The sequence below is a fragment of the Lissotriton helveticus genome, chromosome 1_2 (genome assembly GCF_964261635.1).
Source record: "Lissotriton helveticus chromosome 1_2, aLisHel1.1, whole genome shotgun sequence".
Taxonomy (NCBI): domain Eukaryota; kingdom Metazoa; phylum Chordata; class Amphibia; order Caudata; family Salamandridae; genus Lissotriton; species Lissotriton helveticus.
The window spans coordinates 77651150-77894942 of NC_136058.1; the positions used below are offsets into that span (position 1 = coordinate 77651150).

At 46.0% G+C, this 243793-nt stretch overlaps 1 protein-coding gene across 2 annotated transcripts; it reads left to right on the forward strand.

Annotated features, from left to right (window-relative positions):
* The first annotated feature begins 36451 nt into the window (after positions 1-36451).
* SERBP1 (SERPINE1 mRNA binding protein 1) lies at positions 36452-240655 on the forward strand. Of its 2 annotated transcripts, none has more exons than XM_078668857.1 (9): positions 36452-36872; positions 96006-96195; positions 118855-118998; positions 119102-119173; positions 134903-134977; positions 173947-174124; positions 186023-186196; positions 205632-205745; positions 237834-240655. In XM_078668857.1, the coding sequence occupies exons 1-9, from the start codon at positions 36602-36604 to the stop codon at positions 237891-237893; spliced, it is 1278 nt and encodes a 425-aa protein (XP_078524983.1). In that variant the 5' UTR covers positions 36452-36601; the 3' UTR covers positions 237894-240655. The 2 variants fall into 2 exon arrangements, with proteins under 2 accessions (XP_078524983.1, XP_078524985.1); XM_078668859.1 differs by having other exon boundaries at positions 36467-36872; positions 119087-119173.
* Positions 240656-243793: the final 3138 nt, after the last annotated feature.

Below are 243793 nucleotides of genomic sequence, written 5' to 3' on the forward strand. Positions count from 1 at the left end.
GACTCTGGGCGACAGGCACGCTGTTTAGTGGGGTAGGCCGTAGCCATTACAGTGATGTAGGGTGGGGGGGGGTGTTTGTTATTTTAGTTTGTTTTGTTCTATGGTCCCTTTTTCCTTTTTCAGGGGGTGGGCTATGTCCCTTTGTTTTCACTCCTTTGTTTCGTACGTGTCCGCACTTTATCCTTTTCCGGGGCAGGAGGGCTGTACATGTGGCGTCCACGTTATTTGTTTGCTGACATTTGACCTTTATTTTTGAACCTTTGCTGGGCGTGGGATGTCTTTGGGCTTCGCCCTACTAGGGTAATTTGATTGCGTGGGGGGCTGTCTCCCTCCCGCCCCCCCCCCCCCTCTTTTTCTGTATATGTTGCGTGACGCCCGGTAGATATGGTTGCTGCCTCCTCTGTAAAATGTAAAATGAAAACTTTCTTATCCTGGCGCTGACTGTTTAATGTCTTTATTTCACGTCTATCCTGTATTCATTCTATTGTACGCATTGATGTTGCCCCTTTTTTGACTCTCCTGCTTTTGCGGCCGGCCCCTGTGGTTGTAGGCCTGCGCTTGTACTTCTACGTGTCTTTCAATAAAGGTTTTTAAAAAAAAAAAAAAAAAAAACAATTGCCCACAGAGAAGCTGATAATCTTTTAAATTATTTTCTTGACATATTTTCATTTTTTTTTTCTATATAAACATTATTTCAGGAAATCACATAGCATACATAAATCTTGTTGCGTTGGCCCAGAACTCAAAAAGACATTAAAAACATTTATGTAGATTCATTCATCAAAGCAGGCAATCACAGTCATACTCATCCAACAAAACATGCATCTAATTACAAACCACTAAGCAAAAAACACACAGACTCTCATCAGTCGGGCAGAAAGAAGCGCCGACGCGCGTTTCGGAAATGCCACAGTGGGGAACTCCTTCATCAGGGCGCCAGTCATTTAGTATATAGTGGCCATCGAGGTCCTTTAGGAATTATAGAGTGGATAGAAGTATCCCAATTTCAAAACTTTCTGGGCAAACAGCATCCTACATCCTTATGTAGCGATATCCTATAGTTTCCCGACCGTAGGCTTATTTAAGAGAACATTCCTATAGTATCTAGATGGTGTGTGGCTGATTCTTTGATCCTCGCATCTTTGCATAACTAGAAAGTTTAAAAGATGACTGCACGCCGCTTTTCCAGAACAAGGTTTTGAAGCGGCTTCATTCACGCCACACCTATCCCGAATCATCTAGATACTATAGGAATGTTCTCTTAAATAAGCCTACGCGTCGGTGTGTTATATAGAGGAATTGAAGCAGCCTCCTGCATGCAACACCCTATATTGAAATCCGGGAAACTATAGGATATCGCTACATACGTTCTTACCTTCTCAGAATTTGATCTACCAGGACCGAGACCGCTGGTTTTTCCCGTCTTCCCACATTACTGTCCATATATTTGCAGAGATCCTCTGCATTGTGCCTATTACCTTTTCCACTGTGACCACCTGGCTGGACTCCGCTGAGTCCTTCGGTATCGATATGCTGTACTAGGATGCTGTTTGCCCAGAAAGTTTTGAAATTGGGATACTTCTATCCACTCTATAATTCCTAAAGGACCTCGATGGCCACTATATACTAAATGACTGGCGCCCTGATGAAGGAGTTCCCCACTGTGGCATTTCCGAAACGCGCGTCGGCGCTTCTTTCTGCCCGACTGATGAGAGTCTGTGTGTTTTTTGCTTAGTGGTTTGTAATTAGATGCATGTTTTGTTGGATGAGTATGACTGTGATTGCCTGCTTGGATGAATGAATCTACAGAAATGTTTTTAATGTCTTTTTGAGTTCTGGGCCAACGCAACAAGATTTATGTATGCTGTGTGATTTCCTGAAATAATGTTTATATAGTAAAAAAAAATTTAAAAAATAAAAATATGTCAATAAAATAATTTAAAAGATTATCAGCTTCTCTGTGGGCAATTGTTAACGTTGGAACCCATTGGTCCAATTGATTGTTGGGAACCTCCCTTTCATGTTACTTATTTTGACTTCCCTGGTGGGTTGTTCCCCTCCCGTATCCTTTCCCTAGGTTCCGGTTCAGGGTACCTCTTTTGTCTTTGATTATTTTCAAAGATTTCTTGGCCAGCAACTCCTAAAAGTCCAAAAAGAATAGCTTTTTTTCGTTCGGCGTCAAATTTCTTGCCATTAATCGCAACTAAATAATTTTCGAACGCCTTGTACCATATCTTCCATTTCATCACCGGTTTACCAGGAACTTCGAGAAAATGAGCTGCGGCATTGAAAATACTTTCACTGGACATGACTTGATTTACTTCCCCTGATTCTCTTTTGATTCTGATATCAATTGTGATGCTGGATTTTACTATTAATTGGAATTAAATAGAATAGCAACACTCTATATATAATACTGTACCAACGATACTTGAACAGTTCCTTAAAGTTGAAGTGTACTCACTTCGAATTGACAGGAAGAAAAATGCACTTAGAATGTGACAGTTTACTAAGAAAAGAAGCGTTATTCACGCATAAAAAGGAGTTCTGTCCGTTTTCAACTTCTATGCCAAACAAATATACAAGTTTACCTTCTGTTCTGCTAAGTCCTGAAAATGCGACCTTTGTTCAACTTAAATTGCTGCTGACAGACCTAAATGCTAATTTAACATGGCTTTTACTTAAACAATCACAATAGAGACTTTACCAATGAATGAAAGAGACCTACAATTTCATGTGGGAAGCTACGATTTCACACAGGAGTTTTAACTTACTGGAAACGTCCATAATCATTATACTCTCAACTGATGAACTCCTAATTTCTTTGGCACAAAGTGAAACTGAATATTGACTTCGCTATTTTCCACAGAGAACAAAAAATACGATTCTCTGACAGTACCTTGAAGATCCGGTAAGCATAACGGTGAGGCTGTGCGTTTCAATGCGAATTCAGCACACAAAATGGCGTCGCGTAGCCTACGTCACAGATGAGATGACGTGTGAGCGGTGTCACTGGTTGCCACACAGCTGAGGCGGTTGACAGGTGACAGTTACACTGACGTAACCGCCAACTGTGACTGAAGCTTTGACACGCCTCGCCTCACCTCACCTCAATTACCGCAAACGCTGCGAACACAGAAGTTGAAAGAAAAAGTACGATCAAACAGGTGAAGATTCTGTTGGAATGAAAAGCGCTCTGAACTTGCCTGAAAATAAACTTGTATCGGCTTGGCGAGTGCGAATGTTTCCACGAGATGTCCTTTCGTCGAACACTGCCTCGTGCAGGAAGAACTCTATTCCGCTTCACAGCATGCCCAGAAATAACGAAGAATGAATTAGAACACGAATCTTAACTCTTGAAAAAGAATGAATCTCATCACTTGCCTTGAAGAAAAGAACACGCTGCTGGAAAACGACTCATCCACAAGCTCATTGATTTAATCGCATCCCGTCCTCGTCGCCATATGTAGTGAAATGTATATGAAGAAATTCCAGAAGAAAGAAATTAAGTTAAGAATTTTATTCAACAAGTAAAAGAGCTTGTGCGATGAGCGGTGACTGCGCAGAGTCACGGTGTGCTTTGCCCCAATATCGGTCTCTGACGTCAGTTTTATACATGCTTGCCATTCCTTGATGTGTGCGTGCCTAGCAACCAATAGGAGAGGAATGCCGTGTACAATAACTAGACCCACAACAGTGACTTTCAAGTAAGATCCCTGTTTTCTAATTAGCGAGTGCAGTTTCTTAAGTTATGTAGTTTTCAGATAGTTGCTTACAACGTAAATGATTTTCTCAGCGATTGACTAACTGAGCGGCGATTGACTAACAGAGCGCACAGCTTAGCACATGGACGTGTTTCTTCTTTAATGTGTTAGACTTTTATTTGAGACATTTTATTCAAGGCACTTCTATTATTGAGCTTTTATATGTAAACTCACCGCGGACCATGCAGTTGTGCTATATACATTTGAATTTCACTTACTGCCTTTGTGTTCACTCGCGCTCTTCATTCTGCTCTCTGTAACGTTTCTTCAAAAGTCGTCACTGAAACTTAAACGTGATACTGAAACGCAACGTCTGATGTCCTAAGTCTTCAACGTGCGTAGCCTTTCCTCTGTTACCTAGTTATGCCGACGCTTACAGAAGATCTCCTAGCAACGTTGATGAGCACAATGATACTGTACGTTGGTTTACAGAGCTGACACGCACAGGTTCATTTGGAATATTGCGTCTCCGTGTACTATTATATGACAACGCTGACACGCACAGCTTCATTTGAAATAGAGCGTGTCTACGTGTACTATTATATAAAAACGCTGATGCGCACAGCAACCTCCATTGTTTATTTGCGGCGCTGACAAGCACAGCTTTATTTATATGCAGCGTGTCTGCGCACAGCAACCCTGAAACGCCGCGCATTGTTACATGACAACGCTGATGCGCACAGCAACCCCAATTGTTTATTTACAGCACTGACACGCACAGCTTCATTTACATACAGTGTATTTTTCCTGAATGCTGTTACTTTATTATGCTGATGCGCACAGCAACCTTGATTTCCGCGAACTATTACACAACAACGCTGATGTGCACAGCCCTCTTATAGTTCATTTTCGGCGCTGACACGCACAGCTTTGTTTATATACAGCGTGTCTGCACACAGCAACCCTGATATTCTACGCATTTGTACATGTCAACGCAGCAACCCTGAAATTTTGTTTACTGCAATGTAACAGACAGTTTCATTTCAATACAACCTGTATTCTACGTGCATTGATACATTATTACTCTGAAGCGCACAACAACTCTGAATTTTTATTTACGGTGCTGACACTCACAGCTTCAATTGGATACTACACCATTTTTTTTTCTCTGGAGTTATGAACTCTTATGTTCAATCCTAAGCATTTATTGTCATCAATAATCAATCATATTTAGAGCATATTACTGTTTTATATAGTTGGTGTACCTTATTACTGTTTTTCACAACAATCTACGTGCAATTTTTGTCATGCAAAACGTCACAGCAGCTCCATTTTTTTGCATTTTCCAGGAGATCCTCCCATCAAATGGTCTAAATGGAAAAATGTTTTCGAACGTTATGCCCGTGTATGTGGTACCTCTCTCAGTGTTGAGAGGAAAACAGCTTTGTTCATGCTCTGTCTTGGTTCAGAGGGGCGAGATGTTTTTGATCATCTTCCAGATGTTCCAGACAGTGCTGCATCAAATTTGAAAGAATTTGAGTTGTGTATTTATAAACTAGATGCACACTATCTGCCCAAGGTCAGTATCATTTTAGAACGCTACCATTTTGGTAGGCGAATGGAAAAAGGAGAAAGTATTGAAAATTATGTTACTGACCTAAGACGTCTAGCTTCAACTTGTAAATTTAGCACACTTATAGACGAAAGAATAAGAGATCAATTTATGTTAGGTTGTGTGTCTGAGAAAGTGCGTGATGAATTATGGCTCAAAGATTAACCTTCTCTTGATGAAGTTCTAGTTGTGGCCAAAATAATTGAGCATTTCCTTGAGTGTGTCAAAGAAATCAAGAAAGATCTCAATAAAGATGTTTCTGTGGTCAACACAAATTTTACTTTCAAGTCAAAAGATTCTCAGACAAAGCCTCAAGTTAAAGACAAACAAATAAATAGGGCTTGCATTCAATTCACTAAAGAAAATAAGTGTTATAGATGTAACAATGCTGGTCATTGGGCTAATGATAAATCCAGTCCGGCCTTTAATGCTGTATGCAGTATTGTAAAAAAAAGGGACATTTTGTTATTGCCTGCAGGACCAAAGCTTCTAAACAAAGAGTGAATGAGGTTAGCCATAAAAATTCAACTGATCAACATGATTTTGAATGTGGGCAGATTGTAGTTCAGGCCGAAGGTGATGGGCCTTTAGATTATGTTCTTGCTGAAGGTCATGAAACCAAAGTACAATTTGGCTCTGGTGCAAAAATTACTATTATTTTGAATACATTTTTCAGCGACAATTTAAGTTCCAAAGTTAATCTTTGAAAAGCTAACATTCGTCCCACTGCTTATGTGGGAGATCCTATCGAATTAAGAGGATGTTTTGAGGGTCTAATAGAATATGAGGGTGGTTCCACTTCTGGGAAAGTTTATGTCTCCAAGAAGGGTGACAGTATTATCAGTTGGTGGCATCAGAGAGTCATGTTAGACCCTAATAGCACTCCTCCCATTACTCTTAAGGAAAGAGGAGTTGTCAAGTCTGTTGATAATCTTTCTCCCTTACAAACTCAACTGATGAAGGAATATCCACAAGTATTTGGAGACAAACTTGGATGTTTAAAGGGTTATTGTCATTAGATAACATTGTCTCCAGGATCTGTTCCAGTATCTAGTAAAGTACGTAATGTACCTATCACTGAGAAAGATGAGATGTTGAAAGAGTTAGATAAGCTTAAACCCCAAGGCATCATTGAGGAGGTGGAAGGAACATCCTGGTTGGCTCCAGTAGTGGCAGCTAGAAAGGCTAATGGGTCTCTGAGATTATGTGTTGATCTCAGACAGCTCAACAAATGTGTGCTTGTAGAGAAGTATCCACTCCCAAACATCTCAGAGCTTTTGAGCATGGTACGTGGTGCTAAAATGTTCAGTACAATTGACTTGACGTCTGCGTATCATCAGATTCTGCTTGACCAGTCCTCCAGGGATTTAACTGCTTTTGTTACACCTTTTGGAGCTTTTAGATTTATAAGACTCCCTTTTGGCCGTGTCTCCGCTGCTTCTGTCTTTCAGCGAGTCATGGAGAAGGTATTAGTCAATATACCTGGAGTCTGTGTTTACCAGGACGATATTTTGGTACATGGGTGTGATGAATTGGAACATGGGAAGAGAGTCCGACAAATGTTAGACAGAGTTTCTGCTCACAACCTTACCATTAAACGTGAGAAGTGCGAATTTGGTCTTGATAAAATTGATTATCTGGGTCATACCATAACAGCGGATGGGGTAGTTCCCAAAGCGGATTTGGTAAACACCATCAGAGATCTAACGGCCCCCACATCTAAGGAAAAACTCATGCACTTCCTGGAGATGGCAGAATATTATAATAAATGTATTAAAAATTTTGTGGAAGCTACATTCAAAATGAGAAATTTACTTAAAAAGGGGGTGAAATTTGAGCGGGATGAGTTGTGTGAAAAAGAGTTTATTGAGAGAAAACTTAAATGACAAAATGCACCTAATCTTTAAAATTTTGACCCCACAAAATGTTTGATCATCTCTACTGTTGCCAGCCTTAAAGGTCTTGGTGCTGTCTTGTATCAAGGTGGCACAAGTCCAGACAACACCATCATGTATATTACAATAAGTTTGAAAGGTGCTGAATCTAGGTATTCAGTTAGTGAGAGGGAAGCCCTTGGGGTCTATTGGGCCATAAAACATTTTTTTAAGTTTCTATGGGGTACCTCCTTTGTAGTAAGAACTGATCACAAGCCTTTGTGTGAGGTGTTGACAAGCAAGGGTACTGATTCAATTTCTCAAAGAATCTCTAAGTGGATTGTTGGGTTGCAAGGTTTTAATTTTTCTGTCAAACATGTTCCTGGTTCTGATAACTTTATTGCAGATACTCTTTCGAGATTATTTCCTATTGATCAATCTGATAATCATATTGATACGGATTTTAGTCATCCTCATGATTTTATTTGTGAGACTGATTTATAAGGTAATTTCTCATGAGCTTTGTATAAATGCTTGTCAAGAAGATGAAGTCATTTAAAATGTTTTGAATCTTATTCGTGATGGTTGGCATCTTAAGGAACAGGGAGGTCTGTCAGTAAAAGATTTTTGGTCTGTTAGATATCAACTCTCCTGTTGTGAAGGAATGCTGTTAAGAGGTCACAGGCTAGTTCCTTCTGTGTCTTTAAGGAAAGAGATGTTAGATTTAGCTGAAGAAATGCACTTAGGAATCTCTAAGACTAAGCAAAGAGTGCGCTCCAGCTACTGGTGGCCTGGCCTGGATGTTCAGATTGAGCGGTTGGTTAGAGAATGTGTTCAATGTTCTCTTAGTGAGAAAAGCTTGAAGATCAGGACCCAACCCATGGAAAAGAGGTCTCGTCCCAGTGGTCCCTGGAAAGACATAGCTCTTGATATTTTACGTCCTGTACGTGGTGATGGATCTGACACATTTATCATTGTGGTGAAGGATTTGTACTCAAGGTGGCCAGAAATATCTTTTGTAAACAGCATTGATACCAATACTGTCATTGATTTTCTAAAGAAACAGATCTCAAGGGAAGGCATACCTCAAACTATACTGACGGTCAATGGTGTCCAACTTGTCTCAAGAGATATGGAAGATTTTCTTAGTAATTGTGGTATAGTTCACAAGAAGTGTGCCCTATATCACCCTGAGTCTAATGGTACTGTCGAAAGATTTAATAGAGTTTTAAAAGAAACGGCCTCATTAGCAAAGCAGAATTGTCTTAATTGGAAAGAAGAGGTTTCGAAAAGAGTTTGTGTATATCGTTTTGCACCTCACACTACAACTGGAAAATCTCCTTTTCTCTTGTTTCGTGGAAGGCAACCTGATACTTTTCTAGAACCACCATGGGTTAACACATTTCTTTCTGTCAAGGGTGGGGTTCTAGATTTGACCTCTTGGAAGGAGAAGGAAGATCTTAAGTGTTTGAAGTGCAAAGAGAATTATGATGTGAGACATGCTGTTAAAACTACTAAAGTTTTGGTCGGGGATCTAGTCAAGATCAAAAGGCCTGGCTTTTGTGTTTCTGGTGCAAAATTTCCAAAACCTTTGAAGGTTATTAAAGTGTTTGACAACGCTGCGAGAACATCTGACCACAGAGTTTGGAATTTGGGCTGTGTTGCTGTATGTGGGAATAGGGGAATAGTGATGGTTTGAATGATTCCCCTGAAAACATTGGTGAAAAAAAATTCAGAGATTTTAAAGAGATCCAACAGAATTTCTCTCACTCCTTCATACTTGAATGACTATGTTGTATAATGCATTTATGATATTTATGTTGATGTTTTTTTTTGCTCTGTATAAAGGAGGGAGATATGTTGTAAAGATACTTATTTGTCTTACACTAGCATCAGCTAGTAACATCTTTGTATTCCAGAATGTAAAAGCTGCTCTGGCTGAAACTTAGAATGTGGTGAGGTTTTTACTGAGATGAGCCTGAGACGGTTGGCTGGCTGAGCTGTTTACCCCTTTAACTCAAGACTAAACAACCAAAGAAGATTTACTGACTCCTGTGTCATCATTCACAGAGGAATTCACCTTTTAACATATGCCTTTACGCAAGTGCCTCAATTTTCTTATGTTCAGGAAACTTCTGAAAACTAAACTTTTTAATAATTGATGGCCTGCTCTCACCTCTGTCCCTCCGCTGTTAGCCCGGAGATATCCCTCCAGGGAGGATTCCTGCGCTCTACAAATTGTTTATTCATTCATTCCTTTATTTATTCATTGTGTCGACTCAAGATTGTGATTATACTTATTTACTTAATTATGTCTACTTTCCCTCCTGGGGTATAGGCCATCAATCTGGACCTTATCCTTCCAAAAATGGGATACAGCATATCTACTGATTTTTCCATCTCTGCCTTCAGTGTCGCTAGAGGAATGTTGTTGAATCTTGCTGCCTGCCTATTTTTCAGATGTTTGATGACTTGCTATATTTCTTACTCTGTTGTTCTGCTGCAGTCAATTGACAAGTCCTTGTCAGCTGGCTATATGTCTGGTGGAGAGTGCAGCACAGGCTTGTTCAGCAGTTCTTCAAATTTCTCCACCCATCTTAGTTGTTGGCATTCATTACCCATGATTATCTGCACAACTTTGTCTCTAACAGGTCTTCCCGGCTTGATGTGTCTGCCGGTGAGTATCCTTGTTATGTTGTAGAGTTCTTTCAAATTTCCATGGCTTGCTGCTTTCTGTTTTTCTGTGGCAAGACCATCAGTGAATCTTCGTTTGTCTGCTCTTAAGCTTCTCTTTGCTTCCTTGTTGGTTTTGGTGTATTAACCTTGAGCTTTTGCTTTTTCTGCGCTTGTTGGGGTAGTGTTGACTTTAGCTTTCTTTCCCTTTCTCTCTTGGATTTTGTGGAGAGTCTCGGTGGATATCCATTGTTGAGGCTGGTATTTCTTTGGACCCAGTACCTACTGACAGGTTGATGTCACTGTTTCTTTGATCTTCTCCCTCTAACTTACTACTGGGTCTCTGTCGTCCTATGGTTCTTGCAGGACTTGAAACTTGTTACTGAGGGTGGCTGTGTATGCACCTCAGTTCTGTACATCTTTGAGGAGGGTGGTGTTATAGCAATGGCATTGGTTTCTTGGTTCCATCCATGCTTTCTTCAGCTTTAGCCTGGCCACGAAAAGGTGCCGGTCCAACACCATGTCCGCTCCTCTCATCACTCTCACATCCTGAGAGGAACTTCAGAACTCTTTACAATCAATACATGGTCGACCTGATTCTCGGTTGAATAGTCTGGTGACACCTATGTTACCTGTGTATTCTTCTGTGTGGGAATACACTGTCACCTATCATCAGATTATTAAAGGCACAGAGATCTGCGAGCATTTCATCATTTTCGTTCATCTCGCCATGGTCATGGTTGCCCATGACGCCTTCATACTATGATAATACCAGCTGCAACTAAAAGGATTATGCAGCCTCAGGATTCCTATCTCCCAGCAGCCTTATTTACTATTGAGTGATACATCGTGAGCCCAGGCCATTACAATGGAGAAAAAGATAAACCTGGTGGTGTGCCCTCACTACACATTTGTGGCATGCTCATTTCAGCTGGCATTGTGACACATCAGAGGACACACAGATTTTCTTGTCCTCTGAAGAACGCAAACCTATTTCATCAGTGAATGCCCATGTAAGCCTGTCAGGTAGTAAGTTGCTCGCGACACATGCTCCAACAATCTCTGACTCATTGCCTATGGAGGTACCTCCACCTTTAGGTCTGGTTGACACAAGCAATTTGTGCTCTAGATGGTATGATGGTTTAAGGACTTTGACAGCTATACACTGGCATTAAAAATTAAAACAAACATGAGCTTTCTTATGAATTGTATAGGTGATATAATTTAGCAATTTGAGGATTCTGACGATCTTTCATACTGTACTCTAAATCAGCAACTAATGACCTACATTCTCCCAAAATGAAATATTGATTATTAAAGGTATCTTTTGCACTTCAAAAGCGATGTTTGGTGCTGAAGGAGCAGAGCAAGGACCGCAAGCCCCAGACTGCCCCTGTGTTTCAATACCTGGAGGCGCTCATAAGGAGAGCGGCGCCCCGCAGCGCTAGACTTGGCAACCCCTCTTGGATTTTTTTTGCTTAATCTTCTTCACATGCTTTTATGGGTGAGTCCAAATTTGACTATCCATAACTTTTAATTGGCCAAAAATAAGTATGTGGAAATATAAGTGTCTGGGCGGCGATTATTCAACTCCGCCCCCAGCAAAAGCCACCACTATCCTCAAAATGGTTCAAAGGGCTATAGGGGTTATAGCCACCGAGATAGAGCTAATGGAAGGGAGACTCTCTTTAGGAGGTGGTGGAGATATCTCCCGGAGTATAGCACCTCTCTCCTCAAACTCATCTGTGGTTACTGTTGAAACTCCAACTGTGGCACAAGCCGATACTGTTTGCAATTATATTGCACACCACCAAGGGATACCACTGCAGCTGCCATGACTTGTGAGAAAAACCCTGAGGAATCACAACAAGCAGGGATATAAGTTAAGAAAGTTGTTAAGAATAAGTGAATCTCCTGTTGTTGTCAAATGATGCCTTCACTTCCTGACAAAGCTTGCAAAACTGTTCCCTCAAACTGTGAGGAAAGATTGTATGCTTCCACACCAGGCTGGTTAGATGATTTTATGGTGCTCTGATGAGCCAATATCAAGGTCTGATACATCGAAAACTCACTCCAATAATGAAGAAACTAACTGAGCTAGAAACTCGTGTGAATCTCACTTTAAAAGTTAGCCCACCCCAAGAATGTCTTCAGCCAAAAGCTAAGTTTGCCCATCTTGAGCCATTTATAGGCTCAGGCACGCATGGGACTTCGAACCTCCGGACCCAAAGTAGTGACCAGGACATGTCCCAGTGGCTCGAGAACGCCAGGGCTGATATTTTTTACAAGCGTGACCTGGGAGCTTGACTGAGAAACTGCCAAACTTTTAAGAACCCTGCCATTTTGTATCTCCTGCTCCCAAATGCTAAGCAGCGTGAGCCAGGTGGTTTGTATAATGTTTCAATGACTTTCCTCTGTGAGACAGAGGGGAGACGGGTACCGGGAGCTAGTTTAAGAGGTCCATTGCCTGTGCTCCTATAGGTATATTAAAGTATCAAAAAAGGGGACTTCTGTTCCTGAGAAAGGAGAACAAGTGTTACTAACAGGTGTGTCTGGACCTATATCGTGAGGATAGTCAACATGACTGTCTCATGTTGCCCTCACACATTTCCAAGGGAGGTCATGATTCATCATAGGGTGGTGCTCCTCATCGGGCTGGCGCTGCAATGCCCTACTGGTCTCCCGAAGGGTCACTTTGGTGGAGATCTTTTTAAGAGATGCCGTATGATGTGGGCAAGTGCGGTGACTGGTGTGGTGGTGTAGTGAAACAATTTGTGGGTTAAAACTGATAGGGGAGGTCATAAACTATCTTTCAATAAGTAGACTGCTCTGTCAGAGATAAAAACCTATAACAAGCAATGCTACCCCGAGGTTTAAAAGGAATCCTGGTAGTCAGTCAGTCAGTCTGTCAAGAAAGCTTTATTCGATTGTTGAAATAGACAATCATAAAAGCACATTAAAAATACAATACTATTATTCATACAAGAAAATTCACACATAAGTTAATTTAGGCTCCAACTTTAAAAAGTTAAAACAGTATTAAACTAAGAAAAGCTCTTGACACAGTATATCAAGTCATGGACATTTGCTTCCTGTAGGACAAACCTTTATTCAGAAAAATCAATATCCAGAAAACCGTATGCTCATTATCTAAACATTGTAAAGCCAATAAGGCTGGTTGACATTGGCGCAGCCCAAGCTATTTAGGACTAGGTAATAAATACAGAGCCATTACAGCAGTATAGAATTTGCAGAAGAGGGTAACATGAAAAGTGGACTGTGGGGAAGAATTATCACAAGGTAGGCTTGGAGGTTTTGAGACCAGTCATTTATTGTCAGAAAAGTGACTAGTCGGTGAAAAACTCCAAGCCTAAAACATATCAATTGGAACCTATCATAGACACCTTGTACATAGGTTGAGTAAGGTTGAATGTCTGGTTGTGCAGAACAGTGGGTTTTAAAATCTCAGATGACATTCTATTAGAGTCTAGCAGCAGCATACCCTCTTTTCTTATTTTCTTTCTTGTTATAAACTTGTGGGTGCCAGGGTCAGTAAAAAACTCAGGATGGCCAAGATCTTTAAAAACATTGTGCACATATCTTAGCCATGGTATCCTCATTGCTCCTTCCAGGTTCAAAGTATCTAGAAGAATTTCTCTATTTAATTTGGCCTCATTTTTAGACCACAGTCTGTGCCATAAGAGCACAGGTTGAAGCCTAATCAAATCAGAGATAAATGCAAGCCCTAACTGCATGACAAACGCATGCAGAAGAAACTTTCGGTAGGCATAAAATATATCTTACGAAATAGTTTTCAACTCTCTGGATTGCGAGTAGATCTACAAAATCCCAAACCCCACTCCCATAGACTGCCGCTGCAACACACTTTGCTTTATGTATTTTTAGAAGTTCTACAGGGGGTCTTTTTTCCAATTTTCTGGCAAACGTAGTTAAAGCAGATGTAGTGCGTAAAAGTACCAATCTTTTAGCTAAAACTGCTTGAGCCCAGGAATCATTATGGGCAAAAAGAATACCCAAATATGAGAACTTCTTTGCAATCCCGATCTTTTGCCCTACCACATACATATCCTTATGCTTCTCGATGCCAATACCATATTAAAATTTTTGGATGAGTTTACTCTTAAACTTAGATCTTTGGGGGGCGTGGCTTGGCTGCTGAGCGGAATGGCTGCCTAACTTTGCAGCTCCGCCGGCCGAGCCCAAAATCCGTTAATTATCCATTCAACTCACGAGCTATCTCGGACCTGCCTGGGGCCAGAGCTTGTCTGTGTTCTCCGCTCTGCTTTGCTAAAGTGTCGGGGGCATAGCGCGAACGGCAGCGGAGCAGTGCCCGCGAGATTGCTGGAGCGGAGGTGCGGCCTAAAAGACTGAGTGCGACCGGAGACTCAAGTAGCGGACGTCTTGCGGAAAGAATGAGCCGAGACCCGGCGGCGGAAAGTGCTGAGCCCATATAAGTGGCGGTGAGCGGTGTCGAGGGAGACCATTCTAGGATCCCGGCACTGGGGTCACAGTGAAGCGGGTGAGGCTGCCGCAGTGGTGCCGCTAATCGACGTAGCTGTGGGCTGCCGGGAGGAGACCGCGAAGTACGGGAGAAGACTGTCGGTAAGCGAGGGCTGATGCGAACTGGTGTAGAGCGGCTGGGAAGACAAGGCTGCTGATGCGGAGCCGTGTGGGAACTCAGCAGACACTTGGACACCCGTTGCGACTCAGACACACAGAGGTCTGCTGTGGAGTGCGATTTTGAATGGACATTCATCGATTGGGGGCATGATTGTGGACCGCCATATTGTGTCCTCGAGAGCCACGCTGCCGTGACACGCTGTAAGGGGCTGCTGTGATTGGTCCAGTGCATGCGGACCAAGTAAGGGCGAATACGATCCTCGAACACAGGGCGCTACTGAATCTACGTGGAAACAGTATTACCACGCGCTGGACAGCGGAGTGTGGCGTCTTGCTCTCTCGCCTGCAGATGGGTGGTAGTTCGCTTCTGTAGTGGTTGCCTCGACCCCGCCATATTGTTGCTTCCCCTGACGTGGGACTCAGATTTGCATACCCCCCACGCTTTTTATATCTGCTGGTGGAGGGGCCTGGACGGGCGGCTGTCATTCGGGATCTGTGCAGTGAAGGTCAGAGTTGCACGGTGTGACACGTGCTCCGTCCTACCGGTGCCCTGCGCTTCCACAAACTCCTCTACAGCGGACGATTCGACTCGGAGGGGGTGAGTGAAGTTGCACTGGTTGGACGCTGACGCTACCACAGCTGTGGGGAAAAATCTATGCCAACAGGGCCGCCTGTGTGTGTGCGAAACAAGGGATTCGTCAAAGAAAGAAAGTGAAAGGGATGGATAAAGTGCTGGCTCTGATCCAGCAGAAGAATGAAGATTTGGAAGTGAGATCAAGATTAAATAACGTACGCATAACAGGAATTGCGGAATCCACGGACACCCCTAATATGGAGAGTTACATTGAGGATATGATGAAGGACCTTTTTGGTGATGGCTTATCTTCGATGTTTCTGATTGAAAGAGCTCACAGATCCCTAGGACCCAGACCAAAACCGGGCGCTCCGCCAAGACCGATTTTGGCTCGAGTACTAAATTATAGGGATAGGGACACAATACTACGACTCGCGAGAGAAAAGGACAAGATACAATATCGAGGGAACGATATAGCGCTGTATACGGATTTTACCCTGCAGGTACAAGCTGCCCGTAGAGAGTTCATACCGGCGAAAAAGATTTTTCAGCAAACAGGTACGAAATATGCCTTGATATACCCAGCTAAATTGCGTGTTCAGGGCCCTGGCAGACCTACCTTCTTTGTCGACGCAAAGGCAGCGCTGACCTATGCCAAGCAATTGGCCAGAAATCAGAGACAGCAGACGACACCGGAGGATCAGGAGCCAACAGAACGGTTAAGTGACATTGAATGATTTATGTAAGTTTATGCCATGTGGAGGTACGATTGTCTGTTGGTGGTGAGTTTGCAGCTAACAGGTTCACTTCCATACGATTGGGGTATGCTCCTAAGTCCGCCTCTCGGAGGTCGCTATGTATTCTTGTGCTTGGTTGTTCAATTGCGTTCAATAGCTCACCCTGCAAATGGGTGGGTCCTAGAGATGAAGATGTGACGTCGGCTGCTCGGCCACCCTGTCACAAGTACAGGGGAGTATGGCGGCCACCCTGCGTACCCTCTGGGATGTATCCCGTTGTCTGGATTTTGTTTTTGTTTTCTGTTGGGGTATGGGGGTGGGAGGTAGAGGGGGAGATAACACGACCTGATTGGGGGGTTGGTGTGGGTGGGATGGGTGGGAATGTGCTGTTGAGTAATTCAGGGGATTTGTTGGAGAGGGGGACTGTCGCTATTCATCAAATGACGTTTAGCATATGCCTATTCTGTTTTGGGATTCCACCACTGACGATTTCTGTTACAAGGTTGAAAGGGCAACCTAGAATGCTAGTTTGGATGTAACAACCACTGTTAATAGCTTCCTTGGTTTGCTTATCAGAATTGGAAGGTGTTTGATCACAATGGGGAGAGTATGTGCTGTGAATTATATATTGGTTTGCGTTTCCCTGTGAAGACCATCACTTGTATTTCTTGGAATGTACGGGGATTGAATAACCGCAGAAAGGCGAGGTTGGTGCACTCATATTTGCTGTGGAAGGAAGTGGATATTTGCCTGTTACAGGAAACACATTTGGCAACTGTAAACACACCTATGCTTAGGCATAGTAGATGGGGAGTGGTAGTAGAAGCACCCTACTCAAATTATGCTAGGGGAGTGGCTATACTAATCCGCAGAGGATTACAATGGAACACCCGTACCAAGATAATTGACACGGAAGGTAGATTTATATTGCTTAATGGGTACATTAAGTGGTGTTCAGGTGTTGATAGTGAATGTTTATGGCCCTAATGCAGATTGCCCTTCCTTTTTTCAGACTGTTTGGCATAAAGTTCAAATGTGTGGCAGTGCAGCGGTGTTGTGGGGTGGTGACTTTAACGTTGTGTTGTCCCCTTCAGTTGACAGACAGGGAGTGCCCCGTGAACATCACCCTAAGGCAGCTGAGGTGTTAGGCGATATTATGACGGAAGCTGGTTTAATAGATTCATGGAGAGCCCTGCATCCGGGAACACGGGTGGGTACATGTGTTACGGCACATAGAAATGCGTGGTCGAAAATCGATTACTGGTTGTTGTCAACAGACTTACATTTCCAGGTGGAAGATGCAGATCACCTGCTGAGGTCGCTCTCCGATCATGCACCTGTAAGAGTGAAGTTGTCTATACCACCACCATATAGGCAGCCCTTAAGCTGGAGGTTCCCCTCACGGGCGTTGCTCGATCAGGTATTTCGGGAAGGACTCCGCGAGCAATTAACAGAATATTTTGAAATAAATGAGGGGTCGGTTGATTCACTGAGCACACTGTGGGAAGCTTTCAAAGTTGTGACGAGAGGCAGCTGTATGGCTCTCAAAACAGGTGTGCTCAGGTCAATTAGGGACACTCTAGAACGATTGGAGAAGGAGCTTGCGAGGTTGGAAAATGTAATTGCTGAGCTCCCCGCATCCTCTGCACGGGCTGAGATCAGAGCCACGCTTACGCGGTATCAGGAGGAAGCGGAGAGGGAAACTGCTTTTCTTAATAAGTATGCACAAGCCAGGCGGTATGGGGAAGGGGATCGTGCAGGGAAAACACTAGCATCCCTGTTAAGTGCACCCAGAGGGGCGGAATACATTACTGAATTACGAGATACGGACGGAGGCACAGCTAGAACACCACTGGACATACTAAACACCATGACAGATTTTTACAGATCACTTTACACCTCTCAGACAACCCCCAGTAAGATGAATATAACGGACTATCTGGACACGATCGCCTTGGCATGGTTTAATGATGGGGCGAGAAAATATATGGATCTTCCCGATCACCGTAGAGGATGTTCGGGGAGTCATAGCGGGCATGCCAGCTGACAAGGCCCCAGGCTCGGACGGGCTCACGGCGGCCTTTTATAAAGAATATGTAGACATAGTTGCACCCAGACTACATCGGGTGTACCTTGAAGCCATGGAAACGGGGATTCTCCCGCCCACGCTACGAGAGGCCATGATTATAACTCTCTTAAAGCCCAATAAAGATCCGACTTGCCCTGAATCCTACCGCCCCCTCTCGTTAATTAACTTAGACGCAAAGATCTATGCGAAACTATTGGCGGATAAATTTAAACCTATGTTACCCCAAATTGCGTTATCGGACCAATCTGGTTTCGTCTCGGGACGGTCGACCTCTCACAACTTGATAGTGTTGTTCGGCCTACTGCATTATCTGGACTCCTGGGTGAAGGCGGCTGCGGCATTGTTGGACGCCACCAAGGCTTTCGACTCTCGACTCTCTAGAATGGAGATTTTGTTTGCCTTATTTAAGTGTATGGGATTTAGCCCACTATTTATACAACAAATCAGACTGCTGTATACTGCCCCTACGGCAAGAGTGAAGGTCAATGGACAGATTTCGGGACCGATTAACATTACGAGAGGCACGAGGCAGGGATGCCCCTGTCGCCGCTTCTATTTGCTATTGCCACTGAACCGCTGGCGGCCCGTCTAAGGCAGCATCACACGCACCGTAGCATAGGCTTTACCTCGAGAGGTCTGCTTATCTCCATGTATGCAGACGATATTACCATATATATGACTAACCCTGATGAAAACTTTGATCCTCTCATGAGAGAATTTATACGCTATGGCGGCCTAACGGGCGTACAGATCAACTGGGCAAAGTCAGTGATGCTGCCTCTGACTGATGGTACGAAGCAATGCGTAACTGAATTTCCTATAGAATGGGCGGCGGAAGAGGTCAAATATCTGGGTATATGTTTCATTAGGTCCATACAAGAAATATGGCTTGCCAATTATGGCACAGCAATGGACTGGCTGGAAGTTAAAATACAGAGGTGGAAAACGCTGCCGCTCTCCCTGATGGGTCGCATAGCAATAACAAAGATGGTAATCTTACCTAAATGTTTATATTTGCTTGTTAATATTCCCCTTCCACTTACTGGTCAATTTTTTAAACACCTAAGGACTGCAATTTTGGAACTGGTCTGGGCGGGTAGGCAGCCGAGGGTGTCCTGGAATCTCTTGACTCTTCCATTTAGCCAGGGAGGGCTCGCTGCTCCGGACTTCGAGTTATACGCCTATAGTGCACAGGCTCAATACCTACATTATTGGCATCATCCGATTCCATTCCAACCACACGTAGCTATTGAAATGGACGTGGCTGCGCCTACCCCACTTAATGCAACTGTCTATAACCCATATAAAAGATCCCCAACAGATATAAATACGGTAGAAGCAGTGAGATGGGCATGGTCTAAATTAGCTAAACGTGCTGGCATTGCGGAGCTTTTCGCACCATCGATACCGCTGGGGGGAATCCACTTTTGGGCCCACTGACAGATAAAGGTGTGACGGATAGAGCACACAAATGTGGGCTTAACACTGCTGGCGATTCATTTTTAACATTGCAGAAAATGTGTGCGCCGAATGACCCTTCTGCCTCTGACCTGTTGTTGTACTATCAGCTGAGAGCGGCATGTGGAGCTCAATTCCCGGATTTTCCAGCGCACCCCCCTTTTTGCCTGCGCTGGAGGACCTACTATCTAATGAGTTACCTCGTAAGCTAATAACGCGGATCTATAGTGTTACTCAAGACACTGCACCAGTAATAATAAGTTCGTCAAAGTTAGACTGGGAGGGAGAGGCTAATATAGTTATCACTGATAAACAATGGCTATTTTGCTGTTCACAGCTTGAAAATATTTCACCTAATTACAGGTTGACACTAATACATTTCAATTATCTGCATAGAACTTATCGTACGCCTAAACAGCTCTTGCGAATGGGACTTCAAAATGACGATAAATGTTGGAGATGTGGGGAATTGGAGGCAACGTTTTTTCACCTGACTTGGGAATGTGAGCGGATAAAGGCATATTGGGAGTTTGTCATATGGCATATAGGGCACATTGTCGAACTAGACTTACAGGTGGACCCTGTTATGGCACTATTGGTTTTTGTTATGGAAATACCTTGCAGCTCACACAAATTGGTTGCACTGTTGTTGTTGCTGGCCAAGAGACAGATTGCGTTGCACTGGAAGAGGGTGACCCCGCCGACAGTGGCAGGCTGGATAAGCTCTGCTGTGTATTGCAAGGATCAATTAACGTCCTATTGGGAACTTATGCCATATGTCCAGACCCGTTGATATTTGGGAACCTTTGGTGGGATGGTTAGGACGAGTGGGATCGGAACTGTGTGGACATTGAATGACTGGGAGGGGTGGGGAGTCTGTCTTGGATATGGCTGTATGAGAGATGCTGTGAGTTATTGCACTAGGGACAAGCAACAAGTGGTTCATGCGTGGGACGTGAGGAATAGTTATAAGGGGTAATGGTGGTGACTTGCCATTTTGGATAGCTAATCAAGTACATCAGAAACAGGATGGGATATGAGGAGGATTCGTTTTTAGGGATGGGGTTATGGGTTTTGTTACACAAGTTACAAAGTCCTTTAGACTTTATGAAAATTGTATATCGCACAGGACAAGGAATTCTGTATGCCGTATTTGACATAAATCGCCGCCGGACAGTATATGTTGTCGGCACTGTGGCTGTGTATCAAATAACTATACGTCTATAGTATTAAGTTGCTGCCTGCCTCCGGGTTGTTGGCTTAAAGCAGTGTTAACTGTGTGACCATCAATAAAGGTTTTGAAAAAAAAAAAAGCTTAGATCTTTCATGAAGAGGGAAAAACTATCCAAGACACGCTGAAGGCCTACTTGGGTACGAGACATCAATACTGCGTCGTCCGCATACAGGAGGGCTGATATTGGACGGCCAGCTACTAGGGGAAAGTCCTGGTTATCCCTAACAAGGGCCTTCCCTAGTCCATTTATATACAGGTTGAAAAGGAACGGAGCCATGACACAACCCTGTCTGACTCCGCTCCTAATCGGAAATGCTACTGAGCATTCTCCCCTCACACCATGGTGGACACGGGCCTTGGCATCACAATAATATCATTTAAGAAAATAAATATTGTCTGATTCAACCCCCATAACTTCTAAAGTTAGCCACAATTTACTATGGACCACACAGTCAAACGCGGCTGTGAGGTCCACAAATCCTGAAAACAGGTTACCTTTCTTAGCCCTTGTGTATTTCCCCACTAAAAGAGAAAGATTTATGCCCTGCTCTATAGTACCTACCCCGGCCCGAAATCCATATTGCAGGTCTGACAGGACCGAGTTCTCTTGAGCCCAATCCTGAAGGCACTCGAGGAGAACTCTGCCTACCAACTTCGTTATAGCGTCCAGTAAGGAGATAGGTCTATAGCATTCCGGATCGTGCCTATCGCTCCCAGGTAGGTAGGAAATTAGTGCTACAGCTAACATTAAGGACCTGTAGCAGAAGGGGCCCCCACAAAGAGACGTTTGATTTAAATATGTCAACAGGGACCCGTCTGGGCCCGGAGCCTTGCCACCCTGACTAGGGTGGAGGGCCTGCTCCACCTCCTCTAGGGTAAACCCTAGTTCCTTGTGCTGCAATGAACAGTTTATACCAGGGATCTCCCGAGGAAGATTATCATCTGTAGGGGGGTTAACCTCTCCTTTATATACATGGGAAAAGTGGTTTATCCACTGTTCCTCTGTTATAGCTATCTCAATTGTCGGGCCCACTTCACTACTTAAAAAGGGGGCCCTAATTGCCCTCCAGAATGCAGCACTATCTTTAGTTACTGAGGCCAGATATAGGGCCTCCCAAGCCTCCTTCTTCAGTGTGGCTTTCCTACCCCTTAATGCCTCTTTATATGCCCCTCTGGCTATCCTTTTTGCAGGGACATTTCTAGGAATTTTCTGCAGTTCTTTTTTTAACTGAAAATGTGCTTGGGTGCATTTTGGTCAAACCATCCATGTTGTGGACCATTATTCTTCTCTCATCTAGTGAGGGACTCATTTATTACAGTGGTTATACCCATAAATGAGGCTGAAATATTTTCAGGGACAGCTTCTTCACTTAGGCAAAGCTCTATGTCAGTTTTACATTTCTATACCACTGTATTAGTCAGTTTTTCTTGGTCTACCGGGGCCCAACGAAGGGAGTATACATTGGTACTCCCGAAAGCAATAGTTTCTAGCAGCTGATCATTGTTATTATGGGGTCTGAGCCTCTTGCTAGAGGGCAGTCTGATCATCAGGCAAACTGGAAAATGATCAATAGGAGGATTTCCAGAAATATTAAAAAAGAACGAAGACTACGTGAGTAGTTACTTGATAGAAATACAAGGTCAATCGTAGAGCAAAGTCCCCTCCCATTAAATGTCCATCGCAGAGGGGCAGGAGATGGACATAGCTCATTTACAAATCCTAAATCATGGCTTAGAATGAGATCATTAAACAGCTCCCCTAAGGCAGTATGCCTAAAGTGTGACGATCCTACCCCGTCTTCTCTTAAGGCTCGACATAAATCATCCCCAGCATTGGGACATAGGGTACAGTTTAAGTCCCCAGACAGAATTACCATAATATCTTTTATCTTGCCTCTACTGGCTAACTTCGGAATGTTGTTATAAAGATTAACCAGGGCTATAGAACATGTTGTGTCCACATCCATTTTGATTAGGTGGTGGTAGTCATCATTGGCGAGCAGCGTCACTACTTTATTTCCAGGGTATTCAATATGTATGTGCCAGGCAACCCTTAGCCCTACCGATCTGTACTTCAACTACTGGGGTGTGGTAGGTCCTATACCCGTTCAAATGTATCTCTTCCTTGGCCCAAATTTCTTGAAGACACAGAATCTCAAACTTGGTAATAAAGTCCCACCATAGTTGATTACTTAGTTTAGAACCAGTCCCAGCTATGTTCCATGATGCAATATTACAACAGGGAAATTTACCATCATCGGTTCCATTTTTTGGGTAAGTTAACATGCCCTTTGATTCCTTCCACAAGTGACTAGATGGGAAAGAAACATTGTAAAGATCAACAGAGTTGATCGTGGCTTTGTGTTCAGGGGCTAACATCTCCTCTGCTTTTGAAGAAATCATTAGTTAGACCTATGTTTAGAACGTGGATGTATAAGGTGCCTCAAGAATCGACCCAACTCTACGTGTTCAAATCCATGTGTCCTCGAGCCTCATCTCTTCTATTTTCCACTGCTGGTTTAGGGGAACGTTGTCATTATCCCTTGCTAATATGCCTACTTCACTTCTATTTACATGTCTGGAAGGTACGAGAGAGTTGTCATTATCCCTTACTAATGTACCTACTTCACTTCTATTTACGTGTCTGGAAGGTGCGAGAAAGTTCCCGAGGTCCAGTCAATCAATATTTTTCAGGGAGTTCAGTGCATCATCAAAGCAGTTATAAGTTGGAATGGGGTATCTAAACTGCTTTATTCCCCTATAATTATCTCCCTCAGGCATAAAGGCTTGTCGTTGTAAAAAATGACATGGTCTGTACAAATATCCCAGCGGTAATATATTTATGGCATTCGGGTTAACAGGTCCGTTAATGCCCCTTTCCAAGATTGTGTGTACTAATAAAGGTGACCTAAAGGTTAAAACAACACAATCTCCACTCAATGATTTAGGCGAAGGGCCCACCCATCCAATCCTACGTGACATTTCAAAATCTGACAAAAGATGATTATTCAGACCAATGTTTGCAGTTAAAAAACGTACGAACTTATTCTTTAGTGTAGACCAATGCTCAAAATCGTTACGTGAGCAAAGGGGGATGTTAGCTAAAACCCCCGTGTAGGGGGTTGCTTCTGGTGGAAGGTTTAGGTTCTGTAGTAAATTATGAGTTGGATCTAGATGTTCTAAGAAGTGTTTCCCCTTCTCTAGAACTCAATTTTCACCATTCATCCTAGTATTCTCTCTGGTGGTCTCTACTTCCTCTACTAAGCCAGGCGGGTTATTAGGGGCTGTAGCATGACGAACAACTTCAAGAAGATGTTTGCTAATACATACTAGGTCTTCGTTGAAATTATTATTGGTGGTCCTGCCATGTAGTTGTTTTTTTAAATTGGAGCTCAGAGATGGTCCGGATGCCATACCTGCTCCCCCACCAGGTGAAAGGCATTCTCTTGTTTTAGAGCCGACTGCAGTTGAAGCTAGGTGTCGACTGGTCACCATCTCTTCCACCTTTGCTAATCTAGTTTCAATATTAGTCACCTTCAGCAAAACAGGTTCCAGAAGAGTTGTCATCATTAACTCCAGCTTTCCCCATCTAGTATACCATCAGCAAGCTTAGCCGTCTCATTCTGTTTTGTAGGTAACAGTGGGCCCTTCTCCGTGTCAGTGACTGGTTTCCCTCTTCTCCTATTTATATTCTGGGCTGGTTTGCTCTGTTTTTGAGTATTTTTGCCTTTCTTTTTCTTTGGGGTTCTACACTAGTATCTGCCCTATAATTGGCCTTTTGCCCTCTAGTGATGATTTTAGACCCACCAGGGACTCCCTCAGATTCAGAGGGTGGGGAAGAATCAATCTCTGTTGCTTGGTCAATTGCAATTTGTGGTGAGGTGCCAATCAGTATGGGGGACGGCTCATTACTGGGTGCTCTCCCTTGGTTCATAAATACAGGCGTCAGAGAAAGTCTGCTCTGTGAGGGAACGGGCTCTAGAGATAATCTTCGTTCAGTTAATTTAATTTCATTTATGAGGGCTAATTCTGCCCTCAGAAGGAAAGCGTCTAAGGTCCCTACAACACCTCGATCTTTGCACTTATTCATGCTTAAACAAAGCCTACCCCCGGAAAATATCTACAGCTAGAAAATGAGCAGTGCATTAATAGACTCAGAATCAAGTTGTTAGGGGGATTGCCCAGACCAGCCTCTTACTGCCTCAGACGGGCCCGCCCCTGGCCCGGGCTGTGCCCAGGCGCAACCTGCGCGCGTCCCGCGCCGAGAGGGTCGAGGCAGCGCTTTATAGCGCGATGATCATTCCTCCCCCAGTGGTAGCTGTTGACAATAAGGGCGCTGAGGTGCACCCTGGGACTCCGAGTGCTACCAGGGTCTTTGAGGCGATGTCCGGGGATCAAGAGTCACTTCCAAAGCAGCAGGGGCATGCACATTTGCTCGGAGCCCAACCAGGCGAAGGTGAGTGCTAGCAGAACCACAAAAAGCAAAAAATTCCTCAGGCGCGACCCTGTGTTTCTGCCGCCAAAGGATACAGAAGGAAGAAGATTGGGGGAACTGTCTGGTAGCACAACCAGACAGTACACATGAAAAAGTTAATATGATAAAAATGACACAAATGTAAGACATCAATTCCGTGCTGTGGCAGTGATGTTCGCAATGAAGCTTGTCACTTCAACGCAGGTTCTAGAGGCATGATAGTGATGTATCTACGGTAATGCCAACATGTGCCAAACATAAATGGTAAATAACCCAATGCAGATGTGTCAGGATTCATTGTGCTTGATCGAGATTGTGTTGCCTGACATAGTCAGTTTCGAGTGTGTGTGCTAGTTTATGCTAAAGGATGGTATATACGTGTGAGCTCAAACCATGCGATGTACAGCAGTTATGATGGCAGATGGCCTGAGTAAACACAGAAGTGGACATGTAACGTGGTGGTTGTGCCCATGCTTGAGTTCGTAGGTGCTTTAAGTGCCTGTTGCCCATTTGCGGTATATGAGTAAGCACCCAATGCATTTATACAGTAGTGACTCTTCGCCTATATTATAACTGTGGGTGACAAAGTCCTATCTACGATCAGGAAAATATCCAAGTAGGGGTAACTGGAGTAAACTTTACGCTTACCTAAAGCTAAACCGCTTTTTACCACATCAGGTGGCACGGTGGTGCCACTTTCAAGCGTGTCCCGCTGTGGAAACTGCACAGTTAGTTAGATTCAGCTGGACTCAAGGTAAATTAATGGAATATGTCGGCCGGCCAATGGCTCGGCATGGGTACTCACGGGTTTAGAGTGCGGACCGTGCGTCTGCACCTACCCTTCCGTATCCAGGTTCCTGTGATTGGGACTGGACAGATCCATGGTGCTTGATTATATGAGGTGAGAAGAGGTGGGCGGCTACAATATGTGCAGTCACTTGGGTGTAGCTGCGCATGGCCAGCGGCCATATTGGAAAGGTTAGTCAGTGAATATCGATTGCCTGGCAATCAAGGGGTATGGAAGTGTGGTGTTTGAAATTAACGTGTTGTTAGTATTTCTCCTTCATTGTAGGTGGCCACGTTGGAATGGTTAGTCATTAACAATAGATTGCTTGGCAACCTCAGGGTGGAAGTGTGGTATGTTAAAATAGTGTAGTTGTGAGTATTACTCCTGCATTATTGAGGTGAATATAGATAGAAATTGAGTATCAAGGGTGGCACATCCCTGAAGCCTGAAGGAAGTATATGGTCATGTTTGTGATATAGGGAACTATGCCCTAAAGGTGATTCGGCGCCATGATTGGACTGTCTATTCCTTACAGTTTTGAATGGTCATGTTATTGACATAGTCAGTTTCGAGTGTGTGTGCCAGTTTATGCTAAAGGATGGTATATACGTGTGAGCTCAAACCATGCGATGTACAGCAGTTATGATGGCAGATGGCCTGAGTAAACACAGAAGTGGACATGTAAAGTGGTGGTTGTGCCCATGCTTGAGTTCGAAGGTGCTCTAAGTGCCTGTTGCCCATTTGCAGTATATGAGTAAGCACCCAATGCATTTATACAGTAGTGACTCTTCGCCTATATTATAACTGTGGGTGACAAAGTCCTATCTACGATCAGGAAAATATCCAAGTAGGGGTAACTGGAGTAAACTTTACGCTTACCTAAAGCTAAACCGCTTTTTACCACATCAGGTGGCACGGAGGTGCCACTTTCAAGCGTGTCCCGCTGTAGAAACTGCAGAGTTAGTTAGAATAAGCTGGACTCAAGGTAAATTAAAGGAATATGTCGGCCGGCCGATGGCTCGGCATGGGTACTCACGGGTTTAGAGTGCGGACCGTGCGTCTGCACCTACCCTACCGTATCCAGGTTCCTGGGATTGGGACTGGACAGATCCATGGTGCTTGATTATATGGGGTGAGAAGAGGTGGGCGGCTACAAAATGTGCAGCCACTTGGGTGTAGTTGCGCATGGCCAGCAGCCATATTGGAAAGGTTAGTCAGTTGATATTGATTGCCTGGCAATCAAGGGGTATGGAAGTGTGGTGTTTGAAATTAACGTGGTTGTTAGTATTTCTCCTGCATTGTAGGTGGCCACGTTGGAATGGTTAGTCATTAACAATAGATTGCTTGGTAACCTCAGGGTGGAAGTGTGGTATGTTAAAATAGTGTAGTTGTGAGTATTACTCCTGCATTATTGAGGTGAATATAGATAGAAATTGAGTATCAAGGGTGGCACATCCCTGAAGCCTGAAGGAAGTATATGGTCATGTTTGTGATATAGGGAACTATTCCCTAAAGGTGAATCGGCGGCACGATTGGACTGTCTATTCCTTACAGTTTTGAATGGTCGTGTTATTGATAATATGTTGAAGTTAGTGTAGCCCAGTGTGGCGGTATTGGTTGGATGTTGGAACAATATGAGAGCAATAGACCTCATGAAGGTACTAGAGTGATAATGACATCTCACTTAGGCGAATACCTGTTTCTTGAATTGGATAGCGCTCCATGATATATATCTAAGATAGGGTGTAAGTACATGAATTTCTTCATCCAGAGCAGAGATATGGATACTATGTGATTGGATATGAGTGTTTAAAGCTCAATCCACGGTATCTCATCATTGAGTCCACTCTTGTTCATGTGATGATGGAATACCCATCGCTGTTCATGTCTAAAGAGGGTTGTGGCATTCCAGGAAGGGTTGCTTTTGCGGACTGTCCATTTTAGGTCATCAGTGGAGTGCTTTTGCTCCTTGAAATGGTTGCTCATTTTAGTCGCACTCCGACCACATCTGATAGTGCTTCTGTGTTCCCCTATCCTGATTTTCACAGATCTTGTTGTCATTACTATGTAGTCCATAGTACAAGGGATCAGGTAAACAGTTTTTAGTATTACAGTTAGTATGCTGCCTTTGTGTCCAGGAGAATGAGCCTAACTGTAGGGTGGTGGAGTGTGAAGTGGATTTACATGTGGTACAACCACCACATGGGTAGTGTCCAGTAACTGGTGGAAGATTCCAAAGGGTGTTCTGTATGTTGGGCTTGTTCATGCGTGGTCTGATATGTACTAACTGATCTCTCAGATTAGAAGTTCTTCTGAATGCAAAGCGGGGGCCTTCTAAGTCTAGGTTCCTGTATTCAAGATTCTCCAAGGTTTTAGTAGGATTGATTTTACTTTATTTGAGAGAGGTGTATAGGAAGTGACACGTCATCACTTCTTCCTTAGTGTGTGCGTTGTTTTCAAGGACAGCCTCTCTGTTGTTATTGCCTGCCCTCTTTTTTGCTAATCTAACCACTTTCTGAGGGTGCTTTCTTTCAAGGAGGTTGTGACTCAGTTCTGCAGCTGGAGTGTGATAATCTGTCAGGTTGCTGCAGTTACGTCAGAGGCGTAGAAACTGACCATATGGGAGGATTTCCTGCAGGGACTTGGGGTTGTGACTATCAAATGAGAGAAGGCTATTGCAGTCTGTGTCCTTCTTGTGTGTTCTTGTTTAGAATTGACCTTGTGTAAGGCTAATCATGAGTCCAGAAAGGGGATCTCAGAGTCTGAGTTTGAGCTTGTGAACTTGAGGTAGGGGTTCAATGTATTGACCCAATCTGGAAAGGATTCGCAGCTGTCTTTGTTGCCTTTCCAAAAAATCAGCACGTCATCTATGTATCCATTCCATAATAAGATGTTGGTCTTAAATGGATTAGTGGTACAGTTGACCGTTTTGGATTCAAAATTGGCCATATACAGAGATGCCAAGCTGGTCGCAAATGTACTCCCCGTTGACATCCCCTGTATCTGGTGGTAGATCTGGGTTTTGTACTGGACCCTATGGTTGCCAAACAATCTATTGTTAATGACTAACCATTCCAACATGGCCACCTACAATGCAGGAGAAATACTAACAACAACGTTAATTTCAAACGCCACACTTCCATACCCCTTGATTGCCAGGCAATCAATATCAACTGACTAACCTTTCCAATATGGCCACCGGCCATGCGCAACTACACCCAAGTGACTGCATATTTTGTAGCCGCCCACCTCGTCTCACCCCATATAATCAAGCACCATGAATCTGTCAAGCCACAATCCCAGGGTCGCGAATACCGAAGGGTAGGTGCAGATGCACAGTCTGCACTCCAAAACCGTGAGTACCCATACCGAGCCATCAGACGGCCGACATATTGCTTTAATTTACCGCGAGTCCTGCAGAATCTAACTCACTGTGCTGTATCCACAGCGGGTCACGCTTGAACTCTGCACCTCCTTCATGTGGTAAAAAGCGATTTTATTTTAGGTAAGCGTGATGTTTAATCCAGTTAAACCTACTTAGATATTTTCCTGATCGTAGGCAGGACTTTGTCTCCCACAGTTATAATATAGGCGAAGAGTCACTACTGTTTAAATACATTGGGTACTTAGTCATATGACGCAAATGATCAACAGGCACTTAGAGAACCTTCTAATAATGAAAGCATGGCACAACCACCACTTTACATGTCCGCTTCTGTGTTTACTCAGGCCATCTGCCATCATAACTGCTGTAGATCGTATGGTTTGAGCTCACACCTATATGCCATCCTGTAGCATAAACTGCCACACACAGTCGAAACTGACTATGTCAGGCAACACAATCTTGATCAACCACAATGAATGCTGGCACATCCACATCAGGTTATTTACCATTTATGTTTTGCATATGTTGGCATTGCCTAAGATACATCACTACCATGCCTCTAGGACCTGCGTTGCAATGACAACGTTCATTGAGGACATCACTGTGACAGCACAGAATTGGTGTCCTACATTTGTGTTTGTTTGTGTCATTTTTAGCATTTTAACTTTTTCATGTGTACTGCCTGGTCGTACTACCAGACAATTTCCTCAATCTTCCGCCGTCTGTATCCTTTGGCAGCAGAAACGCAGTGATATCAGGGACACTGTAAACTCTCCCTTTCTTTATATATATTTTTCTTTACAGGTTGGACCTTGAACCACACACACAGTAGGTTACACTTAAGGGGCACCATTATCATGTGGTGTCATTTTTCATTATATATGTTAATGTCCTGACGAAGCGCCACGGATCTTTCAGACCAATTTATAGGCGCGAAACGGATGTATGACGGTACAACGCGTACCGTCACAACGCATCCCTTTACCATGCATCCCTTACAACGCAAGTCGTTACCACGACTTGCGTTGGGGGGGCGCGGATTTCGAATAGTATAATTTACTATTCTAACACCAGTCCCCGTGGACCCTAGGGAAGGTGTTTGGATAGTAAATTTACTATTTTTAATCCTTTAGCGCCCTCCAGCGCAAGTCGTGGTAACGACTTGCGTTGTAAGGGATGCGTGCTAAAGGTACCGTGTTGTAAAAACTTCGTGGTAAACGATGTTTACCACGCGAAACATGTCGACAAATCATTGAGTGAGAGACAAAGTGAGGCCCCCACCTCACGACTATAGGGTATCCTCCCTGCATAGTTGTGATACATTAAATACCAGGCTTCCTTTTAAACCTCTATGGTAGCATTTGCCGGTTATAGGTTTTTATCTCTGACAGGGTGGTCTATTATGTAAAAGATAGTTTGTGAGCTCCCCTATCAGTTCTAACCCACAACCACGTTTCACTACTCCACCACACCAGTCACCTCACTTGCACGCATCATACGGCATCTCTTAAAAAGATCTCCGCCAAAGAGACCCTACGTGGGGCCCATAGGGCATTGCAGCGCCGGCCCGCCAAGAAGCACCGGATTATGATGAAGCATGACATCCCCTTGGGGATGTGTGAGGGCAACATGAGACAGTCATTTTGACTGTCCTCATAATATTGTTCCAGACACACCTGTTAGTAACACGTGTTCTCCTTTCTCAGGAACTGAAGCCCCATTTTGTGGTTTGTATAATGTCCCAGTATACAACAGGTCTGATCCACTGGATCTTGTTGATTGACTTAAACCAACTAGTAGCCCTTACCTTGATAGGTCCAACTCTGAACTCAGTAGGGTAGTATACTGGAGGGAGGCGTCTGATCGTTACAATAGCCCTAATATTGTTCGGACCACAAATTCTGGCATGCAGCATGACGACATTACAGGACAATAGAGAGCCCTTATAGACCTAGTGTTGTATTCTTAAATTTATGTTAAGAATATATGTGTATTTATGTCTCTGTAGCTTTAAATGCGTCGCATCTTCTGATGCTAGCCTAAAGTTCCATGGCACTGATGTTCCATGACTTAACTGTTTCATCTAAGAGATTTGGATTGCCTGCAGTGTGTGCGCTGCTTGATCTCTGTACTCTATTAATAAACGTATAACTTGTTTATTGTATCTACGATATCTTCTTCTATGGATTATAACAATTGGCGACGAGGATGGGATAGATACCGAGACGATTGTTAACAGCATGAGTAAGCTATTTTCGGAAAAGATTGGTGAATTGAAGGGATACGTTCACAAAATCGTATTGAAACCCAATGCTATACCAATGCAGCACAAGGTTAGGAAGGTACCCATTATAGCTCGAGAAGAGGTAAAGCGTATATGTTGGGTGAGATGGTGGAGCAAGGTATCATTGAAGAAATTGAGACGTCAAGTTGGATTTCTCCAGTTGTTATCACAAGCAAACCGGATAATAGCTTTAGATTCTGTGTGGACTTGCGAACGTTAAACCAAAATTTTGTAGTCGACAACGTCCCATTACCTAATATCAATGAATTGGTCTTGTTGTTGAAACTTGATTTACGCAGTGCGTATCATCAGGTAAAACTGCACAACGACTCAAAAAAACTAACGGCGTTCATTGCCCCGGAGGGGGTATTTCAGTTTACCAGAATGCCGTTTGGTCTGGCATCTGCCGCCGGGGTGTTTCAAAGGATGATGGGGTCTGTGTTGCAAGGAGTGGAGAATGTAGTGTACTTCCAAGATGACGTGTTGGTATTTGGAGGGACAAGGGAACAGCATGATGTGGTGTTGAAGAATGTTTTGAACAGAATGGAAGAAGCTGGGTCGACACTTAAAAAAGAAAAGTGTAAGTTTGCAGTTAAAGAGGTGGAGTATCTAGGTTACACATTGTCTGCCAAGGGGGTAAAGCCAAAACGTGATTTGTTGGATGCTATACAGAAGGCTCCGGCACCAACTGATAAGGACCAACTTAGGTCGTTTTTGGGCCTCATTGAGTTCTACGCGAAATTTGTACAGAATTTTGCCGAAAAAACAGAGAGTATTAAAATGCTACTAAGGAAAGGAAATAGATTTAATTGGTCTAGGGAACAGCAGAGTACTTTTGATCAGATTAAGAAGGAGATATGCGAGGCTAATATACTCACTCCATTTGACACTAAACTGAGGTCGGTCTTGACGGTTGATGCTAGTGCAGTGGGTATAGGGGCGGTACTTGCACAGGTGCATGGTGCATGGTCATGACATAAAAACAGTGTTATTTGCTTCAAGGTCTTTAACAGTGTCGGAGAGAAATTACTCTGTTATAGAGAAGGAAGCGTTGGCTGCTGCGTGGGGGGCCGAGTACTTCAGGATGTATTTGTGGGGTTTTGATTTTACATTACAGACTGATCATAAGCCTCTTATCAAGATCTTAAGTCCCGGAGGTGCACACAAAACGTCAGCACGCCTAGCTAGACTCGCTGCACGGCTCCAAGAATACAGGTATAAAGTGGCATACTTAGCTGGATGGAAGAATTGTCAAGCGGATGGTTTGTCGAGATTACCCTTGCCATGGGAAGAGGTGGACAGGGCAAGTGTAAAATCTTTTCAGAGAGAGGGTGCTGTTGCTACTATTGAGGATGTCATGGTAGCGTGTGGTGGAGCGATAAGTAAGAATCGTTGGAAAGAGTGTGACCTTGAAAGTGGTAAAAGAGATGATCATTAAGGGGGGGGAAAAGAGAAAGTTGTTTTCCAGTACACATTTTTTTAGAACTGTGCTTAATACACTGCTCACCGCGATCCTAGGACTACAGTGCCCTTGGCCAAGCACTGTTTGATCTTGGACCAACAGTGTTTGATTGTGTGCCAGCATTGTTAAGCCAGAAGCGTATGATCTTGCGCTTGTGTTGAGTAAGACTGGGTCAGCAAGAGGCAAGACTGAGCCACACTGTGCTGGATTGACTCAGTGCTTTCAGACCTTGATTCACTCATGCATGATTTTGACTGTTCTTTTGCTCTCCAGTGTGTGATCTTGGCTAAGCTCTGTGTGATGTTGATCCAGCATCGCCTGACCGTGGGCCATCAACTAGTTGAATTTGGCCAAGTAGTGTCTGATATTGGTTCAGTACTGTGTGACCTTGACTCAGTGTGTAATCCTTGGCCAGCAATGTGTGTTCTTGGCTCAGCACTGTGTGATCTTAAGCCATCCTGGCCTGATTGTGAGCCATTGCTGTGATATAGGGCAGTACTGGATGATATCTGGTCCAGTCCTGTCTGATCTCGGCTCTGTCCTTTCAGATCTCTGCCCAGTGATTTGTTCCCCATAGATGAACAGCCAGTGCTTATAATGGGCCGCTAATGTCCGGTACTGGGTACCAGCACTTTTTTATTTTGAGAAGGAGAGTACCAGCACTTCTTGGAAACAAGCGAGTACTCTGTTAGAGAGTACCTGCACTTCTATTTTTCCATTTCAAGCACTGGGCACAGCCTATGAAAAGATAAACGTTAGCTTACAGAAAGCTGCACTCGGCTCCTATTGGCAAAACTCATGATGTAGGTGGGTGGTTGTTGGATTCAAATTATATTTTAACATTCTCATAATTTTCTCTTCCTTCTGTTGAAAGCTAACTGGAAAATACAATTATTGAAACTTATCGTGTCTAAAACTATCCCCAAGTGTTCCTTCTACTGTCATCTACACAATGGACTCTGTTGTTGTAAGGGGTCATGGTCCTTCTACCTATTGTTACTACCGTGGAGGGGGTTGCTGGTGCAGTTCCTACCGAACAGACTCAACGCACACACACACATCACTGCTGTGTCAAATGTTTAATTTTCCCTAGCAGGAGAAGTGACGGGGCAGGAAAAGTGATGGGCCAGGAGAAGGGAGGGGACAGGGGAATTGACGAAGCAGGAGTGTTGATCGAGCATGAGCAGGAGTACTGACTGGACAGGAGCAGTGAAAGGGCAGGAGCAGGCGTTTCCCAGGGTGACTGGAAGGGTAGGGGGCCAGTTTAGTTTGGGGGGACCGGTTTTGTACAAGTGCAGGAGTTTTAAAAACACTGCAAAGTTCTTTGTATATTCAGCAAATTTCGGTCAACAATACAAGTGCCAAGATAATGTTGGTGATCAATGTACCTGCTGGAGAGAAATGGGAGCATGTTTTGTCTAGTGGCTGTTTTACTCATCTAAGGTATCGCAGAGGGGTAATATGCCTGCTGCAAATAACATGTACCATGCATATCAAAAAGCAATATGTTATGTGCATAGCTCAGTGGGTACTGCTTTGTGTTCACTTCCCGAATAAAAGGACACTTGAATACATATGGCCTGGCAGTTCGGGCTGGACTGTTCACATTGGGTGCAGGATCAAGACTGATTTGCATATGGCTGGGTCCAAACTGGAATGGCATGGTGAGCAAAACAAACAATGGATTTAGGCCTAGATATCTGTACTGGGGTGAATGTATGACATTGGTCTGCATTCTGTCCATCAATTGTTCTTTTTGCATTTGTCACCCCGAGTGGGACAGGTATGCTCAGACATGAGTCCCGTGCTCTCCATGCCACTGGAATCAAGCTATCCTGGCTGATGAGGACTGAAAGCCCGAAACCGGTCCTAGGATGCTTGTTTCCAGTCCAGGGAGGACCTGGCCTGGCAGTTCGGGCTGGACTGTTCCCATTGGGTGCAGGATCAAGACTGATTTGCATATGTCTGGCTCCAAACTGGAATGGCATGGTAGGCAAAGAAACAATGGATTTAGGCCCAGATCTCTGTACTGGGGTGAATGTATGATATTGTTCTGCATTCTGCCCACCAGTTGTTCTTTTTGCTATATTATGATTGAGCAGCTAGCTGGCTGACATGAATATGAAGGAGCCTTTGTGGGTTTCCCTGAGTCTAGATTCTCCTGAAGAGTCCCTTTCTCTTCTGAGCCCTGCTTAACACATGTGTACAGGAGATGCCCTGTATTCATGTCCTCAATGTTTGAGACAAAAAATAATCACGGATTTCTGAACAATGAGAGTAAAAGCATTAAGGTAACATGTTATTCCTGCTTATATTTCACACGCTTTACATAAACCTGTATTCCCTATGAGTGTTTGCTTTTTCCTGAATTAAACCTCAAATAAACATGTTCATCCATTGTTTAAATAAATAACGTTATAAGCTGTAACTGGTCAGTGAAATGCTAAACGTACTAAAAAATTGGTATGTTTAGCTATTTCTAGCCACACCCCTGACTCCGCCCACTGATTCAATCTTCGGTTATTCCCACCCCCTGATTCTCCACCCACAGTTCCCCTACTTTTTTTCCCCACTTCGACCACTGGGCATGTATGATAAGCATCTGCTTCCCTGCTAGAATCCCTCTCCTCCAGCTTATATTTCTAACCCCCCTCCCATTCCATCCACCTTCCATCCCTCAAACGAGAACATAATATATAAGCCTTGCATTCTGAGGTTTGGCAGTCCTAATTTTAAAAGGTGTTAAACAGGACTACATATCCCAGAATGCAAAACTGGACTAGAAGATAGCTCCTCACGCAGGGATCGGCGAACGTTTATGGCTATGCGATCGAAACTTTAAAAAAAAAACGGCTCTGCATTTGATCACTGTTCTTATCATTGGAGCTGGGAACTTGATTATGAACACTAGCATAGGAGACCATCGAGGTTCGGAAAATACAACTTTTTTACCCAGAAATTGGACCCCCCCCCCCCCCCCCCCCCCATCCTACATAGGGGTGTGCATGGGCACCAACCAGTGAACGTATTTATGTCCTTTGAGACACACTTATTGACATGGAGAATGGATGCCTTGTACGTGGGGCACTTTTGGTGTCTTTGTCATGTGAAGCGCTCCAATACCTTCGGGTCGGGTTCGCGATATATTAAAATTGCAAAAAGAAAAAAATAGCACAGCAGGTGCCAGGGCCGCAGATCAGTCTCTGGTTATCTATCAGTTCTAAAGGGCTCACCCCAAGTCCCCCTGAAATGCTTGTCTCTGCGAGACTAGCACGAGGCGAGCTGCGCAGCCGTCAGGTCCTTGTGCTGTGCTGTTTACAGTGTGGCCTATCCAATACCCTTCTGAACTGGTAACAGGCGCAGGCCCAGCGTAGAAACAGCAGGCATGCCGGGATTTGCAGTCTCAATAGTAATCAACCGTTTGGTTCCAGCCCAAGTGCTGGCGTAAGCGGCCTACACCCCCCATGATGCTCTGGGGTTGGAAGTCCCGGATGTTCCCAGGCGCCGGAAGAGAAGACGGTCTCTTTCCCAGCCATCTTGTGGCACTCAGACAGCGAGCGCTCGCTCCAGGCCCCGCCGCATCGGAGGAGTATCGCCGCTAAAAGGGGCCATCATGCCCGGACATCTACAGGAAGGCTTCGGCTGCGTCGTAACCAACCGGTTTGACCAGCTCTTCGATGACGAGTCGGACCCGTTTGAGGTGCTGAAGGCCGCGCAGAGTAAGAAGGAGAGCGGCGGTGGTCCCGGTGGTCCGGGATCGGGCAAGACCGCGGCTCAGGCTGCCAAGCAGCTCAGGAAGGAGTCACAGAAAGACCGCAAGGTTCCTCTGCCCGACAAGAAGGAGGAGGCACCGCTGCAGCCACCCGTCACGCTCAAGAAGGAGGGTGAGTGCAGTTGGGAGGGGGCGGGTCGGCTGATGTACCTAGCGCGTCCCGACCGTGTTCCGATAAATAACTACGCAACTGTCCGTAGAGGTGCTGTGCGTTTATGTGTGTGCTATTATGTCTCTGAAACGGTCACTGCATCTTGTTCCCGTGCCCGTTGCTGATGTTGCTTCCTCCGTTCAAACTGAACCTTTTATTGTTGCTCAGTGCAGAACCTCGCCTCCGGTAAAGCTGTTTCTGGGGCTTTACCGCGGCTTGGCTTGCAGGCCTCACCCTCGTGGTGAAGCGGAGGGGGCTGGGCTGTCACAACACTGGCAGCGCCGCCTCCCTCCAGGCGGGAGAATGACATGGACCCAAATAGGGGCCCGCCCTGCGCCGCTTGTTGCCAACCTGGGAAAAGGCCCCGCGCATAGCAGGAGAAGGCTGCTTCTCTCACCGTCCTTGACATGGAGAGCCTTGGGTACGTCTTTGGCGGGAGTGTGGGGGCCCAGCCCATTGTTGAATGCCTCCTTTTAAAACAGGTATGATGTGTGATGTAAAATGCAAGTAAGGTCCACAGGCACAGGTAAGCTTAAATTGAGCTTTATTGCAGCACAGAGACAGTAGGTCAGCTCCAAGTCCGACCAGGGCTCCAACTGCCAAGAAGGCAGGGAGAGCGCTCCAGAATACAGAACACAAGAAGGAATCTAGAGTGCAGGCTCAAGGAAGAGCAAAGCACTGTACAACATATCTCCTCTCCTTGCAATAAAAATAAGAGACAAAGAGCAACAGAAAAGGAAATGCTAATGTACATAGTCATTCACATACAAAGGAGGGCGTCGGGAGCGAGGGCTCCTCAAGCAGACATCAGATAAGGAAGAGGAAGGAGGAGCAGGAGTACAAGGTAAGGAAGGAGCATCAGGAGTAGTAGAACTGAAATCAAGAACAGACCTATTGAGGTAGGTACCCGAGGAAGTGGAAGCATCACCACCACCCACCTCCCTCCGACTAGCTGACAGTGGAATGGGAGCAGCAGGAGAACCAGAGGACAATAAGTAGCCATTACAACCATCTACATTGGCAGGAGGCAGGTCATCAGAAGAAGAAGCTTTACATTTTTGGTAGAGAGCTACTCTCCGGTAATTCCAGCTCTCACCATTGGATAGAACAATGAAGTTGGGAAAAACTCTCCTAACTTTGTAAGGACCTCTAAATTTACTAAGGCCCTTAGCAAGTCTGCCCGGCTTAACTTTGACCAAGTCACCCACGGAAATGGGTGAGGAGGCACTGTCATGGACCAAAGGAATTTCATGGCTGGAACTCAGCCAAGAAGGGGTCAATTTGCTCGTTGGTGACCGACCCCGCATTAACTCAAAAGGAGACTTTTCACCAGACTTGTGGGGTGTGGAGCGGTAAGCCCAAACCAATTCCTGGACACGCTCATTAGAAAAAGAGCCAGAATCCACAAACATTTGAATCACGCCCTTAACCAGGCGATTCACCCTTTCGCAAATGCCATTGCCCTGTGGGTTGTAAAGGCTCGTCTTCTGATGCCTGATGCCACAATCATTAACAAAAGAAGTCATTTTAGAGGACGTGAGTTGCGTCCCGTTGTCAGAAATGAGAACAGAAGGATACCCCTCGTTGTTGAAAATACCCTTCAAAAACTTAATAGTAGCATCTGTAGTGATTTCCTTTACAAACTGCACACATAACCATTTTGAAAAACAGTCGATAAGGACAATTGCAAACCTGTGATCGGTAGGAAGCTCACACATGGGGCCTATGAAGTCAATGCATACACTATGCCAGGGAGTATTAGCAAAAGAAATCTTGTGAGAGGAGTGGGAGCCTAAAACTTTGAGGCGCTTCTCACCCTCCTTACAGAAATTGCATTTCAAAACACAATCCACAGCGTCATTATCAATAGAGGGCCACCAGAAGTTCAATTTGACACGACGTTGCGTGAGACTTTGACCCAGGTGTCCCTCATGGGCCAAGTCTAGAATTTTCTTTCTCAACAAAACAGGGGGAACAAAACGATCACCCCTCATGAGAATATCTTTACCTTCTAAGGAAAGTTCGTCCAAAATTTTTAAAAAAGGCCTGACTGAGGGATTTACTGCACTTTCTCTCCTGGGACCATTAGAAATGAGACTGATGACGGCCTTCAAGGTCAGATCCTCCTCCATACCTTTGGACCAGTCATCACGAGTAAATGTGCCCCCACACACAGACAAGACATCCTCTATTACAGCAACTGCGAGATCATCGGACTTGGTCCCAGAACTACAGTCAGTGGAAGGCATGGGGAGCCTAGACAGACAATCCGCTTGGATGTTTTTCCACCCATGAATGAATTCAACCTCACACTGGAAGTCCTGTAGCCGAGAAGCCAGTCTCGCCAACCTGGGAGAACCTTTACCAGCTCCACCAGGAGCAAGGATGTTGACAAGGGGTTTGTGGTCGGTACGTAACACAAATTTATAACCCCATAAGTAGGTTCGAAAGTAACTTGTACCCCAGACCGCAGCAAGAGCTTCGCGCTCAATTACTGAGTAGTTAGACTCAGAAGAGGACAAGGGTCTAGAAGCGAATGCGATTGTCTTTTCGACACCGCCATGTTTCTGTAGAAGAACAGCGCCCAACCCAATGGCACTTGCATCTACCATCAAGATGGAGGACCGAGTAGTGTCAAAAGGGGTGAGAACATTGGCAGATTTGAGTTCCTTCTTAATCAAATTGAAACAGGATTCGTGATCAGAGGTCCAGTTAAATTTGACACCCTTTTTGAGCAAGGATCGAAGAGAAGCTGTTTTAGAGGCAAAATCTCTTACGAATTTCGAGTAGAACTCGATTAAGCCCATAAAGGACCGAAGTTGATCCTTATCAACCGGGGAGGGTGCAAGTTCAATAGCCTCAATCAAATTCTTTTTGGGTTTAATGCCATCCTCTGACAAACAAAAACCAAGGTATTCTATCTCTTTCAAGAGAAAAGCACACTTCTCTTTCCTTAAAGTCAACCCAGCCTCGTCTACTCTATGTAAGACATCCTGTAGAATTTTATTGTGTTCCTGTAAAGAACTACCATAAATCAAAATATCATCTTGAAAAAATAGCACCTTGTCAAGACCCTTAAAAACTTCAGAGACAAGTCTCTGGAACACGCTGGCAGCTGAGACTAGCCCAAAAGGTAGTCTGGTAAATTGGAAGGTGCCCTCACTAGTGATAAAAGCAGTTAAATGCTTTGAGCTATCGTCCAGGCAAATTTGGTGGTAGGCGTGCTTAAGGTCCAACTTACTAAAGAACCTTGCACCTCTAAGGGTTGACACCAATTCGCCAATGTTGGGGAGGGGAAACACGTCCGCTACCACACACTTATTGAGGGAACGAAGATCCACACAGAACCTGATCTTGTTGTCCGGTTTCTGCGAGATCACAACAGGCGAAATCCAAGGAGATGCTTCAATGGGCTCAATAATCCCCCCTTGGAGCATTTCCTCCAGAGTAGCCTTGACCTCATCCCTCAAAGCAAAGGGCACTCTTCTAACCTTGTGCTGTACAGGCAAACTTCCCTCTTTGAGAATTATGCGATGAGAGTATCCAATAAGCTCACCTAACTGGTCTCTAAACACATTTTTAAATCTGGCCAAAATGTCTTCTACAGATGAAGTCTCAACTATGGAAACTGGGTTATCTGACCTGGGATCAACTACTATATGGAGATCGTATTGGTGATGACGGCCCAAGATTGCTGGACCGTCAGCTGATATATAAATTTTTCCATATGCTGATCTGCCTTTGAATACAATTTCAGCTTCAAAGAAACCCAGCATGTCTATTCTCTCCCCCTGGTAACCAGACGGGAAGATGTCGCACTCTTTCAAAGCTCTTTTTCCCCAAACATTTTCCAAAAGGGAAAAGGGAATTATAGTCCACTTCGACCCTGTATCAACCATGAGTGTAACAGTTTTGCCATCAATTATGAAATCATCCTTGAAAGGATTACCCCTCTGGTTATCACACGCACACACAGTGTCAGTCAAAACTAAAATTTTGTTCACATCACGTCTTAAAACATCGCATTCATCAACAACTGTAACTTTAGAGTAATTCCTATTCTTACACATTTTAGCAAAGTGTCCCGTTTTACCACACTTTAGACACTCTTTGTTATTAGCATAACAAAACTTCCCATCTAAAGGATGAGAAGAAGTACCACATCTTGAACACATTTTATGATAATTCTTGTTGAGAGATGTTGCTTGCACATTCTTTCTTTGAAGAATGTAACCTTTTTTTCTGACGATTGCGATGGCAGCAGATTCCTCATCGCTATTGTCACTTGCAATACTTTTATGAGAGACTTCAGTCACCTTGGACTCTAACCCACTTTTTTGCAGTTCTCTCATGCATTTTTCACTTTCCTCAACAACTTTAGCCAGCTCTATTGCGTCTTTCAATGTTGGGTTCTTAGCCGCCCATAGGCGTTCTTGCACCTTCCTATTGTTGGCTTGCACCACCAATTGGTCTCTTATTAGCTCGTCTGCCATCTGCCCAAAGTTACATTTAATAGATAATTCACGCAGTCTTGCTACGAATTCGTCAATGCTTTCCTCAGCCAATTGCTTATTCTTATAAAATTTATATCTCTGAAGAATGAGATTCTCTTCTTTGCCAAAACGAGTTTCAAGTCTTGTGACAGCTTCTTTAAATTCGTCAAAATCGGCTTGTGAACCTGCAGGTAGTACTTGTGGTAGGTATCTAAACAAACGCTGCCCCTCTTTGCCCAACGTGGTCATCAACAGTGCTTTTTTTCGTTTAGGCGAATAATCCTCACCATCTAGAGCCTCTATATAGTTATGGAACATAACTATCCAGTCTTCCCATGCTATAGGAGGATTGCCTGGTTCTGACAAGAATTGAGGAGGAAGGGCAACATTGATTGATTGTGACATGACTTTTAGCAAATGTCAGCAGGTATAGAGAATTAAGTACACCTAACAGTGGAGCAAACAAAAGTATGAAGCAAATGCTTACTGTTAATGCAGCTGATGGTCTGGTTACAGCTTTGTCAGCTTTGTCACACTCGTTTCAAGCGCTTTGAAATGCTCGTTTTTGACAGTACAGATCAACTTATGTAGCGTTAAATGCCTTAAGACGGAGCTGGGAGGCACTTGCTGAAGATTATACGTTGAACGCGAAGGTCTTGTGCACCTCGGCGCGTTACATCGGCGCGTTACCAAGGTAACGGTAAAGCTGTCCAAAATGGCCGACAACGTCGTGGCGTCGTGCGTGAGCGTCACGCGTCACACGCCGACGTTGCAAGTCAATAGCTTCTGCGCCCTTGACGAACGCGCTCAGAGGCAAAGCGTTGCTTAGCAACTCACCAACAAAGGAGGTTGGTTCGGGTGATGTCGCTGCTTGAGGAGATCGCGTTGCCAGGATACGCGTTGCAGCAGAGTAGACGTTGGTGAAGATGACGTCAACGCTGCGCGGAAAGCAGGAAATGGGAGAAATTACCAGAAGTGGATCACCACGAAGTTGCTATCGCCGAAGAAACGGAGGCCACACTTCTTCATCAACGCTGAATCACACGCGCAGATTCTTGATGGAGTTGAGGCACTACTTCTCTGGAAAGCGAGTTAAGGCTGCAGCGGACACAGGAGACGGTGATCGGAGTTCACACCACATCAAGTCGCCAAATGATGTAAAATGCAAGTAAGGTCCACAGGCACAGGTAAGCTTAAATTGAGCTTTATTGCAGCACAGAGACAGTAGGTCAGCTCCAAGTCCGACCAGGGCTCCAACTGCCAAGAAGGCAGGGAGAGCGCTCCAGAATACAGAACACAAGAAGGAATCTAGAGTGCAGGCTCAAGGAAGAGCAAAGCACTGTACAACAATGTGACTAGTACCTTCCGAGATGCAAGCGTCTCATTGTTTACATTATAGCCCCGATCATATGTGATGGACTACTGATTACATTATCGGGGAAACATGACTAGCTCTCTTGTAGGACATTATATTGTGAATGTTACAAGATGAAGCTGGAGCCCTCGATTTGAGTTATTCTTTAGACCATAGTTTATAGGCGGTGTCTAAACACGTGTCTCTTGGAGTCAGTTACAAGCCTGTTAGTGTACATCTGTACTTCTCGCCCCATTTCGTTTTAATGCTAAATAATTATCATTCCTCAAATTTTATTTGGGGCTGTACGTTTGAACTAGTGTAATACCAGTATTCCCACCGTGCAAAGGATGTTGGCACAGCTGTTATTAAACCAAAGGGTGAGTTTGCTCCAATTTTTGCATCTGTTATAGGATGGACGTGATTGCTCCAAATTTTGCATCTGTTATACTTAACGCGTACCAAAACACTGCAATTTTCCAACCACATTTGTTTGCGCTCTTGTCCGATACAATCACCACTCTCCTTCATACGAGATACTTTACTCCCCAGGACCTTACCGAATCTTGTCTTACTTAAAAAAAATATATATATTTTATTAGGCAGAGGCCCAATCCCACAGTAAGTAACTTTGTTTCTTCTGTGTATATATTCTATTTTTGTGTAAAGGGTCATGAATTTAAAGCGTAGATTTCATAGTGTACCTTCTGCAAGTCGAAATTTTTCATAAGGTTTTTTTTAATCCCTGAATGTGTCTACCAGCATGAACGCATTTGCAATAAATTACGTTTTTTAAGGGCAACTCGAGCACTTTGCTAACTTTAATGTATTGCTTTTATACTGTATATAAGTTTTGAAGAAAAAAAAAAAGAATTCATCACCGAGCACACAAGTTCAGTTTTTAAAGGGGCCCGCGTGCTAGCTGCCATTGTCTTCAGTCTTTCATTGGGGCGATTGCGTTAACCTTTTTGAATAAACCGGCATTTCTATGTTTCACTGGTCTAGTTAATGGTTTCACTTTACATGTACATGCTGTGTGGAATATCTGCACTATTTAAGCTCGGCTTACACTCTTTCCCCATATCAGCTAAATGCAGTGTTCAGGGGTGCCTGTCATATTGTATTGACGAGTTGAATGGGAGTAACTTGCTGAAGGCGTGCAAAATACATGCTGACTTGACGTTGCATTTATTTTACCATACCAATAGATTGGACAATGCTTAGCGTCACGTGTGTAATTCAAGCTTACTCGATTTATTTCCAGGAAGGCCAGTGATGCCTTTACCTAAACTACCAAATTCAACATTTTACTTAGCAGTGTACATTTTTGTCACATTTGCCGACATAGTCGAAGAATTTAGGTGTGTAATTTAGCGAGGAACCTATTTTCAGTGTCCTGTCCCGTTTGTTGTATCACTCATAATACCCACGCCGAATTTTCATTTATAGTCATTGGACCTCTTATGGCGACACTGCCTTCACTTGTGCCTTAATATATATTTTGGCATTAGTGGCATTATCGAACAAAATCATGAGTTTCAAACTTTCACTAACACTGTGAAATCCACGGAGAATCCATCAGACTGTTGTACAACTTGCTGAGAAAAGCAGCAATGGATATTTTATAGTGGTACGCCACATGCCTTGAATTTTTTCTAATTGTAGCAGTAACAGGTGTGAGCGCTTCTGCATGACAGCTGCGAGGGACACAGTTTGCTTAGTAAGAGTTTTTTAAAGTAGCATTTCCTCACTATTACGCCAAATCTTTTAGTGTATCGTGCAAACTATCAGCTACACCACTTACTTTTATTTTTGATCCAAATGTAGCTATGTTGTTGCTCTCAGGCAAACCATCACTGGTCTTCTGGGGGAATGTGGGCTTCCGGGTTTACACAAACATCTTTTTTCAAAACGCCTTTGGAGCTTTTTCTGATGTCCCTTTTCGTACGATTACCCCAATCAAAAATCTCTGGCAAGTTAAACATCCAGGCAAGCAGCACGTGCCCTTCTGTATGAAGTTTACAAAGAGCTTCTTATTAAATGCGCTCCTCATCCAGCAAGCACATAGCTCTTCTTATAGACCTGATGTCTGTGTATTATTAAAACAAAAGTATAACCGCCAAGATGTCAGTTGATCAAGAATGGATTAAAAAAAATTAAGGCAGATGACAAAATCCAATAAGATACATTCACTCTGCCACACCATGATTAAAATGTACACTGGGGAAAATAAATAGTTTGATTTTGCTGTCTGTGCAACCTGGGTACCACGTGTTGGAATCCAGTCGTGGTTTGCTCGGCCCTTAATGCTTTGAAGGACTGTATAATGAATATTAGTGAGCTGAGGAATAGTGACACCTGCTTGTGCATGGCAGCCAACAAACTGCTATGCAGAAAGCCCTGCTATTTTGTTAAACAAATAATTATGCGCATTTTCGTTTTTTATCTCAAGAATTTTCACTACTAATAATTTTTTTATTTATTTCTCGCTGGTAACTACTATGACGATGTAATTTCATTAAGAATTACTTGGTGTTTAGCAGTGGTTTTATATTTGAATCAATATAACCTTTCTGTTTTTTTTTGTTTTTTTTACTGCCATGGTGTAAGTGATACTGTCACTTTACTTTTCTTTAAACAACCTTGGAAACTAGATAATGTCCTACATGGGTTACTAATCATTGTTTAATAAACACGTCTTACTTGACAAGGAGTTAGATGGCCCAAACAAAATAGTACATATCAATACAGTAGAGGTTACTTTGTCCTCTAACAAGGCCACCCATAAGCAACTATTCTCCTATTGAGCATGGACACAAGGCATTTTGTGGGGCATTTCACTTTTAAACTTTCTCATTAAAACTAATGGCAACTTTTAACTACTCAAGAACAGTGGTTCATAAACTTAGCTGCTGGACCCCAGTGAGTCTACGTCTGTGCAGGGAGACCGTGAAATAAAATTAAAACATATATACGTAAAAAGTATAAAATTACGTATGATTAGCAGTTTATTGTGATCTATACCTAAAAATTGAAAACTGAACATTTTTTTAAAGTATTCTGAAAATATGAACATTTTGGGGCTACAAAATAAATTTGTTTACTTGTCTTGATTTTTGGGAGGACTTGGTGGCGCGCTAGTCTAGCAGAGGGCTATGCAGTACAACCGAACCAGTTTGTTGAGAAAATTAAGACGAGGTAGTGTTACTGTTGACTTCGCACCTGGACATTCTAGTTCTAATCCTGTCCACAGAAATTGACCAATAATCGTGATTTTGACAGATAATTCAAGACCCTGTGCCTTACATTGCAGACATGTGAAATGTTATGCAGTACTGATCAATTTGTCCCAATCTCCTTCATGCCATCTCTTATCTAGCAGCAAATGTCTATGTAGACATTTTCTTGTTAATTTCTATAATAACTGTGACTCCTCAAACAATATCTTTTTCAAGAGATGTGGGGGGGGGGGGGGGGGAGTTTGGACTGTTACTTGTAGATTCGGTTGTGATGCTTCATAATCTATCTCAGTTGACTGTGTAACATGTTACCATCTATTTCCTCTGGATTGTTTAGTCTGAGAGATGCTGATGCATTGCTCCCATACTGCCTATCTGGATGCATTGCATTTTTAGTAACCAAGTATAATTTGCAGTTTGTCACAGATATGTGCCCTAATTCAGTCGCTCAGAAACAATTTCCCTGGGAGAAGTTGTCATATAGCCATTCATGTTTATTATTTCAGTTCTTACTGAATGTTTTCTTGCACCGCATACTCTGAAATATAGTGATCGTAATTTTTTATTTCGATTCACTTAAATGTGGAGTGGTTGTTGTTCCAACCATCCCTGTCTCTTTAGTGGCTTATTAAAATGAATAATTGCAGTGAAATGGGACTTGACAAAGCCAGCGTTCCAGGTAAGCTTGTTTCTAGTTATGGCAGGTTATTAATATTCCCCTTTTTTTCAAGGATTTGTACCATTCTACCCCTTATACAGTGATTTCCCATGATAAATGGGTAGAACGTTTCACATAGGTGTGTGTATACGTGTCTCCCCTACCTCTCCCAAATCGTAAGTCCGATTGTGGATGCAGAGAGCTTTACACATGTGTTGACTTGGATTTTGAGCTCTCTGAGCTGGTGGCAGCCATAAACAGAAGTCCTAATGGTACTACTCTTGGAAACTATGGAAGTACCAATCAATGTATTTAAGAACAATCTGTCACTGTTGGTTCCACTTATGCGCAATGTACAGTAATCAGTGGCCCACATCAGTCTTGTTCCCTTTAGATCATATCTATTTTTAAAGAGTGATAGACCAACCCTGATGCTGCTGCCCCATTTCGCTCTTGGATTCAATTAAGACTGCAGGTTGAATTCTATTGGATCAGCTTGAGTTTGGGCTGAGGAGAACCATATTTTGTCAAATTTCCAGCTTGGGTTTCGAATCGGCTTTAGTATGATCTAACAATCCCTCAAAATGTATCATTTGGTAGCAAAATATACCATTGTCAATCTGAGAAATCTTTATTTGGCTTTTAATGACCTCAACAGATCAACTTGTGGGACATCATGAATTATAGGGTTGATGAGCGCATTTTGGTGTTTCAAGTTTTTATTGCACTCCAATGTCACTGCTAGTGTTTTTTTCTTTTGTGTTTTATAAATATTGTAAAAGATTAGTTATTGCAACCAACTAAAATATTTTCATGATGTACTATGTGAAGTGCTTGTAGTAGAAATTCCTCAAGCAGCTATAATATATTCAATGTTGAAATGCAAAGTCACGGTCTGCACCTTTTTTTTATGGTGGCAAATTTGTCAGAATATCTGATATGCCACCTGTAAAACAGACTTTTCATAATACAGTAGATTAGTACATTAAAAACGTTCAGACAGTTTTCGTACCACAGTAAACACGCAGTCACCCTTCTGCCCCTGCAGGTCATCTTTGTTCACACAGTTGGTATCCCTCTGCCAGTGAGGCATAGGGCTCCTTTACACATTCAGCAACACTGGCATCCAGAGAACACTACAGTAGCACGCAACACAATTTGTAATGCGCATCTGTGTCCTAACCTCCGCTCACAAAATAATTGTGAATTTGTGCATAGCTCTCGGAGCTAAGTACCCAACAACTCAGGGTACTTGAACGTCACACCATCTAATTTTGAACTCGGACTGGTATAAAACGGTAGTCTTCTCCCTTCCTGCAAACTGTTTTCCATTTTGTTGGGACAGGCGGATGTACTGTACTTCTATCCTGAGCTTAAACTCAGCTCAGTGGGGCCATTCGGCTTGGCTCACTTGTCACTATGGCATTGCACATGGCTAATGCCTCCCATTTCATAATGGAAGAGGCTCAATTGTTTTTATATTGCAGTCAACACTACTTATTAAATTGGGGTGTGGTCTCGTCGAGCAGCAAGATGGCCACTCGCTAAGAGGGCTCTGCCAGGTGAGAAATCATTTGCTATTAATCCTTACGAAAGGAGCGCACTAAGAAGCCCTAACCTGTGGCAGTGGAAGCCAGGTCTGTCGGCACGATCTGTGCAGATCAAAACAGAGGTGCTTAGACCGCTCTGCGGCCTCTGGCCTGTTGGCTGGGGACGCGGCCGCACCAGAGGATCCAACCGGCCCGGAACATAGACCTCCTGATTATAACGAGCAGGAGATCAGAAGTGGCCGAAAACGTGCAGCGCCAGTTCCGGTGGTCCGTGGTGGACCTGAAGCAGATTCAGCGATCCTGCTAGGCCCGAGGTCAGAGCTGCGACTGGCGAGTGAGAGACTGCTGGGTGGACCTGACCACCACAGCGGGTGCGAGGAGGCAAGGAACCTCCCGGCACCACCACAACCTTGAAAGCCAGCCTTTATAATTGAAGTCCGAGGGTCGAGGCGGCTGTTGACACGCATCGGCAGCTCTGGGTGCGGACTTGAGGGAGATCCATAGACTCTCTGAGGCCCTATGGTAAGAGCCGAGATGTGTGATTAAGGAGTGTCCGGGTGGGCCTGGCTGCATCGGCAGGCAAGATGTGTCGTGCACACCTCAGTGGGCACTATATACTGGGCAACTGTATTTGAACGCAGGCCTCCTCGATCCGGAGTGTTCTGCTCGAGGGCAGTGGAGGAGCGGAGCAAGTATACAGCCTGGCTGGAGTGCTGGATATCGGAGGCATGGAGTGAGACCTCCACAGGCAGTGGCTTCCGGATGGTTCAGGTCCCTGTGGATAGTGCTGGGACTGCTTCCAGTCTGCCGACTGAGCTGCGACTGAGACGGGCGATCTGGCCGGACCTACTAAGGTAAGAGGAATCTGATGCGCCCAGTGGAGGAAATGCAGCAGTGGCCCCTAGACTTGGTGCGGACCTGAGAAAATCCGACTAACCCCTGCTGCCAACGTGGGTGCTTGTAGTTGCAGATTCAGCACCAGCAAATGTGGAGCGGGAGTGTCTGCACCGCACCCTTGTTGCTTGGACCCTGAGGTTGGCAGATGTGTTCTTCTTGCCCTAGTACGTGCAGCTCTGGCTGCCGAGCAATCCTGAAATACAACAAAGTGGCGGACTTGCCGAACCCCGCATGCTGGAATAAACCAACTGCGCACCAGGGACATATGCACTACCCCTGGAGGTTCACCCTAATAAGACACAAGCCACCTCTCAGTTTTGGAATTCAGAGGGACCTCACAGTGCCATCAAATACCTTGCACGTCCTTCCAGCGCCCACATACCCTTCTCCTAATCACTGTTCATGCTGAGGCCTGAGGTCAGATTGCCCCACAAGACATAACGGCGCTACAAGCTCACTACCCCATGCACAGAAGGAAGGGGGGGGAATTAACCCAAATCAAGGAAGCAGCTTCTGCAACACAAATTGGTAAGCATGACACAAAGCAGACTAAACTTTCCTTTGAAAATAAAAATTTGATACGGCTTACTGATACCGGAGCGAAGTCTGACTCTGAATCTGGCACCGGAGGGAGGGAGGGGGGTATCGTCCCAGAAAAAGACTACCTCTGTCCCAGAAAAAGACTACCTCTGTCCTCTATTGCTAGAAGTCAAATCGAGCCTCAAAACAATTGACTCTAAGCTAGATATACTTACCTCTAGACTAGACCAGGAAAACAAGTGGACACCTATGAGACTCTCCTGGACCAACTCGAAAACCGAGTCTCCGATGCATATGAATACCATTTAGAGTCTAAAAAAATTTGCTACAAATGTAAAAAGTCCTCAGTGTAATAAAAGGCAAAAATGAAGATCTTGAAGGCTGCTCACAAACACACACCCATTGCATTACGGGAATACCAGAAACCACATCTATCCCTAAAATGGAGGCCTACATTGAGAACCTGCTGTATGTACTTTTTGGCTTGGACACCTCTGCGGTCTTTGTGGTTGAGCGGGCTCATCGCTCACTCTGCCCCAGACTCCCCTTGGACGCAACACCTTGGCCTATTCTAGCCCGCCTGCTCAACTATAGAGACCACAACACGATCTTTCGGCTGTTCAGGGAAGGAGGAAGGATAAATCGGGGCAACAACATATCATTCTTCCCTGATTTCACACCCACTGTACAGGCAGCCAGCTGGGACTTAATTCCAGTTAAACGCATTCTACAACAGGCGGAGGTACCAAGCTTAAGATAACTTATGACGGACACACTCACTTCTTCAGAGACGTCAAATTGGCCCTCAAATAAGAGACTCTCTCCTGAACCCATGCGGCGCTCCTCCCTGGGTGCTGGGCTCCGTGACATTGAATGATTCCCCAGCACACCAACACTGTGAAGCGTGAGAAACAACGAAGTTCAAGGAGTTGAAGCACAGACGCCTGGCAGCGCAAATGGGATGTGAATTATCCATGCTCATAATAAGTTGGTAATGTAGATTCCTAATGTAGGAACTAAGTTTGGTTTAGTTCCTTAGTCTATTACTGGAACCTCCTCTACCTCCCTCTAGGCAGGGCAGTTTGCCGGTCACTACAGGCCCTATGGAGCACTCCCTATTTTATTTACTTCAAGAATTGGGACATTGTTATGTTTGAGGAAGGGTGTGGGGGATTTTTTTCCACAACCTAATGGGGGGTTGGTGTGGGTGGTCGTGTTAGGGAGTAGACAGGTTATTATTAGTTGGGGGAGGAGAGGGTATGATGCTATTCAACATTAACTTGGATGTAACTATGCACTATAAGATAAGGCAGGTATTCTGTTCACAACCTAACTTTATTAGCACAGCGACACTAGAAAATAATGAGCAAGTATGAAGACCGGACTGCTTGCTCGCTCACTTACTCGCCTCTGAATGACCCCTTATAACTTCCTAAACTGGAACATCCAAGGCCTAAACGATCTTAGGAAAACGCGCCTCGTACAGGCACTCCCCATAATATCGATATACGCTTCCTAAAAGAAACACACCATAACAGCAATGCAGATACCAAACTCCGGCATACATGGTGGGATATATCAATCGGCTTATACCAACTATGGCAGGGAACTGGCTTTATTAATTCGTAGACGTCTTCACTTGAATATACACCTCACTTTGGCAGACCCCAACATTAGATACGTGGTACAGGGGGACCACTGGGAACCACCCAAATGATCGTGTCTGCTATCGAAGGCCCAAACACAGATGACCCCAAAACAATTTTGTGATATCTGGGGGAAATCATGTCTTTAAATTGCAACACCATCATTTGGGGTGGAGGCTTCAACTTCATCTTAGACGAAGCCCTAGACAGAATTAGATCTTCCCGAAGCCTACATCCTAAAGTGAGAGATATTAAATTCAATCCTGGGTGACCATGCATTGGTAGATATGTGGAGGCAATGGCATCAAGGGGATCGAGAGGGAACCTGTAATCTCTACTCAGCACAATGCCTCGTCCAGGTTAAAATTTTGGTTAACACCCAAGAATATAGCGACGTGGACAATGGACACTAGACACTTACCTAGGACATTGTCCAACCACACCCGTCCTAATTCTCCGAACAATCCCACAGATAACTCAACAGGAATTCAGTTGGCGACTCTCACCTCAAGCACTGTTAGATGAGGCATTTAAGGAGAAAATGCTTCGGGACATCATGAACTATTTCTCCCTTAATGAAGATCGGTCTCTTTTCACTCCACGCTCTGAGAAGCCTTCCAAAGGGTAATGCAGGGGTCATGCATTGCTAGACAAGCCGGTGTATTGCCTGACATCCGACAAACTGGAATCTTCGAGAGGTGCTATATTATGACACTAATGAACAGGCACATCTCGTGACATTCGGTGAGCACATATCGAAATATGAGAGAAGCCTGGCGAGAATCAAACTTTCTAGGGAAATATGCCACAGTCCGAAGATAAGGGGAGGGGATAGATCGGGGAAAACCCTAGCTAATATCCTTGGGCCCGCACATAATCCTTCCTAACCGAGATATTAGACAATGACTCCAATTCCATAAGAGACCCGCAGAGCATACAACACTGTTTCACCAGCTTCTACTCTTCACTATAAACGTCCACAATTCCCCCGAAGAACTAACTACATAACTACTCATTTGAATTACTATGGCTAAGCAATGCCCACCGAGCAGTTCTCAATGCACCCTTCACTATCAACGACCTAATCAAAGTCCTAAATCACCTCGCTAGTGACAGAGCACCCGGATTGGATGGCCTAACTGCCTCTCTTTTTATAAATGCTATGCATCGCTCCTAGTGCCCTACCTCCAAGATTTACCATGAGTCAATACGGCTAGGAACCCTCCCCCCAAACTATGCGGGAGGCAGTCATATTGACACTGCTAAAGCACGTAAAAATAAATCTAACTCTTACCGCCCATTATCACATATAATTATAGAGAACATTTATGCTAAATTGCTTGCAAATAGATGATTGCCCTTATGCCACGTATCGCTAGACCTCACCAATCCTGGTTCATACCCGGACGTTCAACGGCGCATCATTTGCCTACATTATTTGCGGTCTTATATTACCCAGACCCCCAAGTCCCCTCCCTTTCAGCCTTTCTGGATGCCACCAAGGCGTTTGAGACTCTAGAGTGGACATACTTTTTTCCTATCCTAACTAGACTTGGCTATTAGTTTGGCGAAACGTGTAACATTGTTAGAGGATTAAAATATCAGCTCAAGTTTGATGCACTTTTGAGTGTGCGCATTCATTTTGAGAACTTAAGTAATCACGAAGCCCGGCGGTGGTTCTACCGGCACTGCGCACCAACTGACAGCGGGCTCGATCCCAGGAGGGACCTCTTGCTTGAAGGAATATGTAGATGGAGAGATAGAGAGATGTACATCTCTCACATCCATCTTTTGTATACTAAACCCACTTCTAGACTGTGGGTTTACGGTATGATCTCCGCCTTATAATGAGGAAAACAAGGATGCCCTGTCGACCCTCCTCTTAGCCATAGCGATGGAACCGCTGGTGGCACGACTAGCAATATCACGCGACCAGGAACTGGGGTTCACCTCCAGAGGGCTGATCATTTCCTTATATGCAGATGACATTACTCTCTACATACACGATCCCAAGGGATATTCAAGTCTAATACTACGGGAAATAACTAAATTAGGGACTATCAGTGATAGAGATAAATTGGACCAAATCCACATTATTTTCCCTTACTGACAAACCATTAACCTGGCCCCAAGGCCCAGTCAAATATCGGGGATCTGGCTGTCGTGACATACAAGAACTATGAACTACGGCCGCACTATTATAACCTGGCTAATGGGCAAAGCAAGTACATGGTCTAAGCTGCCACTGTCTCTACCAGGCAGAATAGCGGCAACAAAAATGATCATTCTCCCCAAGCTATTATACTTATTTGTTAATCTTCCACTGCCACTTAATCTAACCATATTTCAGAGACTGCGTTCTCTCATATCGTTAGTATGGGCAAGCAAACAAGCCCACATATCTTGGGAACTCCTTATGCTTCCCCTTCAACAGGGCGTTTTGGGGGCCCGGAGATTCTGCTATATATTTATTGCACCCAATCCCAGTTCCTCCACCATTGGGTACACCGGACCCCATTCGGATCCTATCCCATTACAGGTGGCATTTCAAATATTCACACGCCCCAGAAAAGAAGTCAACACAGAGACATTGTGGTGGGCCTGGGAGGGTCTTCGGAACAGAGCCGGCGCCACAATCCTATATGCCCCGGCTATGCCCCTAGTCAACAACCTAATATCATTATTAAAAAGACCTACACCAACTTGGCATAAACACATTTGCGGACCTATACCTCAGACACATTTATTGCCCCTCCAACACCAACTATATTATCAGATTCAAGCAGGGTGTTGCCAGATACATAGCTCATTCCTGACCCCCCCCCCCCCCCCCCTCCTTCCACGTTCCCGGGCTAGAACATATACTGACCGATACGTCTGCCCGCAGGCCCATCACACACCTCTACAACATTACACAACACACCACCCCGGTCACCACACCAAAGGCAATCGAGGAATAGCGAAAATGACTACACCTGCACATGACAGAAGCAGTGTTACTTCTGTTGTGGCTAATTGGAACTCTTATCCCCTAATTACAAATTAAGGCTGATCCAGGTTAAATATCTCTACCGTTTCTATCATATTCCCATACAGCTCTGCCGAATGGGCCTGAGCTCCGATGCCATCTGTTGGAGATGCCACTCAAACAAGCCTCTTTCCTCCACCTGGCAAGGGACTGCCACCACATAGCATGTTTCTGGAAGGAACCGCCGTGTGTACTAATCCGAGAAAAGCTGGGGATAACATTGGACTTCACACCTTATAGGTCTGTTTGGCTATGTTAAAGAAGCCCCAACAGGTACTTGCCGCCTCCTTGCAATGCTGCTCCTGCTAACCAAACGCATAGTTGGCATGCTCTGGATGATACTAAAAGCCAGGGGCGGTGGGTGAGATTTTAAAGTGGTGGGGCGCAAAGTGATTTGCATACAGCACCGTAGCGAACGAGCGCAGCGAGCATGCCCGAACCCCAATTTTGAAAAAAAAGAAGAAAAATTGTGCATTTGCAAGCAAATTTGAGAAAGCGGGAAGGTTAATAAAGCAATTGTGAAAGTGCAGTTAATACATTAATAGATGGCATAACATAGGTAGCTGCTTATTCAGTATAACCACAGAGCTTCATACATTCTGTCCTATTATGCTCAGGTGCTGAATTCAGACTATAAGACTTTCATGGAAATCTCAGCTCTAAGAGTAGAAGAAGTTGCATTTTGCACGCAACTCTTACATGACAGTTAATAGCTCGCTGTTGTATGTTAGGATTTTAACTGAGGAACTGCAAGTAACAAAAGGATCTCTGACAAAAGCAGTAACTCACTGACCTATTTACATCATATGCATTTTGTGATCTGCATCAGGTATATGTTCTTTGCAGCAGGCACATTAACCTTCTGCACTGCCGCCTGCTGCTATTTCACTATTCACTATTTCATTTCTGACTGGACAACGTAGGGGAGTAACCAGGTATGCAAACTACAATTAAAGAAACCTGCAGAGCTGTTCAAAGCTGCCAACATACTGAAAATCATAAATCGTTTTTTCTCTATCTTCCATCGCATCATTCACCACCCTGCTATGCGGTGCGTTCCATAATGAAATGAATTCGTACTTGTATAGCACACTTATACCCGTATCTTGGCACTGTACACATACCGCTGTGGAACCCTTCCTGGCTTTTCCCTGTGAAATGCCCACTCCTGGGCACCCCCAAGGTGAAGCCAGGCATCCCAGCGCAGTGAGATTAAGCAAGCTTTTGCCCAGAGTTGGACCCATGATTAGAATAGGCACCGAGGAGAGAATTCAGGTCCGAGGAAATTAAGCCAAGGCGGGAATTGAACCCTGGGTACCAAGTCAGACCTCTGCATCAGGGACCGGTCTGCCGCTCTAACCATTGAGCCACACTTCTCTATAACATACATGATAGCTGCACCTTGGTGGCCATCATCCACAACATGGAAACATTTCCCATATAGGGTCAAAAAACAAAAAAATACCCTCCCAACCACACAGTACTCAATATGGTGTAGCGTGCTTCACATGTACGTAAGCGCTTCAGTACCACACACAGGAGTAATACGCGCTATATAAATACTGAAATACAATATTTATCATTTGTGCTTCACCACGTTTTATTTTGTTCTTATTAAAATCTTTTATTTTTGCATCATTCCTCAGAATTACAAAACAAAATATCCTTCGTTTGTGCTTTCATAACTGTGAATGTATGTTGAAAATCATTATCTGTACGGATAATTTACAGGTATTTAAATGTTATTGTGTATGAAATTGGCACCCTACAGCCTTTCTTTTCACACTCACTCCCTGTACATAGATCTGCTGGAATTATGCGATTCTGGTGTGTTTTCCGTATAATTCCACCCGGCCCTCAAATGCCGCCCCGTCGCCCCTTCCGTGGCTACGACCCTCCTGGGCAGCAGCACTCAGCTGCAGTTTCTCGACTCGGCGCGAAAGTTAAGAAATGTTTTAAATAAAGGGGCAGACATTTATTTACAGGTTCACTGGTGTTAAAGGAAGTAATTAAGGTGTCTTGCACCGCGGGCATCTAGTAACACATTCAGATTTTAAAGACCTGTTGCAACTGTAGAAATCTGATCGTCTTCAAAACTCAAAACGTGTATTTCATTAACACGCAGGAGCGTTCGTCTCAGTACATTCGATAACAGTACATTGAGATTTTTTTCTACACAGTTGACCGTTTGCAAAGATGAATTTAAAAACATTCATGCTTGCCCCCACCACCTGCCATCAACGCGGCTCTCAATCACACGACAGGCAAACATTTTGGCCCCTTGGAAATGGAAAGTGTTTGCGAGTACCCCTGGGTTAAGGGGCCCCCAGTCTATAATAAAACCAACGCTGGTGGAAAAGTTACACACCTCACTAACACACACCTAACACCGCGCTCTACAAATACCTGGCTGTGAGAGTGACACCCCTTAGTGGGAGCCCCCTAAGGCCCCGCCTCAAATAAACCCACTCCTGTTCGTACTTTACAATGCCTAAGATCACACACACAAGCACCAATGAGCAAGTATCAGTCCGCAAAGTTAAATGTCTTTTATCACTAACGCTTCATCATGGAAATGTTGATTTAGCTTTCTCTTTGATGGTTGTTGGGGCAGATTTCAAACAATTTTCTGGAAGTAATTTAACGAGAGGACTTTTGGAACTCTCATTTATATATTTGTATGTGTGCATGGCCACCACACGCTTAATAAGAATGTGGACATGGACCTGACATTTTCAAGGCACGGGCTAACAGATGGACAAACACTTTCACAAGGAATGTTAAGAACTACATAGAGACCACGTGGAATTTTACTGGAGGTCAAATATGTGGGGTTTTTTGTCTGACATTTATATAACAGTTGTATGTGGTTTTTATTTTTTATAAAGAGGCCATACCTGGCTCTCGCTTGGTAACACACAAGGTAGCAGCACCTGGGAAGAGGTCTGGCAGACAAAGGCTGATGCTGGGGATAGGACCATTCTGCCCACATCAGAGCAGTGTCCAGTGAAAAGCCCCTCCCCCAATAGACGGACATGCCCTGTCGTACAGGGGAGCGGAGCAGCATGGCCATTGCTTGTGAGGGGTGGCACCAAGGAGCGTGTTGACTTGCGCAGCCTCCTAGTATGGGTTAGTACTCACTGCCTCGTCTCTGCACTATCACATCTAGCAGCAAGCTTGTAGTGCCTCGAAGCCATGCAAAGAAGTGCACGGTAATTCTGCTTAACGCATAAGTACACAAAGCCAAGGTACCTACCTGTAAACGCGCCCAGCCTCCCAGAGCCACATTCCTGCCTATAAACGCACACCCCTTCCCTTTACTGTAAGCACCCCTCCTGCCGGGTAAGGCCTGTGCCTTACGGTACCTCCAGCCCCCGTAAGTGACGCACCTTGCGCTAGTATCATAGGCACCAGCCAACAATCTAGTTAATTAATCTGTGTATTACTATATTTATTTATGGTGACTAATAGTATCAGTCACCATAAATAAATACAGTAATACACAGATTAATTAACTAGATTGCTGACGGGTGCTTACTTGCTTGCTGCACAAGCCCCTATTACGCTTCTGAACACTCGTGACATCGACCCTCTGAAGAGTAAGGGCGGAGCAAGTTCCGGTTGGATCTTAACTTGCCCCATTCAAGATGCACACGGATTTGTGGAGCAGATTCATATATTCCTGAAGAAACAGAAGGGGGGGAAGCTCTGACTGGACACAAAGCCAGTAACAGCTCGGAGGGGGGGAGGAAGGGGGGGGGGGTGCAGGGTCGGAGGGTGGCTAATGTGCGGATTGTTTTTAAACCTCGTCGTCATGGGTTAAAACGCTATATAAATGCAATTTAAATGACTGATCGTCACTTAGAAAGTATCTTTGATGGGTGTAGCGCCATAGAGTTGAGTAAGATTGCACTATTGTGAAGTGTTAGTTTCGGTTTAATTGTTGATGGCGGGGATGAGAATGTTAACGTCATGAGATACATTTGTCATATTTATTTTATAGCCATTTCCCAGCCCGTAGCCCTGTGTTTGTATTTTTCTGTGTGTTGCATGAGTGTTCCCCTGCTTACACAACACCCGGGCAGAAATATATTTGGTATCTTGGCTGCTGCTGGTGAATAAATTGGTGTATCGGGGTCACGGTGTTTCATATGTGTTCCCAGGCCAGTTCCTGGCTGATCACATCACTTGACCGTCCGAAGTTAGGATACCTGGCTGGCACTGTCTGCCGAACAAACAACATACACCCACCCAGGCCCCCCCCTCTCTAATGACATGACACTGTGACAGATCATTTATCCTCCTATAAAACAAAAACTGAACTCAGATACTCCCTAAAAGAAGTACTTCTCATGTACTGTCTGTAGTCTAACTGAAGTAGTGATGTGATGACGACGGCCGGGAAACGAAAGGCAAGCACAGGCTGCTGGTGATGCGCACACTGTCTCCACTCCTGCACACCACGAGGCGAGTGAACCGGATCCAACGACAACAGCGCTGCAAAATGGCCAATCACTGCATGACTACATGAAGTCAGACACAGTGATTGGCCATTGTGCAGTTCGGCTAAGCCACCCACGCGGCGGCATCCAATAATGGAATACCCTGCTCTGCTGCGCGGTGACCGGCCAATTCTGGCGCTGCACGCAGCACCAGGATTGGCTTGGAGGGCGCACTACCTGCTCGCCCTGTCGCCCTTTTAACGCCAGGGGCTACCGCACGAGTAAACCTGCACCCCCCCAGTCACTAGCTAATGTGAGGAGCCTTTCATGCGCATGCTCGGGCAAGTTTCTGCCCCAAGCACCACATGCGCGTTCTATAACAGAACAGCAGAACATAGTCTCGAGTCTCTCGACTGTCAATCAGTCAGACTAGGCAGGCAGGCAGCCCGCCCGCCCCCCTGCGTACTCCCGTTTCAGTCGGGTGCTGCGCTTGGAAAAAATCATAAATTCATTTAAATACACACAGGAGTCAGGAACAATTATTTTACTTGGCAGCCGTGGGTCCATGGGCTGGTGGGGCTACGCCCCTACGCCCCAATAGACGCACCGCGGCTGCTAAAAGCACCTTCAATAGACACTTGGGTGCACGACATTACCTACTCCCAAATGCAACTAGCCTCCTTCTGGAAATTCATGCAGACAGCATCCCACTCCAAAGACATTTGGGACTAGTTTGTAACATGGCTACGCAATCGCAGACCTGGCGATCCAGACTCCCAGAACTATCTCAATACAGTAACTCAAGCACGCACAAATACAATCCCGGCAGTCCCCAAACTTTAGTCCCTGATCAACTTGGAACTAGCTAATAGGTGCACTACACTCAGTGTTGCTGTACAACTGAGAGACATTGGAAGATAAGCTGTGAACTGAACAATTTTTCATTATTCCTTAGATGCATTACTAGCCGGACATTGAACTGACCATGCGTCCTCTGTCCCCCCTCCCTTGTTTGTGTTGTGCTTCGAGTGATTTTACACCATATGTATCATACTTCGACAATTGTATATGATGTATGTCAACATCACTGAAATACCACTAAAGAAACTTAAAAAAAAACACTACTTAAATTCCCGCTCCCCAGCAATCCTCTCATTTATTTCCCAATGTATCTTAACTCTTTCATAGCCCTGTAGACTATTTCCTCTGACTAGGCATCATTAATTGAAGTCGCAACTACTGCCTTTTCTCTGTGACAGTTAATGTTAATTATGCCATTTAGGGCGGGTGAACCTAGCTTGTCAGCATATTGTCTCACTATCCAACATTTACAGGATATCTCTCGTGCCTTGAGGATGGTGCTGGACAGGTTTTTATCTGAAGATAACATGTGCTTGCTGACATTTTCCAATACGATTATTGATGCGTTTTGAAACCACTTGGTGTGGGAAGAATAAAAAATGTAGAATAGAATGTGTTGGGAAACCTCTTTTATGGTCGGAACTTTGGACAATTGAATTTCCTGTCTTGGTGTTCATGAGTATTTTTTTTTTTTCATTCAATGTTGTGGTGTGTTCTGTGCGCACTTTGCTACACTGTCACACTTGTTCTTGCTAGAATAAACTCTCGCTCCTTCCTAGAATAAACTCTGGCTCCTTCCATGTTCACATCACAAGCTAACTTTCGCTATTTTTTTTCCTTCTTGGAATCTGAACTTTCTCACACTTGTTCGCTAGACCTAAATGTAAGATATCTTGATTCCTACATTCAGTCAGAAAAGCTTTATTATCGGTTAAAAGCACATGTGTACAATTTCTGATAAAAACATACCATTATACAACACTACTGGACAACAAAATAGCAACAACACTTCTTAAAATATTTTAAACTAAGATGATAAAAACATAACCACATCCTATGCAGATTAAAATAGAATAAAGGAAAGGAGATTCAGTTCCTGCGCGTGATAGTATTAAGGTTACCTTCTGTATTAAAGATTGCGCTCGCGCAGTTAGGGTCAATTGGTTATTTTAGATTTTTGCGCCTCTTGCGCACCACATAGACAGAAGGTATCTAGAGGTTGCAAACACAATCAGGGGGGAGGTGTCATATTTCAATATTAAATACCTCCCTATAGTCCCTGAGGCCCCTGGGTTTACATAATTGGACGATCCATTTAGCTCTGGCCCTTGAGTAGGAAGGGCAGAACGTGCAGATCTGTCTCTTCCGCACAATCACACCCAGGACAAGCGCTCGATATATAGTGAACGTTGGGTCACTTGTTTGTCACAGCCCGCCCTGGTAGTATTCCATGTCTAAATTGGACATACAACTTTTTTGCCAGTGTAGACTGAATGTCGTCCAGAAATTTCTCGAACTGATAAATATCCTTAGCCTCCAGAAAAGTATTGGTCAGCCTACCCAAGGATGGATTTGATAGTATAAGGTCAATTCGATATTGTTTAAGAGCAGCAGCCAACGACCTCTTGGAGGTCAAGGCGCAGGTTTCCTCAGGATGGAGCCACAAGTCTCCCCTGCCCAATGCGTGGCAGAGCTGCTTAACGTGTTCCAGCCAGGGGATTTTTCTCGCGCCCCTTGTGGACAAAGTCCCTTAAGTCCTCCCTATAGCTTAGGAGCTCTGGAGTAGACCAGAGTCATCTCCAGTACAGTAAGGGGCGATTAGAGGGAACCTCCTGAATGGGGAAAAAGCTATTGGCTTTGTCAATATCTTTTCGTCTGGTTGTAAAGGAATACGGCTGCTGTGCATCATGGTTGGAAGTTGGAGGGGGGGGGGAGAGAGCTACAATACGGCCACCACTGACCATGAGAGGCAGTGAACAGTTTTCTTACTTTGGAATTATTCTCTGCCTCACCAAAAACAAGCATTTGTAGTGCAATAGGTCTCGCATTTGCAAGAGTTTTAAGCTATTGGCATTGTATATGATGATGCATTTAATTTGAAGTCTCGTAAATGCGAAACTTACTGCATTGCAAATGCTTGTTTTATATTGCATACACATGCCACATGGTGCAAAAAAAGAAATGTCATGCTGAGACATACAAATGGTGGCTATATATTTCCAATAAAAATGTTTAATTACAATAAGAATTCACCATTGCAAATAATTGTAATAATAATAATACAGTACGGGTGCTTCTAGCGGACAAGTGTATTAGGAGTACCATCATTTAGCTCTAAAGCACAGAACAGGAAAAGATGATTCCTAATGCACAGAAAAATAACTATTGGTTTTGAACCTTTCAGAAAATGTTTTAACACAAGACTAAAAAAATAAAAACGATAAAGAATGGAGGCAGGGCTTAAGTGGGCCAGGCCCGAGCACCAGCAGTTGCTTCGGTGAATAAAAAAGCATCGTAACTCTGCAGAAGTAACACCCTTTACTGCCTTCAATGTAACGTCAGACACTGGTTATAGTTCTTTCAAAGTCATCTTTTTAGAAGTGAAGCATTTTCAAAATTGTATACAACAAAGCCATAGTTTTTTTACATTTTTTTAATCTTATGCTCCTAACAACCATTGACAAAGACAATAGTCCTGGCTTGTTGTAGGTGAAATGTTACTTGTGTTATATATGTGGATGCAATGACAGAAGCAGCAAAATACCAGTTGAGGAGCACACTATGCTAAGCACAGATTTTTAGCTACTGTGTTTTAAACCACGCTCTAATTACATCGGCCATGCCCCTTTGAGAACCCCCCCCCTATTTTGTTCATCCCACTTAAAGCCCTGTATGGAGGGAAGCAGTTTAAAGTAATTTATTTGTGCATCTATCCTGGCCCTAAAGCCTTCATCTTTTTAGGCAGATGTGCTTGTCTTGAGGCAAAATGAATCGCCCACAGTGCAAGAGAGCCAAGGACTTAGTGAGCTGACCATGAAGTGTACCCCACGTTGCCCGCCGAGTTATTTGACACTTGAATAGAGCAATGATCAAAGAGGGCTGTTCCAAAGCCACTCTGTCTGCTAGTATTTTTTATTCATTAATTTTTTATTTAATTATAGGAACCTGGCTATCTCTGGGCTAAGACAAAAAAGGTTGCGTATGAATCGCAAAACCTACGAAATACAGCAAGGGGCATCCTGGTTCAATCCCTTGAAGAGAAACTGCACGCCAACATGCACGTCTGTCATAACGAAGGGCGTATATTTCTGTTTCTCTAAAACTGCAAGTTATTAATAAGCTGTCAAGCACCCGTTGTTTCCAAATTTTTCAGCTTCAGCATTCTTTGAATCTCCCCATGCCCCTCCAACCTAAACACCGCACCCTCCCACCCCAGTCACTGCCCCACGTGACGGAAAGGATTGGGCTGTATGTTTTGCAATAATACTTGGCCTAAATGCGCAATACAATCTCCCGTTCGGTGAAAGGAAAGTTGACTGGCCAACTTGAAAATATATTTATTGCATGGAACTGCCTTCCTTCACCACTTTTTTAATTTCCAGAAAAAGTATATTTGGAAAAAAATTAGAATACAAATAAGTGTAGTGAAGGGGTCTGCCTGTTCCACACAAATTTCTTTGTCAGTTACAGCAGTGGCCACAAATTTCTTGTTTGTCTGTTCTTTAAATTGGGTAACAAAACACACTAGGAAGAGATTCTCTTAAATCATGGGGTGCAGCAGAGTAGTCCACCACTAAGCGCCTCCAACCACTATCCACTAAATTGTCAAAAACGTATTTGCAACTAACAAAGCTAAGAGAAAATAAGAGCAAATGCATTGCACAGAAAATTGGGACAATCATGGTAGACCTTAAATACAGTATTAAATTATCTGTCCATGCTCCGATGTACCTGGGGAAACAAGACCAGGGCAGCTACAATGCCGATCAGAGAGTTAGTGCTACTCAAACAAATGCTGGACGGAATGCTGAATGAATCATACATTGACCCCTAGTCGAGAGATCTGGGTTAAATCAATTGTTCTTTTGCTCACCATGCCTTCCCAGTTTAGACCCAGCCATATGCAAATCAGTCTTGACCCTGTGCCTCATGGGAACAGTCAAGACTGAACTGCTAAGCCAGGTCCTCCCTGGACCGGAAACAAGCATCCTGGGTCCAGGCTAGCTTGAATCAGGTGGCACAGTGAGCAAGGGACCCACGTCTGGGCATACCCATCCCACTGAAGGTGAAAAGTGCTACGCAAACAAATGAACGGAAAGCTGAATGAATCATACATTCACCCCATTCAAGAGATCCATACCACTGAAGTCAAGCTATCACTGATTCCGGATAAACTATCTGCCAAAACTGCGCACACTTTCAAGCTGACCGATCACCTGCATAGCGAACTATATAAACGGAGCATTTTTGCATTCCTGTTACGTACACTTGGCACGAGGCATAAGCATACTGCACAAATATTGACTGCAGAGGGATCTCTATGGTCTCTGAAGTTTCTACGACTTCCTACCTGTTTTCCAGAGGAGGTGACTGCTTTGGTAGCCGCAGTGCACGATTAAGAGGTCAGGCTCTGCCTGTAAGTCTTTGACGGTCTGTGCCAAAGCCAGCTGAATTAAAGTGCTGACCGACTTATGAAGGAGACGTGTAACGCCGCAAGTAAAAGATCCAGTCCTGATGGGCAGTCACAAAAGGAGACGGGTAACAAGGAGGGACTAAGAAGCCTCATTATCAATCGGAAGCCAGCATTTACCATGGACAATGACACCAGCCAATGAAAAATATGTGCAGGCCTTCCCGTGGACTTCCATAAAATACCATACTACAGCATGCTTCGCAGAGCGAGCAGCGCATGCTCTGCAACGCTAGGCTCGACCTAAAAAGGAACACACAATGACCACTGTCAGTAAACTTAAACCGATCAAATTAAAACACATTTATGCACCAATTTGTTTTTTCTTTTAATCGGGACGGGAAGTGTGAGCCGAAGGTGCTGGGCAAAATAAACAATAATTAAAAGAGAACATTCTTTTGCGATACTCTGAGCGAAACGCTGGAGCGGTCAAAGCAGCATTATTGTGCATGACACGACATGTGCACACGTTATTGATCGGTGCACTTTAGGACAAGATATTGTATGTCCGTACAGAGGAAGGTAGTCCCTTTTTGAAATAGTCTGTGGACAGAAGATATGGTCCTTTTACGTTTAATTTGATGCGCAACATTCATGTGGACACTGTGATTTTACATCTTAGATATAGAAAATGAAGGAAGCTTAACGTATTCTTTAAGAAGACTACTCTAAAATGAGGCTGCCGTAATTGACACTCCTTCCCTAGTCCAGATGAAGACCCCCATAGCGATGGTCCTGAATTTCACACTTCAAATAGGGGGTTGAAACGTCGACATATATGAAAATCAAGCGTTGTAGTCCTTTTTGAATTTTCAATTAACTATGTTTAGCGTAGGACTGTCTCTTATGAATTTGACATTGATATAACAATGTGTCAATATCAAGCTTTTGTTGATTTGATTGTCTTGTGATCTGTGTATGTAACTGTATTTTACACTATGTGAAAAATAACCATCAAGTATGATATCACCAGGGAGGTAACGACAACACAAGGCGCAACATACAAATTAAAAGTACAAAATTGTGCTTTATTATTAAGTATATGTACTCAGGATAAAACCATTGGGGTTCAAATATATAATCAATTTATACACTTGACCTATTCTAATTAAAAAACAACACTAATTGACAAACAAAATAAAAATATCAATGACACAATTAATAAATTCATAAGACAGTGGCAAACAATAACAATCTTCGACGCGCGTTTCGGCGTTTGAACAAGAACGCCTTCTTCAGGAGCCACAATTAAAATCAGGAGATCGCGAGTTTTGACTTGTTTCCAAGTGATGGCTGGAACATAGGGGGACACTCTGTTTCTAAACGGGAGGGCAGTTGATGGACCCCAGTCCGTATCGATATATCCTACCAATCCAGCTAAAGTACTAGTATTAGTTAGCAAAATGTATTGCGGTCGCCGTGAATGGAGGCATCCAATCTTTAAAAGTGAGAGTGTAACCCAAGGGGGTTGCTATTTTCAAAGCAGACGGCTCTTCATCGGTATAGCGCTCGTTACTTTGGGTAATTTCTTTTTTTAAAATAATAAAAACAGCAGATGGTAAGAGGGGTTGATGGTATTCAAAGTCACAAGAGACCACAGTCGGTTGATCTGTTCCCTTGACGATATCGAGAATAAGTAGGAATATAACGTTCACATCAACCCGCGGGCGTTCCCAACGATGGATTCCTGGCGTCCCGCGGCCGTTGGAAAAGATAATCATCAACCCCTCTTACCATCTGCTGTTTTTATTATTTTAAAAAAAGAAATTACCCAAAGTAACGAGCGCTATACCGATGAAGAGCCGTCTGCTTTGAAAATAGCAACCCCCTTGGGTTACACTCTCACTTTTAAAGATTGGATGCCTCCATTCACGGCGACCGCAATACATTTTGCTAACTAATACTAGTACTTTAGCTGGATTGGTAGGATATATCGATACGGACTGGGGTCCATCAACTGCCCTCCCGTTTAGAAACAGAGTGTCCCCCTATGTTCCAGCCATCACTTGGAAACAAGTCAAAACTCGCGATCTCCTGATTTTAATTGTGGCTCCTGAAGAAGGCGTTCTTGTTCAAACGCCGAAACGCGCGTCGAAGATTGTTATTGTTTGCCACTGTCTTATGAATTTATTAATTGTGTCATTGATATTTTTATTTTGTTTGTCAATTAGTGTTGTTTTTTAATTAGAATAGGTCAAGTGTATAAATTGATTATATATTTGAACCCCAATGGTTTTATCCTGAGTACATATACTTAATAATAAAGCACAATTTTGTACTTTTAATTTGTATGTTGCGCCTTGTGTTGTCGTTACCTCCCTGGTGATATCATACTTGATGGTTATTTTTCACATTGTTTATTTTCCCTGTATAACATATTCAGTTGTATCAACAGGGGGTCCTTGTTATTTTTCGTCTACTGTATTTTACACTGCAATATCACTGGAGTTTTGCTTTGTAATTGTTTTTGGAATAATACTTAGTCTGTCATGCCTCTGTAAATTTATACAGATACGAATTATTCACATTTTGCTGTTTTGTTAGTGTCTTTCTTGCGCTTTAGAATATTGGGAGAATTGATTTGGGTTTTTTCTTTCATTAATTGAACACTTCTTCCATTGGGTGGATGGACATAAAGAAGAAATTAACTTTTTTAGAAAATATGATGTAGCAGAACCATTGTTCGTTTACTGTGAAAACACAAAATAAGAAATAACTAAAATAAATAACCGCCATCCATAAACGTGTGCAAAGGGGTGCAATCTACTTTAAGCGGTCTGGTTTTATCTAAAGCGCGACGGATCATGGCTTGGCTGCATTGTCTGAAACTCACAAATGCATAAAAGGCATTGAAGGGGAAAAATTGCTTGTTGAAATCTTGCCTCTGAGCTGAAGTTTGCAATGTTTTCACCGTATGAAACCCGTTCCAAGAAGGCAATGCAGAGCAGCGAGCGAGCACCATCAGCAATTTTGTCGTTCTTTGAATCCGGTTGGTGTGAATGTTTTTTAGGTTTCGCCCTGGGCATTGCAACTGCGTCGTAGTTGCTCCGCCCATGGCGAAATCTCATGATCCTACATATGGGCTTTGGTTCCGCCTCTGTCTCCCATTGGCTAGCTCCATAAATGGAGGATAGCCATTGGGAGACAGAGGCTGTCAATCACGCTTTCTAGAGAACGCGATTCGGGGGCGTTTCTCGGTCTTTTTTTAAGTCCCGCCCCTTTGTCCTGGGCCGCGCTGTGATTGGCTTGCCGGCCCGGGACCTGACTTGTTTTCAGTGTTGCATGTGGTCACATTGTACTAGTAATTATTATCGTTTTACTATTTCTCATACCGCGTTAACTTGTTTTCATGTTTTACAGTACTATGGAATCGGTATTTGCAGAATGCGAGGCTGCCACTGAAATGTAGTGACGGGCACCCTCATACATCGAAAATGAAGGGCCCCCTCGGCGTTTAGCTGCCCGTGAGTGACTCCGACCACGAGCTAGCTGTGGGTATGCCTTATACTGTTCCACAAAACGGTGCCACCACCTATGTTCATCTGGAGGCGAAACCACGGCGCCAAAACTCAAAGTCCTTCACGGGCTTCGAGTAATAAAGTTGCCGCTCTTGGGCTCCGGCAGACAGACAGCAGCGCATCCAGCAGGTACCGTGCACCGCCAGCAGCAGCCTCCGCTGCGTGTCGCGTGCAGGCGGAGCGGCTCTGCCTTAGTACTGCGGCAGCTCTCACTTGCTGCACATCTCAGCGTCGCGACGGCGCGCGCTGGGGATCGGGAGGTGAGCTGTGGAGCACCCGGCAGGCGTGGACCAGGGACCGCGTGCAGGCGCTGCCCGCCCCGCGCTGCTAGTCGTGGATGTAGCTGCTGCTTTCCCCGGGCTCAGGGAGACGCTTCCAGGAGCCTCCTTCTCTTTCTTAGCCCTGCCGGGCTGTGCCGAGCGGACCCCGGGCAGCGAGAGGGCGCTGCCTCCTTCCTCCGCTCCTGCTTCGGAGCAGCGGCAGAGGGCGCCGGACCCGGCTCCTGCAGCAGGTAGGTCTGTGTGATTCTGCGACATCTCCATCCGACCCTGGGTGCAGCGGTGACGGCTGTGCCCCGCATCCTCCTTCGCAGCATCTCTGTGAGGGATCCCACCGAAGCAGCCCGCTGTCCATTCCACCCCGTGCACGGCCTGCCCCGTACGCAGGCAGCAGGAAAGTTTCGTCCAGTGTGTCATTGAGGCAGGCTCTCATTTTGACAGCCGACACCCCTGTTGGCACACACGTGCTTGGCGGGCTCCTGCGGTCCCAGTGCCAAGGCAAGGGGGCCGGGACTGCTGCTCACAGAAAACAAAAGCTCAGCTTGGGACACAGGGCTTCCCATTTGGCGACTTGTGGGTGTTTCTGTCAGGGCTTGTGGAAGAAAGGCGCTTGTTTTAACTGACCACCTTTGGGAGGTGTGCCAGCCTTGTGGCACTGAAATAAGCGACCCACTGACTCTCCTCCCCCAACCACGTTGGTAAATATATGAGATGTAAAAGGAACAAGACTATTAAAAATCAGGGGAATTGACTGACCGTTTATTCTAACGTTGTGGGAAAGGGGCGAAGAGGGTGTGAATTGCGACCCGGTAAGCACAGGAGTCTGTTTTGTACTATAATAACAATTCACAACACAAACCGAGTAATCTCCCGGTTAGTTCAGTTAATCACAATGCTTTGCAATATAATTGCTGTGAGAATTGCTTGAGAAGTTTGGTTTACGGTAATGTGCCCGGTGAATGCCCCCCCTCCCACTCACCCCCACTCACCCCAGACAAGCTCTTTGTTCTGAAGAAGAAAGAGAACCCAAACATGTCATCGCTCTGTCATCCCTCAAGGGGTACAGTGGTATTCCATTAACCTTGAGACAGGCTGTATGTATAAAACCCTTGGTGTATTTAATCAAACTTAGGATGACAGGCTGAGACAAGAGCGGTCTCCTTAATGAATGAGTGCAACTTTGTTTTCTCCTCTACAAAGTAATGTTGCATGAAACCCGTGCATGGGGGAAGACTTCTACAGCTTGTGATTGCAGCTAGTGATTGCAGCTAGTGTCTACTGCACGCCTGTCGTTCATCTCTCTCCCGGAGACAATCTCTGTGATTATGAGTTATTTGGAGCGGGTGACTTTCACTATCAGGGCCAGTGATCTTTATAGTGTAAACCGGAACCATACACTTCACTCCAACGCCTCATGCTGCCTGTTTGACCCCCCACTGCGCCGCCTTCTGCTCTGTAGTATGTCTGGGCTCCGCTTCCACCGTTCTACCTCCTCCAAGCATCTTGCACAAATCTATTCCTCACTTAACAGTGGCCACGGTTCAAGGGTGTTTATAGCCCATCTCGGACTCTTAGCAACGCTGTCAGTAACCAGACAGGAACCTGAACCAACTCCTTTTGGGAAGACACACTGCCTTCCGTGCACCAGTGTTCCTGCTTTCAACAGAAAGTGGATGCAGACAGATGCTACAATGTAAAACACACTTGCTTTCCAAATTGTATGGAAATGTATATAAATATATACCTTGGCCATGGTCCTGATGGCTCTTCTCCTATTGTAAATCGAGATGTACTTGTTAGTTTGTCCTAAAACAGAGATTGCTACCTGTCAGGTTTCTGGGGTTGGTAAGTCACTGAAGTGGTCTATGTGGGCATTGGAAGGTGATCAACAGCAATCTTGGTGGGCAAGGACGTAAGTACGTTGGTTAATTGACAAATTGGAGCAACCTCTACTTTCTGGTTCACCCCTAAAGACATTACTACCGTAAACCAGCTTTGGGGCAGGTGAAAGGAGGCAAAACTAGAAAAGTACTGTTTTTTTTTTAATCAGAGATAGTGGATGACCAGTCACTGTGCAGACGGATAACAAAAAGGCTAGCACTCTGTACTCTGAAAAGCGCAACTTTTTTTTTTTTTTTACCAAGAAACTATCTTGGTTTTAATGTGATCGATCAGCTATTTTTGTATGCACCATTCTTTTCTTATGTTTTTTTCTGTTTTTGTTTTGGGTTTTCAATTAAATTAATTAATGGGACTAATGTAATGGGATGTATGTCATTACAACGCATGCATTCACTCCGCATGCTATTACGACGCAACTTTTACAACGCAAGTCATTACAACGACTTGCGTTTGGGGTGCTGGATAGTGAATAGTTTAACTTACTATTCCAACTCCAGTCCCCGTAGATAGTAGGGAAGGTGTTGGATAGTAATTAAACTATTCCCTATCCTAGAGCGCCCTCCAGCGCAGGTCTTTGTAATGACTTGCATTGTAATAGTTGCGTCGTAATGGTAGTGCGGAGTAAAAGTTGCGTTGTAAAGGATGTTTCCCAATGTAATGTGTACAGCCACATATCCTATTTTCCTCTCCCCACTGATGGTGCTTTGGGTGACATATATGATTCCTCTCACTGCAAAGAAATACTTGCTGCCCTTAATTTTCCTCTCCCCACTGATGGTGCTTTGGGTGACATATATGATTCCTCTCACTGCAAAGAAATACTTGCTGCCCTTAATTTACTCTATCATTTTAATTGCTGGGCTTGCCAATGGTATTTTAACACACATTTCCACCTAACTGTAACTTCACTTTAATCGTAGTTTTTTTCCGGCTGATTTATACAGTTTTGTTTAATGTAAAGTAAGGTATTACTATATATAAATATAAAATCACTTTCACTTTTGTTTTTTTCACTGAATTTTCTAGGGTTTTATTAACATAAAGTAAGATTTTATTATAATATTTATCTATCACATATCCCCTGTTGTGCACAGCCTTTGGCTGGGCACAGTGGGGAGTTGGGTCAGACCCCGCTGGTGCCAAACCCACACCACACACGGGCTTCGCCCTTTGACTGTGTGCAGTGTGGTGGCAATGCCAATAGCTCTAACTTTTACAAAGGCGAAACCGTTGCATTGTAAATGCTTGTTTTTCTTTCCTTCTGGTGGGACAGGAGAGTGCAAGCAACATAGGGGAAGGGGGGGTTGGATAGGGCAAGTAGCAATGTGGGATGGGGCAGACAAGCAGCAACGTAGAAAGGGGCAAGTCACAGTGCAAGAGTAAGGGGGGTTCCAGTAAAAGGGGGGAGGAGGACTCAAAGCGGCGGAAAGGGTTCTGGACAAGCTAAGCAGTACTTGAACTATACTCCAGTGTAGGTACTAAAACAAAGACTAAGTGAAGCTGACACACACTGACCAAAGAAAAGGCGAGAAATTGGGATGAATATGAAGCCACCCAAAGGTAAGGAGTGGGTGAGTTCTAAGCCTCTTGTAATTAAACAAAATATCTTGAAAACGACTGCTTTTGCACTTTCAGGCAAGTCCTAAATTATAGGGCATAGATGGGTCAAACTGTCATGAGGTGGATGTGCCCATTAAACAGACTGAAGAGCAAAAAACAACCAACAATATGCAGGCAGAGTTTAAACCCTCCGCTGAACGTTCCGCGCTGGTGCGGAACGTTCTATTGCACGGGCGGGGCCGCGACGTTCAGCGGACATGCGCAGCACTACAGAGGTAGTGCACAAGACGTCTGCTTAACGTGCGCAGCACTGAAAGGGTTAAAGAAGGGGCGGAAATGTGTCCTGCAGAGGGGAAACGTTAACCATGCAGTTAAGGGAGGTTAGTGTAATTTTGGGTTGGGGGTAGAGTTAAAGGGAGATAAGGGTGCTTTATTTATTTTGTGGCCACCTTTCTGCAGATAAACATATTGGGGCTGGGATTAGTGGTGAACAATAGTTCAGATTTGGAATGTCCTTTTGAACTTGTGCAAACCTACTAACTTGCATGTCTTTGCGGTTTTCTCCAGCTATTATCTGATTTTGTTCCCATACATAGAAAGGTTGGAAGGTTACTTTTGACAAGGGCTGAAGTAAAACTTCATCCAGGATTGGGGGAAAAATCGGAGTTGAAGTGAATTTGTAAATGGCCAATAGATATTCACAATAGCAAAAGCTACACATGCTTAAAATGCGGTCTACAGATATTTTCATGGGGCAGCATTTCCGGACATAAGTTTTTCTGACTTCATTAAATCTGAAAATCTGTAGTAATGCAAGGACATATACAATGGGTACACTTTTGTCAATTTCTTTAAAAATTAGGCCCCTAATTAGGTCTGGCGTTCGCTGGCTTCAGTGAGTGGCACCATTCTTCTCTTTACCAAGGAACATGTCTGCACACAGTTGTTTTGTTCAGTGCCAGGAACTGTGGCAATGCTTTCTTTTTGAAACCTCAAAACTTTTGTGTTTTGCCAGTTAGTCATAATGGTGTGGACCCGGCAGCTCCAACAACCATCAAGTTTTGCAAAAACCTTGTCAAAACAAGAGGCACATTGACAAAACCAAAAGGCTGACGTCAATGTCAGACAAATTGGCTTTGCCATTGCTTTATTTTTGTTTCCCATCTTGTTGAAACTGGTTACACTAATTTTCTATTATGAATATTTTTTTGCAAATGTTAGCATGCATCAACGCATGTTTCTAAATGTTTCAAAAAAGATACCTAAAATTTCACAGTAGTGTAGCAAAACATTTTTTCCTGGTGGGATTTTTTTTAATTGCATAGTTTTTAATCTTGCCTTCAAGCTTTTGCAGATATTTTCTGCTACTTAAAGCACATTCCGTGCGTGTTATAATTAGCTTCAAATTGTTAAACTTTGCAAATGTGTACACATTTTTAAACTGGAACTGTCAGTTGTTCAGTCAAAGCACGGACCTGTTCAAGGAGTAAAGACATTGTTTTAGTGAGTTTATACAGATAATCAGTCAACACTTCCTGGGGAAGGTCAGTCAAGGATTTCGGAGATGGGGCATTCCACATATTCATAGGTCTAACCAAAAACTGTCTCATAGGGCGTACGGTGTGACTTAGAATGTGGGACTGATCGTATAGACATCAGAGCTAGAGGTAGAGCATTTACCCAATTCAATCCTGTCTGTTATTATCTTAGCTAATTTCTCCTTCAGGATTCCATTATAACGTTCCACTAATCCTGCTGCCTGGGGGGGAAATGCAGCATGGAATTTTTATTTGACCCCAGTCCCTCTAAGATATGTTTGACTGACTGGCTGATAAAATGTGATCCTCGATCACTTTGCATCAATCTCTAAAGGCCATACTGGGGAAAGAATTCCTTCAGGAGTACTTTAGCTGTAGTAATGGCAGTATTATCCTTGCTGGGGTATGCTTCCACCCATTTACTGAATGCACAGACCACCACCAAGGCATACTTGTAGCTGTTAACTTTGTTAATTTGGATATAATCCATCTGAAGGACTTCAAAAGGGGCAGAGGGCAGTGCAAATCCTGCTGTCGGAACCTTTGTTCCCTTTCCCACATTGTATCTTAAACCGGCCGGACAGTGCTTGAAAAATCGCTCGGTCAGGGGTCTCAATTTGGGATGGTCCCATACTTCCTTGAGCATAGTCTACATGGCTTGGGACCCAATGTGTGCAGGTAAGTGTGTCATTGTAAGTAAGGGAATAACATGCTGTTGGTAGTTTCTACTTAAGAGTATTGTGAGATCTCCAACATCCCTCCTCATCTAACATACCATTTGTTTTCCCCTGTTCTTTTTCTTCTATGGCAGCGGATTTTTGTATGTCAATAATCCGTTGTCTGGCATCATGCCATTTCTCAGCTTGTGATTTTAGGACGTACATTGGTGCATCTATTATTCCTAAGGCTGTGTTTCTGGCTGTCGGCCAGAGCCTGTCCTACTTCGTCAATAACTTTCTTGTGTGCATCGCATTTGATCACCGCAAACTTAGCAGGGAGAGTGATGGCTTCCAAAAGGGCATTAACAAATTCACCATGTTGTATAGGCGTCCCATGAGAAGTGAGTACTACCCCAAAGGCATACTGACTGTCGGTGTAGATGTTTACAGTCATGCCTGTACTGAGTATGCAAGCGCGTGTAAGTGCTGTGATCTCTGCCGCTTGGGCTGATTTCTATAATCTTCGGGCAGTCTCAACTACTGTGAGTGCTGTTGTGACAGAATAGGCTGCAGATGTGGTGCCATTCGGGAGTTTCAGGCAAGAACCGTCTACCCACAGGTGGCCGCCTGCATCTGGTAAGCCTGTGTCTTAAAGGTCCACCCTTCCCTTGGTTTCTGCTTCTGTTCGGAATACGTAATCATGATGGGGTGGCTGAGGGATGGGGTTGGTATCAGGTAGGGATAAGAGTGTAGTCTGGTGTAAGAGTGCATCCCTCCTTAGACAACAGGTGACCCAAGTAAGTCACCTGTTTTCTACAATACTGCAATTTGTCTTTGGATAACTTTTGGCCATGTTCAGCAAGGAACTTGAGGGTCAGTAATGATGCCTGTCGAGCCAATTGGGTAGTATCTGCTGCTAACAAAATGTTATCTGCATATTTAATAAGAGCCACTCCCTCTGGGAGATGGACCTGGTCAAGTTGTTATTTCAATGCTTGGCTGTAATGCTCGGACTTTCTGTATAGCCCTGAGCAGCGCAACAGAATCTATGCGATCTGTTCATTGGGGTGAAGCCAAAAAGAAAACGTGAGTCTTCATGAATGCGTTTTTCAAATCGATTACAGTAAAGGCTTTAGCTGTAGGTGGAATCATGGTGAGGATAATAGTTATGTCTGAAACTACCGGAAATTGTGGTACTACTATCTTATTAAAGGCCCGTAAGTCAATCACAAATCTGTACACCTTTTGGTGTGTAGCCGATCGTTTTAATACCGGCAAAATGGGGCTGTTGCCGATGTTGGAAGGAACCTTTTCCACCACGCCAGCCTGAGTGAGGTCTGTTACCATTTTTTGTATTGCGAGCTCTCCCTCTTTAGATATTTATGCTGAGGTAATCTAGGCAAGTGTGCACCTTCCCTGACAGTGATGTGAACTGGTGGCATCTGGATAGTACCAACATCAGTATCAGAAGTTGCCCATAAGGCGTTTGGGATGATAGCTAAATCTTCCTGAATGTTGAAGTTGGAGTAGCTGTACAGACAGTTGGCACGGGGAAACATTGTCATACAGAATGACTCTAACATTATCTGGGGAACATCTGATAGTGGCACGGTAATGTTTTAACAGATCCAATCCCATGAGATTCTCAGGACAATCTGGTGATAGCAAGAATGTTGCAGAAGTGTCAGCACCGTTGATAGAGAATGGCGTAGGTTTGGAAAGGGGGGTTCACAGAGGGCTTACCATCGAACCCAGTCGATGTAATTAGTTTGCCGGATGGAGGAGCCCTCTGAATCAGTGGGGTGGTTAAGTTGCTGCGGGATGCTTCTGTATCCACAAGGAAACATACTTTAGCGCCAGCCACCAATGCTGTAACATAGGGTCCCTGTTGATCTACAGGTACCTCCACTGGTTCCTTCCCCCCCCTCCTTGACCTCCCTAGGCTGACCAATATACTGGGCTCATCTCCGTATCGTCATCGGCATAATCCTGAAGGGTAGCCTGGCGTTCCAAGTCATCAAACCTGTTGCCTATATTGATATTGGGGTCGGGAGGGGGTGTTGAACTGTCGCGGTTGCGGTTTGCCTGTGGCAATGTTATCAGCTAATATTGGGCAATCCTTCTTCCAATATCCCGTTTTTTTGCTATAGGCACAAATATCAGTAGACTGGCGAACAGATCGATATGATAGCTGGTTCTATACTAGAGTTTTGTGTTTTCGGGGTGAACCTTGCATTGTGCTGACTGACCTTAATTGTGTCGCGAGGGCGATTACGGGTGTCTGACTGGCTTAGCAACACTTGTTCTTTTAATTTCTTCTTTTTAGTCTTCTTTTCTTCTGCGTTTTTATACTGAGCCTAGAAATATTGTGCCATTGTCAATATAGTGGCGGGCGTTGCCGCTGTCCAGCTACTTTCACTGGCCAGAAGCCTGTTCCCCACTGCTGGTAAGAGCCCTCTAACAAAAGTCTGAATAAGCAGGTGGCGACCAGTTTCAATTGCGACATCCTGACCACTGAAATCGGTATATGCCTTTCCTAGTCAAGTAAAATAATCTGAGACTGATTCATCAGTATTCTGTTTGCAAGCATTGAGAAGGGTCCAATATACCTTTCTCTCTGGAGCGAGAGTTTTTAGTTTGGCTAACTGTCTTTTCGGCAGTGCTAATATATCTTCATGTGGTTTTTCACCAGGTTTTCTCTTTTTCCCTTGTTTCCAGGTCTTCCAATGTACCATGGAAAGCTGCCTTATCGTTAACATATCTGAACGGTTTCCAAAGCTCAGCTGGCAATATAAGGCCAAAACATTTAGTGATGTCAATTAGGGTCAAGGTATAAGTGTTCAGTATCTGCTGGAGATACTCATAGAATCCTGTAGGATTCTTTGATGTCCGGTATATCTTTTCGTAACTGTAACATCTCAGCCTCAGTCCAAGGAGTATATAAAAAGCGAAACATTAATCTGGAACAGGCATTCGGGTCATCTGGGTTATTCAGAACTGTTCCAGTACCCCGCGGAGGGACATAAATGGGGGCAGCCTCTTTGACTGGCATCTGAACAATAGTCTGACTATTGGAATGCAGAATTTATCATTACTAGTAATGCATCTGTCATTTTCTGTAGATTCACCATCGTGCAAGCGCCTATATATTTTCCGGAAATCAAGCGGTACTTCCACCCTTTGGTGGTCCTGTTTGGCAATAAGGTGGTATGCCATTGTTTCTAAAAAAAAAAAAGCTCTTTCTTGTCGAATGTACCTGGACCTCTGCTGTGGTGTGGATGTCTGAAGGGGAGACTGTCTGTAATTAGTTTGTAAGCTATGCAATCTATTTCTTTCTTTTCCTCGTCCCCGAGTCTAGGAGAATGTGACCTTTTTATAGTCGTCCGGGTCGGAATCATAACTGCTGTCTGAATCTCTAACCTCCTTTCGGAGTCCCCTTCTGTCATATTTCTTCACAATTTTAGGAATAACTACAGGGGCAAGGGTTTCAGTCTCTGGGTCCGGTACCTCCACCTGAGCCGGTGGGGTTGGGGCATCAGAAATGGGAGTGTTCTGGGCAGATGCTGGCTGCGGCTGTATCAATAGCTGTGTCTCGATAAGCGGGAGGCCTAAAAAGTAACATGGCATCGTCTTCGCCAATTTTTGAGGGCAGTAAGGGGTACTGTCCTGTTGAGTCGGTGTTCCCTATCACATCCTTCTATATTTCTCGCCCTCTGAGGGCTGCCATTTCCTGTTGAGCAGTTGTTTTGAGTGTCTTATTCTCTCTAGCTTGAGCTCTTCTCTTTCTTTCTTTAATTTCTTTCCGCCATAGACCAAAGAAATCAAACCTACTCGTTCGCACCTTCCGTCTATGCAGCTGCTCTTCCAAATATGTAAGTTTAGGTACCTCAAAAGAACCGAATTCTGACCACTAACTCAGCATTAATTTTTGTGTATTTCCGCCATTATTTAGTATGTTATACCGGAAATACCATATTTGATGTACATCTCTTTATTAGGGGTCCCTTCTGGAGGGGCTGGCTGACTTTCTTCTAACACATCCTGACTGTTCGAGCAACAACAGAGTGTACAAAACTTACTAAAAACAGGCATGTTCACTGTACTTAAATAATATTTCTCTCAGAAACCAGACAGTTCCCAATCAGGAACACATTACCTGTCCTTCGGTCTTTGCAAAGATAGAATCCGAAACCATAAAATAGAAAAACAGACTCATGCATGCGTAACTGAATCAGTATATAAGAATTATTTTTGTCGCTTAAAGCGACCCTACCAGAATACCCGATGTGTTTCTCCGCTCCCGGGTGGTTCTCCTCCTTATTTTCCAGACAGGCTAGACGGACCAGAAGGGATTCCAGTCAGTACTGGGGCCGTTCTAGTCAAGGACCCCGTCGAGGGAAGAAAATCCAGGCAAAGTTGGCTGCGGAGACTCCAGTCTGCTTTCCGCAGGTGCACTCCTCAGTTACCGATCTTCCTTTCCTCTCCGGGTCGTCAAGCTGAGACCACCGAGTCTCTGATGGAGCCCCGCGTTGATGCGCCAATTGTAGAACGGGGGGGGGGGTCATGGAAGTAGACCACCCAGCGGTGCAGGAAACACCCAAGTCCACAGCTTCCTCCAAGTACGTCCAAAAATGGAAGACCACACCACTGGGATTGAAGAAACACAGGTTTATTAATCTTACACAGGAATCTCTAGAGATGGAAAAGTGTCTTCGCAGAGAAGGAATGCAGAAAGTTCATATAGCTTGCGGGATGGAGATAAAGCTCACCTGCCCGTTGTCACGGAGCTTGATGCTGGAATGGGGCAGTCTAAGCCTTAGGCACATCACCTGCCTCTTGCCGTGTAGTTTGGAACAGGAATGGACCCCCCCCCCCCCCCCCCCCCCCCCCCCCCCCGGGCGAGGTCATGTGCCATCTCGCTTTGCGAGGCATATGGTATATACTGTAGCTGGGAAGCTTCGCCCAACTTTTTGTTTGGCTTACATCCTAAATGGTGCCTTTGGTTTTTCCCTTGGTAGTCCCTCCTCCTAACGCCCATAGCGTAATTTTCTACACATCCGAGGCTATTGGCCCCTTTACTGAACATTATTTTTTAGGTCTCGACTATTCTATCCCGCAGGGATAAATAGACTAGAGTATAGAAGTTGAAACACACTCTCTGACCAAGCGGATTTCTCCCAATGCATGTGAAGTTAAAGCGTGACGCTTCGCCAGCGCGCGCTTGGCCTCACTCACACCCCATATGCTCGTTCCCTCCCACTTGCTCGCTCCCGCGCCACACCAGCCATGTCGCAAACAAGTCTGTGCCTCGCAGCAATAGATATATTTGTATCCTTTATTTTTATCCCTTTTTGCCTTTTTTTTTTGGGTTGTTATATCATCTTACACACACATGAGCCTTCAGGGATAACCAGACACTCCAATATGGTGTCTGCATTACGGCGACAATAGTCCTTTTTAGTTTTCATTATGCAAACACTGGTCACTTCCGCGTTTAAATGCCCGCAGGGTACACCACGGTTTACCCACATGGTGATGACCTTCAGAGCGTGCATCCAGCAGCAGGAAGACCACAGATGTTATTGGCGTAAATATTCACTACCGATACAAGTAAGTGCATGCGGGGAAAGATAGCGGTAGGAGCTAGCGTCCGATCGTCTCTAACTTTAACTTATTTCGTCCGTTAGACCACCGCCAATAATAACACGAGCACTTAGCATGCACTGTTCTAATTATTAAGACGATTGCAAAACCCGGTATGATCAACCTATATATTACCCAAATGAACACCACAAGTGCGCCTCAATCACCACGTGATCGATATTATTCACAGTTTAGTTTATTCTGTTTCGTCTGCAAACACTGGTCACTTCCGCGTTTAAATGCCCGCAGGGTACACCACAGTTTACCCACACTGTGATGATCTTCAGAGCGTGTATCTGGCAGCAGGAAGACCACAGGAGATGTTATCGGCGTAAATATTCACTACCGACACGTGCATGCGGGGAAGGATAGTGGTACGAGCTAGCGTCCGATCGTCTCTAACTTTAACTTATTTCATCCGTTAGACCACCGGCAATAATAACACAAGCACTTAGCATGCACCGTTCTAATTATTAAGATGATTGCGGAACCCGGTATGATCAACCTATATATTACCCAAATGAACACCACAAGTGCGCTTCAATCACCAAGCGGTCTATATTATTCACCGTTTAGTTTATTCTGTTTCGTCAATAGGCTGCATACCCCCTCGCCAATGTCCCTCCCACCCTTCATTTGATGTCCGCCGCGAGTTCTTACAGGCTAATGGCCCTCCCCCAGCTCAGAGCACGCATCGCTTGTTTAATGGGGTCCCTCAAACTCGCTCTCTTCCCTGCTCCCCCGCCCCCCACCAGACATCAAAGGGTGCTGCTCCCCTGCCCACCCCTCCACCCCCCACAGCAATGCCGAGAGCTTGTTTGAATTGCCCACTTTCCTCCAGCCCAGCTACAGAAACCGTAAACTCGTGCTGCTAACCCCACCCAATTACCCTTTTGTTTCTTGTTTTAAAACCTCAGTGAGCGTGCGCCAAGGCACCAGTCCCCAGCTGACATCAGAAAGTGGTCTGGTCACTTCCTACCCGCTTTCAGTCCTCGCTCATGCACAGTGCCTCAGGGGGGTCCCCCCCCCACCCCCAGAACCCCGGGGTCTACCCAGGCTAATGTTATGCCTTTGACAGAGCTTAGAATTGTAATTGCATTTATATAGCGCTTTCAACCCCATACAAGGCGTTAAAGCGCTTTTTCTACACTGACCCCTTTTATTACTTTTCTACACACCGCCTTCTCACTTGAGCTTCAAAAATTGCCGAGGTGCTTGGAGTTGTGTTCCCTTGCAAAAAAATGTAAAGTTGTCTTTAACAAATGTGCTCATCCCTTTTAATCACGAGCGCCAGAATCACATAAGTATTGTGGGTCACATGCCCGAAATTTGAATACCACCAAAGATTTTGCAGACAGAACGGGAGTGTATCAGGTATACCCACTTTTGAATGTAAGCAGTTTTTTCATGCTTTTTGTCATTTCCAAATTACTGCCTCAGCCGCTCTGTACACACGCTACTCTTTGCTCCCTGCCGCTTCTAATCACCAGTTGTCCGCATACTACTTTCCCAAATTCCAACAAAGGAGCCGAATAAGACCGCCTTCTTTTAGGAGGGTTCCCTGAGAAGGGAGTCTTCCCCCAATAGTTTTTTAATGGGGTCGAATTATGGATTTTATAGCACAGTGGTCCAATACATTTGCTAAAAAGACATAGGCCCTGAAAGGGCCATCGTGAAATATATACCTCCAAAGAAGCCAGACCCGCCCAAGAACAAAGCACCATTTCATCAAAATTTGCCATGGGCTCACTTCATATGTTTGGAAATATTTAAAGTGTGCCATGTACAGATTTTTCCATGGGTTTGTGCCAGGTCAAAAATTCTCACGTATGTCAAGGTTTGCATTTTGTAATGCATAATCACCAGTATGTTGTTGGTGCCCCTTTAAATCAAAAATATAAATCAATATGGCATAGCTAGAATTTTTCTATGGATACAGCCCCTCCCCCCAACAGTACTTTTGGTGCCCTCATATTTAAAAATTATCCTGAAGTACGCCAGGGCCAGCATTTTGACATAGGCGCTCTATAATGTGGATGTACTCTCTTGTGCCAAATATTACCTCCTGTAGGTCAGCACCTGTATTTTCATATGGGAGGCCCCATATGTCAAGAGCTACGGCATAAATTCAACAAGCATTTTCAATGCAATAGGTCTCGCATTTGTGAGTTTGAGCTATTGGCATTGTAAACGACAAGGCCTTTTACTTATGTATTTTGAAAGCCTGCAAGTGCATGTAAATATGCACTTTGTACTTGTCGTCCTTGCTTACGAAATGCACGGCTGGCAGTAAAACCGGCACAGTTACTGACAGCCTTGTTGTGTGTGCATGTGAATTGCCACTTGTGTACCCAAATGTAAATCTTGATTTTATTTATCTACACACATTATAGTGCACAAATATAGCGTTTGTAGCCATGAGTGTCTATATTATGTGACCTCTTCACTAAGTTAGGCACTTTTACATTGTGTTCCAAGCCAAGCAGGATTTATGTTTGATTGGAAAATGCCTTTTGTTGAACGCCTGACTTGCTTCTTGTTACAGTCCTTCATTAGTTTTGGTAAAAATATTCAGTTGCCCACCCAATTCTTTTGAAACTGTTGATGGGATTGTTGAAAAAAAGGCCAAAACCGTAAGCTGTCAAATTTGCCTCTTCACGTGGAACTTTGATTGAAAATGTAATTATGAATTCTTGAACGCTAGCTCCAGAGTATTTCACTTATTTGTCGAATCCTGATGTTCTGGGCATCTACTGGCACAACCCGCAAGAATACTACATCTTTGGCTGCTAATGACAAAGATATTGCAAACTTGCATCTAGTTGAGATTTGCGATGACGTGTAAGAGTACTTTACATCTTCTCTGCCCGTTGGTATCTGTACTGAGGTACAGATGTTGTTTACAACCCTTGGGCACCTTTCCTTTCAGTGTGGAATGTTGCCTTGTGCAGTGGGATGGTGTCTGAGGAGTGGATTAGAGAGGACATTGTAGTGAAGTACTCTTCTGTTGGGACTCTGCAAGGTAATGGACCTCTGCACCCCTGCCTAAGTGTCCCAGCTGCAGTTATATCTGAAAACTTGGTACAGGTCAGGGGCGAACATGAATCATTCTTGTGCGCCATGAATTGTCTGTCTCACAGATTGTGGTTTTGTTAGACTAGGCGTGTGTTCAGAGTGATAGCCTGGTAGTGGTAAAGGCTTGCTGCCCATGCCCAGAGTGAAGTAACATTGTATTGTAATTGCATTTGTATAGCGCTTACTACCCCTGACGAGGTGTCGAAGCTTAACATGAGCGCTGTGGTGGCAATATACCGTTTTTATGGTGTCGATTGTTAGCGCAGATGTCTCCAGGCAATTATATGAGCACCACAAGAGAGGTGATCTGGCTCTGCCCACGTGTTGGGAGCCAGGAGTACATGTTTTGGTTGGGCAGAAGTTGTGGGCTTCCACCAAAAAGTGCTTGCCCTCCACCCAGCTGTGATCATTTTATTTATGCAGATGCCCGAGCTTGAACCTTCAGAAGTACACACATGACACTGTCAAGATAGTTAAGTGGTTTAGATAACTAGATCATTTACATGTTGTTCTCTGGCAGCAGCACAGATGCAAGGAGGGTCGTCATTAACCTAAATTAATTACTAGGTCTTCCTTGACAGTGCAACTGTCATCTGACCATTTTACCTATACCAATATTACTCTACAGTTTTTTGCTTCAGCACAAATACATATCCATTACAATGCTGTCTACTTGTAATGCTTCACATCACTATACAGCATTCAGCCAGACCTATTTGCATTGCCAATGCTTGTTGTGACAAGTGAACCATAATCTTCACAAAAGTTGTTTACAAAAGTTTCAGCTATTGCCATTATAAATTACAATAACTTTTATTAAAAAAATTGAAAACCATTGTTTGTGATATCAATACATCTAAGTCACATAAATACAACACATATTGCATTAAAAATGCTATAGGTATCGCATTTGCAAAAGTTATAACTATTGGCATTGTAAATGACAAGGCTATTAATTTCGCTATTTTCAAAACCAACACATAATTAAAAAATGTGTCATTATCCATACCAATAGCTCAAACTTTCCTAATGCGAGACCTATTGCATTGCAAAGGCTTGTTTTAAAATAGTGCGCAGGCATCCCAGAAATATCGTCCCTAGGGTGCACGGGAAAAACCCTTTGTTGCTCCGAAAGTCTTGTTACGGCCATGCTGTTCTGCTGTGTACATTTATTTGAATAGTTTCCGCCATCCGCATCCTTGCGATTCTAAAGCACCAGTGCTCGCAGGCAGCTCCCAGCAGCCGTGTGACCCGGCATGGAGCTCGTCACACTTTATGATCATTACTCAGCACAGCAACCCTCCAAGAGTTTCTGTTGCGAGAGGGCTTTGCTGAGGCTGCTAATGGAGTCTTGGCGTCTCTGGTTTCTCCACACTGTTGATCCTGCTGAGTTATGGAGACAAATTTGGATATGATCACCCTTCCGTTCAGAATCCTGTTTTCTGCGTTGCATCCGACCTCCAGGGGCGTGCCCTCCAGCATGTGGATGGAGTTGCTGGTGATGATGGTTCCGCGCACTGAGCCGAACTCAGGGTGTGGTGCTTTAACAGGTCTGAAAAAAAACTACCATGTAGTGCATGAGGGGTTTAGAAGCCCAAAGAACTCCACAGCTTCTACCCTGACATTAGAATATTTATTTTCAATATCTTTAAAATATCTTCTACTTTCACACATTGCTAAAGCCTGCCAAGATATATTTACAGTGCCTAGTAGACTTTTGTCTACTGTGGAGTGGGCCAATAAATGTCTTTGTGGAACAGATGTTTTACATACACTGCTTCTTTATTTGGAATTATTTAATATCAACAGAGCTGCGTATTACACCTGCATATGCTTATGAATATAGTGTACTAACGATCCCTTATCCCCGAACACTTGAAATGACCGTATCTGACAAGTGTAATATAAAATAGTTTGCATTTTTCTTTGTGCTGCCATTCTTAAAATTAATACTGTCAAATGGGGAAGTAAGAAAAGGAATTCAATATTTTGTTTTATAATCAGTCAGAAGTCTCTTTTCTTAGTAGCTCTAGCAAAGCATGCTTGCAAATACAAGGAATTTCACCCTATGGCAATAGGGCAAGCAACGGGATTCTGGGTAAGATTAGAATGTTACTCTGGATTATAGAGTAGAAACCCTTCTCTGTGATCTTTATTAGAAATGAAAAAAGCTTAGTATTTCGGGTATTACAATCTAAATTGAATGTATTTTCTTTGTTGGATCAATGATCCCAACCGGGCGCAGGCAGAAAATATATCCGATATTGATTTCTGTGCACTGGGTCACTGCCTCCAAGCAGTAGACTTGACAACCCTCTACCATCATTTCAGGTTCAACTCCTCAGTAACTGAGATTCATACTGGAGAACCTGAATAAAGTATCTTGTCACACCCAGGCCCCGGGATCCAAGAAGAATCTATCACCCTTGATGGAAGTGAGGAACCTGATAAAGAAAATGGACTCATCTAGTTTAGTCCTGCAGGGAAATCATTCAACCAAAGGCACCTTCTACAACAAGCGAAAAATGAAGTACATCTGCCCATGTTAAGGTCTCGCTAATTAGGGTCATGCCACCATCACCGTGGTCCTATTGTACCAAAACTCCACCAACAGACTTCCCTATCGGTGAAAGGTCATTTTGGCAGAAGTGAATTATACTTAAGTATTAGACTGAAAAAAGGCTGGGGGTTGTAATTTGTGTTCATTAATAACTGGTTATTTTTCTAGCTCATGAAAAGAATAACCTTTGCATTTTGATGATCATGTATAATATGTTCTTTTTCTTCTCTTTTTACTATGTTACTGTAAACCTATGTCCTTAATCACAGCGTAATCCAACATCGCTTTGTTTAGTTTAGTCACATCCTCTATACAAGGCCTACTCCTTTAAATGAGTGACCATGCTCATCAGCCTCTTTTTGGAGAAAGTCACCGCTCTTTTTCAGTTATGTCAACAGCAGCATACTCACCTAAAGAGAAGCAATGGCTTGTTATCAGGCAATAACTTTATCATGCTACCTGCACTGTACAGGCGCCCTCTACAAATCTGAGCCATCCAGGATCTATGCTCAATCATAGTCAGGAATGTCACTTGCAACACAATCCTCTACCTACCTCCCAGAATGTGGGTGGTAGAAAGATTGTTATCCAGGAAGAGAGGTGCTTGGGGTAACATGACACGAGCCCTTGACCCATCTCACTCTGCAATATCTTCATATACGGGGCTAGGGCAGGCACCTGATACACTGGTTAACTGATTCATTGCGCAACTCATAGTGCAGTCACTCACTTCCTCCACGTTCACTGGGAAAATGCCCTGAATTGCCCCTGTACAAACACATGATGATGTGTACTACTGGAAAGCCCTGTTCCGATTCTTTGCAATGCTAGTTTCTGGCGCATCCAACTGTATGTTGTGCACAGGGCCTACCTCAAACCTGCCAAAATAAACCAATATTTTCACAGCACAGATGCTGCCTGCTCCCGGTGCAGTTTAGTGGATGCTGATCTCCTTTATATGCTCTGGGTCTGTCACCATATACACCAATATTGGTGAGTGACGCGTCACCTGTCTCATGGTAGAGGAAGGGACATTCACCGCATAGGAAGCGTGTCTCCTGGGCCTATATTGCAGGGACAAGAAGCATGGTCATGTCTTGTTTGACTGACCTGGCCCTTCTGGTGGCTAAACGGCTCATCACACACAAGTGGAAGTCACCAAGCCTCCACCTCTTATAGCACTGATTCAGTCACTTCCTCCCTTGGCACAGGCAAAGTATTGCCCTACCAATGGAAGATAATGTGGGGCTTTGCAAATATCCCTCAGCCACTAACTGGAACACTATCATGACTGACCTGCAAATTGCTACACAGCGCTGCTTCTGCAACATTGAGTGAACCATTTATTGAAGGGGGGGGGGGGGTTGGTAGTGGACGGGGATCAGCCCATACCCCTTTCTAGGTAGGACCATAACACAATACACATTGATACCACCCTTCCAGTTCCAGGATCCAACTAAACAGATTTATAAGAGGGGGGGGGGGAGGGGTGTGTTGGAATTAATGGTTTCAAGCCCCAATGGTGGTTATTACAATTACCTTCAGGAAAAGAGGGTTTATTTCCGAGATTGTTATCTGTTAACTCCTATGACTTGTGAACACCTGTAACTGAATTGTGTTCCTTAGATACGCAGTCATAAATCCCCCGAAGACCAGATAAGTATATACAGGCTTTGGTCTCCATGGAACACTACTTACTTTGGTATACGATTTATATCCAACAGCAGCATATTGTATCCTCACCTGTAATACTGAGATGCAGTTGTCATTGGGGTATCTATGTGATCTCGTTTGTATAAATGGATTGGAAAATGCAATATACAGATGTAAACAAAAAATTATCAAGGAAGGCCGAAATGTTCTCTAGGGAAGAAAGACCAACAATGTGCCAGTTGTCAGCTGAAGGGAAAAAGGATGATGCATAACCAGAAATAGCCAAAGTGTAAACTCTAGAGGGAGTTAAAAAGCAGACTAAAATACAGTAGTTTAATATACAGTGGTAGTAGTAGTAGTAGTAGAAGAGATGTAGTTTAGGCATACATTGATAAATAGAAATGCTATGGATGTCCTGCCACCAAGATTTTGGTCCCCTGTGGATTTGCTGAAGATTCCTGGATCATCATGGGTCAGCTAGAAGCGAGTTCCGTATATTGAGGGCTTCTACAGAGAAAATCTGTGTGGTAGCTTTACAAAGTTTGATGTCTTTGGTATCCTTCTTAGGTTGCTGTTGCTTCTTAAGTTCCTGTTTCCTCCTGTTATGTTTAGATCCTCCTCGGGTATTCCAGTGTTGATTGTGTATGGCATTAAGTGTGAGACATATCAGTTTGAACTTTATTCTGGATTCCAGAGAGTCATTGTATGTCTTCTAGCATGGGTAATGTGGCTGAACCTTTTGATTGGAGACCATCCTAGCTGCTAAGTGGAGAACAGCTTTCATAGGAAGGATGAAGGAGCGATTACGAAAATAGGGGTAACATAGAGTACCCTCATTGGTACTATGGAATGCACTATTGTGTGAAAGTTCTTGGGAAGTAAAGGCTTTAGTATTTTCCATCGTGAAATACGTAACAGTAGGCATTAATGTTTATAAGCTGATCTGCACAATTGTTTTATTTTTTTGTTTCATTTTTAGGTCTTGCCTAGAAAGCGCGTTCAAGACTTTTTTTATAACCATGTTCTTCGACTGTACCCATTGCTTACCATTACTTACTTCACTTTTTCCCCGTTTCCTTGCTTCTTATTATACAGTATTATGGGTATCTTTCATAGATTCACATGCCTGAATCATTCCCAGTCGTCGGGGTGGGAGTCCCCGGTAAATAATTATAGTAATGTCACCAGGACATATACTTAGTACTAGGCCAGAGGCCTCACATTAGTAGCCTATCTAGGTCCTTAAGTAAAAAGGACCAAACTTTGGCCAGTAGCTAATCAGCCCTTATCACCCTCCTGACCTTCCTGGAAGGAGCCCTTGTCCCTCAGATTTTCTACCGCACGTCGTGCTGAAGGGAGTCTCCACTGAGCTCTGCTCAGGTTTTTCCTATATCTTTGGATTTTTTCCTTTTATTCTTCATAGAAGGGAGTTTTGAAAGTTGATATGTCTACTACTCCTAAAAAAGGGCTTTTTCGACCCTGTGCCTCTTGTAGTAAAATGAGGTTACATATAGAGGACAAGCATGAGGATTGCTTATATTGCCTCTATCCTCAGCATTCTGCCAAGGAATGTAAGATTTGTCGCACTCTCCCGGTCAAGACGTTGAAGGACAGGGAAGGGCGACTGCTACTATGGCTCCAGAGACTAAAGGACAAAGAGCAGGTAGTCTCCTCAGGTGAGAGCGAGTGTTCCTACAGGAGCTTCCACTCCGCTCCTAAAAGGCCTCGACAGACCTCTCCAGATCAGTCTGTTGCGCCTCCTCACAAGAAGCCAAAGTCCATGGAGAGTCATCCTAAGGTCAAGCCTCAGAAACCTTCTCTTCAGATGACAGACTTCAAGAAGCCTTCTATAGTGTCGTCTGGCCTGCCTGTGACCTTGTCGACAGTCTCCATTTCGACATCCACGGCGTCTACTTTCTCCATGGCATCGACTACTACCACGGCGTCGACGATGGGTAGGTCAATACCTTCTGTCATTCCTGTCACAAACCCGTCGACGTCGCTTTTGACGGCGCTCCCGTCGTCGTCTCATTCATCGTCGACGAAGGCGAAGCTTCCAGCGTCAATTAAGATTCTATCGTCGACGAAGACTTCCTCGTCGACGAAGATTCCATCGTCAACGAGTAAACAGCCGTCGACTAAGATACAGCCGTCGACGACTTCCTCGTTGGCGACGACACCACCGTCAACGACACCACCGTCGACGACACCACCGTCGACGACGACACCACAGTCGACGAGACCGTCGACGACGACGCCACCGTCGTGGACGGCTACAGTGTCGACGGAGACCGCGTCAGCGGATCTACAATCGAAGGGCTCTCCCTCATTGAAGTATACATATACACGATTTAAAATGTCGTCATGTTTGGTTACCCCAGAGATGACTTCACCCAGCAAGGTCCAACAGCTGTTGCCAACGCAGTTTTTAGAAACCGAAGATCCTGAAGAACAGACCATGTTTCCCATAGCATCCAGTCCCTCTCATCTCAACATCAAAGTTCATGAGAGTTCGGACTATGAAGATTTTGAGGAAATTACAGTTCAGGAGACAGTTCAACAACATACTACTGTTCAGCCTATGGTGTGCCTTCCAGCTTCAATTGTTTCTGACCTCCAATTTCTTATTTCAGACTATAAACAAAGATTTCCATAGTCTTCTCCTGCCTCTGGAGTACAGGTACCACAGGAAACAACACCTCCTACACATAGACAGCGGCCACCCCCGCGAGATGTACGTCAGGAGCAAGAGACATTTCCTCCTCAAATCTCTACTGATGAGGATGAATATGAGGAAGAAGTGAGAAATGAGGCCCAAGATGAAGGTGAAATACATGATGATGATTCTGATGATAATGCGGACCCAGATCCACTATCCCCAGACCAAGTACAGGATGATTCAACCCCTGAAGACTTAGGGGGATTCCATAATATCGTAGGAAGAGCGGCTGCAAGGTTCAACATCCTAATAGCATCGGAAACGCAGGACTGTTTTCTTCATGATTTTAAAGAACCCTTCAAGAGATCAGCACGCTCCATTCCAGTGATCGATTATATATGGGAGCAAGGACTAAAACTAATAAACTCCTTTTCTCTCATTCCAGTGCCGGCTAGGCTTGAAAAGAAATACAAAGCCCCAGACACTGCACCCGCATGTTTAACTGGACAAACTAAACCTGATTCAGTTATATCTCAGGCGGCTCAGCAGAAGTCCAGCAATCCGTCAGCGGCAATGACAGCGCCTCCTGATAAAGAAGGAAGGAAACTTGATGCCATTGGCAAGAGATTTTCCTCCATGTCCGCCCTATCAATCAGGGCTGCAAATTCTCTGGCATTAATAGGTCGCTACAATCGACAGATATGGGCAGATATAGCCCCATATCTAGGGGCGATCCCAAAAGACCAGAAAGAAGAGGTTAGGAAGATTCTGCTGGAGGGTGAACGCTCTGCCTCAGAGATGATAGAGGTGGCGTTGGATATCGCCTCCACAGGTTTCCATCAATTGGCGGGAGCAGCAGTTTTAAGGCGCCAGGGCTGGCTTAAAGCCACTGCATTCCGACCTGAAGTGCAAGCCAAAGTCCTCGACATGCCTTTTGATGGGGAGAGACTTTTCGGTGAACATATTGATGACATGCTACAAGGTATTAAGAAGGATACCGAAACGGCGAAAGCCCTAGGCACCCTACATACAAGCATAATTCCTTTCGAGGATCCAGAGGTCGAGGACAACACAATCGTGGCAACTATCAAGGTTACAAGTCCTCTTATAACTCTTCCCAGCAGTACAAACCTCAATATCAGCAGAGGCAACAACAAGGACAATCCTCATACAATAAGTCGTCCTTTCGAGGAAGAGGAGGAAAGAAAGACAATAACAGACGTCAATGACTGCTTTCTCCAGCTGGCCTCCACCTCTTCTCCGCAATTCGTAGTTGGAGGAAAAATTACCAACTTCCTTCACAATTGGAAGCAAATTACATCAGATCGTTGGGTGTTGCAGTTAGTCCGCTTCGGGCACACGTTGGAATTTGTGGAACATCCTCCTCCGAATCCACCATGTCCTGTGCAGCACAAAAATCTAAACATGCTTCAACAGGAACTCTCACTAATGCTACAGAAAGGAGCAGTGGAAAGAGTTCCTCGAACAGAAGGGGAGAGGATTTTATTCCCGTTTCTTCCTGATCAGAAAAAAGGAGGAGAGGCAGTGGAGACCAATACTGGATTTGAGAAACCTAAACAAGTACCTCAAGAAGCAGTCTTTCCGTATGGTTACCCTACAGGAAGTATTACACCTACTCAATTCAAAAGACTATATGGTATCCTTGGACCTCCAGGATGCCTATTTTCATATCCTCATTCACAAGAGTCATCGACAATTCTTGAGGTTTGCAGTAGCAGGCAGGCACTACCAGTTCAGAGTATTACCATTCGGCCTGAAGTCAGCTCCACGCATCTTTACGAAGTGTCTGTCTCCAGTAGCAGCATACCTTCGTCAGCATCATCACCAAGTCTTTCCCTACCTGGACGACTGGCTCATCAAAGCTCCTACTCGGACAGGCGTGGCCAAGTCCTCTACAGCCTGCCTTCATCTTTTCGAGAACCTAGGCCTAACGCTCAACCAGGAAAAATCTAATCTACGACCGTCACAGCGTCTCAATTTCCTAGGAGCATTGTTGGATACACAACAGGAGAAAGCCTTCCCTTCCAGGGAACGTCAGCTCAAGCTGAAGACCCTGGCAGTCCAAATACAGACCAAACGGAGAGTCAAGGTTCGACTCTTCAAGTCGTTACTAGGAATGATGTCTTCCAACATATTTCTCATTCCGCACTGTCGTCTCCACATGCGACCTCTACAGGAAGCTTTGGCAAATCAGTGGATCCAAAGTACAGGATCCTTCGACGACTGGATCAAGGTCACTCAGGTCATGAAGAAGGCTCTGAGATGGTGGCTTCTGGGCGACAACTTGAACAAAGGCCTACCTTTTCTACTCCCAGTCTCCCCTTATGTGATAACCACAGACGCGTCACTGGAAGGATGGGGGGCGTTCCTTCAGGAATTGCAAGTACATGGTCAGTGGTCAGTGGCAGAAAAACAACTCCACATCAATTTGCTAGAGTTACGAGCAGTGCGCTTGGCACTTCGAGCATTTCTACCCCGAATCAGGAACTTCCCAGTGCTTGTGAGGACGGACAACACCACCACAATGCACTACCTAAACAAACGGGGAGGTACTCGATCCAGGACGTTGTCTCGAGAATCTCAGCAAATTTGGATCTGGCTGCTCCAGCACAACATTTCTCTGCGGGCAGAGTATGTCCCAGGAGTAGACAACACCCTGGCAGACTCATTAAGCAGACAGCGCTCAATTTGCCACGAGTGGGAGCTCGACCAGAAGACGCTCGACTCAGTGTTCTCCCGTTGGGGAAAGCCTCCACTGGATCTCTTTGCGACAGAAACAAATGCGAAATGCCAACATTACGCAAGCTGGGTTCCCCAGAAAAGGTCCCTCGGGAATGCCTTTTCGATGACATTGTGCAAGGTCTTTGCTTACGCTTTTCCACCGTTTCCCCTGATCCCCAGGGTTCTCCGGAAGTTGAAAGCAGAGAGCTGTACCATGATCCTGATAGCCCCAGCGTGGCCGCGCCAGCACTGGTATACAGAACTACACCTTCTATCGCTGGAACCTCCTATTCTATTCAGGATATGCCCCCATCTCCTCACAATGAACCAGGGTCAAGTCCAACATCCGGATCCAACATCTCTCAAATTATCGGCTTGGCTCCTGAGTTCAGAGAGTTCCAGAATTTAGATCTTCCGCAGGAATGCAGAGTCGTTCTAGCCTGGGCCCGGGCTGAAAGTACTAATAAAACGTATTCCCTTAAGTGGAAAAGGTTCTGTTTGTGGTGTAGGGCTCCGAAATTACACCCGTTCACTTCTACTCCAGCACAAATTCTGCCCTATCTGCTCCACCTAGCCAATTCAGGGCTGGCACACGCTTCAATAAAGGTCCACCTGGCGGCCATATCCAGGTTCAGACGTTCATGTGGAGATTCACTATGGACCAACAGACTGGTCAAGCAGTTTCTGAAGGGATTATTCAGAACTTTCCCTCCACTACGAGTGTCACCACCTACATGGCAACTAAATGTGGTACTAGCTCAACTAATGAAACCCTTTTGAGCCAATTCATAAAACAGATCTTAAATATTTGTCATGGAAAACGGCTCTATTACTGGCGCTCCCGTCAGCAAGGAGAGTGAGTGAACTGCAGGCTTTTTCTGTGCAAGACCCTTTCATCCAGTTTAAGAACGACAGGGTCATTCTACGGACTAATCCTAAATTTATTCCAAAGGTTCCGTCCTCTTTCCATCTCAATGAACCTATTGTCCTGAGATCTTTCTTCCCGAATCCATCATCCGCGGCTGAAAGATCTCTACACTCATTGGACCTCAAACGATGTCTCAAATTCTATATACACAGGACAGAGCAATTTCGGAAGTCCAACCAATTGTTTGTGGCATTTAGTAGGCCCAGGAAAGGCCTAGCATTGACAAAACAGAGCATTTCCAGATGGATTTCAGCGGCCATCGCATTCTGTCACCAACAGGCGGGCCATCCTCTGCCTTCAAAGGTTCGAGCACACTCCACTAGAGCGGTAGCCACCTCCATGGCGCTCTTTGCTGGGGTACCCATTGTCGACATCTGCAGAGCGGCGACATGGAAGACGCCGCATACGTTCACCAAGCACTACTGCTTGGATTCTGAACTTATGAAGGATGCAGCAGTAGGACAGGCTGTCCTACGTCATCTATTTCATTAGAGGTGAGCCTTCTTCCTATCATCCCACCTTCCAGGTAATTTATCGCACATTTCTTATCAGGTTGTGAGTATCATGTAAACTGTGTAACAACTTATGATAAGTTTATTATGTCTTTCAAGATGTATGTGAGAAATGTGCTCATTATTGCTTGCTATTCTGATTCAGGCATGTGAATCTATGAAAGATACCCATAATACTGGATAAGAAATGCGTTACTTACCTGTAACAGCAGTTATCCAGTATTGGTATCTTTGATAGATTCACATGCAACCCACCCGCCTCCCCTGGAAGGGCTCACCTAAGTCTTCTCAGTAGGTACTACTTGGCACGGTGCTTACGAAAATCTGAGGGACAAGGGCTCCTTCCAGGAAGGTCAGGAGGGTGATAAGGGCTGATTGGCTACTGGCCAAAGTTTGGTCCTTTTTACATAAGGACCTAGATAGGCTACTAATGTGAGGCCTCTGGCCTAGTACTAAGTATATGTCCTGGTGACATTACTATAATTATTTACCGGGGACTCCCACCCTGACGACGGGGAATGATTCAGGCATGTGAATCTATGAAAGATACCAATACTGGATAACTGCTGTTACAGGTAAGTAACGCATTTCTTACTCAGCTTCCTTCCTCTTCATGTTGGTCCCTCTTTGGAGCTTGATGCATTATTTGTGTCCTTTCACAGCTAATTAACCCCATCGCTTGGGGGGATTATTCCACCGCTGTGCTGGGAGAGAGGGGGGGCGCGCACAGCGCCCGCATGCTCATGACGAGCTGAGCTCGTCACAGGTGCATTGGCTCCCGTGGAACGCTCAGCACAGCAGGGGCATTCTCCCTGCACCTGAGCGTTCCACGGCTCATGACCAGCTGAGCTAGTCATGAGCACCAAAGGTGTTATTTTAGAGGCACTACTTTGCATAAAGAGACGCTCTCTTAAATGATAACAATCTCCCTCGTATATTTGCCCCTGTGTTCCTGTTGCTTGCAGGCTCTCAGCTGTCCATCTGCTTGCCTTCTGTTGTCGGCTTGCCCTAGCCTTACCCTGTTGGCTTATCCTCCATCCCCCCCGTTGTCCGTATTTCCCCCCAACTCCCTGTTTTATGTAGCCACCCCATGTTTTCCCCCCCCACACTCAGTTCACGTTTGCTGCCCATCATATGCACTCCCTCCATGTTAGGGAACCTGCCATGCCAGCAGTTAAAGCCTACAACTCTCTCGTAGGTGAGACCTGTTAGCTTTGCCAATCCTTTGACTGGCTAGAATCTGCGTTATAAATGCTGCCCCACCCTTTTTTTTTTTTTATTTTTTTTTTACGAGCTGTATTCTACCAAAGACCACATGTTTTTCCCCCAATCCCCATTGAGACAGCCTGGCCCCAAGATGGGCATCCCTGAAGTCTTGCATGACCAGCAGAAAAAGCCATGATCTTGCTATACTTCATAGACTGCCATCTTGGTGTAATTGCACATTTACAGTGCTAAGAGCTTGTGCACATACAAGGACGTGAGGAGTTAAAATATATATATTTTTTAGGTTTGGTATTAGCAAAGACCTTTTTGATTTTAATGAAATTCTACATATATTTCCTTGTAGGGGCTTTCAGCCTGTCCTTTAGGTCTGTTGCTGTCATTAACATTTTTCTTCCACCCGCTACAGAATTTGCCAATGGATCGGCCCCCTTCGCTCACTAGTTAACTTCACTGTGTATGATGGCATCCTGCTCTTTTTTACCAACAGCACATCCACAGAAAGTTTCCTTCACTACCGGGTACTATTATGACAAAATATTTTGTCGGGCCCAAAATATTTTTTGATTTTTTTTGCCGTTTTTTTTTTTTTACGTATATTGGCCAAGGTCCAGCAACTTATAAAATATAAAGTTTTACAAAAACTAGTGCTTGTTTTGAGATGGTGAAAATCATGCATGTTAGCATTCCTTGGGCAAAACATTGTTGATTTGAAGTAGTTGCGCACAATAGGTATTAAGGTTTTTAGTCAAAGCTTTATGTATAAAGAATACAGATCCTTTTTGTGCCAAGAGAATAACTAAATATAGGACATAAGCTGTAAAACCTCTCGACGTACTTGTTGACAAGTCTCATAGCTGGAATTTGAAGCTCTTTGTGCACATTATACTAGTACTTCAGTTGGTATGCCTGTACTTGTAAGCAGGCAAATCTGTTCCATTCCCAATGCCTTCAAAGATTTTTTGCAACAAATATGGCTGTAAAACATCCAGTACTGAGCTAGGTATTTTAATGTATGAATAAGATAAAGCCAATACCCTGTGAACGTGCTTCAATTTGGAATGAAGCCCATGCGATCCCTGCGAGTATTCAAAGACTTCATTTGTAGAAGAGAACTGTTGCTTTTATCTTCCTGTTGGTTGGCTGGTATGAAACTAAATCTACAATAGGCGACTGACTTGTGGTAGTGGGTAACCTGCCTTTGTTTGGAAATAGCACAGAATGCTAATACAGATTGTCTTTTAGGAATTCGAAGGGTAGGAAGGAGGCCCGATCAACAACTTCCACCACCACAACCGCAACAGCAGCAGCAGCTTTCTCCTCAAGGTGAAGGCAAGCCCATTGACAGGAGACCAGACAGACGACCACCTCGTGAGCGTCGGTTTGATAAACCAATTGAAGAAAAGACTGAAGGGGGAGAATTTTCTGTAGATAAGTAAGAAAAATTTTAATTGTTGGTCAGTAGTACACTTGAATCTGCATCTTGTATATTCTGCATGTTAAATGAACAGTCAAATAACTTCAAAGACCATTCTCTAGAGTGGGAATGCCGACAAATAATTTTCATTGATGCCCCATTCTGTTTCCACTTATCATACTCTAGAAGATGTTTCAGGAAGCAGTAATCATTGCTAATGTTGCAATTGCAGTGTCATCACGTCATATTGAGTGGTCTTTGAGGTATGCGTTATACTACTGAGCTTCAAGTAATATGCTGTGGTCTTGGTATTCAGGATGTATGATACAAGAGGCAAGGCTTCAGATTATAGAACAGGTCTCCTGCATTAGATGATTGTGCCACTATACCCTGTTCACTTTTATGAACGTATGCTTAAGTGGATTCAAAGATTCTGATTGATCCACAAGGTGCTGAACACTTCTAGTAACAGTTTCAACAAAAGAGCCTAGCTCTGCCGAAAGATACAACAAAAATTTGTCACACAACCACAAGAAAGGTACCTTTCTGTCACTTTACTAGACTAGGAGAAATGTTACTGAAAGCGGAATGTAGTTCTGGTTGCTGTTGTCATAGCCTGCACTTCTGATGGAGAGTCAGCTTCCTGGCCCTCTTTTGTGACCATCCAATTCTTGTAACTGTCTTTGCCTTTCTTGTGTGTGCGTGTTCTGTTCAAGTCCTTTGTTATAACCCCTTTGTTCTTTCGGGACAGTGTGCAAATCCTACAAGATGGTGGTTCCTTTGCAGGCTAGCTCTTTGATGGTGGATGTGACCTACTGCCCATGTTTGTTTTAGGACCGCCAACCATAAGGTTCAGGGAAAATAGTCTTCCTTTCCTCAATCGAAGGGAAGGGAAGCTTGTCCATTGGGCATTCCCTTCTCCTGGTTGCCTGGATGCGAAGCTTTGGCATTTTGCATTCTGGCGTGTTGCAAATAGGTCTATAGTCGGTGTTCCCCCCCACCTTCTGAATAGCCTTTGCGTTTCCTGTGTATTGAGCTCCCACTCGTGGAAGGCCGATGTCTGTCTGCTGAGCCAGTCTGCTTCCACATTGTCCTTCCCTGGTAGGTGTATGGCTAGCTGGTCTATTTTTAGTGGGATGGCCCATCTCTATACCTTCTGTGCTAGGTTTGATAGCGGGGCTGATTGTGTTCCTCCCTGTTTGTTGATGTAGAACATCGTTGTCGTGTTGTCTGTTTGGATCAACACTCTCTGGTTGTACAGTTTTGTCTGGAAGGCCTTCAGGGCGAGGAACACTGTCTTTAGTTCCAGGTAGTTAATGTGTTTGACCGCATCTGCTGGAGTCCACAGACCCCTCACCCTGAGCTTGCACATGTGAGCGCCCCATCCCTTCTGGGATGCGTCTGCAGTGATGGTCACCGTTTGGGTCGGTGGTGTCAGAGGCTTCCCTTCCGTTATGTTCTCCTTGTTCCACCACTACATCTCCTCCTGCACTGCGTACGTTACAACCACTAGATCTTCCCAACTTCCTGTAGCTTGTGGCCATTTTTCTTGCAGCCATTCCTGGAATAGTCTCATCTGGAGCCGTACATTTGGGACCAGATGTATGCAGGAGGCCATCATGCCCATGATCTTGCTCGCTGTCCTCCCTGTCGAAACTCGCCCCTTCAGGTAGAGGCATGTCTTCTTCAGCAGGGCCATTGTTCTATTGTTGCTCGGGAACACCCTGCTCTGTATGGTGTTCTGTTGGTGGTAAATCTCAATAGATGCTTGTGCTGCCTGTTCATTGCGATGTGCAGGTAGGCATCTTTGAGGTCTATGGTGGCCATGAAGTCTCCTTCTCTTATCTGAAGAATGACCTCTTGTAGGGACGTCATCTTAAGCTTTTGTGTCTTTATGTACTTGTTTAGGAAACTTAGGTCCAGGATGGGTCTCAGGGTTTCGTCCACCTTTGGTACCAGGAAGTAGGTAGAGTACACTCCTTGGTTCCTTTCTCTGTATGGTACTGGTTCGATGACCTCCTTTTGGAGGAGTTCCTTCGCTCCCTTTTGAAGTAGCTCTAGCTCCTTTCCCGACAGCGCCCTTCTTTTTGGTTTCCCGTTTGGCGGTGTCTTTTCTAGTTCAACGCAGTATCCGTACTGTATGATGTTTAGTATCCATTTGTCTGTGGTTATCTTCTTCCACTCCCGGAAGAAATGACTTAGCCTGCCTCCTACTGGTGTTACATGTTTGTTGATGTTCTGGCCATGTAACCCTGTGCTGGTCTTGTGTTCCACCCTGGCAGGAGTTTTGTGGGTGGGCACGTATTGCGTGACGGAGTCACTTAGAGGTGGGTTGTTGGCCCTCTTTTATTTTGTCCACGTCCGTTCGCCCTCCTGCGAAAGGACTGGCTCCTTTGCTGGTAGTGCCATGTTTGTTTTTGATGTCCTTGTTGTGTTTGGCTCTCTCCCTGGTGGGACTGCTGGAAGGTCTGGTGGGACTTTCCTGGCTGGTTCCCCCTCTTCCGTTCGGTCTCTGCGACAGAGTACCCCTTTTCGTCCCCCTGAATTGTAAGGCCCCCCATGGACCTTGCAGTTTCGTTCTCTTTTTTTGGGCTGGGTGAGTTTTTCATCCACCGGCGCCCCAAACTGTGTCTCCCCATTGAACTGGGTGTTCAGAATGTTGTGCTGCACCTCTGGTTTGAAGCCTGAGGTCCTGAGCCAGGCCTGCCTTCTCTCTGTGATTCCCAACATCAGCCTGCTGGACGTGTCCGCTCCGTCCAGGGCTGTTTTGAGCCAATTTGCCACATTTTTCCCCTCTTCCACAAGGTGTGAAGCTTTGTTGGTACTCGTCTGGCAGGTGCTTGAGCAGCTGTCCGATCTCATCCAGAATTTGGTACTGGTGCCTGTTCAGCAGTGTGTTAGAGTGCCATGCGCCAGTGCATGGCTGCATTTCTTTCTATCTTCCTCCCTGTTAGGTCCATCCTCCTGCTTTCCTTGTCTGGTGGTGGCCCTGATGTTGGCACATTTGCCCTCTTCCTGGCGGTCGCCGCCAATGGAGTCTGCCGTAACTGATCCTCGGATGTAGGGAGGGTCCTTAGAGGAGTGTTTATACTTCTTCTCCATCCTCGGCGTCACTGACCTGCATGTTGCCGGTTCCTTGAACGCCCCTTTCCCCTGGGCCATGGCACTCTCCAGCATGCGGAGGTACTGATTCCTAGTTTGTGTGGGGAGCAAGGTCTCCAAGAGGAAGTCTGCTTTCGGTTTTTATTCATCCAGCTTGACTCCAAAAGCTGTTGCCGCGTTCTTGATGACCATATTGTAGGCCCCAATATCATCTGGTGGCGAAGGCCTCGAGGGGTACGTGTCCACGGCCTCTTCTGGGCTTTCGGTGTGTAGGTCCTGCCACTCCAGGTCCTGTGTCCCCGAGGATATTGAGCTGAGGATCGTCCGCTGATCGTAGTCGCCCTCCTCCTCCTCGTAGTAGGCTTCTTCCTCTGGATTTTCCAGAATCTCTGGGCTTTTCGACGGCCCTGCGGCGTTGAAGTCCTCCTCTATTTTGACAACCAGTGCCTTTGGTTTGACGGAATTGAGAATTTCTTCATTTTCTCGTCGAACTCTTTTTTCCTTTGCAGGATGTTATTCGTCTTGGCCTCGAGCCGTCTTTTCTTTCTCTCCATTTCGGCGGCCTGCTCGGTGTCGAATGGTTCAGCTGTTCTCTTCTACGTCGAAACGGTCTTCAGGTCCTTTGTCGACGTCTAAGCGACCTTCGGGTCTTTCTCTCTCGAAGCTGAATGTTCCTTTTCGGGGACGTGCTTGGACGACCTTGGCTTTTCGCCAGTCTTCGCCGCCTGACAGTCCTTTTCGAAGGATCCGCTGGGCTGTTTGTCCTTGGATGCAGCTGCAGCCGTCGAAATTTTCGGCGCCGGCGCTCCCTTCGAGGACTTAGACTCTGATTTTCGAGAGTCTGGCTCAGACTTTCGAGTGTCTGTCGGGGCTTTAGGGATCGTCGAGTCTCCTACCTCTTTGGAAGTCTTCTTATCGACTCTACGACCGTGTAGTCATCGTCTTCTCTGGCAACGTTGTCTTCCTCGTCGGTCGAGAGCCTCAGGTCTCGAAGGGACGGCGGTTGGCCCTTGCCCTGCATGTTGTAGTTGGCCCATCTCTGTCGCTCTCTAACCCGGAGAGTCTTCGGTGTGAAGGCGGGGCAGGCGTTGCAATCCTTGCTCTCGTGGTCGACCGGTAGGCAGAGGTTGCAAACCGGGTGGTGGTCCTTACGGCAGAATTTAAAGGGTGTCTTGTCCATTTCTTGCGCTCAGGGGCCCCCTATGCGCATTCTCCGTTGGATGTCGAAGTTCTCCTTCTTCGTCGTCCCGCTCGATGGTGTAGTTTCTCGCCGTCTTTTCAATCCTTTCCGTGCAAAAATCAACTTTTTGGCGGTTTTCTTTTCTCCAAAACTCAGGAGCCCATTCAGGAACGATCCAGACCCGGAAAAAAGAATCTGAAGATGGCGCCCAAAGGTGGGAGCTTCCGCAGGAAGCGTGCTGACGACACAGGAAGCACACCAAAAGGTGGGACGTCGACGCCCACCTGGGCGACGAAAAAAAAAGAAAAGACTACATTTCCGGACCCAACCACTAGACCGCGGAATAATGCACAGCCTAGTGAATCCAGAAAGATTCACGCTGCAAAACGAATACTTCCCTTATTTATTTCTGGAGCTCTCATAGGGAGGTTAGGCTTCTAGTTATCCTGTGGATTATCCTGATTTTAAGCAAGTGACTTTGCTTTCCCTGGGCAAGGGTGTCCTCTTCAATGTCGTTCGTGGTTTGGTTACAAGGTGGATAACGAAAAAACTAAATTGGGTGGTAATTTTAATAATCAAATGTATCCATTGATCCTTTGTGCAATGGTTTATGCTGTGTAAGCAGTTCCTTTGCTTTATGCCTGACATACCACTGTGTATAATGGCAGTGATTTTTGTTTCACAATAGGAGCATATCCACAAACCAGTACACCACTTGACCCCCATCGTCTTATAACAGATATTTTAGCCACAGGTTTAATTCAGTGATTCATTAAATTAACAGTTTTACCAAGACTCTTCTTACTGCAGAATGTTATTTGGCTGGAGCATTTTACCTGTCATATTCTTCATTTTTATTCTTGGCATAATGTTAAAATTAGCTGGAATGCTAATGGTACCAGACTTCACTTTTGTACAGTTTGCTGTGACCGGGGCTTGACACTTGTCAGATTACATTCCTCTCCCTGGCGATAGATATTTTGTGCCAGACTTTAAATGTAGCTGCTCTTGAGGATTTCATGAGTTCTGAATTGACACTACATGTTACACCGTACTCTTGGATCTGAAATGGAAATGGAGAATTTCCTAATGTTTGAGGATTGGTATCTTGCACTTATGAATTCCTTTGTCTCTGATAGTAGGCCTGAATAAGCAAGGGGCCTGTCTCCTAAGGGGATGGCCTGATGATGGACTCAAAAAGGGTTTTCATACACCTTTCCTCCCAATCCAATCCCAAGAGTTTTTGAGATCCTAGAGCATCTAGTTCTGGCTCATCCTTATAGCTCCAACTTTGGTTTTTAGACCTGTTCCATCTGGGTCACAGGACACTCTGCGTCCCCTAGAGGAAATTCTGCCTATTCATGGTCAAAGTTGGGAGCATACCACACTTGCCTTCAATGTCTCAGCTTACATGACTGGTTCCAGAGGAGCAAACATTTACTCACCAAAGTCTCACTTAAGCACTGTGAGGTCCAGGTCCTGGTGGTTGCTAAACAGTCTTTTGCTAGAACTTTCTGTAAAAGTGTAGGGCTGAGATTCTGTTGCTGAACAGTAGGTCTCTCCTATGCAAGATTTATTGGATTTGTCAATTTGTTGCCATGTTGTACAGTTTTGTTTGAGTTGTTTTTTTTTTGGTGGTCTTTTAACTATGCGTCTTACTTTTCTGGGGGGAAATATTTGTTTCTCATACTTCCAGTTGACAACTCGAGTACCTGCATTTTTTTTCTGGGAGACTTCTATTAAAGCATTAATAGCTTTTGGTGTTTGGGTGGGAGATGCAGTCTTCGTGTCCCTTCGTGGGCTGTTGTCAACCTCGCGGTCGGAGAGCGGAGGACTCTTTTTGCCCATCAGGGGTGATGGCAGATTTAGACAATACTGGACTGTATTTGCTATCAAGACAGTTGATGGACAAAGGGGAATTGTCATATTTGCTATCTTTTTAATTAAGTCCAGTGTTTTTCTCTAGGAGATAGACCACCCTTGCAAAGACTTGAGTTAGTAAGATACCATCTAAAAATGATCTTGTAGTAATTTAAGTAGTGAATTAATGGGGGTACAGAGGCTTTTGACCAAATAGGGATTGAGTCTCATACACTTCAAACTTCATGTGCCTAGGCCATGGTTTAACCACACTAGAGATATAGGGGATAATTTAAAATGCTTTATGCAGGTGAGAAATCATCTTAGCAGAACCCTGTTCTGGAAGGGTGGTTGAACTATATTCTTGTCCCTACCTCCGTGTTGGTGACTTGTAGTTGTCCACTTCAGTGAAGCAGCTGTGGATCCGTAACATATCAGTGAAGAAGTTAACTTTTTCCCGACCAGCTTAAGCATCAGTAACCTGTTGAACAATTCTCATGTGGATGACCCTCTGAGATTCAAAAACTATTATCCGTTTTGCTATGTTTAGAATCTGGATCTCTGCATTCAGTGCAGAAGGAAACTTCCATCATTCTATCTGTTTGATGTGATTTTACTTGCTGATGTAGTCTTGTATAGACCTGAGAAAGGTGCATGAAGGTGGTCGAGCGGATAACGCCTCTGAAATATATATACAGTTCCATCTTTCCATCTCTGGCTCTCCTCCAACCAACTCAAACTCAATGCGTAGAAGACATAATTTCTGCTAATTTCACCTCAGAAAACCAACAATGAGACTCCGATATGGATTAAGGCCATCACAGCCATAAACTGCCGTCCGACCATTGTGGACTCTGCCAAATCCCTCGGAATAACCCTTGACTGCAACTTGAACATGCAGGACCCCATTAACTCGATTGCCAAATCAGCCAGATTCCACCTGAGCTACCTAAGGAAATTGAAACCCTTCCTTGACACTCCCGACCTAAAAATGGCAGTCCAGGCACTAGGCATCACCAGACTAGAATATGGCTGCTCTACCCTCTCAGGCTTACCAAAGATCTCCCTGGCAACTTTAAAAGCCTGCCTCAGTGCAGCCGCCAGGCTACTAACAGGCTCAAGGAAATTCAACCACATTTCACCTCATTTGAAAGCTCTGATTGTCTTCCTCTAGAGGCCAGAATCCAACTCAAATTGGCATGCATCACCCAAAGGCATTATACTCCAATTCCCCAGCATATCTTGCCCAGAAACTTGTTATCCGGAGGTACCAGAAACTCCCGGTCCACCAGAGACCTCTTGCTCCAACCTGCACGTTTGCGGAAAAAGAGCTTACAATCGGGCCTTCTCTGGGGCCGCACCAAGAATATGGAACTCGCTCCCGCCCGCCATTAGAAGAATCCCTTCTATGGCTTGTTTCGAAAAAGATGCAAAAACATTCCTAATGGGCAAAGTCCTTGCCTAAATCTTGCTTTCTAATTTCCCAGAGACCTTGCTCTACCTCAGACTAGTGCATCCCCTGGAGTACCTAGTCACTATCCATCCGGCACCTCCGGGCATCCCACAGTGGAACTTGGGACCTTGCATTTCCTCTCAAAATGAGATTGTAAATTGTACATACTTGCCCTTTAGCCCTTATGTATCCAGTCCCCCCTGTCTTTTGTATACTACTGTTTACTGTAAAGCGCTCCGATACCCTAAAGGGTGAAGTTAGTGCTCTAAACAACTTTAAAAAATAAATAAATGTTCTGGCTGGCGAGGTCCAGGGATTAGCAGAGGTGTTCAAAAAGGCGTAGCTGTCAGACAGCCAGCGTGCAAACTGGGTAAATGGCCTACTTGCATGGGGCCTTATTGACGGGTGGTCACCCAATGGTGAACTGCTACAGTGTTCAGAATCCGGAGCCCGAAGTCCTGCCGAACCCGTGAGGTCCAATAAGCCCTGTTCGTCAAAGAGGTCTTCTATTTGTTTGCAATTTGCGTCTTTGCCACCAGGAGTATGTCGTTCCATGCAGAGCTGGTGGGAAGTCTGCATTTCCCATGATTGTGTCCCAGAACACAACCGTGGCCCTGACCACTGAGGAAATGTACACTCCTGGTGGGCATCTGGCCTCCACCTGGTCTAAGAAGCACCAGTGCTTCTCTAGAAATTGCAGTTGGGTGGCCTGTTTGTAGCTCACTAGATGTGGTATACCCAAACCACCGAGAAACAGGTTTGCTCCCTGGCCATTCTAGCTCGCTTGCCGCCCCAAAAGGATTCTGTAGGGGACTGGAGTTTCTTTGTTGTGGAGGGCGTGCGGTTGCAACAGCTGCACCTGCATAAGATGTAAGATTTTAGGCAAGAGGGACATTTTGACAGCTGTTATTCGTCCCAACCAGGAGAGGGTCTCCCATGCCAGGACTGAAAGATCGCACCACAGCCAGCTGCGCAGAAACATTTTGACACTGATTTTTCAATAGTGGGAAGTAATTGGACACTCAGGAGATTCCTGTGTGTAGGAAGCTGGGTTTCTGTTTCAGTAACCCCCATCCATCCCTCCCCCCACACACTTTTTGCCAAACTACTGATGCACTTTGACTTGATGTGCCCTGTGTCCCTGCCAATCAGGTTCTCTTGGCCTGTGTTTTCCCCCCCTAAAACTGTACCATGTACCCCCAATTGGCACCTTTCTGGCCACATGTCAGTTTCTTGTAAAAGGTACCAAGGGCACCTTGGCCAGGGAAGGCCTCTCTGAGTGCTGCAGCACGTATGGGGCCGCCCAAGAGGCCCTGAGCCATTGCAGGCTGCGTCTTTGGTGCAAGACAAAGTGAAGTCGACATAGCACACATCCCTGTGTGCCATGCCTACAACCCACTGCTCTTTCATAGGTCAGCCACCCCTCTAGCTGGGTGCACTATACCAGTGGTGAGGGTACAGATGCGTGAGCTCTGTACCCCTACATTGTATAGGCCAATTCCTAGACCTTGTAAGTGCAGTGCTGCCATTAAGAGTATATGGTGCTGAGAGTTTGTCATAACGAATTCCACAGCACCATAATGGCTACACTAAAAACTGAGACGTTTGGTATCCAACTTCTCAGCACGTTAAACCCACACTGATGCTAGTGTGGGATTTAATAAAAAATGCACAGAGGGCATATTAAAGATGCCCCCTGAAAACTAACCTACCACTAGTGTCCAGGCTAAGTGGCTGCTTTCAGCTGCCACCACCAGACCTGTTTCTGGGCCCCTGGGTCGAGAGTCTGCTGCTCTCTGGTGCCTGAAACAATGCACATCCTGGGACGAGGTGCCAAGCCTCTTCTCCAGGATGGGCAGGGTTCACGAAGGACAAGCTTCAAAGGCTTGCCGCCTTTGTGAGCTTCCCCAGGCCACTTGCTGCTTTCAGCAACTGGTCCCCACTGGTTGTGACCCCTACTTTGGGCGGGAGATCAAGCAGGAAAAAACAGTGAGGAAGAGAGGTGTGCCCACCTCTGCCAACTCCACCCCTGGGGTGGGGGAGGCGAGGTGAAGCACAACTCGGTCCCCGCCATCTCGATAGAGGGACTCTGCCAACCAGGGACAGCCTCAGTCCCCGTCCCCCATCGTCCCCACCCCCATCGTCCCCACCCCCATCGTCCCCACCCCCCCGTCCCCCACCGGAGGGTGACATAATAAGTCCCAACCTTTTTACCTACCTGTAACATCCCAAATTCTAGTATTTAGGGGTAACCCTGAACCTTGCTTCCTCAGACAAGAACCTGCAACAAGAAAAGGACTGAACAGCCGTGCAGCAGCTAACAAGATGAAGACACCCACTGACTTGGCCACAGCCCTACCGGCCTGTCTCCACTACGAACCTTCTCCCTTTAACACCGGATTTGTTCATCTGCAACCTCTGGCTCCTGCCGGACACCGCAAATCCGCACCACTCTGCACCTGCCGTCCATGCCCGAGCTCGAGTGGGCAAACACCACAAGGAGGTCCCCGACTATCCTGACCTGCCTCAAGCTTCCAGCCGACAACTGCAGCCTAAATCTGGAAGGCCCCCCCAACTGCGACCAAGAGCTGGTAATATCTGACCCCAAAAGACACCCCTGCACCCGACGCTCCAAGGCCTTAAGCGGCCAAACGGACAGTGCCTAACCAACCCCCAACTTCCCCCTCAAAGTGGTGGTCGCACCCAGAAGACCTTCGTCCCAAGCCTGCAGTGCCTTTGCAAACCGGAGGTTCCCCAATGCAACGCCGACGTCTGAACAGCACCTTGCATCCGGAGGTCCTAGTGCCACTGAGGGTGCACTTTTGGTGCTACTTTGTTTCCCCTTATGCCCTGAGCTAAAGTCCAGAAGCTTTGCTCCCACAACAAAGTGGCCTGCTTATCAGCAGCCACCAACCGGAGGCCTCCTATCCCCCCATTGGATAACATTGAGCCTCAGCACCTGGCTGCCCTAGTGCTGCTGAGGGTGTAACAAGAGTGCGTACTTGACCCTGGAGGACCCCTGAGTCTACCCCCAGAACCTCAACTCCCACTACCAAATACTTACCTTAAAACTGATAACACTATGTTCGAGGCATATGGGCTGAAGGCCACACACTATTGCATTAGATCACCATCTGGTGGTGGGCCCGGATGATTACACTTTGTTGTTGTCTTGGAAGAGCCTTTGTCTGTTGGATGACTCCTCCCTTAGACCGAAGTGCGCATGGGCATCGACTCCATCTTCAGATTGTTTTTTTGCGCCATCGGGCTCGGATGTGTTAATCGTTACCATCCCGTTACCGATCTCTTTTCGAATCCATAAATTAATCAAAATACCATCAGCATCGTAGTCTACATTGATTCCGGTTACCAGCGTCGAATAGAGACTTCACTTCTCAATTCCAGCTTTCGGCGGGGCCGTCTGGCCCAACTGCGCCATTGGGTCTTTGGCTCATGGAAAGAACACCCTTCAATAAGTGCCCTCTGTTTGGACACAAATCCCCTCACACCGATCTTCATGAGGTTTGCAATCTCTGCTTGTCTCCAGAGCACGAGAGTCGAGACTGTGAAGCCTGCGCTTCGTTCCGGTCCAAGAAAACAGTCCGGGACCGTCTAGCTCGAAGAGTAATGGCGCTGTCATCTTCGACACCAGACCTCATCATAGACGAGACTCCAATTGAAGTACACGCTGAAGAACCGCACAAAGATATCGCTTCCGAAGCAGAGGATTCAGCTTCCGGGGTCAAGGATCAATCCGAAGATTGAGATCTTCCAGCTGTGAGGTTGAGTACAGACGTCGACCCTGTTCACCCCACCATGCCTGGACAGGCTTCGGTTCCACCTCCACCTTCGGGTCCAGGTACACACCGACCAAAACTTTCCGACGCCCCGCCTTCAGGCCCGGCAGCAAAGATTACAAAAAAGCCTCCAGTCAACTCAAGCTCGAGTCAGTCTGTCTGTCCCGGAAAGCAGAAGGTCCTTAAACCCAAATTAACACCGGAACCAAAGCATCCTTCGGTACCGAAAGTGGTAGAACGGAAAGCAAGTTCGGCATCGAAAGAAGTTCCCAAACCTACCAAACCAAAAACCACGGCTCCCAAGGTAGATGAATCGAAACGTACTCCGGATCCAAAGAGCACGGGTCCTAGGAAAGTCTTCGGAACCGAAACCAAAACCTGCTCCAAAGACAATGGACACCGTTAAACCTAAGCATTTTTGCTCCATGCCATGTAAATCGGCGCCGAAAAGATTTGCCAGTAGAAGAGCTTTTTAAACCTGATCCAAAGCAAAAAAACTGCCTGAAAAGAGGAAAATGGACTATCCTAAAACACCGCCAGTTCCTCTAAAAAAGCATGCTCAAACTTCACCAATGAGGATCCCTTCGACAGAAAGAGGTAACAGTAGATATTTCTCCTGTACATTCACCATTTAGTACACAGTCTTATACCACAAGATGAGGATGATGGGGATAATTAATCACAGGACATAGAGTGAACATCACATAGAAGACATTAATAACCCAGATGGTATTCCTGGGCCATCAAGGGACCCATGGGAAGATTATAATGCACCAGATCTACCTCAAGATGATGTATACCAATCTAGACCATCTTCCCCAGATGACACTATTGGGTTTACGCAGCTCATTCATAGAGCAGCCACTTTCCATGGGGTAGACCTACACACCGATACAATGGAAGATTTCATAATGGGCACCTCAAATATTTAAGGACTCAGTCAGAGCAAGAGTAATTAATCCCAGACTAGAAAAGAAGTACAAGGCAGCTCCAACTGATCCAGCATACATTGCCATTGGACTCACTAGTAGTGTCAAATGCGAGAAAAAGAGCTAATTGGCAGACAACAGGAGATGCTCCACCTCCTGACAAAGAGTCTAAGCTTTTAGATGCTTCAGGAAAACTCACCATTTCACAAGCTGCTAATGTCTGGAGGATTGCTAACACAGGCTTTGTTAGCAAGATATGATAGAGCTCATTATGATGAGCTGGAGTCACTCATGCAACACTTGCCAGAGCTATACAAGACCAGGGCTTCTGACCTAATGCACTGAAGGAGACTGGACTGGGCCTGGACCCTTATATTTCCCCTTTGGACCAATTTCGCGCCTGGGGAGCGTAAGATATTCGATTCACTTTTAATTGTGTGTTGTATAGGTTGTTTTAGTATTAAGTGCTTAGATTGACGGGTATCTGTTTACAAGTATTAGTTCCATTTATATTCACTGTCAAAAACTAAAAATGATAAGGTACAGGTGGGCCCTGCTACTCTTGATAATTTTCTGGTAAGGAAAGTAAGTCAGATAAATAACAACAGACGTGCATCATTGGGGAAAAGCACTGTGGTAGGGGAAATGTCATTGGAAAATTCCCCTATCAGTTTGTTACAAGGATGTGTAACTAACTCGACTGATGTCATCTCTATTGACCCTCCTGTGTCCATCTTAGTTAACGTGGAGGCTCATTCTGACCCTCAGGTGCTGTCATGTCCTGATACTAGCCCTGATACTAGCCCTGATACTATTGTGTTACCTGAGCCCCAACCAGAAATTAGGGCCATAAGAACTTGTAGAACACTGTCTCAAAAGGTAATTGGGAAGCAAGATAAATCAAAAAAGAAAAAGGATGGTAAGGCTATTTTTAGCCCTGTAATACCTACCCCTTTTGTTTTTACGGGCACTAACAATGATGGTAATGATAATGGTGTAAGCATAACCCCTGATATTTTAGCTTCACTTATAAAAAATCTAGAAGCTTCTTTGACAACTAAATTGGAGGAGCTTATCAAACCATTAACGAGTAAGATAGATAACCTAGCAAAGGAAGTGACAAGGCTGGGTGGTCTGTTATCAGTAAAGAATGGTGTTTCCTCTAGTGGAAGTGTACACTCTGGGGGGAATGGCAGAGAACCTGCGAAAATTAATGATATATGTAATAAGGCAAGGGGGAATGCTGCTGTTGCAGTGGTTACTGGTTCTGAAACTTCGATTCGCCCAGACACCCCTGCGGCAGCGGCTCCTTTAATATCATCTACAAAGCAAACAAATAGTAGAGCGCCTAGACCCCCGAGGTACAATCGCTATCTTAATCTACCTCCAGATTGTGCTCCGTTTGTTGCTGTATTAACTAATGTGCCTCCTTGCGGGACACACCCGGCATCACCTTTTGATGAATCCCAATCCTCTTTGAAAAACAAGACTGTGTCTTGGCTCAACAAAAATTGTGGGTTCCCTGTGTCATACTCGGAACAAATTATGACAGTATGACGTGTAAATTGGGTAGGGCCATCAAAAAAGACTGGGGTAGGGGACTGTATAGTCGTAAATTTTAAACACCCCCAGCACGTGGCAACTATCCTTTTGAGAGCTTCTGCATTGGTATATAACACGAATAGTATTTGTGTACGTCCCTTGGGATATTTTTATGCCCATCTGTGTAAACCTACATCACAACAGAACTTAACCAGGCGGGGGCTTGAACCTTACACTCCTGTGCAGGAGTCTCAGTTCCTTTATAATGTTACTAATGTTACTAATCCTTGTGGATCTGGTGGGCCCATTAGAACTCATAATAGGAGTTCAAGTAACGGCCACTATCATCATGGGTTGAATATAAATACACAGAATAGATTCGAAATGTTATCTGGTCTTGAGCAGTGTGACTGACTGGGGGCACCTGCGGCTCAGATTATTAGGGCTTCAGGTGAACCTACAAATTTTTTGAATCCGGTGGGTAGAACTTCAGGAATCCTTGCTGTCTCCTGGAATATTGCTGGTCTTGCGGCCAAAATGTCTGATGCAAACTGGGTCACTTACATCAAGCAGTTTTCTATCATCTGTCTTCAAGAGACCTGGGAGCTGGGCTGTAATCTGTTTTTAGAAGGGTATAGGGCCTTCTTTGTGCCGGCCCTGCCTTCTGTGCGGGGTAGGCCCAAGGGGGGACTTGTAGTCTTTGTCTCCATACTGATTCCGTGTGCAGTACGGAGATTGGTAGCCCAGCATACAGGGGTCATGGGACTAATTCTTTCTGGTGGCAATGTTCTTGTGGGACTGGTGAATTTTTACAATGCTGCTCTTGATAGTGCAGGTCCGAAGCATATCCATGTTCTTAATTCCTTTGTCTCTAGTTTTATGGAAAAAATGGGCCATAACCTCTTGATTATGGGGGATTTTAATCTGCATCCATGTGTCGATCCATTGCACAAATGTTTACCGGAAATGATCTGTGCGCGCGCAGATTGTCTGCATATGGAGCATACCTTGGAGGGGGAAATGTGTAATGACCTAATGAATGACCTTGACCTCTCTTTGGCTATGTCTCTAAAAGATCCTGCATACTGTTTTGATATCCCTACTTTTAAGGGACATGGTAGGGGCACCTTCATTGACCATATTCTTGTCTCGAGAACTATGCAAACTTTTGTAGACTCTTTTTGTATCCTCCCTAGTGAATTTAGTGACCATAATCCTGTCACAATCTGTCTGAACTGTCCATGGGGGAAAAGTGGTCCCAAAAACACTGTTCAAGGAAGTCTGGGCACAACAGATGGGAGGAGGCGGCTAAAATGGTCAATTGACTCAGCGGATGCACTCTATAAAAACATCTCTGAAGGGTGTGCAGAGTACATTGACGTTTGTATTAACGGGGGAGTTGAACCTAATTTGGTTCTAGAGGCTTATCAAAATATAGCGGAGAAGGTGTCAGTGTTCCTATCTGTTCCTAATAAAACTTACACAAAAGTCGGGCCGAGATGGTTTAGCCATGATTGCACTGTAGCTGCTCGCAAGCTGAGGCTTGCTTTGTCAGCTTCCCCGAGGGATCGGGAGGTTGTAAAACTCTGTAGAAAGGAATATAAGGCTATTACCATCTCCCGTAAGGAGCTATTGAAGAAAGAGGCGTGGGAGGAATTGCTTGACCCCTCTACTTTGAATAGCAGTACTAAATTCTGGGCTTTGGTTAAAAAACCTTTCTTGACCGAGGACCCCGGTGACGGAATTACTTGCTGTATAACCAAAGAGGAATGGGAAGGCCATTTTAAAAGTCTGTATTACTCTGAAAACGCTAGATCTATGATAGATACCCCCTGTGACAGGGTTAGCCCTATTATTTTTTACGAAAGCGAGGTTTTGGCAGCCATAATGGGCCTCACTGCCAATAAAGCGCCAGGGCCTGATGGAATACCCCCTGATCTTTACAGGTCTGATCCAGCTTTCTGGGCTCCCATTCTGGTCGCCGTATTTAATGCAGCGGCCACTGTGGGATGTCCAGATTCTTGGGGACTATCAACTATAGTTCCTGTATTCAAGAAGGGAGATAGGGGAAGTCCACTTTGCTATCGTCCCATATCCCTAATTGATTCATTGGTAAAGATCATGGGGAGAGTTATACTCCAACGCTTAATAAGTTGGTCGAATGAGAATCACATTCTGACAATCTCTCAATATGGCTTTTGTGAGGGGCGCTCAACCATAACGCAGTGTCTCAATCTGTTCCTTATTCTGAATAAATATACTGTCGTTCAGAAGGGAGTAATTCATCTTGCCTTCATGGATCTCTCCTCAGCCTTTGACTGTGTCAACAGGGTGAGGCTGTGGAGGACCATGAAGGAGAAGGGAATAGATGGGGGAATTGTGGAGTTCCTTGCGGATCTGCACAATGAAACAAGAGCCAATGTGAGGTATTCTTCGTCTGGGGAAACCACGGGTTGTTTTCCAATTAATAAAGGTGTACGTCAGGGGTGCATTATGGCCCCATATCTTTTTAATTTTTATATAAATGACCTGGAGGCTGAACTACAGGAGATAAAATCTGATTGTCCAAGGGCGGGTGCGAGGGGTATTCCTCTGCTTTTATATGCCGATGATGCGGTCTTAATCTCACGAACAGAATTAGGTCTTCAGGCACTTTTGAATGGTTTTAATAAATTTGTCTGATAGGGACCTCACGGTCAACAATACAAAATCTTTCATAATGCATGTTGGCCGTCAACCAAAGAAGAAGTTCAATTTTAAATTGAATGATGTTTCGATACCCATCACCCAGTCGTTTTCCTACCTGGGGGTCTTATTTGATACGAAGATGTGTTGGGCCCCACATCTGGCCAAGAAAAAGGGGGATATGTCCAGGGTAAATGCTTCTATCTTCAACTTTGCTTCTAAATTGGGCAAAAAGCCAATTGTGGCCATGATGAAATTATATAACGCTAAATCCATAGCCACTGCAGTATACGGAAGTGAGATATGGGGCTACACAAATTGTGACCAACTTCAAATAGTAGAAAATAAATTTTTAAAGCGTCTGTTGTGTGTCCCTGGGAGCACACCAAATTTAGCTGTTCATGAACTTGGCTGCTTGCATTTATCGGACATAGTTGGACTAAAACCGTTGTTGTGCTGGGTAAAACTGTGGTTAAGTGATGCAATCCCTCTGACCCACTTGATAGTGGAGGATCTCTTATCGCTTGACCACGCAATGCGAGTGCCCTGGCTTAAATATCTGAAATCTCAATTTTTGAAGCTTGGCCGAGTGAACTTGTTTGATAACCCGGGGGATATAGTTAAGGGTGATGTTGCTGCAATTAAGAGTGCTTTTTTCCTGAACCGTAATGCTGTAAGAGATGAAGTTGAGCTCTTGAAACCTAATGTTAGAACGTACATCATGTTGAGTACTTGTAATTCAATGGAATTGTATCTAACTTGCTCCTTCACCACCCATGAAAAATTTTTGCTGACCCGTTTCAGGTTTAACATCTTTCATCAGCTTTTAATTAGACCCAAGACGGACATTTTTAAGAAACCAGCAGCACCCTGTGGCTGCGACGGGAAGTCTCCACAGGATATGCTGCATTTTATATTTTTATGTACATTTTATGAATATCCCCGAAAGCGGTATTTGGTTACCCTTTTAAAGAAATTACATTTTAACCAAATTAGACCCGCCCTTATGTATTTACAGTTGTTGCATCCTGATAGTGTTCTTCAGGTGTTAGAATTTTTAAAACTGACCATGAGACTAAGAAATTGTTTGGATGAGTAAATGTGCATTAACTGCAGTTTATGGCACTATCGCACTTTATTTCGTATATTCTGTATTTGGACATTACTTGCACTTTTTATTCTGATTCTGTCAATGCACTTGTTTTTATGATATATTTGAGTTGTATTAAAGATTGACTTTGTGATTGTGATGTTTTAATATGTTTTGTCTATTGTGTGTACTTTTATGGATTGCAATATATCCGAAATAAAGTCATTTTGAAAATTGAACTGACCTAATGCAAGAAGGCAAAGTTATTACAAATACCTCTATAAGATGTGCACCAGACACAGCTTCTAGAGCAATAAATACAGGGGTATTTTTGCGTAGACATGCATGGTTACGCATCTCTGGGTTTAAACCAGAAGTACAAGCCAGTATCTTAAACCAGCCATTTGACCAAGAACATCTTTTCGGTCCATCAGTTGATAGTGCACTAGAAAAGATGAAAAAAGATAGACACTGTAAAATCCATGGGAGCTTTACATACACAAGCCCATAGACCTTCTTTTCGTCGCTCCTCATACAGGGGCGCCTCTAAGGGTTTCCAAACTGACAATACCTCCCCTTCTTTTAAATCACCCAACCAAACCTCGCCTAATAAAGGATATTATAGAGGAGGTTATAGAGGAAACAACAATAAGGGTAGAGGAAACAACATTCGCAACACCTCTACTCCCAAACAGTGACTTCCCTTCCACCCCCCCCCCCCCCCCCCCCCCCCAGACCATTCCACTCCTGTCAGGGGGAGGTTACAACAGTTTCTACCTGTCTGGAACTCCCATCACCACAGACAGATGGGTAAGACAAATAATTCAGTCAGGTTATTGTCTGGAGCTCGCTTCCACTCCTCCAACAATACCACCCAGACAGTGTCCTATGTCACAGGAACACCTCATACTGCTAAGACAAGAGGTGGAATCTCTACTGCAAAAGAACACAATAGAACCAGTCCCAAAAGAACATCAGAACACAGGAGTTTATTCTCTATACTTTCTCATACACAGAAAGGACGGGTCCCTCAGACCTATTTTAGATCTAAGGCCCCTAAACCTGTACATCCAATCAGACCACGTTCATATGGTCACACTACAACAGGTTCTACCGTTGCTAAACAAGGGAGACTTCCTTGCTACATAAGATCTCAAGGACGCCTACTTCCACATTCCCATACATCAATCGCACAGAAAGTACCTAAGGTTCATTCTAGAAGGTCAACACTACCAATTCAAGGTACTCCCCTTTGGAGTAACTACAGCACCTCGAGTGTTCACAAAGTGTCTAGCAGTAGTAGCAGCACACTTAAGAAGGGACAACATTCATGTCTTCCCATAACTGGACGATTGGTTAATAAAATCCAAGTCATACAACCAATGTGTACAGCACACATCAAACAATATGTCTGCTACACAAAGTGGGATTCACAGTAAATCAAAAGAAATCCCATCCCAGTCTCAGTATCTGGGTGCTACAATGGATACCTCCAAAGCAATAGCGTACCCCAACCCAGCAAGAATGCAAACTATGCAGGATCTTATCAAAAGATTCCAACCACAACACTCACTACCGGCTCGAGTGTTTATGCAACTAATAGGAATGATGGCATCTTTCATTTTCATAGTGCCGTATGCAAGACTACAAATGCGCCCCATTCAAGAGTGCTTGGAAAGTCAGTGGAATCAGGCTCCGCAACAAATAACAGATCTGGTGGTGGTAGACGACCGGACACATCGCTCTCTGCAATGGTGGAACACCAAGAACCTTTGAGGGCCGGCCTTTTATAGAACCTGTTCCACAGATAATACTAACCACAGACGCATCTCTCACAGGATGGGGAGCACATTTACAAAATCACACAGTACAGGGTACATGGACAATGCAACAAAAACTACTCTACATAAATCTGGAGTTGCTAGCAATTTTTCTAGCTCTAAAATAGTTTCAGCATTACCTGTCAAAGCTGTACTAGTCCGGCCGGACAATATGACCGCAAGGAGGAACACTACATACAGCTCTCCCGGCTGGCACAGAGCATATGGAGATGCGCCATTCCTCAAAACATTTTTCTATTAGCAGAACATCTACCAGGAGTTCACAATCAAGTTGCAGATCTGTTAAGTCGTCAGACAACTTACACGAATGGGAACTTCATCAAGTTCTTCAGCCATTTTTTCAAGAGTGGGGTCATCCAGAGAGATCTGTTTGCTACAAACCACAACTCCAAATGCCCAAGCTTCGCCGCCAGATACCCACACCCATTATCCAAAGTCAATGCGGTATGGATGAACTGGTCAAATGTGCGTACGCTTTTCCACCTCTCCCACTAATTCCAGTAGTGGTTCACAAGCTACAGCAACATTCTCACACGGATTCTCATAGCACCAACGTGGGCAAGACCGCCTTGGTACACCACACTACTAGAGATGTCAGTAGTACCACATCGCAAACTAAAACTCTCTCCACATCTACTAACACAGAACCATGGAGAGATTATGCATCCAGACCCAATGCAGCTCAATCTATCGATTTGGCTCCTGAGGTCTTAGAATTTGGATATCTAAATTTACCACCTGATTGTATGAACGTCATGAGAGGCAAGACGCCCTACCACTAGAGCATGTTATGCAGCAAAGTGGAAAAGGTTTGTTGTATGTTGTACAAATAACATCAATCCCTTAGATGTTTCCATACAAAACATCATATGTTATCTGTTGCATTTGCAAAGATCTAACTTAGCGTATTCCTCAATCAGGTTACATCTTGCTGCTATAGCAACATAAAAACAGACATTTGTCATTGTTTAGAGTACCTGCAATAAAAGCGTTTATGGAGGGACTAAAAGAATAATTCTTACTAGAATTCCACCCTCTCCAGTGTGGAACTTGTTGTCCTCACAAGACTTATGGGTCCTCCATTCGAACATTACATAAGTTTGAATTGCAATTCCTTACATGGAAAGTTGCTATTTTAGTAGCTGTGACTTCACTTAGAAGAGTAAGCGAGTTACAAGCATTAACAATTCAAGAACCATTTATACAACTTCATCATAATAAAGTGGTTCTTAAAACCAATCCAAAGCTTCTGCCAAAGGTCATTTCACCTTTCCACCGCAATCAATCTATTGAGTTGCCAGTGTTTTTTCCCCCACCACAAACAGTGGCAGAAAGAGCTCTACATACATTAGATGTATAAAAAAAAAGCGCTTCTCTACTACATTGAAAGGACAAAACCTTTTCGTAAAACTAAACCACTGTTTGTGTCTTTTTCTCCTCCACATAAGGGAAATCCAATTTCAAAATCAGACATTGCAAGATGGATTGTTCAGTTCATTCAAATTTGTTATCAAAAAGCAAAACGCACTCTATCCATTCCCCCTAGGGCTCATTCTACCCGTAAATTAGGGGCATCTATGGCATTCCTAGGGAACATACCATTAGATCTATGTAAAGCAGCTACATGGTCTACTCGGCACACATTTACAGAACAGTACTGTGTAGATGTGCAGGCAAAACAACAAGCAAGTGTGGGTCACCCCCTTTTTGCAACCACCCCCTTTTTGCAACCACCCCCTTTTGTACCAGGCTGTACTCCAAACATTATTTCAAACTACTGAAATAGACACGGGTGGTCGCTGCTAAGGGAGAAATTGCTGTACAATCTATACAATAGTGTGTGGTCTGCAGCCCATATGCCTCGAACTGAAAATGCTACTTACCTGTATGCATCTGTTCTTGGCATGTAGGCTGCAGAACCACACATGCCCACCTGCCTCCCCGGCTACCGGTGTCTGTTACAGTATTATCTTATTTAGATACACAATACATGGTCATCTCTATATGTACTCATACAACTCCATCATTTGCCCAATGGCGAAAACAATCTGAAGATGGAGTCGATGCCCATGCGCACTACGGTCTTAGGGAGGAGTCATCCAACAGACAAAGAATCTTCCAAGATAACAACAAAGTGTAATCATCCGGGCCCACCACCAGATGGTGATCTAATGCAATAGTGTATGGTTCTGTAGTCCTACATGCTAAGAACCGATGCATACCGGTAAGTAGCATTTCCCTTTCCTCTATATGATAACATAGAAACGTTTCCAAGAAAAACAGTCAGTGTGGAGTTTGAAAACCTAAGGAAATTCTTTAAAATTGTACTGTTTGACAAAAACTATTTTACTTACCTGTTTACAGGAAATATTCCAGAGCAGTATCTAGGTATACTACTATGTAAAATGTAATCCAAAAAGTAACTTACCTCGTATTTTACTGAAAAGCCCATTCAAGTCGATGTACTGTATTTGCAAAGTATTGCATTACTCCGGAACCATTCTGTAAGTCAAAACAAAGTGCATATGCAATTACAATTTAAATTGTTTACAAACTGCATTACTACTGTAAAATATTTATCTCTTACCTGTGCCAGGTTTGCTTGGTTCTAGAAAATTAAATAACTAAAAATATTTCCATACAAAAACAATTGGTCTGCAGTTCTGAGTGTGTGAACTCATTTGCTGACTGCGTGTACAACAAATGCTTAACCCTGTCCTCTGATACTGCCTTACTGCTCCACCACACTACCACAACTAGAGAGGTGCTATCTAACTTTACCTCTGCCTAACCTCTGGTGTTCCACTGGACTCTGCACACTATATCTCACTTTGGTATAGTATATACAGAGCCAGCTTCCTACAGTTGGGTCAGTTATAGCTTTTATAAACCTGCTCATCTGCAAAAGGGGTTTCCTCTATTTACCATTCCTCCTACTCAGTAAGGCACACAGTGTCAAGTGGCATGTATGCCCTCTTGCAGGCTTCTGAGTTCTGTTTAGTACAGAAAACCATTGAACCTCAAACTTTATAATGGTAGCAGGGGTGGCCATTTGTTTTGCTCATAAACCTTTTTCTGTATCTGTTAAGACTCATTGTGCTTCCTAAACAACCATACATATTACATTGTATAAGATGGTTCAAATGTCTTTGTTTTGCCATTGAGTTAGTGTGTTGATTGATAACCTTTATTTTTAAGGCCTATTATTGACAGGCCCATTCGGGGGCGTGGTGGTCCTGGTGGCAGAGGACGTGGTGGTCGTGGGCGTGGATTGGGAAGAGGAGACGGCTTTGACTCCCGTGGTAAACGTGAATTTGACAGGCACAGTGGAAGTGACCGATCGTAAGTTTTGAAATCTATGTAGATGAATTTCCTGCAAATGTTCCCGTTTCTCTAGCCAAACACTGATTGTGTAACTCATTTTGGTTAGTTCTTCATATTTCAGTGGCCTTAAGCATGAGGACAAACGTGGTGGCAGCGGATCTCACAACTGGGGGACTGTGAAGGATGAAATCAGGTCAGAAATAACTTTTCTATGCATGCATGAAGAAATTACTTGAAGTTTCTTTTTGGGCTGAGCTCTTGTTCATGCCATTATGAACATAGAAAATGTCCTTTTCAATGTTGGCGGTATTTAATTGTTGCATTAAGAGAAACTAGATAAACAAGTGGGTCATGAGACATTACTTTTTTTTTTTTTCATTGGATGTTCTTAGTTCCCTTATGAAGAAAATGTAATCAGAGGCACACATTCAATATTGATGATTACTATTTTTATACAGCGGTATTGGATGTCAACAGGCTTTGTTTTTTCTTTACTGTGCATTAAAACTTGAGACTGATAAATTTCCAGTGTTTCATAATGCAAAGGTGTTTTTTTATAAACGAAAATTTTCGTTTATATTATTGGACAGCTCTCCTGCAACATATTGGTGTTTTACTTTTGCCGGATGTTGGCATGGACGAGTGCGTTAGTCCCTCAATATATGAAATATTAGGTGAGGAGGCCCGACGATGCCTGGTGCGTATAATAGAACCTAGCTATTATAAGAAGACAACATTTAAAATCATCCTGACTGCTTTCGATATCTGGAGTAAAGTAAAAAAAAGATCGGCCTACAATCAAATCTGAGTCATTATAGTTCTTTAAATAATTGCCCCTTATTACCGGATATTTTCCGAGATCATGTGATGGTCAGATGGCACCGGGGAGGTATGTGCCATTTGGGAGACTTAATACAAGGGAATCGGATAGCCTCGTTTTCATTCTTACAACAGAGATATAACTTAGTGCAAACTGAATTTTTTAAATATCTTCAGTTGCATAGCTTTGTAGAACAGAAAATAACTCCGTCAAGTCTCATACATAGAGTTAATGTTCTCAAAGCTATTCGATCAAGAGATCTACCAACTAATGATCAAAAATCTAGGGGATGATATATTGATTTGGGAGGACAAGTGGCAACGCAGATTAGCGGTGGACAAAATCGATATGGATAGGATAATTGAAGTTTCTATAAAATTGATTTAATGGCTCGCTAAAGAGTCAGCATTTTATGTCCATATTTGATCTATATTATACTCCCGCAAAACTAGCTAAATGGAATTATAACAGAGGAAATAAATGTAATCGATGTGGTGAAGTTGCTGCGGATGCTGTACACGTTTTTCAGTGCCCCAAACTGAATCAATTCATTAAGGATGTTGAATATTTTTTGAATGCTAGTTTGGGCATTTGGGTACAATTGTCAGCGGAATTGGTTATTTTTGGCCTGCAAGGAAATGCTGGGAGGGCTAGGACCGAAGCTGAGGAAGGGTTTATCTTTATATGTATGTCAATCTACCGGTTATGTATTACGACCCAATGGCTTGATACAGATCCACCAGTTTTTAATAACTGGCAGTCTAGACTACTCTCTTTATATCATTTGGAGACTGCGATGTACAAGTCAAAAGGCATGAGAAGAAAGATTAAGGGTCGCAAATTGCGGCTCCTGTATTAAAATGGATATGAATTTATGAATGTATTTATAGTGTATAAGAAGGGGCAAAGTTGTAATAAGGAATCGGGTAACTGGGTATTGATGTGACGGATCGCACTATGTATTGGGCTATTGTGTTTATGTGGCTGTCTGCTGACAAATTTCAATTAAAAAATATTAAAATAGTATAACCACCTTTTTTTATTAATCATTACTATTGTCATGATAGTTGAGAGAAAAGAACCTGGCTCATTCATTCACATAAACAGCCTTTGGCTAGTCTAGCGACCAAACTGTCATTCTGGATGAAGCATGAAATATTCTGGCATAGTTTCATGAGTAAGCGGAGTTCTTTGGACAAAAGTAGATTCTTGAATGCGTGAGGGGTTCAGACAGATCTCCGGGATATCCCAATATTGCGGTTACCAAAAAGAGAATCACAAAATTGCCCCTTTTGTGAAAATCAAGTACATTTTACAGAAGTGGCTCCAAAAAGTATACTTTAAAAAACAAAGCAAAACAAGCATTGAAAATGCAATAGGTCTCGCAATAGAAGAGTTTGACATTTTTCGTTTTTCAAATGGATGAGTGGCGTTGCGTGGATGAGTGGCGTTGCGTGGATGAGTGGCGTTGCGTGGATGAGTGGCGTTGCGTGGATGAGTGGCGTTGCGTGGGTGAGTGGCGTTGCGTGGGTGAGTGGCGTTGCGTGGGTGAGTGGCGTTGCGTGGGTGAGTGGCGTTGCGTGGGTGGGTGAGTGGCGTTGCGTGGGTGGGTGAGTGGCGTTGCGTGGGTGGGTGAGTGGCGTTGCGTGGGTGGGTGAGTGGCGTTGCGTGGGTGGGTGAGTGGCGTTGCGTGGGTGGGTGAGTGGCGTTGCGTGGGTGGGTGAGTGGCGTTGCGTGGGTGGGTGAGTGGCGTTGCGTGGGTGGGTGAGTGGCGTTGCGTGGGTGGGTGAGTGGCGTTGCGTGGTTGTATGTGTGGGTGGTTGTATGCGTGTATGGTGGTGGGGTAGGAAATTAAACAGCAATCGAGTTTTGCATGCGGTGACTGTTGCCATGTTTTCGCCGTGCCCTTGTTTATCCCCTTACCACATTTGCCCTGGAGTTTCGTTGGCTGTGCAATTTAATGATATCCCTGCCTGTCTTGGCCCCCGGTAGCAGGGAGGAGAGCGCGCCGGACCGGTCGCGTGGCACTGCTATGGACCCCCGTGTTATTCTTCGAGAGCAGCGCTGCTGATTGCCTCAGCAGACGTCCGGGTAATTATCTGCAGGTGGCGTTGCCTAAAGCGCTGCCATTATTATAAAAATATAGACCCATGACAACATATGAAAAAGCCAACACACAGCACGGTACTAATAAAACATAGTTGAAACACACTCACATGTGTGCGAGAGGCAGGCGATCATGTGGAGAAGCGTCCTCGGTTACAAACACCTCGTGTAACTAACAGCGGCAGCATTTTAAAACATTGTTTGCACTTTAAAACAAAGAGATTACGACAAACATATCTTTAGTTTAGAAGAAAGTGCCTGTATTTTAGCCCACCTTAACAGTACTACAACAGTGCGTTATAGAAGCCAAAGGAGGGTAGGGCTGGGGGAGAGTCAATGGCTGCAGCGCTACCCAGCATGAACCCAAACATCCCATGTACATTATAAACGCACCAAAGAAGACGCAGCCTTGGTTACAAACACCTCGTTTGACTAAGGCGAGAGGGGGAGGTGGGGGTGCAACTCTGTGTGGCTTGTGCTCTCCTGGCGCCTCTGGTCTGTTTACTGTTAACACATGGAATTCCAAAGCAATCATTAAGCCGGATGGCTCCGTCTATGTTGTGCACCACTGGCGCCTTTTGTCTGTTTCCAGCAGAGAGGAAGGAGCTGGAGAAGCAGGAAACTGAAAGTACGGCCGGCCACCGGCCAGCCATGAATGAACCCCTCGGTTGCCTGCACAAAAATACGGGCATCAGAAGCAAAAAAAAGACGCTGCGAGGCAAAGAGAGAAAGGGACGCGGGCTCATGTTTGTTTGAGGAAATCAGAGTTTAAAAACGAAAGGCACTAATCTCTTGCTCTTTAAGTTCTAGACATGGTCGTTTTTTATGTTTAAATCAAAAGAACTTTTGGCATGCTTGAGATACTGTAAAGAAACATACGGGCATCAGAAGCAAAAAAAAAGACGCTGCGAGGCAAAGAGAGAAAGGGACGCGGGACAGATAGAGAAAAGAAGAAACGGGTAAAACAAGACGGAGGGCATTGCTGTGGGGAGGGGGGAGGAGAAATGCGACACGGCGGGCAGGGGAGGGGGCGGAGCGGGGAGAGCGGCATGAGGGTGTGAAAGCAGCAGGGGCCTGGAGTGCGGCTAAGGGAACTGAAGAAACGCGACACGGCAGGCAGGGGAGGGGGCGGAGCGGGGGTGTGGGAGGAGTGCGGCTGAGGGAAAATACATGCAAGCAGGCGGCTGGGGGCATGTGCACGCGCTTTTAAGCTCAATGCACATGCGCATTAAGCTTGAATTTCACGGGCACTGCAAGGAATCGCCACGATTCCTTGCAAGTTGGTTAAAGACTGTTTAAGCCCCAATAGTCTCGCAAGCTCGATGCGCATGCGCATCGACAGGCGAGACCTAAAAACTTGTCTGATCCTCTATCGGCTTGCACTGCTGCTGAACCTTAAAAGGAGGCTGTACAGGCTTACTGGCGGCAGAGGTGTTTAGTTCTTCTGTTGGGGTGAAGACTGCAAATTCACAGGGATCTACTCCTTTTTTAACAGGTTGCACCCAGCTTCATGCATGCCTCACCCGGCTCCCTTCCACCCCACTGCCCTTTATTTTGTGGGACACACCACCCCCTGCTTCTTTTTGGCTCCGTCAATCTCCCCAATCCTTCCCATGCATCCTCTTCTGTGGCTGAACCCACTTTCCCCAACAACCTTAGGACACTCCTTGATCGTCTCTTCTCTAACCCATTGTCCCCCACCCCAAGTCTCCTGTGTCCCGGACACTTCATTTACCCCCAACTGCTCTTTGCACCTTGGGAATGGAAGTTGTCAGCTGCCAAAGAGCATAGTTTGTTTTTAAATGTACATCTGCACTCTGGCATCGGACATCCTTCTGCTGAGAGGCGTGGTGCTGCTAGACCTCTGCCAGGTCAGTCTGTAAAAGACACACAATTGATGGACGGAATGCAGAACAAATAAAAACATTCACCCCAGTCAAGAGATCTGGGTTAAATCCATCGTTCTTTTGCTGCCATGCCACCCCAGTTTAGACCTGGCCATATGCAAATCCGTGTTGACCCTGTGCCTCATGGGAACAGTCTAGCCCGAACTGCCAAGCCAGGTCCTCCCTGGACCGGAAATAAGCATCCTAGGACCATTTTCGGGGAATATCACCTCTTCAGCCAGGATAGCTTGATTCCAGTTGCATAGTGAGCCCAGGACCCATGTCTGGGCCTGCCTGGCGCACTTAAGGCGAGAAAGCAAAAGGCACACAATTGTTGGACGGAATGCAGGATGCTTGTTTCCGGTCCAGGGAGGACCTAGCCTGACAGTTCGGTCTGGACTGTTCCGATGGGGCACAGTAAAGATTGATTTGCATATGGCTGGGTTCAAACTGGGGTGGCGTTGTAGTCAAAAGAACAATGGATTTAATCCTGATCTTTTGACCTGGGGAGAATGTTTGCATTGTCAGCATTCCGTCCATTTTTATGCCCAGACGTGGGTCCCTTGGTCACTGCCACTGGATTAAAGCTAGCCTCGCTGAAGAAGGGCGATATACCCTGAAACTTGTCTCAGGGTGCTTGTTTCCGGTCCAGGGAGGACCTGGCCTTGCAGTTCGGTCTGGACTGTTCCCATAGGGCACGGGGTCAAGACTGATTTGCATATGGCTGGGTCCAAACTGGGGTGGCATAGTGGGCAAAAGAATGATGGAGTTAACCCAGATGTTTTTGACTGGGGGAGAATGTTTGCATAGTCAGCATTCCGTCCATTTGTTTGCTGGAACACAGGTCTGTGACATCAGTCTCCATTAGTGGCAGACCAAGGGCGGAACTGCATTTTGTGACGAGAACATGTTCTGCCCAGTGCAGCAATGCCGCTAATTCTGTAGTTACCGGCTGCACATTTAGCTTTTTCTCGACACAAAATCGGTTGGGGGGGTGTGTGGGGGGGTTGGTCTGTTAAAGCAGTTATACCTGCCAGGGACGTAGCATTAATAATGCTTTCAAAGGCTCTGCGTAGTTGTGCCTTTAAATTACCTGTGAACGTCAATTATGGCTTTCCTGAATCCCTTACTAAATTGCCTGTTCGGGTGAAAATCAGAATACGATCAAGATTTTCTAATGTAAGAAGTGTTTTTTCTTTATATACAATTGGACCTCAGATTGAACTGGAAATCCGTTACCTTTTGATACTAAGGGATTAAGATCTACCATTACCCCACTGATTTGCAGGATTGAAATCTGGGTAGAGTAGCATAGTCCCTCTCAGCCCAGTTTGCTTTTTGGTCTGCTCTTCCACTTTCAGTAATGGGCCATTTAACACGAGTGAAGATGGTTGTGCTACCCCAGTTATGTTATTTTGCCAACCTTCACCTGCTCATCCCTAGTTTCTTCTTCAGACACCTCAACATGTCCACCGTCTGATTTTTGGGGCTTGGTTTTTGTCAGTAGCTCTTTTCACTCTAAAGCGGACTATTACAGTGGGTGGATTAGCCCATCTAGACTTGGAATGTCATTATTTAGCTGCACAGCTCCAGTGGGTGTTTCTCTGGCCGTCTGGCTGCCCCAGCATAAAACTAGGTTTATCCGTAAAGACTAGAAGGATGGCACTACCCAATGCCACCCAAGGTTATTTAATGTGGCTTTCTCTTACCCTACTAGAACCCGTAAACTCAGCAAAATGAAGAAACTACCGTCTTGCAGTACCTTTTGCTAGGCCTCCTGACTTGTACAGGATGGTTTTGCTTCGGGCAAGTCCATCAGGGGCATGTTGAAGGCCTCTCAAAATTGCGGTCTTTGAGGCGAGCTACTAATTTTCCAAACCCTTATGGCAGACAAGTCTACAACTCGGTCAATTTCTTTCTTACAAACACCATAAACAGTCATATAATGCCCTATTTCATGTCCATCACCTAGCATTAACCTACATAAAGTGTACCAGATGCTTTACACCATAGGACTGGCAGAAAACTGATAAAGGGTATGCAGACCTTTCCTGCAACATGCTAATTGGTATACTCAATTAATATTCTAAACTGAGTCTATCTTACATCGACCCACATTAACAAAATATGCCTGGGAGCTGTAGTTGCATTTCCTCGCTGTATGCAATCCGATGCAGATGTTTCATATGCATTTCTCTCCCCAGGCTCCTTTCATACTAGCAAAGAGTTGTCAAGGTGTTGTCGGCCACGATAGGCCGTATACCACAAAATTCCCCAGAAGTGGTCCTATTGGGCGTATTACGCCGCCTTAAGTGTGAGAAACCCTTTCAGTCCCTCAAAACTGTCTCTTCTAGCAAAACCCATTATTATACTGCCCAGGAAGGATTCACTTCCTCCTGTAATTGTAGGTTGGACTAATGTCTCGTTTTCTTGGTTTCGATCTGCCAGCACCTGGTTACACAGGAAGGAATGAGCCGTCCTGATCAAATATTTATTGCACAGGCATTAGATATTTTGTTGGAGGGCTTTAAAGACTGCACCAAGGATGGTCTCACCTAATGTAACCTCCCAACACATGCACTTAGTTTCTACATAGCAGTTGTTCTTGCCATATCCAGGCAACCACTCAAAGCAATGGTTTAAGGGAGCTTCTCTCCGACACATTGTAATGTTTTCCCCTAGGGAACACTTCCTTCTAAGCACCACATGTGTCATTGCTTTGTTTCCCTACACTCATAAGAAAAGCAGCGGCAGCTGATCATGGGGCTGGAGAGGGACAATTAGGGGTCCGTTTGTTACACAGAAAAACTTTAACACTTATGCTAACTCTTCATAAATTGCCCAGCACTGTTCTTCTGTACTTGTACGATGGAATCTATTGCCACATACATAGCTGCCTTCATGCTATGTAACTGCTTTTGACATGCAACAATTATCTTTTTTCAAAACGCGTGGTAGTGTTTCAGTTTCGTGCATTAGATCACAACATTGCATTCACATTTATTTGTGGTGAGTTTCTAAACATGAACTTTAAAACATTCATTAACCCTGTTCTTAACACCAAGAGTAAACAAATTGTCAGGACTTTCTTACATTATTTCCAATATTATGGATGGTGGAACATTCCAGGCTAATAAAACATACTAGTGAGTTTTTTGTACGCAGTCCATCTTAAACTGAATTACTTGAAAGTGCTCTCAAATGCAACTATCAAGTAAATTGGACACCTGAAGTTAATTGATTTTACTAAGATCCCACAATTTAACCATATAGGAAATTGCACTTAAACCATTCATTAGATTAATTTCTCTTTAAGACCAGGAGACTGTTTTTGTATAACTCTAAGATGAATAATATACTGTTAAATAAATACAGATCACAGTCTAATCTGAAGCACTATCTTGAAAGAAAAAAAGTCCCTAATGAAGGGTAGGGAACGCAAGACACCATATGCTAATATTCCTTTTTAGGTCTCGGCCTGCCAAAGACTGCGCAGTCGAGCTGACGAGACTTAATGAGAGAGGATTGTTCACTAGCGAGGTTAAGTCCCGCCCCTCTTCTCCATTGGCTTGCGTACTAAACGGTGGCCAGCCATTGGAGAAGAGGTCCTAGTGATCTTCTTTCTCTCTAAGCCCCGTCCTTTTCAGACTGGGTTACTTGACTTCCTGCTGGCTTAAAAGCTTTCTTATCTTCTTTATGGGGCCATCTCTCGCCCCAATAAAGAAGATAAAGCTTTCACGCCACCAGTAAGTCAGGCCAAGCCAGTCTGAAAGAACGGCTCTAAAAGCGGAAAGTTGACGTCATTCCGAGCGCTTGTTTTCACCATTCTTGTCACAGACCACGCTGCCGCCCGGAGAAGGAAGCCTCTTCCTCGCCCATTAGGAGTTTGTGGAGCCTTCTTGAAACGGGGTTTAAGGGATGCTTGGGACCCCCTCGTCTGCCGAACCGACAGTCGTGTGCGGCTGCCACACCCCGCCCGTGAGATGACGGAACAGCTGCTGCGGACGTGAACGGTAGGTGGGTGACCGCCGCCTTCCGGATAATGCTGGCGCTCTGGACATTGCTTGCCTGGGGTGACGACTTCCCTTGTAAACTCCTGGCTCGCAAGACAGTTTTACCGCTCTCATAAAAACACCCCGCGCTCGTCAAATGAAATACGCAGCATTTTCAGATTTCACTTGGAGAGCGTGGGGTGTGTTTCGTTCCCACGGTCTCTGAAGTCGCATCTAGGTGCTGTGGGTGGTCCATTCTGCAGGGCTGTAGGGGGCGCTGTGTAGAGTGCCTTCACTGTTCGGGGTCCCGCCTTCTCGAGTATTATCTCTCTCCACCCAGACATATGTCCCGGATAGCACCCCCTCCCGTTGTCAGACGCTGATTGTTCCAAACTCTGATTGTCCTAATTTACACCTTTGCCTTCACATGTACTGACTAATTTGTGCCCCCCTCTCTGCTAAAGGGAATACTGCTCCCTCTTATCCTGCAGTGGACGTCTCTCGCCAGTGACCCGGTCACGCCCACTTCCTAATCTGCCACACGGCTTTCTCCCACTGAAGTGTGTGCTCTTCCTTTGACACCCCACCCCCACTCTCATATGTGCCAAGTCTTCACCCCTCCCCCAAAACAGCACCGGGATTGCTATTCAGAGTCGCAAATATGCAGATGGTGGTCGACACCTTGTCCCCTCCAAGGTGACCCTGTGGGTTCTCAGCCCCAGACTTATAAAGGGCTCGGGGTCTCCTTAAGTGTAGGGATGTAACCATACATGTTAACACACTGGAATTACTAGATGATGTAACCTCCACAGTCAGGAAACGTGGGTGTGTAAATGTCCCTGTAGTATGTAGCTGTATATATCCGGTTACGCTTGCAGTGTGACTACCAAGGTTACAAGGAAGCCTAACCGCATAATTCTAGATTCTTTAGGAGTGTGGAAATGTCATTAAAGACTGTTTCACACCCTGGAAATGTAATTGCAGATGCCTCTTAAGCAACTATTGTACATTTCAGGCGACCCATGGGGTGTTAGCACAGCTGTTTGGGAATGTGCAGTGCTGCTGTGTTCAGTAGATTTGCAGAGGCGGGGCAGCTGTGGGAACGAGGTTAGACAACTCGGGCAATGAGTAGGTAAGTCGGTGATCAGCCTAAACTGGGGAATGACTGCCCGAATGCTGACTGACCAGCTTTGGAAATCTCAACTGATCATTTATTCAGAGAGCAGAACATGCTGCCGAGAGGATGGAGGGGGCAGGAGGAAGGAGGGGTCAGGCAGCCATGAAAAGAGAATACTGTGTAACCTGGTTCCTATGCTTCGAGCCTTTGCTGGCTCTTGGAATTATGCTCTGGGGCTCTGTGTGAGTGTGGGGCTCTGTGTGGGTGTTAAGTTATAGCACATTTATAACGCGCACTGATACGCTCGAGTGTCCTGGCGCGGAAATAAGCTGAGGTCTGAAGCAAGAGAACACATTAGATGGCCTGACTAAACAGATGCGTTTTCAAATGCCTTTTAAAGAGTTGAAACTCTTGGGTAAGTTGAAGCTCAGGGGGAAGCAAGTTCCAGGCAGCAGCGGCTTTAACCGAAAGCGACTGGCCACCCAAGCGAACTCTGCGAAAGCACGGAACAATCATCCGGCGGGCTGAAGCAGATCGCAAAGGACAGTACGTCACTTAAAAGGCGAACCTCTTCCTGAGCTAGGAAGGACCTGAGCCATGAAGAGCCCGGTGTGCTAAGGTAATTGCTTTAAACTGCACCCGTTGGACGACCGGCAGCCAGTGCAGTTCACGTAGGCACTGACGGGCGCTGGATCTCCTAGGAGCGTTAAAGAGGAGTCTTGCCGCGGCATTCTGAATGATTTGTAGTTTCCGCAGTAGATAGCTGGGCAGGCCTATAAAAAGAGCATTAATTGTGGGTTTCTAAAGTGCTAGAATCGACTCCCGAAGGAGTATCTCTGCGCTGTAGACCGCTGGGGAACCCGTCCTGGCTTTCCCTGTGAGATGGTCCCTACTGGGTATCTCCAAGGTGAAACCAGGCATCCCCGGCGTATGTGGGGGGCTGTTGTGGAGATGAGGCAAGCTAAAGCCCAGAGTTGCCGAGTGTGATCCCTGGTTAGAGTAGGCACCGAGGCGAGAATTATCGAGTCCGCTGACCCTGGTCCTCGACCCTGCCGCGTCGGGAATAGAACCCTGGTCCCGGGCCGTCCTCTGCTTCCGGGTCTGCCACCTCTAACCAGTGAGCCACACCACACCATTGGCATAGTCCAGCCTCGATAGGATCAAGGCGCGGGCAATCGTCTCCTTGGCCGCCCGCGGAAGCAGAGGAAAGATTTTCCTGAGTTCCTTGAGGGTGCCGAAGCAAACTCCGGTCAGTTTTTTAACATGGTCCGCAAACTGTAAATCCTCACTGAACCAAATCCCCAGCTTTTTGGCAGGGCCTTCCACCGCACGAGGGCTGGGGAAGTCAGGAGGCCATAGGTGGTCTAAAATCCAGAGGAAACTGACCATACAGGAGTACTTCAGATTTGTCCTCCTTGCATTTGAGAGAGGCTTGGGCAAGCCAGCGGAATACGGACGTTAGACACTTCTGGGTAGCGTCAGTGGACAGGTCTGAGCCGCTCCAATTGAATCGCAGCTGCGTATCACCAGCATACGCCATCACTTTTGCTCCCAGCGACTCAGCCAGGTAGACCAGCGTTGTAAGATAAATGTTAAACAGGGGACTTAAGGTTGAACCCCTGTTGCCAGGTTCCTGACAGAGGAAGCACAAGGGCCCATGCAGACCTGCTGCAAGCGAGAGTCCAGAAAGGATTTCACCCATTCCCAGGCCAGACCTGAAATCCCAATCGCCGATAGCCTGGCCAAGAGCAGCTGGTGGGGCACCGTATCGAAGGCGGCAGAGGTCAAGCAAAATCAGGGCCGCCCTGCTGCCCCCATCCAGGCACTCCCTGATAGCCTCCGACATTTCCACCAGGGCCGTCTCAGTGCTATAGGCAGACCGAAATCCGGACTGAGCAGAATGTGGGGCTCGGTGTGGGGCTCTGTGGGGGTGTGGGGCTCTGTGTGTGTATGCAAATGCAATAGGTCTCGCATTTGCGGGAGATTAAGCTATTGACAGCCATTTATATATCTGTTTTCAAAACCAACACATAAATACATTTGTCATTTACAATGCCAATAGCTCAAACTTTTGCAAAGGCGAGACCGTTGCATTGTAAATGCTTGTTTCTTTTAGACGTATAGCTATTAAAGAGGTGTGCAAGCCACTGAAGGCTTGAGCCCGAAGTTTTTCTCTGCTTGAGGTCCTGTTGAAACCTTGATCCATATCGAGCAGAGCTGTCATGTGACTTCTGCCTGCCTCCTTCCCTCTACCCAGGATGTAGAATTAGGGACAGGGCTCTTTTGAACTAGGGATCCAGATTAGTCTCTGCAACAGCTTAAAATCCTCTGAGTCTGGTTAACCACGTAATCTTCCCATGCCTATTAACAACTAATGTGACGGGCAGTGTAAGTGGTACTCAAAGTGCCCCATTACCTTTGGGTCGAGTTCACGCTATATTACCAACATTCCCACTCTCGCCAAACATTTAGAAAAATGCGTCCAACTACAACTGACAAAGCACATAGAACAGTTTGATCTCCTCAACCCACATCAATCAGGCTTCCGAGCAGGGCACAGCACTGAAACAGCTATGACTCACATAATTGACGACGCCCTCCAAATTTTAGATCAAAATGATACCTGCCTCATCCTCCTTGATCTCTCTTCAGCATTCGACACAGTGAAACATGAGAACTTACTCGAACTCTTAAAGACAAGAATGGGCTTCTCTGGGACTGTTCTTCGTTGGTTCACTTCCTTTCTACACAACCGGTCTCAAAAATTCAAGAGCAAAAACTTGATGTCCTCCCCAGTAGTCCTCCCCAGTACCAGTATCGTTGGGTGTCCCTCAAGGATCCTGCCTATCCCCTACTTTGTTCAACCTAGTTATGGAACCTCTCACCACCCTGCTACAAGCATCCAATGCACACTTTCACATGTACGCCGATGACACTCCACTATATCTCAAGTTACAATCCCCCAAAGACATCTTGCGTCTGAACTCAACGATCAGAAGCACCCAATCTTGGCTGGCCGATAACCACCTCAAACTCAATGCTATGAAAACGGAGTTCCTCCTAATCTCACCTCCCACGAAAATATCTTCCGCACAAACATGACTTAAGCACCTAACAGCACTCAATGTCCAACCGACCATCGTGGATTCAGCAAAATCCTTAGGCATAACACTTGACACCAACCTCAACATGCAGCAGCATATCAGCAAGGCAACTAAGGGGGCGAACTACCAAATAAATACCTTGAGGAAACTTAAACCCTTCCTCCCAGCAAAAGACTTCCAAACCGCAGTACAAGCACTAGTCATCCCTCGCATAGACTACGGCAGCGTGGCCCTCTGCGGCCTCCCCCTAACTACAACTGCACCCCTCAGAGCGTCACTAAACGCGGCAGCAAGACTCATCACTGGATCTAAAAAACTCTTGCATATCTCCCCTGACTTTAAATCTTTGAACTGGCTGCCTCTTGAAGCCAGAATACAACTGAAAATTGCCTGCATGACGCACAAGGCTATACACCTGAAATCACCCGGCTACCTCACTCATAAGTTGACAATTTCAGGCGGGTCCAGAACCACCAGAAGTACAAACAATCTTCTGCTGAAACCTCGAAGATTCCGGAAGGAAAAAACCTACAAACGCTCCTTCTCAGGAATGGCGCCTAGGATCTGGAACGCACTCCCTCCTGAAACCAGACTCATCTCCTCCACTCTTCTTTTTAAGAAAGAAGTCAAAAATATCCTTATGGCTAAATACACTTGAACAACTACGTTTGATTTACAATGCGATCAGTATTACCGGTCCGGTTCCCATGCACATGTGATTTTATTTGTATTAGGCTAAAGTGTTTAGGTTCTTGCTCCCTCATATCTGTATTTTCTATTTTTGTATTATCTACATTGTTTTGATGACCTACGTTCCAATTATGCCATGCTACCTCATACCTGTAATATATGTAATATTTTTACTATCTACATTAACTTGATGACCCACCTTCCTACTATGCTCCCTTGTTTACCTACCCTTCCACCTGCCTTTGTAAAGCGCTCTGTTATCTGCAAAGATCTTGTTCGCGCTATATAAAACTTTCAAAAGAAATAAATAAATGGCAGAAGGGTGGCTTTACTTCTCTAGTGCTTGGGGCTGAACAACTCGCATCTATGCGCTATGAGCAGACCTACTCGATTGGCCCTTATGTTTCTCGGGCTTGGTGTGGGCAGTGACCCCTTCCGTCTTCAAGTGCGGTGACAACAGACTGTGCACATACAATGCGCTCCCTTCTCATCTGGGCATACTGTAGAAACCTCCCCATGAGTAAACAAGCATTTACAATGCAATAGATCTCACATTTGCAAGAGTTTGAGCTATTGGCATTGCAAATGACAATGCTTTTTATTTGTGTTTTGAAAACCTGCAAGCATTGTGTAAACACCTACTTTGTACTTAGTCTCTGCTAATGAGAAGCACATAAATAAAAAGCATTGTAATTTTCAATGCCAATAGCTCAAATTCTCCCAAATGCGAGACATATTGCATTGCAAATGCTTGTTTTCTTCATTGTGTATGAAAGCACTTTAAAATGTGAGTTCCGAATACCAGTTTTATTACAATCTGTTCTATTTGATTTAATGTATTAACGACAATGCTTCACATGTTAAAGAAGTACACTTCTTTTGAATTAGATCATATTTTACATGTTTTATGATTTACCCAGCAAACATCATGGCTTGGCTCGTTTACAGCCTCTAAGATCCGAGCCAGACCCATGGCTCTGCACTTAATTTGTTAGCACCTCCACCTTAAAGCTCTTCAGTGCTGTGGTTGAAGTGTAGTAAAGTATGGATACTGCTTTGGGGACGGAGTCAGTAGCTCAGAGGCGTGATCAGAGGCATGGCTAAAAACAGCAAAATATTCTGTAACTATTTTATTGATCTCAGTCAAGTGATTACATATTAAAACAACACCGAAAAATGAATAACTGTTAAACTAATCAGTGGGAAATGCACTATTGGTTAATGCGATCAGTACAGATGTGTGTGTGCGCAACCAGAAGCCCCCAGAATTGAATCTGGTTTGGTGCAGCAGGAAAAATTGACTTGTGTATTTTTAGTGCTAGTAGGTCCCTGATAGCACTCCTAACCGGCTTTTCTGATAAACACTATCTTAGCGGCAGTTTTGTCAGTCCTGCTTTGTCAGATAACCCCCCAATTCCCAAAAGGTGGTCTTAGATGGCAACTTAGTCATTGGGCTCTCTCCCATTGTCAATACAGGCTTGTTTAAAGACAACAAAGTGTACTAGTGAGGGTGGACATACATGCAGTGATGGAGCCATAGAGCGTTTGTCACATGCATGTCCATCCAATGTGGTATTTAGTTTCACAGCTTGTTGGAAGGGTTACCCATAAGTTTATGGGTGTAACCATGAAGTATGCTTTATTTTACTCCAGTGAACGCTCCTCTCCCAATCCTGATTTTTACCAATCCTGCTGTATTCTCTCCAACACAAAAAATAGTGTAATATTTACCCAGGTGCTGATCAGTCTGTGATGGGAGTTTTTTTAAATACTCTTGTGGTAGAACTCTGGTTACAGGCAAGGAGAGTTTAGTATCGTTTGGCAACACAGCTGAATGACTACTTGGACATCAGAACTGTAAACCACGTTACACATCACGTCATACACATGATAGCGTCTGTCATCCATTTCTCAGGCTTCAAGGTTTGATAAGGAGATCCACATAAGATCTCAGCGCTTATATGTGCATCAATTCCCTTTTAAACCGGTTACAAAAATGGAAACGAAGTTCTCAAAATGGAGCAAGCCATGGTATTGTAGTGTTTATTTTTATATGGATATGGGACTCCTCATTACAAATGTTTGCCATTATTCATGTTTTTACCTCTAACATGCACAGCCGTATTACGCAAACCAAAAACCGGTACTCCTTGACTTAGTCACTACTAATTAAGTTGAGAAGTTGAAAGTTGTTTTTTTGATTATAGTGAAATGGACCACTCTGCTGTGACGGAAGAAACTCCAGAGGGAGAGGAGCACCCTGTGGTTGACTCTGAGAACAAGTAAGTGCTCTTTTATTTTTAATGTTAAAGTACTTTTACGAGATGTGTTAATTTTGTGATTATGGAAAAATTAAGTGTGCCGGCTAGTGCAAAGTTGCTGCTCGTGCAGTTACAATCTGAAAGAGACTATTAGTTATAGATTCCTTACCTTATAAATTACCTCCAGGCGTCAGACTGGATCCGGAGATTTTTTTTACTGCATTATCCCTGTGTCAATCTGTGTTCGCCGTTCGTGTAGTAGTGATCGCCAGAATGTCGTCGCGGTATGTACTTAGACACCACCTCTGTGCGCTGAAGTTAGTTATTTCTTTTCCCACACCAGCCAGCGCAGATCCGGAGAGAGCGTTACCCTAGTCACTTTTTGAGTAAAGTTTTTTTCGACTTTTGTTGATGTCTTTTCGAGTTGGTTGGTGCACATAATCAATAAATCACGAAATTTGTATAGCGCGCTACTCACCCGGAGGGTCTCAAGCTGCTACTGCTCGAACAACCAGGTCTTGAGTTGCTTCCTGAAGGAGAGGTGGTCTTGGGTCAGGCGGAGGTGGATGGGGAGTGAGTTCCAGGTCTTGGCTGCCAGGTAGAAGGATCTTCCTCCCATGGTGGCTCTTCGGATGCGAGGAACGGCGGCGAGGGCGTGGCTGGTCGATCGTAGCTGGCGGGTGGGGATGTAGAAGGTCAGGCGGTTGTTGAGGTACTTGGGGCCCAGGTTGTGGAGGGCCTTGTGAGCGTGGGTGAGGAGTCGGAACGTGATTCTCTTGTTGACTGGGAGCCAGTGCAGGTCTCTCGTGTCCGGAGTTGTGGCTGTGTCGGGGGATGTCCAAGATGAGTCGTGCGGAGGCGTTCTGGATGCGTTGGAGTCTTTTCTGTAGTTTGGCTGTGGTTCCGGTGTAGAGGGTGTTTCCGTAGTCCAGTCGGCTGGTGACGAGTGCTTGGGTGACCGTCTTCCTGGTTTCGGTGGGGATCCAACGGAAGATCCTTCGGAGCATGCGTAGGATGTTGAAACATGATGATGAGACGGCGTTGACTTGTCTGGTCATTGAGAGGGAGCAGTCCAGGATGAAGCCCAAGTTGCGTGCGTGGTCCGTAGGTTTGGGTGCGCTGCCCAGGGCAGGGGGCCACCAGGAGTCGTCCCAGGCCGAGGGTGATGGTCCAAGGATGAGGACTTCCGTCTTGTCTGAGTTCAGTTTCAGGCGGCTGTTCGACATCCACTCGGCTACGTCTTTCAACACTTCGTTTAGGTTGGTTCTGGCGGTGGCTTGGTCGTTGGTGAGGGAGAGGATCAGCTGGGTGTCGTCGGCGTAGGAGATGATGTTGAGATTGTGTTGGCGTGCGATGGCTACGAGGGGGCTCATGTAGATGTTGAAGAGGGTGGGGCTGAGTGATGATCCTTGTGGTACGCCGCAGATGACTTAGGTGGCCTCGGATCTGAACGGGGGGAGGCGGACTCTCTGGGTTCTTCCGGCGAGGGACGAGATGATCCACTCTAGTGCCTTCTCTTGGATTCCGATGTTGCTGAGACGCTGCACTAGGGTGCGGTGGCAGACCGTGTCGAACGCTGCGGAGAGGTCCAGGAGGATGAGGGCCGCTGTTTCCCCGTTGTCGAGCAGGGCGCGGATGTAGTCAGTGGCTGCGATGAGGGCGGTCTCTGTGCTGTGGTTGACCCGGAAGCCGGACTGCAAGTGGTCGAGGGATCAGTTTGTCTCAAGGAAGGTGGCAAGCTGTCTGACGGTCTTCTCTATGACTTTGGCCGGAAAAGGGAGGAGCGAGATGGGGCAGTAGTTCTTGAGGTCGGTGGGGTCTGCTGATGGTTTCTTCAGGAGGGCGCTGAGTTCGGCATGCTTCCAGCTCTCCGGGAAGGTTGCGGTGTCGAAGGAGCAGTTGAGGATGTCCCGGAGTTGGGGTGCGATGACTGAGTCGGCCTTGTTGAAGACTTGGTGGGGGCATGGGTCGGTTGGAGATCCGGAGTGGATGGTGTTCATCGTGTGGATGGTGTCTTCGGTGCTGATCTGGGTCCAGGCGCGGAGGGTGGAGGTGGGGGGGTGTCGGTTCGGTGGTTGGGTGTGTGGTCTGGGCGCCGAAGCTGTTGTGTATGTCGGCGATCTTGCTGTGGAAGAACGAGGCGAGTGAGTCGCAGAGGTCTTGTGAGGGAGTGATGTCGTTGTTTGTGGCGCTGGGGTTGGAGAGCTCTTTGACGATCCTGAAGAGTTCCTTGCTGTTGTGTGCGTTGTCTAGTCGTTCCTTGAATGCTGTCTTCTTGGTGGTGCGGATCAGCTGGTAGTGTTTGCGGGAGGCGTGCTTGTAGGTGGTCATGTTGTCTGTAGTCGGGTCTTTGCGCCAGGCTTTCTCGAGGATGCGGCAGTTCTTCTTGGATGTCACCTCGTCGTACCGGCTTCAAACCTTGTGACCCCTGTCACAAATTGATGTCTCACGGATCCACACCTTGTGTGCCTCTGGTGCCTGGAGCACGACCACAACCCAAAGTGGTGCTCAGACTGTGCGGGAGAGGTCCTGAGAACTTCTCGAGGCATGGCAGTCTGCTCCGTGCCGGTCAAGAGGGAGGTTGCGGAGTCGCCATCATTAATCTTTAAGGTCTTTGGGTAGAAGAAGGCGGCGAGGAAGCAGTCTATCTTCGCCTTCTCCCCGTCGGCCAACGCGTCGCAGGACGCGGAAAGTTGTCTTCTGTCTACTCCGCAGGTGGAGCCTGCTGGGACGGCTCCAAGCTTCTCTCCCTTTCCGGGAGCCGGATCATTCCTTGCCCAGCTTTGTGCCTTTTACGAAGCCCTCCACTCCATCTTTGGGCAGCCAGACTCCACCGGCGTGCCTTCATGCCACGTGAAGTCGGCTGGGCGCTCTAAGCCTTTAATACTGGCGGCTCCGGATCTGCATGGGTTGACCCCAGACACCTTCCCCGGTGCAGATTCCATTGACACCTCTGCCACTGGTTGTGTCCCCGGCCGTCGTCTACCCCAGCCTCCCCCTCGATCTGAACACTGAGCCAGGCCGTCGTCGACTGGTACTTTTGGCATTCCTTTTCGCCCTGAGTGGCAGCCAGAGGAGTGGTAGGGTCTATGTCCCCTCTAGCACACCAGCTAGAAGAGCCAGACTGGAGAGTTGGATGATGCCTGTGGTCTGGATAATTCCCCAGACCTTGGTATGCTTTCTCTTACTACCTTGGTCACCGGGAAGGGAGCCTCCTACGCTTTAATATTGTGTAGGGTGACTGGGGCCTTGGGCCTTGATCTTCCTAAAATGGCAGTCCGGACTCTCCTCCTGACTGAGGTGCTTCGGCTGGCAGCGCCTCCTCAGAGCCCCTGCTGCCGTTCATTGAGGCCCTCACCGACATCCTTCTCGACACTTGGTCCAAGTTCAGCACAGGGGCTCCTGTGGATGGGTTGATCGCCCAACGCCACCAACCGGGCCCGGGCGACACCACGTTCCTCTTCCAACGCCCTACCCCTGAGAGCTTGGTGGTTCAAGCCTCAACCTCCAAAGGCTCATTCCCTACTGCTCCCCCAGATAGGGAATCCAATAAACTGGATCCATCTTGGGAAGATGTTTTCTTCCATCCGCTTAGGACTGCGGTTAGTGAACACTGAATGTCTCTTGTGCCACAACACCCACTCTGTGTGGGACACGATTGCGCAAGTGCTGCCACAGTGAGCGGAGGATTCCCGGACTGTTCTCACCCATGTGGTTGCAGAGGGTAGAGACGCAGTGAAGTTCGCTATTCGATGTGGGCTGGATACTGCAGACTCGCCAGGTAGAACTATTTCTACGTCTGCCTTGAGACGCTACGCCTGGCTGAGGTCCACTGGCTTTTCGGGGGATGTCCAATCGATCCTTTTGGACATGCCCTTTGATGGCTGTCGCTTATTTGGCGACAAGGCGGACAACGCACTCTAGCGCTTCAAGGAGACTTTGGCCATGGCCAGAGCCTTGGGCCTCTCTGCCACCTCTCGTCCACCTTTTGCGGCTACGGAAGGGATGCCCTGCCACGCTCCAACCAGGGCCACAGGTCTGTGTGAGCTGTTAATCCTCTGATTGGCCGTGGATGTGGCACCCAGCGCCGTGGGTCTGGGGTCCAGCGGGCAGGCCAGTCCACCAGTGCCCGCTCTGCATCGGCCTCCAAGCCTTCCTAGTCTAACCTTTCAAGGCCACCAGTTGCCTGTGGGTGGCAGGATTCTCCATCTCCCCCATTGGCACAACATCACGTCGGACAGTTGTGTTTTGCAGATAGTCCAAAGGGGCTACTCCCTCCTCTTCGAGGCTACTCCTCGCTCTGCCACCCACAGTCCATCGCATGTCTGAGGATCACTTGGCCTGTCTCTGCCATGAAGTTAGGGCTCTCTTGGCCAAGGGAGCTATCAAACGTGTCCCTGTGCCAGAAGTAGGTAATGATTGCTACTCCCACTACTTCCTGGTAGCCAAGAAGGACAAAGGCCTGTGTCCTATCTTAGACTTCAAGAATGTCAACCGCTTCCTCCAGAAGGAGCAGTTCAAGATGTTCACCTTGGCTCTGGTCTTGTCTTCCCTTGAACCTGGAGACTGGATGGTAGCGTTGAACTTGCAGGATGCCTACTTTCACATCCCCGTCCTTCCGGCCCAAAGGTGTTGCCTACCGTTTATGGTAGGCCACAAGCATTTTCAGTTTACTGTGCTCCCCTTTGGCCTTACCAGCGCCCCTCTGGTGTTCACGAAAGTGATGGCGGTGGTTACAACTCATCTGCGCAGATCAGCGCCACCAACTTTCCATCGCATGTCGGAGGATCTCTTGGTCAAGGGAGCCATTGAAGGAGTTCCTGTTCCAGAAGTCTGTTGTGGTTGTCCCCACTATTTACTGGTGCCCAAAAAGGACAAAGGCCTGCATCCTGTCTTGGATCTCACGGATGTCAACCGCTTCCTCCGGAAGAAGCTCAAAATGTTGACATTAGCTCAGGTCTGCCCTCGACCCTAAAGACTGTATGGTAGCGTTGGACTTGCAGGATGCTTATTTTCACAACTCGGTCCTTCCGGCCCACAGGCATTGCCTACAGTTCACGATAGGCCACAAGCATTTTCAGTTTACCCTGCTCCCCTTTGACCTTATCAGTGCCCCTTGGGTGTTCTCGAAAGTCGTGGTGGTCGCAGCTCATCTCCGCAGATCAGGGGTTTCACTCTTCCTCTATCTCGACGACTGGCTGAAGGCGAGTTTGCCACCTCCAGACTGCAGCAGACCTCCTGCACTCGCTGGGGGTTCACTATCAACGTGCCGAAGTCACACCGGATTCCCTCTCAGAGGCTCCTTTTCATCGAAGCAGTTCTGGATATTTTCTAAAAATATATATTTTACGCATTTACCCCACAAGAACAGATGTCCTTTCATCAAGACATTCTCAAGTGTGCTCTACAATCCTGTTTTTACATTCCTCCTAAAACACTAGATCATCACTACCCATGTTGTCTGCCTCAGTATATAGCTGCAGAGGGTTCACACCACCTCCAGGACTTCAAACCATATCTTCACATTATCCTAAATTACCGGCCTCTCAGGTAGGGTTAATAGGGGCCGCCATTCTCCCCATATTATCTCTCTGAAAAGGCAGTCCAACCGATCCATCTTGTGCTTATGGTATCAGATGAAAACAGGCCAGAGTTGCCAGTAACCACCTCCTACACACTAAGTTTGACGCACCTGATACGCTCTTGCGTGTTCACATACCAAATTGAGTGTATTCATCTGCATTGGCTCAGGCCAACAACAGCACATTCTTTAAATTGGTCTCAAAAGTGCGTTTAGAATTCCTGTAATGGTCCAACCATTTTCATGTATTTGCACGAACACCAATAACAAATTAGTTTTAAATTGCATGCCAAACCCCACTAAGCATAAAGTTCATTCCTGATCATATCCTAGTCCTAACCAATGCAATCTATCGCCCTAAACCCCAATATTAACCCATAGTGAAACCTGTTGGTAATCACAAGACATAAGGGCCTCATATTCTCTCTAGGCACTTCACTCAAGCAAATCCCACACAAAATTTTCTTAGAACCCCCTCATTATACACTGCTTGGACCAGAACTACCTTGCACTGTTCCCATTCTTCCCAGCTAGTTAGGCTACACCTAAAGGTGTTACATTTACACGTAAAAAACTGTATGATTGTCCACATTGTGTCTTTTATATAAACCATCAGAGCTCTCTCTATGTCGCTTTAAACCAGTATTCACTGGCTTTTTTAAAAGTAACATTGTATGAAGAGTTTAACTTAACTGCTGCTAAGTAAATCTTGGTTCTAGAAATAAAACAAAATAACTGTTTTATACATTTGATCTGGATTCAGCCTTTTTCGGTGACATTTCTTGCCTTAGTGTGTAAAACCAATGCTTAACATTATACTCTGATAAGGACTGCTCAACCACAATACCACAAGAGTAAGGTTTTATCTACTTTAGCCTCTTCTATACCTTTGGGTATCCTCTGGACTCTGTGCACACTATACCTTACTTTGGTATAGTATATACAGAGCCAGCTTCCTACAACATGCTTAAGTGCGCCCCAGGGACATTCAAGTAACCCATAAAGGCCAGAGTAGTAACACACAGGGTGGAAAATAAAGTACAAACCCTCTCCCAGTGACCCGGTCTACATAAGGGAGCATGTCCCACCTGCCGCTGTGGTCATGCATACTCCTGCAAATGGATTTCTACTCTGGACACCAGTTACACTCCTTCCCCTTCTAAGGATAGCAATGAGCTGGACACAGCCAGCAAGAGGAAGACCATAGGGGCATTCACCCACTTACTCTTAGCCAATTCCGTCGGGTCCTCTCTTAATATGAAAGAGCCCAGTGGGAGGAAATGTATGAGCTGGTCAAACCCATCCCTAAGGTGTTACGGGAAAGGAGATGGTGTCCAGGGGCAAGACCTTCCCCAAATATACCATTTGTTACACCCTCTGCTGTGGACCCAGTCTCTTTGGTAGTCAATGCCAGCATCCTGATCAGATGCAGAGCCTGTCTCTCTATTACCTGCTTTAAGCCTGGAGTTTCAACAGCATCTCCTCAACCTGTCCTTTGATGGAAAAGTACCTATTTGGACCTCAGATTAATGAGATGCTTGAGAATAGTGAACCCAGACGTTGCATAAATCAGTTGATCCCCTTCAAACTGCTTTTCCTTTGAGAAGTAGCCTAGAGGTGAGTCAGAAAACCATTTCCCTGGATCACACACCCATTGTACAGTGACAATGATCTTACTAGTGTGTAAATCAATGTACATACCTTCATTGTCTTATGCAGTATTGTACATATGGATATATGATGTTTCATAAGACAGTGAGTTTCAAGGTTTAGGAGTCACACATTGTCTTTACTGGTATGGGTTTTATATGAAGCGTGCATGGCCGGGAGAAATAAAGTTAGTATTTAAACTGCAACACAGTTTTGGGGTTGTTTTTACTAATAAGACTTTATTACTACATAAAGAGACCATTTCAGCAGCCTTATAATGGATTGGTGGATGACACAAGGCAGCTGCTATGACGGACTAGCTGGGAGGGTGGACTGGCCTGCTGAAATGTTAGTGCTTCATAGCCCATTGAAGTATATGAAGCACTGTATGTTTGTATGGAGAATTATAATATTTATTTATATACATGCAACCGTAAAAAAAATCTGGGAAATATTGATGGGGCAGGTTCCACCCATGCCCTTTGTTCTTGGTCTCTTCAGAAATGGCCTGTTCATTCAATAATTAACTTAATTCGGCAAGCTACAGTGAAAGCGTTTGAGACCATATCCTGCTCTTTTTACAGTGGTGCGCTTCTTGTTTAGTGCTGTTACAGTGCTAGTTTGCAAATTACTGATTCAAACAGTTGTGTTGGTCAGCTCAAAGAAATACTTCTAAACGTTTACCTTACTTAGTGTCTCTCTCTCCCAATCACCTCGTCAAAAAATGTAAGCTCTTCAGAAAGACTACTGCACATGGATCTGGTGGATCGCTAAACTCTCCACAGCTCTCACCGGGTTTATTCAGTTTATTGCATATTCTAGCCTCTACCAAAAATACCAACCTATCAAAGGCTTTAAAAGTTCCTGATCCTGGATTCTAATTGATCACAAGGTGTTAGATTTTATTCCTGTGCAGAATTCCAGTGGGCTTGATTGATTGAAGCAGTCTCCAGAGTCCTAACCTGGTCAAACTGTTGTGCTCTCCTAGCATGCAAGATCAAATGGGTACTTTTTATTGTTGCGTGTTATATTGGGAGAACCTACATGCGTATGGACATTCCCACGGTCAGATTAATGGTGGACAAAGTTTGATACATGTGAATTGAGCACAAAACAATGACCTTTTCTCCATCATGAAATCATTTTGTACATTGTGATGTGCATTGATAACCTCTGGTGCAAATATTCATGTTCCCATGATTGTTAAACTTTGGAAGAGATGCATTTTTCATTAGCCAATTATCCAGGTTTCTTGCAAATTTCTACTTGGCTCCCCACATCAACAGGGATGCATCTGGCAGCCTGGCTGTCAGTTTCTGTTGCTTGACTATATTGGTACAACATAATTCTGCGGATAGTTTGAGTCTTGCATGTGGCACTAGAGTGAAGTAAGCCGCCCATCCTGGGAGAGATTTGATGTGATACGCTGCTGGATGTTGCCTCTTAATTGGGCAGTTGCATTTTTCCAAGACAGATAATCGCTTTAAATTTGAAAGACACACTTGTATAACTTGTGTCCTGCAATGCTCCCAGATGACTTATTCCTGGCACTGAATAGCAGTTAACTTTTTATTGATGGGCAGTCCTGATCTCGACCTTGTTTCGACTGAAATATGGTTAGTGCTTCTTTGGTAGAGCTAGGAACAACAAAAGCAGTGGAAGTGACCCTTAAGACTCGGTAGTAGTTTAGGAGTGCCTCTGCGTTTGTTGGTTTGACATAGCATGTTTTGACAGTGTTTCAATTTAGCTCACACACAAGGTACGGTAGCATCTTATTCACGCTGGCACAAGTCATCCTTCTAACAAAAGACAAAGATTTGGACTTGAAGCCTCACCCACCGTGGTGGTCTCGACCTCTGGGAGAATAAGTACTTTTGCCTAAACAAGGGGGCCCATTCAACAAATTAAAACCTTTATTTTCTATCCACAGAATACTTTTATTTTTATGGGTACACAGGGTAGGGTTAAAATCCAGTTTAGGATGATATCATGAGCTTACGTCTCAGTAGCTTATGATTCATCTTATCCTTACTGGAATAAGTTGTCCTTCTCCTCTGGGAAGAAAAGACTATGATTTGGACAGAAAAAAAACCTGAGCTCGCTGTAGAAAAAAGATCCACCACGGATGATTAATTATAAGCTTACGTTGTGTCCCTTTTGATCCACAGAAGAAAAAAAACTCACAGGACTGGTAGAGGTAAGATTTTTGTCTTCTCTGCATGTAAGCTTGAGAAGGTAGGACTAACCTTAAGAGTAACAGTGCTGCTCTGATTAAGGCCGTAGGCCTATTTGGGTTCTCAGAGGCTGAGACAGGTTGCCAGATAACAGGGAGGATGATCAAACCGTAAGCCCATGATATCATCCTAGGTTGAATTTTAACCCTGCCCTGTGTATCCATTAAATAAAAGGGCGGATCTGGCTTAATGGCTATAGCTGTCAACCTCAAAGCTGGGGGTCCGGGTTCAAATCTCTGCAGGGACGTTCAACATCCTGCGTTATTCTGAGCAAATAACCATCTCCTTGTGCCTAAGAAAATGAATGTCTGTCTGTAATGCAACTGGTGCTCATGTAAAGTGCTGTGATGCCTTCGGGTCGAGAGATACTTTTTTTCTCTCTTCTCCCTCTCCCAGACTGAATCCCCTGTTTAGCCAGAACCTATTCTGACCAAAGATAATATGGGTAAGGCTTTTCTGTCCAAATCTTTTTTTGTTCCCATAGAAGGATGACCTATCCAGTGGGGATAAAATGAAAAACAAGCTACTGTACCTTATGTGTCAACTGTTTGGATTTGGAGGTTGTACTATAGCTAATGACCTCTGCCTCTTTGTGTGATGTATAGTGTTTCAATTTGACATGTTTTCATGTCTAGGTGTATGTGGGTGTTCTTGGTGCCTTTTGTGTCTTAAAAACCTCCAAAAGAATTCTACTTTGATGCCAGATACGTCCTTGAAGTCTTCCAGCATGTTGCTAGTGACTTTTCACGATGTGTATCTGACATCAGCCAGTGTAAAAACAAACCAACCTTTACCACCTTTCCCTTGGTTCAACTCTGTGGGAGACCTTAATAGAAGAATGGTCATGAACAGTTCGAGGGTGCTCCATATCGTACCTTTTCTGCTCACTTATGACGGCTAGATTTTGATTGCATTTGAATGTCTTCCTCTGCCGTAAACCAACCTTCCCCCTAAGCATTTGTTGACAACTTTACTCTTCCTCACTTTGGGAATCTAAATTGGAGACCACCATGGCATGTACTCCTTTCTGTCTCCTGGCACAGGAGGGGTAGTTGACAAAGAATGCATAGTGATTGTGAAACAATTAACTAGACAACACTATTTAATGTCGAAAGGGTGTAGATCAAAACCAGTGGTTTAGGATCCTTCACACGAGCAAAAAACTGAATTAACTGCTAATATGAACCATGATGGTGTATGGAAGCAGTTCTGGTCTGTGAAACTACTGCTTGTTTGCCTTCATTTCCCTTCTTAAGAGACATTAAACTTGGCTTCAAATAGTTTTTACTTTACAGCAATGTAAGTCTGAATTATGTTGTAAAGTGACCCCTTTTTGATTTGATTACCTTCAGTGTTTTTTTTTTTTTTTTTGTGGGGACTCGTTTGCTGGTAGACTTTTTAATTTGGCACTGGATTTCACAATATGTTCTCAGAGCCCTAAGATGTCGAAATTAGCTTAACACCTGATTGGCATCACATTTAGCTTTCATTTAAGGCGAAAGTACATGGTGCCCGAATGCATCCATGGCATGGAAAGTGCCTATTGTTCCATCCACTACTCTGGCCATAGAATCATGGCTCTAGCCTGAAATCTGTTGCACAGACCTGTCAATCATCCATTTGACAGGTATGAAAACCGGACTTTAAATAATAATTAGGTTACCCCTATGCAGACCTTATTTGCCCAGACAGCTGGATGGAATGTGTGCCAGGACATAAGCGGCATGTTTCCGCAGTGACTGGGCCCGAAATGTCAGTCGCTGGTCTGGCTGCTACTGGTACAGAGAATTTTTTGATTATACACATAAAATCTAGAACGTTCCACCTGTACCAGCTACAGACTCAATTTGAGGACTTGTTTTTTTTATATGTAATTGCTATCTAATAGTAAAGTCAGATTTATATTAAATGTAAGGAAAGGGTCTTTCAGGTTTACTCCCACTTTTTGCCCCCCATTTTGACTACTAGATACTGGTGTAATGACTCTGTAAGGCACGACCCCTGCTAAACATGACTGAATGGTCTCTGACCCTTAAACTGGTTCATCTTTAATTGGTTCATAGCCAGTTGGCATAGCCTAACTTGTAAGTCCTTAGTATATGGCACCCAGGGGACCCATAGCCAGTAAGTTAACCCCGCCCAAAAAAGGGGCTGCCGTCAAACCTGAGTGGGACAAGGTAAAACATGGCTCCTGGGCTGCCACTGCAGACGAAGGGTGGTTTTAAACTGTGAAGTCAACCTTGCTATTTAAGGTAATTGCAAAGCCCAAACATCGTTTTTTAATGTGTATATAATCTACCCCCAAGGCAGGCCTAACGAGCCCTAAGGCAGGATGTTGTATGTTAGAAGATGGAACATGTACTTTTACATGTTCCAGCAGTAAAAATGCTTAATTGTCATTTTTACTGTGGAAATAATTGCCCCTTTTGCAAGTACAGTTTTGCAGCGTGAATCTTTCTGGATTCACTATGCTGTGCATTATTCCGCGGTCTTGTGGTTGGGTCCGGATTCGTAGTCTTTTCTTAGTTTTTTTTTTGTTTTTTTTCTTTGCCCAGGTGGGCGTCGGCGTCACACCCCCTTTGGGTGTATTTCCGGTGACGTCGGCATGCTTCCTGCGGAAGCTCCCACTCTTGGGCGCCATCTTCAGATTCTTTTTTTCCGCGGTCGGGTCTGGATCGTTCCCGTTTGGGCTCCAGACATTTTTGGAGAAAGAAGAAAGAAAATACAGAAAAGACGAGGAGAAGTCATCTGAAGACTCCAGGGGACTTCACCGACGAAAGACCAGCAAAGATAAGGCGTTTTCCATCCAGATCTTCGACGAACGTCGACGAACACGCGACCAGAGAGGCCCTGGACGCTCGAGGATGGACAACACGCCGTTCAAGTTCTGCCGGAACTGCCACCACAAGTACGCGCAGAAAGACCAGCACCCGGTATGCAACCTTTGCCTACCGGTGGACCACGAAAGCGGAGACTGCAACGCCTGTTCCGCCTTCACCCCGAAGACCCTTCGTGTGAGAGAGAGGCAGAGGGTAGCACACGCCACCCTGCAGGGGAAGGCCCCGACCCCGTCGCTCTACGAGCTGGGGATGTCCTCCGAGGAAGAAGACAACGCTGCCGCCGAAGACGACTGCTACACGGTCGTAGAGACCGATTACACGAAGACTTCTGACAAGGTAGGAGACTCTTCGGCCCCCAAGAACCCGAGAGACTCTGAGTCTCGAAAAATCGAGGGCAAGACCCCGAAAGCGCCGACGCCAAAAAAGGCGGCGTCCGCGACTACTCCCAGGCCCAGCGGATCCTCAGAGAAGGAGTCCCCGGCGCCGAGAGCTGCTGATCAGCAGAAGACGTCGAAAATCGTCCCCGAAAAGGATCGATCGACGAGGGAGAAAGACCCGAAACTGTCGACGACGACCAGAGACCCGATATCCGGTTCGACGTCAAACTTCGACTCCGAGAGGCACGGCGACGAGCCATCCGTCGAAGAGACCGGCGGAACCATCCGACGCGGAACACGCGGCCGAGATGGAAAAGAAAAGAAGGCGCCTCGAGGCAGAAATGGAGAACTTCATACAGCGGAAAAAAGATTTCGACGCAAGGATGAAGGCCTTCACGATCCCTCAGAAGACCAAGCCACCAGTGCTGGAGGCGGTCGAGGAGGAAGAAGAGGAGGTCGCCGAAGTCACCGAGCAAGACCGGGACGTCGAGGTGTTCGACGACCAGGAGGAGTACGAGAATCCCCACGAGAGCTACAGCTATGGGGAGGAAGATGAGGGCAGGACAGACACAGAGTCGGCGCCCTATGACCTTCAGGATGTGGATTACATCGATGTCGAGACCGACAGCCCGGAGGAGGTGGTCGACACCTACCCCTCGAGGCCCTCGCCGCCGGACGACATCGGGGCCTACAACGCGGTGATACAATCTGCCGCAGCAGCTTTCAAGCTCAAGCTCGACGAAGAGAAGCAGAAAGCAGACTTTCTTCTGGAAACATTGCTCCCAACACAAACGAGGAGCCAGTTCCTCCCGATGCTCGAGAGCGTCTTGGCTCAGGGGAAGGAAGCTTTCAGGGAGCCCGCAACATGCAAGGCAGTGACTCCCAGAACTGAGAAGAAGTACAAGCATGCCGCAAAGGACCCGGCCTACATTCAGGGCACGGTCTCCGCAGACTCCATTATCACGGCCACAGCAAGGAGGAGGGCTAACGTACCCACTACCTCGGGCCCGCCACCGGATAAAGAGAGCAAAAGGATGGATCTGGTGGGCAGAAGGATCGAACGGAATGCCGCGACCCACTGGCGCATGGCTAATTCCAACGCCCTGGTGAACAGACACATGTACCAAATCATGGAGGGACTGGGACAGTTGGTGAAGGACTTGCCCCAGGATGCCAAGCAGAAAGCCGAAAAGCTAATTGAAGAGGGGAAGAATGCTGCAAATTCTTGCCTTAAGACGGCTCTGGATGGGGCAGACACGGCCAGCAGGCTCATGATGATGGGCGTCACGGAAAGGAGACACGCCTGGCTCAGGATATCCGGTTTCAAACCGGAGGTGCAACACAGCATCCTGAACACCCCGTTCAACGGCAGTACGCTTTTCGGACAAACAGTTGATGAGCAACTCAGCCAACTTAAGAAGGATAACGAAACAGCAAGATCCATGGGAGCATTGCAGTTCAGAGGGAACAAGAGGGGCACCCCGTCACGGAGGCCTGGCGGGAGAGGTGGAAACCAGCCAGGTACTTCACACCAGGCTTTCCAGCAAACGCACCAGGCAGACTCGCAGGGCCATCAGAAACAGCCCTGGCAGTACCAACAAAGAGGCCAGTCCTTTCGAGGGAGAAATGGACGAGGACAAAATAGAAGAGGGGGCCAGCAGCCCACCTCCAAGTGACTTCGAAAAAACCCGTGTGCCCACCCACAAAAAAGATCCCAGGGGGCAGCACGTACAGATGGGTCAAGACAAACTAGACACCCACGACCACAGGACACCAGTGGGAGGGAGATTAAGATTCCACCTCCAGGAGTGGAGAGGAATCACATCAGACAAATGGATCCTCAACATTATCCAATTCGGATACTGCATAGAGTTGGAGGCGAGGCCAACAAGCAGAAAACCAAGAAGAAAGCCGCTAGCAAGCAAGCAGCTGCAGTGCCTTCAGGAAGAAGCAAAAGAACTCCTGCGGAAGCAGGCCATAGAAAGGGTACCCTTCAAAGAAAGAAACACAGGAGTATACTCAACATACTTCCTGGTACCAAAGGTAGACGAGACAATGAGGCCCATTCTCGATTTACGGTTCGTGAACCGATTCATAAGAACGCAAAAATTCAAAATGACCTCCCTGCAAGAGGTGCTCCCACAGTTGCAGACCGGGGACTTCATGGTCACTATAGACCTCAAAGACGCATACCTGCACATCCCAATGAACAGGAAGCACAAGCACATGCTCAGGTTCACCGTCGGAGAAAGCCACTACCAGTTCACGACACTGGCCTTCGGTCTAAAATCGGCACCAAGAGTTTTCACAAAGTGCCTCGCAGCAGTCGCGGCGCACCTAAGAAGGCAGGGGATACATGTATACCCTTACCTGGACGACTGGCTGGTGAAAGCAAACTCATACCAGAAATGCAAGCTGCACGCACATACAGTGACCAGCACGCTCATAAACCTGGGGTTCTCCATCCATTGGAAGAAATCATCAATGGAGCCGGAACAAGTGAAGATCTTCCTGGGAGCACAGATCAACACCTTACAGGGCAAGGTGTTCCCCAGCGAGAAGAGGGCGAGGGCGCTGGTGAAGGAAACTCGCCTCTACCGGAAGGGACAAGCTCGGACAGTGAGGACGGCGAGCAAGATCATGGGGATGATGGCATCATGCATCCACCTGGTACCGAATGTACGACTCCACATGAGACCCATTCAAGAATGGCTACAGGAGCAATGGTCACAAGCTACAGGCAGTTGGGAGGATCTAGTGGTTGTAACGCACGCAGTGCAGAAGGAGATGACATGGTGGACCATGGAGAACATAGCAAGGGGAAAGCCTCTAACGCCCCCAACGCCAACAGTGACCATCACCACAGACGCATCCCTGAAGGGATGGGGCGCTCACATGGAGGAGCTCAAGGTGAGGGGACTGTGGACACCGACGGATGCCACAAAGCACATCAATTACTTAGAATTGAAGACAATCTTCCTTGCACTGAAGGCCTTTCAAACAAGACTGTACAAGCACAAGGTATTGATACAAACAGACAACACCACTGCGATGTTCTACATCAACAAGCGGGGGGGCACACAGTCCGCACCGCTTTCAACGCTGGCGCAGGAGATATGGAGATGGGCCATCCCTCTCAAGATAGACCTGCTAGCCATACACCTACCAGGGAAGGACAACATACAAGCCGATTGGCTCAGCAGGCAGACATCGGCATCCCACGAGTGGGAGCTCAATGCTCAGGAGACAAGATACCTGTTCGACAGGTGGGGGACACCATCGGTGGACCTGTTTGCCACACGCCAGAATGCAAAATGCCAAAACTTCGCATCCAGGCAGCCCGAGGAGGGGACACTGGGGAATGCCCTATGGATAGATTGGTCAAGGACATTTGCCTACGCCTTTCCCCCGATACCACTGATGCACAGAGTACTGAGCAAATGCAGAGCGAGCAACATGACACTGATACTGGTCGCACCGCAGTGGGCGAGGCAGACCTGGTACTCGCAGATCATGGAGATGACACAGTGTGCACCCCACAGATTCAGCAGGAGGAAAGATCTACTGTCCATGCAGAACGGAGAGGTACTGCATCCAGAGCCAGAGAGCATGAGCCTAGTAGCGTGGCTCCTGAGGACATAGAGTTCGCACATTTGAGACTACCAGAAAGCACCCTGAGGGTACTTCGGGAGGCACGAAGGCCCAGCACTCGAAAGTGCTACGTTGCGAAATGGAAAAGATTCACAATATGGTGCAGACAGGAAAGACTCCACAATAAGATGAAGAGGGACTCCACAGTGCTAAGGTACCTGACGCACTTACTGGAGAAGAACCTTAGCTCATCCTCGTTAAGAGTTCACTTGGCAGCGATAGTAGCCTACACAAGGGGAGAAACGTGCAGGAGCTTCTTCACATCACAGGTGGTGAAGAGATTCCTAGAAGGAGCGAAAAGGATCGCACCACCCAAGCGGGTGCCGCCACCTGCATGGAACTTGAACACAGTCCTAACGGAACTCATGAAAGAGCCCTTTGAACCACTTCACAAGGCCTCCCTAAAGATGCTAACTATGAAAACAGCCTTCCTGGTTGCGATAACGTCCTTACGCAGAGTAAGCGAGCTTCAAGCGCTGACGCTACAAGAACCATACATACAAATACACAACGATAGAGTTGTGATGAGGACTGACCCACACTTCATGCCGAAGGTGGTATCCAATTTTCACATGAACCAGTCGATACAGATACCGAGTTTTTTCCAAAAACCCACAACCAGCGCAGAGAGAGCTCTGCACACCCTGGACGCCAGAAGGGCAGTCATGCACTACATTGAAAGGACAAAGGGGCACAGGAAAACGAAACAGTTTTTTGTGTCCTTCGCAAACAGCTTCATGGGCAAAGCAGTAACCAAAAGGACCATTGCACGATGGATCGCACAAACAATCCAACTCTGCCACAAACGGGCAGGACAGGAACTGGCTGAGGGGACGCGTGCCCACTCCACCAGGAAGAAGGGCGCTACAATAGCCTTCCTGGCTAACACACCCATAGAGGACATATGCCTGGCGGCAACATGGGCTTCGGTGCACACGTTCACGAAGCACTACTGTGTGGACATACAAATGAACAAGGAAGCTCAAGTGGGACAGAAGGTGCTACGGCACATATTCAACACCCAACGCTCATCTTCCACCCAGCCGCCACAGAGATGAGAAACCGCTACAAAATCTATGCACAGCATAGTGAATCCAGAAAGATTCACGCTGCAAAACGAATAGTTTTCTTACCTGTCGGTGTAGTTTTGCAGCTTGAAGATCTTTCTGGATTCACTAGCGAACCCACCCACCTCCGCCAGAAAGATGAGGCTGGAGAGAGAAGAGGTGGTTAACTAAAGAATAGACTTTGAAAGTACAAAGCGGTAAATACAAACTAAGATGAACATTGCCATTACTTGGGAAACGAAAAACACGGAAAAAAAGAACCCGAAGATGGCGCCCAAGAGTGGGAGCTTCCGCAGGAAGCATGCCGACGTCACCGGAAATACACCCAAAGGGGGTGTGACGCCGACGCCCACCTGGGCAAAGAAAAAAAAAAAAAAACAAAGAAAAGACTACGAATCCGGACCCAACCACAAGACCGCGGAATAATGCACAGCATAGTGAATCCAGAAAGATCTTCAAGCTGCAAAACTACACCGACAGGTAAGAAAACTATTCGTTACAAGCTGACCTCTCAGCCCCATTAACTACTTCTGAATGGTACTACTAAGGTTGGTACTGTAAGGTATTAAAAGAATCAGTGCATTAAATCTGATTTAATGGTTATATCCAATTTAATATCAATGGTGGGCAAGGGTGCACCTTTAGAAGTTAACACTTTAGTTGCCCAAAGTTTCGGTGCCCGTTTACTGTTGTACTCTGGGGTCTGTCTTTCCCTGCATGAATATTTTAGAGGCTAATTTGCATTCACTCTCCGGCAACTGTTCAGCCAGTGCTTGTCCTGAAATGGGTGTGAAAACTGCTGCCAGAGAGAAGACGGTAACCTGGTATTAGGGATGTGTTCTCTTCCCCTGACAGGAAGACTAGTTGGCGTGGGCCCAGGAACTTAACTTCAAAGAGGCATGCCCTGTCGCAAGCAAATGTTAAGTGACAACTGGGAAGTCCCAGCTTGGTCTTCCTAATCATGCTGGCACTATACCAAGTCCGAATAAAGTTTACCCCCTGAACCAGTTTCGAGTAAGTACAAAGGAAACTGCACATTACGCTTGCCACACCACTGGGTGGGCATTCAGACTGGAGAAGGGTTTACCGATAATACATTTTTAATGACTGGGCACCTTGGTATTGTTCGTAGTAGTAACTGCTGAAAATGGGTAGGGTTGCCACTGGAAGCGTTAACCCAATTGGTTAGTCCAGGCACAGGTGTCTTCCCTCACCCACTAGCTAGTGCCAACCATATATTTTGCCAACCAAGGCACCCATCCTAATGTGTGAGATCAGGCTAGGGCTGGGCCTGCTGTTTGGCCTGAGGCTCCTTGAAGGACTGGACCATTCTTGTACCCAGGACAAAGCGAATTACTTTGCTGACCTGTGTGCGTACAGGGACACAACATGCTGCAACTGTCCTTTTTGCAGCGTGAATCTTTCTGGATTCACTATGCTGTGCATTATTCCGCGGTCTTGTGGTTGGGTCCGGATTCGTAGTCTTTTCTTTGTTTTTTTTTTTTTTTTCTCTTTGCCCAGGTGGGCGTCGGCGTCACACCCCCTTTGGGTGTATTTCCGGTGACGTCGGCATGCTTCCTGCGGAAGCTCCCACTCTTGGGCGCCATCTTCAGATTCTTTTTTTCCGCGGTCGGGTCTGGATCGTTCCCGTTTGGGCTCCAGACATTTTTGGAGAAAGAAGAAAGAAAATACAGAAAAGACGAGGAGAAGTCATCTGAAGACTCCAGGGGACTTCACCGACGAAAGACAAGCAAAGATAAGGCGTTTTCCATCCAGATCTTCGACGACCGTCGACGAACACGCGACCAGAGAGGCCCTGGACGCTCGAGGATGGACAACACGCCGTTCAAGTTCTGCCGTAACTGCCACCACAAGTACGCGCAGAAGGACCAGCACCCGGTATGCAACCTTTGCCTACCGGTGGACCACGAAAGCGGAGACTGCAACGCCTGTTCCGCCTTCACCCCGAAGACCCTTCGTGTGAGAGAGAGGCAGAGGGTAGCACACGCCGCCCTGCAGGGGAAGGCCCCGACCCCGTCGCTCTACGAGCTGGGGATGTCCTCCGAGGAAGAAGACAACGCTGCCGCCGAAGACGACAGCTACACGGTCGTAGAGACCGATTACACGAAGACTTCTGACAAGGTAGGAGACTCTTCGGCCCCCAAGAACCCGAGAGACTCTGAGTCTCGAAAAATCGAGGGCAAGACCCCGAAAGCGCCGACGCCAAAAAAGGCGGCGTCCGCGACTACTCCCAGGCCCAGCGGATCCTCAGAGAAGGAGTCCCCGGCGCCGAGAGCTGCTGATCAGCAGAAGACGTCGAAAATCGTCCCCGAAAAGGATCGATCGACGAGGGAGAAAGACCCGAAACTGTCGACGACGACCAGAGACCCGATATCCGGTTCGACGTCGAAAACTTCGACTCCGAGAGGCACGGCGACGAGCCATCCGTCGAAGAGAGCGGCGGAACCATCCGACGCGGAACACGCGGCCGAGATGGAAAAGAAAAGAAGGCGCCTCGAGGCAGAAATGGAGAACTTCATGCAGCGGAAAAAAGATTTCGACGCAAGGATGAAGGCCTTCACGATCCCTCACAAGACCAAGCCACCAGTGCTGGAGGCGGTCGAGGAGGAAGAAGAAGAGGTCGCCGAAGTCACCGAGCAAGACCAGGACGTCGAGGTGTTCGACGACCAGGAGGAGTACGAGAATCCCCACGAGAGCTACAGCTATGGGGAGGAAGATGAGGGCAGGACAGACACAGAGTCGGCGCCCTATGACCTTCAGGAGGTAGATTACATCGATGTCGACACCGACAGCCCGGAGGAGGTGGTCGACACCTACCCCTCGAGGCCCTCGCCGCCGGACGACATCGGGGCCTACAACGCGGTGATACAATCTGCCGCAGCAGCTTTCAAGCTCAAGCTCGACGAAGAGAAGCAGAAAGCAGACTTCCTTCTGGAAACATTGCTCCCAACACAAACGAGGAGCCAGTTCCTCCCGATGCTCGAGAGCGTCTTGGCTCAGGGGAAGGAAGCTTTCAGGGAGCCCGCAACATGCAAGGCAGTAACTCCCAGAACTGAGAAGAAGTACAAGCATGCCGCAAAGGACCCGGCCTACATTCAGGGCACGGTCTCCGCAGACTCCATTATCACGGCCACAGCAAGGAGGAGGGCTAACGTACCCACTACCTCGGGCCCGCCACCGGATAAAGAGAGCAAAAGGATGGATCTGGTGGGCAGAAGGATCGAACGGAATGCCGCGACCCACTGGCGCATGGCTAATTCCAACGCCCTGGTAAACAGACACATGTACCAAATCATGGAGGGACTGGGGCAGTTGGTGAAGGACTTGCCCCAGGATGCCAAGCAGAAAGCCGAAAAGCTAATTGAAGAGGGGAAGAATGCTGCAAATTCTTGCCTTAAGACGGCCCTGGATGGGGCAGACACCGCCAGCAGGCTCATGATGATGGGCGTCACGGAAAGGAGACACGCCTGGCTCAGGATATCCGGTTTCAAACCGGAGGTGCAACACAGCATCCTGAACACACCATTCAACGGCAGTACGCTTTTCGGACAAACAGTTGATGAGCAACTCAGCCAACTTAAGAAGGATAACGAAACAGCAAGATCCATGGGAGCATTGCAGTTCAGAGGGAACAAGAGGGGCACCCCGTCACGGAGGCCCGGCGGAAGAGGCGGAAACCAGCCAGGTACATCACACCAGGCTTTCCAGCAAACGCACCAGGCAGACTCGCAGGGTCAGCAGGGCCATCAGAAACAGCCCTGGCAGTACCAACAAAGAGGCCAGTCCTTTCGAGGGAGAAATGGACGGGGACAAAATAGAAGAGGGGGCCAGCAGCCCACCTCCAAGTGACTTCAAAAAAATCCGTGTGCCCACCCACAAAAAAGATCCCAGGGGGCAGCACGTACAGATGGGTCAAGACAAACTAGACACCTACGACCACAGGACACCAGTGGGAGGAAGATTAAGATTCCACCTCCAGGAGTGGAGAGGAATCACATCAGACAAATGGATCCTCAACATTATCCAATTCGGATACTGCATAGAGTTGGAGGCGAGGCCAACAAACAGAAAACCAAGAAGAAAGCCGCTAGCAAGCAAGCAGCTGCAGTGCCTTCAGGAAGAAGCAAAAGAACTCCTGCAGAAGCAGGCCATAGAAAGGGTACCCTTCAAGGAAAGAAACACAGGAGTATACTCAACATACTTCCTGGTACCAAAAGTAGACGAGACAATGAGGCCCATTCTCGATTTACGGTTCGTGAACAAATTCATAAGAACGCAAAAATTCAAAATGACCTCCCTGCAAGAGGTGCTCCCACAGTTGCAGACCGGGGACTTCATGGTCACTATAGACCTCAAAGACGCATACCTGCACATCCCAATGAACAGGAAGCACAAGCACATGCTCAGGTTCACCGTCGGAGAAAGCCACTACCAGTTCACGACACTGGCCTTCGGTCTAAAATCGGCACCAAGAGTTTTCACAAAGTGCCTCGCAGCAGTCGCAGCGCACCTAAGAAGGCAGGGAATACATGTATACCCTTACCTGGACGACTGGCTGGTGAAAGCAAACTCATACCAGAAATGCAAGCTGCACGCACATACAGTGACCAGCACGCTCATAAACCTGGGGTTCTCCATCCATTGGAAGAAATCATCAATGGAGCCGGAACAAGTGAAGATCTTCCTGGGAGCACAGATCAACACCTTACAGGGCAAGGTGTTCCCCAGCGAGAAGAGGGCGAGGGCGCTGGTGAAGGAAACTCGCCTCTACCGGAAGGGACAAGCTCGGACAGTGAGGACGGCGAGCAAGATCATGGGGATGATGGCATCATGCATCCACCTGGTACCGAATGTACGACTCCACATGAGACCCATTCAAGAATGGCTACAGGAGCAATGGTCACAAGCTACAGGCAGTTGGGAGGATCTAGTGGTTGTAACGCACGCAGTGCAGAAGGAGATGACATGGTGGACCATGGAGAACATAGCAAGGGGAAAGCCTCTAACGCCCCCAACGCCAACAGTGACCATCACCACAGACGCATCCCTGAAGGGATGGGGCGCTCACATGGAGGAGCTCAAGGTGAGGGGACTGTGGACACCGACGGATGCCACAAAGCACATCAATTACTTAGAATTGAAGACAATCTTCCTTGCACTGAAGGCCTTTCAAACAAGACTGTACAAGCACAGGGTATTGATACAAACAGACAACACCACTGCGATGTTCTACATCAACAAGCAGGGGGGCACACAGTCCGCACCGCTTTCAACGCTGGCGCAGGAGATATGGAGATGGGCCATCCCTCTCAAGATAGACCTGCTAGCCATACACCTACCAGGGAAGGACAACATACAAGCCGATTGGCTCAGCAGGCAGACATCGGCATCCCACGAGTGGGAGCTCAATGCTCAGGAGACAAGATACCTGTTCGACAGGTGGGGGACACCATCGGTGGACCTGTTTGCCACACGCCAGAATGCAAAATGCCAAAACTTCGCATCCAGGCAGCCCGAGGAGGGGACACTGGGGAATGCCCTATGGATAGATTGGTCAAGGACATTTGCCTACGCCTTTCCCCCGATACCACTGATGCACAGAGTACTGAGCAAGTGCAGAGCGAGCAACATGACACTGATACTGGTCGCACCGCAGTGGGCGAGGCAGACCTGGTACTCGCAGATCATGGAGATGACACAGTGTGCACCCCACAGATTCAGCAGGAGGAAAGATCTACTGTCCATGCAGAACGGAGAGGTACTGCATCCAGAGCCAGAGAGCATGAGCCTAGTAGCGTGGCTCCTGAGGACATAGAGTTCGCACATTTGAGACTACCAGAAAGCACCCTGAGGGTACTTCGGGAGGCACGAAGGCCCAGCACCTCGAAAGTGCTACGTTGCGAAATGGAAAAGATTCACAATATGGTGCAGACAGGAAAGACTCCACAATAAGATGAAGAGGGACTCCACAGTGCTAAGGTACCTGACGCACTTACTGGAGAAGAACCTTAGCTCATCCTCGTTAAGAGTTCACTTGGCAGCGATAGTAGCCTACACAAGGGGAGAAACGTGCAGGAGCTTCTTCACATCACAGGTGGTGAAGAGATTCCTAGAAGGAGCGAAAAGGATCGCACCACCCAAGCGGGTGCCGCCACCTGCATGGAACTTGAACACAGTCCTAACGGAACTCATGAAAGAGCCCTTTGAACCACTTCACAAGGCCTCCCTAAAGATGCTAACTATGAAAACAGCCTTCCTGGTTGCGATAACGTCCTTACGCAGAGTAAGCGAGCTTCAAGCGCTGACGCTACAAGAACCATACATACAAATACACAACGATAGAGTTGTGATGAGGACTGACCCACACTTCATGCCGAAGGTGGTATCCAATTTTCACATGAACCAGTCTATACAGATACCGAGTTTTTTCCAAAAACCCACAACCAGCGCAGAGAGAGCTCTGCACACCCTGGACGCCAGAAGGGCAGTCATGCACTACATTGAAAGGACAAAGGGGCACAGGAAAACGAAACAGTTTTTTGTGTCCTTCGCAAACAGCTTCATGGGCAAAGCAGTAACCAAAAGGACCATTGCACGATGGATCGCACAAACAATCCAACTCTGCCACAAACGGGCAGGACAGGAACTGGCTGAGGGGACACGTGCCCACTCCACCAGGAAGAAGGGCGCTACAATAGCCTTCCTGGCTAACACACCCATAGAGGACATATGCCTGGCGGCAACATGGGCTTCGGTGCACACGTTCACGAAGCACTACTGTGTGGACATACAAATGAACAAGGAAGCTCAAGTGGGACAGAAGGTGCTACAGCACATATTCAACACCCAACGCTCATCTTCCACCCAGCCGCCACAGAGATGAGAAACCGCTACAAAATCTATGCACAGCATAGTGAATCCAGAAAGATTCACGCTGCAAAACGAATAGTTTTCTTACCTGTCGGTGTAGTTTTGCAGCTTGAAGATCTTTCTGGATTCACTAGCGAACCCACCCACCTCCGCCAGAAAGATGAGGCTGGAGAGAGAAGAGGTGGTTAACTAAAGAATAGACTTTGAAAATACAAAGCGGTAAATACAAACTAAGAAGAACATTGCCATTACTTCGGAAACGAAAGAAACACGGAAAAAAAGAACCCGAAGATGGCGCCCAAGAGTGGGAGCTTCCGCAGGAAGCATGCCGACGTCACCGGAAATACACCCAAAGGGGGTGTGACGCCGACGCCCACCTGGGCAAAGAGAAAAAAAAAAAAAAAACAAAGAAAAGACTACGAATCCGGACCCAACCACAAGACCGCGGAATAATGCACAGCATAGTGAATCCAGAAAGATCTTCAAGCTGCAAAACTACACCGACAGGTAAGAAAACTATTCGTTTCCTGGCAGTACCAGTTGCAACTGGATGTGGACTAGACTTTGCTGATGGCAGATTCTCAGGGTGTCTAGCAGAGCCAAGTGTACTCCCTGATTTCCTGCTTGGTGGTGGGCTTTGCAGTGTGCTCTTGTGGCTTTTTGGGCATCAGAAAAAAGTTTAAAAGCTGTGAACATCTGTTCAAGGCATGTGTGCTGTAGATGCACATGCTTTGCATACTTCTGCCATCTACTGTTGGGCTTTGACAATTACATGTTTGTGTCACAAGGCTGTGTGACCCTTTCTCTTGGTAATACTGTGCATGGTCATAGACGACATCTTCAGATAGTTTTTTTTCTTCCGTCGACTGGTTCGGACGTAATCATTTGTGCTCCATTTCGAGACTTCTTTAGGCTCCCTTCGGTTCTCTAGTAGATCCCCACTCAACAGTATTGTCTTGATAGCGTAGTTGCATTGTGTCTGAGTGATCACCGTTCTGCGTAGTGGGTCTTCGGCTCGCTTCCTCGGCCCACGAGCCATGCCCAGGCAGGCCTCCTATTTCTCCACTTCTACAACCTTCAGAGAATAACCTGCTAATGGAATGCACTCTGTTCCGGGTCTGTCTGAATTGTCACTCAAGTATCCTCATACCGACCAACACTGTTTGCAACCTATGCCTCTCGCCCGTTCGAGAGGAAAGACAGGAGACTAGCAAGTCGTTTAGATCTAACGAAATGCAGCGCAAGCAATTGAACGATGTACCGGACATTTTTGGTTGACAATCGGAGGAATACTAAGAAGATTCAGAAGCACAAGAGGACTCTCGATCGTTCCATAATTCAGAGTTTTGCCGTGTGAATCTTTCTAGATTCACTATGCTGTGCATTATTCAGCCATCTAGTGGTTGGGTCTGGAATTGTAGCCTTTTTTTTTTTGGCATCCAGGTGGATATTGACATACCACCATTTGGTGTTTACGTGCACCTTTGGTCGCCATCTTCAGATTCTTTTTTCTGCCATTTGGTCTGGATCGTAGTCAGAGTTGCAGAGTTTTGGAAGAGGAATCAAAGGAAAGAGAAAAAAATCGACAAATCAAAATTTCAACTACACCAGATTACAGGTCAGGCATACGGGACAACAAGGGAGAAGGTTTTCGACCAAGATCTCTGCGTTCAATGGAGAATGCGCTTGCAGGGGGCTCCCTGAGCGTGGGGATGGACAAAACACCTTTCGAGTTTTGCACCAATTGCCACCACAAATACGCCCAGAAGGACCATCATCCAGTCTGCAACCTCTGCCTGCCTATCGACCACAAGAGCGAGGACTGCAACACATGTTTGGCGTTCACACCCAAGACCCTCAGAGTAAGAGAGGCAGACCAGGGCGAACCACAACATGCAGGGGCCACCTCAATCGCTCTGAGACTTGGGCCTCTCCAGTGGAGAGGAAGACCACATCGCCGAAGGACCAGAGGACTGCACGGTCATCGACTTCCATAAGAAGTTGAAGGAGGTAATGGAGTCGTCGACCCCTAGACACTCGAGCGACACTCAAAAGGGTGAAGATAAAGCCCCAAGCGACACTCGTATGAGTGAAGAAAAGTCCACAAAGGGAGCATTGCTGTCGAAACACTCGACGAAGGCAACAGCAACCAAGGACAGTCAGCGGAGTGGATCCTTCGAAAAGGACTCCCAGACAGCGAAAGCCTACGAAAAGCCCAGCTCATCTAAGGTTGCCCTCGAAAAGGACACCTCTGCACTGAGGAAAGAATGGCCAACATTTACTTCGACAGCTGCGAAGCGCTCCAACTCTTGATGCCAAACATGCCGCTGAGATGGAAAGGAAGAGGAGGAGGCTCGAGGCCGAAATGGCGAGCATCCTGCAGCGGAAAAAGGACTTCGACGAAAAGATGAGCCAATACACCATCCCGCTGAAACCCGCCCTCTAAGTAGAAAGACTAGGACGCTGAACCTCCAAAAACACCTGAACCGGTCGAGTAACAAGAGGAAGTCTATTTTGAGGGCGACTGCAATGAGGGCCAGCAGTCCTACCAGGACTACATCCTCAGCGGTTACAAGACTTCAAATTGCAGGATCTCTCTGCCAAATCACCGGAAGAAGGGGTAGACACGTACCCTTCGAGGCCTTAACCGCCATAGAGATCTACAATATGGTTGTCCACCTGCTGCACAGACATATGGGGTGAAGATTGAGAAGGAGGAGAAGCCCAAGGGATGTTTTCTCCTGGAAACTCTACTGCCTCAAACTAGAGCCAGTTGCTGCCCATGCTCCCTAGTGTGCTGGACCAAGGAAGAGATGCCTTTAGGGAACCAGCTGTGACTCCAAGAACGGAGAAAAAGTATAAACCTACCTCAAAGGACCCTGCATACATCCAACGGTCAGTACCCGCCGATTCCATTATCACAGCAACGGCTAGGAAAGGGCCAATGTACCCACTAATGCCGTGCCTCCTCCAGACAAGGAGAGTAGAAGGATGGATCTCACAGGGGCAAAGGTGGAGGGAAATGGGGCAATCCAGTGGCGCATCGCTAACTCAAACGCCCTGATCAACAGGCACCCATACCAGCACTAGGAGGAGGTGGGGCAACTCCTAAAGCATCTACCAGACCAGTACAAAGAGTGGCTCACCTGGTAGAAGAGAGGAAAAAGCATGGCGAACACATGCTTGAAATCACCCCTGGATGCTGCGGGACATCCAGCAGACTAATGATGATAGGAGTGACCGAGAGGAGACACGCATGGCTCAATTTCCGGATTCAAGCCTGAGTTGCAAAGCAACAACCTGAACACACCTTTTAATGGAGAGAAACCGTTTGACACACCAGTTGATGACAAGTTCACGCAGCTCAAGAAGGACGAGACCGCAAAGTCCATGGGAGTGCTGCAGTTCAAAGGGATGAGAAGGGGTACACCCAAAAGATCAGGTGGTAGGGGGACAACGTGCCTACCACATCGCACCAAACGTTCCAGCAAGGCTATCAAGGGAATAACCAAAGCCAGCAGCAGAACTGGCAGTATCAGGCCCGGGGACAGGTCTTTTCAAGGGCACGCAAACTGACGTGGTCAGACACGAAGAGGAGACCAGCAGCCTGCCTCCTAGTGACTTCACCGTGAAGCTAACACCCACCCTAGCAACACCTCGGGTGGGCACAAGGACATAGGAAAAAGCAGCAACCGGATGTTCCAGGACAAACAGTACCTCGAACACACAACACCTGTAGGGGGCAGAATAAGAGACTTCATCCAGGAGTGGAGGAAGGTCACAACAGACAAATGGATACTAAACCTCATACAATACAGGTACTGTATAGAGCTAGAGAAACAACCGCCAAACAGAATACCAAGAAGCAAGGCACACTCTGCGAAGGAACTCTCGCTCCTAGAGGCACAAGAACTACTCAGCAAGGAGGCGATCGAGATAGTGCCTCACAACCAGAGGAGCAAAGGGGTCTACTCTACTTACTTCCTCGTGCCAAAGGTAGATGAAGCACTAGAACCGGTCCTAGATCTAAGGTTCTTGAACACATTCATAAAGACTCAAAGGTTCAAAATGACTTCCCTACAAGCGGTAATACCACAAATGCAACAAGGGGATAACATGGCAACTAGAATTAAAGGACGCGTACTTAAATTTCCCCATCTAGCACAAGCGTCTACTGAGGTTTGTGATCAACCAAAGTCGCTTCCAGTTCACAGTACTGGCATTGGACTCCAATCTGCACCAAGGGTGTTAACAAAATGCCTAGCAGCTGTCGCAGCACACCTACGAATGCAATTAATATTTATTTATTTATTCAAAGTTTTATATAGCGCGAACAAGATCCTTACAGATATCAGAGCGCTTCACAAAGACAGGGTAGGGGCAGTAGGAATGAAACAGAGATAATGGGAACAGTATAATAGTCACTAACATGGTAGGATAATAACATACATAAGACCTATCAATAAACAATCCGGTAAACAAGTAATATGACGGCACAAGTCATTGAACCCACTACAGAGGTGTTCAGGTACACCATGGGTGTGTGGATGGCTATACCAGTGTTTTAGTATAGAGAGAACACTGAGTGGGGGCATCGGGAGAGTGAATCAGTAGACCAACGTGTATCATATATTGGTCGGTAGTAAGTGAGTAGTGTCCCCATCAAGTAGAAGTATAGTGCCAAAGGACAAGGTGAACAGTAAAACAAAGCAGCGCAGAGTCTCTGATTCAGTACCTATAAGGTTCAGGAGATCTTGGCCAGAAGGATGGTTTTCACCTATTTCTTGAAGAGTGCAGCGGAGGAGATAAGCCTGGTTTCAGGAGGGAGCGCATTCCAGATCCTGGGTGCATTCCTGAGAAGGAGCGCTTGTATGTTTTCTCTTTCCGGAATCTACGAGGTTTCAGAAGTAGATGTTTTGAACTTCTATTGGATCTCGAACCTCCTGATATAGACAACTTTTGGGCGAGGTAGTTGGGTGCATTGTGGTGCACGGCCGCGTGTGTCCTAACTGCAATTTTTAGCTGTATTCTGGCTTCAAAAGGTAGCCATTTTAGAGATTTTAAGTCTGGGGATATATGCGAATGTTTTCTTGAGCTAGTAATGAGTCTCGCGGCAGCGTTCAAGGAGGCTCTTTAGGGTGCTGTTGTGGATAGCGGGAGTCCGCTAAGGGCTACAATTCCATAGTCTATTCGAGGGATGACTAAAGCTTGTACAGCAGTTTTGAAGTCTTCGACAGGGAGGAAGGGTTTAATTTTCCTCAGTATGTTGATTTGGAAATTAGCTGCTTTTGTGGCTTTGCTAACGTGCTGCTGCATGTTGAGCTTGGCGTCGAGTGTGATGCCTAAGGATTTCGCCGAATCCACGATGGTAGGTTGGACATTGAGTGCTGTTAGGTTATTGAGCCAGGTTTGGGTGGAGGAAATTTTCGCCGGGGGTGAGATGAGTAGGAACTCAGTTTTCAGAGCATTTAGTTTGAGGTGATTATCGGCCAGCCAGGATTGAGTGTTAATAAGCGTGGAGTTCAGATGTTTGATATCTTCCGGGGATTGTAGCTTTAGGTAAAGTTGTGTGTCGTCAGCGTACATATGGAATTGGACATTGGAAGCTTGGAGCAAGGTGGCGAGCGGTTCCATGACGAGGTTGAACAGTGTGGGGGAGAGGGAGTATCCTTGTGGAACACCTAGATCAGCAGGCACAGGTGTAGATAGCATATTGTCGATCTTGAATTTCTGAAACCGGTTGTGAAGGAAGGACGAAAACCATTTGAGAACAGTTCCCGAAAGACCCATTCTAGTGCTTAGCAGCTCCAGCAAGTTCTCATGTTTGACCGTGTCAAAAGCTGACGAGCGGTCAAGAAGGATGAGGAGGCAGGACTCATTGCGATCAAGAATTTGGAGGGCGTCATCAATTATGTGTGTCATAGCTGTTTCCGTAATACACGTATACCCCTATCTCGACGACTGACTTGTAAAGGCAAGTTCTTACAGCCAATGCAAACACATCCAGCAGGTCATATGGACACTGTCACAACTGGGTTTCTCAATACATTGGGAGAAAGTCAATCTAACTGGAGCAAATCAAGATATTCGGGGCCGAGATCGACACCATACAGGCCAAAGTGTTCCCCAGCAGGAAGAAAACACTGACGATACTGAAGGAAACACATCATTACTGCAAGGGGCTAGTTCTCACAGTGAAAGATGGGTGAGCAAGCTGATGGGAATGATGGTGTCATGCATTCACCTAGTCCAAAATATTTGGCTACAGAGGAGACATTCCAGGACTGGATACAGCAGCAATGGTCACAGCAACAGGGAGTTGGGAAGATCTAGTGGTTGTCACACACGCAGTGCATCAGGAAATAGCGTGGTGGAACAAACAAAACATATCTCGGGGGAAATCATTCACACAACCAACTCCAGTGACCATCACGAAGGATGCCTCCCAGCTGGTGTTGGGCGTGCACATGAACAACCTGAAGGTAAGGGGGCTATGGTCGCAGCAGGATTCGGTCAAGCACATCAACTACCTGGAACTAAAGACAGTGTTTGTAGCCTTAAAAGCCTTTCAGCAGGAGCTGTACAGGAACAGGGTGTTGATCCAAACAGACAACACCACAACCATGTTATACATCAACAAACAAGGAGGAATGCAGTCGGTAGCACTATCGATGCTAGCACAGGAAATATGGATCTAGGCCATTTATTTATTCAGTTTTATATAGCGCGAACAAGATCTTTACAGATATCAGAGCGCTTCACAGAAACGGGGTGACGATAGCATGAGGGTGACGCAACATAATATTGGGTGCAATATAAAATTCAGTAGCATGATCGGATAGCAGTCATGTTCTAATAAAATGTCAGTAAACAATCAAATAAGCGATAATATAAGCCAAAACTGAGTCTTTCATGCAACTACGATAAAAATCAGTAGAACTTATGCTAAAGGGATGGCTTATGCCAGTATCTAAAAGTTACAGGGAGCAAGGGGAAAGGGCATCGATATTCAGTAGGCTAACGTGAATAGTCTAATAGATATTTAGTGAGTAGCATAAGAGGATCGACTAACCATCGTGGTATTATGGCAAACAAGAAGAATAAACTAATCTAGATCATGAATAATGACATTATTTGACGTTAGACAAACATTTAACCAGTAATACCCTGGCGGTGCGAAGTCTCTGAGCAACAGACATTAAAGTTCAGGTGAACTTAGCCATGAGGATGGCTTTCACCTCTTTCTTAAAGAAGGCCGTGGAGGAGATAAGCCTGGTTTCGGGAGGGAGTGCGTTCCAGATTCTCGGTGCCATTCCTGAGAAGGAGCGTTTGTATGTTTTTTCCTTCCGGAATCTGCGAGGTTTCAAGAGTAGATTTTTTGTACTTCTATTGGATCTCGACCCTCCTTATATAGTCAGCTTTTGATTGAGGTAGTTAGGTGCCTTGTGGTGTACGGCCGCGTGTGTCATCACAGCAATTTTCAATTGTATTCTGGCTTCAAAGGGCAGCCATTTCAGAGATTTCAAGTCAGGGGTTATATGAGAGTGCTTTCTTGAGCCCGTAATGAGTCTCGCGGCAGCGTTCAAGGAGGCTCTTAGGGGTGCAGTTGTTGCTAGAGGGAGACCACTGAGGGTCACAATTCCATAGTCAATGCGGGGGATGACGAGGGCTTGTACTGCATTTTGGAAGTCTTTGGCTGGGAGGAAGGGTTTCAGCTTCCTCAATGTGTTGATTTGGAAATTAGCTCCTTTCGTTGCTTTGCTAATGTGCTGTTGCATGTTGAGCTTTGCGTCAAGTGTAATGCCTAAGGATTTCGCGGAATCCACGATGGTGGGCCGGACATTGAGTGCTGTTAGGTGGTTGAGCCAAAGTTGGGTGGTGGTAGATTTCGCAGGGGGTGCTATCAAAAGGAACTCAGTTTTCAGAGCATTTAGTTTGAGGTGATTGTCGGCCAACCACGATTGGGTCTTTATAAGAGTGTAGTTCAGGAGTTTGATATCATCCGGGGATTGTACCTTTAGGTAGAGTTGAGTGTCATCGGCATACATATGGAAGTATACATTGGATGCTTGGAGCAAGGTGGCAAGTGGTTCCATGATGAGGTTGAAGAGTGTGGGTGAAAGGGAGGATCCTTGTGGAACGCCTAAGTCTACTGGCACAGGCGAGGACAACACATTGTTGATCTTGAACTTCTGAGACCGGTTATGTAGGAAGGAGGTGAACCATTTGAGAACAGTCCCGGATAAACCCATTCTAGTGTTTAGCAGCTCAAGGAGGTTCTCGTGTTTGACCGTGTCAAAAGCTGATGAAAGGTCGATGAGGAGGCATGAATCATTGCGATCAAGGATTTGGAGGGCGTCATCAATTATGTGAGTCATGGCCGTTTCCGTGCTGTGTTTCGCTCGGAAGCCTGATTGATTACGGGGTTGAGGAGATCAAACTTGTCAATGTTTTGTTAGTTGAAGTTGTACACATTTTTCCAGCAGTTTGGCCAGGGTGGGGATGTTTGTGATGGGGCGGTAATTGTTTAGGTCAGACGGGTCAGCTGTAGGTTTCTTGAGTATGGGCGTGACTTGCCCCACCTTGAGTGAGTCAGGAATGAGACCTTGTTGAAGGGAGCTGTTAATGATTTTAGTCCAGAGTGGGAGGAGCATGGTGGTGAAGTATTTCACCGCGTTAGCAGGCAGGGGGTCTGTGAGGTGATTAGAGGGCTTCAGGGTACCGAGCAGTCTGAGTATTGCATCTTCAGAGTAGATGTCGAAGGAAGCCCACGATGTGCTGTTTTTTGGCTGAGCGTTAGACATTCTGATGTGCACAGGGTGTTGGCTTACATCATTGAGGAGATCATTTCTTATGTTGTCTGTCTTTAGCTTGAAGAAGGTGGAAAAGTCTTCACTGTGTGGGATATCGCTTGTTGGGTTGTTTGATAGCAAGGGTTGCGGCTTTGTTTGACTTTTGACTAGTTCGAACAATTTTCTTGGTCGGTTTTTCGCTTGGTCAAGCTGGAGGCGAAAGAAGTCAGATTTCGCCCGCTTGATTTTCCTAAAATAGGCATTTCTCTTGTTCTTAAGCTTTTTGCGATGTAGTGATGAGGGGTCAGTTCTCCAAATGCGCTCTGCCGATCGCATAGCACGCCTGTTTTCGATGAGTCTGCCGTCATACCAAGGGTTCGAGCTCTTGGTGGAGACTCTCTTTAGTTGCAGTGGGGCGGCTTCGTTGATTATAGAGGTCATAGAGTCGAGGTAGAGGTCGGTCAGTGTTTGAACATCAGAGACGCCAGCAGGGGGAAGGAGGAGCTTGTAGGTGTGGGGAGGTAGGGAGTTAGGGTTGAGATTCTTCATGTCCCTTTTCCAGATCTTGCATTTGGTGGGTTGAGCCGGAGAGGGTTTGATTTTTTCATTGATAAAGAAGGTGATGACGTGGTGATCTGACCAATCATAGGGTTGGATTGACCCCAGTTGGGTAGTGTCCTCTTTGGCGATGATGAGATCGAGTATCGAGCCTTTATCATGTGTTGGGCTGTTGCATATTTGGGTGAGGTCAAGCGCATTAAGGAAAGATTTAAGACCATTCACACTGAAGATAGACCTACTAGCAATACATCTCCCGGGGAAGGACAATGTGAAAGCAGACCGACTCAGCAGACAGACGTCCGCATCCCACTAATGGGAGATCAACCAAAAGGAAATGGAGTATTCCAAAAGTGGGCTACACTGCAAATAGACATATTTTCAATTCACCAAAATGCCAACACTTCGCATCCAGACAATCGGTCACAAGGGAATCCACTATGGATAAGTTGGTCAAAGACATTTGCATACGCTTTTCCCCCGATTCCACTGATACACAGGGTACTCAGCAAATGCAGGATCAGCAACAGCTCGCTGTTACTAATAGCACCTCATTGGGCCAGACGGTCATGGTTCTCACAAATAGTGGCGATGGCACAGGCACCAGCACATGGATTCCCAAAACGAAGGGACCTGTAAACAATGCAGAAGAGTGCTACACCCAGAGAGCCTCGGCCTAGCAGCATGGCTCCTGAGGACCTAGAGTTTGCACACCTCAAACTTCCGGCGAGCACAATGGCAGTGCTTAGGGAGGCAAGAAGACCTACCACAAGGAAATGCTACGTTCCAAAATGGAAAAGAATCTCCGAATGGTGCATTAGGGAGAAACTGCAAAGGAGTCTACAGTACTAAAATACTTAACACATCTACTGCAAAGTAAACTGAGTTACACATCCCCAAGGGTACACTTAGCGGCGATAGTGACTTACACAAAACGGGGAAAAGTTTCTTCACCTCCCAAATAGTTCAAAGATTTCTGGAAGGAGCAAAGAGAAACGCACCTACAAACAGGATGCCAGCACCGGCATGAAACATCAACGTAGTGCTAACTCAATTGACGAAGGCACCATTTGAGCCGATACACAAGGCTACGCTGCACATGCTCACGCTAAAGACTGCCTTCTTAGTGGCTATCGCATCACTACGAAGCGTAAGTGAATTGCAGGCGCTAACACTTCAAGAGCCCTACCTGCAGATACACAGTAATAAGATTGTAATGAACAGACCCGCACTTCATGCCGAAATATTGTCACGGTTCCAAATCAACCAAACAATCCAAATACCTAGTTTTTTCCAAAAACCATCACAAGCATAAAGGGCGATGTACGCACTGGACGCCAGGAGGGCGATGATGCACTACATAGAAAGGACAAAGGAGTGCAGAAACACAAAGCACCTCTTTGTCTCCTTCGTCAGCAATTTTTTGGGACGACCAGTTAGCAAAAATACCATTGCACGGTGGATTGCACAAGCCATACAACTATGCCACAAACAAGCTGGGCAACTGTTACAAGGAGCAGCTCATGCTCACTCAACAAGGAAGAAAGGAGCAACAATTGCGTTCCTAGTTGACACACCAATTCAAGACATTTGCCAAGCTGCAACATGGTCTTCAGTACACACGTTCACTAAGCACTACTGTGTAGATGTGCAGATATCCAAATGAACAAAGAAGTGCAAGTGGGACAGGTCTTACAACACATATTCAGTCACCAGTGCTCATCTTCCACCCAGCCACCACAATAAGGACAAACCGCTACAAAGTCTATGCACAGAATAGTGAATCCAGAAAGATTCACGCTGCAAAATGTATAGTTTCTTTCCTGTGTAGTTTTGCAGCTTAAAGACTTTGTGGATTCACTAGCGAACCCACCACCCGCTGCCAGAAAGATGACAGGAGGAAAGGGATTAAAAGGTGAAGAAGACTTTAGAATGTAAGAGGAAAACCAGAATAACACAACTAGAAAAAAGAATCCGAAGATGGCAACGAAAGGTGGGAGCTACCAGAGGAAGCACGTCTACGTCACGAAGGCCACCAAATGGTAGTATGTCGATGGCCATGAGAGAAAAAAGACTACAATTCTGGACCCAACCACTAGATGGCTGAATAATGCACAGCATAGTGAATCCAGAAAGTCTTCAAGCTGCAAAACTACACCGAAAGGTAAACTTTAATTAACATTCCGATAACTATGCGACCACTCTTCAGCTGGCACAGAAGCATCAGACAGGCAGTACTAATGCACCTAATGCAAAGCATTGGCTTCGACCAAAAAGACCAATGCAAAAAAGCAATGGCACGCACTGAAACTGACTGAGGCCCTGTCCTCCGGCTCGGGTCTGAGAATTCGGCCTGCAGAAAGGGCCCTCGACCTCTGGGCCTGCGTCCCTACGAGCTTCAGTTTCTGCACTGTAACAAACTCTTATTTCAGATCCGACCACAGCTCCAACTAAACCGAAGCTCCCACCACTAAAATGCTTTTTCGGGCCAAAAACTCCAACTGAGGCAATCCTCGAACAGTTTCAAGAACTGCTCAACCCTAAAGAAAAAAGGCCCCAGATTCAGCCTGGAACTAAAAGAATAGTGCTTTGACTAGCAAAACCGCACTCCTCTAAGACGCAGTTATATTTTGAGGAGGGTTTGGACGTTCCTATTCAGCCTCTAAAGAAAATGGAAGGATACTGCCACTAGTCCATTTCACACTCCGCATTCCTATTCCAACTTCACGTACCCCACAAACATCCTGTGCCATCTACTCCACCACCTCCCTCACCACAGTTGTCTGAGCCAGGGGTATGTCGCTTGTAAGCAGACTTAATCAGCAGCTCGAGCCAGCAGCCCTTTGTCGGGTTTCTGTGGCTGTGGAGGTGTGATGTGCAGAGATTTGCACAGGTCAGAAGCACCTTTCCAGCCACACTGCGTATATTTGGAGGGGACTTTTGGTGTTAAAAAGTGTACACTCACAATGGATCCACCCACCGTAGCAAACAATGGCAGCATTGTGGGTGCATGTCGGCCGCGTTCGACACTGTCAACCATGCCATTCTGATCAGGAGACTTGAGGAGTTTGGGGTATCTGGCCTGGCCCTTGCCTGGTTGGTCTCTTACCTTGGTAACAGACACCAGGTGGTAGCCTTGCCGCCTTACCGCTCGGACATTAGGCGGGTGGGGCAGGGCGTACCGCAAGGGTCGGCCATTAGCCCTATTCTATTCAACCTATATCTCCGTCCCGTGGTCAGTTTAATTAAGTCCTTTGGCATTGCGGTCATCAACTATGCCGATGACACGCAACTTATCTTCTCGTTTGAGGGTAGGGATGGCGTGTCTCAGGAGACCTACCACCGCTGCATGTCAGCTACTGCAGAATGGCTGAGTCTGAACTCTCTGCAATTTAATAGCTCAATAACCGAGGTTTTGTACTTCTCCTCGGATCGCATTCCGCGTCCCTTGCCACCGGATTTCTGGCCTTCTTCCTTCCAGGGCACGGGGGCAGCAGCAGTCTCCACCCGCAACTTGGGGGTGCTCTTTGAATCCAACTTACAGCTTGGCGCGTTTGTCAACAAAACCGTGGCAACGTGCATGCTGCTGCTCCAAACTTTGCGGAAGATTCTATCTTTACTCCCGGCCCACGCCCGCCCAGAGGTAGTGCGTAGTATCATTCTAAGCAGGCTTGACTACTGCAACGCGCTACTTCTGGGCGCGCCTGCTGCCTTAGTGGGTAAACTGCAGCGAGTGCAGAACATGGCGGCTAAGATGGCCCTCTACAGACGACGTCTTGACTCTTCTTCTCTGGCGCTCATGGACCTCCATTGGCTGCCTATTTCCCGGCGCATTGATTTTAAAGCACTATGTCTTGTCTTCAGGGCCCCTTCATGGCCAGGGACCCTCCTCCCTGCAGAGGATGTTCTCCTGATATGTCCCTACTAGATCTCTTGGCTCCTCCTCTGCATGCTTGGTGGTAATTCCTAAAATCCTAAGGATGCGGATGGGCGGGCGCTCCTTTAGGTTCACTGCAGCCAAGTTATGGAATGCTTTACCTTTGCATTTGAGAAGTAAAGAGGACCTTTCCTCTTTCAAAAAAGGTCTGAAAACATACCTTTTCCCCAGGTTGGTGTAAAGCTATAAGGCAGCATAAAGTTACGTATGGCTGACCAAGTCAAGCGCCAGGATACCCTATGGGTGACAGTTTAGCGCTATATAAATATGCCATACATACATGTACAATGCGAATTGAAAAGCTGCGTCCAAACTTGAATTAATCTTTCCTCAATACAGCTGAAATAATTATCCTAAGCCGCCTTCCTAGAAGAAGAGAAAAATAATTGAGGAATTCAAAAACTCGAAAAACAAGCATTGGCAGAGCCACTAGATCTCACCTTTTGGGACCTTATAAGTGTTTAGCCATGCAACACTTGATGTTGTTGCACCAAGGATAAATGTACTGGATAACTAAACACTTAACGTTCCAAAGGAGAGACCTATTGGCTATGTCCATGCTTGTTTGCATTTGTTAGCAGATCATGAATGGTGTATCCACCCAGATGTGGTGCAAGGTTTCTTTCAAGAGGGGGGAGAGCCTTGGTTAGATCAGTATGCCACAGCCAAGAATGTATAAATTCAGCAGTTGTGCTGCAGTTTCCAAGGCGGCTCTTGCTTGGAGACTGTCTTGAGAGGTGCTCCAGCCTCTGGTACACCTCTCTGCTGATATTACTCTTGCTCAGAGTTCTTAAGAAAACCAGGAACAACTGGGCCAAAATAATTCTTGTGGCTTTGGATTGGGCACCATCTGGTATGCTGAGCATCTAAGCATGAGCATTGATTATACGATTATCCTGCCCCTTCTGTAGGATCTTCTGTCTCAGCAAAGAGTTCTGCGCATGTAGTGCTTTCTGTACATTTCACATGCGCCGACCCACCTCGGGGAGCCAGCATTTGCTACAGATTTTTTTTTTACATTTACATATTGAAACTGTTATACAGAACCTTACACATGGCCGCCAAAGCTATCCTGCCTACTGCTCCATCATTCCGCTTAACCACTGTAAAAAACAACTAACTATTGAGTTTGTGCCCATGCGCAGTTCCAGTCCCTATACCTCATGACTCTAAAGATTCTTTTCAAAGAAAAAAGTTACAAATGACCATCCCATTACTAGATGACATGAATATGCAGAGCATATGTATCTACAGCACTACATGCCACAAACAGATGCTTGCAGGGTAAGTAACATTTTTTTTACTGTTATTGCTCTAACACAAGTAACCTTTCCAATTTTTTTTACATTTTGCCACATGTTTTGGGAGTTGGCATAAGCACATCATTGCACTAAACTTTATTATTACTTCAGGGAAAATGAAGTTGAAGAAGTCAAGGAAGAAGGTCCTAAAGAAATGACATTGGATGAATGGAAAGCTATGCAAGACAAAGAACGGGCAAAGGTTGAATTTAATATTCGTAAACCAAATGAGGGTGCTGATGGGCAATGGAAGAAAGGATTTGTTCTTCACAAGGCTAAGAGTGAAGAGGTAAATTAAGTAAAATGTATGTCTGTTGTACAGAATTTCCCAAAGATTAACTCTGAACATTTACGTACCCCACCCATTTCCAGTTTTATAATTGAAGCTCACAATTTTAAACTACAAATCTATGGAGCCATATCTGCAGTGGCATGTTGAACATGGCTAAGTTTTGGATTACCGTATATTGTTTTTCATAAATGTCTAAATTGAAAAATGTTTAAACATAAGCTTATCACTGCAAATGGCCCCTAATTAAAACTGTAAACATTTAACTGGTGGAGGGCCCACTACAGAAAATAGTGAAACCTTGCTGTTAAAGGCCGAAAGGACTGGCCTAAAACGTTTATTTCTGTGGCTTTTGGTTTGCTATGGGACAATTCAAATCTGGGTTAGTCTGTTAACTATTCATTTTTCATTTCAGTTGACACCTGAAAAATATGACCTATGTTTGGGATACAGCCACTCTCCCAAAACTGGTGATTTCACCTCTGCATGTTTGGGATGAGTGATGCAGTATCCTTTTTCATAGTTTTCTCTGGTAACTCAAGCGCTATTAATCTTATTGCAAGCAACTGTTGTACAAAATTTTAAAGAATAATACGCAAACAATATTCAGATTGTGATGTTATTAGCTAGCTTAAATCCCTCATGAAGTTAATGGGAGAGGTAACTACCGACGAGGTGTCCTATTAATGTTTTTAAGGAGTGTTAAGACGAGCCAGGGATGTGTTTTTATTAGTGCTCCATTTTTCAAATATTTTGTGAATTTGACACTTGTTTTTGCCTGTATTTTTTGTTATGACTATTCTGGCACACTGTAGGAGAGTAGGGTCTGCAATCCTATGATCACCCAGATTTTTGCTTTTTGCTGCACTGGTTTACGACTTTCCCTGGCTGTGGGCCTGCTAATCAGACCCACAGCCTAGCTGTTCTCTCTATCCAAATTGTACTCAGGTACTGAATTGGCACTGGGCCCTCTCCAAGTCCCTGTACCCAGGGCTGAGGTGCACCCAGAAGTCTCCCAGGGGCTGAAGCATGTATTATGCCACCCCTGGATTGACTAACTAAAACTGACACAACTGGCTGCACGACAGCTGGGGCAAGGAGGTGTACTCACCCCTTGCTTTAGATATAGTATACCTATATCTAACCCTAAAATGGACACACAGATCTCCTATCAGTCACTCCTATGGCAGGCCTTAACAATCCTGAAGGCAGAGTGCTTGGAATCGTGTGAGATGGTGCTCTGGCATGAGCTGAGCCTGTCTGCGGCTTTCGGGATCTATCCCTTAGCCGTTTCCATGATATCGCATACCATATACTCTTAAGTGCATTATAATCCTCGCGGTTATGTGCCAACTCTGGTATCGCTTTATCAAAACATGTCGAGTAAGGTGTCATACGAATTGGAATACTAACCCCTCGCCAATTCTGGCGACGGGGTTAGCATTCCACCCTTCTAGAGGGACACGACATGCCTGTAACCTATAACCCGGTTAAAAGTCAGACAGAGCCTTAGCATCCACAAAATGGATGCTGCCACCGAGACACAAGTCTGCCCTCCTGCTGCTGGGAGTCCTCCCAGAGCAGGAGATAAGGACAAAGGGTTTCCTGCCAGGGGCGGTGCCAGCACCGTCCCAGACAGGGTTTTGTGTATTGTAGGTAGGCAGGGCTTTAGAGGAAGGTGACTGCAAGTAGCACCCCGGTGCTCACTATGCATAGGCCGGCTTGAACCAGTTCCAGGGTCACTCCAGACCCTGTGCTGGGGAAAAGCCCGCCAAGGAGGTGGGTGTAACCACCCCCCTCCTAGTCCCACCCATAGGGCAGGACTTAGTCGCGTGCCAGCCCCTTTTTACAGGATAAAGGTAGAGACTGGCCCCCTTCCAAATCAGATCATCTTTGAATCCTGAAGCTACTTTCTGCGAAAGGAACTCAAGACTTCTTCCTAAGATTTCTCCCTTGTGACTAAGGAGTAGTCACCCTGCATCCGCAGGCACCATCTAAGAACACTGCGGTCTGCTGTAAGTCCTTCCTCCGGAATCCGACTGCCCAGCTCGACGAGAACCGGCTTCCCTGGCACCTCTGACCTCTACCCACCTCTACAGCCCAGCTGAGAACCGTGGGTGCGACGAGACCTCGAGGGACCGGCCATCGCCAAGACTGCACGACTTCTGCACAGCAAGCCCACCGAGTAATTTCCTGGTGAGTGCTTTGGGGTCCGAGAAGCCCCCACCCTGAGCAGCTCCAGCACCGAAGTGCAGCCCCCCAGCATCTCCACGATCTGCGTGGGGCCCTTCTGCTTTCCGCTGCTCACCGCGTTGTTTGGCTACTAGCCCGTTGGCTTGTGGCCTTCCTGACGACGCCCGACGACATTTCTGCTGCTGGTCTGGTTGCTCCAGACTGGCCCTTGCTCCCTCCCAGAAGAGGAGCACCCCGGACCCTCCTGGTCCACTCAAGACGCCATTTTGAGTCCACCGCGTGGGCTTGAATTAGCCAAGGCTTGTTGCCCACTCCTGGGTAACTTCGACGCCGACGACTTCATCCTTCGTGGGACAGCTCGCACCTCCATCCTGGTCGCCGACAACGCCTCCTGGTCCGAGAGACTGCAGAGCCCAGCAGCGCCCACTCACCTGACTGCGGTGACTTCGCCCGGTGCCATCCTGGTGCCCACTTAATCACTGGCTAGTGATTCAAGAACTTGGTCCCCTCTGCTTTCAGGTTTCTTCTTCCTTGATCCAGGCTTGGATCCATCGAACTTTCCTTTACTGGTCGCCTGCCAGCAACTTCTTCCTTCCAGGCTCCCGGTCCGGCAACGAGATCCCCGACGTCTTTTCAGACCTATGCAGCTGCAGCCCCTGGGCTAGGTAACTTCGGCACTCCGGTGTCCCAGCATAGCCTCACTATCCAAGGGTCAGGATCCACTGTCATTTTCTCCCTACCAGGTCGGGTTCGCCCGTGAACACTAACTTTGTGAATTCTAGCTTCCATAGACTTTGTCCTGCATCCCGCGTGAGAGTGCACACTCTGCACCCGAGTTCCCTAGGCCTCCTGCTAGCAATCTAAAGGTTCAGTAGTCTAGTCCTAGCGATCCCAAAGCCTCTGAGAATCGTTACTTACCTGCTAGTAATTCGCATTCCACTTTTAGAGTATATGGTTTTTCGTGCCCCTCGGGCATTTGTGTATAACGTGCTAACTTAAGTATTTTCATAAGAGTTTTGTTGTGTGCTTAGCACCCTGTCCTCATAAAGAGTACAGGGTTGTTGTGATTCTAATAAATACATTGTTTATTTTCATAACACTTGTGTGGTGTCCTTTCACTGGGTGTTCAAGGGGTAATGTGATGGTAAAACAGCTGGCTTAACACGCCCTCTAGAGTCTTAGCCTTAGACTGCTCGTATCCATGCTACTAGGATAGCTGGTCTATAAGGTTGACTTACAACCAATCATCAATAAGGGTTGTTTGGACTGATATATAGTGATCACTAGAATAGTGAACACTGCACATCAGGCTAACTTCTCACATTGGTGGCAGCGGTGGGATTTGAGCTTGCTGTTTTACCACACATGCCCTAAGAATATCTTGTGAAAGATCACATAAGTACTAAAGGTACATATAACTTAGCTTAGAATACTCTGAGTTCTACTGAACCAGCTGTTGTAGCTCCTAGGGGCCTAGCACACCCTAAACTACAACTCTAGCAAGGGATCAGTAGGCAAACATATAGTGTAGGTAAGTGCACCACTTACACCTCACTAGAAAAGCATGTCGACTCAGGGGGACTCTACTGAGACTCCCCTGGTCAGTGTTGACCCTCCACAGGTCACTTCAAGATATGCAGCTCTCAGCTTTCAGGAGATGAGACAAATCTGTGTCTCCAGGAAACTGAAGCAGGGGTCTAACCCCACCATTCCCTTTCTGATAGGTCTCTTAGAGACATATGATGCCAGAAAGCTCTCTCAGTTACATGAGAGCATGCCAGCCTTAGAGGGAACCTCTGGGGATCCAGACCTCCCCAACACTGATTCAGCAGTTGAGGAGGAGGATCAGGAGGTACTCTCTGGGGATGAGGTAGACAAAGGTCTTGAGGTAGTCAGAAGGCTAACTAGGACCAACTTAGACTTACTTGGGCTAGGATCTGGGGGCCCCCCAGTACTAACCCGAAGTGGGCCTAACCTTGGAGTTAGGAGAGATAGATCTCTTTCTAGGGACTCCAATAGATCTCTGCACTCTAATGCCTCTTCTCAGGGGAGAAGGAATCCTCCACAGAGGAGATTTACTTCCCCTCAGAGAAAGGAGCATGAGGCTAGGATGAGACAAGCTGAACTGAGGATTGAAAGGGAAGAAATTGCCCTGGCCAAAGAGAAGCTTGCCCTGGCAAGAGAGCAGCAGATGAGTGGGCTAGCTCCCACTGGTGGCAGCAATCTCCCAAGAGATAGAGAGAAGGGTTTAGATACTAAACACCTGACTAAAATAGTGCCCCCCTTTAAGCAAGGGGATGATATCCAGAAATGGATGGCTGCTCTGGAGAGGGCCTGCACTGTGCAGAACATTCCCCAGAGTCAGTGGGCAGCTATACTGTGGCTCTCCTTTGATGGTAAAGGTAGAGATAAGCTCCTCACTACAAGAGTGGAGGATGCTAACAATTACCAGGTCCTGAAGAATACACTGGTTGATGGGTTTGGGTTAACCACTGAGCAGTACAGGTTGCTGTTCAGAGACACCCAGAAAACTCAGTCTCAGGACTGGTCTGATTTTGTGGATTGTGCCACTAAGGCTTTGGAGGGCTGGTTGCTGGGTAGCAAGGTTACAGATTACACAGGATTGTATAATCTAATGATGAGAGAACAAATTTTGAACAATTGTCAGAACCAGTTGCTGCACCAGCACCTTGTTGATTCAGATCTGACCTCTCCCCAAGAATTGGGAAAGAAGGCAGACAAATGGGTCAGGACAAGGATCAAGCAGAACCAGAACCAGAACCAGGGTGGTCAGAAGAAAGCAGACCAGAAGGGTAATGTTAAGAATGAGCAAAATGACCAGAAGTCTTCACCAGGTCCCCAACAAACCAAAGAGGGTGGGGGTCAGGCTTCCCAGAAGAAGAAGACTCAAGAAGGCCAGTCAAAAAGGTGGTGCCAGTACTGCAAAAGTAAATCTCACTGGTTTAGTGAGTGCACCAAAAGAGGAGGAGGACAAACTCCTGCCACTACAGCTCCTAAAGCAACTGCACCCCCTAGTACAGTCAGTAGTGGTAGTGTCACTCCCAAGGCATTAGTTGGGTTAACCTTGGGTACTGAGGGGTCTGACAACTTAGTTGGCACACTCACTCAGGCTGTCCTTGTCTGTACAGGGGATATGGATATGTCCCCTGAAATAAGTCCCAATACTTTGGGCAAATACAGGCAGACACCTTTGATTAATGGCAAAATGGCTCAGGCCTATAGGGACACTTGTGCCAGTGTCACCATGGTGACACCTAACTTTGTGGACCCTGGACAGATCATGCCAGGTACTGATTTCCTGGTGACCAATGCCAGCAATGTCACTACTAGTCATAGTGTGGCAATTGTAGCTTTCTCCTGGGGTGGAGTGAAGGGACAAAAGAAAGTTGTAGTCAGTTCAGACCTCCCAGTTGATTGTTTGTTGGGCAATGATTTGGAGTCATCACAATGGTCAGAAGTGGAGCAGAGGACTCACATGGAGATGTTAGGCTTGCCAGCACATGTGCTTGCTGTGACTAGGTCACAGGCCAGAAAATGCCCCACTGAACAGGTGCTGGATCCTGAAATTATGGACCAGACACCTCCCAAGAAGAAGAGCAGTAAGGGTAAGGCTTTGCCTTCCCCCTTGCCCCAGGTTGAGGATCAAGTCTCTGAGGAGGCTGATCTAGCAGAGCTGAGGGAAACTGAGCCTAAAGAGCTTGAACTTGATCAAGTTGAGTTTCTGGGCTCAGGGGGACCCTCCAGAGCAGACCTGGGGAAGGAACAGTTGAGCTGCCCTTCCCTTGAACCCCTCAGACAGCAGGCTGCTGCTGAGGCTGCAGGGAATGCCACAGGTGCCCACAGGGTATACTGGGAAGATGGACTCCTGTACTCTGAGTCAAGAGACCCCAAGCCTGGTGCAACCAGGAGGCTGGTCATCCCCTTGTCTCTGAGAGGTTTCCTTCTCACCTTGGCCCATGAGATTCCCCTTGCAGGTCATTTAGGTCAGACAAAGACTTGGGACAGGCTTGTCTCACACTTTCACTGGCCCCATATGAATGAGAATACCAAGGAGTTTTGTCGCTCATGTGTCACTTGCCAAGCCAGTGGTAAGTCAGGTGGCACAACAAAGGCCCCCCTCATACCACTACCTGTGGTGGGGGTTCCCTTTGAAAGAGTGGGGATTGACATTGTTGGTCCAATGGAACCCCAGACAGCATCAGGACACAAGTTTATACTGGTGGTGGTGGACCATGCCACCAGGTATCCTGAGGCTATTCCCCTTAGGACCACTACAGCCCCTGTAGTGGCAAGAGCCCTAGTTGGAGTGTTCTCCAGAGTGGGTTTCCCTAAGGAGGTCGTTTCTGACAGAGGTACAAACTTCATGTCAGGATATCTGACTGCCATGTGGAAAGAGTGTGGTGTGAACTACAAGTTCACCACACCCTATCATCCACAATGCAATGGGCTTGTTGAGAGATTCAACAGGACCCTGAAAGGGATGATTCATGGACTACCTGAACCTCTTAGGAGAAGATGGGATGTCCTGATCCCCTGCCTCTTGTTTGCTTACAGAGAGGTCCCACAGAAGGGGGTTGGCTACAGCCCTTTTGAGCTTCTGTATGGGCATCCTGTAAGGGGACCCCTGTGTGTGGTGAAGGAAGGATGGGAGAGACCTCTCAAAAAGCCTGCAACCAACATAGTGGACTATGTACTTGGTCTCCGCTCCAGGATGGCTGAGTACATGGAAAAGGCATCTAAAAACCTTGAGGCCAGCCAGGAACTTCAAAAAGCTTGGCATGACCAAAAGGCTGTACTGACTGTGTACCAGCCAGGACAGAAGGTGTGGGTGCTGGAGCCAGTGGCCCCAGCAGCTCTGAAAGACAAATGGTCTGGGCCCCACACCATCATTGAGCAAAAGGGAGAGGTTACCTACTTGGTGGACCTTGGAACTCCCAGGAGCCCTCTCAGAGTGCTCCATGTTAACAGGCTCAAGGCATATGTTGACAGGAAGGACATGAGCTTGCTCATGGCCACAGATGAGGGACAGGAGGAAGAGAGTGACCCTCTCCCAGACCTGCTCACTCAGAATCCTGATGATGGGTCAGTTGATGGTGTTGTCTTTTGTGGCAGCCTCACTGAACATCAGCAACAGGATTGCAGGCAAGTTCTGCAATCCTTTCGACATATGTTCTCTCTGACACCCAGCCAAACTGATTGGTGTACCCATGATGTTGACACTGGAGACAGTCTGCCTGTCAAGAGTAAAATCTACAGACAGCCTGATCATGTTAGAGACTGCATCAAAACTGAAGTGCAGAAAATGTTGGAACTGGGAGTCATTGAGCCCTCAGATAGCCCTTGGGCTAGCCCAGTAGTTCTAGTGCCAAAGCCTCACACCCAGGGTGGTAAGAGAGAGATGAGGTTTTGCGTAGACTACAGAGGCCTCAATGCAGTCACTAAGACTGATGCCCACCCAATACCAAGAGCAGATGAGCTTATAGATAGATTGGCTTCTGCCAACTTCTTAAGCACATTTGATTTGACAGCTGGGTATTGGCAAATCAGGTTAGCTGAGGAAGCCAAACCTAAGACAGCATTTTCTACCCCTGGAGGGCATTATCAATTTGTGGTAATGCCCTTTGGACTGAAAAATGCACCTGCCACCTTCCAAAGGTTGGTGAATCAAGTCCTCACTGGGCTGGATGACTTCTGTGCAGCATATCTGGACGATATTGCTGTCTTTAGCTCCACCTGGGAGGATCACCTGGTCCACCTGAGGAAAGTGTTAGAGGCCCTGCAAAAGGCAGGCCTCACTATCAAGGCCACAAAGTGCCAGATAGGGCAGTCACAGGTTGTATACCTGGGCCACCTTGTAGGTGGAGGCCAGGTTCAGCCACTGGAGAGTAAGATACAGGCCATCAAGGACTGGACTCCTCCAATCACCCAGACTCAGGTTCGAGCTTTCTTGGGCCTGACTGGGTACTATAGGAAGTTTGTCAGAAATTATGGGTCCATAGTGACCCCCCTTAATGACCTGACAAGCAAAAAGATGCCAAAGAAAGTTCAGTGGACAGCAAGCTGTCAGAAAGCATTCAATGACCTAAAGCAGGCCATGTGCACAGCACCTATCCTCAAGAGTCCAGATTACTCCAAGCCATTCATTGTCCAAACAGATGCTTCTGAGTTGGGTGTGGGAGCTGTTCTGTCTCAACTGAATTTTGATGGTAATGATCAGCCTATTGCTTTCATTAGTAGGAGGTTGACACCCAGAGAGAAAAATTGGTCAGCTATTGAGAGGGAGGCCTTTGCTGTGGTCTGGGCCCTGAAGAAGCTGAGGGCCTACTTGTTTGGCACTCACTTCACCATTCAGACAGACCATAAGCCCCTCTTGTGGCTAAATCAGATGAAGGGTGAAAACCCCAAACTGCTTAGGTGGTCCATTTCCCTACAGGGGATGGATTTTACAGTGGAGCATAGACCTGGGACTGATCACAGCAATGCTGATGGGCTCTCCAGGTATTTCCACTTAGAGCAAGAAGACTCACCTGGTCAAGGTTAGTTTATTGTCCCAAAGTTTGGGGGGGGGTCATGTAGGAGAGTAGGGTCTGCAATCCTATGATCACCCAGATTTTTGCTTTTTGCTGCACTGGTTTACGACTTTCCCTGGCTGTGGGCCTGCTAATCAGACCCACAGCCTAGCTGTTCTCTCTATCCAAATTGTACTCAGGTACTGAATTGGCACTGGGCCCTCCAAGTCCCTGTACCCAGGGCTGAGGTGCACCCAGAAGTCTCCCAGGGGCTGAAGCATGTATTATGCCACCCCTGGATTGACTAACTAAAACTGACACAACTGGCTGCACGACAGCTGGGGCAAGGTGTACTCACCCCTTGCTTTAGATATAGTATACCTATATCTAACCCTAAAATGGACACACAGATCTCCTATCAGTCACTCCTATGGCAGGCCTTAACAATCCTGAAGGCAGAGTGCTTGGAATCGTGTGAGATGGTGCTCTGGCATGAGCTGAGCCTGTCTGCGGCTTTCGGGATCTATCCCTTAGCCGTTTCCATGATATCGCATACCATATACTCTTAAGTGCATTATAATCCTCGCGGTTATGTGCCAACTCTGGTATCGCTTTATCAAAACATGTCGAGTAAGGTGTCATACGAATTGGAATACTAACCCCTCGCCAATTCTGGCGACGGGGTTAGCATTCCACCCTTCTAGAGGGACACGACATGCCTGTAACCTATAACCCGGTTAAAAGTCAGACAGAGCCTTAGCATCCACAAAATGGATGCTGCCACCGAGACACAAGTCTGCCCTCCTGCTGCTGGGAGTCCTCCCAGAGCAGGAGATAAGGACAAAGGGTTTCCTGCCAGGGGCGGTGCCAGCACCGTCCCAGACAGGGTTTTGTGTATTGTAGGTAGGCAGGGCTTTAGAGGAAGGTGACTGCAAGTAGCACCCCGGTGCTCACTATGCATAGGCCGGCTTGAACCAGTTCCAGGGTCACTCCAGACCCTGTGCTGGGGAAAAGCCCGCCAAGGAGGTGGGTGTAACCACCCCCCTCCTAGTCCCACCCATAGGGCAGGACTTAGTCGCGTGCCAGCCCCTTTTTACAGGATAAAGGTAGAGACTGGCCCCCTTCCAAATCAGATCATCTTTGAATCCTGAAGCTACTTTCTGCGAAAGGAACTCAAGACTTCTTCCTAAGATTTCTCCCTTGTGACTAAGGAGTAGTCACCCTGCATCCGCAGGCACCATCTAAGAACACTGCGGTCTGCTGTAAGTCCTTCCTCCGGAATCCGACTGCCCAGCTCGACGAGAACCGGCTTCCCTGGCACCTCTGACCTCTACCCACCTCTACAGCCCAGCTGAGAACCGTGGGTGCGACGAGACCTCGAGGGACCGGCCATCGCCAAGACTGCACGACTTCTGCACAGCAAGCCCACCGAGTAATTTCCTGGTGAGTGCTTTGGGGTCCGAGAAGCCCCCACCCTGAGCAGCTCCAGCACCGAAGTGCAGCCCCCCAGCATCTCCACGATCTGCGTGGGGCCCTTCTGCTTTCCGCTGCTCACCGCGTTGTTTGGCTACTAGCCCGTTGGCTTGTGGCCTTCCTGACGACGCCCGACGACATTTCTGCTGCTGGTCTGGTTGCTCCAGACTGGCCCTTGCTCCCTCCCAGAAGAGGAGCACCCCGGACCCTCCTGGTCCACTCAAGACGCCATTTTGAGTCCACCGCGTGGGCTTGAATTAGCCAAGGCTTGTTGCCCACTCCTGGGTAACTTCGACGCCGACGACTTCATCCTTCGTGGGACAGCTCGCACCTCCATCCTGGTCGCCGACAACGCCTCCTGGTCCGAGAGACTGCAGAGCCCAGCAGCGCCCACTCACCTGACTGCGGTGACTTCGCCCGGTGCCATCCTGGTGCCCACTTAATCACTGGCTAGTGATTCAAGAACTTGGTCCCCTCTGCTTTCAGGTTTCTTCTTCCTTGATCCAGGCTTGGATCCATCGAACTTTCCTTTACTGGTCGCCTGCCAGCAACTTCTTCCTTCCAGGCTCCCGGTCCGGCAACGAGATCCCCGACGTCTTTTCAGACCTATGCAGCTGCAGCCCCTGGGCTAGGTAACTTCGGCACTCCGGTGTCCCAGCATAGCCTCACTATCCAAGGGTCAGGATCCACTGTCATTTTCTCCCTACCAGGTCGGGTTCGCCCGTGAACACTAACTTTGTGAATTCTAGCTTCCATAGACTTTGTCCTGCATCCCGCGTGAGAGTGCACACTCTGCACCCGAGTTCCCTAGGCCTCCTGCTAGCAATCTAAAGGTTCAGTAGTCTAGTCCTAGCGATCCCAAAGCCTCTGAGAATCGTTACTTACCTGCTAGTAATTCGCATTCCACTTTTAGAGTATATGGTTTTTCGTGCCCCTCGGGCATTTGTGTATAACGTGCTAACTTAAGTATTTTCATAAGAGTTTTGTTGTGTGCTTAGCACCCTGTCCTCATAAAGAGTACAGGGTTGTTGTGATTCTAATAAATACATTGTTTATTTTCATAACACTTGTGTGGTGTCCTTTCACTGGGTGTTCAAGGGGTAATGTGATGGTAAAACAGCTGGCTTAACACGCCCTCTAGAGTCTTAGCCTTAGACTGCTCGTATCCATGCTACTAGGATAGCTGGTCTATAAGGTTGACTTACAACCAATCATCAATAAGGGTTGTTTGGACTGATATATAGTGATCACTAGAATAGTGAACACTGCACATCAGGCTAACTTCTCACACACACTCATACTGAAATACACCTTTATGCTAAAGGCAGTGTGTGCAGAAGTATTGTTAGGGTTTAAGAAATCTTGATGCAGCTGTTAGTCATGTAGCTCTTATACTTCTCTTACTATAAATGTTCTATTATCCCAAACCTTGCTAATGTGAATAGTTGAACTCTTTTAGAAAAAGTTTATGCTGACCGCATACTGCTACTCACAGCTTCTGATTAATATTTTGCCCCAAGCTGCCCGAGAAGTAGTTTTGTCCAGTTTGATTTTAGTATTAATCTTTATTTACTATAGTCATTTAGTTTGATAAGAATATACTGAAGTTAGTATATTTAGAGCCAAGTGGGTTACTTGTTTTCGCACTGCATTATAAATATTGCAAATTTCTAACTTTAAATACTTTCCACTATTAAATTAGGTTCCAACTGAAGTGTCTGATTTGGATCATCATTTCCGTCGACCTGCAAATGACATTACATCCCAGCTCGAAATCAATTTTGGAGACCTTGGCCGCCCTGGACGTGGTGGTAGAGGAGGCAGAGGTGGGCGTGGTCGTGGCGGAAGGCCTAGCAGAGGTGGCAGGACTGACAAGGTGATCTTTTGAGTTGGCTTTATTCATTAATCTCTATTCATTAATCTCTTATGTACTTAACATAATTCACCTAGAAGTTTGGTCAGTACTTTACAAACTAATACTAATCTCAATACTTCTCAAAAAAACACATGACATTTTGAAGGAGAGTAACTGCCTGCGTTTGTCCTACTTTATTGCCAGCATTGACAACTTATTCACGGAATAAACATGAAAACGTAGTCTCCTGTTTGAATGTTAGCTTATGTTGTATACCACACTATCAAATTCTTCGGTGTTTCCTGAGATCATCCAGCAATCATTCTATCCAACTTCATAAACTTCTGGAATTCTTGCCTATTGTGGTCCAAAGGGCATGGTTGCACAACAGACCTTTCTCTTCCAGGGGATCCTCATCAATAGTCATAAGCATTAGAATATTCCCGCCCATGCGCGGGACCCCGGAAACACTATTATATGTGCCCCACACACATATATATATATATATATATATATATATATATATATATATATATATATATATATATATATATATATATATATATATATATATATATTATTTTGAAAGTTTTATATAGCGCGAACAAGATCTTTGCAGATAACAGAGCGCTTTACAAAGGCACGTGGAAGGGTAGGGGAACAGGGGGCATAGTAAGGAGGTAGATCATCAAGTTCATGTACATAGCAAAAATATTACATATAGTACAGGTATGAGGTAGCATGGCATAGTTGGAGCTTAGGTCATTAAAACAATGTAAATAATACAGAAATAGAGAAATACAGATATGAGGGAGCAAGAATCTAAGCACTTTAGTCTAATAAAAGTCAAAACACACGTGCATAGGAATATATAGGCTATATAATAATATAATACTGGTAATACTGATCGACGCATTGTAAATCAAACGTAATTGTTCAAGTGTATTTAGCCATAAGGATATTTTTGACTTCTTTCTTAAAAAGAAGGGAGGAGGAGATGAGCCTGGTTTCAGGAGGAAGTGCGTTCCAGATCCTAGGCGCCATTCCTGAGAAGGAGCGTTTGTAAGTTTTTTCCTTCCGGAATCTTCTCGGTTTCAGCAGAAGATTGTTTGTACTTCTGGTAGTTCTGGACCCGCCGGAAATTGTCAACTTATGAGTGAGGTAGCTGGGTGATTTCAGGTGTATAGCCTTGTGCGTCATGCAGGCAATTTTCAGCTGAATTCTGGCTTCAAGAGACAGCCAGTTCAAGGATTTAAAATCAGGGGAGATATGCAAGAGATTTTTTAGATCCAGTGATGAGTCTTGCTGCCGCGTTTAGTGACGCTCTGAGGGGTGCAGTTGTAGTTAGGGGGAGGCCGCAGAGGGCCACGCTGCCGTAGTCTAGGGATGACTAGTGCTTGTACTGCGGTTTGGAAGTCTTTTGCTGGGAGGACGGGTTTAAGTTTCCTCAAGGTATTTATTTGGAAGTTCGCCCCCTTAGTTGCCTTGCTGATATGCTGCTGCATGTTGAGGTTGGTGTCAAGTGTTATGCCTAAGGATTTTGCTGAGTCCACGATGGTCAGTTGGACATTGAGTGCTGTTAGGTGCTTAAGCCATGTTTGTGCGGAAGATATTTTCGTGGGTATATTCTCATGTTTAACGGTGTCGAATGCTGAGGAGAGATCAAGAAGGATGAGGAGGCAGGTATCGTTTTGATCTAGGATTTGAAGGGCGTCGTCAATTATGTGAGTCATAGCAGTTTCTGTACTGTGTCCTGCTCGGAAGCCTGATTGAGGGTTGAGGAGATCAAACTGATCAATGTGTTTAGTCAATTGTAGTTGTGCACATTTTTCTAACAGTTTGGCGAGAGTGGGAATATTGGTAATGGGACGGTAATTGTTTAGATCAGAGGGGTCGGCTGTAGGTTTCTTTAGTAAAGGCGTGACTTGTCCAACTTTGAGGGAGTCAGGGATGGTTCCTTGTTGAAGTGAGCTGTTGATAATTTTAGTCCACAGTGGAAGGAGCAAAGGGGTGAAGTCTTTGACAGCGTTAGCAGGGAGGGGGTCCGTGAGGTGATTGGATGGTTTCAAGGTGCTGAGCAGATTGCCAATTTCTTCTTCCAAGTAGGTGCCAAAGGATGACCATGTAGCATTGTTTTTTGGTTCAGTGAGTGCTATGCAGTGAGGTGTGGAGTAAAGGCTTGCGTCAATGAGGAGATCGCTCTTTATGTTGTCAGTTTTTTGAATAAAGAAAGCGGCGAAGTCTTCACAGGAGGGTGCTTCGCGCATAGTGCTGAGTGGTTGGGGTTGTTCCTTGGATTGTGTTCTGATTAGCTCAAACAGTTTTCTCGGACGGTTTTTTGCTTGGTCGAGCTGGAGGCTGAAAAACTCTGATTTTGAACGTTTTATTTTCCTGAAATAGGCGTTTCTCTTTTTCTTCAGGGTTTTTAGGTGCAGTGCAGAGGGAGCTGATCTCCAGGTGCGCTCTGCCATTCGCATGGCTCGTCTATCCTCATTGAGACTCCCGTCGTACCAAGGATTGGGGATTTTAGCGGCGACTCTTTTTAGCTGCATGGGTGCAGCCTCATTAATTATTGAGGTCATGGCGTTGAGATAGTGGTCAGTCAGGGATTGGACGTCCGTAGCGCCGGTAGGAGGAAGTAGGAGGTTGCAGCTGTTGGGGGGTAAGGAGTTTGGGTTGAGTTTTTTCAGATCTCTTTTCCAGACTTTAGGCTTGGAGGATTGAACCGGGTTGAATTTGACTATTTCATTGATAAAGAATGTGACAATATGGTGATCTGACCAGTCACAGGGTTGGATAGACTCGAGTTGGATAGAGACCTCTTTGGAGATGATAGGATAGAGCCTTTCTCGTGGGTCGGGCTGTTGCATATTTGGGTGAGGTCAAGGGCGTTGAGGAAATTTTTAAGACTATTTACCACCGCGTCATTGTGATCGTCCCAGTGGAGGTTGAAGTCACCAAGGTATATTTGGGTGAGCTGTCGTCCGGAATTGGTTGAGATCATATCCATGATTTGTTGGGCGAAGGTGAGGTTGTCCCCGGGTGGGTGATAAATGCCGTGAAGAGAGCATATCGGTTTGCCCTCACTAGTAATATTGAGGCAGATGTATTCACAGGAAGTTGGGGAGGGTAGGGAAGGGGCGGTGACTTTCAGAACAGAAAGGTTGTTCCTGTATATGCATGCGATTCCACCACCAATTTTTCCAGACATGTCAAGTCTAATAATGTGGTAATTGGGGGGGAACCAGAATGTCCATTATAGGTGTAGAGGATTCGGTTAGCCAGGTTTCAGTCATGATGATTGGGTCAAGGTCCAATGTTAAGATGAGGTCAGCGATGGCGGAGGAGTGTCTAGAGGCCGATCTGCAGTTGAGGAGAGTGCATTTGAGACGGGGTGTGTCGAGGGAGGTAGAGGGTTCTAGAGAGAGGGGGACTTTTCTAAGGTTATTAGGGATGGAGATTCTGTATAGTGTGGGGGGTCTACGGGGATTTGAGTATATCGTGGGAATGGAGAGGTGTGTGGTGGTTGTGTGGTTTAGGGGAGCTGGGTCGTAGGAGCGGAGGAGAGTAAGTGTGTCGAGGTCCGAAAGAGGGTTGCATGGGCGACGAGGGCGGTTGTTGCGATTGTGGACGGGGATCGCGGTCCAGTGTGGGGGCTGTAGAGTGGGAGAGTCATCCGGAAGGTTGCATGGGCAACGAGGGCGGTTGTTGCGATTGTGGACAGGGATCAAGGTCCAGTGTGGGGGGTGTAGAGTGGGGGAGTCATCCGGAAGGGTGGGGGACATGTTGGGAGGGGGGGTGGTGGTGAGTAAGGGGTGTCTGGGGTGTGTGAGGAGTAGTTCTTTGATGGTGTGAATGTCTTCTTTGAGCTGGAGGAGGGTGACCATAATCTTGTCCAGCGTGGGATAGGTGTTGGTGTTGGGGATGGAAATCAGGGGTGAGTGACTGACCTGGGAATTGGCGTGTGGGTGGGGGGGTGGGTTGGTGTTCGTGCAGGGCTCCGTGGCGTCGGTGTACGGGTTGGTGTTAGGGAGGAGAGAGGGTTTGGGAGGGATGGGTGTGGATGAAGTAGGGAGGAGGTTGGTGGAGTAGGTGAGGGCATTGGTGGTAAGCGGAGAGAGCAGGGTGGAGGTTGAGTGTATGTTAGTGGTGATGGGGGAGCAGGTAAGGTAGTGGGGGCTGAGAGTGGGGGGGGGGGAAATGGGATTGGAGATGGTCCTGTTGTGGGGAGGGGGAGTTAGATTAGTAGATGTGGTGTGCTCTGCGTGATTAGTTAGAGGGTGGTAGTGGGGACTGAGAACGGGGGGGATAAAGGGTGGGATTTGTCGTTGTGCGTGTCGCTCTGGTGCTGAACGAGGGCACTCCGTTCGGAGACAATTACGGGCTCCAACGGCCGGCGAATATGGCTGCCCATATATTGGGCTACCTTCTCTGAAGGGGCCCAGTCCGATGACCGAGGATGTAGGATTTCATCGGGGTTCAACTTATCGACACATAGGCCCTGGTCACCAGAGTTCGGGGTCGGGTGAGTAGGGCACCAGGGGCGAGCGGGACAGGTGTCATCGTCAGCGTCCCCCTGATCATCTCTGTCCTGATTATCCGCCCCCTGGGCAGCAGGGGACACAGCAGCAGGGTTGCAGGCGCCTCAGAACTGGCCAGGAATGCCTGCTTAAGGCAACTAAACGCATCAGTGTTCACACCAGACTCTTGGGCCGTTTAAAAGGTGGGGGCTGTGCATCAGCCATGGCATTCCCTGGGGTAGGGTTTGGCACAAGCTGCGCAGCTTTGGCCAATAACTCGCATGCCTTATCAATCTTGCGCGCCAGGCGGTCCTCTAACTGCGCCATTGCCCCCGCGACTGCAGTGTGGATAGATGGTCCACTGTGTCATAGAAGGAATCATCCCAAGGAAGGGCATTAAGGGGCTCCTCCTTCCGCTGATCATCCTGGTAAGTCTCCTGAAAGGTATCCATGACACCAGGCAGACAAACCCTCCGAAAGGTAAGTGGGCAATTCAGAAGACCGGTAGGTCAGTTATGGGGGGTGTCAGCCTACACTTTAGGCAAGCAGAGCCTGTGTTTAAATAGAGCTACAGCCCAGGACCCAAAAGCCGGGTGTAAGAACAATCTTAATGGGCAGTCTGCCTAAAATAAGAGGGCCCTTGGAATCCTAAAATTCCACCAGACAGACTCCCCAGGAGTGTGGAACAGAAAAAAACAGCCTATTACAGACCCCTCTGGAAGCAACAGGTGCCTAATAGCAGACTACAAACCCTTTGAAATACAGGCATGAGGAGGGACGTGCACACACCATTGCTGCCTAATAGAGTACAGACCCAGGCGGGCGTGAGGCAGACCAAGGCGGCGCTGCTCATCGGCTGAGGAATGCGCTAAATGACGTTAAAGCACGTGCCACGGGAAGAGAGCACACGTGCTCCCTCTAGCAGCCGGAGGAGCAGACCGCGAGCCAGCACCAGTCGCGGCCGTTAGGGAAATGGCGCTCCCACAGCGCCATTTCGTGCGGACGTGCTCGTAAACAAAAACCTGTCTGGGACAAAGCTAACCCAGAATAAACCTAACGAACCCGCAGTGGTGAAAGGAAACACTCGCTAGCGCGTTCGTGCGAACGACTGTCACCGCTGAATGGAAAAACAGCGAGCAGCGGGAAACCAGCAATAGCGAGAATACCACACAAGGAGGCAATACAAGGTCATACTATCCTTTAGATATGACCAACAATAATGCACAGTGTCATGGAATGAACATTAACATTCTCGATATCCTTTGAAATAAAACAATGTGCAGCCTCAAAAACCAACTACACAGAAAAACATTCACTGAGAAAAGGGAAGGCACTTATCTGGCTGCAAGTAGTGAAGACAGAGGGGGACTAGAGGCTGACGGACGACTATGTGATGTTGGAAGCCCTGTGATTGGTGGATTCCCACGGACACTATACATGGACTGCATACTCAATTAAAAACTCTATTCCATTCCCTATGATTCATGGGAATACTAGTTTTTACTAGTTCTTTAAAATGGCTGCTAGTTCATAAAGTGGAGAAACAAAAGCATAATCCTCGCCTCCGGTCCTGACATAGAATTCATCTTCTGGCAGAGCATCTCCCAGGAGCGAACAATCAAATTCACAAGTGGAAACTTCATCCCAAAGTTCTCCTTCTATACTTTCAAGAATGGGGATTCCCACAAATAGATCTTTGCCACACTGTACAATTTAAAATGTCCAAACTTCGCCTCCAGGATCACCCTTCCTTTATGCAAAGGCAATGCCCTATGGATGAATTGGTCAGGGATTGCCTATGCTTTTCTGCCTCTTTTCCTGATTTTGGTGACTCCCACACGGGCCCTTCAACATCAAAAGCTTCTCAATTCCAGCCTTTTTTCACAGAACCATGGAGAAATCAAACCCCCAAGGAGCTCAATCTAGCGATTTGGCTCCTGCAGTTGGAGTTTGGGTACTTAAATGTACCACCAGATTGTAGGACTATTAAAAAAGCAAGAAAGCCTACTCCAAGAGCATGTATCTTGCAAAATGGTAAAGATTTGTTGTATATTATAACAATATTGATCCACTAGATTCCTCTATTCAAAATATTATTTGTTACCTTTTGCATTTACAACGAGCTGGCCTAGCTTACACATCCATTTGATATCACCTTTCAGCAGTAACTGCATATTTGCAAAACAGACCACATTTATCTTTGTTCAAGGTTCCAGTAATTAAAGCCTTTATGGACAGCCTAAAAAGAGTAATACCACCCAGAATACCTCCTGCACCAGTTTTGAATCTGAACATAGTGCTTACAAGACTCATGGGTCCACCTTTTGAGCCATTACACAATTGTCCATTACAGTTTCTTTCATGGAAGGTTGCCTTCCTCATTGCTCACTTCATTAAGGAAAATTGGTGAGCAACAGGCATTAACCTTAGACGGACCCTTCTTTAAGCTTTATAAAGATGGAGTAGTTCTTCGCACCAACCTAAAATTCCTTCCAAAAGTGGTTTCTGCTTTTCATATTAACCGATCAGTTCTTTCCTCAACCTGATTCAGTAGCAGAAAGAGCTCTTCACACACTTGATGTCAAAAGAGCATTATTATACTATGTTGAAAGAACACTTTTTTTTTTTCCAAAGCAACGGTTTGTTGCATTTGCTACACCCCACAAAGGCAATCTGGTATTTCAAGATGGATTGTTAAATGCATTCAAACTTGCAATGCTAAAGCTAAAAATGTTACCTTTACCTCATAGAGCGCATTCCACTCGAAAAATAGAAGCATCTATGGCCTTTCTAGGTAATATTCCTATAGCTGACATCTGTAGAGTAGCTACATGATCCGAGCGCCACACATTTGCCAAACACTATTTTGTGGATGTGATAGCAGGTTAGCAAGCGAATCTAGGGCAAGCAGTACTAAAGACACTTTTTCAAACAACTGCCACACCTAGATGTGTAGATTCACATGTGCCATCCCACCTCCCCGAGCACCAGTAGTTGTTGCAGTTCTCATTATTTCCATTACATATGCATGTCCGGAGTCCTACCCTGTTCAATGCATACATGACCCACCTGGCCGATTTCATCAGAGGCTATGGCTTTGTGACCATCTCTTACGCGGATGATACGCAACTAATCATCCCCATTGAGGAGGACACTATGGCAACTCAATTAAAATTTAGGAGCTGTATATCTAGCATTGCCAGTTGGATGAGGAAAAATTTCCTACAACTTAACTCCTCAAAAACAGAGATTCTACTGTTTGGGAAGGCCAAAACCATCTGGTCTCCGGAATGGTGGCCCTCCGATCTGGGCGAAACCCCCCCTCCCCAGGAGCTGGGCCAAGAATCTGGGCGTAAGAATAGACGACAAACTGTCTATGGAGGAGCAGGTCAAGACTGTGGCCGGGACCTGTTTTGGCACCATGAGGATGCTTAGGAAGGGTTTCCCCTGGGTTCCCTTGTCAGCTAGAAAAATCCTTACCCAGTCACTCCTGGTGAGTCGGCTGGATTACGGTAATTTGTTGCAGGTGGGGGGCAAGGGAGGATCTTCTATCAAGGCTCCAGGTGGTGCAGAATACGGCAGCCCGTCTTGCCCTTAACAAACCGGCACGGATGCCTTCTGCTCCCTTGCTGAATCAGTTACACTGGGTCCCGGTTAAGAAGCGAGCCATCTTCAAGATGCTCTGTGTGGCTTTTAGCTCATTACAAGGTAGGGGCCCGGCGTATTTCAGAAACAAAATTAGTTGGTATCCGCCTGTGCGACAACTAAGATCTGGTAATGCCAACTTCCTTTGCTCTCTCAGAATACACAAGGTAAAGATGGGTGGTAAAGCCTTTTCCCATCTGGCAGCCAGTCACTGGAACAAACTACCACAGAACATCAGAGCCTGTAACGACCTCACCATGTTCAAGAAACTTCTAAAGACATGGCTCTATTAGTAGCACTTGCCCTGTTTGACCTCCTCCTCGAAGCGCCGAGAGATCCCTGTGGGGATGATTTGCTGCGCTATCTAAATCCACAAGTAAAGTATGGACATCTCTACTACACTCACTCTATTGTCACCCTCTTGCTGGAAAACAATCTAACAGTGGAATTGATGCCATGGGCACTATCACCGAAAGGAAGAGTCACTTTACCTCGTGACTGGAAAAGACTTTTTGGGGAAGAAAATAACTGGCAAACATCCAGACCCAACACTAGATGGCAGGAGTATGCAAAGCATGTGAATCTACAGCTCTACATGCCCAGAACATAAGCTTACTAGGTGAGTAACATAATCCTTCTGCATTTGATCACCAGCCTTAAAGGCTGCTACTTCTGGCAAGGACTTGCAAAACGGTAAGTGTGTTCCCCTTCCAGCACCTTGCCTCCTCGCTGGAAAAGTTTATAAAAACCGGTTTGTTCTTGGTCTTCATAGCACAGACCGCTCTATGAATAAATCTCTTGCGGTCCCAAGGTTACTGCGAAGTATCATTTTACGATTTTGTTTTCCTTCTATTTCACGTTGTTGAGTATTCAAGCTGTTATCTAGTCCCTTTGCCCTCACGGGTGAGTAAACCGTTTAAGCTACACAGACTACTGTATTCTGTTACTTCCAAAGAACAATTGATAGTGTTATTTATACACACTCCTGTTTATTCTAAAAGGCAATAAAATCCTGTAAGTATCGCCGCAGATTATTAAATGTAAAAATTAATAACTGGGATGTTCAGTTTTCCAGGTCTATGCTTGATTAGCTCACCCAAGCCAGATTCTTTTTATTTCTTGGAATTCCTGTAATTGTAGGTCTGATTAACTCATTTGTTTATTATTCAAACAATTACTGTAATTATACCAATATTTTTCTATCAACTTCTGCTCCTAAGCTCTGTAAATAATGGTTTAATGTGACTCACTTTACTGACCTCAGAAGAGTTTGCCTTCCCAGGGTTCAAACTCTAGCCTTCAGATCAATGCAGATGTGAGGTGTTTGTTAGATCACTGAACCATTTTCCTCCCCCAATGTTACCAAAATGCAAAGAAAGCCTGGCCTAAAAAAACACCCATGCTTGGGATCTGGGAAAGATAGAAGCTCTGTAATATGGATTTGCTTGTCTTTTATTGTAGCACCTAAAGACACAGAACTAAAGCATACCTCCAACACATTTGTTTTCCATCACCAAAAAGGCAAAGCTGTCCTCCGTTCCATGTCACGCAATTCAACTCCACACATTTGCAATCCACACCATATAATTTGACAGCAAACCACACAATTCAACTCAGCACCTAATTAAATGCCACTGCATATCACTCATCACAAAATACCATTCCACATAATTCTCTTCCAGGGGATCCTCATCAATAGTCATAAGCACTAGAAAATTCCCACCCATGCGCAGGAACCCGGGAACACTATCATATGAGCCCCACATATATGTATCTATAGCAACTGCAGCCTTATACACACCAGGGCTGATTAATGCTGTAAGGACTCCCCATTAGATCATAAAAGCATACATTAGAAACAGGGAAAAACAATAGCCAATAGCATAACATGTTTTGAATCAGTTTTAATGCTTAGCAGTCAGAAGTAAACTCACATAGGACTGAAAGCATATACAGCTCCCAGGCTGCATTGCAGAAACATAGTCTAAAAAGACTGAAAAGCTAACTCATAGCAACATAGAGATGCTGGCACTGTGCCTTTAAGGCAGTCATGACCCCCAGCTTCCCATTATGCCTCAGGGGTGACAGGTCAGTTGTACTTTCCATCTCCTTCAGGAAGGATCCTGGTTACACCGCTCCACTTTCTGATTTGTCAGAAATAATCTCCACTTTTTTGAAATTATTTGACTTACTTCGACGTCTTCCATCTTCTGAAGTCATCTCTTTTTGACCCCTGCCCTTGTGGTAAAAAGGCCAATTCAGACTCATGATGTCTGTGTCTTTTGTTTACCTAAGGACTGTGACCCTAAGACTTGTCCTCATTGCCAGACCCTGTCCAAAAGGACTTTAAAGGACAGAGAAAGAATCAGTCTTTATGGACAGGCAGAAAAGTCTTCCAGAGGCAGGTTACCGGTGAGGAAGGGCTCCAAGAGGGCTAGATCTCCATCCAGAAGCAAGATCCCTCGCCCTTCTACTTCAGCGTCTGGCTCGGCGCTGAAAAATCTACTACCGGTTGGTCGTTTGTCCAAGAAAAGACCATCGACAGCGGGCTCGCCGTCGAAGAATCGTGATCCTCTGCCGTCGTCAACCCGGCGACGATCAGCGTCTAGAAACAGAAGCCCTCTGTGTGAGAAGTTGGCCTGATATATGATGCTCATTAGTTCTAGTGATCACCTTGTATCAGTCCAAACAACCCTTATGGTGATTGGTTGTAAGTCAACCTTATAGACCAGCTATCCTAATGGTAGCATGGACAAAGCAGTCTTAGGCTAAACTCTTTTGGCATGTGAAGCCAGATGTTTTACCCCAATATAACCCCTTGAATACCAGATGAAAGGACACCACACAGGTTGTTATGAAAATAAACAGTATATTTATTAATAACACCTCTGAACTCTTTGAGGTCAGAGGGCTAAGCACATGCCAATCTCTTACGAAAAACACTACAAGTTGCACAAAATTACAATGGTGCCCTAGGGGCACGACAAACCATATACTAAGTAAGTGGAATGTGAAAGTCGATCAAAGGAATGGAGCTGTCCAGAGGCTGTAGGATCGATGGGACCACGCTATACTAACTTCAGGTAGGTAATAGGAGGCCCACGGAACGCGTGTGCAGAGTGTGAACTCACACGCGAGATGGTAACAACGTCTATGGACAGTACAGTTCAAGTTAAAGGTGAGTACGGACAATCCTGACTAGGTAGGACTAAAACGACTGTGGAACTGGACACTAGGACAGTTAAACTACCCTTGAGCACCGAAATGCTCTTGTTACCTCACCCACGGGCCGCGGGTGCATAGGTGTCAAAGTGCGTCGGGTTCTCGCGTTGAAGTCAATGGAGCCTGAAAGAAAAGATGCTGCAGGCGACCAGGAGGAAGATGTCCGGTGCAATCCAAGGGTGGATTGTTGGAGACCTGAAAGCAGAGGGGACAATGTTCAGTCACTAGCCAGTGACTGGACTGGAACCAGGAAGGAACCAGATGTCGTCGCGATCAGGTGAAGAGTGGATGCTTGACTCTGCAGCCACGTGGACCAGGAGGCGTCTTCGACAACCAGGATGGAGGCACGAGATGTCCCACGCAGGCTCTCGCTGTCGGCGGTGTCTGATCCGGGATTGGACTCAACAGGCCTTGGCAAAGGCAACCCACGCGGTGAAGGGAAAAGACGTCTGGTGCGGACTAGGAGAGTCCGGGGTGCCCCTCTTTTGGAAGGGAGCAAGGGCCAGTCTGGAGCAACCAGACCAGCAGCAAAGATTCAAAGGTTCGTCGTCTGGGAGGCCGGCAAGTGACCAGACAACGTGTCTGGCAGCAACAAAGCAGAAGGGCCCACGCAGATCTCGTGGATGCTGGAGGGCTGATCTTCGGTGCAGGGGCTGCTCAGGGTTGGGGCTTCTCAGTCCCCAAAGCACTTGGTCGAGTTTACCTCGGGAGTCGTGCTGGAAGCAAAGTGCAGGTTCGTTCAAGATGGCCGGTCCCACGTGTCTCGTCGCACCCACGGGTCTCAGCTTTGCTGTAGATGCAGGTTGAGGTCGGAGAGGTCTGGGAATCCGGGTCTCGTCTGGCTCTGAAGTCTGGATCCTCGATGGAAGACGACAAAGTGAAGCCGCTGGACGCTTGATGGTGCCTGCAGTTGCAGGGTGGACACTCCTTGTCCACAAGGGAGATTCTTCAGTCTTCTGTGGAGCAGAACGTCGAAGGCCAGAGTTTCTTCTTGTTGAATAGTTCAGGATAATCTAATTTGGAATGGGACCAGCTCCTACCTTTATTCTCCTAAAGGGGGCTGCACTACTGACTAGGTCCCTCCCCTGGGTGGGACCAGGAAGGGGGGGGTGTTACACCCCCTATCCTTTGTCTGGTTTCCCGCCAGAGCTGGGGCTGGGATGCCCCAGCAACTGGTTTGAACCGGTGTATGCACAGGGCACCTTGTGTGCCTGAGGCATGTCTCATTCCTTTCAGGCCTCCCTACCTCAATACACAAAATCCTGTCTGGGGTGGTGCTAGCACCTCCCAAGGCAGGAAACCCTTTGTCCAGGCCATCCTCGCTGGAAGGACTCCCAGCAGCAGGAGGTCAGACTTGTGTCTGTGGTGGCAGCATCCATTTTGTGATGCCAAGGCTCGAGTTAACTTTAACCGGGGTTCTCCGTGACATACATATGTCCCTCTAGAAGGGTGGAATGCTACCCCCGTCGCCAGAATTGGCGAGGGGGTAGTATTCCAATTCGTATGACACCTTACTCGACATGTTTTGATAATGTTATACCAGAGTTGGCATTTAACCGCGAGGTGGATAATGCTCTTAAGAGTATATGGTATAGCGTTATCATGGAAACAGCTACAGGACTTGGTTCCAAAAGCTGTAGACAGGCTCAGCTCATGCTAGAGCACCATCTCACATAATTCCAAGCACTCTGCCTTCAGGATTGATAAGGCCTGCCATAGGAGTGACTGATGGGAGGATATGTGTCCATTTTAGGGTTAGATATAGGTATACTATATCTACAGCAAAGGGTGATTACACCACCTTGCCCCAGCTGTCGTGCAGCCAGTTGTGTCAGATTTAGATGGCCAGCCAGGGGTGGCATAATACATGCTTCAGCCCCTGGTAGGCCCTGAGTGCACCTATTCCCTGGGTACCTAAGGTACACTGTACAGGGACTGATAAGGTGACCCAGTATCCAATTAGATATGCACCTAAGGTACATGGAATCCATTTTAACAGAGAGAGCAGGAAGCCTGGGGTCCTGAATAGCAGGATCCCAGGCCAACTAAGTCAAAAACCAGCAAAACACCAGGCAAAAAGTTGGGGGCAACCATAGTCAGATATCCACCTTCCTACACTCTGCCATAGTCAACTCTGCGACGATCGGCGTCGGAGTATCAACCCTCCGCCGCCAGCACAACGTTCGGTTTAGAGGGCAGGTTCCCCTCAGTCGTCGTCAGTCCATCGGCGTCTAGTGGCAGGAGTCCTCTGCCGTCAGCCCGGCGACAATCTGCGTCGAGGATTGGAACTCCTCCACCGTAGTCTCGATGTCGATTGGCGTCTAGGAAGAAGAGCCCTCCGCCGTCGTCAGCACTGCAACGTTCGCGTCTAGGAGCAGAGCCCCTTCATCTGTCTGCACGACGACGTTCGCCGTCTAGGCGCAAAACCCCTCCGCCGTCGTCTGCTCTTCGGCGTCGACACAAAGGGATGTTCAGGAGTCGTCTGCAAGGGATTCGAGGTAGAGAAGCGTTGTCGAGACCGGATCCAACAACAGACCGGAGATCGACGTCGAGAAGGAGGTCCAGATCGACTTCAAGGCCTACCTCAGTGGGGTTTAGTGAAGGATCGGTGGTTTTGGTAACAATCCATGTCACACCATTCTTCCTCTTATTCCTCCAGACATCCTTCAACGAGATCTGCCTCTCCAGAAAGGCGTTCCAGCAGACCTACTCATAGGTCTCCATCACAGCACAAGGAGGCTTCCCCTGCTGTCCACTTGTCTCCAAGATGGCTCCTCCCCCTGCATCTTTGGAATAGGGATTCAGGAGCAACACGGCGGATGCAAGAATACGCCAGTCCCCTCCATAGGTCACCTTTACAAAGATTGGTGCAGGAAGTGGACAGATCACGTTCTCCCAGACGTGAGGAGCACAAGCAGGTCACGGGAACGAAGACACAGTTCCCATCGCTGAAGGAGAAGGACACCGTCATGGTCGTCTTCCGCTCTATCATCGAAGAGGAATTATTCCCCATCCCTATCGGACAGCCCTCTATCGAGAGTGTCTCCGATAGATGACATCCACACCCTACCATGATGTGCTTCAGAGAGGGGTTTGGAAGCTGAACATTGAGATGTCTACCCCTCAGGTGGTGGCAACGGTGATCTTTGAGACTGCATCAGAGAGCAGCATATCGTCCATTACTTCCCCTGGTTCCTGGGCTTCTGGAACCAGTGGACATTTTCCTGACGCCAGCTACGATCAAGGCCGCACCGGCTCGAAGTCAGAAAAAATACAAGCCGGCCTCCACAGACGCTGTCTTCTTGAAGACCGATCCGCCTGCGGACTCAGTAATCATTGTGGCAGCGAGGAAAACGCATGCTGTGACTGCATCTTCATTGGTTCCTCCCGATACAGAATGTAGGTCCCAGAACTCTTGGACGTAAAGTTTGTAGCTCGGCAGCTTTATCATTAAAAGTCTCCAGTGCTGCAGCCTTATTAGGTCGCTATGACCGGGCCTTATGGGACTCCTTGAACCGCTTCAGAGAGAAGCTGCAAAAAGAGGATCAAAAGGACTTTGAAGAGATCATTGCTGAGGGGTCGCTTTTTGCCAACCAAGTGACCAGCACGGCAGTGGACGGCACTACACTATCTGCGCATTCATATGCCCATGGAGTTTGCGACAGGATATCCTCCTGGTTGAGGCTGACAGCACTCATGCCGGATGCACAACAGAGAATCCTAAATCTCCCGTTTTCCGGCTCCTCTCTGTATGGCACCCATACAGATGAGATGAGCAGGATGAAGGCGGAACTCGATACCCTCAAAGACGTTGGCTTGGAGAAGGAGTTCAAGCGTCGATACAGGCCCAACCAACGCAGAGGGTTCAAATCCCTCAATGGTCCCAAGGAAAAAAAACAAGGCAAGTCGCAGTATTAGGGCCGTAAATCAAACTGAGGTAGTGGTCACCAGCAGCAGTCCTCTACCACGGCCAGATCGGCAGGGAAGCAATGAGCAGGAGCTTCCTCTGGCGCTGTTGCCCACTCCAGTGGGAGGAAGTGCTTCACATTATCTGGCAGAGTGGTGCAGCATCACTAAAGATCGTTGGGTGCTCAATATACTGCGCAATGGATATGCACTAAGTTTTCGTGTACTTCCAAAGGACATTCCTCCAAAAAGATCTCGTCCTCACCAACTCCGGCAGGAAGTGCAAAACACACAAGATGATGGACGGAATGTTGCACAATGGCAAAACATTCACCCCCAGCCAAAATCTGGGTTTAATCCATTGTTATTTTGCTCACCAAGCCACCCCAGGTCAGACATGGCCATATGCAAATCAGTCTTGACCCTGTGCCTCAGGGGAACAGTCCAGACCGGAATCAAGCATCCCAGGACTGGTTTCTGGCTATCAGCCACTTCCGGTAGGAAGTGGCAACCCTTCTGCGTAAAGAGGCCATAGAGGTTCCTTCCACGCAGCGAGGGAAGGGAGTGTACTCCAGGTACTTTCTTGTTCCCAAAAGAGACCAGGAGCACAAGTTCAGACCTATCCTGGACCTCCGCCTGCTGAATAGTCATTGTGAAGGAGAAGTTTCGTATGTTGGCCCTTCATCAAATATGTCCACATCTGCAAACAGGAGATTAGATATGTTCGGTGGACCTCTAAGATGCGTACTTCCATATACCCATTGCTCCACGTCATCGCAAGTATCTGCGGTATATGGTCGGAGACCAGCACTATCAATACAAGGTCTTACCTTTCGGGCTGAAATCTGCCCCACGAGCCTTTACCAAGTGCATGGCAGTGGTGGCGGCTGCCCTACACGGAAAAGGTCTGTTCATCTACCCTTACTTAGACGATTGGCTCCTCAAAGGGCCATCTCCCCAACAAGTAAGGAGCGATTTCCAAGTCTGTCTACAGCAACTACACAAACTGGGTCTTCATGTCAACATGGATAAGTCTGTACAACAGCCCACCCAGACGATCCACTATCTGGGATCGACTCTGGATACAAACAACGGAAGAGTTTCCTTCAGAGGAGAGACTTTTTTCAATGCAGCAGAAGTGCAAGGCTCTGCTTCCGACAGATCGCCCAGCAGCCCGACAAGTGGCATCTCTGCTAGGGTCGATGGCCTCCTGCATATTTCTCATCCCCAAAGCCAGGCTGAGAATGCGACCGTTGCAACAAGATCTAGAAGACAAGTGGGACCAAGCAACGGGTCGCTGGGAGGATCGGATCGTGCTCTCCCAAGCAGCCTTCAATCGCGTTCAACTCGGTCCTGATCCAAACAGACAACACTACCACCATGTATTATCTAAACAAACAGGGTGGTGCTCTCACCCTCTCCCTGGAGGCTCAAGCGATCTGGCACTGGCTTCTGGCTCGGAACCTCCATAGTGGCAGTGCACCTTCCGGGAGAGCCGAATGTCAAAGCAGACTCATTCAGTCGACACTTCGAAGATCAGCCAGACTGGGTGCTGCACGACGAGGTGGTGGAAGATATTTTCCAACAGTGGGGTCGTCCATCAATAGATTTGTTTGCAGACAAAAACAAAAAATGCCACTCCTTCGCATCCAGATTCCACCGTCCAGGGACTAAGGGGAATGCGCTTTTGATGGATTGGTCAGACATTTGCTTGCACCTTTCCTCCTCTACCTCTGATCCCGAAGGTGGTGTCCAAGCTCATCAGATCCAATATGAAGAGGATTCGGATGGCTCCAGACTGGCCACGGCAGTGGTGGTACCTGGACCTTCTTCAGTTATCGGTACTCTCCCTACAGGAGGTTGCTGTACAGATTGGACCTGCTGACCAAGATGGACGGGAGGATTCTGCATCCCAGCCTTCCCTCCCTGAACTTGGCAGCATGGCTCCTGAGGTCCTACAATATGGACACTTGAATCTGCCGCAGGACTTCATGCATATTCTGAAGGAGGCTAAGAGGCCCTCCACAAGAGCGTCATACGCTTTTAAATGGAAGAGGTTCTACCTATGGTGTGTTGAAAATCCTTTTGACCCTATGAAGGGGCAGGAAGATGTCATTCTTCCTTACCTTCTATATTTAGCTAAAGCGGGTTTGAAATATGCCTTAATCAGGGTTCATTTGTCAGCCATTACGGCATACAGCAAGTCAACCAACCTTCCTTTTTCCAAATGCAGGTGGTTAAGGATTTCTTACAGGGGGTTGAAGAAAGTGTATCCCCCGGTTCATAACCCTTCTCCTCCCTGGGAGTTTAATTTGCTGCTGTCTAGATTAATGGGTCCCCCTTTTGAATCCGTTCATAAGGCCTCTTTGCAGCACTTGACGTGGAAGGCCGCTTTTCTGGTAGCGATAACATCAGCGCGCAGAGTAAGTGAGATCCAAGCGCTGTGTGCAAAAGAACCTTATACTGTGTTTCACCACAACAGGGTAGTGTGAAGGACTCACCCTGCTTTTTAGACAAAGGTTATATCTGATTTCCATATTAATCAGTCAATCTCCCTACGCTCCTTTTTTCCAAACCCCGCGACTCCTGCGGAGAGGTAGTTACATTCCTTGGACCTCAAAAGAGTGCTTAAGTTTTATCTGGAGGGTACCAAGGGCATAAGGAAATATGAAATTATTTCTAAATTATGGTGCCATGAGAACAGGTTTCCCAGCCTCCAAGAGATACATTTCAAGATGGATAGTGTCCTGTATAAAATTGGCTTACCAGTTGGCGCATAAACCCTTGTTGTGGTCTCCTAAAGCACACTCCACAAGGGAAAAACCGGCCACAGTAGCGTTTTGCATGATGTTCCAATGTCAGAAATTTGCAAGGCTGCAACCTGGAGATCGGTTCACAATTTCACAAGGCATTATTGTCTAGAATCCGATTCCAGGGCTGATACTCAAGTGGGCCAGGCTTCCTTGAGGAATCTATTTGGATAGTAATCTATCCAGGCTTAGTTATCTGAGCTGATTGGTTAATTTACCATTATGTTTCCTTTGCCCATTGGTGGATGAGGTGAGGCTCGCTATTCTAGTGCATATAACTATTGGTGAGGATCCCCTGGAAGAGAAGGATTAGTTACCTGTAATCCTAGTTCTCTTCCAAGGGGATCCTCATCAAAGTCATAAGCAACCCTCCCGCCTCCCCGGGCAAAGGATCATTGTGTTTTTAATGAGGTAATGTCAACTCTTTGTGTCATGGCATTTTGAGTCACAGCAAAGAACTGACTTAACTGTCACCCCTGAGGCATGATGGGAAGCTTGGGGTCACGGTGCCAGTTTATCTCTATGTTGATATGAGTTAGATTTTCGGTCTTTTTAGACTGTTTCTGCAATGCAGCCTGGGAGCTGTGTATGCTTTCAGTCCTATGAGTTTTCTTCTGACTGCTAAGCATTAAAACAGATTCAAAACATGTTTTGCTGTTTTCCCCGTTTCTAATGTATGCTTTTATGATATAATGGGGAGTCCTTACAGCATTATTCAGCTCTGGTGTGTATAAGGCTGCAGTTGCTTAGTGTGTGTGTGGTGATACATATATGTGGGGCACATGCACGATTGTGTTTCCAGGGTCCCGCGCATGGGCGGAAATATTCTAGTGCTTATGACTTTGATGAGGATACCCCTGGAAGAGAACTAGGATTACGGGTAAGTAACTAATCCTTACACTCCACAGCACACAAGCCCACTCCACATAATTCCAATACACTAAATACAACATAATTACTATCAACATGATTCCATGCACACCATGCCACCTTTTTCCACAACACAAATCCCTCCACACAATTCCACAACTAATCATTCCAATCCAACCCCCATAATTTCACTGCACTCCGTAACACATGGGTAAAAGACATTGTCATTCACTCCAGTCACTAACTCAAGCAAATGCAAGACCTGTTGAATTTCTAATGCTTTTTTGTACTTCAGCTATACTTTTATGTCTGTTTACTTTAAGCCCATTATCTTCCTCAGCTGGTATTGTATAAAGTAATCTTACGGTACAAAAAATTGGAAGGTTTTGGGGTTGTAACAGTTAATTCATTTGTCAGTACCTAGGTTTTTGACCCCTGTTGGAAGCAAGTTGAATCATCGACTAAATATGAATTTCTTTCTAGATTTCACCCAGTGAACCAGGAGCTGCTCCATTCCATCCTGGGTCAGAGAAACCTTTCCCAGCCCTTGATGCTAGATCTGCAATGCCTGGAGGAATGCCTCGTTCTTTTGATGTTGTAAGTAGTCATTAGTGTATTAAATTGTATTTTGAGTGTAGCCTTACTTGGTCCGTATCCCTCCCCAGATACATATGCTGTGATTGTCAGGCAGCCGCAAATGTATTCAAAGCTAATGTATTTGGCAATGGGACCCTCACACAAGAGCCAATTGAGTGCAGGCTTGTACTTGAGACACTCTCCAATGTTTTGAACAATGTAACAATGCAAAAATGTAAAGCTTCAAAAAGGATGAAATGCCTTTCACAAAGAGTTCTGGCCTCCACATAAAAATCCTTATTTTTAATGTTTGCCAGGGTTTTCTACTATTACTGTACCGAGCAGCGAAATACTGATTGTTTACGTCTAAATATCTGCTGCTGTGCTTGCTGCAGGTCTGCTCGGGTCAAAGTAAAATGAAGTTGGACTTTGATCTTCGTTTTGTGAAGACTGTACTGCAAGTTTTCGATGCGCTCAAAGACTTGACCTTAGTCTTTGTTGTACTGTATTGCTAGAATTTTTCTTACTTTATTTTTATAAACTCGTTTCTAGGCTCAAGAGGGTGGAAAGGGTGAAGTATTTTCTAACAAATTTCCTGTGACATGGAGATGCAGCTATGCCTTGTCTGATGCTCTGCTAAATTCAGAATTGAGTTTCTGCACTTATGTTGCTGTGCTCATAATTAAAGGAATTCTAGAAGCCCTGAATTTTCTTGAAGAACCACTGCCATGAAGGACTCTCAAAACAGACCAATACTATCATGCAGATGTGCCAGGGAGCAGCAATTCGTCAACACTGATGATCTCTAGGTTACAAGCTGCAACGATCAAAAGAACTGCCTCCCTGCAGCATCGATGCAAAGGTTTTTTTTATCTAGTTTCAACGCATCTTGTTTTGGAGAGCCACTGGATCAACTCTGATTTGAACTCATCTAGCACTTTGGCACTCCAAAGGATGCTTATCAATAGAAACCAACTGTGAAAGGTTCCTAGGAAACAAAATAAATAGATTGGGGTGGGGGTAACCATTCAAGCCATGCCATAGTCCTGCCCTCGAACTGTAGAGCCAGAAACACTGAAGTACAGAATGTAATAGAGCTTTATTGGCAAACACTAATGAAATATTATCTCTGGAGGACTGGAAAGCTGGTTGAAATGAACCTGGAATTAGAAAATCTGTCTGTCTGCAGGACTGAGCCCCACAAAATGGATGTAGCCAGCCAACAGGCACAAGGTGGTCTGGGATGATAAAGCCTCACCATGCTTGATTTATGACTGAAATGGAGCAGCTCCTTGACCTAAATGATTGATTCCTCCTGGACATCTGCTGTGGTGATCTTGTGGCTCCTTTGCAAACTCGGTTTATTGAGCGTTCCCCACTCAATTTTTTGTAATTAGCTGAGCTTTGTGCCAGTTTTATAGGAATTGAGTTCAGTCTTGCTACTTGACAGTCAAGTTAATGTTTTTTTTTTCCAGCTGAAAGGGACATTGCAGTCGTTCCATGGCAGAGATGGTACACCTGTCCTGTTTGTGTTTTCCTCCTACGCTTGTACGTTTGCCTCCAAGGTGTCTGACTCATGTAATGGACAACAGTTGTAGTATTTGCATTTTTCTTGTAACCAAGGTAGGATGCCGTTGGCCACATTCAAATGTTTATATGCTCCTCTAGAGACTGGAGGAGTATCCATGCTGACTTCTGAGTCCAAGGTCCCATCAGTTTAAACTTGTCCAGATGTTGTCTGCTAGCATCAGACTTATTGTTTCATATGTACCCGTTGCTCTGGGATATGGCCACCATGTAGAAGATTGGAGACCATAGAGTTTCAATCTGTTGTGGAAGCCTACATTAGGAAAAGGGAATTGGGATAGGCAAGGTGGAGGTATGACCCCAATGAAGGAGCATGAGAAGACTTAAGAGTGGTCAGTACACCCTGTCACAAGCACTGCAGCATAAGTAATGAATTTGTAGTATGGAGGAAGTCCAAAGGGCCACCGTCACATCGCAGACAATTGAGGGATTTAATTGTTTTCCAAAGCGCCAAAGTTTAAGGTGGTAACGTAGACACTGTTAACTTAACAGCTGCTCAACAAAGGTCAAAAGAAAGGGAAAATTGGAAAGCCACTAAAAGGCTAGGTTGTGATAATCTGAACATGGCAACAATGAAAGTGGGTTTCAGGGACAGGCATCCTGTATCCCGCAGGTGCCAGCTGTTGAGCAACACCCAGTTGAGGTGAAAAAAAAAATACTGCTCTTACAAGCAACTAGTTTCAATAGCCAAGTTTTGCAGCGTGAATCTTTCTGGATTCACTATGCTGTGCATTATTCCGCGGTCTAGTGGTTGGGTCCGTAATCGTAGTCTTTTTTTTTTTTTTTCGTAGCCCAGGTGGGCGTCGACGTCCCACCTTTTGGTGTCCTTCCTGTGACGTCTGCATGCTTCCTGCGGAAGCTCCCACCCTTGGGCGCCATCTGCAGATTTTTTTTCCACCGTTGGGTCTGGATCGTTCCCAAGAGGGCTCCAGAGATTTGGAGAAGAGAAGCCAAGAACCAAGTTTTTGGGAAGAAAAGACTTAAGAAAACGAAGTGAGACTACAGCATCGAAGGGGACAATGAAGGAAGAAGATCTTCGAGGAACTTCGACGTCCAGAAGAGAATGCGCAATCAGGGGGACCCCTGAACGCAAGAGATGGAAAACACACCATTCAAATTATGCTGAAACTGCCACCACAAGTACGCGCAGAAAGACCAACACCCAGTTTGCAACCTCTGCCTGCCGATAGACCACGAAAGCAGGGACTGAAACGCCTGCTCCGCCTTCACGCCAAAGACCCTTCGAGAGAGAGGCAAAGAAGAGCTAACTTCGCCATGCAGGGCAAGGGCCAACCACTGTCCCTTTGAGACCTGGGACTATCGACCAACTAGGAGGATTGTCGCCGAAGACTCCAGAAAAGGTAGGAGACTCGACGCCCCAAAAAGGTCTAAAAGACTCTCGACAGTCTGCCCAAGACTCATGAAAAAACGAGGGCAAGACCCCAAAAGCTCCAGCATCCGCAGCAACACCCAGGGCTAGCAGATCCTCACAGAAGGACTCCCAGGCGCCGAAGGGCGGCGACCAACCAAGGTATACAAAACGTCCACGAAAAGGAACGCTCGACGCAGAAGACTTCTTCGACGTCGACGAAGGACGCAAGATCAGTCTCGACGCCGAAACCCATCTCGGCGCCATCAAGTCGGACGAAGACACCGGCACAACCAATCGACGACTGACAGGCGGCTGAGATGGAAAGAAAGAAGAGAAGACTCGAGGCAGAGATGGAGAACATCCTGCAGCGAGAGATTTCGTCGAAAGGATGAAAGCGTATACAATTGCGTCGAAGCCAAAGCCACCGGTGGTCGAGTTTGTCGAGGAAGAAGAGGAGTTTGAGGTCGAAGGACCGTCGGAAAGCCAGGAAGATCTGGAATATCGAGAAGAGACCCCCCCTACTACGAGGAGGAGGAAGATGACGACCAGAGGACCTTTCAGGGCTCGTCATACTCAGACACACAAGACCTAGAGTGGCAGGACCTCGAAGCCGAGAGTCCAGAAGAGGGAGTGGACACATATCCGGCGAGACCCTTGCCACCCGACGACATTGGACTTTACAATGAAGTAGTCAAGAACGCAGCGGCAGCGTTCAAAGTAAAACTAGAGGTGGAAACACTGCTCCCAATACAAACTAGGAGCCAGTACCTGCCAATGCCCGAACGCTTTAAAGGGCAAGGGAGAGAGGCCTTCAAAGAGCCTGAGACTTGTAAACCCGTCACACCCAGGACGGAGAAGAAGTACAAGCACTCCCCCAAGGACCCACCCTACATCCAGGGAACTGCCACTGCAGACTCCATCATTGCAGCAACAGCAAGGAAAAGAGCCAATGTCCCGACAACGTCAGGACCACCTCCAGACCAGGAGAGCAGAAGGATGGACCTGACTGGGAGAAAGATCGAGAGGAATGCCGCAACGCACTTGCGCATGGCCAATTCCAACGCTCTGCTGAACAGACACCAACACCAGATCCTGGACGACCTGGGCCAGTTAGTCAAACACCTCCCACAAGAATACCAGCAAAGAGCTACGCACTTGGTAGAGGAGGGGAAGAACGTGGCAAATTCTTGCCTTAAAAACAGCACTGGACGGTGCAGACACAGCCAGCAGACTTGTGATGCTGGGCATCATGGAAAGGCGAGAAGCCTGGCTCGGAATATGAGGCTTTAAACCGGCGGTGCAACACAATATCCTGAACACCCCGTTCAACAGCAAAACACTGTTCGGAGCACCAGTGGACGGAAAGCTCACCCAGCTGAAAAAGGAAAACGACACCGCAATATCCATGGGGGCCTTGCAATTCTGAGGAACAAAGAGGAACCCTGTCACGGAGACCAAACGCGAGAGGGGGAAACCAGCCGGGAATGTTGCACCAGACTTTCCACCAGTCACACCAGGGCGACACTCAGACGCAACAGAGCCAGCAAAAACAACACTGGCAATACCAACAGAGGGGCCAGTCCTTTTGCAGGAAGGGGAATGGCCGGGGAAACAACCGAAGAGGTGGACAACAAGCCACCTCCAAGTGACTCTGCCACACTACTAGTGCACACCCTTTCAAAAACTCCAGCGGTGGAGCACAGATACAGCAAAGAGGAGGGGCTCTGACTAAACATGCAAGAGCACATAACACCGGTGGGAGGAAGACTGAACCGTTTCTTTCAGGAGTGGAAGAAAATAACTACAGACAGATGGATTCTCAACACCATACAGTACGGATACTGCATAGAGTTGGAAAAAACGCCACCAAACAGACAACCAAAAAGAAGAGCACTAGCAAAGAAGGAACTAGAGCTACTTCAAAGGGAAGCACAATAACTCCTGTTGAAGGAGGCTATCAAGCCTGTACTTCCCATAGAGAGGAACAAGGGGGTGTACTCCACGTACTTCCTGGTACCAAAGGTAGACGAAACCATGAGACCCATCCTGGACCTAAGGTTCCTCAACAAGTACATAAAAACCCCAAAATTCAAAATGAAGTCCCTGCAAGAGGTCCTTCCACAGGTACAAGGCGGGGACTTCATGGTCACCATAGACCTCAAAGATGCCTACCTGCACATCCCAATGAACAGGCGGCACAAACATCTGCTAAGATTTGTCATCAACACAGATCACTATCAATTCACAGCACTGGCATTCGGAATGAAATCAGCACCAAGGGTATTTACAAAGTGCCTTGCAGCAGTCGCAGCACACTTAAGGAGGGAAGGGATCCACATATACCCTTACCTGGACGACTGGCTAGTAAAGGCAAGATCATACAAGACATGCAAACTGCACGCACAGGGAGTGACCGATACACTGATGGCCCTGGGTTTCTCCATCCACTGGGGAAAATCCTCAATGAACCCAGAACAAGTAAAACATTTCCTGGGTGCGCAGATCAACACCGTGCAGGAGAAGGTGTTCCCCAGCGAGAAGAAAACGCTGGCACTGGTGAAGGAGGCGCGCCTCTACCAGAAGGGGGAGTCCTCTGACAGTGAGGACAGCGAGCAAGATGATGGGCATGATGGCCTCATGCATACAGATAGTGCTGAATGTACGACTCCACCTGAGACCACTCCAGGAGTGGCTACAGGACCAATGGTCACAAGCTACAGGTTGTTGGGAAGACCTAGTGGTTGTAACACACGCAGTGCACGAGGAGATATCATGGTGGTACAAGGGAAACATAACAAAAGGGAAGCCTCTAACACACAGCTTTCCAAACTTCATGTTTGTGACACCTTTTAGACCATCTCCACCTAGTGACACGGTCATGCGAGCGATCCGGCCCAAACCACTTTACGGTCACCCCCCCTCCCCCCAAGAACATTTTGAAAAGATAGTGGGCAAATGGTGCATTTTCAAGCAAATTTGAGAAAGCAGGAAGGTTATTCAAGCAATTGTGAATCTGTTCTAACTATAAGCCGCACCATGCAACATAGAGGCACACAGGAGCCTTGTTAAGAAAAGTTTCGGGATCCTGTCTGGCCCCTGATGAATATTATGAAGCTAAGAACAAACAAAAAAAACTATATTAATATGACAAATCCCCAAAGCTTTGTAACATTCTATTTTAAAGGCATTTTCAAATGTTAAGCAACGTATTTATACAGCAACATTCTGGATATTCTGTCAGTTGTCACCATGGCATATGTCTGTGCAAAAAATGACGAGAAGATGCACAACACCCTGGCGTCCCTGTGTCAGGTGGAACAGAGTCACAGTAAAGTACGTGGACCACATGAAAGCTAGACTAGACCAGTCAACAACCGAATTAGTCAATACAATGCAGTAGTATGAGTGATTGGCTGGACTATTAGCCATGGAGCGACCAGGCTAGAAAAGTAGATTGGATACATCACAAACTGCTTTCAAAGATATGGAAGGAGCAGAATGCAGTCGGGCAGCTTAGTAGCTCTCTAATATGTCACAAAATAATCAGAGGTACTGAACAGGAAGTGATGAAACTTACGGAAAGTCACATTTGGAATGAAATGGCTGCTACAATCTTGAGGGAGTGAGAGAAGCATATTCAGCGTTACTAAACAAAGACCTGAGAGAAACTGCTGCCTCTTATGCAGGCGGTTTGTGGGAATAATTAACAATATGGCTACTGGTGTAAAATTAAAAGCTACCATATCATATGCTTTCAACCATTTCCACATCATTTTTCATCAACCACCTCTGGAGTGAAGATCTGTAACTTCTTGAACAGACTGCCCTGATTCAGCAAGCCACACAAACTAAACAGTCAAGGTGAATCATAACCTCACACGTTCAAGTAAGCAGAATATGGTTACATTTTGTCATTGTGATGCATAAATAATTCTTCAGAAAGATGTTGAGCTTTCTGCGCCATAGCGTACATAGAGAACAAAATCAAACAGAATATTCAAGTAATTAAAGGAAACTCTTCTAATATACCAGTGCCTCGTCTATGAATATATCTGTGTATCCAGTCTATTGACAAGTATGACTTACAGCAGTAAAAAACTGAATCTAGCAATGATTTCCATAACTTTAGATGAACTTTCATTATATATGGAGTTTTACATCTGATTAAAATTCATAAAAGTTCAAAGTATATGTTGGAGATTAAACTAAAAAATAATCTTTTGAGTGGAAGTGAGCTTGCTCACATAAATATAATAATGACTATTAAACGTTTACGTAAATCAATCTCTGTATTTCACTTTCTAAAAAGACGGCTGCAAATGAGGTTAACATAGATCCCTTCCATCACAACTCATTTGTGCTTGCCAAATATGGGGACCATTAAGCATGTCTGCTTTCTTTTCTAAGTCTGACTTGTAGAGCCATGTTATGAGCAACATTTTGCAGCATCCCAGATATGAACACAGTTGTCTGGAAATGGGGTTTGAAGAGAAGCAGAAAGTAATAAGTAAGTCTGAATTAATCGTAATGCTGCCTAATGTATAAAAGGACACACATTTGTTAATTGTTCTGTACCAAAGGACAAGCATTATCCATTAGGAAGGTATTGGAGCGATTTACATGACCTTTGCCGCCCTCTTGTGAACATTTGCAGGAAACTGGAGCCCAGCTCTGAAACAAGCACACTTGAGGGGCCTAAACTGAGATTAAACTTTTACAAAATTAACCTGAGGAGCAGAGGTCACTGTAGCAAAGGAAACGAGGCCTCGCGCTCGGCTTGAGCATCTGAAACGGGTTCTATTTCAACTGAGGAGCCTAAACAAAGTTTGAAAATTTCAAACATTTACCTGGGGAGCAGAGGTCCCCATCGCAAAGGGAACAAGGGCTCGCGCTCACCTAATGCTTCCTGCTTCTTCTTCCTCTGCCTACGCCGTACTGCATCACTGAATGCAAGAGCATTCACCCTAATCTGGCTGCAGAGGTCATCGTTGCGCGACACACCCACAGATGGGAGGCGACACAGTAACGTGTCGCGCCACACACTTTGGAAAGCTCTGCTCTAACACCACCAGCACAAACTGACCATAACCACAGACGCATCCCAGAAGGGATGGGGAGCACACATGAAAAAACTCAGGGAGGGGTCTGTGGACACCAGCGGATGCAGTCAAACACATCAATTACCTGGAACTAAAGACCGTGTTCCTCGCACTAAAGGCATTCCAGACGAAGCTGTACAACCAAACAGTGTTGTCCCAGACAGACAACACAACAGCGATGTTCTACATAAACAAGCAGGGAGGAACACAATCGGCCCCGCTGTCAGAACTAGCGCAGGAAATATGGAAATTGGCCATCCCCATAAAAATACATCTACTGCCGATTCACCTGCCAGGAAGGACAACGTGGAAGCTGACTGGTTCAGCAGACATGAGAGAACAACATGAAAGGGGTGTTTCCCAAATAGAACAAATCAAAGTTTAATAAATAATAACAGAATACCCACCAATTCACAAAGAGTAAATATATTCAAAAAAAGTTTTTAATTTTCATTTTGACAATCAATACGATTTTTTTTGGATAGTAAAAAAAGTGATTCCATTTGAACAATACATAACATTTGGAAAAAATATACATAATCAGAAACATACAAAATTAGTCTAAAAACTAGGACACGCAAAAACACTTCAAACCGGACAATAAATTAAATCCACTCATACATCCAAACATACCTTTTATACAGTCAAATTCATACTCAGACATTCACATCCATATCACTACACACAAGGACAAGAAAAGCGCCGACGCGCGTTTCGGACAAGTGCCAATAAAGGCTTCCTTCATCAGGGCGCACTTCAAATATTGTACAGACAAGCAGAATAGATAATGTCTGTGACACGGTCCTGACAAGCGGTCCTAGTAGCAGCAAAGCTGTGGGTGGGTATTCTAAATACCCAACAATAACGAAGCCCCTTTAAATATGTGGTTCACAATCCCAGGGTTTCATCGGTCATGAATAGCGCATATTAGAATAGGTCCACAAGGGATCCAAATGTACGAGGGAACCAGGAATAAAAGCAATACCATGAAATAAATTCCAAGTATCTCAAAACGAATAGCAAGCACTGATGCAGAGCAGTTGGTAACCCCGGGGCCGACAGTGAAAGATGACCTCAAGACAGCAAAATTGAGCCATCATTTGGATGAGGTGAGACGAACACCGGAAATGTCATGATAAGGCCCAGCTTCAATCCCGGGGAATAGGGGGCCTGAAAAACGGCCCGGCAGTGCACGTAAAGTGGTGTCCTGGGTCGACGGAAACGGGTGACTCCTTCACCTGCCTGTGATACGGTAGGTCGTATAGGGGAGGGGGAACATCCTGGGGATGATGAGGACACAATCCCAGAGGAGGCAGACCCATGGGAAGAGTATAATGTAGGGTCAGATAATGATACCGACCCTGAATCGTATCCCTCAAAACCTTCACCTCCTGATGACAATACTGGGTTTGCACAACTCATTACTAGAGCAGCAACATATCATAAGGTAGACCTACATACAGAACCTCAAATACAGGACTTCTTATTAGAAACACTACCTACTGCACAAAGAACATCAGGAACACTACCAATGCTTAAGGGCCTTCTCAGCCATACATCAGAGATATTCAAGGACCCAGTGAGGGCTAGGGTATTGAACCCAAGAATCGATAAAAAATATAGGGCAGCTCCAAAAGACCCAATATACATTAAAGGGCAAATTCCTCTAGACTCACTAGTGGTCACAAACGCTCGCAAGAGAGCAAACTCTTTATCTACAGGAGAAGCTCCACCTCCTGACAAAGAGTCTAAACTAATAGATGCCTCTGGCAAGAGAGTAGCATCTCAAGCGGCAAACAGTTGGCGCATAGCTAATACGCAAGCACTACTTGCAAGGTATGACAGAGCGCATTATGATGAGTTAGAAAAACTCATCACACATCTCCCTAAAGAACATCAAAAGAGGGCAGATCAACTCATACAAGAAGGGAAGTTAATTACTAACACTTCAATAAAGTGCGCCCTAGACGCGGCAGAAACTGCGGCAAGGTCTACAAACATAAGCATCATGTTAAGGAGACATGCATGGCTCAGAGTATCAGGGTTCAAACAAGAGGTACAAACATCGTTACTGAACCAACCTTTTGATGGGAAAACACTTTTCGGCACAGGGACAGATGAGGCCCTAGAAAAGATGAAGGATACCGAAACGGCTAAATCAATGGGAGCATTGCAACAGCCGACACAAAGAGGTTCCTTTCGTAGATCCACCTATAGAGGAGGATCCAAAAATACAGGTACAAACCAGCAACAAACCTCTTTTACACCTACATCACCCAGAGGTAATTCTAGAGGTGGCTACAGGGGTAACAACAACAAGGGTAGAGGTCGCGGAAACAACAACAACCGCAACTCTCCAACCCCAAAACAGTGACTTCATAGAGCTTCCCCCAGACCATATAACACCGGTCGGGGGACGCCTATCACAGTTCCTACCTGTCTGGGAAAACATCACATCAGACAGGTGGGTAAGACAAATTATCCAACATGGTTATTGCCTAGAACTCACAGCTACCCCACCAAACATCCCCCCCAAACAGCGTCCAATGAAACAAGATCACCTGACACTGTTAAAACAAGAAGTACTATCACTGCTAGAAAAGCATGCCATAGAGAAGGTTCCACAGCAACAACAAGGAACAGGAGTATACTCCCTATACTTCCTAATTCCCAAAAAGGACGGGTCTCTAAGGCCAATACTGGACCTAAGACCTCTCAACGCATACATAAATTCGGAACATTTCCACATGGTCACGCTCCAACAAGTACTTCCTTTACTGAAGAAAGGGGACTTTCTTTCTACACTGGATCTAAAAGACGCTTACTTTCATATCCCTATTCACAAAGCCCACAGGAAATACCTCAGGTTTGTGGTAGAAGGACAACATTATCAGTTCAAAGTCCTTCCGTTTGGTGTCACAACGGCACCAAGGGTGTTCACAAAATGCCTGGCAGTGGTAGCAGCTCACCTAAGAAGACAACAAATTCATGTCTTCCCATACTTGGACGACTGGCTAATAAAGGCCAGGTCACAAGAGGAATGTCTTCAAAACACACAAAAGACAATTCAGCTACTACACCAGCTAGGGTTCACGGTGAACTACACAAAGTCACACCTACAACCAAACAAGGTTCAACAATATCTGGGGGCTACTATAGACACAGAAAAAGCCAAAGTGTACCCCAACCCAGTCAGGATCCAAACAATGCTTACAATCATTCAAAGATTTCAGCCACAACACTCACTAACAGCAAGAGTGTTCATGCAGCTATTAGGCATGATGTCATCCTGCATACTGCTAATACCATATGCCAAACTACAAATGCGTCCGCTACAAGAATGCTTAGCGACACAGTGGAATCAGGCTCAAGGGCAGATTACAGATCTGGTGTTGGTAGACGACCGCACACACCGCTCTCTGAAGTGGTGGAACATAACAAACATTACCAAGGGGCGGTCGTTCCTAGAACCAATTCCACAGGTGACAATAACAGCAGACGCATCGCTCACCGGATGGGGAGCACATATGGACAAATACACAGTACAAGGAAGGTGGAGTGTGCAGGAAAGAACACTGCACATCAACCATCTAGAACTACTAGCAGTGTTTCTAGCATTGAAAGCCTTCCAGATACATGTTACCAACAAAGCAGTCCTGATCAGAACAGACAACATGACAGCAATGTATTATATTTAAAAACAGGGGGGGGACGCACTCTCTCCAACTATCCAGACTAGCACAGGAAATTTGGAGATGGGCCATTCCTCAAAACATCTATCTGTTAGCCGAACACCTACCAGGAGTCCAAAACCAGATAGCAGACATCTTAAGCAGACAGTCGGAACAAATACACGAATGGGAACTGCACCAACAAATACTGCAGCCATTCTTCCAAAGATGGGGACAACCAGAGATAGACCTCTTTGCCACTCATCAGAACGCAAAATGCCAAAGCTTCGCGTCCAGGTATCCACATCACCTGTCGCAGGGCAATGCGTTATGGATAAATTGGTCCAACAAATTTGCATACGCTTTTCCCCCTCTCCCACTAATTCCATTAGTGGTCAGAAAGCTGCAACAACATTCAATGACCATGATACTAGTGGCACCCACGTGGGCAAGACAGCCGTGCTACACCACGCTACTGCAACTCTCACAAGTGCCACACCAAAAATTACGAATTCTACCCATGCACCTTACACAGAACCATGGAGAAATAATGCACCCAGATCCAACTCAATTGAACTTAGCGATCTGGCTCCTGAAATCCTAGAATTTGGGTACTTAGATCTACCTCAAAATTGCATGGAGATAATTAAACAAGCGAGACGTCCAACCACCAGAGCATGTTATGCAGCTAAGTGGAAGAGGTTTGCTATACACTGTACTAATAACAATATCAACCCTCTGGACGTATCAACAAAGGAGATTATTTGCTACTTATTACACTTACAGCAATGTAATCTAGCGTACACATCAGAGTACATCTAGCAGCTATAGCAGCGTACCTACAAAACAGGCAACACATATCACTGTTCAGAGTACCAGCTATAAAGGCATTCATGGAAGGCCTTAAAAGAGTCATTCCACCAAGATTACCACCTTCCCCAGTCTGGAACCTCAACGTAGTACTCACCAGACTAATGGGGCCACCCTTCGAACCTATGCATAGGTGCGAAATACAATTCCTTACATGGAAGGTGGCTTTCCTTATAGCCATTACCTCACTCAGGAGAGTAAGTGAATTACAGGCATTGACAATACAAGAACCATTCCTACAGTTACACCAGAACAAAGTGGTTCTTAGAACAAACCCAAAGTTCTTGCCTAAGGTAATTTCAGCATTCCACATCAATCAGCCAGTGGAATTACCAGTCTTCTTTCCAAAGCCACAGATGGTGGCAGAAAGGGCTCTACATACACTAGATGTCAAAAGAGCCATTTTGTACTACATAGAAAGAACACAAAACTTCAGGAAAACTAAACAACTATTTGTAGCATTTTCCCCAACACATAAGGGCCAATCCTATCTCTAAAGCAGGCATCGCTAGATGGATTGTAAGATGTATACAAATGTTACATCAAAGCAAAGAGAACATTAACTGTTCCTCCTAGAGCTCATTCTACACGAAAACTAGGAGCATCTATGGCATTCTTAGGGAACATTCCCCTAGATGACATATGTAGAGCAGCAACTTGGTCTACACCACATACATTCACAAAACACTACTGTGTTGATGTACAGGCTGCACAACAAGCCAGAGTGGGCCAAGCTGTATTAAAGACTCTATTTCAAACAGTTGCGACAGACACTGGTGACCACCGCTAGGGAGGTAACTGCTTTACAATCTATTCATAAATGTACCATCTGCAGCCCATATGCCTCGAACGGAATATGCTACTTACCAGTATGCATCTGTTCTTGGCATAGAGGGCTGCAGAGTGGTACATGCCCTCCCAGCCTCCCCGGAAACCTGTGTCTGTCCCAACATTATCTTATTTAGATACACTTACATGGGCATATCTTTATGTACTATACTACACTACTCCATCTAACCCTACTATGGCAAAACAATCTAAGGATGGAGCCGATGCCCATGCGCACTAACACCAAGAGGAGGAGTCATCTATGACGACAAAGACTTCTCCAAGAGAAAAACAAAGTGCAATCATCCGAGCCCAACACCAGATGGCGATCTATTCATAAATGTACCACTCTGCAGCCCTCTATGCCAAGAACAGATGCATACTGGTAAGTAGCATATTCCTTACTTCACAAATTGTAAAAAGATTCTTGGAAGGTGCAAAGAGGATCGCACCGCCAAAGAGGTTACCAACACCAGCGTGGAACCTCAACCTAGTACTGACGGAACTCATGAAAGCGCCCTTTGAACCGATCCATAAGGCCTCCCTACAAATGCTAACCTTGAAGACCGCTTTCCTGGTGGCAATGACCTCGTGCGCAGTGTGAGCGAGCTACAGGCTTTAACGCTACAAGAACCCTACACACAAATTCACAACGATAGGGTGGTGATAACGGATCCACACTTTATGCCAAAGGTGGTGTCTAAGTTCCACATCAACCAAACTATTCAAATACCTAGTTTCTTCCAGAAACCAACGACAAACGCAGAAAGGGCACTGCACACTCCGGACGCCAGACGAGCAGTCATGCACTACATAGAGAGAACTAAGGATCACCGAAAACAAAACATTTTTTTGTCATTCGCAGACAGTTTCATGGGAAAAGCAGTTACTAAGGGGACAGTTGCACGATGGATCGCGCAAGCAATACAATTCTGCCACAAACATGCTGGGCAATAACTGGCATCGGGGCCGTGGGCCCTTCCTGGCTAACACTCCCATTCAGGACATATGCCTGGCGGCAACATGGGCTTCAGTGCACACGTTCACAAAACACTACTGTGTGGACATACAAATGAACAAAGAAGCACAAGTAGGACCGAAGGTGCTTCAACACATAGTCAAAAATCAAAGCTCATCTTCCACCCAGCCGCCACAATGATAACAAACCGATACAAAGTCAATGCACAGCATAGTGAATCCAGAAAGATTCACGCTGCAAAACTAATAGTTTCTTACCTGTCTGTGTAGTTTTGCAGCTTGAAGATCTTTCTGGATTTACTAGCGAACCCACCCACCTCTGCCAGAAAGATGAGACTGGAATAAGAGGTCGTAAAAACGGGGCAAAGACTTAAACCGACTTTTGAAGAAAAAAGCGGTGAAAACAAATATTCAAACATTGCCATACTATTCGGAAACAAAACACAAACGGGGGAAAAAAGAATCCGAAGATGGCGCCCAAGGGTGGGAGCTTCCGCAGGAAGCATGCCGACCTCACAGGAAGGACACCAAAAGGTGGGACGTCGACGCCCACCTGGGCTACGAAAAAAGACTACGATTACGGACCCAACCACTAGACCGCGGAATAATGCACAGCATAGTGAATCCAGAAAGATCTTCAAGCTGCAAAACTACACCAACAGGTAAACTATTCGTTCCAAAGTAAATGCAATTTTGAAAGATCCATCAAACTTTTTATGGGTTTCCTTTCTACTGAAAAAATTGGCGAAAGAAACGAGAGAATTCTCAATGTCCTAAGTTTTCTATGAAAATGGTGGCATCCCGGCTTCATGTCTGATCTTGACATTTTTTAGCACTTGCACTACTGACTGGTCGTCTTGTCAGCTGAACATTTTTAGGAGACATTGGTGCAGACCTGATATGCTTTCCAGGATTCTGAAAGATACTCCACCCATGGTTATTGGCTGAACTTTATTGCATGGTTCCCGACTTCTTGCCCTACTGGACATTTGACACTGCAGAAAGGCTGGATTGACTTCAAATGCAGGCGCTTCCTGTACTTTTAAGTTAAACTGGTCTGCATCTGGTGCTTGGTTCAGAAGATTGCTAAGGAAAAATAGCACTACTATGGCTAGAGCTGGCCTTTGATTTTTAAATTTGGTTAACCGATAATTTGACTAATCATTGATAAGGACTTTCTTAGTGGCCATTCCATTAGACATACTGAGATTAGAGTCTAGCCTCAAGGTTTTGTACACCCTTTTCAGTGCCTGATCATAATGGCTTTTGTAAGAATCTTTTTTCAGTGTGAGCGCTAACTTTCAGATCAACACAGATATGAGGCGATTGTTGAATCACTGCGCAATTTTCCTCCCCCTTACGTTACCATAATGCAACAAAAGACCAAAACGAACGACTTCCATAAACGAATGTGGAGTGTAGACATTGCTTCAAAAAGACCAATACAAGAAGATATTCTGTATCATATTTCAATAAACAAAAATGGTTAATGGGTACTTCCCCAGAAAACCTAGAGACCATTCCACAAGAAATAAAAAGGCCACCGAAAGGTATGATGCATGTTTCAGTACACTCCTTTAAAAAAATTGACACTGCCAACTACAGGCAGTTACACAAATTTCACTGTTTAAGTTGAACCTCAAGTTTCTCATTGTGAAAGGAATAGAGTTGATATGAGGCCCTATTGAACTACTCCACAGTGCAAAGCACAATGTGTCAGACTGAAAACAGCCTTCCTAATTGCAAGTGACATTTCAGTCATTGAGTTACAAGCACTTGCCACATAGGAAGCATACATGCAAATACACGAGCTGGCTATTCTTGAGAGCTGACCCAAGTTTTCCCACCAAAGGTCATCATCCGTTTCGCATAAAGCAAACTATTCAGATACCAGGCTTCTTCCAGGAGCCAAAGACTAAAGTTAAAAGAGCCTGGCACACTTGATGTATGTAGGGCTGCAATGTACGACCTAGAGAACAAGAGCAATCTGGAAAGTGAGCCAGTTCTTTGTGTCCTTAACAGACCACAACAGGGGGTGCCATCGCAAGATGGAAAGCTCAGACAATGCAAATGTCACGAACGCTGGCATAGGATTCAAAACCAAGCCATGAGTTCACTCCACAAGGAAAATGTGTGCCACCCCTAGTCTTGGTAGCTGACGTCCCAGTAAGTGACAAATGCATGGGTTCGAGGCATGTGGGCTGCTAAATTCATATCTTATGCATAGATCGCCGCCTAGTGTTGGGTCCGGATGATTGCACATTGTTGTCCTGGAAGAGTCTTCGAAGTATCACGAGATAGGTGGCTCCTCCCCTGGACTACAGTGCGCATGGGCATCGACTCCATCCCCAGATTGTTTTTTTCCGCCATTGGGTTTGGATGTGGTTTCGACGTCTCCGCGTCGGAACCGATAAACTTTCATCTTAAGGCCAAAAGGCCTTCGTTACCTGCGTCGGTATTGTTTGCGTACGGTCTCGAGCGTCGTCCAACTCTCTGAGCCGGACATCTACGGAGTCAAGTAACTCCTAGGCCATCGAGGCCTTCTCGTCGCAGCAAGACCCGACCACCTTCTTCATGGAGCGGAGCCCGTTCAAGTTCTGCCCCGTCTGTGGATCCAAATATCCACACATCGATGTGCATCCGGTCTGTAATAAATGCCTTTCGCCGGACCACAACGAGGAAAACTGCATGGCCTGCTCCAAGTTCAGGTCCAAGAAGACGCTCAAGCTTCGGCGCGCGGTGCGCCTTGAGGCCCAGCGAGCGACCCCGGCACCCGACAACATATTCGACGACCCCGAGGAGAAAGGCGATAGCCATCATCTCCAGATTTCGCCACCGTCGACGGAGGTCCAGGCCGATCCAGAGGACTACATCGAAGGACAGGCCCAAGACCTTGAATACGTCGAGGAGGTAGGGTACGACTAAGAAGTTTATGGGGCCGTGGAAGATAGCTCAGAGGAGGAGCTATGCCCCGAGGTCTACGTTATTGAGGCTCAGGTCACGGGATCGCCACTCGGCCTTACCCACGACCAAACACCGCTATCCCCGGCCCCGCCTTCGGGCCCGGCCACGGAAACTCAAGCGGAGCCGCCATTGCCCGTATCAAAACCGAAACCGAAACCTTCGGCACCTACGGGACACAAGATGGCTGACGTCCAGTCGAAAACGAAACCTACGGACTCGACCAAACCTAAGATGGCCGAAGTCCTACAACAACATTCAAAGCCTGCTCCATCATCGACTCCGTCAACCTCCGGCCCACAAAAGTCGAAGAAGGCTGTTGAATCGACCGCGCCGCAGAAGGTGCTCAAAGAACCCTCCTCCAAGAAGGCCGTCCATCAGGCGCCGACCACGGTTGCTCCGGCGCGGACACCTAAACCTCTTGAGACGCCTTCGGACGCGGTTACGGCGCCGTCTGGTAAACGCACGGCTGACCCGAAGTCGACTAAAGCCCACGACCCTAAGGCCGCTGGCTCAACGCATCGGCACAAGGATGCGGGATCTGCTGCATCGGCGACTAAGCCTTCATTGGAGCCCCGACGCATTGCGGCCGAAGATTCGTCGACGCCAATACCGTCGACACCAAGCAAACCCGACGCCACCGAAGATCGGCCGTCGGTTCCAAAACCCGCTGCCTCCTTTACACAGCAGCTTACTGACTCCCTTAAACGTATAAAGGATAAGACTTTGTCTTCCACGCCATCGGCTCCGAAATTGGTGGATGCACCTCAAAAGTCCTCAAGCAAGCTCCTTTACACCCTGCCACCAAAGGTGGCCCCGAAGGCCTTCGCAACCACGTCGGTGCCAAAACCGTCGGATACGTCCACGCCACAGAGCCTATCGGATCCGTATCTTGCCTCTGAGGAGCAATCTGAGCATTGCATCGATGCCCACACAGGGAAACTGACACTTTATAAAAGGAAAATCACTTCCCAACCACTGGAATCATGTTATTCCACTAAAAAAGAAGAGGCCAGCACAAGACATTCCTTCACTTGTTGAGCCTATTCTGCCACCACCGAGACGAAGTCCATCACCTTCACCCAACCAATCAGGAGGGGATGATGATGACCAACAGGGCCAATACAATTTCCCAGTTGGCAATGACCCTGATGTTCAGCAGGACTCATATGGCGACACTGGGGACCAGAGTGGACATCAGGTGGTACAAGATCCACAAGGCTTTGGGACACGTACATCTCCAACAGAGGATTCTGCTGCATTTAATGCTTTACTCGAACGGGCAGCAGCAAATCATAATGTGGACATGCATGCTGACCCGGTAGAGGAAGACTTTTTATTTGACACTTTCTCAGTCTCAGAGAGAACAGTTAAAATACTTCCGATGCTTAAAGGTGTCCTTAAACATGCCCCAGAGATCTTTAAGGAGCCTACCAGGGCAAGGGTGGTGAACCCACGTATCGAAAAAAAATACAGGCCAGCACCTGGAGATCCTGCATATATTCGAGGACAGTTGCCCCTGGACTCGTTGGTGGTCGCTAATGCCCGCAAGAGGGCAAACTCCCAAACAACGGGTGAAGCTCCTCCCCCAGACAAGGAGTCGAAAGTGCTTGAGGCATCGGGCAAAAGGGTGGCAGCACAGGCTGCCAATGTATGGCGTATCGCAAACACGCAGGCACTATTGGCACGATACGATAGGGCGCATTACGACACCCTAGAACAGCTCCTTCAACACCTACCTGATGAGTTTAAAGAAGCAGGCGAAATGCTCATACAAGAGGGAAAGCTTATCTCCAACGCAGCCATAAAGTGTGCACTTGATGTGGCAGATACAGCGGCTAGGGGGGTTAACACTAGCGTCATGTTGAGGCGACAAGCTTGGCTTCGCATATCTGGATTTAAGCCTGACATCCAAACTACAATCCTTAACCAGCCCGTCAATCCTGACGCCCTGTTTGGCCCAGATGTGGACACCACCCTTGAAAAAATTAAAAAGGACAACGAGACTGCTAAGTCCATGGGGGCGCTTCAGTCTCAACAATTCAGGGGACACACTTTTCGTCGCTCAGGAGCACGTGGTGTTACCAGAGGACAATTGGGTCAACAAACACAATACGCGAAGGGTGGTGCACAATCCTCGTACCCCAAGCAAGGTAGAGGGGGTTACAGAGGTAACAGTGCCAAGGGCAGAGGCAGAGGAAACAACAACTCCCGTTCCTCTGCCGCCAACAAACAGTGACTCTCTGTCACTGCCCCCCGACCATACAACACCGGTCGGGGGGAGACTCCAGCAGTTCCTGCCAGTCTGGACGTCCATCACCACGGACAGGTGGGTGAGAACTTATCCAGTACGGTTACTGTTTGGAGTTGACATCCACTCCTCCCAACATTCCCCCAAGACACCGTCCTATGTCGGCAGAGCACTTGCACTTATTGCAGCAGGAAGTACTGGTGATGCTGCAAAAAGGCGCAATCGAGCTCGTGCCAGTGGAAGAGGAAGGCACGGGGTCTATTCCCTGTACTTCCTCATCCCAAAGAAGGGCGGATCCCTCAGACCTATTCTGGATCTACGCCCCCTCAGCATGTACATACTGTCAGAACACTTTCACATGCTGACACTGCAACAAATCCTTCCCCTGCTCAATCAAGGGGACTTCCTAGCAACCTTGGACCTCAAGGATGCTTATTTCCACATACCACTCCACCCATCCCACAGAAAATACCTCAGGTTTACCATTCTAAGCGGGCACTATCAGTTCAAAGTCCTACCCTTCGGGGTGACTACTGCCCCCAGTGTTTACAAAGTGTCTGGCGACAGTGGCGGCGCACCTCAGGAGACAGAACATACATGTCTACCCGTACCTAGACGACTGGCTTGTTCAAGCAAAGTCGGAACAACAGTGCGCCGCGGACATGTCCCACACTATTCAACTGCTTCACAGCCTGGGGTTCTCGCTAAACTACCCGAAGTCGCACCTTCAACCAGCCCATGTACGGCAGTATCTGGGCGCGACAAACACCCTGACTGCTATGGCACAGCCAAACCCAGTCAGAATCGACAGCATTCAGTCGCTGATCCAAAAGTTCAGACCGCAACACTCCCTACCAGCAAGAGTGTTCATGCAGTTGATAGGCATGATGTCCTCCTGCATCTTCATAGTCCCGCACGCGAGGTTGCACATGCGCCCGCTCCAAGAATGCTTGGCAAATCAGTGGACACAGGCTCGGGGACAGCTAACAGACCGAGTGTTGGTGACCGGTCGGGCATACCACTCTCAGCATTGGTGGAATCCACACAACCTTTGCAAGGGCCGACCGTTCCAAGAACCAGTGCCACAGATAATCCTAACAGCGGACGCATCTCTCCAAGGATGGGGAGCTCATGTGCTCCACTACACGGTGCAGGGACTGTGGTCAACCCAGCAACAGATGTTGCACATCAACTACCTAGAATTGATGGCAATCTTCATGGCGCTCAAGTCCTTCAAAGTACATCTGTGCAACAAGGTCGTGTTGATCCGGACGGACAACATGACAGCCATGTACTACATCCAGAAACAGGGAGGTACTCACTCACCACAGCTGTCTCATCTGGCTCAGAGCATGTGGAAGTGGGCCATTCAGAGGAACATTGTCCTTGCCGGGGAGGTGTTCTGCCATGAGGAAAATCAGATGGCGGATCTGCTCAGCAGGTACAGCCATCAAATGCGCGAGTGGGAGATACATCCATCAGTCCTCCACCCGTACTTCCAGCAGTGGGGTCATCCACAGATAGACCTCTTTGCCACAAGGGAAAACGCAAAATGCCAAAGCTTTGCCGCCAGGTTCCCTCACCCGGAATCGCAGGGGAATGGATATGGATGAACTGGTCAGGCAAATTTGCGTACGCTTTTCCCCCAGCGCCTCTCATTCCGCTGGTGGCAAGAAAGCTAAAGCTTAAGTAAACAGAGGAAATCCAACATTCAAAGGGAAGGGGGGACGGGAGAGTGATCACTCTCCCGTCCCCCCTTCCCTTTGAATGTTGGATTTCCTCTGTTTACTTAAGTACCAAGTGGAGCATAAATCCAACGATTAGCTCTACCTCCCTCCTCTGGTTTTGTTAAAGAAAGCTAAAGCAACACTCGATAACTCTCATCCTGGTTGCTCCAACATGGGCACGCCAACCATGGTACACCACGTTTCTAGAACTTTCCGTGGTACCGCATCAAAGGCTGCATCTCACATCCCGGCTCTTGACGCAGAACCATGGCGACATTCAGCATCCAGATCCGCAACAGCTCAATCTGGCGATCTGGCTCCTGAAGTCTTAGAATTTGGCTACCTCAACCTGCCCCCGGAATGCATGGACATCATCCGGGAGGCACGTAAGCCCACTACCCCGGCTTGCTATGCAGCTAAATAGAAGCGGTTTGTCATGTACTGTGCAGACAACAAGATCAACCCGCTAGATGCATCCATTCCTAACATCATCTGCTATTTGTTACATCTTTACAAATGCAATCTAGCGTACGCTTCCATTCGGATACATTTATCCGCCATAGCGGCTTATCTCCAGCATAGGCAACACCTCTCTGTTTTCAGGGTGCCTGCCATCAAAGCCTTCCTAGAAGGACTGAAGCGAGTCATTCCTCCAAGAACACCGCCAGCTCCAGTGTGGAACCTCAATGTGGTCCTCACTAGGCTGATGGGCCCACCTTTTGAGCCACTGCACTCCTGCGAGATTCAGTTTCTCACATGGAAAGTGGCTTTTCTCATTGCTATCACGTCGCTCAGACGTGTAAGTGAGCTGCACGCGCTCACAATCCAAGAGCCATTCATACAAATACATTCCAACAGGGTAGTGCTCCGCACTAACCCCAAATTCCTTCCTAAAGTGGTGTCACAGTTTCATCTCAACCAAACTATTGACCTGCCTGCATTCTTCCAAAACCCACAAACAGTAGCAGAAAGAATGCTTCATACATTAGACGTTAGGAGGGCGCTAATGTACTACATTGACAGAACACAAAACTTTAGAAAGACACAACAACTTTTTGTTGCCTTCTCAGCACAGCACAAAGGCAACCCTATTTCCAAAGCAGGAATAGCCAGATGGATTGTTAAGTGCATTCAAATCTGTTATCAAAAGGCTAAACGCACTTTAACAATACCCCCAAGGGCGCACTCCACGCGCAAATTGGGGGCCTCCATGGCTTTCCTAGGGAACATTCCCTTAGAAGACATTTGTAGAGCAGCCACATGGTCTACACCACACACATTTACCAAACATTACTGTGTGGATGTGCATTCAAAACAGCAAGCAGCTGTAGGACAGGCTGTTCTCAAGACACTCTTTCAAGCTTTTGCAGCTGGCACGGGCAACCGCCGTTAATGGAGGGACTGCTATGTATTCTATGCATAAGATATGAATTTAGCAGCCCACATGCCTCGAACTGAATATGCTACTTACCAGTATGCATCTGTTCTTGGCATGTAGGGCTGCTAACATTCATATCGCCCGCCCTCCTCCCCGGTGCCCGTAGCGGCTGCATATACTATCTCTATATTCATCATTAGCATGGACATCCTTTACACTGTTTCACTCCATCTCTGCCACAATGGCTAAAAACAATCTGGGGATGGAGTCGATGCCCATGTGCACTGTAGTCCAGGGGAGGAGCCACCTATCTCGTGATACTTCGAAGACTCTTCCAGGACAACAATGTGCAATCATCCGGACCCAACACTAGGCGGCGATCTATGCATAAGATATGAATGTTAGCAGCCCTACATGCCAAGAACAGATGCATACTGGTAAGTAGCATATTCATTTCCACCTGGTCATCAGTCCACACCATCATCAAATACTTTATTTGTCTACTGAGCCATAAGTCGCAACAAAAAGGCAAATACAACCTAAAACTTCATAAAATGAGTGACGTTTGTTAAACACTAAAAACAAGTATTAAAAGGCATCAATATGACGAGAAAATTGTTCAATAAGATTGTAACTTTACAGCACTTAATATATCCCAGGCAGTGCAAATAAGCAAAGGCCGCAACATGAGATCTGGTTTCTAGTGCTTAGTGTTGGGTGAAGAAACTGCGTTCTTTGAACTGTAAAATTTGCAAAATGTACTTTGTTCTGCTGGGACTTCACGGTGACGAGGGAGAAACGAAAGCCATGTGCCTTTTGCTGTAATGGCTAGCAGAAAGTGTATGGTTTGGAGACTGTCTCAGAAGGATCTGGTCTCATTTACAAAAACCTTTAAGTAAAGTGCCGGGTCTGCAGACAAAACCCAGAGGGTGTTTTCTAACCCTCCCACCATCTCTGGCCATCACCTTTGTGCTTTATTTATACATTTTTTATTAAAAAGAGCTTTAGCTTGGATTAAGGGTATAGTTGGTAAACTGTCCAGATTAAAATAAAGTTGGGGCACCAAGCCTTTTAAAACTTGTTTTGGTTTATTTAACCCGGGGATGTTTGACAATTGTCCAGCTTCAGACCGTCCAGTAAGATTGTTCTACCTAGCTGGGCTTCTGGGTTTTTCTAGATTCTGTGCCATAACAAGTGGTTGTAGCTTGATATGATCTATATAGTCCAGCTCAACCTCTTCATGGCAGAAAGCAGTCTAGGTGTGGAACTGCCAGGAGTAGTCTTAACTGAGTCTCCACAATTTGTAGAGATTTGCCACTAATGAGCCCCATAAGCCTACGCCAGAGGTGTCGACAGACACACATTTACTTTTAAAACCACAAAGCATTTCTTTAGGTGGCTTGTGACCCAGTCTTTTGGAAAATCTAAAAACTGCATCAGTTGCTCTCGTCAGTTGACAGCATTCAGGAGATATTTCCAGGTAAATCTACGTCGTCGGAATTCACAAATATGTAAAATGCAGGGTTTTCATAATTTTTTCACCTCCAAGTAAAAAAAATTTTGTCTTCACTAATTTAGGGCCTCATTTTGTTACAAAGGCCTTGGTTCGGTTTGTATTTAGTCCTAAACCTATTAAAAGCATCTAGTAAAATCTAGACTATTAGCAGTTCATGCAATTAGAACGACATCGTCTACTTAAAGCAGCACAGGAATTTCTCTAGTGTTGATCTTTGGGAGGTCTTTCCCAGCCGTTATCAGGTGCTCACCCAGAGAGTTGATATAAATTATAAAAGAGAAAAGGTGCCAGGGCACAGCTGTCTAACCCCATTGATTGATGAAAAGTCCTCAGATAAATCTCCTTTCGTACTTTTCTGGACTCTGACTGCAGTAAGTTCATGTAGCCTACTGAGCAGGGAGATTATTGCCTTGTCAATGCCTAACTGGAGTATTATGGAGCTTAACTTTGGGTGGCCTACCATATCAAAGGCTAATTTTAAGTCAATAAATGCAAGATGGACACCTTTTTTTTACCTTAGCATTTTGAACAAACAAGGAAAGATTTAAAGATTGTTCAACGGTACCCAGGCCTGTGTGATAACCGAACGACGTCTGAGCGCCCATTTGACTCTGTATCCCAGCTTTCTAGTTTAGTCCATAATACCCATCCTAGGGTTTTGACTCAGTCCACAATCACACAAAGCACAATTGTGTATGTATCTAAATGAATAGAGCATCTCAAGTGGGAAAGAAGGTACTAAAGTGTTTGTTTGCAGGTTTTGCTCATTCAAAACCAAATCACCACAATGATCAGAGATACCGCCTCAGTGCCAGTGCACATGTGAATCCAGAAAAGATTCACATTGCAAACTGAAATGGTTACTTACTGGTAGGGGTAGATTTGCTGTTTGAAGAACCGTTTGAAGCACCAGACAGCCAATTTAAAGTAAGGTGAAGAACCAAGTTGCTGAAGGAAAAAAGACTCTGAAGATGGTGACCAAACACAGGGTTTCCAGGACTAGGCGTTGGATATCAGGAGAGGGTTGGACAAGGTTCCACATGGTAATAGACCATGCTCAACAACAAAATAAGAGGACAAAAGAGATTTTCAGACCCTATCATTAGAGCGCTTAGTTTTTCATAGCATGTGAATCCACAAAAAGCTTCAAGCTGCAAAATTACCCCTACCTGTATTTAAACATTTTGTATCTTTAAATTGATGCAAAAATTCACAGAAAACGCATGGCGATTTGTCACAGGAGATAAATACATGGGTGAGAAAAGTGGATTCTCTTAAATGTCCGAGAGGTTCTGCATAAGCCACCCAGCATACCTATGACTTTGCCTCAGGGCATCTAACTCCCTAGATGCCAAAACTGCATATGATGTGGTTAATTTCAACTTCTATGCTGGCGACATTATCAACACCCAATTCTGTGTTTGTTAAACAATATATTGATTACAGGACCAGCACATTAAATTTCAATCGCTGCCTTGTTTATTTGTTAGCTTTTCTGCCTTCACAAGGCTGCTGCTTCTCTTTGTATTGTGCATATGAGCAGGCCGGGCAGGGGGACACAATCTCTTTACTTGAAGTGCCTCAGTCAGAGAGTTAAGGACTCTCAAGATTAGCATGCATACACTCATTGGCTCCTTGTGTTTTATTTGGTGTTTATTAACCCCAAAAATTATAAATGGATAAAGTTGTAAAATTGTATATTTCCACAATAAACCGAAAAACACGCACTCCTAGGTATTTATTTTGAAAGTTTTATATAGCGCGGACAAGATCTTTGCAGATATCAGAGCGCTTTACATAGAAGGGGTACATGAAAGATCATAGTCAAACATAAGTCAATAGAGCTAACAGTACAAATAGGTGAATGCAAAGCCAATCATGTGATTCAGTAAGACAAATAATACAAATAAGCAAAAAGGGGTCAAACCTGTAGTACAGATCGGTGCAGAGTCTTTAAAGAGTTTGAGATAATAGTTCAAGTGTATTTAGCCATGAAGATAGCTTTTACTTCTTTCTTAAAGAGTGTAGTGGACGAGATAAGCCTGGTTTCGGGAGGGAGTGAGTTCCAGATCCTAGGCGCCATTCCTGAGAAGGAGCGCTTATAGGTTTTTTCCTTCCGGAATCTTCGAGGTTTCAGCAGAAGATTGTTTGTGCCTCTAGTGTTTCTAGCTCCGCCAGAGATTGTCAGCTTCTGAGCGAGGTAGACGGGTGAGTTCAGGTGTACTGCCTTGTGTCATGCAGGCGATTTTCAGATGTATTCTGGCTTCAAAGGGCGGCCAGTTCAGGGATTTCAAGTCAGGGGAAATATGGGAGTGCTTTTTTGACCCAGTGATGAGTCTCGCTGCAGCGTTCAGAGAAGCTCTTAAGGGTGCGGTAGTAGTTAGGGGGAGTCCGCAGAGGGCGATGCTGCCGTATTCTATTCGAGGGATGACTAGTGCTTGTACTGCGGTATGGAAGTCTTTGGCTGGGAGGAAGGGTTTAAGTTTCCTCAGAGTATTGATTTGGAAGTTCTCTCCCTTCGTTGCTTTGCTGATATGTTGCTGCATGTTGAGATTGGTGTCGAGTGTTATGCCTAAAGATTTTGCGGAGTCCACGATGGTGGGTTGGACATTGAGTGCGGTTAGGTGTTTAAGCCAGATTTGAGTGGTGGAGATCTTCGCTGGAGGTGAGATCAGAAGGAACTCTGTTTTCAGGGCATTGAGTTTGAGATGATTGTCGGCGAGCCAGGATTGGGTGCCTCTGATCGTTGAGTTCAGGAGCAAAATGTCTTTGGGGGATTGTAATCTGAGATAAAGTTGGGTGTCATCGGCGTACATGTGAAAGTGTACATTGGATGCTTGTAGCAAGGTGGTGAGAGGTTCCATAACTAGGTTGAACAGAGTTGGGGAAAGAGAGGATCCTTGGGGGACGCCTAGCGTAACAGGTATTGGCGAGGACATCAGGTTGTTGCTCTTGAATTTCTGCGACCTGTTATGAAGAAAGGAAGTGAACCACTTGAGAACAGTTCCTGATAGACCCATTCTTGTGTTTAGTAGTTCTAGTAAATTCTCATGTTTAACGGTGTCGAATGCTGAAGAGAGATCAAGAAGGATGAGGAGGCAGGTGTCGTTTTGGTCTAGCATTTGAAGTGCGTCGTCAATTATGTGAGTCATAGCGGTTTCTGTACTGTGACCTGCTCGGAAGCCTGACTGATGAGGGTTGAGGAGATCAAATTGTTCAATGTGTTTAGTTAATTGTAGTTGTGCGCATTTTTCCAGCAGTTTGGCGAGAGTGGGAATATTGGTAATGGGACGGTAGTTGTTGAGATCAGAGGGGTCGGCTGTAGGTTTCTTTAGTAAAGGTGTGACTTGTCCAACTTTGAGGGAGTCAGGTATGCTTCCTTGTTGGAGAGAACTGTTGATAATTTTAGTCCAGAGTGGGAGAAGCCAAGGGGTAAAGTCTTTTACAGCGGTAGCAGGAAGGGGGTCCGTGAGGTGATTGGATGGTTTCAGGGTGCTGAGCAGTTTGCCAATTTCTTCTTCCGAATATGTGCCAAAGGTTGACCATGTAGCATTGTTTTTTGGTTCAGTGGGTGCAATGCAGTGGGGTTTGGAGTAGAGGCTTGCGTCAATGAGGAGATCGCTCTTTATGTTGTCAGTTTTTTGGATAAAGAAAGCGGAGAAGTCTTCACAGGAGGGTGCTTCAGTGCTGAGTGGTTGGGGTTGTTCCTTGGATTGTGATCTTATTAGCTCAAACAGTTTTCTCGGACGGTTTTTTGCTTGGTCGAGCTGGAGGCTGAAGAAATCTGATTTTGAGCGTTTTATTTTCCTGAAATAGGCGTTTCTCTTTTTCTTCAGAGTTTTTAGGTGCAGTGCAGAGGGAGCTGATCTCCAGGTGCGCTCTGCCATTCGCATGTCTCGTCTATCCTCATTGAGACTTCCGTCGTACCATGGATTGGAGATTTTAGTAGAGACTCTTTTTAGCTGCATAGGTGCAGCCTCATTAATTATTGAGGTCATAGCGTTGAGATAGTGGTCAGTCAGGGTTTGAACGTCCGTAGCGCCGGTTGGTGGGAGTAGGAGATTGCATCTGTTAGAAGGCAAAGAGCCTGGGTTGAGTTTTTTCATGTCTCTTTTCCAGACTTTGGGCTTGGAGGATTGAGCCGGGTTAAATTTAACTTTTTCATTGATGAAGAATGTGACAATATGATGATCTGACCAGTCACAGGGTTGGATGGACTCGAGTTGGATAGAGTCCTCTTTAGAGATGATCAGGTCGATGATGGAGCCTTTCTCGTGGGTCTGGCTGTTGCATATTTGGGTGAGGTCAAGGGCATCGAGGACATTTTTGAGACTATTTACCACCGCGTCATTGCGATCGTTCCAGTGGAGGTTGAAGTCGCCAAGGTATATTTGGGTGAGCTGCCGTCCGGAATTGGCTGAGATCATAGCCATGATTTGTTGGGAAAAGGTGAGGTTGTCCCTGGGTGGGTGGTAAATACTGTGAAGAGAGCATATCGGTTTGCCCTCACTAATAATGTCTAGGCAGATGTACTCACAGGATGTTGGGGATGGTAGGGAGGTGGAATTGGCTTTCAGAACAGAGAGGTTGTTCCTGTAGATGCATGCGATTCCACCACCTATTTTTCCTGATCTGTCAAGTCTGATGATGTGGTAGTTGGGAGGAACCAGAATGTCCATTATAGGTGACGAAGATTCAGTTAGCCAGGTTTCAGTCAGGATGATTAGGTCAAGGTCCATCGATAAGAGGAGATCAGCAATGGTGGAGGAATGTTTCGAGGCCGATCTGCAGTTGAGGAGAGTGCATTTTAGACGGGGTGTGTTGAGGGTGGTAGATGGTTCTAGAGAGAGAGGGACTTTTCTAAGGTTATTGGGGATGGAGAATCTGCTGTTTAGTGTGGGGGGTCTAAGGGCATTTGGGTGTATCGTGGGAATTGTGAGGTGGATGTGTGATTTTGGGGGGCTGGGTCGTAGGAGCGGAGAAGGGAGAGTGTCGAGGTCCGAAGTCGGGTTGTAGGTGCGACTAGGGCGGTTGTTGCGATTGCGAGCTGGGATTGAGGTCCAGTGTGGGGAGAGTTGAGTGAGAGTCAATCGGAAGGGTGGGGGACAAGTTGGGAGGGGAGGAGTAGTTGGGTGAGGGGTTGTAGGGGCGTCGAGGGTGACTAGGGCGGTTGCTGTGATTATGAGCAGGGATTGACGCCCGGTGTGGGGCGTGTTGAGTGAGTCAACCGGTGGGGTAGGGGACAAGTTGGGAGGGGAGGTGGAGGTGGGTGAAGGGAGTATGGGGTGTGTGGAGAGTAGTTCTTTGATGATGTGCATGTCTTCTTTGATCTGAATGAGGGTGGCCATGATGTTTAACGTGGGGTAGGTGGTGGAGGTGGGGGTGGCAGTCAGAGGTGAATGACTGGCCATGGAATTCGCGTGCAGGTGGGGGAGTGGGCTGGTGTTCGTGCAGGGCTGCGTTGTGATAGTGTACGGGATGGTGTTGGGGAGGAGAGGGGTTTTGGGCGGGAGGGGTGCGGATGAGGTAGGGAGGAGTGCGGATGAGGTAGGGAGGAGGTTGGTGGTATGAGTGAGGGCATTGATGGAAGGCGGGGAGATCAAGGTGGAGGATGGGTGTCTGATAGTAGTGGTGGGGGTGCAGGAAGGGTAATGGGGGCTGAGAGTGGGGGGGAATGGGAATGGAGATGGTCCTGTTGTGGGGAGGGGGAGTTAAATTAAGAGAGGTGTGTTCTGCATAGTTAGTTAAAGGGTAATGAGGACTGAGAATGGGGGGGGATCAGGGGTAGGATTTGTCGTTGTGCATGTCGTTCTGGTGCTGAACTATGTTAGATGTGTTGTGGGTGGGAGCTGTGCTGTCAGGGGTGAGGGGAGTGTTAATGGTATGTGTGGAGGTCCGAGGGTTGGTAGGAGGGGTGGGAGTGTGAGTGGTGTATGAAGGGGAGCGATCTGTGTCTGTGTTTGAGGCGTGTGTGGCAGCTGCCTGGTGCTGAACTGGGATAGAGGGGTTGTGGGTGGGAGCTGAGAGGTCAGAGGTGGTAGGTGTGTCTCTGATTGAGGAGTGTGTAGTAGCTACCTGGTGCTGAAATAAGTTAGAAGGGTTATGGGTGGTGGGAGCTGTGAGGTCAGGGGTGGTAGGACTGGAGGAGATATGAGTGTTGGTCCGTGAATTGGAGAGGTGCTTTTTGAAAGTGGGGAATAAGTTGTCTAGTAGTTCCAGGTTCCTGTCTGTGGATTGAGATAGGACAATCCCGTTATTGTAGATAGTGATGGTAGCTCTGCCTGGGAAGAGTTGGGATGGTGTGATGGAGAGAGTTAGGCTGTGAGAAGATTTCCTGGTGGTGGAGACGGTGAGGAACGCTTTTCTCCATTGAGCTCTGCGTGTGGTGTGGAAGATGATATCAGTGTTCAGGGATCCATTGACCGGTGAGAAGTAGGTGTCGGCAAAGGGGGTTTCAGGGTGGGACCTAAGGAAGTTGTGTTTAAAGCGTTTAGCGGCTTTTTTGGTGAGTGTGGATGGGTAGTTGATTTTATGTGTGCTTGCCGATGGGATCCATGTTGGGATGGCAGTTTAGGTGGGTATGGGGGAATGAACTATCGTGATACACATGTGCAAAGAAACAGATGCAAACAGTAAATTACACAGAGCAAAAGTGGCACTAGTGATGAAGGTTTAGGTGGGTATGGGAGAGTGAACTATCGTGATACACATGTGCAAAGAAACAGATGCAAACAGTAAATTACACAGAGCAAAAGTGGCACTAGTGATCAACCAGCATAACCAAAATATAAGAGGTAGCAGTTGGTGTACTCCAGGAATAAAAAGTGAAATGGGTGCATCTTACAAAAAGAAATATATGAGGTGCAATCCAGGAATAAAAGGTGAGATGGGTGCAGCTTACAAAAAATGTACAGAAATATGTGAGGTAGCGATCAGTGCAATACACGAATAAAAGTGAGATGGGTGCAGTTTATAATAATGTACAGTATACACCTAGAAGTATAATATTAATGATATACCGGGCCAAAATACATATACAGAATACATGTGCAAACAAAAACAGCATGAGTCAAAAATGACACTAGTGAGCAGCCAGAAATATGAGGTAGCAGTCAGTGCATTAAGTACACGTAGAAGTGCAATACTGCAATAAACGGCAGACACTTGGTAGTTGAGATTAGTCTAAAGAGGCCAGTTCTTAGGGTATGGTCATATATTGAGAAAGACTAGTCCATGATGGCCGCCAAAGAGAGAGAGGGCGAGACCACTCTAAAATGGCCGCCAAAATAGGGGAGATAGATACAATAGTCCTCTGTTAGTTGCTGTTGCTTTAGGAACAGGGAAGGGCAGATTCAGATTCTAGTTTCTGTTTGAGCAAGCCCAGTTCCTATCTTGCTGGGTAAACACCTTTCATCTGTTAGCAAATAAAGTACCCAGATTTAACACAATACACAAGAAGGTAAATAACAGTACACTCCAAATGTATGTTGACGAATGCTGTTTTTAGGGAAATGTCGTCCTGTGTGTTCTCTCTCAATGATTTCTATCTGCTCCGCTGGCTGCCTGGAATTTATGAAAGACTTCACAGAGGTCACTGAAAAGAAGCCCAGTTAGTTCCCATTTAAACACTTAAAAAAATATATGCAGATGGAAAACTCGTTTTCGGTCTGTAAAAGTCAAAGTAAAACTAGGATCCTTACACACTGGAGATGGTCCATCCACTGTGACAATCTTTTCACAAAATCATAAACATGACTGCCAATTTAAGTAACTGTCGTAAGCTTCTTGTTGCTGTTTAACAGACGTGTACTCAGTGGGAGTAATTTATTTGCATGTCACAGAATCTTATATTTTCCTTTTTTATTTTGCAGTTGACTGCTTCATCAGCTCCTGATGTGGATGATCCAGAGGCTTTCCCAGCCTTAGCTTAACTTGGAATTTAAGTCAATCATGATGCCCTGGTTGGGCTCTCCTCTACAAGGCTTTGCATGCTTATGGATCCTAAACAACTATAACAAATTTAAGACTGTCATTCATACCATTCACACCAAAAGACTGAATTTTATCTGTTTTGAAAATGGACTTCTCTTGCTACACAGAAGCAACAATATGGTAGTCTGTTTTGTATTTAGAAATGTAATGGTAGCAGGGATGTTTTCATAATTTTTCAAAGATTATGCATTATTCATGGATACTTTTTTGTATTGCTGCTTGAAAATATGCGTTTCCAAACTTGAAATATAGGTGTGAAAAGTGTGTGTACCCTAAAGCTTTCACTTCATTTTCTTTTTTGTTTTTAAATTAAGGATTGTGTATTGTTTCCCCCTCTCCCCAAAACTACAAACTGGTTTCAAGTAACACACTGTTTGTGATTTCTTTACCTTTTACGATGTCGGTGACATGCAAAATTAATTTGGCAAGATGTTAGTGTTGTGTGATGCTAACTTTCCTAGTCCTAATTCTTTTAAATCTTAAAATATCTCTACCAAATCTGTCACCTCCCTGTTAATGCTCTTTATACAACAGTTGATTTATGAACTTGTGACTATTTTTAAAGCACATTGGAAAATCCAAGCAGCTGTATTTGGCTCAGTGGTCATACCAAGACCGCTTGGTTATAGATGACTTTTCTGATGCATTGCACCTTTCGCTACCCTCAAGTGTTTGTGTTCCAAAGTGTCTTTTGGTGGGTCAAATAAATATAAAATGCTTGTCCCTAGGTAATATATTGCCACCTTTGGAAGGCATTTTAATATTGTGTGGTCAGAGGAGCAGCACTGATTTTTAATGCAGTATATTTAAGCTACATTTAAAAAAATGAAAAAAACCTGGTATGAAGTTTGCTTTACAAAATTCGGTGTAACAAGTATACCGTTCCATTAACATCTATTCTTGAACGAGGAGCGGGATGAGAAAAGAGTAATAGGCTGTTTTGTGGGAAATGGAGTACCCTTTTCCACTCTGTTACATCAGCAGTGACCACCATTATATGGAATGTAAACCAAAAAACATTTTCTTTTTCCGAATTGTTTATGGTCTCAGCTACTGATCTTCAATTTCCACCTGTGAGGGGCTCTCCCACCTCCTTCTCCCCACACGCCCCCCGCCCCCAGCACCGTCTGATGCTGAGGGGTGCTTACTGCTCCTTCAAGCCCCTTATGATTTCTTAGCTTATTTAATATGCCCCTGTGAAATCGAACCATTACCACTTCAAGAAAACATAAAAGGACTTGATAGGATGACTAATAAAACAATTTCTTAGTTTGTTGTCTTCAGTGTTTGTTAGGAGTTAGGATTTTCATTTTATTTAATGTTATTTTACACATACCTTTTTAGCTGACTGTAACATATTTGTAGCTTCTTAGCTACATAGATTAGTAGGAAACAAAATGGTATTGCCCTATTTTTTTAAAAGCTGTACAGGACAGGCAACAAAGTATTGGAGACCTTTTAGTACCAAAATGGCAAAATTAAAAAAATGTTATTCAGCTTACTTGCCTTATTTAAACTGTTTTCTAAAATAAAGAAAATTAGATGTAAATAAACAAATGTTAACATTTGGGTTGGGTCCATTAGTGCATTCACCTATCAATTGGAGAAGTTTGCACAATGGGGAGGCAATTTTTCAACAATAAATGGTAACATGTTTATCACTAGTGACTTGGATCATGCTTCAAAAATCTGACAGGTCTGTTTTATCCCATAAAAAATTATTCTAGGTGGCAAGAAAGATCAAATTACAGTAATGGTTGTCCTATTGAATTGTACACTTCATTTTAGACTTAATTGAACACAGTTTGAACATTCTTTGTTCGATCCTAAGAGGTCTTAGAAATAAATACTGCTATACACCTTGAAGCAGGGGTTTTATTGGATTCACTTGATTCCCATCGAAAATCGCATGTATCTGCTCTTCAGTGGCAACCATTTTCCCTGCAAAAGTAGTCCCATCCAAGGTACACTGGAAGCTCTAAAGGAAGGGGTCTGGTTGTCTCTTAGTCTCCCTGTTGGCACACCAGAAATTAGAGCAATATTTTGATTATCATGTCTGATGTATTTACAGTTTCATCAAGAGCCTGTATTTTAGAATCGATTTCTGTTTCTCTATAGTTGTAAATTTGCCTCTTTCAGTCCATTTATGTGTGAACTAAAGCTGTGAAAATGTCTCTAACATTTGGGGATGCTTAACAAAGATTCATTTTCATGCTCTTCAGTAAGACACCTTTAAGTAAAATGTAAACTTTCAGTTGTCTTGGAAAAGGGATTAGGTTCTTGCTCTTCAGCTAGTCTTTCATGCACTTTGTTCTCTTTACTCTTCATCAAAGTTCCATTGTTTGAGGAGCAGGGCAGTCTGGATACTTATTTTTATGGGAGTTTTATATCTTTAAACTTTGAGCATGAAAGAGTATCTTTTCCTTAAGCACCACTTCTGAAGAAAACAAGGTTGATAGATAAATGCAAAAATTGATCTCCTGTAAGAAAATATATATATATATGTTCTGGGGAAAAAATGTATTCAAGCAAAACTACGTTTAAGTCCATGTGTGGCTATGGTATTTGCAGATGTTTTGCAGAGACGAGACTACTATGTAATTGGATTTACATTGAATATCTCATGTCCATTGAGATTGGAAATCCCACGACTGTTGATTTAATAAATGCGGGTCATAGGCCTAAAGCTGAACGTTTAAAAGATATAAATGTTAATTATTTTATATCAATTCTAATTGAAGTTTCATATCTATCCCTAATGTTCTAGTAAAGCGTGTTTGATGCAGGTTTTGGGGCAATGCAGCAATCAGACCTTTGAACTGGTTACAGTTAGCAATGAGTTTGAATTACCAGTTAAACCTGAGGATAATTGATATTCATGCAGCTTGTATAAATTGTCTCTACTAGAATCCTAGCCATGTGGACTTATGTACTCATGGATGAATGAGGCCAGAATATGGACTGAACTGCGCTCCCTGGATTTCTGTGCGCACTTTAATGCTTTTTTCTTTCCTTCACTTAACTGATTTCAAGCATTTTCTTCATTGCATTTGTCTTTAGGTCTCGCCTGAGCCAGCATGCGCTGCTTTGTGTGGCTTTTAGTAAGGACTTTAAATTTTGAACACACGCTTGTGCATGTGTTTTTTTTGTGTGCGTCTTTCTAAGCAAGACCACGCAATTGGGCAAAGGCGGGTGCATGTCCCTGTCCCCCCCCTCGCCCCCCTTCTCTCTCTCCCTTGGCCTCGGGAGCAGGCATCAGCGCCATCTGTTTCCAATTATCGTGCCCGTGTCTTGCTTTCTCGTTAATTAGAAACAGATGGCACTGGCTTTAGTAAATGATGGCTGCTGTCAGTGTGACGCCCTCTTCAATACAATTGTTGACATCAGCGCTTGTTTTTCCCTTTCTCCAACACTCTTGTTCGCGCTCTTACATGACAGTGTGAATGAGTGGCTTTTGTTTTCTGTTAGAGTGTGCTGGTACATCATTCCTCTCTGCAGAAGAAAATTCACTGGCGCCATCTTTTGAATTGCTTTATGCTTTGCTCTTGCTTGGGGTCATTGACATCCCGTTTTTGTTTCACACTACATTCATTGCACATAACGTCACACGATTGGAGAATAGCTGCTTTGATGTATACATAGTTTTGCAGCGTGAATCTTTCTGGATTCACAATACTGTGCATTATTACGCGGTCTAGTGGTTGGGTCCGGAATCGTAGTCTTTTCTAATTAAAAAAATATATGTATGTTTCCGTAGCCCTGGTGGGCATCGACGTCCCACCTTTTGGTGTCCTTCCTGTGACGTCAGCACACTGCCTGCGGAAGCTCCCACCCTTGGGCTCCTTCTTCAAATTTTTTTTTTGCTGCCGTTGGGTCTGGATCGTCACCATGAGGTTCCTGAAAACTCCAGAGCCCCAAGAACACCAGAGGAAGAGGGCCTGTACTATTTTGAGGGAGAAGGCGAGGAATACTGGCAAACAAGTTTGGACTCTGCATTCTCGGTGGTGCAGGACCTGGATTGGCAGGACCTTGATGCCAAAAGCCTGGATGAGGCCATAGATACGTATCCTTCGCTGCCAGATGACATTGGCATCTACAATATGGTCATCAGAAACACGGCAACAGCATATGGGGCGAAACTGGAGGAAGAAAAAACAAAAGCCTGCTTCCTCTTGGAGACACTACTCCCAACACAAACTAGGAGTCAATTCCTCCCCATGTTCCAAGTGTCCTGGACCAGGAAAGTGAAGCAGTAAAGGAGCCCTCAATCTGTAGGTCTGTCACCTAGGACAGGGAAGAAGTACAAACACTCCTCTAAGGATCCACCATACATACAAGGATCCGTCACAGCTGACTCCATCATTGCAGCAACAGCCATAAAGAGGGCCAATGTTCCCACAAACTCGGGCCCACCACCAGACAAGGAGAGTAAGAGGATAGACCTCACTGGGAGGAAAATAGAGGAATGCAGCAGTTCACTGGCAAATTTCCAACTTAAATGCCCTACTCAACAGGCATACGCACCAGCATTGGGAGGAGGTCGGACAGCTACTCAAACACCTCCCTGAGCAATACCAACAGAGATCAACACACCTGGTGGAGGAAGACAAGAACATAGCAAACTCATGCCTAAAATCAGCCCTGGATGCGTCCGACACATCCAGCAGACTCATGATGATTGGGGTCAATGAAAGAAGACCTGCCTTGCTGAGAATCTCCGGCTTTGAGCCAGAAGTCCAGAACAACTTTCTGAACACTCACTTCAATGGAGAAATCCTGTTTGGGCGCCTGTGGATGAGAAACTGACGCTACTCGAGAAGGAAAATGAAACTGCAAGGTCCACTGGGGTTTTACAATTCAGAGGAATGAGAAGGGGCACCCCGACACGGAGACCAAACGGAAGGGGGGGGGGGTGAAACCAGTCAGGAACATCACATCAGACATTCCAGCAGAACTAGCAGGGCAACAACCAAGCGCAGCAGAGCCAGCAGCAGCAAAACTGGCAATACCAGCCCAGGAGCCAGTCCATTTGTGGGAGAGCGAATGGATGAGGACAAACAAGAGGGGGCCAGCAACCCACCTCAAAGTGACTCGGCGCCATCAAACGTGCCCACCCACAAAACACTTCGAAGGGGGGGAGAAACAACAAAATATGCAAAATGCCTTACATGTAAAAAATCAGGGATCAACGAACATTTAACACCAGTAGGAGGCAGACTAAAACACTTCTTCCAGGAGTGGAAGAAAATAACGACAGACAAATGGATACTGAACATCATATAGTTCGGATATTGCATAGAACTGGAAAACAGGCCTCCAAACAGAAAACCAAAAAGAAAGGCTCGCTCTGCAAAAGAACTATTGCTACTCCTCGAGGAAGCACAAGAACTTCTCCACAAGGAGGCGATAGAAACAGTACCATTCAAAGAAAGAAACAAGGGAGTGTACTCCAACTACTTCCTTGTGCCAAAAGTGGACGAAACATCAAGACCCATCCTGGATCTATGGTTCCTAAACCAATTCATAAACTCAAAGTCAAAATGACATCCCTACAAAAAGTCATCCCTCAGATAAGGGAAGGAGATTTTTGGTCCACCATAGACCTCAAAGATGCCTAACTAAACATACCCATGAACAGACAACACAAACATCTACTGAGATTTGCCATAGATGAAGCGCACTACCAGTTCACAGCCCTGGCCTTCGGACTAAAATCCGCACCAAGGGTCTTGACCAAGTGCCTTGCAGCAGTAGCAGTGCACCTATGCAGGGCAGGATTTCATGTATACCCCTACCTCGACAACTGGGTAGTAAAAGCAAATCTGAAAAACAGGCCACT

Coding starts and splice junctions, on each gene's coding strand:
- SERBP1 (XM_078668859.1), top strand. CDS start 36,602: ATGCCCGGACATCTACAGGAAGGCTTCGGCTGCGTCGTAACCAACCGG. Junction 134,978..173,946: donor GTGGTTGACTCTGAGAACAA/GTAAGTGCTCTT, acceptor TTATTACTTCAG/GGAAAATGAAGTTGAAGAAG. Junction 174,125..186,022: donor ACAAGGCTAAGAGTGAAGAG/GTAAATTAAGTA, acceptor CTATTAAATTAG/GTTCCAACTGAAGTGTCTGA.